Below are 251,157 nucleotides of genomic sequence, written 5' to 3' on the forward strand. Positions count from 1 at the left end.
TATTGTCCTGAAATCAACCCAAGATTCCGCTGATATCGATGCCAGTTATAAACGTGACTTGATTGGAAAGCAATCTCCGCATATTGTATTTATTTTGGCTGACGATTTGGGCTATAATGACGTAGGCTACAACGCCAAACTGCATGGATCAGCTGTACGAACACCCAATATTGACGAACTAGCCTCTCAAGGAGTCATATTGGATAACTACTATGTGGATCATTTGTGTACGCCAAAAAACAAGACTTATGACTGGACGCTATCCGGTAGGCCTATTTAAAGAAATAATTTATAACCCGTTCCTACCAAACCCATTTAAACTTGTCGGAATTCTGATTTTGAGAAAATGGATAGGGGCCTTCCATCAAAATGGGTAGGCTTAGGTGTATCATGTTAAAGTTTTGGAATTGGCTTTTTAGAGTTATCGGTTCTGACAATAAATAAAAGGGAATCTTTGATTTAATCAATATTAATTGCTTGTTGAATTTCCAATGAGTTCAATTGCCGCCGTGAGAAGGACTAGTACTGTGCATTACAATCCAGAGAACAACTATTATGATATTTAGTCCTACTTTAGGAGCTTGCAGACCTATTGTACTCTGTTGCCAGGGACGTATGAAGCCCGGGGTATGAAGGCATTAGAATATCGATGGTAAATGACATAACTGGTTTTGATATTTAAATAGATGAGCGGACCCCAACGGTCACGAATACGATTTGATTCTTACTCACTGATTCTTACTATTTATGTAAGTGGATGGCCTTTAACTGTACAGGTTGAGTGAACATGAAAAGCCAGCTTCGTAGTAACCAAAATGATGTGACAGGAAACGGCCTTGGCTAAAGCACGACTATAACGTGTGGACATTTGAGCATGATAGTTATCATGTCTAAAGCGCTCCACAGACTCCGAGTATTGTACGTACAATATTGTATGTAACATATCTACGTTATTTAATCTATTGCCATTCTATTTCAGTATGTTTAAGTTCTAACGAATGTTTGATGACGAAAAATCGATAATATGTTACATGTAATATCTAGTAGAAATATATTATCGATTTTACGTCATCAAACATTCGTTAGAACTTAAACATTACTGGAAACATAATGGCAATAGATTAAATAACGTAGATATGTTGCATACAATATTGTACCTACAATAAAAAGTCTGAATACTGCTTTAGAATGTAATGGCATTTGAAAAAAAAAATTGCATGCTGTATGTCTCAGAATTGATTTGAACACCTAAAGAATCAGTACACTCTTTAAAATGTTTTACTCAACTTGAGTAAAAAGGTCAAAACTCAACAGTAAATAATACTCAACAGAGCTCATATTAATAAATAATATCCTCAATGTTAAATACCATTTATCAAAATGAGCTCAATATTGGGTATTACTTCCTCAATTTGAGTAATTTTTATCACTTTTTTGAGTTGTGACCTTTTTACTCAAGTTGAATAAAGTACTTTTAGAGTGTAGGAATTATACATATCCACGAAAGTGTAATAGGTTGAAGAAAAAGTAAAATGTGGACAAGTAGCTTATTATTCTGAAAGGATCGCATATGTTGATTTATTAAAATGGAAGTGGGATAATACAGGGTCAAAGTAGTGATATTTCATAATCTTGCAGAACATATAGCATAGGTTAAAAGCTAATATTATGCAGTTGGTTCTCAAGAGTTTTCTTAAACAGCCTAAAATGAGGGAAATGAGGTTGTGGTGGTTATAATATGCAGCTCCAGCTGTATTGTTCCAAATGACATTAACTTTAGCTACAGACCCATTAAACAATATGTCATGTTTTACCAACGTTTTACCTATAAAAGGGTAATAACTCATTCAATCATAATTATACTGTGCCAAAGAAGTCTTCCAGCAGTACACCTGTCACATGTCAATGTCTCGGGCATTAGTCACTTTCTGATTTATATGTCACTTTCTGGAAAGCTGGACTAAACGATATATCATCTGTTGTAACTCATGATGACAATTGACAAACTGGTAAGCTTGTTATCTCAGGGACAAGGAAAGATGTTCTTTGTGAACTAAAGCTGTTGAGAGGGATTGCTGAAAAAGAGTCAGATAAATGTAAAACAAAAATTAGGTAATTGATGATTAAATCAGAGGTTGCGTAAAATTACAATAATGTGACAAATGTTCCCTTAAATGTGTGGTTATATGTTTTGTTTTGTTTTGTTTTTCACGATTCAAGAGAAAAAAACGCCAAGAAAAATGCCGGACATACGCCCGCTTTCCTACACACGCGTATATCTGACACGATCTGGTCCATGGGGGCCAAAGGCGGCAAATTTGAAACTGAGATAAAGGTTAAAATGTGGAGTAAAAATAATAAAATACATAAGAAAATAGACATCAAAAAACTTCATAACTTTAGAACCAAGTATGCTAGACCTTTGATGTTTTCAGCAAATGATAGCCTATTGTATGTGTAATAATAATGATTACAGTAAAATGCCTCCTTTGGCCCACCATGGACAAGATCGTGTCACATATGTGAATCTTCAGATGAAAAATTAGCTGCTTCAAATATAAATTAAAAAGCATCTACACTAAGCTATCAGAAATATCACCATATAGTCCGACACGCCGCTAGTCCGACTACACAAATTCCCTATACTTAGGGGTGCGTCAATCCGATCATGAAAAACACTGCGCCAGTTCGAAAAAAAAAGCATACGCTAGTCCGAATCTGAAAACACTTTTTCAATCCGACAGATTTCTCTTTCATTTTTGTCAGAGGGGCACTTTTTTCTTTTCTTTTTTGTCAGGGGTCACTCTGCCCCCTGCCCCCTCCCGCCCCCGCTGGCTACGCTTCTGATCACATAATGCCTAGACCATTAACATTATTAAGCCATTTGTAATCAGATACGATATGGTTTACAACACGGGGGAATTACAACAGCACAGCCATCTTGTCTCCCATCGGATGAGGTTACAATAGCGCAAGCATTACAAGACGTTGGATACTCAACACACGCAGTTGGCAAATGGCATCTGGGGTTTTATAAAGAAGAATGTTTACCAACCAATCGAGGATTTGAAACATTCTATGGTATGATATCCTATATACGACATACAGGGTGCCCCCCCCCCCCCAAAAAGAGACCCTCATTGCGCCCTCTTTTTCTCCTATTTCTGAAAAGATGATCAAATATATTTTGGTATGTAAAGAAACCTTTAATCATTAGCTTTGATAAACTAAAACAACTATTTCATTCGGCTCACAACTTATGGTATATTTAAGATATGCCCTTTTAAAGGAAAGTTTTTCACTCTGTCCACGGATAGCAAACAGCGTGGTTGGGATGGGTCATGCTGTAAAGTGGCCTGCAAGATCACGCGATCTCACACCATTTGCTTTCTTATTTTGTGGCAAAATCCAAGATCTTCGCAAATGTATTACTGCTGCATTCGCAAGTCCGGCGCACAAGGATGCCACCGGGTAGAGGGCAGAGCAGCACAGTAAACTTACTTCAGAAGTACCGACGACAAACCAAACAGGCCTTTTCAGGGCTACCGTTTATCCTAAAAAGAGAAATGACTTATGTAGTAAATAAAACGAAAGAAAGAAACAACAAGGCAGAAAAATAAAAACAAAATAAAACAAAAAGGCATATATAGCCAAGAAAAATTAAGTAATTGCAAGTATGGCAAAAGAAGTCGCATCCATTTTACCCACAAATTATATGACACTTAACAAAATCTATAGTCCATAAATCCACCGGTGAAGCCCATTCCCTAAATGAAGTTATTTTATAAAGTTATCATTGAGGAATGCTTGATATTTATGCATGGTACGTGTTCACCCTTTCAATCTTGAAGTAGCCAAACCTCCTCCTTGGACAGAGTGAAAAACGGGTACATTTCTTTAAAGAGCATATCTTCAAAAGTTGCGAGCCGATTGATATGATTGTTTTGGTTTATCAAAGCAAACGATTACAGGTTTCTTCACAAACCAAAATATATTTGATCAATGTTTCGAAAATAGGAGAAAAAGAGGGCACAATGAGGGTTCTCTTTTGGGGGGGTTATCGAATCAATTGAGTCCAAGGTGATACAAGAAATAGAATTGGCTAATACTCTCCTTGTGGGTCACTTATTACGACAAAATACGTTAGCCATTTGTGGAATCCCATAACCATAACTCCATGGTCAAAGTGTGTACAGGGGTCAAAATTCAAAATACCAGACCGCAGATAATGTTCCCGTATCTAGTGAACAAAATGGGAGTAACTAATATTTAGTATTCTTGTAGCTAATTTCAAATAAAAGTGTTCGTCATTTTTTTCTATAAACTATATATTTGTGACTATAGAGTGCACAACTTATAAGTTCCCCCTAATACTTTTTGAAATAAATCGAAAATTATTTAACGAAATGTAAAATTGTAAAAAGATATGAGTGACATTATTTGTTTTACAAATCTGGACCAATTTGTAGTGTCACACATGATTGCGTTCGGTCACAATGGTTCATTATGTAAAAAAATAGGCAGTGTCAAAAGTTGCACCTGAGTCCAGAGGAGTCAAATTTCAAACAATACAGTATGTCAGGCCTGTTCATGAGTTTGTAATGGAAATAAACCTTAACGTCTAAGATGTGCAGTAGGAAATGTGTCCTCCTACACTGTTAACAAGTGCATTACAACGTCAGCGCATGCTGTCTACGAAAGTCCGGATCCGTTGCTGGTTTCAGCCAGATTTACTATTGACATCTTCTGACGAACAGACGTGACACGTCAACGAGGTGCTCTCGGCTGATTTTTCCAGCCATGGCTTAATTCCGAATTGTCACCTAATTTGGGTGTACTTTGTCTTGGGTCCAATCTCTATCATGGAAAGTTTGCTATATCTTAAATATAATGATTGTTTGTTCTAGATTTGTGTTTTAGCGTTTCATATTTGAAAGAACTAATGTTTAATTGCAACATTTCGAAACTACAAACCCAAACTGGGTGCTATGATGTACAAGATTGGGCTACGAGTATGCATTTTACCAAGTTAGCAATAGGTATTTCCTTCATGTTGCCAATGCATGACTTTCTTTATTATACTCAAAAACGGATTTTATTATACATGTACTAGAAAGTTGTTTACGTGCATATAGGCTCCTTCACAGTCGGTTTGTGTTGTGTATGTTTACAACTGAGCCACATATAGACTGGGTTGCCGGGACTACCAGACAAAGAATCTGTTTTTTACTATAATTTGGCCTCCTATCAGTTTTACTGATAAGATGGCTAATTGATTTGACTATAATTTGGCCTCCTATCAGTTTTACTGATAAGATGGCTAATTGATTTGACTATAATTTGGCCTCCTATCAGTTTTACTGATAAGATGGCTAATTGAAAATAAACACTTATTTTGTAAACAGATAATGCTCTGTGGTTATTTATGGATGGAAACTTAGGAAATTGCTATTAATGAAATAATTAATATATTAAACATACATTTTGCTTTGTTAACGTTTAAAATCCGTTCACAAATAAGGTTTTTAGAACATTTTGAACAATTTTGCTCTATGAAAAAGGATACAATTGCACCCCTGCTGATCTGACTACTGATAAGCTGTCAACAAGCAGTGACAAGTAAAGTGTGACCACTAATTAAACAATAATAATGAGCATTATCTGACCATTCCCTGATCTGACCAGAGCTGGGTATAAATAGTGCACTACTACCAACACCAAGATAGTGGCTTTGGTTTTATACATTTTTGGTACGTGTAGAGCAACCGGGAATCCCTGGGATTGAGTAATCAGTCTTTTTGATTAGGCCAATGAAAGTCGATTTTGAGTTTCCCGTCACCGCCCTCAATTCATTTTCTGACCCTCATTTGAATTCATTATTGTGACTATTTTTAATATACTTTTGAATCTCATTAGGGCTAAACATCCATCTTCAAGTGAGTGAGTGGCAAATAACAACACATTTTACATTCGTGTTAGTCATATAACGAAAGGCAGAAAAATAATGAATAATGAAAAAGTTACCTCACTTGTTTTCAGAAATTATGTGACGGGTACTCTCAAAATTGACTGTTAGTGGCCTTATGATGTGATTGTAACTACCAGTAAACTATACATTGCGAATAAATATATCTAAAATTAATTACCATGCTTCAATATCAAGGTTAACAGTTACTGATAATAGATAATTGGATTGTCATGAAATGTGGTTGATATGAAATCCCTTAATTAAGCAGCAAACATTCTTAAGGTTATCTGAATATAGATTGTTGGATTGTTGTAAACCTAAGAGGATGTGATTTCAATTGAGCCGTTTGTTACAAGTATGAATTAAATGTAGACCAATTTAGCACACATTTTCCAATTCAGCTTTCGACATGAAAATTTTGAGTATTTCCTAGTATGTCATTGGTGGTATTTACCAATAAATGCCAATATTTCGCACCCGGTTAGTTGTGCCAAACATTCAAATTTACTAGCTTTCCAAGTACTTGCAATGCAAAATTATGAAACATGATCTTCATCCATGGCGTTGTCTTTTTAAAGACATTTCTTGTTTACTTCTCCTGTCACCTGAAATTTTGTTTTCAAATTTCGAATTGCATTAGGCACAACTCCCATACGACGAACAATTTCTTTCACTGGTACATTTGTATCCAGCAAACATATTGTTCGACCGCGAAGGAAATCGGACAAACGTGGCATGATTAAAATGTGACTTTTCTTATGGTCTTTTCTTATGGTCTTTTCTCACTGCAGTACATATCCTGCCTAATTCAGCCATTTATCATTTAAAAGGAAAAGATTTAAACAACTGCTTTGCTTTTGAAAACCAAAGATTGAGTTTTTCTTTAACAAACACATGAATATTCCTGGCCTACTGTATTGTTTGAGAGTTGACTCCTATGGACTCAGATGCAACTTTTAACACTGTTAAAAACGGTCTCTTTTTTTACATAATAACCCATTGTGACTGAACGCAATGATGTGTGACGCTATAATTTGGTCCACATGTGTAAAACAAATAAGGCTACCCATACCTTTTTACATTGTTGCATTTCGTCAAGTATTTTTCGATTTATTCTAAAAAGTATGTAGGGGGGAACTTATAAGTTGTGCACTCTATTTGTAAGTAATTTTCTGATGTTTTAATACCAGTAGACAAGCCTCTACCACTTGTAAATAAATTGCAAACAAGATTTAAAACAAATAGCGACATCAATGTTCACATTTGGTTTAAAATACTTATAGTTCTATATAATTATGCAATCCGCAACAATCGGGATGGGTGCGTGCTAAAAAACGAATTTAAGGATTTCACTGTACTCATGTAACTCCATGTAATTTTGCATTTTTTACAGGTACCTACTGTTCCTCAGGGGATCATTTTACTTACATGAGAAATTACATTATTCCTAATAATGGGACATTATCAGGAATTGACCTCCATAACCACACTAGACTGAGTTTTGAACCAGCATGGGACGGTATTGGGCACTACTCACCGGAACTATTGACAGGAGAAGCTCAAAATGTAATACGACGACACGCTACATCTGAAAAGGTAAATAATGATCACGGTAAATGCTATTTTAGCATACCAATATTATTATACGTATGATCTTATTAAAATTTGCTCTATATATATCTTATCAATATTAACATATACGACAGACGTTGTGCTCACAGTGAAGGACATAACTATATATTTGACTGGACACGACGAATCAGCCGTAAACTCGGCCCCGGTCAATTTTGTTTTATTTTGTGTTTAGAAAATATACATCATAAGCTTTAAAATAGTATATCTTCCTTCCTTCCGTCATTCCATACGTGCTTACCTCAAATGGTTGAGTATCAACGCACGGGCCTTGCGTGCACAGTTTTACCTATGCACGATCCTGGAACCTAAGATTTAATGCAGATATCAGAACCTGGGATGGTCCCCCTTCTCTTTTCGAATAGCTCTGACACTTAACGTGCACAGGGTTTGACTCTTCCTGTACACGGGACCAACGGCTTTTCATGATTCTATTATGTAGAAGATTATTATCCTCTTCAGCAATAGGATTATTGATTGGTTTAAACGCTATCAAATGAGAAACATGTCGCGCCTAATTGAGACACCTATGAATACGACTTTCACGCATATTTTGCACTGTATCTCAGAATACAATTTGCCGAGTTTACGGCTCATTCGTAGTGTCCACTCACATATGTTCATGGATGAATATTCATGCTAAATATAAAACTAACTTAGACATCAGCCACGGTGCAAAAAATGCCAAACTGCAGGTTCAGAATTCCATTAAAGTACCAGAGCAATGGAAATGGCGATTGTTTCGGTATATAACTAAAGAAATCAGCTATATATATTATACTAAATAAAACACAGCATTTCAATCTTGGCACTATTTAATAGGTATAAAAAATATGTGAGCAAATATCGTTAAAATGTATTTTCAAGAAAAGAGAAAAAGTCATTGAAACAAGTGTAATGAGAAGATACTTGAAACTTTCTACATTGGAAGCATTGCGAATGTTCATTGGAAGGTTGTTCCACGGTCTAGGAGCAGCCACTGAAAAGACTCTCGCACATTTACGTGTCCTAGGAACCACAGGGTTAAGGCCGTGATCAGATCGGGTGGTTACTGAGCCAAGGTGAGACCTTTTCACCACCAGACAATCGTTCAGGTACTGTGGACAGAGTCCATTCATTGACTTGTAAACATAGAGAAGAGTTTCGTATTGTATGCGATTACAGATGCGAAGCCAATGGAGGTCAAATAGGATAGGAGAGGGGTTGTGTGAGTGAACTTTGTTGGTAGCCGGTAACGAGCACATTTGTCTTGAAGTTTCTGTTGCCGATCAAGGTCTTTTTAAGTTACAGGGCGATTCACACTCGTGTTTGTGGCGTTTTTGTACGAAATCTAGAAAAGATCTGCAGTAAATGAAAATATCATTGAAAAGAGCAGATTCTGCACGTCTAAATTAAAAAAGAATGGTTGTTTTGACTGCAAACCCGAGTTATATCCATTTGAATAAAACCTCCCTTTTTTTTTTTTAACTGCACACGATTTCTCTTCCAAAGCATATAATAGTAGTGTGTTGACTGGTATACGGTATTCAAATACAAAGTAAGTTGTGTAGCAGGTTGTTTCAATTAATAATGCCTAGCGGGCTACATTATGGCCTACAGACGGGCCTCGGGAGGTCTTTTTTTTTTTTTTCATTTTTAATTTCAATTTCATATCGCACCGCACACAAAGAAATGAGCCAAGTACAATATGGCACTTCTGTTATGGCGACAAACTTTCATGCAACTATAAAGTTCATCGTCTCTTTCGTCATGTTCGTCTTCATCAGTTTCCCACAGCTGATCGGATATCAAGTACATGTATAGTACAACAAGTCATACCTAAAATATTTTCTCAATTTGAATTTTATCCTTTCTAGGTATGACTGCTTTTATCGTAAAATTTGCGTCAATTCCCGATGTCACGATATGTGCGCCACGGTTTTTAAGCTCCGCGATTGCCGATTACATACACGAGAGCAACTAGTAAACAGCGAACCTGTGCAGTACCGGGCTGCTATTCAATTTGCGTGGTGCATGGGTGACGTGTATTTTCAATGTAAAATGCCTATACGGCGATCCACCCAAAATAAAAAAATCACCGTATAGATCCCTGTACTAAGTACATGTAAGTAGGCAAAATAAGAATGTAGACAAGCTTCAGCTTCAAATCATGTAACTCTAATGGATCCGACAGTCAGTAGCTTCAGGATCCGGAAGACGGCGAACTGCTATGTTGCACAAGTAGACATTGCTGGAGTTATGCATGCGCTGCAAATAGACCCAAAGATCAACAGCTGACATTTCACAAGCACGTTTCAGTCGGACCATACGGAACTATGAATTACACGAATTATAAGATTAACCATGGTTATACGAGGAGGTATCCATACAAACTGCAGCACCGTCGTGGATTTTGCATTTGAATATGGCGCCATACCAACCCGGGCATACCAATCAATACACTACGCACATAGTCAGTGAAACCGTGTGCTGCTACAAGAATGGTTTGCTTTATTCAAATAAGTATAACTCGGGTTTGGTGTAAGCAAATACACCATTTTTTTAAATCTAGACGTTTCGTACAAAAGTGCCACAAACATGAATTTCACTCCCAATAAGTGATACGCACGTATTTTAAAACCTATAAATGTAATATATAACAAAATATTTTTTGTTCTCATTAGCCATTATTCCTGTACCTGCCATATTTAGCTGTACACGGTCCTATTCAAGTTCCAAAGCGCTACAAAGAACCTTATAAAGACATAATATCTGACGAAAAACGACTAACCTTGGCAGGTATGATGAACTGCCTGGATGAAGGCGTAGGCAATGTGACAGATACACTGAAAGAAACCGGTCTTTATGATAATACCATCATCATCTTTTCTACTGGTAAGCATGTGAACATTTCCTATTCAGATATTTGAATTATTTGAATGTATTTAGGTCTATGCATGATGAATTATCGACATTTAATATAGGAGCCGCCGATATAAATTACATCAATGTTTCGAATGATTTACCTTAAGGTTGGTCTTAATCCTGGAATTACAGACACTTTCGGGTCTCATAACTGCTAAATTGTTGGTTTCAAGTACATAAAAGTATACATATTTAGAATAGCAAAGACTTGCTAACTTCATCTGTGAGGACAAATTTGGGGCAAAATGCTCATTTTTGGCCCTATATCCCAAAAAATAACGGTGTTTTGGCCCACTTCTTTTTCGTTACTTTTCTTAGGCATTTTTTTTAATTAGTTTTTAAAAACTAAATATAAATATCTAAGAGCCGTTTTTGTATTTTTTTTGAATTTTGACCAACTTTGAGAAATTTGCACCAAAATTGGTCAAAAAATGCTAAAATTTTCAAAAACATAAAAAAGCGCGATTTCGCCCAAATTTCAAATATTTTTTGAAAGAACAACAACCTTAAGATTTGGACCATTCATCGTGATTGTCAGCTTAATTTGATTCAATAGTTGATGTCATGTTCTCCTTTGACCCGCCTTATTAGATATAAACTTATTAGTCAATATTAAACAAGTTCTTTATGGCACCGAAGCATATTCCTTTGATCATGAGTCATCAGCGTATTGAATTTGTAGGATATGGTTTTTTAGATTGCGTTTGAATGTGGCAAGATAATAGCATTTTTTGGGGTGGGGGTGATGCAATTCCTAATAACGGAATGAACCTTACATTAATGGAGGTGATTATGTGGTGTTTTGGTTGTTTTGGGTGTGTGTTTCCAATTTTAACGAAGTTAGAATAACTTACCATTTTCCTTACAGATAACGGTGGCGCCGCGCAACAGGCTGGAAATAACTGGCCCCTGCGAGGAATAAAAAAAACTTTCTTTGAGGGAGGTGTCCGTGGAGTTGGATTTATTCATAGTCCGTTATTACCTGATCCAAACAAAGGCACTACTAGTCATGCGTGGATGCACGTCACTGATTGGTTCCAAACAATTCTCTCGGGCCTAGTTGGAGGAGACATCAACATGACGAAACCAATAGATGGCATTGATGTATGGAAGGCAATTACGTAAGCAAATCAAGGCAGTTCAGCTTATGCCCCATTTCATTACCACTCCGCGATTCGGTTTTCAGACACCGCCGAACCGCACTATTCATAAAAAAACTAAAACCTCAAAAAAACCTGTATTTGCACACCAAAAAGTTCACCTTTCAAAGAGTGAACTGTAGTTCCCAATCCCTACTATCAACTGTAGTCCTGTTCATATTGATTTGATTTGTTGGTTTTAATTAATTAATTAATTAATTAATTAATTAATTAATTAATTAATTAATTAATTAATTAATTAATTAATTAATTAATTAATTAAGCTCGTGGAATTTATGCAAATCAGACAAGTGTTGGTATTTCGTGAAGAAAAACTCCATACTTAATGTCAAGTCTGTAAATGAACAAAAATGTGTGTGAAGAGTTTACCACAAAGAAGACCAACTTGTATAAAACAGGCTCTAATACCCCAAAAATATATACATTTTGATGAAGCGCATAGGCATTATCTTTATTTATGGAAGAGTATAGTCATAGATTTTGTTTAATTGGTCCCGGAAATAATCTTGCTCGGGCCCTTATGCACTTCTAAATGAGACAGATTCTGAAATCGCGTCAATATGAAAAAAATGAAGTTAAATTCAAATTATCACCACTTTATTTGATACAGGTCCAATTCTTCATCTCCAAGGAGAGAGCTTCTTCATGGGATTGATCCTATTTCATATTTAGAACCCCTCCTTACGGGAAGAGCTGCTCTACGAATGGGCGATTGGAAGCTAATACTTGGAGACCTATGTCGCCTTTGTGAGTATCAAACACAAACATGATCTTTATGGTTAAAACTTCTACACCATACTATTTAAAATTAACTGGAGCGCTTTTGCGCACCTTCCGTAGGGGGAGGGGGGTAATTATTTTGTTTGAGGTATGCACACCCGGAATTTGGAGATGGTGGGTCTTTGGGAGCTGACGGTGTACCGGTAAAAGGGGTCTTTTAAAATCAAGGACTTTTCTTGCCTTAAAAATCGCCTGAGAACCCCTCCCCCCTCCATGAGCAATTTTGTGGTCTTTAAGGGCCAAAAAAAATCAAAATCACGTGCTTTTCAGCGCTTTATTTCAGTAAAATTCAGGGTCTTTCGGTGCTGCACATTCCATTTGTGTTAAGTGCCACCGCGCGCACCTTCCAGGACGTCTTCATTTGTAATCAAGTAGTGATTACACTCTGTGATTACTATAATTATGTGAAATAGAAAGTGGGCAAAGTAGTTATTGTATTTATGTCGCTACTTTTATTGTGATTGATAATGTTGTGGGGCATTTTTTGCATACGTTACGTATTATGTTTTGTTTGTGACGATAAAGCCGTAACTTTATCATGTTTATTCGCGCCTTCTACAAACAAAATTAAATAAAAAATGTCAATACATGAATAAAAATGATTCATCGATCCTCTTTTTCTTTTCCTCACTCAACGTGATATCTGATCGCATTTTTGTAAACAGATTTTTATTGCGACTGGTTTCCGCCTAAGGAATCGAACATAACTTCCACAAAGCCGACAGAGCCTCGGAATAAGGAAATATGGTTATTTAACATAGCAAGAGATCCGCTGGAAAGAAACGACTTGGCTACTAGACGCCCTGGAATTGTGAAGAGGATGATGGAACGCCTAAAGGCATACAATGCAACAGCGGTGCCACCTTGGTATCCACCACCTGATCCTAATAGCAATCCTAAATACAATGGCGGAGTTTGGGGACCTTGGGAATAACAAGTATTCGTTCCGTTGATATTCTTTATTCAATATTCGTCAAACTTCACTGATTAAAGGTCTTGTTTGCTTTGTGATGAAATTAAATTGTAGGCTTTTTTTAGTGTGTGTGTGTGTGTGGGGAGGGGGTATTTACGTCCTCATTTGTCACTTGTTCGTCCCTATTGTTTCCGTCTCCAACGATAAGAATATGTGGTTATTTAACATGACTCCTCTCAAAAACATGTCATGACTACCAGCCGACCTCGTATTGTGAGGAGGGGCATTGAATGTGTAATTGTATACAATGAAAAGGCAGTGCCATCTTAATATCCACACCTATTCCTTATGGTAAACCTGCTACAATGACAGATGGTCCGGAATGGTGGGGGGGGGGCGAGATAATGTATGGCCTAAATAAGCTTAAAGTAGATGCCCCTTTCTTCCCCTCCTCCTCTCTTCCACCACTTCCCACCCCGTTTCTCTTCTGTTTTCTACTTTTTTTCTATTTCAATCCTTTCCCTTTTCTCTCTTCCATTTTCCTTTCCTTCCTAATTTGACCTCAAATGTTTTCTCCTTTGATTTGCTCCGGTTAGGCAACTTGCAAATCGACGATAGTAATGAGGTTTTGGCATTGCAAACATATCCGTATTATAAGTACAAGGAGTACAAGGAGTAAAATGACAAATCCATCACACCTGTACTGGGGTTTACATTTTACACAAAATATCGCCACTATTCTGACACTGTGAATATTTAATATTTTAAATTAGTAGGGAAAAAGGTAGAGTTACTGCACACGACATTGCCCGGGATCATCGCATAGGTCAATTCACATTTACGTTAATCCTATAAGCCTTTGCTTTTAGGAACTTTGAGAGATTGAAACTTAATACAGAATATAGGATTGCTGAAGGTAAAGGTAAATTGGGCAAACATTTTAAGAAATTTACATTTGACTTTAATGAGGATTGAGGTCACTTTGCCTGCCAATCTGTTTTTATTTTCATTTCCTCTTTTTTAAACTTTTTTTTCTCACTCTACACCTGATGAAAATAACATGGGAAACTTGTCCTTTTGTCTGTGTCTTTGTTGTTTTGTGGTGTTTGTGTTTATTTTATTTTGTCCTTTTTGGTGTTTAAAAAAATATTTATCATAAAATCAGCCATCCTGTATTTTGTGAACTGAATTTTGTTAATAAATCATAGACAGTAACACTATGGCTGTCGAAAGATATAAAAAAAGCCTTTGCGTTTCTAACCTTACATAATATACGTTACACCAATGCGAACATCGTTACTGCACATTCACCATCCGCAGAAAGAATAGCCGCTAACGAGATGTGTATGCTGGCGTGTCGTTTGTAGGGTTATGGCCCACCATTATATTTCCAGGGGACGTGTAAGTTTCTGAAAAATAAAAATCATCCCTCACTACTCCAGTAGTGAGACAAAAAAGATAATATCACTTTGATGAATAAAAAATAATAATATCCCCACTCAACTCTGTTTTACGATATTCTTAAAAATTTAGAATTAACAAAAATACATTCTTCCGGAAAATCTAATGGTGCGTCCCTTAATATACAGCCTGTCTCAAAAAAATTGTGCAAGTGAAAAGCGCCCTCTTTGGCGATTAGAAAATACCGTTGTGACATGATGCTTACATCATCGTCAAGGGCACAGTCTTAGCTCTCATATACCGTTTGTTCTGTTCAATTTGCTCTTTTTAATCTCGAGATATGTTTAGTTATGAACGAAAGGGTAAAATCACAATTGTGCCATTTTTACTAGGTAATAGGGCTGTACATGTAAATCAATGATAGCTGATGTTGATGCGTCTAATGCACTCCCCCTTCGTGGCTCGTGCATTAGACGCATCAACACCAGCGCGCTTGCATTATTTTGTTTAATTTCATTAATTTGTCAAATTTCATGAACTTGTCAAAGTTCATTAACCCATAAGTGTGTAATATTTGTTTGTCTTTTAACATGTCTTGAATGGCAAAAAGAACAGTATTTACCATGGTAAAATAATTGACATGCACATGTATTTAATTTTACATCAGAATGTGAAATATGTATTTATCGTTTAATTTGTCGTAAGAGGAAAAAGAGAATCATCATACCTTTATCATGATAAAACATTAAAAACAACTGTGTATTGTTGTGTAATTGATACATTCTTTTTATTTCACGAAGGAACTCTTGATAAATTTGATGCTATCATTGATTTACATGTACAGCCCTCTTCCCTAGTAAAAGTGGCACAATTGTGATTTTACCCTTTCGTTGTTAAGTAAGCATATCTCGAGATTAAACCAAGCAAATTGAACAGACTAAACGGCATTTGAGAGCTTAGTCTATGCCCTTGACGTCGATATAAGCATTGTGTCACAACGGTATTTTCTAATTGCCACAGAGGGCGTATTTCACTTGCACATTTTTTTTTGAGACAGGCTGTACAACAAACATACCAAAATTAATAGTCATTGTAAATGATATGTTACTCGTTTAATATTAAAGATAGATACGGCACGATTTAGGGGCCAAAAAATCCTACCTTTTATTAATAAATAGCTCCACAGCCTCATATTTCAATACGAAACTTAAAATTTGTCTATCTTGTATAAGGGCAGTTTGGAATGGCAGGTGAGTCAGGGGTCAAAAACAAAATTGTTACCTTTTTGACCTCAGCACATGTGTATGTATGATGTGCCATACAAAAATTTAAAAAACAATACCTTAAAGTATCATTTTTAATGTTTTTTGTCATAATCACGTTTTTTTTTTAAATTATATCTGTTTGTACCGGGGGCGTGTCTGTTGCCAGGTACATGACAGCATAGACACACGTTACAACCTTGAATAATAATACAGAATTGTGACGTTAACCTATCTTAGAACTGCCCTCCAACGTGCCTATTTTTTAAATTGTTGCACTGTTCTGGTTGGTTTATTGCATATACTGTATAGAAATTATGCAATATGACGTCGAGCATGACAGAGTCACCTTCATTCAAATAAAATCCAGGTACCCATAAGGTACCACGGAGCAATTCGCACGATAATACAATTAAACAGATGAAAGGTATGAATGGTTGTGGAATCGAATTGCATACCTGCCCCTCTGTCACCTTAGGACTGCATCTCGTAGGCAATGGTAGGTAATAAACCAACCGGAACAGTATAACAATTGAAATAACAGCATGTCTTGGTCTCAATTCAAATTAGTTCAAGATGTGCAATTTGGACACACATGAGTGACCGGACAGCATTAATCTGCATTTTGGGGAATCATTTATTGCGGAGTCATGAGTTGTGAGTTAGTTTGCAGAGTTTTGCAGGGTTTATATAAACGTGACATGATGATGAATGTGTGGGTGGGGGCTTGTGTTAGGATGTGGTTATGTGTGCTGTAGGCTTTGTGTGCTAGCACCTGTGCGAAGTAGAGGACTTACATTTCATTTATTATTAATTTTCTAATAGGCAGACGCGTATAGCAGAAATAGTTTAACTTTAATTTACTGGTCTTCCACATGATAGTTATGTATACAGGAATGTACAACATTTAACACCATAATGTGAAATTCTTGTCAAATTTGAATCTTGAAAGATGATGAAATAATATACGTAATAACATTTTAAGCCGAAATAATGAGGTAAATGAAATAAATAAATAAATAAATAAATAAATAAATAAATAAATAAATAAATAAATAAATAAATAAATAAATAAATAAATAAATAAATAAATAAATAAATAAATAAATAAATAAATAAATAAAAAATTCATCCGTTATCCTATATAAAAACAGCAAATTTATTTGAGTCCAATAAGGTGCCAGCTGGGGCATGTGTAAAAATCACAAATATGTAAAAAAATAGGTTTGGGAAATATTAACGTTAACATTTAACGTTAAAACGTCGTCACTTTATGCCTGCCAAATAATGTACATCTTCCTGATTTGTGCCCTTTACTGGTGGCATTATTTTCAGAAAGTGGGGTTAAATGTTTCAGTGAAATAAACATTCATGCAACATGAAGGTCTTTCTTTTTGTTCACAATAATGATAAAACTTAATTAATATTCAAGACAGTGTCAGTAAGTTATGGGTTACAGGCCGATATTCTTGAGGTAATTAGTCCAAAACCCAGTAATTTTGTTCTATATCCTAAACTTCACTAACTTATAACCTAAGCTTTAATCATAAACCTAAACCTAGCCCTATAACCCCAAACCTTAACCCATGACTCTCTGAATCCTAACTCTCACTTCTAACTCCTCGCAACCCTTAATACACACACACACACCCCACCTCACACACCGCGTAGCACCCAAATCCACACGCCATCGACTTCAAACATATCCCCATATCCCAAATACCTCACTCTGCTCTAACTCCTATTCTACCATATAATATAAACTCGTCATTAAAAACTCAAAAAAAAAAAATTACATGCTGCTGGAATATGGATATTTAGCTGTCGTTTTTTAGATTTAGATTGGCTGATTTATACTTGAACAGTAGGTCAAAGCGATATCAGAAAAGCCGCTATCTCATTGTTCATTGGCCCGCAGTATGCGCTCGCCCCGGGGGCACTCAACTTTAGAATTAATGGGTATGTACCTACAACAAGCGTCGCGAAGTAGGGGCATATCAGTACAAAACGTTGGGTTTGAAAACTGAAGGTGCATGGTCATCGGGTATAGTGGACTACAAAAGAAGGGCCTATATTGACAGGCACATACCGTCACTTCTAAAGTTGATGCCCCCAGGGTGCTCGCATTATATTTTGTTCAGGGCTCGGCTTTTAAAACTCCCGCACATCACAATAAGGCTATTGAAAAGTGTATAGAATAGCTAATAGACCGGTCCCTGCGATTAGTCGCGAATCTGGAGCGACACTATAGTAAACACACTACCAGCAAAATATAGAATAATACTATCACAAGACACCAATCGAGATGATAAATGCAACCATAGTGGAAGGCTTGTATTTGACCTTCTTATGAATCCAATTTCGTGGCGAGAAGTTGAAAAGGTAAGTTATATTTCAAGGAATTTGGGTTCAAAAATTCCATATCATCATTTCCGTACATATGCCATATAGGAGCGCAACTTGACAATAAACGCAAAGGACGCGCGGAATACTCATAAATTTGTGTTTCCTTGCTAACGGAGTGGTTGCAGAACTCTTTGTTGTCAAAAAAAGTTGGACAATTTATGAATTTTGATTGGCAAAATAGCGAAAGGAAATAGACTTTTCCAACCATGTAAAACTACACTGGATTGTTGACATGGTCGACATACATTAAGGCATATGCACGTCCCCAAAGTGGGAGGTAAGTACTATAATTATTTGTTTAAAGTGCTCAACATACCAGCAAAAAGTCATGGGGTAATCAGAGAACAGGGACTTTGTGAAATAGTGGGTACAAAAAAAAGTGCGTGAGCCGATGTGCAACATCAAATATACAAGCCGGTTTACATAATTTCCCATGACCTTACAGAAGTGATCATGCTCAAATAGAAAACTATAGAGAATTAGAGATTGGTCCTTGATATGCACCATCAATTGTGTACTTGTGATCAATATTGCTAGGCAAACAATCACAGCAAACATGCCAAAATCCTCCCATTTCTCCTCAATTTAAAAGTAAATTTCCCCACCCCTTAAATTTACAATCAGTTCTGTTGGTGCAATTTGAAAGTGGTTCATTTTGCTCTCTGATTAAGTTTCTCTGACTAAATCCCGCACGAAACGTAGAAAATTTTCCAGTAATGTTTAAGTTCTAACGAATGTTTGATGAAGAAAAATCGATAATATGTTACATACAATATCTAGCAGAAATATATTATCGATTTTACGTCATCAAACATTCGTTAGAACTTAAACATTACTGGAAATAGAATGGCAATAGATTAAATAACGTACATATTGTACATACAATATTGTACGTACAATAAAAAGTCTGTATACTGCTTTACTGTAATGTGTATCGATTCTTGATCATTCAGCCATGCAAATCCCCTTGATGCAGAGTTCAGCCATGGTTCAGCACAGTGAGTTGTAAGATGACCAGTTCCATTCCTTGTCCCAATACGCCTTGCAGTTAACAAGCATAGGCCTACTTTGTGACTTTTGGAAAGGGCAGTTTTTGTCTTGAATTTGGGTTCATTCAGCCATGAAGTCATGGACATCTTTCATTTTCACAAAACACTTAGTAAACAATCATATAATTATTTCTAAGTAAGTTTTATTGGTACAAAGTTTTAATTTACGATGTTATGACGAAATATACGAGGGGGACTTATTTCTTTTGATGTGTTTACACTACTATGGCGAATAAGGCCGACTGTTTCGTAAAAGTTGTGTCCTTCTTTGGCAACACTCACGAAACCTACCAGATTTAGAGAATGCTCTTACCTTCTTTTAATTTAGCGATAATTACATAACATGAGGATATACTGGGAAGTACCTGTTAAAAAGGAATGGGCTTTGAGAGAAAGCATTTTCGGTTTGGTTTCTTGATTCAAATGAAAGCGTACAAGTCATTTGGGTGCTCTTTCAAGGAAAGCTGGTTTAAGGGATGTAAGGTTGGGTTACGGGGTGTTATGGTGAGAAGGATTTTTCGCTGAATTAAGGGGTGTAATGGTGGGTAAAAGTGGGGGTTAAGGGTGTTATGTGGGTTAACGGGTGTTACATTGTGTCCCTGAGTGTCAGGGTGGGTAAAGGGGTAACATGGAGGTTTAAAGGTTTCAAGCTGGTTTAAGGGCGTACTACACCCATATATTGGTTTGATTGGTCTAAAAAAATATTTTTTCATTTATATCTAGGCGATATATGCACGGATCATGTGAAATAAAGAAAAAATAAAAAAATAAAAAAAAGGTGCTTTTAAACCATTGTATAGTAAGTCATTTTAGCCCTATATATTTTTTGTTTACATGTATCCTAGAAACTCAGATGCGTGTTTCAAAACAAACCATAATTTATTCTTTTCAACATGTTCAAGTAGGGTACATGAATAGAATACATTAAATCCTTTGTTATACCATCTATAGAAATGTACTCACTGATTATAACACTGAATAAATTAAATAGGCCTAATCTCTTCCACATAGACAATTTAATACTACACCATGTATTTATCTTCTATAATGTGTTGTTAGGAAAAGAGATTAAAAAAGGCTATAAGGTCATCAAAGGTCAGGTTATATGTCAACTGGTTCAGGTCAAATTCAGGCATCAACATGTGGTAGTCTGTGATATCATACATGTCATAATAAGGCATCAATTTTGATATTTTGTCTGTCACTTGATATATAATGGAAATATGTGTGGTGGATATACTAAAATACCTTGGGATGTAAATGGTGAGTACAATTTAGATTGCCTAGTTGAGATGGATTGAGCAAATAAATATAAAATAGTTACCAAAATCACAAAAATGAAGCTTACGGAAAACTACCTAATATGGTGGTATAGGTGACAAAAAAATCAATCTTTTTCAACATTGCTGTAGTGTTTGTTGTGGTAACCTGTTACCTATGGCTTAATTAAGTTTCAGCGAAATAGTATCGCAAGTTCAAAATACAAAATATAGCTCAACATTGAAAATAGAAACATTTTAACCGGTTCGTTTTTTGATAGTTGTGGAGCACCAAGTTCATGAAGTCATAAAAGAAATCAGGGACCGCTTATTCCCATTTTACATATCAACATTATTTCCCTAATGTGTTAGCAACACATATCCAAAATTTTAACGAAATCCGTTGATAGTAAGCTTTCCAAAATGAAGTGAATTTAAAACATCAGTGATGTACCACCTTTTGGCTTATATCATTAGAAGCATGTACGCTTCATTGATACTGATGCCACCAATTGAACGAGAAGATTTGCCCCTTCATTTTGCATACCACTTTGTCCAATTTCTTTTCTCATTTCTTCACAAAATGCAAAAAAATGCAAATAAAAATGCATTGGTGTAGTACCCCCTTAAGAGGGTAGAAATCACGGGCATAAATATATGTTTTGGCTCAAGCACAGCTGTTCCATCTACTTTATTGTTATGCTTGCTCAGATGCCAGCGTCTGGTGATATGTAACTACATATACTAATATATAAATATTATTTAATCTTTACCTCCACGGCAACAACATAGGTAGTTTTTAACATTGCTATCATACCAGAACGTTTATTTGTCCATACAGATTTGGTGTTATGTCGTATATTCAGACGCAACACAAAATACATAGAGGATGAGAGACAGGAAGTGCATGTGTGTTTCTAACAGTCACTGTACACCACACATTGGCGTACGCAGGGGGGTGTTACGTGTGTGAAACACCCCCCTTGGGTTTGTCCAAAAAATAAAAATGTGGGGAGAAAAGGCAAAGAAAGAGAGAGGAAGAGAGAGAGAGGAAGAGAAAGAGAGAGAGGGAGGGGGGGAGAGGAGAGGAGGGAGATGAGCATGGCATAGGTGACATAATTTTAAATTATCATAGGCCTATAGATGTCTAAACTACCCCCACTCAAATTTTACTCTCCCCTATACCCGGTATTGACTGACCGGCAACGTACGTAAATATGTCGATTAATGTTAACACCCCTCCCACACACCCCCACATCCCCATTTAATTGTTAATTGACATGGATATAGGGCCTACATGTTAACACCAACACCTCTCCATATCGTCACACCCCTACCCCGGCAACGTACGTACGTAAAGGTTTTAATTGTGCAAATTGAGTTCGGGCCCTTTTTTCTGTTTGAAGCAATGATTTAAATAGTGTAAATATTATGCACCAAATGGCTTCAATCGGACCTTCATTTTGCAAAATCATTTCCAACTTCTGCAGGAGGGAAAACTCTTGTTCACGAAAGGCTTCATAGATCGTTATTTCACCAATTTTCGGCTTTTTCAAACTAAAATTTTACACACTACGGTGCCAAAATGGTCCGCCAAATCGCCTCAATTAGGTCTTCATTTTGCAAAGTTTCTTCATTCTGAGAGGGGGGGGGGGGCATTCTGTGTAGTGGATAAACAAGTAGCCATTTTGGCTTCTGCTTTCGACATTTACCAATTTGTAACACAATTTATATATAGGCCTACAACTTTAAGTAAGACTTGTTCACGAAAGGCTTTATGAACCGTCATTTCACAAATTGTCGGCTTTTTCAAACTAAATTTTTACACACTAATCATGCTAGTGCCAAAATTGTCCACCACTCGCTTCAATGAGGTCTTCATTTTGCAAAAGTTTCTTAATTCTCAGGGTGGCACATCCCCCTCAGACACCCCCTGTGTAGTGGATAAAGAAGTAGCCATGTTGGCTTCTGCTTTCGACATTTACCAATTTGTGTTTAACACAATAGGCCTACAACTGTAGGGAAAACATGTTCACGAAAGGCTTCATGGACCGTCATTTCACAAATTTTCGGCTTTTTCAAATTAAAATTTTACACACTAATAGTGCCAAAATTGTCCACCAAATCGCTTCAATTAGGTCTTCATTTTGCAAAAGTTTCTAAATTCTGAGGGGGGCACATCTCCCCTCAGACACCCCCCTGCGTCGCGCAAGCGCGACGGGATGACCGCTACGCGGTCATTTCTTTATTTGGTTAGTTTTTTTTATCATCACACCCCCTTAAGAAATTCCTGCGTACGCGCATGACACCATCAAACATTATTCTTTACTTGATTTTTTTCTGTCTGTTCGGTTTAGTTTGTCTGCTCATATAGGCCTACCCAGTTACTTTTGTCACTTGTTACAGTGTATATTTGTATCGTATACTCGATTCTAGTTTGTCCCTGTTGTTTTGTAGGTTTTACACTGCGTATTATGGTATTGGTAATATTGTTAGGCATCAAACTTTACCTAAAGGGGGCCCTACAGTTATTGTTTCTTTGATTTTCTTTGTCTGTCTGTGTGCACAGTGAATTTTATTACTTTAATTGCTCCAGTGCAATTAAGTTGAACTTAAATTGTTTTATAATTTTATACTTGTTTCCCAACATCAAGTTGGTATATATTCCGGGTATATATTGCTCTTTCGTACTTTTAGTGCTTCGTATAATTAAAGGTATCATCGTGTATTGACCATTGATGTGTTTTGTGTCGTGTTTTCCGTCGGATGCCGCAAAATCTACCTTTGTGTTTATTTTCTGACATTATAGTCGGGCTCTCATTCACGCGCGGATGGGAAATAGTGTTCACTTTATGTTTGATACGGTTTCTGGACTGAAATTTTGCGTAGAACACGCTCCCGTAGTCCACTTTAATTTAAAATGTGACCAAAGTGCTTTTTCCGGGGGTGCCCCTACAATGGGGGTCAAAATTACTAAAAATGTATTCTAAGGCCAATGGTGGTGATTTTGGGGTCTAAATAATATGTTTATGGACATGAGAAAGTCATTTAGATAGTTTATGAAATCCAAAATGGCTTCCTTATGGTCCAAAAATCAAAATGGCGGCCAAAATGGTGAATTTTAGCCAAACTTATTTGAACGGCTTTTTCAGGCCGATGGTGGTGATTTGAGTGTCTATGAATATGTCTGTGGACATGAGAAAGGTTGTAACATAGTTTTTCAAAATCCAAAATGGCTGCCTTATACAAAAAAAATCAAAATGGCCGCCAAAATGCCGAACATTATTCTAACTTATTTGAACGGCGCTCTCGGCCCGATGGTCGTGATTTAGGTGTAGATATATGTTTGCGGACATGAAACAGTCATTTACATTGCTTATAAAAATCCAAAATGGCTGCCCTATGCCCAAAAATTCAAAATGGCGGTCAAAATGTCGAATATTAGTCTATATCATTTGAACGGCATTCTCAGGCCGATGGTGGTGATTTTGGTGTCCAGTTATATGTTTGGGGACGTGACAAAGACATTCAGCTAGTTTACAAAATCCAAAAAAGTTGCCCTATGGTCCAAAATTCAAAATGGCGGCTAAAATAGTGAATTTTAGTAAAAATTACTTGAAAGATATTCTTAGGCCGATGGTAGCGATATTGGTGTCTAGGTATATGGTCGAATCCAACGAAAAGTGTACACGGCATGTTCAGGCCCATAACTTAAAAGTATTAATCAATTGGCATTCGTTTTTGTATTGTGTTTATTCGCCTTGATCATACGCTTCGCGCCATATATAATAAGACCCCTTCTGTGAAAAACTTAGACACAGAGACCCCAAAACATGCTATTTTTACCCATTTTAAAAAAAATATTTCTTAAAGTATTTTTAAAAACGTCTAAATCAGTTATGAAAAGAAGTCATTGGATTGAATCTAAATTGATTTCCTGAAAGGCGTGTATTCAAAGATTGCCTGTTCAATTTTTCACATATTTGTGCATAATTATGAATTTTTGTGATCATTTTTGAGTGGTATTTTTTTTACATTACCTACGAATACAATTTTTCATAGCACTAGATATATCTTTAAAAAATGGAAATCACTAATAAATGCGCAATTGATACAAGCTTTGATATGTCCAATACTGAAATGCATTGCATTCGGGCATATTTATTATTGTGTTTCGCTGCCAGAAATTCTAAATGGCACAAAGGTAGGTTTGGTAAAAAATATGCATTACCTCCGAATACATGTTAAAAGCTGTGTCATTTCCACAAAGTGAGAGAATAGTAAACAATAGTTAAGCAATAGGTGCAGGGTAATACACTCTTTATTTCTACCAAGTTTCAATAGCCTGCGTTTAAATATTTCTGAGATGTCAACAATAAAAGCAAGTATTCGTAGGTAAATTTCGGTAACCGAATGTTACCTACGAATACAATTTGACATCATGACAGTATTGTGAAACACCGCCATTCATGCCGATGCCCATATTGGTACATAACGAAGGCCTGTATGTTTGCTATCAAATCATATGTCAATGAAAGTTGCGAATTCACATACATGCCCACCATGCAAAACTGAATACGGCTTAATTGTTGAAAAATATGTACTGAAATAGACGACGGTCTGCTCATTTGAAAGAAAAATCAGATTCAAAGAAGATTAGAAGGGGATAAATACTTGGATTTGTCAACTGTCATGTGTGCTTCATTTTAAATGTTTACCGACCTTCTGGTGTCTGAGTAATTTGTGTCCAAATTGATTTATTCGAAGGTAACTTTTGACGTTTTCGCTAAGGTTACCTACGAATACCATGGAAAAACGACTGTTCTCATTGTCTCATGATCTAGACAACATAATGATGGACCCTGGTATAAAGCTAATTGTAGTTGCCCTCAAACGAAAGGCCACAAGACGTAACTGACTCCAAGATGGACTTCACAAGTAATAACGGTTTTAAGCGAGTTGTGTGCAATTAAGCAAATTAAAGTCACTTTAGTGCCTTTGTTTCTTACTTCAATACTCTTTCAACCGCTGTGAACCGACATTATTAATACATGATAGGGTCTAAAGTATCAATAAACGCACATAAAGAAAATGATACATTCAAAGTGCTTTATAAAATGAAGTTTTGATTGGGATATCCACCAAAAGTCTAATTCTTACCTACAAATACTGAAATGTTACTTACGAATACAGCATAATACATGACATGTGTAATGAAGTGTCGCTACCAATGGAAATTAAATGTCAAAAACTTTAAGCGGTACCCCAGGACACTATTATTACCCATATACGGATTCATTCAACAATTATTTATTATGTAAAATTGCTGATTAACTACTTGTATATCAAAATGAAGTGGTCATGTGCAAAATCTTGCTAAAAGCATCAAAAAAATTTTGATCTAAGGTAATAGCATTTATTCATTTGGACGTACCATCTGAAAGAGATCTAAAAACTACCAGTTTATTAATTCATTACCATAATAGCAAACTTTAAACCTCTAAACTCAATATAGATATTGTTAAAATCGCTCATGTTACCTACGAATACCCGGGTTTGTTCACCTTTTCATTGTATAAAACGTTAGGTGTATGCTTATAATTCCTAATATTCTTGAAAACATATATCCTACTCGTTCTTATACAATGTGTAAATTGATTCATACTCATTTGATAAATAAAATACAGAAACTGACCTAAACTTCATTTTCAAAAATAAACTAGCATAAATTGACTAAGATCATATTGATCGCGTTATAAAAATAAAAACAAATATTTTCTGGTTGAGCTAGCATTTTCCTGACACCCTGTGGTCTACATTACACGAAAAAAGCGTTAATGGGAATATTCCATTTGTTTTAGGTTGATTAGTATTGCGATAGTGAAAGCATCCTAGTGGTATTCGTAGGTAACATTGGGTTTTGATATCACATTTACTATCACACGTCCTGGATTTATTTTTCAAGATTAGTAATGGCACTTTTGGTTCCTATAAGGCCAATATGTCATCAATCAATGGGCAAAAGAAAAAAAAATTGTGGAGACATTTTTATTTCGGACTTTTATTTTTGGCCCGTGGACACTTTTGGTTGGATTCGACCATATGTTTGTGACATATAGGCCCATATAGTGTGCATGACCAAGTCGTTTAGATGATGGAATCTTAAATGGCTGCCCTATGCTAAAAAATTCAAGTGGAGGTCAAAATTGCAAATTTTATATTGATTTCACATAATTATCATATAGACACCCAAGCTCTTGGGACTGAATTTTTGTTTTAAATCTAAGGTCGCCGTGTCACAATATAATCACTTGTAGTTGGTACATAGATGCCCAAATTATTCAAAATGGCGCCATTAACCAAATAATCACATTGATGTCTATTGATCTATTATGATTTAAAAAGGTGGCCAACTGTTGTATATCCCGTAAAAGGTAAACGATGTCTATCTTTAAACCGGGGGATTTGAAGATCGGCCATAATATAAAACATAATAATCATTATAACGCAATTAAGGAAAGTGATTAACCCTAGAACTATGTAGGGGGTTGTACCATCCCTAAGGTTTTTCATATTCCATAAAAAAAAACACGCGTCTTTACGCCCAAACGACTTAAGCTAATCGTAGATCCATCCTGTACGCTCTTTTAAGGGATACAATTTTTACCCCAGCACCGTATCCGGGGTATGACCGACCATCAAAGATGATTGACCATAGAGGGGGGTGGGGTGAGGCCCATCATAGGTTTCTACAGTAAATACAGTTTCATTTCACTCTTGTAAAATTATTCCAAGATATATTGACTTTTACTTGTTAGTTAGGTTGAAATAGTCATTTTCGTTTATATTTAGGAGACAATTCGGTGAAAATCGCATTTTCGTAGAATTTTTGGAAGAAGATCAATTTTGCCTATACTTTTGTACATAACCAGAATTGAATACATGAATACAAAACCAACCCAAGTCCATCGAAAGTTATTTTGAAAAAACTAAAAAACAAATGTGTATCATACATGCCAGGTATAGACCATTTTGTATTTCACATGCTAATAGACCCAATAAGAGGGTTGATTTGAATTAAACTTTTATACATATGATCAGATGATAGGCCATGTATAAGCAACAATTTTCCATGCTTAAGGAGGCTGTGTACTCTCAGACATACATGTAGTAAAAGTGCAATAACTTTGTAATTATTCGCGCAAGACATATAAAAGTATACATTTTTATGAAGGCAAGGCATCAATAAATCTTAATATAAACACAGATTTGGGGTAAAAACAACAATTATGAAGACAATCATAAAAAAGTGAGTTTTTGGCAATATTTGTTAGGTACATCATAACAAAAAAACACGCTTTCCAAAATATTTTATTTTGTTTTTAGCTCAATCTTGAGGCTCCATTCCAAAAACGGTTTTTTTGTTTTTTTGATATTGGCCTTATTTTATGAGATATTGACCATATAAGGCATCAAAATGAACTTTTTAAAATTCACAAACGCCTATTTGCACAAAATGATGCCTAAAATCGGAAATAGACCAAAATATAGAAAAATGAGAAAACCGATTCTTGAGTCGATCATGCTTTTTACGATGATCATATTTGCTTACCTATAGATGCTGTATTTATTGAGTTATCGTGTACCTAAATCGTCATTTTACCGAGAAAATGAACATTGAAATAATGGCCGTTGAAGTTTAAAGTGGTTACATTTTGCACTTTCATCGAAACATCGAAGTTTGAGCGAAATCCATTCATAACTTGATATTTAAATCGGGGGAAAGAACTTGAAAAAACCTGCATTTTATCAGCTAAAACGGAGCCATTTGACCACTAGGTTTTTGTGCTTCCGTGGTGTTTCCATAAGATGCGCCGCGCATGCAGATAAGCGTCGCGTATGCGTAGCGTATTTGTGCGTTAACAAATTGCGCGATACGCAACGCGATGCATTGTTGCGCGTGTGTACCCTGCTGGTACAACAAAGATTTTCTTTCCTTTTCAATTTCAAACACGAGTGGAATAGTGAAATAAAATCCTTAAAATATTGCAGTTGGAGTTTACAAATCTGGATTTTCATTCCTTGTATTTATAAAAAACATAACAAAGTACAAATATATCAAAAAAACTAAATTTCGCGAAAGAAACAATGTCTTGAGTACACAGCCGCGTTAACTCAATTTGGCCAAAGTACGGACTTGGGTGGGTTGTGCATTCATATATTCAATTTTGCAAGGATGTGCTCACATTATGACGTCATAGCGATATTATGTGGGGAATGTTTGTACTTCTTTTGGTATCACTGGCAATTAAAAATTAGGGGCAACACCCCCTCCCCTCTTCGTAGTCCGTGGAACAAATAATAGCTCAGTAGTTCTCAGTAGTATATAGCGACTGTTCCTTGTTCCCTGTGCACGTTAAGTGTCAGAGCTATTCGAAAAGAGAAGGGGGACCATCCCCGGTTCTGATATCTGCAATCAATCCTAGGTTCCAGGATCGTGCATAGGTAAAAAACTATGCACGTTAAGCCCGTGCGACAACATATATAATAAGACCCCCTTCTGTGAAAAACTTAGACACAGAGACCCCAAAACATGCTATTTTGACACATATTTTCAAAATATTTCTTAAAGTATTTTTAAAAACATCTAAATCAGTTATGAAAAGAAGTCATTGGATTGAATCTAAATTGATTTTATGAAAGGTGTGTTTTTAAAGATTGCCTGTTCAATTTTTCACATATTTGTACATAATTATGATTTTTTTGTGGTAATTTTTTGAGTGGTATTTTTTTACATTACCTACGAATACAATTTTTAATAGCACTAGATATATCTTTAAAAAATGGAAATCACTATAAATAAATGCGCAATTGATACAAGCTTTGATATGTCCAATACTGAAATACATTGCATTCGGACATCTTTATTATTGTGTTTAGCTGCCAGAAATTCTAAATGGCACAAAGGTAGGTTTGGTAAAAAATATGCATTACCTCCGAATACATGTTAAAAGCTGTGTCATTTCCACAAACTGAGAGAATAGTAAACAATAGTTAAACAATAGGTGTAGGGTAATACACTCTTTATTTCTACCAAGTTTCAATAGCCTGCGTATAAATATTTCTGAGATGTCAACAATAAAAGCAAGTATTCGTAGGTAAATGTCGGTAACCGAATGTTACCTACGAATACAATTTGACTTCATGACAGTATTGTGAAACACCGCCATTCATGCCAATCAAATGTCAATGAAAGTTGCGAATTCACATACATGCCCTCCATGCAAAACTGAATACGGCTTAATTGTTGAAAAATATGTACTGAAATAGACGACGGTCTGCTCATTTGAAAGAAAAATCAGATTCGAAGAAGATTAGAAGGGGATAAATACTTGGATTTGTCAGCTGTCATGTGTGTTTCATTTTAAACGTTTTCGGACCTTCTGGTTTCTGAGTAATTTGTGTCCAAATTGGTTTATTCGAAGGTAACTTTTGACGTTTTCGCTAAGTTTACCTACGAATACCATGGACAAAAACGACTTTTCTCATTGTCTGATGATCTAGACAACACAGTGGTGGACCCTAGTATAAAGCTAATTATAGTTGCCCTCAAACGAAAGGCCACAAGACGTAACTGACTCCAAGATGGACTTCACAAGTCTGCAATAACGGTTTTAAGCGATTTGTGTGCAATTACAAATTAAAGTCACTTTAGTGCCTTTGTTTCTTACTTCAATCCTCTTTCAACCACTGTGAACCGACATTAAATATACATGATAGGGTCTCAAGTATCAATAAACGCACATAAAGGAAAAATACATTCAAAGTGCTTTATAAAATGAAGATTTGATTGCGATATCCACCAAAAGTCAAATTTTTACCTACAAATACTAAAATGTTACTTACGAATACAGCATAATACATGCCATGTGTAATGAAGTGTCCCTACCAATGGAAATTAATTGTCAAAAACTTTAAGCCGTACCCCCGGACAATATTATTACCCATATACCGACCCAATACCGATAAATATATTATTTATTATGTAAATTTGCTGTTTAACTACTTGTATATCAAAATGAAGTGTTCAAAATCTTGCTAAAAGCATCAAAAAATTGTTGATCTAAGGTAAAAACACTTATTCATTTGGACGTACCATCTGAAAGAGATCTAAAAACTACAATGTTATTCATTCATTATCATAATAGCAAAATTTGAACCCCTAAACTCAATATAGAAATTTTTAAATCGCTCATGTTACCTACGAATACCCGGGTTTCTTCACCTATCATTGTATAAAAGCATTAGGTGTATGCGTATAATTCCTAATATTCCTGAAAACAGATATCCCACTCGTTCTTATACAATATGTAAATTTATTCATACTCATTTGATAAATAAAATACAGAAACTGAGCTAAACTTCATTTTCAAAAATAAACTAGCATAAATTGACTAAGATCATATTGATCGCGTTATAAAAATAAAAACAAATACTTTCTGGTTGAGCTAGCATTTTCCTGACACCCCGTGGTCTACATTACACGAAAAAAGTGTTAATGGGAATATTCCATTTGTTTTAGGTTGATTAGTATTGCGATGGTGAAAGCATCCTAGTGGTATTCGTAGGTAACATTGGGTTCTGATGAACTTATTGCAGAAAAATGTGTTTGTTTCTTCTAAATGCTTACCTAATACTATCTCTCTCTGACCTTTCCTTGTTAGTTTTCAGTTTCAGAAATTTCGGATGATGATATACAAGAATACAAAGTTCACCTGTAAATTATCAAATATTCGAATCAAATCAATCTTGGGACTGGATTCTCAGAGGAGACTTACGGTAGCATAAATAGAGGGCGTTGTGGATCGTTATTGTGTTAGAAGCTATGGGAATAACGGGATTTACATCAACACGTAAGAAACCCATTCTTTTATGTATGGTAGTAATTGATTATGATTTATAGTTTAGTTACAATTCGGCTGATAATAAATATTGTTATCAGTGCCACCCAATGATATTCCGTTATTAATTCAAGACTCCAATGAACATGGATTTCCCACTAATCGGATTATCACAATGATAGCGGATAACCAAATATCTGTATTAAACAAAACACTTTTGACATTATAGCAGTCCACGTTTTTGTAATGCAAATGTTTGACCTAATGACACACTTTCGGAGCCAAAGTCTGAATCAGAGAGCAAAATACACAGTGTTTCTAAATAAACTAGGTAATGGCACACAACCCCACTTAAAAAAAAGCAAAGGAATGTTCCGGCATGGGATTCGAGCCCACGACCTTCCGATCTCTAGACAGACGGAACCATATCTATTATGCCACCAGCTCCCACTGATAAACAGTGGTTAAAACCAGTGTTTCATTGTTATACAGCCTTTGTTGAGCAAGAGAGAGAGAGAGAGAGAGAGAGAGGGAGAGAGAGAGAGAGAGAGAGAGACGTCCTCATTTTGTTAAAACTTACTGTTGCGATCAAAATGGCAGGACCAGCAAATGCAAAAATCAACACATCTTCATACATTTACCAGCATCTAAAACATCAGGCGTGGTAAAATAATAATTATAATAGCATAATATGATGATGACGACAATGAGGATCATGAATGCTACAACGATAACACTAATGTCCATGAGATGAGGGTGACGTCGACGACGATAAATAATGACAATGAAGATGTCGATGAAGACAACAACGATAATGATTAAAATGATGATAACGATGACGATGATGATGATGATGATGATGATGATGATGATGATGATGATGATGATGATGATGATGATGACGATGATGATGATGATGACGATAATAATGAACATTTTTACCTTCCGCTTTTAGCATATTCCGAAATCCTTGCACCTAAGGTTCCGCCAAGGGTTATGAATGCAATTACACCCGGTACACCTGTAACACAGATTGATGGGAAAATCCGTTTTATTTCAGCAAATGGTCTTTGACTTCAACGGAATAGTGGAAGAAACCCCACTGGTTATTTTAACCATTTAACATGCACTTCTATTGGAGGACATATTATATATCATAATTTTTCAATTATGATAATATGTCGAACTTTGCTCTGTTGACCTACAAAGACAACAAATTTGGCCGATCCCATTTAGGCGCAATTTGGGACATGTGTAAACATTACAAATAAGCAAAAAAATCAGGTTTGAAAACAAAAATTCATATTATAAGATCGCACATTGTGGCTTTAACCGGGCGATGTCGGTGTGTATCGTGGATGGCTTGGCTTCAGTGGTCTCCGCAATTTCTTCGCAATGCATCCCAAATCACCCCAGCACCTTTTCCATTTTTTTATATTAACATTTGCAAGAATTAATTTTGCTGATGAAGTAGCAATAACTTGTGAACAGGTACGGTATGCAATCGCTGATAGAAGTGTCAACACTGCAAGATCATCATCCCGTACGTATCGCCGAGTGTCATTCATCATGCATGCAAAACGAATGGCTATCAACACCGGTTCCCCGCACCGGTTCAAAGATATAATTAAGAAATCCTGTACATGTACCATATTCTAATCCTTCATTTTCTCATAGTGATAAGCTCATCTCAACTTGGTGTGAAGATCTGAACTGGTAGCACTAGCAGTTAATATTTTTGCAGCCTCTTTTCACCCCAGTTCTTCACTTTTTTGCGCTGTATTATGCATATAGCGTAGTGTATAGCTTGGGCTCCGGACGTCGCAATTTCTTTGCAAATTATGCATCCCAAATCATCCCAGCATCATCCCATTTTTAAATCCACACACTTTATTTAGGAACTTCATTCTTGATTTCATCCTGATGTGTCCTTCATGTTATCCTAATTTTTTTAATTATATTTTTCATGTAAAGTAATGGTAAATGACTGAGTTCGTGCATGCAATGCATGGTCATGTGTTTACAATCAAACCCGGAAGTAACTGTGTGTCCCTGCACTGACGTTATCAACGAAAGCGCCCAATTTCAACGATTTCGTTCTGTAATTTAGGGGGGTGCCAATATCCAATCTTTTCATGGAAATTATGTCTAGCCTGGTACGTTTTCTGCTCCCTGACAGCTTTCCAACGATATCACTAGTGGATGTTTTGGATGAGAAAACGGAAATTTTGATGAGAAACGGCCAAAATGGTGAGAATTTAAATTTTCTCATTCTTTTGGATGAGAAACTTCCTGGTGTGTGTGTCAATCATTATTGTCTTATTAAAACTGGTGAGAATTGCTAATCCCCGCTGAGCTCAAAATAAACATTATTATTTTCACATCCAAAAGAATGAGAAAATTAAATTCTCATCACTTTGGCCGTTTCTAATCATAATGTCCGTTTTCTCATCCAAACTTCCACTAGTGTATATAATTCACTTTCCAATGTGTGTCACCTTGAAGGAAACGATGGTTAAGTTGCGGGCACAAGTTGGTGATAATCCATCCACGCGCTTGTCTTGCGCTGATCGATTTGTCAATAAAAAACATCATAATATAGTTCTAAGTGTGTCATTGGTAGACTGCAGCATGTACAGTTATTTCCTATAGGATGTTCAATTTACTTATACTTAGTTTATTTCTATATTGTAATTGTATTTCTTTTTAATGTTTTCCTTGTTTCTTTTTATTTGATTATGGAAAGCAAAAAATCGCTTATAAAGGTCTCAAAAATTGTATATTTGAAAAATGATAAAGCACGTTTCAGTCTTTTGAATTACATTAATTAAAAATAATATTTACTAAACCTTGTCTCTCGATTTTGCATGATTCTGTTATGTATTTCACAGTGTTAGAATAGTGTACATTTTGACCTCAATTTGATTTCAGGGGTTTTTTCACCACTTCAATTAATAGCTTTTTGCTCTCTTTTTCCAAACTGTCCGAATGAACTCATTTCAAATGTAGACTCTGATCATGTTTTTTGGTGTACTATCATAATTATGTCAGAAGCAACTAAAAACAAAGAGAGGAAAAGAACGAACAGACAGGAAGTGCACGTTTGTTTGTGATAGACCACAGAATTGCTTACCTCTTCACTTACTAACCTTTGGACGACTTTTGGGCTTGTGAACAGAAAAAAAAATCAAATATTATACTATATTATTTTCGTGACGGCAGACCTGATCACGGAGCTCATGATGAAGCACATATTGCAGCTAGTGATCGCTTTCTTGCCATGGTTGTTGGAAACTACAACAAATGCACAAGGTATAGTAACCCAGCAAACACAAAAACGTTTTAAAAACGTTTTTAATAAGTTATATTTTGGCTTTTGGTTTATATAAAAACGTTTTAATAACATTAAAATGTCGGGTTATATAAAGGTCATGAAAACGTATTAAAACGTTTTGTATGAAAACACACTACAACAATATGTTTAAAATGTTTTCAAAAATGTTATTGTAAACTATTTTTGCAAACATTTTTGCCAAATATTTTGTCAACACTTAAATAACATTATGTTAAAATATTTGCACCCAGCAATGTTCTTAAAATGTTTTTTTCAAAACGTTTTAATAACATTTAAATGTCGGGTTATATCAAGGTCATGAAAACGTTTTTAAAACGTTATTGCAAATATTTTGGGCAAACATTTTTCGCAAAATATTTTTTCAACTCCAAAAATAACATTCTGTTTAGAATGTTTTGTATCAAGTTTTCAAAAATGTTTTTGGAATGCTATTAAAACGTTTTTATACCCTTTATATAACCCGACATTTAAACGTTTTCTGTAAAACATTTTTGTTTGCTGAGCAGTAGATTATCAAAAAATTATTTTTAATGTTATGCAAACGTTTTATACCCTTAATATACCCTTTATATAACCCGACATTTAAACGTTTTCTGATAACTTTTTATAACCTTTTGCGAAACGTTTTGTGTTTGCTGGGAAGCTTGAATAAGAAATAAAGAATATATTGTATAAAATATATTATATGGTGCATATTACCTTATTGTATCGGTTTCTTTTTACTTTTTTTACGTGGTTTAAGAAAGATGCATCTTTCGGAGCAGCTGTCGGAAGTATTACTGCTACCACAGATACTAAAAAAATTATAGAATGTACCAAAACGCCTGATATCAATCTTTTGGCGGCAATAATATAATCATAGTTGCGAGTACAGGTATCAAAATTTTGAAATAGCCACATCCTCCACTATTCTCTGGTCAAAAGAATTTTAAAAAACAGCCTGCCGTTGGTGCACTAGTTATAAACGAACAGGTCAAAGTAGAAATTTTGGCTTTCATCTTTGTCAATCATTATTAAAGTAGAACTGCTTTCTGTTATTTCTCAAGTACATTTTTAATATAAAAACGGTAGAGCTCAGTGTTTCATTAAATTGTTTAAAGGTGCTGAATAATATTGTACACGGATGTTTTTAATAGGAGTCTAATTTGTATGTGATACATGTAATTTGCTACAGAAAGGGGCCTTTCTTTTCTTATTTGGCGTGTACTTCGAAAAAACACACCAGATGTGCGACAACAAGGTAGTGATCCGAATCCGGACAAAAGCAGCAATTTTATTCTGCTAGTACATATTATGCTTATATTCATTTTAATCTGCCTGATATAACTACAGGTTCTATTGCGAATGTAACTGTTGTTGCTGGAGCAGACATTTACCTTCAATGGCTCATTAAAGATCAAATAATATCTTTGCACTGGGTTAAAGATAGCGTCGCCGTTACAGATCTGGCACGAGAAATATTTGTCATTCCGGAACGTGGACTGCTAATACTGAACAGTGAATGGGGAGACGGAGGATATTATACTTGTGTGGCGATAACAAGAAAACACAAACGCGATAAGGTTAAGGAGCGGGTGTTTAAGGTGGAAGTGGTTCCATCTAACCATATGGACCAGAACACTGTTGTGGGTATGTTATTGCTTATTCGCCATCAATTGCTTGTTAAAGCAATATTGTGATGTTTTCTCACGAGCCCGCCCTAATTTTTTTCTAGATATCTATATTTTTACACTAACGCATACTTGATACCCATATATAAACACTGTATCTACACGGCGTGCGGGAAGCTCATAGCACATTAAAAGAACCGAACTCGGGGGAGACAAAAGGCACACGCCCTACACAAAAACAAAAATTTACTGCATGAGCAATTATCGTTATAAGACCAATCTATTTTAATGTTTTTATACCTTTCGTCTCTCTGGTCAAGAACCACTCATTTAGGTGAATGCGGAGAGCCCCCCATCGTAGTTTGTGTTAAAACAATGGCTCAGTGGGACGAGGTTTAATTTTATGTTTATCTCACAAAATTTCAGATGTTCCAATTCAAATTGTAACCGTTGTTGCCGGTGAAAATGTACATCTTGAATGGCTCAATGAAAATCCGTCTCATGTGATCTGGATTAAAGATAACGTCACTATTATCAGCAGCAGCGTTGCAGGTCGGAAAGGACGAATCGTCACAATACCAGAACAAGGGCTACTAATACTAGACAGTGCTTGGGAGGACCAAGGGTTGTATACCTGTGTGGTGATAACCAATCAAAATTACGTTACTAAGCACATGTTTTCGGTAGATATCGACGCCATATCCATTGATGTGGATGGAAGCACAGAAGAAGGTAATTTTATGTCCCTGAGGTGAACCCGAGGCACGGCCGAAAGAAATAAAGCAGATTAATCGCAGAGTGCTTCACTTTCCCAGTGTTTAACCGGGTACGACAAACGTGACGTTACTAACAGAAAGCATACTACGTAAAATAACAGTGCTCATTTTCTTTATTTTCTTTGCACCAGTTTAACGCTAACATTCACCTTGATAATGGACCAATGTAATGTTAAAATTGCACAGTTTAGCCATTTGAAAGCAGGTCAGCGAGAATACTGTAAACTAAATTGGCAAATATTAGACACACCGGGAAATCTGTTATTCCCTGATACAGCCAGGTCAAAAAAATACATTTTGAATAATGTTAAATAGTTAGGTGCTAGTTGTATTTTTGTTATGTGCTTTTTCTCCATGAATAGATTTATGCGGTTATCCTCGTGTCCGTGGTAAAATTGTTGGAGGAAAAGTCTCGGAACACGGGCAATCACCATGGATGGTTATGTTTTGGTCAAAGTATTTAAGGAAGCCTGTGTGTGGTGGAGTATTGCTGAACCAAAGATGGATTGTAACTGCAGCTCATTGTTTTTCACCACCACGTGGATTAAACAGCTCGGACACGTAAGAATATTAATGCCGGATAAAAAAAGTAACCAACTGTTTTAAAGCGGATTACATGTGATGATTAAAAAAGAATTATGGGGTACAGCACAAAGCAATTTTTGAAGATTACTTTACTTACGAGAAATAACATGAATCCCATTTCATAGAAAGAATAGGCAGTAAAAAGTAACAAAAAGCTGGGATCAAATTCAGGATTTCTGATTTGCGACGGAGACTAACTTTAGTATGTGGAAATGTTTGGGAATGTTTGGGAACAAACCTTAAAATTGGAACTAATTTTTAATGGAAATACATCTTATTTTCCTCATGATTTATGCTAAACATACCGTCTGTATGCTGCGTTCTTCGTCCAGGATAGAGACGAAGTTTCCAAATTTACTTCGACTTAATCCATGAAGACAAACTCAGGCATGTGTTCGGTAATCTCGATCTATGCTCACCAGCTTTACCCTGTTGCTAATCCTATTAAAATGATACACATATTAAATAATTGTCTAGCATGATTTTGAGATGCATCATGTTGACGTGTAAGAATACCAGAAAACGTGCAAAGCGTAACGCATATTTTTCGCTGGTGCATAAAGCCTCCGCTTAATCTCCCTTGCAAGTGTCGATCCTTCATATTAAAAACTTATTACTAATAATTTATCCCGAATAGAATCCCAAATCCAGAATAATAACTAAAATCAGACTTATAAATATTTTGGAATATTCTCTTTTGCAAGGGACTCGTTTGAAATTCGTTTAGGAGAACACAGTACAACAGATGATGACGGGACGGAAGTCATTGTTGGTCTGAAAACAGTCATCATCAATCCGAACTTTGACAAGGACACGTATGACTCCGATATCGCTTTGCTTAAACTCAGGCAGCCAGTCACATACACAGATTACATTTCTCCTCGTAAGTATGGAAACAACATGGCATTTGTGTCCTCTATATCATCAGGCATGTATTCGGTAAAATAACACTGGTTAATTCAAATAGTTAATGGGTTACTTTTAAGATATTTCATGCTGTGGTGCCTGAGAAGAGGGCTGGAGAAAGCAATTTGCCATCAAAAACTGTAGATAAACAAAAAAATATTAAGAATAAAATAAAAATATTAAATGGCTCATAATTAAACGACAAAATGCTTCGCTTATAAAATGACAGAAATACAGATTCCACTTTAAAGGAACAGTAAAAGAAATGTGAAATGATGCAGGCTTTGCGGGAATTTTGTGTTCCATCGCCCGTGTGACAAAGGATGCTGAAAGTTTACAATGCAATACAATATAAAATTATATAATGTAATGGCGGAATGAATTCTGACCATCATTTGGCTCGTCTGATTAGTGTTTACATTAATGGGTCATTTAATGTAACTGTTTTATTATAAAACTGGTTTTGAAAAGGCGTGTTTAAAAGATCGTCTAAGAAGCTTGAATAACGTGAATATTCTGCATTTTCAGTGTGTATTCCAAGCAAATTACAAATGCAAAGATTCCTAAGACCTGGCAAAAATGGTTTTGTAACAGGATGGGGAGCCATTGATGAAACAGGAGATTACTCGAGGGATTTCAAACGGGTATGTAATCCATTGGGCCATTCCAGTTGAAATTCATACACCAACTATGGAAGACATAAACACCTTAATATACCACACAAGGAGTGTGAATTGCAAATGGGGTAACCTGAATGGGTAGCCCCATTTAAACAATCTACACTCCGTGTGTGAGAGATTTAATAGGACCATGTCTTCCATATGGTGTGTATGGATTTCAACTGGAATAGCCCATTCTTTGTCAAGACTCGTTTACGTATACAATGTATATATAGCAAGGTACGTGATCACGTGAAGTCATTTGTGTAGGTACCGTTGCAACTGAGTGCGCAAGGATTTAAAATTAAAATGACAAATACTCTTTAAAACTTCATTCAGTGATCGCAACGGAAGTTGAAACAATACAAATGCCATAAGTCATAAAGTCATTAGGTATTTTTGAAACGACAAATTTGGCAATAATATGTATTCTGGACATTTATCCAATTTTGCATTTAGAAGAGGCAGGCTTTCAATAAACATCAACATAATTAATGGGTACCAAACATTCTAATACTGCGTGTGTCACAACCTCAGTTTCAAACAGTGGCGTGCGCAGCACATTGAAAGTGTGTGTGTGTGTGTGTGTGTGTGGGGGGGGTGGGGGGGGGTGGGGGTGGGGCAGGTTGTTCAGTTCCTCCGAATGGATTCTGATTAGGAGTGTGAGGTGCGGGCGTAGCTGCGAAGCCCCTCACGTGTGGGGTCCAGGGGCCCGCCGAAGCTCAGGGGTTTTAGCGTTTTAAAAGGCCAAGGAATCCTATTTTTTTTAACTTGGATTATTTTTTTCTTCTTTCCCGAATTTATTCTTAATTTCCCTGAATTTCTCAGAGATTTTTTTTCAGCCGAATGACTGATTTCCCCCGAATAACCAATAAAAGTGAGGGCCTGTGCCCCCTGCCCCCCCCCCCCCAGCTATCACACTAATTTACACATATTTTATTAGCTATTTTAAACGCATATTTTCTTTTCTTTACCAAATTTTTCATCTCTTTCTGCCTTTGTTATTTTATAAACTGTATATTTGTGTGCAAATTGAAGGCGCTATTTACATATATTTCAGATATAATTTAGCCCAATAATAATAGTTATTCCTTTCATTTAATGATAACAAGTAGTTTGAAAATTTCTTTGCTATACGTTACTAATTGTTATGATATTTTAATGAAATTATACAAGTGTTTACCCCTTGTAAAGATGCAAACAAGATTTAAGATTAATAGCACCATCATTGTTTAATTTTGCTTTAAAATTGATACAGTTTGGCAAATAATATATATTCTGGACATATTGAGAGTATTCCATTACCGGAATGCGGTTTATTTTGGTATTAGTAGGTCTAGCATAGCGTAAGATCCTCTCTGGTAAAAATACGGCGTTTTTCCTACATAGGACCGTACATTTACAATGAATTGCGTATTTGTGCATTTGTATTGGTCAAACAACCAACCCTTTTAAAGGACTGAGCACAAGGACACTCCGTTGACTGAGACTGTACATGAGAAAGGCAATGAACCAAATTGTAACCGAACGAAACGTCTCGCACATGTTCCCCACCTTAGTGTGCAACTAGATGTTCACGCTTTAGAAATAAGACTCAATAAAACATCTTCTCATGTTGTACCAGCAACAAAAGATTATTGATGTTATTCAGGGCCACGCAACTTTCAGCAATAAAAGACATGTCACTTGAACGACTCTTTTTAGAGCCAACAACTCTTTTAGTGGGCAAGTTCGATTGACGGCTCTTTTCATAACTGCAGTAGGAAAGGGGCCCTTTTACAGAGGCTATGGCTATTTTCAGAGCCACCATATCTTAAGTAGACAAGGGTCAATTTACTATACAATTAGAGGGCAAAGGGTGGCCAGCTATTATGCAGACAACTGGCAGTCTACATGCAGTATTCTTAACAGTTTTTAATATCCGATGGCGAACCAGTTGAAACCTTTAACTTGTTATATTTCTAACTTTTAGGTACGACTATCCATAGTCTCTCAGCAGTTTTGTGCCAATGCTCACCAAAGGTACATTATAACCAGTAATATGTTCTGTGCGGAAGCGACTGACCGAGATGCTTGCAAGGGAGATAGTGGAGGTCCGTTTGCTATAAAGGTATAACGGTTAATATATAATTAACAGCGAAGAACAAAGTATAAAAGCTGTGTTTTAACTATTTTAGGGCCAAGTCGGCTAATTGCTTTTCTACGATCGGGTGTTGTTGATATAAAGACAAAGTAGCCGTTTGGATTATGTGCTCACCCATGACCTTTTTAATGCAATTCTAATGGGTAACAATGGCGTAAGGTCACCATACGCCAATATGGAATGAAGCCGACGTAAGGTAAAGGATTACACGGCGACCGAGGTGGCGTTAGGGTATTTTTTTTTTGCGTGTTTTCCATACTGACGTACTAGCGAGTGTTTATTTTCAATTTGCCAGTAGTAATATGTCTTTATTTCTTTTGAAAGTTATATAAAACTCGATTTTATATTAACATTCTTTTAAACCTGATTTTCTCGAAAAGTTATCTATTCGCGGTAACCAACGGAATGAAGCCAAGCCGACGAATAGTTTTACTGTAACTCTATCCTATCTGGGTATCCAAATCGGGTGAATGGGAATATTGTAACACCTTTGAATACATTCTTGTTTGTAAATAAAGGGGATATAAGTTAATTCAATAGGGGCGAACCAAGCAAATAATACTTCAACAAAACTCATCTTGATAAAAATATTGATCGTGAAAATCGTGGTCTCCCACCCTTTGGTTAAAGTGTTTAAAGTTCGTGTTTTAAAATTTACTATAATACATATTATTTAAAATAATCGTCCTTTCTACTTTGGTAATGAATATGCAATCTTAATATTTTAGGATGGTTCGCAGTGGTACCTTGTTGGGTTAGTCAGTTGGGGAATTGGCTGTGCAAGGCCTCGGTTACCAGCAGTTTATACAAGAGTTCAGCCATTTAACCAATGGATTGATGACGTCATAGCTGATGATATGGAAATATGTGAAGGTTAGATTAACGCGAAATAATCAGATGAAAATACCATCACGTTTTCAAGTCTTACTAAGAAAATGATTTTCAATTTTGACACCTTAGCACAGGCCCACCAAAAACGCTTATTCAGCTGTGTCATTAACACCCATGCGTACAACTTTTATACCTGAGTGGCAACGACCAAATGGCGTTAACATTTGGAGGTGACGATATAATATTTATGTGGATATATAGACCAAGTGTAGAGTCCACATCCTGTGTTTAAAATATTTCAATGTAATCAAAGATACTATTTTTTAGTATCTTTGATGTAATCGGATATTTGTATATTGCTATACCAATTCCCATCCCCTCTTCTGTTGCGCTAAAATGATGCTCCTTCAACTAAGAAGAGTCATTTGTTGGTATCTTGTGCAATTTAGCGTTTCCGATGGGAAAACTTTCGTAATACGAGGGTTAAGTCGTAAGTAAGTTTTTTGCAATCATTTAATAACAAACACCATTCTATTAAACACGTCCACAAGTCTTTAAAGCCAGACTAAAGTTTAAGTATATCGGGTTTTTTTTCAGATCTCAGGGAAGATTTGGTCTTGAAAAATATGGAGATTGGTATGCTGAAAGCTAGTGTAGTGCAGTTACAAGAACAACTACAAGGTTATGAAGGCCATTTACAAGGTATATGTATATAAGTCGTTGCTCTGAGTTTCATTCTTACGCAATCGTCAGACGATTATACGATGTTATATTTTGGCTGCGATTCCATGCCTAATGCCAAGGTGACAGATGGCAGAGGGTATATTTCACAAAGTATAAACATATCGCAACATTACCAACAATCTTGGAAAGCAAAATGCCCCTACCAATGAAAATATGTTGATCTGGATAAATATATTAATGCTAATTAATTCAGTTATCCCTCTATTTACTGGATCCAAGTAGGACCTAGTGGCGTTTTCAAGAATGAGGGGCACACATTTCCAAATGTACCGACAGGTAATTACAGAATGATATTTCTGAGAGAAATTTTTCAATTAGTGCCAAATTATAATTAATTTTGAAAACGGCCAAATGAAAGAAGAAAATTACAGAGGCCTATTTCAGCAATAGTACCAGCCCTTTTACTGGTTGAAAAACCCCGGGTAAGTCACGATCAAACCTCTGTTCTCGTCCAGTTAAACTCCTCAATTTAATTCCCGGGTCTTGGGACAGCGTCAATTCTTATACCAATTCAAAACCAACGGCTGGCAGAAACAAAATTGGTCAAATCCCGGGTTACATGATGTCAAGTCCCGGAAATCTCCGGGTGCCTAAGGGCCTGGAATGCATTTGACAGGTTCATAATGATACAAGTTGATACAAAATTAACCATGTTTATTACTTCAAGAATAATTTGATGTTTCGTGTCTTTCATTCCGTGTAGCATCATCCCAGCCTACAACCGTAAAAATTGAGCCTACTAACACTGGTAAGTGACATGCAAAAAATCATCACCATGCATGAACAATATGTAAATTTTCCGGGAAGAAAATTTATTTCAGCCAAATTTCTCACAAAAGGAGCAACATTTCTTGCATATTTCTTAATTTGGGAAAGAAAAATGACCGTCTAAATGAAAAAATATTGCGTTGTCTACTGTTGTGCGTTTACCCCATATTTAATTTCTATATTTTGTGTGTGTAAGTGACCGGTTATTTCAAGCCACAAAAATAAAAGGCGTGCATACCCATTCGCCCGGTCAATGTATACATTAAATATGATTAAAACATAAACTATGTTGCTTTTTCAGTGCATATGGATAAATATGAATGCAAATTATCTAGTTATCACTTTTTAAGGGATCTGGAATTAGCGTTTTGAGCGTTTCGACAGTATTTTTTGTGGGATATGAGAGCACATCAGACATATCGAATTGCATTCTGAATACGAAGAATGTCTTTCTGATATCAAATAATTTTCATTTTTTGAAACTCACGATATAATACAAATTTTATGACAAATTATTAAAATTTGATATTTTTCAATTTTTGATATATAACAGTCCTCGAAGTAAATTTGATCTAATCTAATGACATAGTCTTCAAGTGTATGTAGCGGGGAGGAAAAGCCGATGATCCATTGAAAATTTTGACCTAAGTTCATATTGAAGATATGGATTTTTTTAGGGAAAAAAATCCACATCTTCAATACGAAAGGTCCAAATTTTCAATTGATCGTCGGCTTTTCATCCCACCTACATACACTTTAAGTGCAAATCATCAGATTAATAAAGTTTACTTCGAGGACTGTTAAATATAAACAATAAAAAAAAAAAAATTTGTCATAAAATTTGTATTATATCGCGAATTTCAAAAAATCAAAATTATTTCATATCAGATTGAGAAGAACATTCTTCGTATTCAGAATGCAATTCGATATGTCTGATGCGCTCTAATGTCCCACAATAAATACTGTCCAAACGTTCATACCCCACCCGTTAAGCTGCGTTTTTTTTAATTTCGACATGTATATGTACGAACACGTGTATCTTTCAACTCTAATGATACTTATTAGATAGTACAATTTTTCTGCGGAATTGGTCCAAAACGGCCATATGAAAAAGGAAAATCACATAGGCCTATTTTGTCAGTGTTCCCGGGCCTTTTTTACTGGTTAGACACAACCAAACCCCGGCTCTCGCCCGGCTAAACTCACCGCCAAAATTTCCCGGGCTTTGGCCAGCGCCAATTCTTATACCAATTCCAGGCCAATGCTTGGCCCTAATTTTGAGTCGAATCCCGGATTACTAGATGTCAAGTCCCGGGCCCATCTCCGGGTACACAGGACCCGCACAGCGTCATTATCCCTATAACTTTGTGTCAGAAATTGCCATGACAGTAGGCGAATCGATTAGTTGTTCAACAGCATGGCATGGCGATTTTGTTCCGCCGTGATTTAACAGTTTCGAGATAAAAGACCGAGCACTCCAGGCACCATCTGTATCTGTACGAACACCACCTGTACGATATATACATAAGGCGTTTCTTTTCCACTAAGCATATAAACCTGTTTCGCTGTTGAAATCACGATCTGCTCATGCTCATTCGCCTGTTGATTCAATACACAGAGTAAAGGTTCTTATATTGTTTCAACACATATATTCAAGTGCAAGTCTTAAAATTGGCTTTACTAAAAGCAAGAATAATTGGATATTATTCAGAGTTTTAATAAAAAGGCATTCCCAGATCTAAGCTTGAATATTAAAAGAATATGGTACCGCCATATGAATTATATGATAGTAGCATGCACAACCAGGAGGGTGAAAGTGCATAGGAACAATGCCGGAAACTACGTCACGCTATTGTTCGACTAAGGCTACATCATTTTTAACGCATGCGTGTTCGTCAATACAGCTTTAGTCTCCTCCACCTTCGCAACACGGTACGTGGAGTGACTGGAATCACACTGACGGCGGAGGAGAATACTAGCTGGTCAGACAATTTAATTCTACCAAGCATATAATACCTGAACAATCACCGTCATTTGATCGATTTACTACAGAATATATTGTATACACAAAATATAATTTTAAAATTGTAAACCTGTTAACTTATATACTTGTGTACTAAAGTATAAGGACACGTGAATAAAATCATGTAGAAGACAAAATGGCCGCTAATCCGCCTATTGTCTAGACCTATGCTACATCTTCCGGTTTGTTACGTAATACTAGGATGCCCATCCCTTTGTATCGATCCCTGTCACAACTCGGGTCTCTGGTACTTTAATGTTCAGACACACCTGCTGACAGCATTAGCTATAGAAAATATTATATAAACCACAAGGTTAACAATACAATACTGCATAGTGAAAAACACTATACATGCTATACAAACTTTTTTATTGTCTGCACAACAATAGAATATTGATTACTTTAAATGGAATAGAATACATCTCTACAGCTGAGTTGTATTACACCACTGAGCGATATCGGTTTCTAGCCAATCAGATAGGACTCATTTTCTTGCGTTCGGAAAGGGCGAGCTACCTTATTGGTGAAATGACAATCACCCGTCGCTCACCACCGGAGTATAGGCCTATAGTTCAGCATATTTTGTAAAGTGGTACTTTACGGCGTAATATAAATCTCACGTGATTCATGCTGGGAAAAAAGAATTATTAACCTGTTGTAGTCGCTGTGGGTCGGGACTTTACTTGACAGGCGCATAATGATTTCAAAATTAACAATATTTATCGCTTGAAGAATAATTTGTTCCATGCATTTCATTCCTTGCAGCATCATCCCAACTTACAACCGTAAGAATTGAGCCAACAGACACCGGTAGGTGCCACCTTGCATGAACAAAAAGTTTATTTTCCGGGAAGACAATTAACCCAAATCTGGGAAAGCAAAAATTTCCATCTAAATAAAAAAAATTAAATTGAATAATTTTGTGGATTCATTATGTTTTTCAGGCATGTTAATCTTATTATAGTTCTGTGGTATACAAAAGCCAGTACTCTTTATTTTAAAGGGAAGTTTATTGCTCCTATATTGTAATCAAAATTTTAATAACCTGTATGACAAAATACTATTCTGAAAGTGCCTAGATGGTACCCGGGCGCTACCTTGAAGCGCTAACATTTGAAATGCTTGGCCTAGAATGATGTATATTACCTCTTTTGAGGGGATTTGGGGTGTGTATAAAAAAGAAATCCACTGTGTGGTGTCAGATGAAAGAGAAATGAGTTAGTCTAATAAAAATAATCTCCCCACCGGCGGTGACAAGTAAGATCGAAGCATGTTCGTCTAGGCAGTAGATTTTCACAAAATCCCAACAGGAGAATGACAACAAATAACAAACTAATGCGGGAATTTGCTCAAGATTAATCCCCCACCGAACTTGGCCGAGTGTTTGCCGCGGAGTTGTACCTAGGGGCCGCGATTGCATTTCACAGCCGCATTAGTTTGTTATTTGTTGTCATTCTCCTGTAGGGATTTTGTGAAAATCTACTGCCTAGGCGAACATGCTTCGATCTTACTGATATTTCAACACAGTAGTAGTATGTACTCCAGCAAAATTCTCCGAGTGTTCCAATTTGAGAAAAAAGTGTTTCTTGCCACACCCTATTCTACACGTTTAAAGATTACGCGAAAAAGTATCGGAGAACATGAACAAAGTCAGTGAGTTTCGGAGATGTCTCTAAATGCCGTGGGTATCGGAGATGTCTCTAAATGCCATAATACTACTACTCGTTATATTTTTCTATGTTGAAGACGTATAATTTAGAAGTTGCAGTATTTAATTTACGACAACCTAAAATCTGTATTATGTTGACATGCATGCTGTAACAGAAACAAATATACAATCTTCTCAAAGTAAAGAGGGCGCTATGGAAGGCTGGGGGCGGGGTAAAGGGGGTAGGACTGGCTGGGGATGGTCCCAGCGGAAATGGAAATGGTATCGGTAAATGGTGGTCTGTTAAAATCAAGGGTCTTTCTTGGCAAAAAAAAACCCAGAAATGAGAGTAATGAGAAAGTTGTGTAGTGCCCCCCCCCCACTCCCCTCCCAGCAGGGCGGGATACAAGTAGCATATAGGTTGAAATTCGTATCGGGTAGAATAATGGATTGTAAATAAAACAAGAAAAATGACACTGGTAAAGGCCTGAGCATCGCACGAGCTTTGTAAATTAGTTCATATAGAGAGTGTAATGGAAAGAAGACTGACAAGCGATGTTATACACAGTTTGGCACCGTTCCTCCTTTCTGATCTTGTCCTTAGGAGAAACTAGAAGTTCGCGAAGACTGTTGCGGTGCTTGTAATGTAAAGTGATATTAGTGTCACCAGACCATTGCGATTCATTGATTTTGTTATAACATTGTGCCGTTGTGTGCCATATGGATAAATAAAGTAATAGCGAACCAATTACTACATTATTTTATTCACATAGCTACTGTGGAACCACCAGTCAATGTAAGCATATTGAATTGCACCAGTGATCCTTGCCTCCATGGCGGAACCTGTATTGAACATGGTGACATCCCAATTTATGCATGCTCTTGTCCACTGGGTAAAGTAGGATCTGTTTGTGAACAAGGTGGGTAGTATCCAAGCTTATGATGCTTATTTGATCCTTGTATAATGCACTCTTATCAGGAAAAGTGGTTCTAAAAAGAACCGTTGGCGGCGTTTGGCTCTGCTAACTCCAATTAGGCCAGAGTTAGCAAAGCAGAAAACTGAAAGCGAGGCCAAGGATGTTAATTACATACGCTCAATTAAGCAAAGTTAATTTTCCAAATAACTATATCGTCTATCTAGCCGAGATTTGGAATGTAGTACAAGTAAAATAGAAGTACATTACGTTTAGCACCTTGCTAATTTTAATCTGCATAATTAATTAGAGGCTATTAGAGTTAAATCAGATTAAAATTAACAAAATTCTAAATACAATATATTTCTATTGTACTTGTACTACATATGTACCCAGTCTCAGCTAGATAGCCCTTATAGTAATTTACTTGGCTAATTAACCTTGCATAATTGGGCGTATGTAATTTACATCTTTAACCTAGCTTTATGTTTTCTGCTTCACTAACTCCGGCCTGATTGGAGTTCGCAGCGCCAAACGCTGCCAACGGCAACGAAGTGGTCAATTACGAAAAATGTGTATATCATGGACCAAAATGGTGTAAAATACCAAAATTGTGCCCGCTACGAGTGCACATTGTCACAATAAAGCCTATTTTGGAAGCTGGAAGAACAGAATCTTTAAAAATAAACCGGTATGTATATCCCAACGATAATCGGTTCAAAATGATGCAACTGGGAACCACCGCCACCAAAACCGGGAATAAAAGCTTACATCCAAACAAAATAATAGGCGGTACAATTCTGGTTTACTCTGTGTTAGGGTTAGGGTTATGGTTATGCATAGGGTTATACTTGTGCCCAGGGTATACCAGAGTTATTCCTTAATCCAGAGGTTTTGGGCATAATATTGAAATCACCGGTCTAAATGTATTATTGATAAGGCCAGTGACATGGAACATGGCTATTCGTACACTCATTATGGAAGACACCATCTTATTCTCCCACACAATAGTTTAGTTGGAAGAAGGTTTCAAACTATTTCTTATTTGACTTTATTTTACATCACGAACAATTGGAGACCATTTTCAATGAAATTGGAGCACTTTTAGTTGTGTTTTTGAACCCCGTGTGGCCAAAAAACACTGCCCATCTCCCTAATTTTGACCATTCTGCCTTGACAAAATCTGAGCAATTTTGAAATGTCAACACTGTTGTACGAAATTAGACCCTGTTGACCCCTAAGGACACTCTTTTGAATTTGTTAACATAGCTTATCGGCGAAAAGATAATGCAAATAGACTACAACACAATATACAAGAGGTTGACTACTGTATTCTTATGTTTTCATATTCCCCGTGTAAATAATCTTACAGATGTGACTTTTGAAATCCCATCCTTCATGGAGCGTTCTTACATGGCCTTTACCAAGATGCAGGCATACTTTGAAGTGGAGATCATCTTGGAATTCAAAACAGTAAGCGAGGAAGATGCCTTGCTTCTGTGGAATGGTTTAAAGTCTAACAATTATTATGGAGACTTCATTTCCTTGGCTATTGTAGATAACCGAGTCGAATTTAGGTAAGCTATGAACACCCGTAGTGTGTGACTTTAGGTGAATTTGCTGCTATTATTTTTTAATAAAATGCAGCAAAATGTGTTTTATCCGACTCTAACTGTGTTGTTTTACTCCTGAATAAATAGGGTAGTTCGGGTTACGCCAATATAATAAGTTATTTTTCTTGGGCTCATATTAGAGCTAAACTGGAACATATGAGATAGACTTTTGATGAAATACAATTTCAAGTATAATGCTATCCTAGCAAGACAATAGATTTAAGTTCATACTACCTAAAAAACGGTAGAAGTTGAGTGAAACAAATTGTTATCTTCACCATATTTTTTACTTTGAAGATATGATTTGGGGACTCCGGAACCTGTAATCATTCGCAGCAACGCCACCATCAAACCATATAACATGTACCGTATCAGAGCAACAAGATACCGTAGAGATGGCACGCTAAGCGTGGACAACGAACCGGAAATGACGGGATCATCTGCAGCTGGTGGTAGATCATCAGGATTGAGTCTTAATACTGACTTATACCTTGGAAGTGGTCCACCAGAGATGACCGTAATGTAAGTATAACCATTTCAACATGGGTTTAGTAGAATGGCAACTTGAAAATACAATTAAACCCTTTAAACAACCGAGTGATATGGGAAGTGGTAATTTGGGGCACCATATTTTTTTACCGGGGCAATACGATGGATTTCAGTGAGGTCAAAAGTAATAAAATTGCCGCAAAAATGGTGGAAAATGTAGTACTTTTGGGGGGAGTGGGATGTAACAAGCGAAGGACAATATTTCTGACTGGGAGGCATTCCCCCACCCCCGTCGTGGCGCCATTCCAGTTGAACCCGTTAACTGGGTTCAACTCCATGGAACTAATTGAAAATCTAATTAAATACAGGTCAAACACACTTCTACTTAGGAAGTTAAAAAAGAGGCATATTGAAATATAAGTTCATAATAGAGTATGCTACAGAAAATAATGCTGCAGGATTAATCCATGGACATTCATACAATAATGACACAATATGTTCCTACCAGTTGCTACCTTTGTCCTCAGTGGACCATTACAAGTCCCACACGTTAATTGATGTTCCTTTTCCGTATTACATTACAGAATACAAATGCAGACTGGTGTGGTAAAAGGTCTGTCAGGTTGCATTAGAGAGGTGGCAATCAATAATCTACCTTTGATCTTGTCGTACCCCGGAGGTGACATTCTGTATGGTGCCAATGTGGGTGAATGTGACGTCTGACGGCTGAACCTTAGAGTTATGTTTGTCCATGTTTGGATATTTTGCTTAAATAATACAGTTTATTTTTGTAGAGTAATACATGGCTCTTATAGGAAATGAGTCAAAGAAGCCACTAGTCACATTTATATTTCCATATGTAATGCATGTGGGGGATGAAACCCATCACAATGAGCATTGTAGCCTCTTTACCTGTGAGTGTGGATTTATTTTTCTCAATATTCGAGCACAAACAATCTTCACACCTTTAGTCATATTAATTAATACCCGTAGCCTGATTAGGAAGACTGATGAATTTCGGCTAATATTCTTAGGTCTTTGGGGAAAAAATTTGTATCTTCAATACGAAAGGTCAACATTTTCATATGATGGTCGGCTCTTCCTCCCAGCTACATACAGTTAACTTACATAGCACTAAATTTATAAAGTTTACTTTAAAGACTGTTAAATGTTTCAAATATCAATTTTTAATATTTTGCCAGAATTTGTGTGTTATATAGCGAATTTCGAAAAATCAGAAGGACTTTCCTCGTATTCAGAATGCAATTGGGTGACCGATCCCTTAAATGGTAAACATAAAACTATTGACTATCGCTGTTATAAACTTTTTAATGAGACCCGTTTCCTGATGCATGAGCTCTGTAATGTACCGTGGAATGAAATCGGGTTTAATGATGTTAATGATGCTTTGCAGAATAAATATGGCACATGTTATTGATAAACATATACCTAAGAAATCAAAGCATGTGAAAGCAATTCACCGCCGTGGCTTACTAATGAAAGTTACTCAAAATACCAAATAATTCCATATACACGCATAAAATATGCCTCTTAATGGGTGCTTTTGACAAAAGAGGCGAATGCTAAATTAATGCAGACGTTTTCCACAATAACATTAATTGCAATTTTAGCAAATCAGTTTCCGATATAGGCGGCTGTACAAACAAGTATTATAATAAGACCAATCTATTGTTTTTGGCATATTAACGGCTGTATTTGATAGGGCATCGTATACGCACGAGAGAGCTGAGTTCAAAACCTACCTACCTATCAATCCTCTTCGGGCCCTGTAGCCCATAAGGCTGCAAGTCTCCTCCTCCAACTGTCCCCATCTCTATCTGTTGGCTTGGCTTCGTTCCGTGACCCCCACCCTAGTTTCTTTCTTTTTCCAATATTCGCATCCACGTTGTCTCAGGGCGACCAACTTTCCTTCTGCCCTGTCATGCAGTGGTTATTGTCATCCATCCTTAGCACATGACCAAACCATTTCCACCTCCTTATGTTTACTTCTTCACTCGATTCTCTCTGAAAGGCCTGTTGAGTACGGTATTGTACTATTTGGGGGTGTTATCAGAATTCATTTGAACAAGAGGAAGTCTAGGGATAATATTAGTTTATACAGCCGTCTGTATCGGTAATTGGTTTGCTAAAAGTGCAAATAAATGACTTTTCAGTTTACATGTAACATTTATGGAAATGTCGATTAAAGAGGGCGCTATACCATTATTTACGGGAATTATAAGCACTTTTAAGCAGCTTTTTTTTATTTCATGTTGGTGTGTATTAATACTTCCTGAGGGAACTATTGTCCCAATATAATTAATGTCCTTGTGAGTTTACACCTAGCATATAGTTATAATACAAGGAATACATTTGGAAAAAATCTTTTTCTTTTACTTTTAACAGCCTTATCAGTTAATCTTTCTGTACTCCAAGTAACCGTGTGGCTTCCTCGTGTAAACTAAACGTAATTCAAATGCTACCTATGGACAAGTTTACATGTATTTATTTGTAGCATAACCTAAAAATATATATGATTTTTATCGCAGAGGGTACCAAGGAAAAAGTGAAGAAATTTGTTTCTATCATTTTGCAAACGTTGGGAAGTATAATCTACCAGAGTGCAGCTAATTGGAGGAGTTTGAAAATGATTACTGAAGTGACACTAATATTTAAGTTTAGCTATCGTTGCTACCAAGTAAATATGTTAGTATTGAACTTTTCACAGCTACAAAAGTGTCAATGTTTAGCAAAAATTCGATTTATGTTTTTATTATTTCACTCTGAGAATATTTATCATCAATTAAAGGTAATTTGAAGTCATATAATTATCTATATTCAATCTTACAAATTGTAGTTCTAATGCAAATAAAATCAATTTTTCGACAACAAATAATTATGACAATATATTTTTTTTTTTTTTTTTTCCGGTGTACATTTTACAATCATAGTTTACTCAGATAAATACAGAAATTTCATTTTTATACACCAGGTTTTTTTAAATATTAAACAATACATAAACAATACCAGCGCGCACACACACTCTCACATACATATTTATATAGCATTTGAATGGTCTAGCTTTTACAGTAAGAACAAAATGTTTAGTTGAAAAGTCCTTCCAAACCTGCCATTTATTTTGATAAATTCGGCATTTTGAATCTTTTAAAAGAATGAATCTTTCCAATTTATGATAATATTCTATTTCCTTCTGAAGAGGGATAAAAGAAAGGTTTGAATTTTGGCATCTTTTTCTGTATATATAAAACTTAGTTAAAATGAGAATTAAATTTAGAGCACTATTTATTTTTCCTAAATCTGTCCCGAAAAGAATATGATTTCGGTTGAAAGTGATAGGAATACCGAGTTTTTGTAAACACCAGGTTTCGAGCTGAGACCAAATGGGTTTAACCTTTTACAATCTGATAAAAGATGAATTATCGTTTCGGGTTCCTCGTTGCAAAAAGTACATATATTGTCATTTCTTTTGCCAATTTTAAACATAAATGTATTTGTGGTAAGAATTCCATTTAAAATTCTGTACTGAAACCATCGTAATTTCGTATCCATTGTACATTTAAATGGCAACAAAGAGCATATCTTCCATTCATCATCTGAAAAGCTACAATTTAATTTTACTTCCCATTTTTGTTTTGCTTTTGGTATCTTTGAGGACATAAGTTGTTTGCAGATTGATCTGCAACCCTTTTTATCTTTTAAAATAAAACTGAAATGAAATGGGATAAACGGCTTAGGAATTGCAATAAATGTAGCGTTTTCCTGAAATAGATGCTTGAAATTACTCTTAATTGCGCAAATTACACTGTTGTATTCCAAAAAATTTAGCCTTAATCCATAATTTGTTTCAATTTCATGAAGAAAGAGAAAACGGTTTTGGTTAACATGGACAAGGTCAGAGACAAAGTCAATACCTGCTGTACGCCATTTTTTATAATTTATTTCTTTACCACCAATCTTAAACCATTCGTTTTCCCATAAACATGATCTTAAAACATCATCAATTGTATTAGGATTGTGCTTTTTCTTTACCTTAGACCAAGCTAAAAGAACTTCTTTCCAAAAAACATTTTGGGAATTATTTGCTACTTTTAGTGTATAATTTGCGCCCTTTTCAAGATCATTAATATGTATACCAGTTAAAATAGCAAAAACATCAATCCTTTAGCATCAATACTTCCATTTACAATTCGTCTTATCCATGTACATTTCAGTGCTTCAAAGAATAAATCTACTTTAACCAATCTTAATCCACCTTCAGAATAATCGTTTGACAATTGATCTCTACTTATTTTATCTCTTGTACCTTTCCAAATAAAATTATAGATTTTCTTTTGTAACTCTTTTATAAACTCTTTAGACGGGTTAGGAATTGAAAGAACAAGATGGTTAAACTTTGGTATCAGTAGGGATTTGACTATAGTTATTCTTCCAAAAACTGTTAAGTTTCTTTTAGACCAATGATGCATTACCTTTGTCACCGACTCCATAACCTTATCATAGTTCAAATTAACCATTTCAACCAAATTGGTTGAAAATTGTACTCCCAATGCAGAGAATTTTCCATCTTCAACCCATTTTAGATTTTTATTTGTAATGCCAGGGTTTGGTTTTCTACCTCTAAGTGACCCAATATACACAACATTTGTTTTATCTTCGTTTATTTTCAAACCTGATAAACGTTCAAACAAATCCAGTGTTTTTAACGTTTGTATTAAACTCTCATTACTTCCATTTAAGATCACAGTCGAGTCATCAGCGTATTGGGTGATTTTACAATTAATATTTTCAACTGTAATACCACATATATTAGTATTTTTTCGTATGAGACAGCCCAACATTTCAGCACAAATTAGAAAGATGTAAGGGGACAAAGGGTCCCCCTGTCTGCAACCTCTACCTAAATCGAATTGTTTTGAGGAATTTCCATTGACTAAAACTGAGGATTTACTTTTGTTATAAAAAGTTTGATCCATTTTGTAAAAGATGGACCGATATTTAGAAAATCTAATGTTTTAAAAATGAATTTAAGAGAAACGGAATCAAACGCTTTTTCGAAATCTATAAGCAAAAGCATACCTGGTTTGTCATGTAATTTTGTGTATAAAATTAAATCATAAAGTAATCTTATATTTTCTCCAATATACCTTCCTTTCATAAAACCTTTTTTTTTTTCATTTATTAGGCTTGGTAAGATTTGTTTCATTCTTTCAGCAATACACGATGAAGCTAGTTTATAGGTTATATTTAACAAAGTAATAGGACGCCAATTCTTTAAGAATTGTTTTGGTTTGTTTCCTTTAGGAAGGAGGGTAATAATCCCTAATCTCTGCGTAACTGACAATTCCCCTGATTCATATGAATAGTTCAGAGAACGTAAGAGAAAACCTCCCAAGTCTTGAAAAAAAACTTTCCAAAATTCAGTGGTAAACCCATCAGACCCAGGACTTTAAGGCAGTTAAAAGTTCATTGTAAGTCAAATGGCCTTCGAGCTTTTCTAATTGATCTTGAGTTAATTGAGGTAAATCTGATCTTGAAAGATTTTGGTCGAATTCTTCCAAACATAAATTGTTGTCTTTACATTCATACAGTTTCGAGTAAAACTTAAAAGTTTCTTCCATTATTTGGTATTGATCTTTTATATCATCCCCGTTTGAATTTTGCAAATGAACGATTGCTTTATTTACACAGTTTCTTTTTTCCAAGTTCACAAAATATTTAGATGGTTTTTCTCCGTGTTCTATCCATCTTGCTTTGGATCGTAACATTACTCCTTCCATTTTTTCCTTCCTCATCTCCTCTAATTCAGACTTTTTAATTTCAACATTTTCTAAAACTTCTGTATTGTTTGAATCATCTAGCTCTTTTTCTAAAGTTTCTATATCTCTTTCAAGTACTTTTTCTCTATTTTTATTTTTTTTGCTTTTTTCTGATGCATATTTGAGCGTTTCCCCCCTTATCTCCATGAGCAATACTTCAAGAAACAGTTGTTCATTTATCGTAAACTCGAGCTCACTTGCAGGGATTTGATTTATATTGTTTAAGTTATATGGTGATACTGCATATTGTTTCTTAACATCACTAATTTTTTTCTTAATCCTATCTATATGTGACCGTACAGCACGAATGAGCCGTAAATGTCCTCAATTGTATTCTGAGTTACAGTGTAAAATGGGCATGAAGGTCGTATTCATAGGTACCTCAATTGGGTGCTACGTGTACCTCATTTAATGAGATACACGTAGCACCAAATTGAAATACCTATGAATATGACCTTCATGCCCATTTTACACTGTAACTCAGAATACAATTGAGGACATTTACGGCTCATTCGTGCTGTACGGTCACATATAATCAATATCTTTTAATAGCGTATTATTGAATTTCCAAAAACCCTTCCCACGTTTAATAGGAGATATGTCTAGCGAAAGACTAAAGCGCGCTTCAGACTCCGAGTATTGTACGTACAATATTGTATGTACAATATGTACGTTATTTAATCTATTGCCATTCTATTTCCAGTAATGTTTAAGTTCTAACGAATGTTTGATGACGAAAAATCGATAATATGTTACATACAATACCTAGCAGAAATATATTATCGATTTTACGTCATCAAACATTCGTTAGAACTTAAACATTACTGGAAATAGAATGGCAAAAGATTAAATAACGTACATATTGTACATACAATATTGTACGTACAATAAAAAGTCTGTATACTGCTTAACAAGAGAGTGGTCTGATCGATATCCAGGGTCTATTTTAGATTTCACTAAATATGTTGTAAGCTCTTCCGATATCAGAAAAAAATCTAATCTGGACTGTTTTAAAGGAGTTGGTTGACGCCAGGTATATCTGCGAGAGTTTGGGTTTTGAAGTCGCCACGGGTCTATCAATCCAAGTTCTTCTTTCATTTCTAAAACAGTTTTCTCGCTTTTGGATTATTTATGCGAATATAATTCGAGGTATCTAATTTTGGATCTTGAACCAAATTCCAGTCACCACATAACACACAATGGGCATTATCAAATGCTTCTATTACCCTTTTGATGTCGTGATAAAAGTTTGGTTTGTCATCATTTGGACCATATATTGATATAAGTGTTATACGAACATTGTTAATAGATACATCTAAAGCAACCCAATTTCCTTCTTCATCATTTTGTGTTGTATGAACTTTAAAATCTAAATTATTACTGAGAAATATTGCAACTCCTCTTGAATTTGAGGCAAAAGAGCTAAAAAAAGCTTCACCTCCCCATTCAGCTTTTACCATTATTTCCATATTCTTATCAAAATGTACATCTTGCAAACATAATATTGACACACTTTTGTTCCGCAAATAATGTAAAACATCTCTTCTTTTTTGTTTAGCATTTAAACCCCGGCAATTCATTGACAGAATTTTTACATCATTAGCCATACTTAAACATATTTTTTAACATCCATAATAACATCATGTGTAAGCTCTATAAGCATAGTATTATAACTGATTTTGAACATATAAACATTTGCATCTCAACTATATCACAATAATATTTTTCATAGTTTACATCATGAACATACATACCATAACACACACACATACACATAAAACGAAAAATTTTGATCTCGTCTGGCAAAAAATAAAAAAAAAAAAATTAAATTTAAGACAAAATTTAATTTAGACTCGCCGAAAAGGGCCACAAAAAGTGAAATTTAGAAGTAACAGTGATCGCGAGACCACTTCTCTGTGGCACTGTGAAAAAAGATGATAAATCGAAACTAAAAGCGGTTGATTGAAGTAGATGAGTAGGCCTATACTATCAAAAAAATTCTTCAAAAGGCACAAAAATTTACTTCATATAAATCACCACTAACTTCATAAAAATGAGTTATACACGTCACGCCACATAATTATGTAATGTTTCATAAATAATTAGATTATTACTAGAGAAAAAGCTGCATGCATATAATTAATTTGAGGCAGTGTCTTATTAACTGGACATGTATTATACCCCGCCAAGTATTGTTTCCTAGACAATTATATTTTTTTACTAACGACACAATCGTACTTGCATATTAATACATTTTTGTATCGTTGTCTACCATTAAAGAGAAATAAAATAAACATATATGTCTTCTTTTTTGGAATAGATAAACACAGGTGACAATATATTATTAGTTACCCTCTGTTTGTTCATGAAATATGTGACCGTTCACGGCGAATGAGCTCCTTGCTCCTTCAACATAATTATAGCTTTTTACGTTTTTACATGTGTCTCTTTTTCCACATTGCTGGCAATACATATCAAACAGTCATAATTAGCGGTCATTTCAAATCATCCCCAAGTCAACGAGGTTTAAGATAGTTCTCTCATTGTTAATTGTTGGTTATGCATACCTGTACAAAATACAATGCCTGGTAACCCACCACTTGAACAGGATTTAGCAAAAGCAAACAAAGACCAGAGCTATTAAAAGTTCTATAGCCATCTAAAGTAGAAGCTTATTATCCACTTCAACAATAGGATTATTGATTAGTTTTTGACTATCAAAATGAGACAGATGTCGGGCCAGCTTAAGTTACCGATGAATACGACCTTTGTACTTTTACACCGTAACTCAGAATACAATTTAGGGAATTCACGGCTCATTTGTGCTGCCGGGTCACATATGGCCAAAAATATTTACGGTCTGGTGCCGTATTTCATGAATCCGAAGGCTGAATGGAATACGGCACCAGACTGTGGATATTTTCCCGTATTGCGTGAGATCAAACAGGGGGTAACGATTTTATCCTTTAGTGAACAAGAATTCTATTATCTTCCGACTTGTTCGTAATCTTTGCTGAAGGACTTTAGTTTGTTTGATAATCTTACTGAAAAGCAGATCAGTTTCTTCCTTGCTTTTTTAAGAATGCCACAAGTGAAATATGCGCGCGAGTCTTAGGATATCGCGGAAGTCATGTTACATAAACGCACGCGTGTTAGGACTACCCAGGTAATGCCTGAGGGGTATCCAGGTAAAACGGATGTATGACCAATAATTTAGCAGAATTCTTATCAACTAAAGGATAAGATAGTATATTTATAATAAAAGACAGTACACGTATTATGTGAACCACTTCATAAGCCGTCTTAAAACATATATCTTGCTGTTCTTGTTCAGCATAATAAGAGAACCAGGGAAATTTATTATTTATGAAAAGGTTAATAATTTAAACCGAAATCATATCCAGGTTAACCTTTCTTGGTACTTCTAGTCTGGTTGCAATTGTAATAACCGAATACGACCGAATATAGCCAAAGATAGCCACTTGTTAGAACACTTGTAATACGTTATAATGACGGTTTGGGTCAGCTGGTAAATCTCGTTGCCCAAGCTAGTTTCTTTTCGTGTTGCAATTTCCCTTATGAACTTTGACCCTTCAGAACAAGTACTTAACTTTAAATTCCCCTAAAATCAAAGTGACCTTTGCAGGGGGGTAGTTGAACCGGCAAATGAATTGGTTTGCTAAGGCAACCCCCAAAGAAAATTTCACCCCCCCTCCTGAAACCCACTGTACTCCACAAAAGAAAATTGAAACCTCTAACCCATATAGTGTACAACTAAACTTTAGCCCAGTAAATATAAAATTTCACCTTTATTTTTCTCAAAAATAAAGGTTAATGTCGGGTTATACAGAGGGTATACAAAGGGTATTAAACATGTTTATTTATTTGATAATTCACTGAAAATAATCGAACATAATGTTATTTAAGTGTTGACAAAATATTTGACACAACAATGCTTGTTGTTTTAAACTAACATTTTGACAACATTTAAAAAATATTCTTGTAGTGTGTTTTCATACAAAACATTTTAAAACATTTTCATGACCTTTATATAACCCGACAATTAATGTTATTAAAATGTTTTTATCCAAAACCAAAACCCCAAATATAACCTGATTAAAATGTTTTTAAAACTGTTTGTGTTTGCTGGGTTCCTAGGTAAAATGCCTATAATCTGATTTCTGTATTTCTGTTACGCATCAGCGCAAGTGCATTATTGTGTCTAATTTCTCGAGCAACAAGTAATACGCGTTCATTAACCTATTTTATACAGGAGAAGAAGAAAAACACGTGATTTTTGCTGTTTTTATAACAAAATTATCACTAAACATATTGGAAAATAGAACCAAATATAAATGCTTTAACCCGCCCGAAAAATGAATCAAGCCTACGCGACGCGAGCGCATGCGAAAGAACTGCGCGTAGTACGCGGAGTGCACATTATACACAATCAATGCATGGTTTGGAATTTTCTAACGCTTGCTCTGAATGGTTCCCGCTATCTAGGAGTGTATGAATTAGCAATGAAGCAAGTAAGATGATACGATTTTCTTATCATTTCGAAATAATTACTTTTCACTATCTGATCTGACGAATGACGTGCCAACTCTAGCCTCCAAACAATAAAACAAAATAAGATACGGTTTGGTTTAGGTGATAATAGTTTTATCGACAAAAGTAAATGAGACGGGTATTGGCATATGCAATTTTTGGTGAATGGGCACGAATAAAAACTAGAAGAAGAACTTCTTACAATGTGATTTGGTATCTCCACTCTTATATTGATGAATCTGAAGATAAAATGCTTTGAATTTTGAGCCACCTGTCACTTCGACAGATGAAAACTTTTTACCTCTATTATTATTATTATTATTATTATTATTATTATTATTATTATTATTATTATTATTATTATTATTATTATTATTATTATTATTATTTATTGGGCGCTATCTTTTGTCAATAGTGTGAAATTGGTTTATAGTATGTGTATAACGTCGCTTGTTTGATTCTTTTTATTATATGTTTCAAAGTATCAGAAAAGTTTGCCCTTTGACCTACCATAATGTGCTAACAGTACACCGTAACAATGTGATTGGGATGTCGTTGTACTATCTATGACATGGTTATTGTTGTGATACGAAACAACACCTTTTCCAATATATCAGTATTATTTACTCCCATTGGGTTACATTTACTATACGGATACAAGATCAAAAGATGATTTGGTTCTTACTTACATCATCATCCAATAGACATTGTGTGATAAAGATGAGGACCCCCTGTAAATAGTAAATATCAATCTACTGTTAATACATTGTTTTTACGAATGTGTGCGGCTATGTCAATGTTTACAAGAACCACTGTAAAGTGTTATATGACATTAAATTTGGATTAGTTTAGAATAATAATTTTGCTTAGGATTTGGAAGATATCAAAAGTCAAATCCTGTCGAAACAGAAATACATTTTGTACGTTTATGATTCATACGTCTTTGAGCTATAGTCTCAACACAGCAAAGAGATACGTAGTAATATAAATTTCCTTTTGGGGGTTAAAGTATTTTACATGTTCAGTGGCATACACTAAAAGTAAGGGTCAGTTATCTAAGGGGCAAAGACAAAATAATTCCCGGTTTTGTGCTTACCAGGCCAAATGTCAATTTCCACAATTTTACACTGGGTGGGCGGTAGTGATTGAAATTTAATTTTTTGGGATGGTTAATTCTAGGAGACTAAAAAAACACCACACACTTCTAAAAAGATAATAAGAATGACTAGTCGTTGTGACTACCACTCCCATAAGTCCAAGAGCCACTATCCTATATCTGATCAAATTGATGCACTTCAAATACCCATGGAATACCTAAAATGGGGCATAAGCCTATGCACGGTGGCCACCACAACAGATCACAGGTGACGTAATTATGCAAAACTACTTTACCTGAAGTCCATTGCCGATATTAAAGAGATACGAGAACACCGATGTGTGATCGAATTGAAGCACTCCAAACATCCATGTAATACCAAGAAGGGGTAGCAGGATAACAACGGCTCAAATACTTGCCCTTCGATAATGAAATATCAAAATCATCAATTCAAATGTTGAATATATTTCTCAAGCTTTTGAGACCCGTGTTGTAAGCAAACACATTCGGAGTAGGCCCTATGGGAAGCGAATTTAAACTGCATTAAAGCTTAGGGCCAGTATAGTCGGACGTTTCTTGACGCGATTTCCCTTTAGGCAAAACGACTGCCAGAAATGGTAAGTGCAATAGCTGCCATGTGAACATTTGGCAATTTACACACAGTAAATTGTACCCATCTACATATGGCAGCTCCTTTTCTGCTCCCATCTACATATGGCAGATCCTTTTTCTGCTCTCCGCTGCGATTTATGAATTGCTTTCTTTTCATGTTTTTTTAGCCGCGACGCAAAATACTGCGTTAAAACGTACGCAAAACAATAAACGCAATAAACTAAACAATGTCCCGTTATGATATAGAAGCGATAAGCTTTACATTATGTTGAACACTAAAGTTGACAAATAGGTGTAAGTACAGAGTATTCAAGAAAAATTGTTGTATGCATAATGTCATTCTATTAAAGCCTTAATATACGATTTCGGACACATTTTAATGTGGTTATTCTTTGCCAAACTATTGTAAGTAACAACTGTCAGTAAAGTGTTCTGGTCACCAAAGCAATGCGGTAAAGGTAAAGGTAAAGGTAAAGGAGACGATTCTGTATAAACAGTGATCGGAGTGCCCATCTCTCTTTCATTGGCGATTGGGCCAGACTCCTCCATGTAATATTGCTATAGGGGGATCGCTACACCTCCTCCACAGCGAGTCTGTTACCTTCCCAGCATTTAAGAATGCCGGTACCCATTTATACACCTGGGTGGAGAGGAGTAATCGAGATAAAGTGCCTTACTCAAGGGCACAACATGATGGCCTTGCCGGGGCTCGAACCCGCAACCTTCCGATTATGAGTCGATGCCCGTTCCGCTCGGCCACCGTGCTCCCTAAAATGAGGTAAAATGAAAGTAAACTCACTGTCATAGGCGCTTAACTGTGGGTGGTTTAAGTCATAATTATTCAAACTTGCTCTGTTGTCCTAAAAACACAGCAAATTTGGCTGAATTCATTAAGTGTAAGTTGGGACATGTGTGAAAATTACAAATATGACAACAAAAAAGGTTTGATAAAAAAAAACAATTGACCAAACTCATTTTAAACGACCGTACATTGTGGCTTTAAGTGAAAATAACGCTGTTTAGCACATGTAAAATTTGTTATGCGAAAGTAACTAGTTCCCCTTGACTGATATCTATGACAAAATCCTAAATCAAACAGCGCCATCAACGTCAGCTCCGCCAGGAAGCAGTTGTCGATTTGCTGGAAACGTGTTTATTTTCTGCAAACACAATGCGTCACAAAACTCTAACCTTAACCCTTACCCTAAACCTAAACCCTAACATTAACCCTAACCCTAAGGGTTGGTAGTACATATATTGAGGCCAATTAGAGTTGCAGAAAGAAATGCGGGAAGCGTGCGGGAAGCGTGCGGGAAGCGTGCGGGAATTAAGAATTGTTAGCAAATTAGGATTTGTTTAGAATAATCATTTCGAACTATATATTTCATTGACAATCCTGATGAACTTATTGCCGAAAAATGTGTTTGTTTCTTCTAAATGCTCACCTAATACGATCTCTCTCTGACCTTTCCTGGTTAGTTTTCAGTTTCAGAAATTTTCGGATGATGATATACAAGAATACAAAGTTCACCTGTAAATTATCAAATATTGGAATCAAACCAATCTTGGGACTGGATTCTCCGAGGAGACTTACGGTAGCATAAATAGAGGGCGCTGTGGATCGTTATTGTGCTAAAAGCTATGGGAATAACGGGATTTACATCTGAATCAACACGTAACATCCACATTCTTTTATGTATGGTAGTAATTGCTTATGATTTATAGTTACAATTCGGCTGATAATAAATATTGTCATCAGTGCCACCCAATGATATTGCGTTATTCATTCAAGACTCCAGTGAACATGGATTTCCCACTAATCGGATTATCACAATGATAGCGGATAACCAAATATCTGTATTAAACAAAACATTTTTTGTTTCTCTACTGACATTATAGCAGTCCACGTTTTTGTAATGCAAATGTTTGACCTAATGACACACTTTCGGAGTCAAAGTCTGAATCAGAGAGCAAAATACAGTCTTTCGACAGTGTTTCTAAATAAAGTAGGTAATGGCATACAACCCCACTTAAAAAAAGCAAGGGAATGTTCCGGCTTGGGATTCGAGCCCACGACCTTCCGATCTCTAGACAGACGGAACCATATCCATTAGGCCACCAGCTCCCACTGATAAACAGTGGTTAAAACCAGTGTTCCATTGCTTTGTTGAGAGAGAGAGAGAGAGAGAGACGTCCTCATTTTGTTAAAACTTACTGTTGCGATCAAAATGGCAGGACCAGCAAATGCAAAAATCAACCCATCTTCATACATTAACCAGCATCTAAAACATCAGGCGTGGTAAAAGAATAATTATAATAGCATAATATGACGATGACGACGATGATGGTGACGACACTGAGGATCATGAATGCTACAACGATAACACTAATGTCCATGAGATGAGGATGACGTCGACGACGATAAATCATGACAATGAAGATGTCAACAACGATAATGATTAAAATGATGATAACGATGATGATGATGATGATGATGATGATGATGATGATGATGATGATGATGATGATGATGATGATGATGATGATGATGATGATGATGATGACGATGATGATGATGATGACGATGATGATGACTTGGATGATGATAACGATAAGATGATTAGGATGATGATAATAATAATAATGAACATTTTTGCCTTCCGCTTTTAGCATATTCCGAAATCCTTGCACCTAGGGTTCCGCCAAGGGTTATGAATGCAATTACACCCGGTACACCTGTAACACAGATTGATGGGAAAATCAGTTTTATTTCAGCAAATGGTCTTTGTCTTCAACGGAATAGTGACTTCACTAATTATAATCATCTCTATAATACTGTGGTGAAACGGTTTTCAAATAAACATTCAAAGTAACATAGAATGTTTCGTAAAGTTGCAATTTACGATTAATACTTTATAGCTTTAGTTGCAGTGATTCAATAACTAAATATGGATGACAAAACTTTCCCTTATGCAATTTGCACTTTGGCCAAATCATTTTGGTGTACAAGTAGGTTTTATTTTATTAAAGTTTAAGTGCAATTTTTAAATAATAAGGGTGTTCGTTTATTTGATTCGTAATCAGGTCATTAAATTAACATTCAACCTGGTCTCCCAAGTAAACTGCCATATACTTAGTTTAATAGTCAAGTTACCTATGGCTGTAAACCTATGGCTATGGCAAGTTACCTATGACTATATTGACGTGCTCTTTTTGTCAACGTTACATTAAGGTGACTGTTGCTTTCTTGCCGTGCGGGGCTATTATATATTCGAACTCCATTAATTACAAGTCCACACCTATGGAAGTATCCGGCGTCAGCCCTGCCGGGCTTGCGGCCTTGATGTTTCTTTATACTGGACCCTCATCCCGTCAGGGTTTAAAAAAATTAAAGGCTGCAAGCCCGGCAGGGCTGACTCCGGCGACTTCCATAACGAGGACTTGCAACTAATGGAGTTCCAATACATACTTAGAGCCAGCCCGTCACACGTTTTATTTTTATCCCGTAATTTCCCTCATTCGTATGGCCCTGCCTACTGTCGCGTGCTCGCTAGCGTGCCCTCTATCGTGTTTTTGAGCGCTATTGTTTTTAGCCCTGCGAGGCAACATTGAACAATATTGTTTATGAGCGCTATTGTTTAACTGCCGGTACCTCCACAATCTCATCATAACATTTATAATTGTCCATTCCTGCATCAATGTTTCCAATAAACTTGGCGTCTTATGCCTGTAATTATGCAGTCGTTATCGAATATTGTGTATCTTGCGTATATTTGAAGGTCTGAAGTGAAGTATTGATTTATCTTTCCACATGACCAATGTTCATTGCCCACAGTAGTGAATCATTGAAAAAAATTAAGAAAAACACCAAAATTTCCGACCTACCGATCCACCCTAAATATCCAATTGGAGAGCAAGCAAACAATATTTTTTGGCCTGATATGCCAAGGATGACCCTTAAAGTCAGAGACTTATTTCCAAAGGGGTCCTTTAAAAAGTGCTTCTTAAAAATACACAATACAAACAATGAAAAAAAACCCAATATATACAACTATTTTAAAAATGAAACACCTAGATTACAATATTAACTAGAATTACGCGATTCGTAATTAAGATGGCCCCCACACAAATAACAGAGGTGTCGCAAACCTGGTCTAAAACATTGACAGGAGACCCGATACATAATTGAAAAAACAACCCTCTAATGCTCGATATATTTTACAGGTATAAAATAGTCAGATTGCTGAATGAGAATGCAAATTCAAAATAAATGATCACAAGTCAGTTTCTATTTGACTTACGGGCACACTTAATTAAACACTGGTCAATGAATTATAACAAAAAGTAGGAGACCGGGTTTTATTTCCGAGGAACTATTTGTCATAACTGAACTTTTGGTGTTAAGGAAACGATGGTTAAGTTGTGGGCACAAGTTGGTTATAAACCATCCACATGCTTGTTTTGCGCTGATCGATTTGTCTATAAATTACATCACATTATAGTTCTAAGTGTGTCTTAGGTAGACTGCACCATGTACAGTTATTGCCTATAGGGTGTTCAATTTACTTATACTTAGTTTAGTTCTATATTGTCATTGTATTTCTCTTTAATGTTTTCTTTGTTTCTTTATATTTGATTATGGAAAGCAAAAAATTGCTTATGTAAGGTCTAAAAAATTGTACATGCTTGACCTATATTTTGTAAAATAATATAACACGTTTCAGTCTTTTGAATTACATTAATTAAAAATAATATTTAAGACAATAGTTACTAAACCTTGTCTCTAGATTTTGCATGATTCTGTTATGTATGTCACAGTGTAAGAATAGTGTACATTTTGACCTTAATTTGATTGAGAAGGGTTTTTTTTCACCACTTCATTTAATAGCTTTTTGCTCTCTTTTTCCAAACTGCCCGAATGAACTCATTTCAAATGTAGACTCCTATAATGTTTTTGGTGTACTATCATAATTATGTCAGAAGCAATTCAAAACAAACAGAGGAAAAGAACGAACAGACAGGAAGTGCACGTTTGTTTGTGATAGACCACAGAATTGCTTACCTCTTCACTTACTAGCCTTTGGACAACTTTTGGGCTTGTGAACTGAAAAAGAAAATCAAACGTTATACTATATTATTTTCGTGACGGCAGACCTGATCACGGAGCTCATGATGAAGCACCTATTGCAGCTAGTGGTCTTTTTCTTGCCATGGTTGTTGGAAACTACAACAAATGCACAAGGTATAGTAAGCTTGAATAAGAAATAAAGAATAGATTGTATACAATATATTATATGGTGCATATTACCTTATTGTATCAGGGTTTTTTTTTACTTATCCGTGGTTTAAGAAAGATGCATCTTTCGGAGCATCTGTTGGAAGTATTACTGCTACCACAGATACTAAAAAATTATAGAATGTACCAAAATGCCTGATACCAATCTTTTGGCGGCAATAATATAATCATAGTTACGGGTACAGGTATCAAAATTTGAAATAGCCACATCCTCCACTATTCTCTGGTCATAAGGATTTTAGGAAAAACAGCCTGCTGTATCGTTGGTGCACTAGTTATAAACGAAAAGCTCAAAGTAGAAATTTTGGCTTCCATCTTTGTCAATTATTATTAAAGTAGAACTGCTTTCTGTTATTTCTCAAGTACATTTTTTATATAAAAACGGTAGAGCTCAGTGTTTCATTAAATTGTTTAAAGGTGCAGAATAATATTGTACGCGGATGTTTTTAATAGGAGGCTAATTTGATTTACTTAGGTGATACATGTAAATTGCTACAGAAAGGGCCTTTCTTTTCTTATTTGGCGGGTACTTCGAAAAAAAAACCCAACAGATGTGCGACAACAAGGTAGTGATCAGAATCCGGACAAAAGCAGCAATTTTATTCTGCTAGTACATATTATGCTTATATTCATTTTAATCTGCCTGATATAACTACAGGTTCTATTCAGAATGTAACTGTTACTGCTGGAGCAGACATTTACCTTCAATGGCTGATTAAAGATCAAATAATATCTTTGAACTGGGTTAAAGATAGCGTCGCCGTTACAGATCTGGCACGAGAAATATATGTCATTCCGGAACGTGGACTGCTAATACTGAACAGTGAATGGGGAGACGGAGGATATTATACTTGTGTGGCGATAACAAGAAAACACAAACGCGATAAGGTTAAGGAGCGGGTGTTTAAGGTGGAAGTGGTTCCATCTAACCATATGGACCAGAACACTGTTGTGGGTATGTTATTGCTTATTCGCCATCAATTGCTTGTTAAAGCAATATTGTGATATTTTCTCACGAGCCCGCCCTAATTTTTTCTAGATATCTAGATTTTTACACTAATGCAATGTACTTTGATATGCCCTGCAAAAAATCTACCTAATAAGCTCTATTTCTTACAAAATCTGAGATTTAATAATAAAAGGTCGCATTCCGTCCGTTTATTATTGCGATCGAAATATTACTCGAACGCATATACGTGATACCCATATAACACTGTATCTACACGGCGTGCGGGAAGCTCATAGCACATCAAAAGAACCGAACTCGGTCGCGATAGACGGAGTGGCGCGCATTGGCGACATTATGCGCTGGTATTAAATAGCGATACCAAATCTGTTCGGGTGCAAATAAGTTTATTGTAGTAAAGTGTTTAAACCACGAGGATAGAGACACTGATTTTAATCTTGGGAAAGCCGCTGCAAGCCTAAAACTGCGTTCACACATAAACGCATATACGGTATATACATTGAGCAATGTGTAGTTTCTACAAACTACCGCCGTGTGTTAAACCAATGCAGTTTTAATAAATATGGTTTTACTTCTGTTCTGAGAATATATAATTTAACCTTAAAACGAAGAAGGGAGGAATGCTGATGTTGACAGCTGGCCAAACTATTTTAGCTAATCGTAGGAGATATCGACTTTTAGCTGGGTTTAAATAATTATTTCTATAATGTATGTTCAGATAAAATCTGGTTTAAATCGCACGTTCCTGGATTTTTAAGCCGTTATTAAAAAATATGCCTATTTTTTTGTATGCATAGCCTGAATTTCCACATTTTTGTGAGGGCGCGCTCACACTATGACGTCAGAGTCATATTATGTAGGGATTTTTTGTATATATTTCAATATCACTTGATAGAGGAGACACGATGATACCTGCACATTGGTAATAAGTATATATTGTATAATGACATAATACCGTAGAATCCCATCTACAAGCATAATATGCTTAATGAGTTTTTTTTTTCTTTTTTTACGAAGGAGATAAAAGGCACACGCCCTACACAACAACAAAAATTGACTGCACGAGCAATTATCGTTGTAAGACCAATCTATTTTAATGTTTTTATACCTTTCGTCTCTCTGGTCAAAAACCACTCATTATAGGTAAATGCGGAGAGCCCCTCATCGTAGTTTCTGTTAAAACAATGGCTCAGTGGGACGAGGTTTAATTTTATGTTTATCTCACAAACCTTCAATTTCAGATGTTCCAACTCAAATTGTAACCGTTGTTGCCGGTGAAGATTTACATCTTGAATGGCTCAATGAAAATCCGTCTCATGTCATCTGGATTAAAGACAACGTAACTATTAGCAGCAGCAGCGTTGCAGGTCGGAAAGGACGAATCGTCACAATACCGGAACAAGGGCTACTAATACTAGACAGTGCTTTGGAGGACCAAGGGTTGTATACCTGTGTGGTGATAACCAATCAAAATTACGTTACGAAGCAAACGTTTTCGGTAGATATCGACGCCATATCCATTGATGTGGATGGAAGCACAGAAGAAGGTAATTTTATGTCCCTGAGGTGAACCCGAGTCACGGCCGAAAGAAATAAAGCAGATTAATCGCAGAGTGCTTCACTTTCCCAGTGTTTAACCGGGTACGACAAACGTGACGTTACTAACAGAAAGCATACTACGTAAAATAACAGTGCTCATTTTCTTTATTTTCTTTGCACCAGTTTAATGCTAACATTCACCTTGATAATGGAGCAATGTAATGTTAAAATTGCACAGTTTAGCCATTTGAAAGCAGGTCAGCGAGAATACTGTAAACTAAATTGGCAAAAATTAGACACACCGGGAAATCTGTTATTCCCTGATACAGTCAGGTAAAAACATACATTTTGAATAATGTTAAATAGTTAGGTGCTAGTTTTATATATTTTTGTTTTGTGCTTTTTCTCCATGAATAGATTTATGCGGATATTCTCGTGTCCGTGGTAAAATTGTTGGAGGACAAGTCTCGGAACACGGGCAATCACCATGGATGGTTATGTTGTGGTCAAAGGTTAAAAGGAGGCCTGTGTGTGGTGGAGTATTGCTGAACCAAAGATGGATTGTAACTGCAGCTCATTGTTTTTCACCACCACGTGGATTAAACAGCTCGGACACGTAAGAATATTAATGCCGGAGAAAAAGTAACCAACTGTTTTAAAGCGGATTACATGTGGTGATTAAAAGAGAATTATGGGGTACAGCGCACGCGCAAAATACGTACACGTCACTTACAAAGCAATTTTTAAAGATTACTTTACTTACGAGAAATAACATGAATCCCATTTCAAAATTGAATAGGCAATGAAAAGTAACAAAAAGCTGGGATCAAATTCAGGATTTCTAATTTGCGACGGAGACTAACTTTATTATGTGGAAAATGTTTGGGAACAAACCTTAAAATTGGAACTAATTTTTAATGGAAATACATCATATTTTCCTCATGATTTATGCTAAACATACCACCTGTATGCTGCGTTCTTCGTCCAGGATAGAGACGAAGTTTCCAAATTTACTTCGACTTAATCCATGAAGACAAACCCAGGCATGTGTTCGGTAATCTCGCTCTATGCTCACGAGCTTTACCCTCTTGTTAATCCTATTCAAATGATACACATATTAAATAATTGTCTAGCATGATTCTGAGATGCATCATGTTGACGTGTAAGAATACCAGAAAACGTGCAAAGCGTAACGCATTTGTCGCTGGTGCATAAAGCCTCCGCTTAATCTCCCTTGCAAGTGTCGATCCTTATTACTAATAATATATCCCGAATAGAATCCCGAATCCAGAATAATAACCAAAATCAGACTTATAAATATTTTGGAATATTCTCTTTTGCAAGGGACTCGTTTGAAATTCGTTTAGGAGAACACAGTACAACAGAAGATGACGGGACGGAAGTCACCGTTGGTCTTAAAACTGTCATCATCAATCCGAACTTTGACAAGGACACCTATGACTCCGATATCGCTTTGCTTAAACTCAGGCAGCCTGTCACATACACAGATTACATTTCTCCTCGTAAGTATGGCAACAACAAGGCATCTGTGTCCTCTATATCATCAGAAATGGGTAACACTGAAAATAGGGACCCACATTTTATGATTTTTCATAAAATTTGATCAATAAGTTAATAACTTAGTATTTTCAAATTGACATATGAATGACGTATGAGTGAGAACCAAGGATCAAAAATCAAAATGACAAACAATACTCTTTTTAAGAGAATTTGATCAAGTTAATAACCTTGTTTTTTTTCAAATATACGTGTAAGTGACGCATATTTTATTGCTTTAGCATGGGAGAAATGGGTAATACTGAAAATGTTTTTTCTTATAACTATAAAACTATTAGTGTACGACCCCCTGGTGTGTTTTTTATTTTTTGTTTTATTATTGTATGACTTAATTTTGTCTCAATCATTTGACGCCATCCTGTCGGTCATACTAGACACCACTAATCCACCATAAAACCCTTTGGCCTGCCATGACACCATTGACCATGCTTGGTGATTAGGCTTTGACCACCGACGTCTAGATTGACCCACTGTGACACCCATAATCAACTATGACACTCTTGACCCACCATGACACCCACTTACTCTCAATGAAACCTACCCGACACCCCTTCACTCCTGAGCCCTTTTATCGTGGCACTTGAGAACCAAGGATCCCCCCTTCAAACAAAAATTACAGACATGGCCATTTATAAAGGAATTTGATCAATAACTGATATTTTTAATTGTCGTTTAAGTGACGTATATGTTGCTTAAGCTTTCCAGGAACCTTTCCCTTTATAGAATTTTATCAAACGCCCCTAATGGAAATAATTTCTTGCCAATTTATCACCACGCATGCTCAATACAATGATTAAATCAACCTGGTTGTTTACTAATTGTATTGAGCATGCGTGGTGTCAACCTCTATGCAGAAACCAAAATATCGTTTTGTCTAAAAACACTATTTTCTCTGAAAATAGTGAAATTTTATATTTTTTATATTACACACTATCATCGCTTGAATATTTGTTTTGATGAAAGTATCTTAAATAATTCCCTTTATTCAGCCTTTCCTTCTTATTCCCATGTTCGATTCAGAAGTAAACACTAATACCAAAATTATATAATGTAATGGCGGAATGAATTCTGACCATCATTTGGCTCGTCGGATTACTGTTTGCATTAATGGGTCATTTAATGTAACTTTTTATTATAAAATTGGTTTTGAAAAGCCGTGTTTAAAAGATTGTCTAAGAAGCTTGAATAACGTGAATATTCTGCATTTTCAGTGTGTATTCCAAGCGAATTACAAATGCAAAGATTCCTAAGACCTGGCAAAAATGGTGTTGTAACAGGATGGGGAGAAATTGTAGAAGATGGAGATTACTCAAGGGATCTCAAACAGGTATGCAATACATTGGGTTATTTCAGTTGAAATCCATGCACCCCCTGTGGAAGATATAAACACCTTAATATATCACACAGGGAGTGTGAATTTCAAATGGGGTTACCTGAATGGGTGGCCCCATTTAAACAATATACACTCCGTGTGTGGGAGATTAGGGTCATGTCTTCCATATGGTGTGTGTGGATTTCAACTGGAATAGCCTATTATTTGACAAGACTCGTTTACGTATATATATATATATATATATAATTATGGCGACGTACGTGAACAGTGAACACATGACGTCATTTGTATTTGTGTAGGTACCGCTGCAACTGAGTGCGACCCCTAGGATTAAAAAATTGTCAAACTGTCCCTCTCAAACCTCATTCTGTGATCCTAACGAACAAAACAAATGGCATAAGTATTTTTGAAACGACAAATTTGGCAATAATATATATTGTGGACATTTTGAGAGTATCCAATTTTGCATTTAGAAGATGCAGGCTTTCAATAAACATCAATATAATTAATGGGTACCAAACATTCTAATACTGCCTGAGTCACAACCTCAGTTTGAAAGCCAATTCACACGAATGTTTACAACATTTATCACGGTTGTTTGATGTGACCATTTATCTAACAAAACATTACATAAAGTTCAATTCTAGAACTTTAAAATACCAACAGCTATGACACTAACGTACACATATATGTTAACTCATTTTTAACTCATATTTTCTTTCCTTTATCAAATTTGTCATCTGTTTCTGTCTTTTTGTGGTAATTGATATTCTATAAACTGAAGAATATTAAAATGAAGGCGCTATTTACATATATTTCAAATTTAATTTAACCCAATAATACGAGTTCCCAGCAAACACAAAAACGTTTTTAAAACGTTTTAAATAAGTTATATTATGGCCTTTGATTTAGGAAAAAATGTTTTAATAACATTAAAATGTCGGGTTATATAAAGGTCATGATAACGTTTAAAAACGTTTGTATGAAAACAAACTACAATTATATTTTTATATGTTTTCAAAAAATGTTTTTGTAAACTATTTTTACAATCATTTTTGCCAAATATTGTGTCAATACTTAAATAACATTATGTTAAAATGTTTGAACCCAGTAAACACAGAAATGTTCTTAAGATGTTTTTTTTTTTTTCTAAAGCTTTTAATAACATTTAAATGTCGGGTTATATAAAGGTTATGAAAACGTTTTTAAAACGTTATTGAAAATATTTTGGGCAAACGTTTTTCCATTATATAACCCGACATTTAAACGTTTTCTGTAAAACATTTTTTGTTTGCTGAGCAGTAGATTATCAAAAAATGTTTTTAAGGTTATGAAAACGTTTTATAATCTTAATATACCTTTTATATAACCCGACATTTAAACGTTTTCTGACAACCTTTTATACCCTTTTGCGAATGATGCAAGTAGTTTGAAAAATTCTTTGCTATAATGTTACTAATTGTTATGATATTTTAATGAAATTATGCAAGTGTTTACCCCTTGTAAAGATGCAAACAAGATTTAAGATAAATAGCGCCATCAATTTTGCTTTAAAATTGATACAGTTTGGAAAATAATATATACAATAAGCCAAAGAATTAAGGTACCAGTTATGTTCACCCCTGTATATCCTAAATAAAGACAGATATGTCACAATTAAAACAAGCAGTCAATACCTGTACTCTTTAGCTCTGATTTAAGACCTTATTTGTTGAAATTGGTTGAGAATTAAAGAAACGGTGATCTAAAAACCTAATGAAGAAACGAAATCAAAAGTTGCACTTTTGTGTTCTAATCAATAAAAGCACGACGCTATTTTTAACATGCTATAATGGAAGCGCAGCGCTAGTTCTCTTGTTCACGAACGCTTTGTGTACAAATCAATAGGACATTTAATGCAGCAAACTGCAACTTTTAAATTGGTATCTTCCTTTAAAAATTCGAGCTAAAAGATGCAGTTATTAGCTGCTGGTTCCAATTATGACATATCTGTCTTTGTTTAGGATATACAGGAGGTGAACATAACTGGTACCTTAATTTTTTGGCTTACTGTATTCTGGACATTTTGAGAGTATATCATTACCGTAAGGCGGTTTATTTTGGTATTCTTAGGTCTAGCATGGCATAAGATCCTCTTTGGTAAAAATATGGCGTTTTTTTCCTATTTAGGACTTTACAATGCATTGCGTATTTGTTCATTTGTATTGGTTAAACAACCAACCCTTTTAAAAGGACTGAGCACAAGGACTCTTCGTTGACTGAGACTGTACATGAGAAAGGCAATGAACCAAATTGTAACCGAACGAAACGTCTCGCACATGTTCCCCACCTTAGTATGCAACTAGATGTTCACGCTTTAGAAATAAGACTCAATAAAACATCTTCTCATGTTGTACCAGCAACAAAAGATTAGTGATGTTATTCAGGGCCACATAACTTTCAGCAAAAAAAGGACAGGTCACTTGAACGACTCTTTTCAGAGCCACCAACTCTTTTCATAACTGCAGTAGGGAAAGCGCCCTTTTATAGAGGCTATGGCTATTTTCAGAGCCACCATATCTTAAGTAGACAAGGGTCAATCTTACTATACCATTAGAGGGCAAAGAGTGGCCAGCTATTATGCAGACAAGTGGCAGTCTACATGCAGTATTCTTAACATTTTTTAATATTTGCTGGCGAACCAGTTGAAACCTTTAACTTGTTATATTTCTAATTTTTAGGTGCGACTATCCATAGTCTCTCAGCAGTTTTGTGCCAATGCTCACCAAAGGTACATTATAACCAGTAATATGTTCTGTGCGGAAGCGAATGGCCGAGATGCTTGCAAGGGAGATAGTGGAGGACCGTTTGCTATAAAGGTATAACGGTTAATATGTTTAATATAAAAGCTGTGGTTTAACTATTTTAGGGCCAAGTCGGCTAATTGCTTTTCTACGATCAGATGCTGTTGATATAAAGACGAAGTATGTGGACACCCATGCACTTTTTAAAATGTAATTGTAATTGATAGTGGCGTAAGTTCACCATGCGCCAATCAGTGGCGTAGATTTCTTTGTGACGTTTGGGGGATGAGATTTGAAAACAATTCACGAAGTATACTAAATGCAGCGGCTTTTGGCTCCAAAATAAGATTATGGAACAAATGCTACAAATTTTGCCATTTTGAAGCTAAACTGTTGAAATCTGAAACATTTTGCACTTTGGGGGCTAAAATGGCCAAATATGAGGTTCATTTGATCAGAAACCCACATACAGCCGTCAACATTGGGGGGATGATTGTATGGACCATCATCCCCTGCAAAATATTGGGGGGATAACCCCCCCCCCACGGATTTACGCCTATTACGCCAATATGGAATGAAGCCGACGTAAAGTAAATGATCGCACGACGACCGTTCTTCATACTGACGTACTAGCCCGTACTTATTGTTTTAAATTTGCCGGTAATAATATGTCTTTATTTCTTTTGAAAGTTATATAAAGATAAAATCTATTTATTTTACTACAGACATTATACATCTAGAACAAAATATAGAGAATGTCTAATTTACACAACCCGATTTTATATTGATATTCTTTTAAACCTGATTTTCTCGAAAAGTTATCTATTCGCGGTGCCCAACGTTGCGCCACTATACAGTAAGCCACAAAATTAAGGTACTAGTAACGTTTAACCCCTGTATATCCTAAACAAAAAAGATATGTCATTATTGGAACCAGCAGCCAGGAGCTGCATCTTTTTGCTCGAATTCAAGACCTCGTTCGTTGAAATTGTTTAAGAAATAAAGACACGACGATCCAAAACCCCAAGGAAGGTGCCAATTTAAAAGTTGCAGTTTCCTCCATTACATGCGCTATTGATTTGTACTTCCATTGATTAGCACGTTAAAACTAGCGTCATGTTTTCATTTATTAGAACACAAAAGTGCAACTTTTGATTTCGTCTCTTCTGTAGGTTTTTGATCACCGTTTCTAAATTCTAAACCAATTTCAACAAATAAGATCTTGAATCAGGGCTAAAGAGTTCAGGTATTAGCTGCTTGTTTTAATTTTGACATATTTGTCTTTATTCAGGATAATAGAGGTGAACACAACTGGTACCTTAATTTTTTGGCTTACTGTATGGAATGAAGTCGACGAATAATTGTGTAATCGCGTGAATGGGATTATTGTAACACCTTTAAGTACATTCTTGTTCGTAAATAAAGGGGAATATAAGTTAATTCAATAAAGGGCGAACCAAGCAAATAATACTTCAACAAAACTCATCTTGATGAAAATATTAATCGTGAAACTCGTGGTATCCCACCCTTTTGTTAAAGTGTTTAAAGTTCGTATTTTAAATTTACTATAATACATATTATTTAAAATAATCGCCCTTTCTACTGGTAATGAATATGCAATCTTAATATTTTAGGATGGTTCGCAGTGGTACCTTGTTGGGTTAGTCAGTTGGGGAATTGGCTGTGCAAGGCCTCAAGTACCAGGAGTTTATACAAGAGTTCAGCCATTTAACCAATGGATTGATGACGTCATAGCTGATGATATGGAAATGTGTGAAGGTTAGATTAACGCGAAATAATCAGATGAAAATACCATCACGTATTCAAGTCTTACTAAGAAAATGATTTTCAATTTTGACACCTTAGCACGGGCCACCAAAACCTCTAATTCAGCTTTGTAATTTACACTCATGCTTACAACAGAATACTTTGCTTACAACTTGTACACCTGAGTGGCACCTACCAAACGGCATTAACATTTGGAGGTGGCGATATATATGTATATAGTGTGGAGTCCAATTTAATCTGATATTTGTATATTGCTTTACCAATTCCCATCTCCTCTTCTGTTCTCTTCTATTTAACCGGGATGTGGTGATTGATTAAAAAAAATGTGCGCTAAAATGATGCTCTTTCAACTACGAAGAGTCACTTGCTGGTATTTTATGCAATTTAGCGTTTCTGATGGAAAACTTTCGTAATACGAGAGTTAAGCTGTAAGTGTTGTAAGTAGGTTTTTTGCAATCATTTAATAACAAACATTATTCTATTAAACACGTCCACAAGGCTTTAAAGCCAGACTAAGGTTTAAGTATATCGGGTTTTTTACCAGCTCTCAGGGAAGATTTGGTCTTGAAAAATATGGAGATTGGTATGCTGAAAGCTAGTGTAGTGCAGTTACAAGAACAACTACAAGGTTATGAAGACCATTTACAAGGTATATGTATATAAGTCGTTACTCTGAGTTTCATTCTTACGCAATCGTCAGACGATTATATGATGTTATATTTTGGCTGCGATTCCATGCTCAAAAAAATGCCAAAATGACAGAATGGCAGAGCGTATACAAATGTTAGAAAGTATAAACATATCGCTATATTACCAAGAATTTTGGAAACCAAAATGTCCCTTCCAATGAAAAAGATGTTGATATGTATAACTATATTAATGCTAAATAGTTCAGTTATCCTTCTATTTACTGGATACAAGAAGGACCTAGTGGCGTTTTCACAAATTTTGGCAATTTTCCCGGTCCCCACGGGGAATTCACGACCAATCTCCCCACCTATATTCTCGGAGTTTGTTTACCCAGCCCTAATTCTTATACCAATCCCAGGCTAACGCCAGGCCCTGCGGGGACAGATATGGAGTCAAATCTGATGTTATTTCCCGAAACATTCCTGGATACCCAGGAGCCAGGACTGCATTTGGTGACAGGCGCAAAATGATACAAGTTGTAACAAAATTAACCGTACTTATTACTTCAAGAATAATTTGATGTTTCGTGTCTTTCATTCCGTTTAGCATCACCCCAGCCTACAACCGTAAGAATTGAGCCTACTAACACTGGTAAGTGGCATGCAAAAAATCATCACCATGCATGAAAAAAATGTACATTTTCCGGGAAGAAAAGTAAGACAATTTTCCACAATTAAAGCGCCATTTCTTGCACATTTCTTAATTTTGGAAAGCAAATGGAAAATAAATTGCATAGAAATAAGTTCCTGGATTCATTATTTTTTCAGGCTCGTTATTAAATCTTTTTATATTTCTTTGGTATATGCAAAACAGTACCCTTCTGTATACTGGTAAGTGGCACATAAAATTATCACGAATCTATATTTAGAAGGAGGCATATTGCACTTATATTGTAATCAAAATTTTAATTCCCTGTATGAAAAAAATACTATTCTGAAATGCCTAGATGGCCGCCGCATTTGAGACACATGGACTAGAATGATGTATACTACAAACTCTTTTAAGGGGATTTGGATTGTGTAGAATACACAACGGGTGATATTTTTCCCAATTCCACGTACATTCCACGCATATTAACCAGAGTTGCCGAAACGTGCTATTTTACCCTATAGTGTGTCCACATGATGGCAGTCCCTCAGATCTAATTGCGTACATCCGTTTATTATTATCATTTTGTTCGTAATTTAATTGTTTTAGTTGCACCTGAACCACATCAAATCCGTATTGTTGACGGAAACAACGCGAATGAAGGTAGAGTTGAAATTTTTCACAATGGTATCTGGGGAACAGTGTGTGATGACGCGTGGGATACGAATGACGCAACGGTAATATGTCGCCAACTAGGACTTCCACACGGTTATTCACAGGCATTATCGAGTGCGTCCTATGGTGAAGGGTCTGGTACTATTTGGCTCGATGATGTGGATTGTTCAGGATCAGAAAACAACATAGATGAATGTCAGCATAGAGGTTGGGGAATACATAACTGCAGACACAGGGAAGATGCTGGTGTTGCATGTAAAGATGGTGAGAAGTGATAAAATTCGATGATTCTAACAATTTAGTTTGGAGTGTCACATAACACTAGGAGACACTTTTCCGTGAAAAATCTGTGACAAATTGAAAAATCTGTGAAAAATCTGTGTTGGATAACAGATTTTTACAAATTTTTCAACCGATCACAGATTTTTAATGGATACATGATTTGAGTTTTCTGTGATTTACTATATAGATATTGTGTGTTTGATTGTCAGCGGGATGGTTATATCGCGTATAAAACGTACGTGTATGTAATGCGTTCATTATATTTATATTAACATAAGTTCGGTAGGAGCCCCGGTTAGCTACCAACGGGAGGACTAATGTAGGTCATGTAGGTTGTTAATCCGTGATGAAACCACTGTTCAGTAGCGTATACGCGAACGCAAGGTTACGCGTACGCGTTACGCATGAGCGTGTAAAATTCGTCATGCCTGGAACCATATGCGTAAACATGAACTCTCTTATGTTGGTTAAGTTTTATTGCCGATATCAAGAGAGAAATACCGCGATCTTTTTGTAAGGTTGAGTGGCAATGACAAATGGACATTCCGAATGAAATAATCATTTGAATTAGACATCTTTAGCTTGTTTCGTTGTTGAAAGGGATTCAATCATGTTTCACCGTTGTTCATCACCGGTTGTTAATCGGTGATGAACAACGGTGAAACATGATTGAATCCCTATAAATTAAAACATACACTATCATTAACTTTTCTGTTGATACGGATAAATAATAATGCTGAACTGCGATCAGTTCGTAATCGACGGGCCTTATAACTAGTCTTGTGACATCTCGCCAGAAGAAGAATCACAAGCTATTAATTGAAGTCCTATACTTTGTCTACTTTCTTCAACACACAAAATATAGACCATAGAGGTCAACTATATCATTCTTAACGGCGGTATACTTTTCAGCGTAGTGGTAAATATACCTAACAATTCCCGCCAATTACGAGCTAATCAATATATCAGTTATCGCTTTATAAGACGTTTGTGGATTTTTACATGTATATGTGCGAACATGTGTAATATTTAAAGGACACTTATTACATAGTACAATATTTCTGCGAAGTTTTTCAATAAATACCAAAGTTAAATTAATTTTGAAAACAGCCATATGAAAGAAACTAGAGCGGTTACCGCACCATAGCTGGACCATGGGGCTTTGCCAGTATATTGTGGTACATGTATATATCACCCCTTTATGACTCTTAAATGCCCTTTAATGAATATCATAATATTTTAAACATGTTTAGAATGGCATAAGGATCATTGCATATAAATTTCAGCTCAATTGGAGCATTTTCGGTTATAATGACCTTTTTTTGACCCTGTGACCCCTTGGATGACCTCTGACGTTAGAAAATATTTAATTATATTCTTTTTTCCTTCCTCTTTCATTTGACATCACTCGGGGTTCATACCTTTGTGGCATTTAAAGATATGTCCATTTCAGACCAAAAGGTTAGTTAGCTATTAACCTAGTAACATACACTGTTATAGGCTGATACCATTTCACTATGAAATCAAATCACTGAAAAAAAGCACTGACATCTGAAATGAACACTGAACATGCTGTGATTAAAATAAGGTCATTGAAATAACACACTGAAATAATCACTAATCACTCACTGAAAATTTGATCAAATTTCAGTGAGTGTTTCAGTGATTATTTTAGTTGTTATTTCAGCCTCCGTTTTTGTCAGCCTGTTCAGTGTTCATTTCAGATGTCAGTGCTTTTTTCAGTGATTTGATTTCATAGTGTTTGATGGTTCAGCAAAAATCTTATGTGAGATCCAACCCCAAACCACATACTATGGTTAAGATTCTGCTTTGAAAATACTTTGAGAATTTCATAATATTTACTTTTAAATTTCTGAGAAAAAGGTCATGTTGTCGCATGTCTACTGTAAATGTAGGTCACCATGCCTATGATAGCTGTTCTATCAATTTTCTTGGCATTTCGAGATATGAAAAGGACCCAAAATATGAATATTGACCCAGGGCTTATTATGAGTGCCACCCCCGGGTGGGAAAATATTTTTATCATATTCTTTACTTCTTTCTCTTTCATTTGACACCACTTGGGGGTTCATACCTTCGTGGAATTTAAAGATATCGTCGGCTGTATTCCATAGTGGCGTATGGTGATTTTTGGTCATTTTTTTGAACATTGGCACATATGTTTTTAATGATGTTCTCTTTCATTTTGTCTAAGTCTCATCAGTCATAATTAGCTAATTAATTAGTAATTAATTAATTAAATGTGGCGTTTTTGTATTCCATAGTGGCGTATCGACCATACGCCACTTTTTATACACATTTTATAATTATGAAATATCGGCAAAAATGAAAAACATCGTATGTCATAGTGGCGTACACGTATCGGACCTATACGCCACTATGGAATACGAACGACGAAAAGTAACGCCATAGGGATTACACGGCGACCGAGGTGGCGTAAGGTTAACGTTAGGTTAGGGTATTGCGTTTTGTTTGTTTTCCATAGTGACGTATAGTTTTATTTTCAGTTTGCCAGCAATAGTATGTATTTATTTCTTTTGAAAAATATATAACAATAAAATCTATTTAGTTTACTACAGAAATTTCACATCATTTACAAAATATAATGAATGTCTGATTTACACAACTCGATTTTAAATTGGCATTTCTTCAAACCCGATTTTCTCGAAAAGTTGTTTATTCGCGGCGCCCCACTATACGCCACTATGGAATACAGACGACGATATGTCCATTTCAGACCAAATGGTTGGTAAGTAAGTAAGTGAGTAAGTAAGTAAGTAAGCAAGTAAGTATTGGCAAGTAAGTAACATACACTAATATAGGCTGATACCATTTCATGGTTCAGCAAAAACATCACATATTCTCGGCCCTCTTTTACTATTTTTGAAAGTTAAGACAAAATCCCGGCTTCCATCCGGTTAAGCACCCCGCCTAAACTCCCTAGTTTTGGCCAGCGTCAATTCTTACACCAATTCTAGGCCAACGCCAGGCCCTGGGGGTCAAGTTTTGGTTACATGATGTCAAAGTCCCTTGACAAGCGCATAATGGTACAAGTTATTTAAAAATAACACGATATTTATTACTTCAAGAATAATTTGATTGTTATTTATTTCATTCCTTACAGGGTCATTGCAATATACCACCGTGCGAATTGAGCCCACTTTGAACACTGGTAAGTGGCATAAAGGCATGTAACAAATCATCACCTTGCAAGAACAACATTTTTCTGGAAGACATCCAAAAACTTTCACAACACTGTTTCTATGTGGACATTTTTTTACTTTTTTAACCCGTTTGTGGGGACAATTTTTTTGTGTGGACAAAACAAGGTCTCCATGGAAACAGTCTGCTGAAACCGTAAAAACGCATTTAAAGGGAGGGGGGTTAGGGTATATGGGTATGTGGACGTCGTAATATGAACCATTGGTCAACATAAGCTAGGTCAATGATGAGATATATCAGTGGACTTCGGGTATATATATATATAAGACCCAATACACACATATTGTACATGGAAACACTATGACAATACGTAGTGTATTGTCACGGTGAAGACCGTGCTTGGAAGAGTATGCTGTATGCTAGCATACGTACTAGTATATGTTCACGGTGTTTCCCGTTGTCAAAATACCACGTACTTTAGTACAGTAATAGCGCCATCTGTTGGTCATAATTCACTTTAAAACGTATTTTCAACGTAGTGAAAGGTATTTTAGGTAAGGTTTTAACCTTAAGGTGTTTTTTTTAGATTAGAGACAGTCCGTCACCCTTAAGGTTACTCATTGTTGTTTGTTGATGCTGGGGCCCAGTATCAACCAAAAACATCAAGGCCGCATCAAAATGTACAAAAAAAACAAATTCAAAATGTGTTTTTAAGCAACTTTTTGTGTCCCCACACCTTTGTTTCATAACCATTAAGGTATAGGACATTTTTTGTTTTTGCTATAGCCCCCGAATGAAATGTATTTAATTATGTTTGTACTCACTCAGGTAGCATTGTGTGATTTTACATCCGAACTAGAGGCTATTCTTTTTTGTGGGCAAAATTAGGGTTTTTCAATATTTGCCGTCCATTTCTAATCGTCATCCCCATAGGCTTTACATGTAAAATAAAAAGGCTCGTAAAAATGTAATAGCCTCTAGTTCGGATGTAAAATTCACACAAAATGCTTTTTGAGTGATTACAATGTATTCCTAGTACAATGACATTTCACAATAAAATGTCCATAGGAAACATAGGTGCCCATGCTAAATTGGTAATCTGTACACCCTTTGACGTACAATTTAGAGTATAAACACGTAGATGACTGTACATGATCTAATCATCCCGGCTGGAAGATGTTGAGTTAAGACTCGTATACTATACATCACGCTCATACGTTATATGAAAATTTGACGTACAATAACCTATGTTATGCAATGCTTATTCAGCTAGTATGGTCGTCATACACATTATTGTCATGGTATAATATATTGTAATTGTATACGTCAATTTTGTTTAGTTTGGTTCAAACGGCTTATAAAGTTTTACTTTTACACGGAAGGGGAAACTTAGCAAGTAATTTATGAGTGTAAAAGGGGGGATGATGGGTTTTGCCTAGCCGAAAGGGGGAACAAATAATATTTATAAAATAGGTAAGGCTAAAAAAAGAAACCTTGTTCTACGGGCGGATGGACCTTTCAAGTAGGGTCGATCGGTCAGTTGTTTTGTTGTTGTTGAAATAACCCAAAAAATCCCCAAAATCTGTAAATAATTTGCAATTTGACAAAATTAAAAAAAAATTAACAAAATTGTTCCTGAAATTTCCGAAATTTGGGTCGGCATTCATTTGTACCGAAAAAAATATGTCCCAATTTGTTCAAAATCTGGGTCGGTCTTGCCCGTAGAACAGGGTTTTCTTTTTTCGTCGCTTAAGTACATAAGTAAATAAATAAATAAATAAAAAATAAATAAATCAAAATTAGTTATGTTTGTTCATGGGGGGGGGGTGCTGTGCAATAATCATGATCGTTCGATATTCATGATTTATCCTTGCAAATTTATAGCATCGAACCTCCAGCCAATGTTCCTTACCAGTGCTAGCCACGAAACAAGGTCACAACTGTAGCCACTCCCTCAATGGTCGTCATTTCCAGCGCACTGAATGGTCTATTGTTCTATTGTGTCCGATTTGAGCGCTGACATATTGGAAAATGTTGCCAATCAATATTCATGAGAGTGTACATTCAACGTCCAATTTTCGAAATTGGGTGACTTGTGCTTGGCAGGTGTAAAATACATCTGACTGGGCGTTTTAAAAACGTAACGTATAAAGGCATTGACATCATCGAATGGCTGCCTGTAGTGCTGTTAGTGTTAGGCCTATGTGGGGGGGGGGGGCTGTGTTTATTTTCTATAATAATTATTATAAGGCCTACATTTATTTGTCATTCCTTTCTTTTCCTTTCTCTGTACTTATTCTTTCCTTGCTAAAGTATCACTCTCTCTTCTTATCTCCCTTCCCTTCTCCATCCCCTCATACTTTTTGTCCCACTTTCTCTCTTCCTCCAGCCCCTCTCATTCTTCATGTCCCCTCCTCCACCTCTTCCTCCCCCATCCCCTCCTAAGACCTCTCACAAAAGAGCTGCCCCCCCCCCCTTCAGTACGCCACTGTTTATGACATTCTACTATACCGGTATACTTATTATATGTTACATGTATACGTAGCTATTACCATTATACAGTACTAGACATGCAGACATGGCAGCCTTGATGTGTAATCATTCAGCAAGCGCATTTAAATGAAGCACCTACAGTCAGTGGGGTGACAACGAACTGCATCAGCGGCTAATGTGTGCCTTTTGTGCTTACGGCTACTCAATCACACCCTTGGGTGGTATGACAACAAATGGTATTTTTCGTTCCAGTTAACGCTTTCACGCGACTTTCGTTTGATCACTTATTGACAGTAGCCTGCTAGGTACACTATCGGGTCAGCTTACCGATTTAACGAAGCCCTTTGTCCCAAACAAAAGGTACCTTTCGATGAATAGCTTGTCAGATTTCAAATCGGCACAAGTGAACAATGCGTTACATAATCTATTGCCTCTCCATCTTTAATAGCTCCGTAGTCATTTCAGTGATTGACAGTGATGTAATGCAAATATGGCACTGGCCAGCTGGTCACGTGCGCATTTATAAAAGCGCATTTATATATATAACCGAAGTCTACTGTTTACCACCTCAGGTTGTTGAACCGATTTAACATAGCACCTGAATTGATGTTTAACTCTAAGTAGATCACTCTAAGTTGTGTATGAAGTGAATTAAGCAACTTGAGAAAATATACATGGCGTACACATTGATGTTAAATTTAAATCATACTGCAGTTACTGTCCGTTTTCCTATACACAATACACAGTGCTCTTACCATTGACGCGTGACCTCTACAAATAGCGTACGTTAGAACTATGGGGATTTGCCTAGTTAACGTCGCTATGTGAAAAATAACCGGCCAATATTAAAAGTACTCTTCTAAAGTTCTAGAAAATATAGTTTTTTAACATGTCCTAAATTTCTAGCTAATTTAGATGTTTGGAAATATTCGTACTTTGGTGTTTAGTGTATGTTATAGGTAATAGTACATTGCCTAGTTAACGTCGCTGTGTGAAAAATAACCGGCCAATATTAAAAGTACTCTTCTAAAATTCTAGAAAATATAGTTTTGTAACATGTCCTAAATTTTAGCTAATTTAGATGTTTGGAAATATTCGTACTTTGGTGTTTTAGGAAGGATATGTATACGACAGATTGAAAAAATATGAAGAAATTATTTCCAAACCGTGTTAAGTCTGCAAACCACCATGCTTCTCATTTTCAAGAACGCTGGTTAACAATAAGCACGTATTGTCTCACTTCGTAAACAAAAGCCCAAACAGAATTGTTCTCTAGCGTTCGCTTTAAATTCGTTTACCCAACTGAAACTATAATACCAGCTCATTGCTCCATTGTACGTGTAAAGCAGAAACATATGTTGTGTGTATTTAACCAGAGAAGATATGATTTTATCAGTTGAGCTGTTTTCAATGAGTGTTATCTTGGTTTAATAGCTTTTAATGGGGTTTAAGTCCTGCAAAGTTCGTGGTGAATTATACTGTAGACATGACTGCATCATGTGGCATTGACATTTCTTGTTGATCATGTTGATAGTCATATTAACTTACTACCCAAATGTACGATATCGTACGTGTTCCAATGCAGACACTATCGCATGGCTGTTTCATATCTATATAATTGGCTTCATTATTAACTAAAATGCAAACTATAGATGGCGCTATTTATCCTAAATCATGTTTCTTTATTTGCAAGAGTTAAGTGATGAATACAGCCATTAAAACAGCTGGAATAGGTGTAACAAGCAACAACGAAATTTTATAAACATATTTTATCAAACAATAAAAGGAATTTTTTGTATTAAAAGCTTAAAAGGGTAATTTCCAGTAACTAAATAGCGCCACCAATTTTGTCCTTGTAGATACATTTTGTATCAGAAAAAGCCTTAAAAATACTATAAAAGTGAATAATTTTGTAAAAGAGTGGAAATTAAAGTTGAGAACGACTCAAAAGCATCTGTATACGTTAGCACGATATCACTTTTAGCTGTTTAAGCCTAAAATTTGGTTATACATGACGTTTTGTTTGAAAAACTAATAAATGATCCCATCAAACAACCGTGATCGGTACAACAACACACGGTTCCGGGCACACGGTATCCCCGGTAAGTGGCGCTGATTAGTCAGATCGCTAATCCCTATATATAGTATATGCAAAGTATTGGTATATGGCAGTTGGTACACTGGATACAATAAACTACAGTGCGAGAAATACATGTGAAGTTGGAGGTGATTGGGACCGCGAAAGTGAGTTTCGTTAGAGCCATGAGCACAGGTATTACACCTTCCACACCTACCACAGCAAAAGGTACATTGGTGTCACATGGCTGGCTAGGGTGTAAGACACGACCTGGTCACCAATGTCCTTGTCCCTTCTGCAGGCGGTCACCTAGTCATGTCCTTGTGAACTTGATCCAGATCAGTTGTGTCACTGCAGATGTGTTTGGCTCTGAGGAGCTGACTATATGGGATTCCCTTTTTGCAGGCGGGTGGGTGGCTGGAATCAAACATAAGTAGCTGTGAGAGTCCGTGGGCTTATAGTGGATTGTGGTGGTGATCTTGTTTTGGCCATTGATGATAAGTTTGAGGTCCAAGAGAGTTACTGAGGTGCTGGAGATTTCATGAGTGAAGTTAAGAGAATCATTGTAGATGAAGAGATGAAGTGGTCGAGATCCCTTCCCTTCTGTCACCAGAGAATGCCCCTACAATATCATCGATAAATATATTTTAAACTTGATATAAACCAAATTATGTACTTTATAAAACATTGATCCATTGATATTTAATTAACAGCCTGGGTTTATCAAAATTTTCTGTTTAGGTCAATATCAAAACATGCAGGGACATTACAACCATTGCAGTATATTGAGGATGGGTTAGTGTAGCCATCTTCTCACTCGCTTCTCATCACTGTGGCACGAGTTCAATTCCAAGCATTACCTTCCACATGTGAATTTGGTTGTCAATCCATGGTCGCCCTGCAGGTTATTTTATTTAATTTATTTTATTAGATCTTATTTTGCCTGGGGAACAAACTCAGTGGTCCACACTGATTTCCAGTCTGGCCCAGGGGTCAAACAAAATACATCAAAAATACAAATGAAATACACACAAAAGAATTACATACCATGGAATTAACAAATAACATCATATATGAACACACCAAGGAAGCACATCTGTGCTGGTCGGCTGTAGTGCAGCAATGTCGGCAGGCTTCTAAGACAGCCCGCATACAGAGTCCGCACTACAGCCGACCATCATGCAACAACCTGAATAATTATATAATTTAATTGCACATCACTTTGAAACGGCCTAGTGTATGAGGTAATGGTACTTTAACCTGTGTTGGCAATGAATTAAGAGAGACCACGCCTCTGGATGTGAATTTTCGCTTAGCCGACTCGCTTTTACTATGTGGGATGACCAGATTACCTTGTGACCCTGCTCTAGTCAGGTGGCTGTGACTCGAAGCAACTGTATGTAATTTTTTGCACAGGGGTGATGGGAGTAGGTTACAAAGGCTTTTGTACACCATTATATTTAGATGGAAATTACGGCGGCAATCCAGTGTATCCCATTTCAGGTCGTTGAGAAGTATTTCAGTGGGATATCTGCGTGGGAGCCCAGAATGATCTTACCAGCTGTATTTTGAAGTTTATCAAGTCTACTGAGGGATGTCTTAGCAGCGTTGCCCCACACAGTATCGCAATAATCAAGTTGCGGAATGATGAGAGTTTTATACAAAAGAATGAGAGTTTCCTTGGGCAAGATGTTTCTCAGCCTTCTTAACAAACCATTACGTTTAGAAACGGAGCTTGAAATCTTCTCAATGTGAGAAGACCAAGTGAGGGACGGGTCCAGCCAAACACCTAAGTATTTGAACTCTTCAACATTCTCGATGACATACTCATTGATGTAATCCTCAAGCTCCATGTCTTTACGAGCAATTTTTTTTGGGCAGTACCTAAAATCATCCCTTTGGTTTTTTTAACATTGAGTGTGAGGAAGTTGTGGTTTAGCCACTCAGCAACATGGGTGAGTTCATAGTTCAGAATGTCATTAATGGCCCAGATAGTTTTAGCTCTGACAAAAATAGCAGTGTCATCAGCATATAATGCTACCTTGGAGTCAGGATGGGTAATAACACTTGATAAATTATTGATGTACAGGGTAAAGAGGAGGGTCCCAGTATAGATCCTGCGGGACTCCAAAGTTTACTGGAGCAGGACTGGAAACCACATCACCAATTTTAGTGACTTGTTGGCGATCTCTAAGGTAGGATCCAAACCAGTCAAGTTCAGTGCCATGCACACCTATGCTATGAAGTTTGTTAATCAGGACGTGGTGCACCGTGTCAAACGCCTTCTTTGGGTCTAAAAAGATAGCACCAGTGAAAAAACCAGAGTTAAAATTGTCGAGAGTTGCCCTAGATATGAAACGATGGGGTGGGGGTGGGGGTGAATTTGGCACTTTTGTGTTTGACTTTTTAAAAAATGAATTGCTTCTTTGTTTGAACAGAAATAGTAGGCCATACCGTAATAACACGATTATAGCTGGTTTTAAATTAAAATAATCGAAAATGAAATTAAATAATATCAGGGCATGGAATAAAACTATTCAGTGTATCCATCTATAGGCAAAAAGAAACATTGTACATTGTACAGAAATTTAAAACAAAATGACGTACCTTTTGTTTTCCAGAACCTCAAGATTGTTATGATATCTTGACCACAGATGGAGGAACCACGAGTGGTATGTATTGGATCTATCCCATTGTAAGCGGGGCATCAACACCAACACGTATGCAAGTATGGTGTGACATGGACACAGATGGGGGAGGTTGGGTTGTGAGTAAATATTGTTGTTTGTATTATTTAATTTACAAAAGTTTTAATGTCATCAAGCTGGTATATCAATAAACTCAGCACCGGTGTGCGTATATCATCAACAAGCAATTTGATTGCGACGCACATAATGTATTACGCGGAAGTATGAATATAACATAAACATTTAACAATTTGGTTCTGGTTCAAATACCTCTCAAGACCCCTGAAAAGGAGTCAATCGTGTAGAGATGGTGTCGAACGGGTTGGTTTCCTGGTTCACGTTGTGATGATAATATTGCAGGAACCTGAATTTGTTTGCAGCCTTAATTTTTTCTTTGTCTTTTAATGATGGTATATGGAATGGTAGACATTTCTAGTCCACCAATGTTTTGGGGATGAACAAAATGTTTGTATAGGCCCTAATTCTTGTATATTGCTGTCTGTGTAATTAAATGCCTTGAAGAGAGATGGACTGGCCGTATATTGGATCTTTTGTATTGGGATGGTGAGACAAACCGGTACGGCTTGATGGGGTATAGTTACTCTTTCAATATTTCGAAGCACTTCCAGGAACTGAAACTCTAGATATTTCTCTGTAACATTAGTTGCCTTTTGTAATCATTACAAACAAAACGAGCTCTTATTTGCGCAACCTCCATAATTGTGTGTGATCTCTTAGGTGCATGAGTCACAAACAGATATACATAAATTCCATACATGGCCTGACTTATGTTATGTTCTTGATGTTATGTGAACAATAATACAGATTTCTTCCCAGAGAGTTCTTTTGCTTTAAACACGATATTATTTAGGGATTCAATCATGTTTCACCGTTGTTCATCACCGTTTAACAACGATGCGGCCGCGTCGTCTGCGTGGTTTACTTCGCGAGGGCAGCTTTAGCTGCCCGAGCGAAGTAAACCACGCAGACGCGCCGGACGCGAGTTGTTAAACAGTGATGAACAACGGTGAAACATGATTGAATCCTTTCAACAACGAAAAGAAGCTAAAGATCGTATAATTCACGATTTTTTCACGAGGAAATGTCAGTTAATCATTGTCACTAATCCTTACAAAAACTTCGATGATTTCTCTGTTAATATCATCAATAAAACTACAGAATAAAACGGCAAAATTTAGCCGCTATCTGAAAATACTGAATTCAACTTGTAAGCTAGCATACGCACAAAGGTTCCAGGCATGACGAATTTTACGCGCTCTCGCGTAACGCGTAGTCTCAATCGCGTTCGCGTATACGCTACAGTAAAAGTGTGGATTCATCACGGATTAACAACGGTTGGCTCCTGTACAAAGGTATAGGAAGAGTTGTTGAATTATGTATGAGTTCCGTGTCATATTTGAGTTTGACTTAATACCCAGATATGACTGGTCCTTTGTTTCTAATAATAATGTATGAAGACGAAACATTTTTGAAGTTATATCTCTTTTACCGCTGACTGCCATTCGCGAGCAGCTACCTTTCTATTGGAATTATAGTCATCTGCGAAGATTCAATGACAAGGCTCACGAAATTCAATATCAGGTCATTGATGACCACTAAGAAACCCATATATCAGGAAAATTGATAAATTAATTTCATTTAGTTAAAAGGGGATGAGTTTATTGCTGCATTAACGTCACAATACTTTTATACTTGGTACCCATGTATAGATATGGGTCTCATCTATGCAGTGATATCAACATTCCCCACATAATGTGGACATTTTGGCTATAGGCAAAATTCTACGAAAATGCGATTTTCACCGGATTTACAGGAAGTACAAAGTCAATATCTTACAACACGTACAAGAGCAAAATTAAAATCACAGAAACTTTGATCACTAAAATGAGCGCAGAGGATGAATTTACGATTAGCTAAGACTGTTGGCGGTAACACCTGTGGTTTTGTTTTGTTTGTCTTTTGTGGATGAAAAACAATAGGGTGTTGATACGATCCTTCCCTCAGTAGGGTTAAATTTCGTGCTGCACACCTACACTCAGTAGAAATTTAGGATGATTATTCGTTCAAAGCGATGAGAATTGGACAAAAGTACGATAATTGAAAATCTGTTCATTTATATTTTCTCATCCAAATGAACGAGAAATACTAATTTCTTGTATACCAAACGCCGATTATTATGCTATATGTTTGCTCCAACAATGTTGAAATAACTTCTTGAATAATTTTTTCGGCCACTAAATAACATTGATTAGTTGGGGTGTGGGGAGGGGCGGGGGGAAGAAGATTACTCAACTGTGTATATCATTTAACGAATACTAAGAATAGAACTAACATTCAAAAAGTTTCAGATTTTACTGAAATTACTTTAACCACACATTCAAATAACATTGTGAATATATAGATGAGAAAAAAGATGTCCGCAATTTTAAACGCGGTCCTTGTGTGAATCGAACCAGGAATATCTAGATTACTAGCCCATCGCCTTACCGACTGTTCCACTGAGCAATGCGATATCTATGAGCGCATTTTTTCAAAATTTAAACTCAGGTAATTATTACATGGTGGTTTATTGTGTACGGTTAACCATCGATTTACCCTCATAGAACTGCACTTGTCACAGTTAACCGTTAAATAGTTAAAGAAACTGAAATACATTTGATTAATATATGGTCAATCGTCAGCAATGATTGATGGTCAATCATAACAGTTAACCGTTAACCATCAAATGAGATTTAATTAAACACAGGCTTGCTGAGATATTCGTTCTTTGTTAATTAGTTTCCATTACAAGTACAAACAACGTCATCATCATCACCATCATTATTATCATCATCATCATCGTCATCATCATCATCATCATCATCATCATCATCATCATCTTCATCAACAACAACAATAACAATAACAACAACAACATAGCCATCATCATCATCACCATCATCATAACCTCCACCACCATCGCCGTCATCATCATTATAACCATCGCAATAATCATGAATTCATATCATGATCATTATTATCATCATCGTCATCGTCGTCGTCGTCGTCGTCGTCGTCAAAATCATCATTACCATTATCACTATCATCATTTTTCAACATAACCAACATAACATCGTTTAAAAAGACATTCATTCCTCAGTTCCGATTATTGAATTATTGATGTGATTAAATCGTAGAGCATTTGCAAGTCAAAATCAACTTCGTCCCATAATAAACTTTAAAATATGGACTATTCTTGGTCCATGTTGAAAAAAAACCATTGTTGTATTTGTTTTACATCAAAGCAAAGTAGTCATAACAACTCCTGATGAGAAAATGAACTTCACACTAATTTCAGCGTCAAGCAATCATTTGTGACAGGTTGTTGAGACGTGAATTAGTATTTCTCATTCATTTGGATGAGAAAGTTTCATAGAAATGAGAAAAATTTTAATCTCATAGTTTTGTCCAATTCTCATCGCTTTGAAAGAATTCTCATTGTAAATTTTCCCACTAGTGGTAGCGAAGCCAGCGAGGGGGAGAGGCAGGGGCTAATAAAATATTTTACTGTTAAAGCCAATTTTTTTACCGTTTGGAACCAAATATAGTTTATAATTGCACTTCTCGTATATTCCTCGATCTTCCGTTTAATTTGGCGAGATCCAAAATGACAGAACGTTTCAATAGACATACCCACATACCCACACACAAATATAGTCACAACCTTTCCAGATTTTAAGCAATATGTTAATATTCAATTTAAATTTGGTAAATCAGACATACTTATTTTTTGAAGGACGACCCGACGATGCGACTGAAACCTTCAGTTTTTAACTGGGTTGTGACGATTCATTCAAAATATCATGCTTAGGTAATCTCATCTCATTGATGTCTAATGTTAGGTGTTCCAGAGACGTATTGATGGTTCAGAAGATTTTAACCGTTACTGGGCAGATTATAAGGCTGGATTTGGTGATCTTGCAGTAGAACATTGGCTTGGCAATGATAACATCTATGCCCTAGTTAACAATGGTAAGACCTACGAGTTGAGGCTAGACTTACACGACGGCGCTGAGTGGAGTTACGCCTTGTATGCGTCATTTATCATCAGTGACGAGGCGGGTGATTACAGAATGAGGCTTGGAGAATATATTGACGGAGGAGGTAAGTGAAAGAGAATCTTGCGTGGGGTGGATGGATATACAGCCTGTCTCAAAAACTGTGCAAGTGGAAAGTGCCCTCTTTGGCATTAAAAAATACATCAGCGTCAAGGGCGTAGTCTTAGCTCTCAAATGCCGTTTGTTCTGTTCAATTTGCTTGTTTTTATGCTCGAGATATATTTAGTTAACATCGAAAGGATAAATCACATTATTGTGCCACTTTTACTAGGGAAGAGGACCGTACATGTATATCATTGAGGGGCTGTGCAATAATTATGAGCCCCCCGGGGGATAAAATATCTGAACGGCTCGCCAAAATGGCTTGCCCCCCCCCCCCCTTCCCTCGACCCGCCAAAAATTCTACCCCCCTTGCACATGCCAAATTTTTGCAAAAATGTGCATATTAAAGTGTTTACGTACTGTTTTCCCGAAGACTTTTTAGAGCGTTTTATTTAAAACGCGCCCCATGAATGTGTGCCAAAGATCGCTTGCTCCCCCCCTCACTATTGCTTACCCCCCTTTTCGGCTCGCCAAAAATTTCTTGCCCCTCCCCCCACAATTTTACCATCCCCAGGGCTCATAATTATTGCACAGCCTCTGATTTACGGAACTCGTTCTTCAATGTCAGCGCGCGTGCATTATTTTGTCTAATTTCTCTCCCAAATGTAATACGCGTTCATTAACCTATAAGTGTGCAATATTTGCTTGTCTTTTAACATGTTTTGAGTGACAAAGAAAACAGTATTTACCATGATAAAATCATTGACATGTACATGTGTTTAATTTTACAGCAGAATGTTAAATATTTATTTATCTTTTAATCTGTTTTAAGTGGAAAAGGAGAATCATTATACCTGCATCATGATAAACCAGTATAATTATAGTAAAAACAATTTTGTATTGCTGTGCAATTTATGCATTCTTTTGATTTCACGAAGGAACCCTTGATAAACTTGTAGCTATCATTGATATACATGTATAGCCCTCTTCCTACGGTAAAAGTAGCACAATTGTGATTTTACCCTTTCGTTGTTAACTAAATATGTCTCGAAATTAAAACAAGCAAATTGAACAGAACAAAGGGCATTTGAGAGCTAAGACTACGCTCTTGACGGTAATGTAAGCATCATGTCACAACGGTATTTTCTAATTGCCAAAGAGGGCGCTTTTAACTTGCACAATTTTTTGAGACAGGCTATAGGGCGGGATGTGTGTATGTACAAGCACTGATGCAAGGAAAGGAAAAGAGAAAAGAACATAAAAAAAACTCTGTTTAAAAGTTTAAACATCCATCTTTAACGGGGGCAACTACCAACTTTTAAGCAGCGTTTTAATAGTGTGGGTACATCATGATACATAAAAATGAAAATTACAAAATAACAAACCAACATGCTACACTTTACGTTTATAATAGTACTATAAGAACATTCGAATTTTGAAGTTATTCACCTACGTTTGTAATTAGTCACGTTATTACTTAATATGTTTGTTTTCTCAGCGGGCAATTCATTCGATTTTCAAGATGGCCAGGCATTTACAACGCGTGATGCAGATAATGATGTGCGGGATAATGAAAATTGTGCCGTCAGATACAAAGGTGGTTGGTGGTACAGGGGCTGCTATTTAGCCTACTTGAATGGACTATATCTCTGTCCTTATGGTACGTGTATTAAATATACCACAGTTTCTGCATTTCAATTAGCTGCAACGGAGATGAAAGTGCGCCCTGCTCCTTAAACTGTGTAACTGTAGTTCAGATATGAATGACAATTTTAAGTCACTGAAAACGAGAAATTATATCCTATGTGCACCGGACAACGAAAAAAGTTGTTTATCTAGTGTTATTGGATCTAAGTGCAGAATTTGATACTATTGATTTTCATATTTTAAATGATAGGCTTGATCCTGGTTACTCTCCTACCTGAAATGACGCAAATCCAAGTTGGAACAGTTGATGATTTTTCTAAAACTCAAACAACGGGATTTGACCTACCCCTGGGGAGACCCAATTAGGTTATATCAGAGCTAGCTACAAAGAAACCTGTTTTATCTTCATGATAAGAGGATATGTTTAGTACCTAAACATCCCAGGACCAACCCCTGATCCCCGTGGTATGCCAAATTCCATTGTTTGAGTTAATAATTAGTTAACAGTCAACGTGTGTGGAACAATCGTCAAACCTTCAACTATGTATATGTCATCTCAAATATCTGCTGTTTCTCGTTCTTTAAATAATCATCTTGGTATTATTGAAGGCATTTTCTGTTATATTAATAAAGATATTTGCAACCATGCTATCCGCTCACTGTTATTTCACGAATTGATTATTAACTCTATGTTATATGAAATGACTGTAAAAAACACACAAAAACTAAAAAAATATACAAAACAGAACTGTCAGACTTGTTTTCAAGGCAAACCGAATGGAACACGCCCATCCTTTGCTGAAAGAGCTTCATTGGCTATACAGTAAATGAACAAATTACCTACAAACTACTCTCATTCGCTTATAAAAGCAGACATAAAACAATACCACTGTACATACAGAATCTCCTAAAAACACACATTTTCTGATGGTATAATCCTACGATCACATGCTGATGGCAGTCTGCTTGAGTGTAATAAAACTCACATAACATATGGGGATAATGCCTTCTGCAATTTTGTGGCAGCTTTCTGGAACTAATTACCTGTAAAACTTCGACTTCACCTAATCTGGCCACTTTTAAATCTAATCTGAAAACCCATTTCGCCGGCAAGGTGCTACACTATCGTAAGTGACATTTGAGATGTTGACGAAGGCTATATAAATACACACATTTTAAACCAGTTTTAAAGTTTTAAAATTGATTAATTATTTTTAATTTATCAAATAAGTAAGTGCAGTGCAATTTTATTTATGCCTGCAAGACTATTGTATGTGCCACTTACGATAGTCTTGCACGCTAATTTTGTTTTTCATCTGTTGCAAGAGCCACGTACGGCAATTTCTTGCACCTAAACAACAAGGTCACGGAATGCTACACCATCGTAAGTGCAAAACAGTCTCTAACACATTACTGACTGTGACACTGACGGCTGTAGGCGTTGTCACAAAGCTGACTAAGCTCATATCTGGTGTTTTTGGGTGGGTGCGGCGTGCCGCACCCACCCTATATTCTCTGACTATTGACCTACTTTTTCACATGCCGCAGTGTTGAGAAAATATTCGTGCCGGTTATATCCCAAACACCCACAGAGGTGATAGTTTACGGCGAGTTTTGTAATTATTACTTGATTTTGATATGTAAGTAATACGATAAAGTCGTCATAGGCAGTAATGTGTTTGTATTAAAAGAAATAACAAAAATAATTATTTAAGTAATAGAAATACTATTTGGAAATTGCAGCAAGATTTGCAGATGTTTTTATTTGAACAGTACCAGTTCACCAGTTTTGCTAGTTTTCCTAATCTTTGGGCTAAATTAATAGCATCGTGAAGGTCATATATATCACTGATAGCTTCGGCATGTACTTAAATGCAGCTTGTATGTGCATAGTGTTCAGTGTGTACATAGGCTATTTACTTTTCAAATCTTGTGACAAATAGTGCTTGCTCATGCTTGTATAAGGTATTATAGACAAATTATTAGAATGCAAAAACAACATTGAGGAAATTGATGACAGGTTTTTAAACTTTGATATGGAAAGATACCCCAGCCCTGTTGTCTCACCAGAGAAGATGAGCAGAAGTCTTTCTATCTGATGATAAAAAAAAACTCTAGGTATGATTACGAAAATGTTTTAAATAACTATTTATCTACAAAAGTTTTATGTTTTATATAAAATGTTAACATAAAACGTCTTCTGATATGATGTGAAGGGTTAATATAAAAACAGGGAAAATCTGTTCCAACTGACCAGCAGAGAACAAAGGATAAGCAATAGATAAGATTAAAATCAGGGAAAATATGACACAACCTCCAATGGGGAATAACAAACGTATAAAGTTGATTACGAAAATAACTATTATCTACAAAAGTTTTATAACAATGTTTTATATAAAATGTTAACATAAAACGTCTTCTGTTATGATGTGAAGGGTTAATATAAAAACAGGGAAAATCTGTTCCAACTGACCAGCAGAGAACAAAGGATAAGCAATAGATAAGATTAAAATCAGGGAAAATATGACACAACCTACAATGGGAGAATAACAAACGTATAAAGTTGATTACGAAAATGTTTTAAATAACTATTATCTACAAAAGTTTTATAACAATGTTTTATATAAAATGTTAACATAAACGTCTTCTGTCATGATGTGAAGGGTTAATATAAAACAGGGAAAATCTGTTCCACCTGACCAGCAGAGAACAAAGGATAAGCAATAGATAAGATTCAAATCAGGGAAAATATGACACAACCTCCAATGGGGGAATAACAAATGTATAAAGTTAAAAACTCTTTTAACTTTGTTTATACGTTTTGTGTTATTCCCCCATTGGAAATCGATGTTGTGTCATATTTTCCCTGTTTTTAATTGTGAAGACTTACTCATTCTTTCATTTCTCTTGACAATTTTTCATTTGCCCACCCTATTCCTTTTAAAGGAATTTTTATTATTTTAGATTCAGTAATAAATAAATCTTGAGAGATAACATAAGGGCAAAATCTGTCTTGGTATTGTAAATATAATGTGCCAAAATAAACTAACAGTTGTTAAAGTACATAAAATGACAAATATTGGACATTTGAGCTGATGTTACGCATATCTCAATTTAACAGTGGATGTTACACTCTCGTATGTGGTACATAGGATAGTGTTGCACTCTGCACTCATTTGAGTGCAACACTGTCGTATGCGGCACTTGCGACATCTAAAACAGTAAATAGTTCATCTATTTATTAACTTTAACACCATCTATATAGTTTATATTATTACAATTAAATTTCCATGTCATATTATGGCTACTGGGAAACAAAGAGCTACACAAAACACTAATATTATTAGACTGGTTCTATTTTGTAAAGATCGTATTCCTAGCGGCAAGTTTGCGTAAAAGTTGGCAACCAGTTTATTTTTGTTAATTTGGGTATGCTGAACTCGAATTTGCTGTCTGCCAGGCAATATTTTGAGACCGTGACCCTCAAAAATAACCCAAATGACCCCATAGGATCGTATAGGGGGAAAATTAACTTTTTTCCAATAACACTTTTAAAAGTGTCAAATTGTACGTCTGGCCCCCAAATGTAATGTCTGTACGTATACGGCATATAGTAAAGAGGTTATGGGGCACAAAAGGTCACAGGTCGAGTTGGCTGTTGTGTATGGGTCAAAAGTCAAAGTTGCTCCAATTTTAGTAAAAGTTGCCGCAAAGTGTTCGCCTAGCTTAGAGGATTCAGAAAAAGAATAGTTTACACTATCTGCGATGTCTAGTTAGCATGTTACACAGCAAAGAGTCAAAATATATGTAGGATTGCATAGGATTCAATAGAATTTGCATTTATTTATCATCTATCTTCTGAACTTGACATCACAGATAGTAAAAACTTTTCTTTTTCTAAATCCCTTGAATAACAGTTTGTATCCATTTTTACTAAAATCGGAGCAACTTTTATTTTTCACCCCTGTATAATTGGCCTTGGACCTGTTGAGTCTCATAACTTGGTAAATATGTCCTACACGCAAATATGTTACATTTTTTGTGATCCTTAGACCAAGACGAATAATTTGACATGTTTTTAGTGAATTTGTAGCTGAATTTTTCCCCCCCCCCCCCCCTAAATGAGTATGGAGGGGATTTAGGGGTCTTTTTAATGGTCAAGGGGTTCCAATATAGCTTGGCAGACAAAATATTTGAATTCAGCATACCCAAATTAACCAAATTGGTTTGGTAGCCAGCTTTTACGCGAACTTGCCGCTTGATGCTTAAATAAGCACATATTATCAAAATAGAAGCAGTCTAATATTAGTACTAAAATTTTTCAAACTGCACTTACGAAGTGTAGTACTGTGCCGACGATTTGTTTCCAATGATCTTATTTTGTTTTTTAGTTAAGTTGTAGACATTATTGTAAAAAGTTGTAGTTTACAGCAATTGTTATTATGCCAGCACTGTAGCCCGTGACTGTAGCGCATAAAGCACGTCATTGTCGTCGCGCTTTACTTCAAAGACCTTGATATGCATATACCTGGTGTTGATAAAACCAATCACAAAGATATGGCAAATCCTATCAATTCCAACTTTGTCAGTATTTCATCTCATATTGAACCCCTGATGTATTCAAATCTTCCTGCCTATCTACTTGTCAGATATTCTGCCCCTGAATTGCAACCTTGGGAAGTATATTCTGAGCTATTGAAGGTCAAAACATCCAAATCCAGTGGCCCAGATGGCATCCCTCCTAAACTCATTAAAGAGTTTGCGTATGAACTGAGAAATCCACTGACTAATTTGCTTAATTGTTCTTTTCGTGAAGGGGTGGTTCCGTGCCAGTGGAGGACTGCTATTGTAGTCCCTATTCCCAAGCAGTTCCCCGCTGTATCCTACATCGCTCACTGATATATTTGCCAAAGTAGCGGAAGGCTTTATTGCCAAGTGGGTTGTTAATGACATTCAAGACAATATTGATATCAATCAATTTGGTAATATTCATGGGGTCTCAACGGCTCAATATCTTCTCAACATCACTCATTATTTATTCCATGGTTCTGATAAGGCAAACAATGTTGGAACAGTAATCCTCACCGACTTTTCCAAGGCATTTGACATAGTTAGTCATACTGTTGCCATTCAAAAGCTAATTGCCTTGGAGGTCCGGGGGACTATTGTTACTTGGATTTGTAGTTTTTTGGACAATCGTCCCCAATGCGTTCGTTACAATCAAACTTTGTCCGCTTACCTTCCTCTTAGCGCTGGTGTTCCACAGGGAACAAAACTTGGGCCCATAACCTTTCAGGCAGTCATCAATGACGCGGCTACATACATACATACAAACTATTTATGACACGCTGTTTCATAGAGATCACAGCGTGTGCGATGATACACTATATAATAAATAACAAAACAAAAATAAAAGCAAGCAAATAATATTGTGTGAAAAGGTGTGTTTTAAGTCCTTTCTTAAACATTTGAAGTGATGCCACAGAACGCAGAGCAGGTGGTAAAGTGTTCCACAACCGAGGAGCAACATATGCGAATGATCTGTCGGCAGCAGATTGAAGAGTGCGAGGTGTGTAAGTTTGTTCAGTGATTCTGGTAGTGTCAGTTGAAGATCGTAAGCCAGTTCGTGCAGGTGAGTACAGAGACAAGTTGCAGGTCACACTATTACTAGCGATTGCAGGTCACACTATTGGAAATATGTTGACGACCTCACCTTTGCTGAAAACCGTTCCTCTAGTGTGACTAGCAATTTGCAGACAGATCTTGATGACTTCCTGAATCGGTCGGTAGATAATCAACTCCAACTTAATCCTGTCAAGTGTCAAGCTATGCAAATTTGTTTCAAGACAGATTCTCCTCCTCAGACTTAAAGATTGGTCCTACTCCTCTCTCTTTTGTGTCTTCTGCCAAAGTGTTGGGCATTTGGCTCCAGACTGACCTCAAATGGGATGGTCAAGTTGACCACATGTGGAAGAATTCAAATATTCATGCTTCGTTCTCTAATGAATTTTGGGTTCAATACATCCGAGTTAGTGTCCTTTTACAGAGGATATATTAGACCCCTGGTTGAATATTCCGATGTCATTTGGCACTCCACTCTCACTTCTAAGCAGGCCATCAAGCTTGAGAACCTCCAGAAAAGAGCTCTGAGAATTATCCTTGTGTCCAATTATGTGTCTTAAGACAATGCTCTTGTTGAATATAATCTTGATAAGCTGTCTGATAGAAGGGAGCAACATTGCCTTAACTTTGCTCGTACATTGTCCAAGTGTGATCGTACCACAAAGTTGCTTCCTCCCAGCAGAGGTCAGGCTCATGGTAGACAATTAAGAAACAATGCCAATCTCTCCCAGCTCCGTGTCCGTACTGACAGGTTTGCTAGGAGTCCAGTTCCTTACTTTGTTAGGCTGCCAAACAGCAACCCATCCTAATCCTGGTTCATTGTTGTTTTTGCTTATTTTTTGTGTACAATGTAATTCGGCCTCCGGGCCGCGATTTTGTGCCAATAAAATCATATCAAAATCATATCGTATCATATCATATAAATCAATACAAATAGCTGCAACTTTAAAATTCGGGTATCTTTGTTCCAAAACACTGCTGTATTGTTAATATTGAACAAAACTGGACAAATTGCGTATCAAAATGCGCGTAAATAAAATGATTATCCTTCTTTTTATGTTAAAATATTGCGAAAACAATTATTAGTTCTAAAGCTATAGACGTAGTTATAACAGCTGCGTTACTTCTTGTGCAGACTTTATGTGCGTTGGGGGTGTGTAGATGGGCGTTGTTTGTAGGGGTGTGTGGGGGTGTGCGTACATGTTTACCGGCAAACGAGAATACACAAAAGATTTTTCACCCTACACTGCGGACAGTCCGTAATCTCAAACTCCTGCAAAATACCTCAAATGCATGCTAAATGCTTTATAGCGCTATTTGCTTTAAACCGAGTGCCACACGTGTAAAAACTACCGTCCGCAGGTGCTGGTTAAAAATTCCGTTTCGTATTATACACAAAAAAAATTACCATTTTAGTCCACGGTTAGGCAACCGTTAAACATCATACACACGTCCTCGGTTAGATAGCAAAACACAATGTCCTCGATTTGCGACAAACACACATACACACCCGTGTATTACATATTATACTTCCGAGGACCTGAAAAAAATGACGAAAGTCTAAGTGTGTGTGTGTCCTCGGTGGGTTGTTATGTCAAGTGCTCAAGAGGTCTCATAGAGGGGGTAGTAGGGTATAAAACCTCATTTTCACCGTGTAACAATGGTTTGCGTAGCGAGGACGCGTGGTTAGGTCCTCGGTATGGGGGGGGGGGGTGATGTACTCGTATATAATGCTCCAAATTACCCTCAACAAATGACACAATAATGTAAGGAGACAGTCCCTTCTCTTTAAATAACACGTTTTTGTATTGGATTTTGGAATTTTAATGCCCCGATACATATATTTGTGAACAAATTTACCAACCAACATTATCATCACTCTTTTAAAGAAGCAACTTTGAAATAATATTAATATGTCGTCTTAACAGATCAAGAGAAGCTGAGAAAATTGTTTCTGGCCATTGGCAGACATTCCAATTATAAACAGGTCAAAATATCTTACAAGACATTATAGCAGTCTGCGAAAAAAAAATCACAAGTCTTTTTAGCAGATATTTCACACATAATTCATATAATTAAAATATGGGGAAAGTAACAACTGACGCGACGTATGATATGTCTACTTGTGGCACTCCAAAAAAGAGTATTAAACTATGTTATGCTATAAATTAATGAGATGAAAGGTGTCACTATGCAAAGACGAGATACATATACCCCAGACCTCTGGTCTTTGCATGTTTTAAAGCCACAGTCCACCGGAGTTAATGCAGATTGGATTCAGGTTGAATGCTCTTACTTGTTCCATGACATGTATATATATTCAGTAGTGTTAAGTTGTATTTCTTGGAAAACACACTCTTTCTCACTTTTGTATCATATATTTTTGAAATTTCTTTCGTAGTTCAATAGCTCTATATTTTGGCTTGTTTCTGGACATATGATACTATTAAGTCTTTCAACTGTTTATATTAAGCACAAATGGAAATTATATTTGAATTCTGAGCTGACTTCAACACTGCCCCCAAGTGACTAACATTGGTTAGTGTGGTACATTCTTCAAAAGGGGCGGTGTTGAATTCAAATATAATTTCCATTTATGCTTGTGTAATAATGACAGAAATTTATAAATAATAAAGGTGAACAAAGAGAGTATTTTCCCAAGAAATACCATTTAACACCACATAATATTTATACTTGGCATGTAAACAGGATCTAATCTGCATTAACTTCGGTGGACTGGTATGTCAGCACACTGTGTCCCTAATCATCTTTGTCTAGATCGGAATGAATCCTAACCCCTCCTTTATAAATGCCGAAGTTCGCAATAATCAATAATTTTCTACCCCCTCCTTTATGAATGTCGAAGTTCGCAATAATTAACCTGGTCTACCAAATAAACTGCCCTATATAGATACGACAGTTTATGAAATGGGTGACCGGCTCTCTATAATAGAATAAACTGCATATTCATATGGGCGCACATAAATTATATTAAATTTTCATCAATTTGCAATCGATTGATGGTATTTTATATTCAATTCGTTTCCAAAGAGGTCTAAAATCTGGTAAAAATACAATATTTTTTGAGGTATTTTTGGCGTTTCTGTCAACTTGTAATCAAAAATGGGAGCATAGTGTGTTCCAATATCTGTGGTGTTATAAATTAGATAACAAATTTGAGACCTATACATGAACTTGGATCCCCCAAAAGTTGCATAAACCAATTTTGAAAATAGTAGGCCCTCGGATTGAAAAATGGTCAAAACATTGACAGGAGACCCGAAACATAATTATTTGAAAAACAACTCTCTAAATGCTAGCTATATTTTACAGACAGAAAATGGTCAGGTTGCTGATAGAGAATGCAAATTCAAAATAAATGATCACAAGTCAATTTCTATTGGAATTACGGACACAGTAAATATAACACTGGTCAATGTATTATAACAAAAGGTAGGTGACTGTGACCGTTTTTTTCCTCGAGGAACTATTTGTCATAACTGTGAACTTTCGTGTTCAGAAAATGTTGGTTAATTGTGTCATAGTTAGACTGCACTATGTTTCTTATAGGGTGTTCAATATTTACTTATACTAAGTTTATTTCTATATTGTAATTGTATTTTTTTTATGTTTTCTTTGTTCCGGTTTCTTTGATTATGGTGTAAGGTCTGAAAATTTTTGATTTATTTTGAATTATAACAATAATAATATTTGAGACAGTAGTTACTACTCTTTGTCTCCAGATTATACTTTTTTGAAATAATAATATTTTGTATGACTTGTATGTTATGCATTTCATATTGTTAGAATAGTGTGCATTTTGACTTCTCTTGCAAATTTGATTGAGAAGTCGTTTTTTACCGCTTCAATTAATCGCTTTTACTTTCAACTATCCAAATGAACTCATTTCAAATTAAAACTACGATAGTGTTTTCTTGGCCTAATGTCATATATCCGAAGCAAATCAAAACATAGAGAGGAAACCAACGAACAGACAGGAAGTTCAAGTTTGTTTGTGACAGTAATTATAGACCACAAAATGACCCATTTTCTCTGGCCGTATATCCTGTATGTCTTTCATTGTAGCTGCATTTATGTGTTCTACTATTTCACTACTACGCCTTTGATAACGAGTTTTGGTCTTGAACTTGTGAACTGAAAAAGAAAATCAGAAATTATACTATAAAGTTCTTAAGGTGTTCATGTTTCCTGATATCAGACCTGATCATGAAGATCATGATGAAGCATCTATTACAGCTAGTGGTCGCCGTCTTGCCGTTGTTGGAAACTACAACAACTGCACAAGGTAAGCGTAAATGTGATTCACATTTGTTGTTACATTGAAGAAACGTACAACACATTTCGGAGTAGCTGTTGGATTTATTGCTAATGCTACAGATACTAAAAATTACATAATGTAACAAAATGACTGATATCATTGCTTTTGGCGGGAATAATGTAATCAGAGGTACACGTGCAGGCATAGTCGCGTCATCTACTGAAATATGAAGTATAACCATATCCCTAACTCTAACCCTAACACAGGGTGCGCAGGGTAAACCAGAATTATAATCATTTTAATATAAAAACAGAACAATGCGTCGGTCGCTACACATAGTGGCGTGGAGTGCTTATGCCAGATTTTCCGTTTCACATAGTGGCGTAAAGGTTTAGACCTAGCTATATCTTATAATAGTTATTCCTTTTTAACTATTAAAGATGCAGTTTAGTAGTTTGAATCTTTTAAAAACTTCAATTTCAAATGGAATCGGACCGCTGAGAGATAACAGTGAAAGTTGGTGCCAATTTAGCGTCTACCGGGGGCTTTTAAGCATTTGCGCGTGTGACACCACCTTAAGCAATCTCAATTTAGCTCATCATTGGTGTTGCGCCACAGAATTAGTGTAAACAATCTAATCAGACAGACAAAATGGCGGTTTGTAACCCGTGGTATTTACAATTTTTTCTGCCACTGAACACACTAAACTGACTAAAACAGACTAAGTTAGTATTGTACAGTATTGTGAATCATCAACGAGTATAGAGGGTATGTAATAAGACGTCACTCATAACAGAGTCATCCTCATATAAAATTAATTCTGTCCGCCATAAGTTTCCATGGGAAAATTCGCATGATAATACATTAAAACGTGTGATAGGTATGAATGGTTGTGGAATCGATCTAGAGACCTGTCTCTCTGTTATCATAAGTTATCATAAACTGCCTTCTAGCATGGCGGCCATTTCAATTGTTATACCATTACGGTTGGTTTATTGCAAAAACTTTATTAAAGAAGTAATTTATTAAGTCAAAAAACTGTGTTTGGTGCGTATGTCAACGAATCGCAGGTACATTCTGCAAGTAGGGAACGATCTGTCTCACATTGACCAAGAATTCACTCATCAGGACAGATTCTCGGAAAAACCCTACACTGAAGGAGTATCAATTCCGTTAATAGTAGCATATTCTTCTCACGTACGCCACTATGTGTTGTGACCGACGAATTGATGAATTGAAGTTTTTCATATGCCTTCATTATTTTGTTAAAGGTCCTGAATAATTGTACGCGAATGTTCTTCATAGTTCTATACAGGACGCTAATTTGATTAACTTAGGTGAGGAAAGGGCCGGATTTCGTCTCTTATTTGGCGTATAGCTTACTCCGGAAGAAAGACACACCGGAGTTTGCGACGGTATAAAGTGATGTCCAGCCTCCGGACAAAAGCAGCAGTTTTATTCTGCTGGTTTTATCTTTATTTTAACCTGCTTATAAACGTTCATTTTCTGATATAACTCCAGCTTCTATTCAGAATGTAACTGTTACTGCTGGAGCAGACATTTACCTGCAATGGCTGATTAAAGATCCGATAATATCTTTGTATTGGGTGAAAGATAGCGTCACCGTTACAGATCTGGAAAGAGAAATATTTGTCATTCCGGAACGTGGACTGCTAATACTGGACAGTGAATGGGGAGACGGAGGATATTATACTTGTGTGATGATAACCAGACAAGACAACCGCGATAACGTTATGGAGCGGGTGTTTAAGGTGGAGGTGGTTCCATATATCCATATGGACCAGAACATTGATGAGGGTACGTTATTGATTATTCGCCATCGAAATAGGTCACACAATTACTTGTAAAGTGAATCAAGCTTTTAATGAATTTGCCATCCACCATCAAAAAATCTTTGCGTTGTGATCTTTTTGTTGTAGAAAAGTTCAAAAGCATGAGAATAGAGACAGTGATTTTAATTTTTGACTTGTGAAAACCGCTGCAAGACTAAAACTGCGTTCGCAAATAAATGAAAATTGCCACGGCCATATTATTTGTTTCGTAGAACTTAACTCTTAATATAATGTCGATTTTGTTAATTAAGAAATAGGTAATTTTACAAACTACCATTGCATGTTGAACCCAATACTATTTGAGAACATTATGATTTACACCAATTAACCATAACGTTCTTAAGGTAGGGGATTGTTTTAACTCTACGGTTTGCCAACCGGCATAATGCTGATGTTGACACCCAAACTACTTCTGATAATCGTATATCGGAGATATCGGCTTTTAACCTTGTAGTTGGATTGTTCGTAGATTTCTTAGCCTCAAATCAATTTTGCCTACATTTTTGAATACATGGGCAGAATTCCCCAATTTTTCCAAGCGATATTATGTGGGGATTTTTTGTACTTGATTTTGTGTCACTAGATTGATGAGACATAATAATTGCTGTACATAACAAATATATTTTAATATGACGTTTAATACTGTTAAATTCCATACCTCTAAATGAGTGGTTATAGACATGTATGATTATAGATGGAATTCTAAAATGAGTTGGATGTAAAGAGCCGCCTCTTCGTAGTTTGTGTTCCAAATAATGGCTTAGTGACACGAAGTTAGATTATGTTTATGTAACAAACCTTCAATTTCAGATGACTCAATTCAAAATGTAACCGTAGTTGTCGGTGAAAGCTTACATCTTGAATGGCTCAATGAAAATCCGTCTCATGTGATCTGGATTAAAGACAACGTAACTATTAGCAGCAGCAGCGTTGCAGGTCGGACAGGACGAATTGTCACAATACCGGAACAAGGCCTACTAATACTAGACAGTGCTTTGGAGGACCAAGGGTTGTATACCTGTGTGGTGATAACCAATCAAAATTACATTACTAAGCGAACGTTTTTGGTAGATATCGACGATCCCTTCATTGATGTGGATGAAAGCACAGGAGAAGGTAATTATTATGCTCTTGAGGGTAGAAAGAGTGCAGGGTCGCCCCAGTGGTTTAACGGGTACACCAAACGTGATCTTCCTGACATATAGTATACTATATAAATAGCAGTGCGCACTTTCTTTGTGCCAATTTAAGGCCAAGATTCACCATCATCCGTCAATTATGGACCGAAGTAATGTTACAATATTGCATAATTTTGGTAACAAAATAATGATACACTCCAGGAAATATGTTATTCCTGATACAGCCCCGTCAAGAAAGGACATTTCAAATAACGTTAAATAGATACACTCATAGAAATGACTTGTTCGCCTTGTTGGCGCAATTCAAAAGGAGTAAGTTTGGACAACTCAAAAATAGTGTAAAAGTTGCCAAAACAAAATTCATTTTAGTTATTCGAACTTAAAAATGCTGAAAAAGCTCAAAAAGTTCCGTCAACCAATCAACTTTGTTGGCATTACTTAAAAGTTGATGTAAGTCGTTGCGTCAACTTTTTAAGTAATGCCAACTTCTGAATTCAAGTTCAGGGAACTTAGAAAAATAAACAAGATTCAAAGAACCAATTAGTTGAGTTATTGTAACTCAACATGTAAGTTTTGAGTTATTCCAATTTGGTACTTTGTTACTAAATTCACGTAATTTGATAATTTTCTGCACAATTAGCAGTATTCAAGTATTTATTTTTGTAATCAGTGCAAAATTTTGTATATTATAGCACACCTCTAGAAAATTATGCTAACCTAGGCTAGTTTCAATTTCTGAGTTGTAACAACTCAATAAAGTAAGTGCAAATGAGTGCGACCAACTTAAATGATATCTAGTCAGCGTTACTCAAAATTGTACGCGTTGGCATTACTTAAAAAGTTGATGTAAGTCGTTGCGTCAACTTTTTAAGAAATGGCAGGTCGTGGTTTCATGATAAAGAAAATTAGAAAATAAACAAGGTTCAAAGAACCAATTAGTTGAGTTATTGTAACTCAACGTGTAAGTTGATGTAACTCGTTCATATTAAGTTACTGGTACTTACTGTTTTGAGTTATTCAATTTGGTACTTTGTTACTAAATTCACGTAATTTGATCATTTTCTGCACAATTAGCAGTATTCAAATATTTATTTTTGTAATCAGTGCAAAATTTTGTATATTATAGCACACCTCTAGAAAATTATGCTAACCTAGGCTAGTTTCATTTCTGAGTTGTAACAACTCAATAAAGTAAGTGCAAATGAGTGCGACCAACATAATGATATCGAGTCAGCGTTACTCAAAATTGTACGCGTTGGCATTACTCAGTAAGTTGATGTAAGTCGTTGCGTCAACTTTTAAGTAATCTAACTTCTGAATTCAAGTTCAGGGAACTTAGAAAAATAAACAAGGTTCAAAGAACCAATTAGTTGAGTTATTGTAACTCAACGTGTAAGTTGATGTAACTCGTTCATATTAAGTTACTGGTACTTACTGTTTTGAGTTATTCCAATTTGGTACTTTGTTACTAAATTCACGTAATTTGACCATTTTCTGCACAATTAGCAGTATTCAAATATTTATTTTTGTAATCAGTGCAAAATTTTGTATATTATAGCACACCTCTAGATAATTATGCTAACCTAGGCTAGTTTCATTTTCTGAGTTGTAACAACTCAATAAAGTAAGTGCAAATGAGTGCGACCAACTTAAATGATATCGAGTCAGCGTTACTCAAAATTGTACGCGTTGGCATTATGCACTTATCAAATGCAACCCCGGCCCCTGGGGACCCGGGGATGGCCGGGTCGTGAGCCGTGGATTTTGGGTTTAAAAGTTCAAGTCCCGGGTAAACACCTAGCCAGTCCCGGACCCACCCGGGCAAAACTCTCAGCCACTCCCCGGCCCTCCCGGGGCGAATATCCGATGCAAACCGATACAAACCACGGGTATTCCTCGGCCCAAGTTCCCGGCCCTGAGCATCGGATATAGGCCTGGATCTTAATATGGTTTTAATATCGCGGCAATCTTGTCATGCGGGCTCAAAATTCGGCAGGTTTGTCTTCAATGGACTGCCAAGCTCTGGACATGCTGGGTGGATTCAAATATTCACATATAGGCCTACATGTGTGTTTCATTGTAAATACGTCAGAGGGGGATCCCTGTGTGCCATCACTATATTTAATATGCATGCTTGTTTTAAATATTAGGAGGCATGAAAGGCGGGTCGGAAAATGCCGGGAATAAACCAGGAATGTTGTATTGATGTATAGGGCCTACATGTAGGTCTATGATTAAAACATCAAAGATATTTGGGGTTGTTTTCGATCATCACATGTGTATGTCTGATCATGTAACTCAATTATGTAAGTCTGTCAACTGGCTGATAAGAAACATATACAGAATTCGCCCATACATTGATTATGATACTTGCCATAATACTGTTAGAGCTGTCATTATATCACGTCTTGATTATTGTAATGTGTTACTTAATGGTATATCAAAGAAAGATCTAAATCGTTTGCAGAAGTTGCAAAATAAGTGTGCACGTTTAATATGTCTCAAACCAAAATTTGAGCATGTTACCCTCTCTTGAACCAACTTCATTGGCTCCCCATCAGTGAGAGGATTGCATACAAGACGCTGCTTTATGTGTTTAAATCTCTGAATGGACTCTCTCCCCAGTACTTAACTAACTGCCTCACTGTGAAAAGATCATCCCAGAGCGCAATGAAGACCCGCTCGGCAGATAGTATTTCCTTCCTGGTGCCTCGTTCTAAGAAGGGTGCTGGTGATAGAGCTTTTTCAGTGGCAGCTCCACGTTTGTGGAACACCTTACCGGTTCATATCAGAAATGCCGCTACTCTTGAATCATTCAAAACTATGCTCAAGACATATCTTTTTCCATAATGTTGTTTTCTGTATTTGATCATGTTTGCTGTTCTTTTTAATATGCTTGTTGCGCTTTGTAGCCACAGGAAAAGGCGCATTATAAATTATGTTAGTTAAGTTAAGTTATGAAAGAAACAGATCACAACATTTACATCTGTCCAGGATACGAGAGTGGCGAATGTTCGATCTTCGCATTAACATTTTATGCACATAATATTTATGATTTTTTGATGTCAATACAAAAACTTCAATTATAATGCGGCTATTCTGTAAAGGCCCATAACCCCATTCAAATAGGCCTGTCTTTTTGGAGCACAAGTTATTAATATTTTGTTTCACCAGGTTGTCATTTTGGATATTAAAAAAAAATCCTTTCAACATCCTTCCAACATGAAAATATAATATAGTTTTGAAAATCTGTATATTAACACAAGACATTGGATTCAATTTTTATATCATACACCTATAATTATTTTTTTAAAGAAGAAAAATACAGCTCTTTACTCTGGGCGGGTGGTTTAAAACTTGTCCATGATACGGGAGTGGCGAATGTTCGATCTTCGATCTTTGCATAAACATTTTAAGCACATAATATTATAATAAATAAAATACATTTGGCATAAATAAGCATACATATAGCAGGCTCTCGTTTGGACGTGCATGTCATGAAGCCAGTGTGGTCTGGTTAAACATGTTAACTTTAGAGGCCCGCTAAATAAAAAATTTGGAAACAACAGCCAAGATTTTGTTTTTGAAATGGATTTATAATATGAACAGTAACATTAATGTGGCGACTCAGTTGATTATTAATATACACCCACGGCTCAAGTACGGCAAAAGTGATAGGATTACCCGGCCCATAAATGCGGGCATCCTTACTAGCAAACCACGGCCATGTTCACGGCCCATTTTACTGGTTGGAAAACCCCGGGTAAGGTACGACATAATCCCGGCCCTCGCCCTGGTAAAGTCCGGCCCAATTTCCCGGGGTTTTGGCCGACGTCAATTCTTCTACCAGTCCCGGCAAACACCCGGCTCCCCCCGGGACACATTCTGAGTCAATCCCGGGTCACATGATGTCAAGTCCCGGACCATCCCCGGGTCCCCAGGGGCCGGGGTTGCATTTGATATGTGCATTACTCGGAAAGTTGACGCAACGACTTACATCAACTTACTGAGTAATGCCAACGAACAATTTCTATGAGTGTAGATTGGTGGAGGGGAAAAGTGGTTACTAAAAAAATACCTTTAATATAACTGGTGCATTTATTTTCTGTGTTGTGCTTTTTTCTTCATTAATAGATTTATGTGGATATCCTCGTGTCCGTGGCAAAATTGTTGGAGGAAAAGTCCCGGAATACGGACAATCACCATGGATGGCTATGTTGTGGTCAAAGGTTAAAAGGAGGCCTGTGTGTGGAGGAGTATTGCTGAACCAAAGATGGATTGTAACTGCAGCTCATTGTTTTTCACCACCGCGTGGATTAAACAGCTCGAATATGTAAGAATATTAATTCAGCAAAACTGATTACATGTGATGAATGATTAAAAAGTTATTATGGGGTATTAGGCAAAATACCTGCACATCACGTACAAAGCATTTTTCTCTCAACTTACTCTATGCTCACCAGCTTTGCCATGTTGCTGATACCCCAGCAAACGTTTATTTGTCGGGTTATATAAAGAGTATACTAAGAGTATAAAACGTTTTCATAACCTTAAAAAACATTTTTTGATAATCTATTGCTCAGCAAACAAAAATGTTTTACAGAAAATGTTTAAATGTCGGGTTATATAAAGGGTATAAAACGTTTTAATAACTTACCAATAACATTCTTGAAAACTTGATACAAAACATTCTAAGCAGAATGTTACATTGGGGTTGAAAAAATATTTTGCGAAAAATGTTTGCCCAAAATATTTGCATAACGTTTTTAAAACGTTTTCATGACCTTTATATAAGCCGACATTTAAATGTTATTAAAAGTTTTGAAAAAAACATTTTAAGAACATTTCTGTGTTTGATGGGTTCAAATATTTTAACATAATGCTATTTAAGTATTGACAAACTATTTGGCAAAAATGTTTTCAAAAATAGTTTACAATAACTTTTTGAAAACATTTAAAAATATTGTTGTAGTGTGCTTTCATACAAAACGTTTTAAAACGTTATCATGACCTTTATATAACCCGACATTTTAATGTTATTAAAACGTTTTTACCTAAACCAAAAGCCAAAATATATCTTATTTAAAACGTTTTTAAAACGTCTTTGTGTTTGCTGGGACTATACAAATGATACATATAATAATTGTCTAGCATGAAACGGAGATGCATCATGTTGGCGTGCAAGAATACCAGAAAACGTGCAATGCGTGGCCCAAGCTCAATCCCCTAGCCTGTTGCACAATTTGCTATGGTCACGTGTATCAGATTTCCACACATATTAAAATGAAATATAATCACTAAACGAATTAATGAATTTACCTTTGAAAGTATCGATCTTTGTATTGAAAACTCATTTCTAATACTTCATCCCGGGTAGAATCCCGAATAACAACTAAAATTCAGTTTCATAAATATTTTGGAATATTCTCTTTTGCAAGGGACTCGTTTGAGATTCGTTTAGGAGAACACAGTACAACAGAGTATGACGGGACGGAAGTCATTGTTGGCCTGAAAACAGTCATCATGAATCCGAACTTTGACAAGACAACCTATGACTCAGATATAGCTTTACTTAAACTTAGGCAGCCTGTCACATACACAGATTATATTTCTCCTCGTAAGTATGTCTAGACTATGCCATAGTCGATTTTTGATAAATAAAACATGTTATTAATCATGACGAAAGCATTCAGTTGAACTCGAAATTATACTGATATTTATTACATCAAAATACTAGTATAAAATTGTTATGAAAAACTATTTCTTATTTTTGCGTGACAAACCCAGAAATATTACTCACGGCTTGAGCTTTCGCCATCTTGGCTGATGGCTTGATCACAAGTGTCTGTTGTGATCTGGTCCACTGCGTTTCACGCGGAGGTTGGATGCACTCTCACTCCCAGGGTTGAAAGTTGGTTTTAGCAGTGGATCATATACGTGACTGAGAGAATAAGCACCGTCGTCGCGGTTGATAGTTTTGGCCCCCTTTCTGCGTATTTGTATTGCTTCTCTAATTCTTCGTGATTGGCGTTAGAGTCTTTGTCTAGAATGCTTGCCTCTTCCCAGTTGATGACGTGATTTTCCTGGGCGATATGATCTGTAATTGCGGATTTATGTTGTTCTGTAGTGGAAGCCTTTCTGTTGGACCTGGTGAATTTAGTGTCTTTGAGAGTTTCGGAGTCTTTCTGGTGTTCTTTTATCCGGACTCCAAAGGGTCTGCCAGTTTCGCCGACATATGATTTATCGCAGCCTTTGCAGGGGATGTCATATACTGCATCGCTGGTTTCCATAATGTCTTTCTTGTCCTTTGGATGAACTAAGATGTTTTTCAAGGTGTTGGTTGGACGCATCGCTGTTGAGATCTTGTGTTTTTGAAAGATCCTCTGTAGCTTTTCTGCCAGTCCTTCCACGTACGGTATCACGACCATGCCTCTTGATGGGGTTTCTTCCAATTTCTTTGATTTCTTTTGTTTTTGCGGTTTATCCTTCATCTGTTGTCTTCATCTTCATATTCTCTCAGTCACGTATATGATCCACTGCTAAAACCAACTTTCAACCCTGGGAGTGAGAGTGCATCCAACCTCCGCGGGAAACGCAGTGGACCAGATCACAACAGACACTTTGTGTACAAGCCATCAGCCAAGATGGCGAAAGCTCAAGCCGTGAGTAATATTTCTGGGTTTGTCACGCAAAATAAGAAATAGTTTGATCTACAACCCTACTGATGCATCTGTTTACGGTTGTTATGAAAAAGTTTATATAATTATATTAGTGACAGTAAAAGTAAAGTATACGCAGGCTTATATTATTGCATGCAACATCATAATGTCAATACTGAACAATTCTAATTTTAGAATCTGCCAGTTTATTATCCGCGTTAAAAATCGACTATGGACTTTCACTTTTACCCCGGGACTTCGTTCTCTAAAACACACAGTCAATCATACTTGTTTATCAATCAAATCTAACCACAAGACTAAGCATGGTGGTACAATACGCGCTATATGCGTACGTGCATCCACCAACTTTCGCGCCAGCACAAAAGCGCCGCATTCCATAGATAATTGTGTACCATGTATAGTTAATGGTAATGGTACGTGTCTGGAGGATTTAAACAATAACGAGATCTGGGCGACCAATCACAAGCCAGATCCAATTAAAGATGCATTACATCATGGCCAATTTTAGTAGGCCAGATTTCCGACAATCTCATCCATAGAGGCTCATAGACAGCCGTGTTAAGCATGTAAACGGCAATCCACTTGGGAAGCTAACAAACAGAGGGAGTACGGTGACTGAAAAGATGATCAGTTGTGAAAATCTATCAATTGTGCACAAATTAATTAAATCGGAGTTTTAAGCTTAAATGCAATATCCAGAGTATGCACAATAGGCAAGTGGACTACGGAGTAGTCTAAAGTATGGCAGCATTATGGCCTTGGCCCTGTGCATCATCAGGTCTATAATCGGTATAATAACACTACCTTTGAGATAGGTCATGCCACGGTGCTTGTAAAGAGGGTTGGAGAGCTTTGGAGAAAACAATGTACCTTTAATATCAGGTCCTTATCATCTCACTTTAAACAGGCACAAATTAATCAGCTGTGAGTAAACGTAAATTAAAAGAGACATAACTTAAAAGGAATGAGACAGGTTCATAAATCCAGGGGTCTATTTATGAGCTATGTAAGTTTAACAGGGCCATTACCTGGATGCAAACTCGCTCTCATGAATGTCAAATGAGTGCAACTTAGAAATGTAGGGGCAAGCTTTAAAAGGGTATCCTTTCATAAATGCTTGCAGCCTCAAAAGTATCATAAATGGGTCATCTAATGTAACTGTTTTATTATTATTATTATTATTATGAAATTGTTTTTGAAAAGTTTGAATTTAAAAAAATCAAAATATTCACTTAAGCATTAGCTTGAATAACAAGAACATTCTGCATTTTCAGTGTGTATACCAAACGACAAACAAACGCGAAAATTAGTAAGAGCTGGCAAAAAGGGTTTTGTAACCGGATGGGGTGACATCGTGGAAGATGGTAATCCATTGGGCTATTGCGGTTGAAATCCATACACCCCTTATGGAATACATGGCCTTGATCTTCCACACAGAAAATGTGACTAATGGTGACTACATTTTAGAATCTACACACCTTGTGTGGGAGATTAGGGCCATGATTTCCATACGGTGTGTATGGATTTTAACTGGAATAGCCCATTATTTGACAAGAATCGTTTACGTACATATGGCGAGGTACATAAGCGCATGACGTCATTTGTATTTGTGTAGGTACCGCTGCAACTGAGTTCGACCCCTAACAAGGATTCAAGAAATTGTCACATGTCCCTTTATACCTCGTTCAGTGATCCCAACGGAAGTGTAAACAAAACAAGTGGCATAAGTCATTAAAATTGTCATTAGGTGTTTTTGAAACGACAAATCTGGATATTTTGAGAGTATCCAATTTTGCATTTAGAAGATGGGTACCAAACAACCGTTGTCACAACTGCTGTCACAACCTCATCACGACTGTTTGATGTAATCATTTATCTAACAAAACATTACATAAATTTCAATTCTAGAACTTTAAAATACCAACAGCTATAACACTAATTTACACCTATTTTTTTGGCTATTTTTAACTTAAATTTTCTTTTCTTTATCAAATTTGTCATCTTTTTCTGCCTTTTTGTGGTAATTGTTATTCTATAAACTGTTTATTTGTGTGCAAATTGAAGGCGCTATTTACATATATTTCAAATTTAATTTAGCCCAATAATAATATGTTATTCCTTTCATTTCATGATAACAAGTAGTTTTTCCTTGCTATATGTTACTAATTGTTATGATGTTTTAATGAAATTATACAAATGTTTACCCCTTGTAAAGATGCAAACAAAATTTAAGATAAATAGCGCCATCATTGTTAAATTTTGCTTTAAAATTGATACAGTTCTACATGCTATTACCGAAAGGAGATTTATTTTAGTATTAATGGGTCTAGCATAGCATAAGATCCTCTCTGGTATTTTTTTTTCTATTGGTTAAACAACGAACCTTTTAAAAGGACTGAGTACAAGGACTCTTCGTTGACAGAGACTGCACATGAGAAACGTCTCGCACATGTTCCCCACCTTAGTCTTGACCAGTCTTGACCTTCTTCCACTATCATCCAGAAGGGAACTCGGTGATCTTGGCTTTTTTCATAGATGCAATGTTGGGGCAATATGATTTAGATGTAGATAGGTTTGTTGTTTTTAAAAGTAAAAACCAACAGAACCATCCCACCACTAGGCTCTCTGCGGATCCTCTTATGTTATCTTTTCAGAGGTGTAAGACTGAATCCCACAAACAATCATACTTCAACCGCATTGTTCCCTTGTGGAACCAGCTGCCTCTGGAAACCAGATTATCCAATTCCATTTCTTCTTTCAAATATCAAGCTGTGGATTTTTTGAAGTCTCAATTTTATTCCAAATTTGTTCCTTCTGATACCTGCACTTGATTGTCTTCTTGCCGGTGCCCTAATTGTAGGCCCTTTTAAGGTCTTGCCTTCCAAATTATTTAGGTATTTCCTAGGTGGGATGGTTCTAGAGGTGAATTTACACCTGTTTATCCCACCATATTCGCTGGTCTTTTAACATGTTTTTTTTTTAAAAGCTTTTATATTTATATTTTGTCAACATTTTGATGTGCAATAATTATACAGGGTGTAACAATAAAATTTATACAATTGCATTTTGGTTCCTCAGGAAAAAACTAAAAGAGGTATGGTATTATATGCAATACAATCAGTAATATCTTGGCTAAAAGAAGACCTTTAGTTGGTTTCTTTACTAGATCGGGTTCAAAAGTTATGTCCGATTAAGTAAAACATCCAGAAAACGTGTTGGGCCACTTTGCCATGTTTGCGCATATCAAGTTTGAACCGCGTAGATATGCTTATCGCGCATTAAACATCAAAGAACTGACACAAAAGAATTATAAGTGGTGTTTCTTCATATAATTAACATGAACTTAATAATAATATGATATTTCTTTAAAATCTATGAAAGTCATGAAATTTCATTCAAATTATCTTATAAATAAAGTAATTTCTCATATCCCTGAGATATCATTGGTAAAACTGAGAACAGTTTTTGCATCCATAAGTACAAAACAATACGATTGAAATTAAGTTCAGCTGGGCTTCTAGCTGTTCTGGGGCGACCACTATTGCCAGCATTTCTGTTAACAAATTATACATACTTCTCATAGTTATATGTAATTGTATGCCTTGATGGAAGACGTGAGTTTGGAAAATGAGCTATAAACAATCTTATGGTTTCTGCTTGACTCCATGTGCTACACCGAATGTCACAACCATAAAAAATACGCTCTTCCAACGTGAATTGGGGTTGAAGCTGCAGCCATGATTTCTAGTAAATAAGGTTGTTTAGTTGTGACTTTCATAAACTCAAGGAGATATTCTATTATGTAATCATTTCTACCACTTCGAATACCGATTGTTTAAAACTACCTATCGTAAGATCATCGTCCATGGTTCAACTCTACTCAGTCACTTTTGTAACATTTTAGACAAAAGTGGCCCAAGCGGTTTTAAGACTAGGATACATAATTGACCATATCTTCACTTTTATACCGTCGATTTTATTGAAACAAAGCTTAGCTGGTGGCTAAAGAAATGATCATGATAGACATATAAATATCAAAATACTTGTGTCATTCTATTTTCAAAATTGTACAAATTTTATTGTTACACCCTGTATATGTACCAGTACCAGTGATGAAGTCTAATAAATAAATTAAATAATACATAAATAAATAAATAAATAATAAATATTAGTATGCAACTAGATGTTGACGCCTTAGAAATAAGACTCAATAAAACATCTTCTCATGTTGTACCAGCAACAAAAGATTATTGATGTTATTCAGGGCCACACAACTTTCAGCAATAAAGGACATGTCACTTGAACGACTCTTTTTAGAGCCAACAACTCTTTTAGTGGGCAAGTTCGATTGAAGGCTCTTTTCATAACTGCAGTAGGAAAGGGGCCCTTTTACAGAGGCTATGGCTATTTTCAGAGCCACCATATCTTAAGTAGACAAGGGTCAATGTACTATACCATTAGAGGGCATAGGGTGGCCAACTACTATGCAGACAAGTGGCAGTCTACATGCAGTATTCTTAAAAGTTTTTAATATCCGATGGCGAACCAGTTGAAACCTTTAACTTGTTATATTTCTAACTTTTAGGTACGACTATCCATAGTCTCTCAGCAGTTTTGTGCCAATGCTCACCAAAGGTACATTATAACCAGTAATATGTTCTGTGCGGAAGCAACTGACCGAGATGCTTGCAATGGAGATAGTGGAGGTCCGTTTGCTATGAAGGTATAACGGTTAATATAATTAACAGCGAAGAACAAAGTATAAAAGCTGTGTTTTAACTATTTTAGGGCCAAGTCGGCTAATTGCTTTTCTACGATCGGGTATTGTTGATATAAATACAAAGTAGCCGTTTGGGATTATGTGGACACCCATGACCTTTTTAATGCAATTGTATTGGGTAACAATGGCGTAAGGTCACCATACGCCAATATGGAATGAAGCCGACGTAAGGTAAAGGATTACACGGCGACCGAGGTGGCGTTAGGGTATTTTTTGCGTGTTTTCCATACTGACGTACTTATTGTTTTCAATTTGCCAGTAATAATACCGTAAAACCTCGTCTACAAGCATATATAGTGTTTTTTATAAAAGCTTAATTAATTCGAAGCAAGCGTTAATATACCAATACAATAGATCGGTCTTAAGATAATACTTGTTTGTATATGATTGGATCCGTAATTTATTTGCTCAAACTCCATAATGGCGACTGGATTAATGTAGCTTTCATCAGAAGCACACTATATGCTTGTAGACGGGGTATTACGGTATGTCTTTATTTCTTTTGAAAGTTATATAAAACTCGATTTTATATTGACATTCTTTTAAACCTGATTTTCTCGAAAAGTTATCTATTCGCGGTAACCAACGGAATGAAGCCAAGCCGACGAATAGTTTTATTGTAACTCTCTCCTATCTGGGTATCCAAATCGGGTGAATGGGAATATTGTAACACCTTTAAGTACATTCTTGTTCGTAAATGAAGGGGGATATAAGTTAATTCAATAGGGGCGAACCAAGCAAATAATCGTGGTCTCCCACCCTTTGGTTAAAGTGTTTAAAGTTCGTGTTTTAAATTTACTATCAGAGTGTCCCAAAAGTAACTTAACATTGTGAATTGGCCATAACTTGCGTTGTGTTAATAGTGTTGTTACAAAAATTGCACAGTATGTAGATAAGTCTTTTAGAAATGTTATGATACCAAACATGCCTATGTGGTCATGACCCTTTGGTATGAAATTAACGGATATCTACCGTACCGTAAAACCCACTTTTATAAACGCAAAATAAGTCTCGTCATTTGAGACGTGATAACACGATATATAACGTGTTATCGTTTTCAAATCTGTTTTGTTTAATTTTGCTATGTTTGTTTGATTGTTTGTTTGTTTTCAATGTGTAATCTTCATTTTCTGTTTTATCTGGATTTTATATTGAAACTGCTTAAGTTTTTTTCTGAGGACTCGATGAACAGTTGTACGCGGTACGTTCCCGGGGGTACGTTGTTTTCCATTGAAAGTCGACGTACTGATCGTCTTGGGTTTTTCGCCACCACTCTTCACATGAGATCAATGTTTGTAGCCGATCTTCCTGTTCTTCCACGTCCTGCCCGAGGTAGATTATGAACAGATCCAGTTGATAGGAATTCCTGCACTAGTTGCTGGATTGTATTTCGGCTGGGTGCATAATTTACATTAAAATGTTCCCTAATCTTTGCTTGAGTGAGTTTGTCCGACTTTGTCTCGGCAAAAAAACACGAATCCGTTGATCTAAAGGAAATTCATCTTCACTTCAACTGTTTTAAAGTAAAGTTTAATATTGTCAATATATCCTAATTATAATCTAAAACAGCAGTCACGCTTACTCTAGGCCATGTTATCCATGAATGTTCATACCTAAATGTAGCGTGTGCAGTGAGTGAACCAACTCTATTGTTGAGGGAGGCACATCATTCATGTGCTTGAACATTCATGTGCTAGAACAAACCCACCCAGCTTGCTTTTGTGGGTTTGATACACACATATGTACAGTCGCACAGTAAGGTCAAGTAGTCATCAATAATGCTGTTTTTGGTATCAGAATAATTCTAAAAGATCAATCTATGTGAATATGTTCTCCATTTTGGTATGAAGTAGGAAATATTTGAAATAGGGCAAATTCACAATGTTAAGTTACTTTTGGGACACGCTGTACATATTATTTAAAATAATCGTCCTTTCTAATTTCGTAATGAATATGCAATCTTAATATTTTAGGATAGTTCGCAGTGGTACCTTGTTGGGTTAGTCAGTTGGGGAATTGGCTGTGCAAGGCCTCAGTTACCAGCAGTTTATACAAGAGTTCAGCCATTTCACCAATGGATTGATGACGTCATAGCTGATGATATGGAAATGTGTGAAGGTTAGATTAACGTGAAATACTCAGATGAAAATACCATCACGTATTCAAGTCTTACTAAGAAAATGATTTTCAATTTTGACACATTAGCACAGGCCCACCAAAACCTCTTATTCAGCTGTGTCATTAACACCCATGCGTACAACTTTTATACCTGAGTGGCAACGACCAAATGGCGTTAACATTTGGAGGTGACGATATAATATTTATGTGGATATATAGACCAAGTGTGGAGTCCACATCATGTGTTTAAAATATTTCAATGTAATTGGATATTTGCATATTGCTTTTCCAATTCCCATCCCCTCTTCTGTTCTCTTCTATTTAACCGGCATGTGGTGGTTGCTAAAAAATTTGCGCTAAAATGATGCTCCTTCAACTACGAAGAGTCATTTGTTGGTATTTTGTGCAATTTAGCGTTTCCGATGGAAAACTTTCGTAATACGAGGGTTAAGTCGTAAGTAGGTTTTTTGCAATCATTTAATAACAAACACAATTCTATTAAACACGTCCACAAGTCTTTAAAGCCAGACTAAGGTTTAAGTATATCGGTTTTTTTTCAGATCTCAGGGAAGATTTGGTCTTGAAAAATATGGAGATTGGTATGCTGAAAGCTAGTGTAGTGCAGTTACAAGAACAACTGCAAGGTTATGAAGACCATTTACAAGGTATGTATATAAGTCGTTACTCTGAGTTTTATTCTTGCGCAATCGTCAGACGATTATACGATGTTATATTTTGGCTGCGATTCCATGCTCAATGCCAAGATGACAGAATGGCAGAGCGTATATTTCACAAAGTATAAACATATCGCAACATTACCAACAATCTTGGAAAGCAAAATGCCCCTACCAATGAAAATATGTTGATATATGTATAAATATAGTAATGCTAATTAATTCAGTTATGCCTCTATTTACTGGATCCAAGTAGGACCTAGTGGCGTTTTCAAGAATGAGGGGCACAAATTTCCAAATGTACCGACAGGTAATTACAGAATGATATTTCTGAGAAATTTTTCAACAAGTGCCAAAATTATAATTAACTTTGAATACGGCCAAATGAAAGAAGAAAATTACAGAGGCCTATTTCAGCAATGTTACCAGCCCTTTTTACATACTGTAGTTACTGTCCGTTTTCCTATACACAATACACAGTGCTCTCACCATTGACGCGTGACCTCTACAAATGATGTATGTTGGAAGAATGGGCACTTGCCTAGTTAACATCACTGTGTGAAAAATAACCAGCCAATATTTAATTTATTCTCCAAACTTCTAGCAAATATATTTCTCTAACATGACCTAAAATTACAGCTAGGTTAGATGTTCAGAAATAGTCGCACTTTTGTAAAATATGAGTGAGGGCAAGGCATAGCTAGCCAACTCCCCGTGTTAATTGAATGGAGATTTGACCGAAAATATTGGTATCGGACCGCTCACTTCTGAAGGATGCCACAAAAAACGGTACAAGCTACATTTAAACTATTCTCTGGCAATCATCATGATGAGTTTCTTATATAGTATGCTGAAATTGGGTACTGTAGGTGATTGACAAAAGGTCGCACTTTTCTGATAAATAAGTGACAGTGAACATGAAATATCAGCGCCCATAAACCCAAGTTAGTAGCTAGTTAGTGGAGGCCGTCACGGGACTGATTATTGATTATTGAAGTGCCTTATTAATAGATACGCACGATTTAGGGCAAGAAAAAAAAAAACCGGGACACTTTTGGAGACATCATCATCATCATCATCATCATCATCATCATCATCATCGACATCATCATCATCATCACTTTCTACATTTGTTCTAAACAACATAGGGCCTACCGTTTTAATATGATTTTTTTCTTGAAATGCATGTAACTATAATTATTGTTTAGAGCGTGATGAAATAAAACATCACAAATATAATGCATAAGAAATCGTTTGTTTTAGAGCGTGATGATGAAATAAAACATTACGGTTTTCATCACGAAACAAAGTAATACATAAGAAATCAATTTTTCGTGAGTGATGAAATAAAACATCAAAATTGTCATCACGAAACAAAGTAATACATGATAAATCGTTTGTTTAAAAGCGTGATGAAATAAAACATCACGATTTTCATCACAAAACAAAGTAATAGGCCTACAAAAGAAATACATTTTTCGAGAGTGATCAAATAAAACATCACGATTTTCATCACGGAACAAAGTAATACATAAGACGTCGTTTGTTTGATTGCAATCAATCTCAGGGAAGATTTGGTCTTGAAAAATATGGAGATTGGTATGCTGAAAGCTAGTGTAGTGCAGTTACAAGAACAACTGCAAGGTTATGAAGACCATTTACAAGGTATGTATATAAGTCGTTACTCTGAGTTTTATTCTTGCGCAATCGTCAGACGATTATACGATGTTATATTTTGGCTGCGATTCCATGCTCAATGCCAAGATGACAGAATGGCAGAGCGTATATTTCACAAAGTATAAACATATCGCAACATTACCAACAATCTTGGAAAGCAAAATGCCCCTACCAATGAAAATATGTTGATATATGTATAAATATAGTAATGCTAATTAATTCAGTTATGCCTCTATTTACTGGATCCAAGTAGGACCTAGTGGCGTTTTCAAGAATGAGGGGGCACAAATTTCCAAATGTACCGACAGGTAATTACAGAATGATATTTCTGAGAAATTTTTCAACAAGTGCCAAAATTATAATTAACTTTGAATACGGCCAAATGAAAGAAGAAAATTACAGAGGCCTATTTCAGCAATGTTACCAGCCCTTTTTACATACTGTAGTTACTGTCCGTTTTCCTATACACAATACACAGTGCTCTCACCATTGACGCGTGACCTCTACAAATGATGTATGTTGGAAGAATGGGCACTTGCCTAGTTAACATCACTGTGTGAAAAATAACCAGCCAATATTTAATTTATTCTCCAAACTTCTAGCAAATATATTTCTCTAACATGACCTAAAATTACAGCTAGGTTAGATGTTCAGAAATAGTCGCACTTTTGTAAAATATGAGTGAGGGCAAGGCATAGCTAGCCAACTCCCCGTGTTAATTGAATGGAGATTTGACCGAAAATATTGGTATCGGACCGCTCACTTCTGAAGGATGCCACAAAAACGGTACAAGCTACATTTAAACTATTCTCTGGCAATCATCATGATGAGTTTCTTATATAGTATGCTGAAATTGGGTACTGTAGGTGATTGACAAAAGGTCGCACTTTTCTGATAAATAAGTGACAGTGAACATGAAATATCAGCGCCCATAAACCCAAGTTAGTAGCTAGTTAGTGGAGGCCGTCACGGGACTGATTATTGATTATTGAAGTGCCTTATTAATAGATACGCACGATTTAGAAAAAAAAAAAAAACCGGGACACTTTTGGAGACATCATCATCATCATCATCATCATCATCATCATCATCATCGACATCATCATCATCATCACTTTCTACATTTGTTCTAAACAACATAGGGCCTACCGTTTTAATATGATTTTTTTCTTGAAATGCATGTAACTATAATTATTGTTTAGAGCGTGATGAAATAAAACATCACAAATATAATGCATAAGAAATCGTTTGTTTTAGAGCGTGATGATGAAATAAAACATTACGGTTTTCATCACGAAACAAAGTAATACATAAGAAATCAATTTTTCGTGAGTGATGAAATAAAACATCAAAATTGTCATCACGAAACAAAGTAATACATGATAAATCGTTTGTTTAAAAGCGTGATGAAATAAAACATCACGATTTTCATCACAAAACAAAGTAATAGGCCTACAAAAGAAATACATTTTTCGAGAGTGATCAAATAAAACATCACGATTTTCATCACGGAACAAAGTAATACATAAGACGTCGTTTGTTTGATTGCAATCAACCGCGACAGTTCGTCTCACACACATAACAATGTACTGCGATCAAATAGGTTGATGACAACATTTGATTGAATGGACTGCACTGCGCCATGATTACGTGCACCGGTTCAAATCCTTTGTTTGGAGCCAATCAATAATTTCACGTACAGCCTCTATGCAAATTAGAGTTTACACACGCTGCAGCTGGGGTAATCGACCGAAGCTGGTTGCCGTTAGTGATCGAATGCATGAGCTTATTTGCTTTACTGAATCGATTTACTGGATTAATTTCCTGTTAACTTTGTTTAATGCCACAAAGGTCGAATCGGGCTTGCCATGGACTATAAGTGCATCATGACTGGTTGAAAAACCCCAGGTAAGTCACGATCAAACCCCTGTTCTCGTCCGGTTAAACTCCCCAATTAAATTCCCGGGGCTTTGGACAACGTCAATTCTTATACCAATTCAAAACCAATGGCTGGCGGAAACAAAATTGGTCAAATCCCGGGTTACATGATGCTAAGTCCCGGGAAATCTCCGGGTGCCTAAGGGCCTGGAATGCATTTGACAGGTTCATAATGATACAAGTTGATACAAAATTAACCATGTTTATTACGTCAAGAATAATTCACAAAGGGCCGTGGTGCATGATTTGCCAGGAGAGAACCCATGCTGATTTTCAAACATGAGACCATTAATGGGCAGATGACTTCTCAGCTCATCGCAAACGAGAGCCTCAAGCATTTTACCAACCACTTACGTTAAGGCAATAGGTATATTATCCATTTTATGGATTTTATCCATTTTCTCAAAGCGCGCACATATCATTTCATGACGTCAAACTTTTTCTAGGTCGAATCTGTCTCTCTTCGAAGGAACTCACCGCTTACAGTTGGTTTTGCTGAATATCAATTTTAAACGTCTTATTTTCTCAAAAAAGGAGTAATTTTCATTGTCCTCATAATATTAGCTTGCCAATGATAGGATGTTGTCCGAGCAATATATATACCCTTTAAGTCTTCCACAGAAGGAGTATCTGTTTTCATTTCATTTGAAATACTCACAACAGTTGTGGAAGATATAGATAGAGCCATGCACATGGGGAGTATGGGTTCCAAAATGATTCACCCAAGCCAATCTATTTGAAAAACATACTCCTACTCTGTGGAAGACTGTTTATCTTTCGAGTGCGCAGTTGCCAAACCTGTGATTGGTAACCCTATTAAGGACCGTGCCGAAACACTTCGTCGGTCGCAACACATAGTGGCGTAGAGTGATTTTCCAAATTTTCCGTTTCACATAGTGGCGTATAGCTTTAGAGCTAACTATTATCCTATAACAGTTATTCCTTGTTAATTATTAAAGACATAGTTTAATAGTTTGAACCTTAAACTTCAATTTCAAATGGAATTGGGCCACTGAGAGATAACAGTGGAGAAGTATAGACCCCGTTACTAGTAGCATATCCTTCAAAAACGGTTTGCTCGAAAACGTATTTTATTCCTTCACGTACGCCACTATGTGTTGCGACCGACGACTTGTAACGGAAGGGGGGGGGGCTGATGCAGAAAGGTGACTCTGAAATTTTTTATCCCTCTGAAGGGAGCTTGCCAATGATATGATGTTGTCGGAGCAATATATACCCTTAATATATATACCCTTTAAACCAATCCATTCTATTTGAAAAACATACTCCTACTCTGTGGAAGACTGTCTATCTTTCGAGTGCGCAGTTGCCAAACCTGTGATTGGTAACCCTATTAGGGACCGTGCCGAAACACTTGTAACGGAAGGGGGGGGGGCTGATGCAAGAAGGTGACTCTGAAATTTTTTATCCCTCTGAAGGGGGCTTTTAAAGAATTACCTTAATTTTTCTCGTAGAACATGAGTTTACACTATTTTCTATGGGATTAACGTACATTTGTTCATGGCCAAAAGGGTGCCCTGAAAATAATTTTAGGTCCGAAAGGGGGCCCTGAAAAAAAATGTGATTTTTTTTCGAGCAGTCACTTAGGCAATTTTGCACATTTTCATTCCCGTAAAATGTAGAAATTAAGAGTAATCTCAAGCAAATTTTAGACATTTTACCACAATTTTGTTTACAAAATTCAAACAAAACATCTTTCAGCCCTAACAATTTACAGAGTAGATAATATCAAAATCTTCACATTCTAAAATTGTAATCAGAACTCTCAAGTCGTAGCAATTTGTTTTGCTGGCAGGTGTCTGCATATGGTGGTTATCTGAGGTATACTATTTCGTATAAGGTCGGAACAGGTGGAAATATGTACAGAGATATTGATGTGGAAATCAAGGTGAGTCACTGATGATGGAAGTATGATGAAAATAAACTAAGGGAGTGTTCATAAATACCTTGGTGGGGGTTGTAAAAGTTGGAGCCTCGGACATTAAAATGTTTTTGATTTCCCTAAAAGGGTGGATTTTTATCCCCCCCATTTTATGGTCCAAAATGTTTTTGACCCCCCCTTCATGTCCTAAAAAGAGACCAAAATATATGTTATTAACTCATTAGCTAGAAATTACCGTTTGGAGTTATTAGGCCTACTCATTGTAGTCATAGTGTTACACCCAAATTGCGTAAAAATTGGAATGTGCATGCTTTGTCGTACATTTTACTCTTAATTTTTGTTGACCCCCCCACCCATATTAAGGACTGAATTTTTTTATCCCCTTTTTAGGACCCTAAATTTTGACGTTCCCCTATATTTTCCAACCCCCACCAAAGTATTTATGAACACTCCCTAATTATCAACTTGTTCACATGGTTGACTCTTTGCACGGCCATCTCAAAACAAGGTCCTACCCGCAAGGTGTGTGTGTACGCTTTTCATACGCACCCCTACTAACCGCATTAAAAAAAATAATAATGTTGCGTTTCTAGAAAAGCACAAAAAACAAATGCACTGTTTGCGCATGCGTTTGCATGGAGAACCTTATTTTTAATAGCAAGATAGCAGATCCGTGCAAAGGGTCAAAAAGAAGTAAACGTATTATTGATGTCTATTTGTTTGTCAACAATTAGTGTAGAATTTGACAAGCAACTCCAGTTTTATATAATCTCGCTAGTTTTACCTATGGTCTGTATACCTTTTTCGAGTCAGTAATTTAGATATTGTTTTTATTGTATCTCTAAATGAAATGATGAAATGTATATAAAAGTATACATTTTCAAAAAGGAAAAGATGCCAGAAATCTAACAAGCATATTAACAGATTCCGTAACAGAAAATCTCAGATTTTTATTTTACTTTACTGACTTGAGGCATATACGGACTGTAGATGTAAGTTTTAAAACTAGTAACGGTGTTGGGCTTGATTTTTGTATATTACAGGGTAATGACATCACTCTTGTATACGCTGGAGTAGACCTCCAACCCAGAGAGACGAGGACATCTCAAGTTCATATCCATGAGGTTTGTTATGTCAACATAGAGTACTTTTACTCAAACATATTACACAAATAAAAAAGTTAAACACTAGAAACAAAGAATTGCCATTTGGTTATGTATTTGTGTAAAATATATCAGTATGTAATACTCTTACAACAAAGTTCATTTTATAATTTTCAGATAGGTTTTGATACGTTTATAGGCTCCCTCATCCCTGATCATATTTTTCACCAACAGTCATCCTTGAAGTGACCAGACCAGAATCCAGTCGCCAGAGAACCTCTATTTATGGCTTTATCGCATAGGTTTATAGTCTTCCTCATCCCCGTTCTTTTCCACCAACAGTCATCCTTTAAGAAACCAGAAAGGAACCCATCCACCAGAGAACATCTATTGATGTCCTTAGAACCTACGTTTATAGCCTCCCTCATCTCTGTTCATTCTTTTTCACCAACAGTCTTCATTTACGAGACCAAATCAGAACCCAGCCACCAGAGAACATCTATTGACGGCCTTAGCTGATCTGGAGTATATCTTGATCCGTGCCACATACCACACAGATGTGACAGAGAGTGGTCTGCGTGATGTTATGTTGGATATCGCTGTGCCACAAGACACGCAGCAATCCAATGCATATGAGGTGGAACAATGTCGCTGTCCAGAGGGATATATTGGCTTGTCATGTGAGGTAAGGCACCGCAACCAAATTTGACCGTTCAGTCCATGCCGCATCGATACCTGCGACTATCAACCATTCTTAACCTCATGAATATAATTGATGTGTTTAATTCAATCACAGATAATAACTTTTAAATACGTGGACGCAAATTCAGGTTAGGCAATAGAAACAAATTAGTTTGATCTTTCGATCGACCATCGATGCTTGTTCGATCCGTGTTATTTATGAAATCAATTAATTTACTATTGTTAATTATCATAATATAGTAATTATTGCCTTGAGTGATATTGACCGATATGAATGTAGCATTAATTCTTATTAATTAGTTGATAGTTCATTAATAACAGACATCGAAGCAGCATCGACGGTCGATCCAAAGATCGAACACATTTGTTTCTGGTGCCTTATTGAAAAAATATAATAACCGCGTCTCGTAACGTAGCTAAAGTACTAATACGCTTTGCAATGACCGCGTTGTCTCACGTTTTATGCGGACGCTAGCCGCCGTATTTGGACATCGCATATTTGTGCGCTAGTATTATTGGTCGCTAACGTAATTTCCTTACTCGGCTATTCGATTTTTTACAGTGAAAACAAAAGATACAGTTAAAATTGTGTTTTGTTTTCAAATTTAAAAGAAGAAAATGTGTAGATTGAATTTAAAAAAAGTGAACGTAAAATGGATACGAATGAGGTTAATGACTTTACATCAGTTATTTTTCGGGTATTGTGAAACATCTTAACATTGTGCTTTGGACCTCTGAATATCTCTTGGAGCTGCGCCCCTCGGGATATTCCTCAACGTTAACCAATATCGCGTTATCTTAGTATCGATGAAACGAGCGAGCGTCCCAGCAGTGAGCGTCCCGAGATATTAATTTCGAACGTCCTCATTAATTATTCATGAGAACCATAACGTTTCTACAAACTACCCTTACTACTCATATTAAATTAGGGATTCAATCATGTTTCACCGTTGTTCATCGCCGATTAACAACGATGCGTCCGCGTCGTCTGAGTGGTTTACTTCGCGAGGGCAGCTTTAGCTGCCCGAGCGAAGTAAACCACGCAGACGCGCCGGACGCGAGTTGTTAATCGGTGACGAACAACGGTGAAACATGATTGAATCCCTTTCAACAACGAAACAAGCTAATGATGTCTAATTCACATGATTATTTCATTCGGAATGTCCATTTATCATTGCCACTCAACCTTACAAAAAGATCGCGGTATTTCTCTGTTGATAACGGCAATAAAGCTAAAGAATAAATCGGTAATATTTAGCTGCTACCGCCAACATAAGAGAGTTCATGTTTACGCATACGTTCCAGGCATGACGAATTTTACGCGCTCATGCATCACGCGTACGCGTAACCTTGCGTTCGCGTATACGCTACTGGACTGTGGATTCATCACGGATTAACAACGGTTGGCTCCTGTACAAAGGTATAGGAAGAGTTGTTGAATGCGCATTGAACCAGTGAACGGAATTTACATTTTCAAAAATCTTTTTAAAATTTTTTGTAAAATGGCTGTAATGAATGACAATAATAACTTTGCACCATCTGATTTATATTCATTGCGTGAAATCGAATAATAAATGTTTTATTGTAGTTTTCAGCATATGCTTGTTGATCAACATAGGTAGCCTGCAGACATCAATAAATGTACTTCATCGCTTATTGGTTCTTCAAATCCCTCACATTTTTATCCACCAAGTTTCTAACGTGGTTACTTTGTGGTCTGTTTAGGACTGTGCACCTGGATTCACCAGATCTGAAGGAGGTCTATACCTGGGTACCTGCATCCGTTGTGAATGTAATGGTCATACTGATACCTGCCATCCTGAAACTGGAGTCTGCTCTGTAAGTCTGGTGTGATTGTTTCAAAGGTGGTGTCATTGTAAAGTGGTATAAATAGGTGTTCTTTGATAATCAACACGATATAAACTTTTGTTGAGGAGTTTATTTATTCTTTATCATTTAATCTTTATGGTTTCCAGTATTGTCTACACAACACTGCTGGAGAACATTGTGAAGTATGCCTACCAGGCTTTTCTGGTAACCCAACAATTGGCACAATTAATGACTGTCGCCGATGCCGATGTCCACTGGAGATTCCTTCAAACCAGTGAGTTATTTTGTTACAATGAGAAATATTATTTGTCAGTAGAAAACAAAACTAAAATAAAAGGAATCCAGTTACTACACTGGAATTTTAGTGACCCAAGACAAGCGGTACGTTATAGGAAAAGAGGTACTGCTAGAATGTACCTCATTTCTTAACGTAAAGCCATAATGTACGGTCTTATAATGTGAAATTGGTTAATATTTGTCAAACCTGATTTTTGGCATATTTGTAATGTTTACACATGTCCCAACTTGCACCTAAATGGAATCAGCCAAATTTGTTGTGTTTGTAGATTAACAGAGCAAAGTTCGACATAATGTCATAATTCTTGCATTATGTCCTCCCTTAGAACTGTGTGTTAAATGGCCAAAATAACCAGCAGGGTTTCTTTCACTTTACCTTGTGGTTTTTTTGCAGCTCAAAATGGACAGAAACCCTTCCCGATAATTATTACTAGCATTATTTCAGCATTTTGAGTATACAATACCAAATTTAAAAATTCAAAGAAATCATACATTAAGGCTTAACTCACGTGTCTTGAATCACTGAAATTTCAGTGAAGTAATTGGATTCCTTGCCCCTAGAATATACATAAATTTTGTTACCAGTGTGTAGTTATTTTTTGAGAAAAATGCAAATTATTCACAAAATGTATCTGAATTTGGATGATTTGTACGATCATTTTTATAGTCAAAAACTAATCAATAATCCTATTGTTGAAGTGGATAATAAGCTTCTACCTTAGATGGCCGGCTATAGAACTTTTAATAGCTCTGGTCTTTGTTTGCTTATATTGCTAAATCCTGTTCAAGTGGTGGGTTACCAGGCATTGTATTTTGTACAGGTATGCATAACCAACAATTAACAATGAGAGAACTTTCTTAAAGCTCGTTGACTTGGGGATGATTTGAAATGACCGCCAATTATGACTGTTGGATATTTATAACCAACAATGTGGAAAAAGAGACACATGTAAAAACGTAAAAAGCTATAATTTTGTTGAAGGAGCAAAGTTTAACAAACCATAACCCCGCTTCTGGATATCGTTTGAAGTCAAATGATATACCATTTTTAAGTTCATGATGTTTATTTTTTAAACACGAAATAAAACAAAATTGACCGGGGGGATTTACGGCTCATTCGCCGTGGACGGTCACATATGTCATTTCTCTTTTTAGGATAAAAGGTAGCCCTAAAAGGCTGTTTGGTTTGTCTTTGGTTCTTCTGAAGTGAGTTTACTGTGCTGCTCTGCCCTCTACCTGGTTGCCTCCTTGGCGAATACAGGTTTCAGCCCTGGATACGCCGGATACTTGCGAATGCATTCAGTAATACGATGATCTTGGATTTTGCCACAAAGGAAAAAAAATCAAGTGGTGTGAGGTATGGTGATCGTGCAGGCCACTCCACAGCATGAGCCATCCCAACCACCCTGTTTGCTATCCGTGGACAGAGTGCAAAACGGGTACTTTTATTCAAAAGGGCATATCGTCAAAAGTTGTGAGCCGATTGAAATAATTGTTTTGGTTTATTAAAGCTATCGATTACAGATTTCTTTACATACCAACATATATTTAATCAACTTTTCAGAAAAAGGAGGGCCCAATGAGGAGCCTCTTTTTTGGGACACCCTGTATGATGTGTACACGACAAATCGTGCCACCTCGTATGTCACAGATCCTATACTGGAAACAATAGGTATCAATGGAGCACCGGCTTTATGAACCTTGAACAAGCCATAAAACGTGGATACATGTCGCATATACTATTGTGTAAAATTTCCAGTGTGTTTTACTCTCAATACCTCCACGGTCTTTCAGTTCTTTAAGAACTGACTGGGAGCAGGGAAAGTCCGGCAAGGTCCGCAGACTGGCACAGTGAATGTTCACGGGCAACTCAACCCAAACCTCCACCTGGTGTCGGATGGGTAACTCCGACTTGGGCAATGGGGAACAGGCTTGGATGCGAGGATTTCAGGTAGCTGGACTCTGTGCCGGATGACCATATTGAGTTTTGGCCACGGCTTAGCTATTTCCTCGGCTGACTTAGCTGTTGAAATGCACTGAAAGGAAATGAAATCACCGGAAACATGTTCAACGTGGCACCACGGTGCAGTGAAGCATAAAACGTATTGCAGTGGAATACAGCTATCTAGAGTGTAACTGGATATCTAGCTAATGGTGCATATGACCGTGGTAGTCGAAAGCACCATTCACTCTACAAAAACGCAAACGAAGCTACTGGGAAAACGTAAAGGTGTTAGAGAGGAAGGTATAACTCAACCGTGAAAAAGGTTTGACCTTGACACTGTCTGGGACAACCTACTGACTCCCTGGAATCAAGGGGACGCCACAACATCTTATTGTTTGACGTCATCTATACATGTGACATCATCGGAGGTATCTCAACATTGCTCTCAACATATGTTCAGAGCAATAACATCCGCTTTAAATTTACATTTACCGCTACGTATAAATATAAATTTATATCATTATATTATGTTGTCAGTTTTGATTTTTAGTAAATTTCAAGGATCCATATTATTTAACTTAACTTTGCTATGCTGTGTGTATTATTTTCTTATGAAACGTTATAGCGACACACCTTTGTTCCTTGCTTTATTTTCTATCAGATTCTCTGTGAGTTGTTTCTTGGATACGGATGGTCGTCAAACATGTAATAATTGTCAAGAAGGCTACCAAGGACGTGATTGTGGAGAGTAAGTGTGGAATTCCTCATGATCAAACATTCATTGGTGCATCCAAGTTAATTGGATATCAATCATCACCGATTATCATTTCCTTGCCTTTATGTTGATATAAATAATTTTAATAGTAGGTGTCAATATTCTATTTTTCCAATTTAATTATTATTATTTAATATTTTTAGTGACGATAAAAAAGTAAATATATCGATTTTTGTCTAAACTTTTGTTAATTATAAATTTTGTTCATTACCCAGCTGTGCACCAGGTTTCACTGGTAACCCAAGGGTTCCTGGCGGTAACTGTGCTGCATCCGGTAAGTGTTTGAAATAAACAAAAATGTGACCCGGCAGCACAAATGAGCCGTAAATTCCCTAAATTGTATTCTGAGTTACGGTGTAAAATGTGTACGAAGGTCATACCGTAGAAACCCGTCTACAAGGAATAGTAGCGACTGTAATGATAGTAAATTTCACGCTAGCGCCCTCCACAATATTATATCATTATGGAATTTGAGCAAATCATTTACCGACACAAGCAGGTATACAATGTATTATTTTATCTTTATTGCGCATCTCACGAGCATAGCTCACTTGGCAAGGCATAAGACTTTGGTTCTTTAGATCGGAAGATGGTGAGTTCGAGCCTCATCACGGTCACACAAACTTTTATAAACAAAATATTGTTCAAACTTTTCATTTATATTTTCTTGCATTTTCTAAAGACTCCTTTCGTGATCGTTTTTTTTTCATATTTAGTTTAATTTATTCTATTGTTTTTCTTTTATTGTTTCTTTTCTTTGTCTTTTTTCTTGTTTAATTTTATTTTTCTTTATTTTTCTTTGATTCATATAATATTGGCAGGATAAGGAGAGGAGGAACTAAAGACCCATTCAGTGATTTGCTCATCCGGACGATCGTAAAAATCATCAAAATTCACCTTTGTCATTGTCATAGATGTGGTAACATAGCCTGCTAGTGGTTCAGCAGAAAACCGTGTGACACATAATATACATTTGGCTACATTTTATTATACGATAAATAAGAATTTATTAAACATGGTAACAAATATTCTCTAGCAGATCGGTTATACGATGGAACTGGTAGGCATAGGCCTATTATAAATTCGGGATATTAAATATCTTCCTGACGAGACAGATCTGCGCATGTGGTCAAAGACGATTCCTTACTAGCCACAGACCGTCCGCTGGAATAGTTGAACATGAACCATTCGCTATAATGGCTGTTGGTCGGACCTCTCATCTCTCCACATCGATTGTGACCTATAATCCCCGACATTGCCCTTATGAACTCACATCCTCCTGTTTTATTCAATACGCTGGCGAAGTTACGTAATAATCGGATTAACTACCATAGCAATAGGTGAAAACAATTTTTGAATATACCGCGTTACACTGATACGTTCAGGCGGTACCTCTTCATTGAACCATATCATGCTGCACCTGTAAGATTAGTATCTTTGAAAAGACCAGTATTGTATTCAATCTATGATTGCAGACATACACAGTACAGGTGATGAGTGTAACCTGCTTGTAGCGCAGCGCGATATGTTCAAAATTGTTTTCACCTATTGCTATGGTAATTAATCCGATTAATTACGTAACTTCACCAGCGTATAATGGCCGAATAAATTCTGACCATCACTTGGCTTGTTGGATTCGTCTATACTACAATTCGCTGTCGAAGTGACGTAATAATCGCAATAACTACCATCAAGCAGATTGCACTAATCACCCGCGTATGTCACCAAACATAGATTGAATACCACTCTTTTCATAAATACTAATCTTACATGGCGAGTGATTAGCATTTCTTTGACAACTATGGTTCAATGCATAGGGGCCACGTGAACGATGAAGTGCGGGGCTATATATTCGAAATTGTATTCATCAATTGCTATGGTAGTTAATCCGATTAATTACGTCACATCGACAGCGAATAGCCTATGAGTATGGGTTCAAGTGGAACAAAAAGTAGTGTATGTCCATTGCTAGCTATGGTAATTAATCATGTTAGTGTTTACATCACTACTTCGGTAGAGAAGTGTGCCTTCTCTACCAACGCCTGTGATATAACAGGTGCAAGCGAAACAAAATTGAATGACCAGAATAGTTTCCTTTGTCAGATGAATTGATTGAAGTTTTTGAAGACACTCTATTCTTGATGGGACAATAGATTCAAATATGGAATAATTATTATTCCTCATCTATTTTTTTTATTGAAAAAACTGCAATTATTGTGGCAACAGAACAATATTTATTTTGATTTCATCACAAGTCTTTCATTCTGGCGAGGGGTAGAAGATGCATATATTAAGTTCGTAAAAAGGACCAAGAGTATTAACTAAATTGAACACCCCTGCAGTAAGTTGGAACAGGTTCTTGTATACAACATTAAAATGCTTAGATTAGATTTGCTTCATATATTTTCCAGCACGATGAAAGTGTTCTTGTGCGGGCTTCTTACGGTCGGAATGCGTCATTATGGCAACAGCGGGCTAGTCGTAGGCATGTCGTAGGGGAAGGTACAACCCCCACGATGAGAACTCAGTTGCCATTGTCGACCGTTCTGGCCGCAAGAAAGCTAGTCTAAAAAGAGACGCGGCCACGGTGGTGGCCGGTCTTTTGATGACACACTTATACACATAAGTAGAAACAAAATCGTGCTTAAGCCAAAAACGCACCCTACCTACCATTCCTCAAGAATTGGGATGGCACAAAGGTGCAACATAGGTTTTTATTGCAAAGACGAGTACAGACAAGTAGTTACAACACATCTGTCTAACCGTGGGTTTCGCTATTATTTTATTTTACTAGTTTCTATAAGACCACAAAATTACTAAAAAAAAACTATAAAAAAAACTATAAAAAAACTATAAAAAAACCACCAAAAAGAAAACACCTAAAATTAAAAGTAGAAAGGTAGATTTGAAGAAAAATAAAAAGAACATGTCAAAAAGTTAAAAATTAAACGAGAATGAAAAAACGGAACCGGTGCCCGGACCACGCTCTCTTCAGTTCCAAAGTCTGACGCTCTATCAATTGAGCTATACGATCCTGATATACGAAACAGTCGTTATTATGTCAATACAATTGATTGGTGTTACAACATACTTAGATGGAATGCATAGCCACCCAGTGCCAGTATATATTTGCTCAAACTCCAAATACAAAAAGCAACCAATTTTATTGAGGGCGTTTCTTAGGTATATCCTTGTAGACGAGTTTTACGGTATTCATCGGTAACTTAAGCTGGCCCGACATCCGTCTCATTTCGATAGTCAAAAACTAATCAATAATCCTATTGTTGAAGTGGATAATAAGCTTCTACCTTAGATGGCTATAGAACTTTTAATAGCTCTGGTCTTTGTTTGCTTATATTGCTAAATCCTGTTCAAGTGGTGGGTTACCAGGCATTGTATTTTGTACAGGTATTCATAACCAACAATTAACAATGAGAGAACTTTCTTAAAGCTCGTTGACTTGGGGATGATTTGAAATGACCGCCAATTATGACTGTTGGATATTTATAACCAACAATGTGGAAAAAGAGACACATGTAAAAACGTAAAAAGCTATAATTTTGTTGAAGGAGCAAAGTTTAACAAACCATAACCCCGCTTCTGGATATCGTTTGAAGTCAAATGATATACCATTTTAAGTTTATGATGTTTATTTTTAAACACGAAATAAAACAAAATTGACCGGGGAGGAATTTACGGCTCATTCGCCGTGGACGGTCACAAATAACAAAAACATTGCATTTGATGTTGATTTTGTATTTTATTGTCAATAATACATCATCATATGGTAATGGGTTCAAAAGTTAGAGCAGTCTTCATAATTTTAATAACCTGTATTTCTTTTCTTTTTTAAATATTCTGAAAATGCCTGTCTCTCCGTTTTAGTACCTGTGATCACTGTGACACCAGGTCGATTAACATCAGTAATCGGGTCAAGTGCCACAATGAGATGTGATATTGAAGGATCTTACACGCATATAGAGTGGAGCCGAGCTGATGGAAGGGAGCTACCTGCTCGAGCAGTCACACTGCCTGATTACAGTCTTAAGGTATGAAGAGAGATATGGTGAGTTGCATGTACATTACAAGGTCTACTGAGGACTGAAGTGGTAACATGCGCTATGCACAATCTATAGCTTGATGCTTTTACTGAAACAAACAACAAATAAATACACGATTTACATTTTCCATGTATTATATAAATCACCACATACAATGTGCAAAAAATGTTGTTCAATACTTTATAATTGTTCAAAGAATATGTTTTTGTATTTTCAGATACGCAATATCCGAGCTGGGGATGAGAGCATTTATGTGTGCACAGCTTACAATGAGTTTGGATCAAATTCTGCTGAATGTACATTACAAGTTGTTGGTAGGTTAATTATACGAGTGGATATCCATACGTAGTTGTAGATAAAATCCCGATTGTAGACAAGATATCAGACGCTAGTCGACATAGCGAAAACGTTACAGGTGAGCGAAGAATAGTGCAGTTTTGAAGTTAGACTGTTTAATCGAGTTTGAAATTTTCAGCCGTTCTGACAAAACCAGGATCAAGTTGCATTTTTTGACATTTTATGATTTAAATGAAAATGTAAGCACGGGACAATAAGCTTCAAAATTATACCAAAAATTATATATAAATAGCATCAATACTTTATAAGATATGGATAACTTTGTAAATGATACCTTGACATTTTTGCCGAACTGCTTTTCTAAGAAATGAGCTAATTAGTTTCCTGCTTTACACAGGATTGAATAGGGATTATCATAGTTTCAACTGTCAATTGATTAAATAAATAAAGGATTTGAAAGTTCACTCAGTCCCAAGGTCAAATACCATGAAATTAAGAATTCCAATTTTTTTTATGGGAATGCCATCTTTAAAGACCTATAACTCAAAAATATGCCTGGCGACTTGTTGGAGCTGGTCACAATTATGTTTGAGATTATGAACTTAAAAAACATTTTACATGTTATCTAACATTGTTTCAAAGTTCCACCCTAAGAATGTCCAATTTAAATTGTGTCTCACATTGCCTTACATTGTTTTCACTGTATCAGAATTCTGACAGAGAGAAAAACAATGTAAGGCAATGTGAGACACATCAGTCTCCCAATTGTAGACATATTTGGAATATGAACATCATTATAGTCATATGTGACACGATCTGGTCCATGGGGGCCAAAGGAGGCATTTTTGAAAATTGAGTTACTGTAATTATTACATTATACATACAACAAGCTATCAATTACTGAAAATACCAAGGGTCTAGCATACTTGGTTCTACAGTTATGAAGTTTTTGATGTATATTTCCTTATGTATTCTATTGTTTTTTACTCCATATTTTTGCCTTTCTATCAGTTTCAAATTTGCCACCTTTGCCCTCCATGCACCAGGTCGTGTCACATATAACATGTACATTTGACGTTCCTATTGTATTAATCATGGACCTAGAAATGTTCTTTGCTATGAACTTTCTTGTTGATATAATTAGAATCCCGTGGTCTGGTTGCAAAAATCGCAGGTTTAGACAATTCTGTAAAAATTCGCATAAATCCAAGTTTGAAAGAAGTCATCTAGAAAATGTAACTTTTGAACCACTTGCCCCATATTAGGGTATAATACCTCATTTAAGGATTGTTTGGTGTGCAGAAACCATATCTGATATTGGTTTCTCAATTCAAGGTTAAATTTTTCTCATATGTAATTGCGTCCATCCATGGTTGTTTATTATTCGATGATGTAGAATTTTAGGATCAGAAAACAACATAGTTGAGTATCAGCATAGTGGTTGGGAATATATTAATTGGGACATTGAGAGAAGTGTTGAAGTTGTAACATTATTAGTTTATAATTGACTGTCTCAAGGAGCCGGTTATTTCAAGACAAACTAAAATGAAATTATATGTGTTAATTATAAACATCTCCAAAAAAGTAACTAACCACTCCCCCCTTAAATAATGGCCATTATTCAAAAACGGGCTATTGTATTACAAATCTGTAAATTGTGTTGGAAGCAGAATTTATTTCTACTCATTTTGACACCTCATTTGATACGATAGCCTAGAAAACAATAAAACACCGGTCAATTTAATGTAGTGAGATCCAGATTTGAAAGTTGCACTAACAACAATACAAAAACATTCAGATATCATTACACACATTGTCATTTTCAGTTTTAAACTCATGTGATTTAATGGTTTTTACAAATGTCTCTTGTAACTGTTGTTGTAATGTACACTTTCATATCAGTTAATATCGGGTGTGGCTTCCTTCTGCCTGAATAACTGCCAAGCACCTCCGCCTCATACTGTTTACCAGACGTCTGATGCGTGGCTGGTCTATTGCTGCCCATTCCCGTCTCATATTTTGTTCCAGTCCAATCAAAGTTGTTGTTGGCTTGATCCTCTTGTACCCGGTACTTTAAATGTCCCCACAAAAGCCTAACCTGATCTAACTTAACCGTTGAAATAGACAACTTGGCGACTAAACAACTCTTCATGTTTCAACTAGGGATTAACTGACCAACGATAAGAATAATGACAATTGATATTAATTTTCCCAACATTTTGACCCCGAGCAGATTTCCTTCCATTATACTGAATACATATCAACAAAATTTACTGCAACTTTCCAATATTGGGTTACATTGCCTCATTTCAAATATATAGTTTTAGTTTTGGTTTTGGTTTTGGTCACGTGGTTTCCTATTGTCCTGCCTAACCACTTGAATCATAAGATATCGAACTCATTGTTTCTACCTTTTGTTTAAAACCGAACATTTGTGTCAGTCAGTTTCGGTTTTTGTTTCAGTTTCTTATAAGTGGTGTGGATCGTAAAATTATTTGATTTGAAGTTACCTACTCTAAGTATACAAAAGAAATGTTTAAATTTCGCAGTGCAATATTCACGAGCAGAGAAGTCGAACAAAGCAGTCTACATTTGAAAGCATTGATTTAGTTTGAAAGCATTGACTTGACACTACGAATTAGCCTAAGCTGATTTCACTGTGAAAATATATAGACCATCGAAATATTTCCACAGACATTACAATAGCCACTTGACAGATTATGACTTCATTGATATAAACACTATTATGCACAACTCTATTTATGTGCATGTCGCATGACGGAAGATCAATATCATAGAAAGCTGGTTTAAACTAACTTTTATTCAATTTATTTATTGGAGAATAGAGAGAGAGACATAGAAGAGATCGCCAGGGAAAGAGGGTAGGGGGTGTGTGTGTGAGGGGGGGAGGGGGTAAGGGTAAGGGAGAAAGAGAAACAGAGGGGAGAGAGCATTGGAAGTGGGAAGGGAAGGAGGGGAGAGTGGGCTCAAGAGTGGAGTGGAATAATAGGGAAGAGTCGATATCGAGTGTGGGGAGGGGGAGGAGGAGGTTATATATAGGTGGCGGAGGAACATAGGTAAGAGGTATGGGTTGTGCTTTCCGGGGAATAATCTAATTCATAATCAAATCATCTACATCATCATGCATCGTTTATATTTCAGACAAATAAACAAAACACCCCCCCCTCCCCCCCTCCCACCCCTCAATATATGCACATGATTTCTACATGTAGGCCTAGGTCTCGTATATATCCATACTTTATGTCTCAACGATGTCTATGCATAACTTATCAAACGAATCTCGGAACTCGGGTGTAATTTTATGGTGTCATGGAAGTGTGCCACCTACGGCAAAAGTCGCCCGCGTTGATAGATATCGATAATGAAACTGTTAGCACAATAGGCTATTATATACGTATGGTTATAGGCCATTATACTTTTGATTATATATACCCTCTTGTGTCCTCCCAGCACAATAGTGTTATGATTGCATACCAGTTCATCTCCACATTTTAATCCCTTGATTTTTGGTTTCTGAACAATAGAGAAACCAAAACTATATATTTGAAATGAGGGACTGATTTAAATGTACGCTGCGGCGTCACTATTTAGACAATTGCTACAAATGAGGTGTCAAAATGCGCAAAAATAAATTCTGCTTCCAACGCATTTTACAGATTTGTAATACAATCGCCCGTTTTTGAATGATGGCAATTATTTAAGGGGTTATTTTTTTTTGTTGAGATGTTTCGATTATAAGCATGTGTCCCGACAGCTACTAATGGGAGGGCCAACGTGATCAAAAATGATAAACCATGTTTTCTTTTTTTTTTTTTTGGGGGATCCGTAGGATTCCATAGTACGCGACGATCACTTTGATTTGTATAGCCCTAATGTAACGAGATGTGGTCGTTAGCCCCCTACATATCGGAATGGTTTCAACCCCTCGTTTTAGTTCATCTTGCGCTTATATGGTCGAATCCAACGAAAAGTGTACACGGCATGTTCAGGGCCATAACTTAAAAGTATTAATCAATTGGCATTCGTTTTTGTATTGTGTTTATTCGCCTTGATCATACGCTTCGCGCCATATATAATAAGACCCCTTCTGTGAAAAACTTAGACACAGAGACCCCAAAACATGCTATTTTTACCCATTTTTTCAAAATATTTCTTAAAGTATTTTTAAAACATCTAAATCAGTTATGAAAAGAAGTCATTGGATTGAATCTAAATTGATTTCCTGAAGGGTGTGTATTCAAAGATTGCCTGTTCAATTTTTTTACATATTTGTACATAATTATGAATTTTTGTGATAATTTTTGAGTGGTATTTTTTACATTACCTACGAATACAATTTTTCATAGCACTAGATATATCTTTAAAAAATGGAAATCACTAATAAATGCGCAATTGATACAAGCTTTGATATGTCCAATACTGAAATGCATTGCATTCGGACAACTTTATTATTGTGTTTAGCTGCCAGAAATTCTAAATGGCACAAAGGTAGGTTTGGTAAAAAATATGCATTACCTCCGAATACATGTTAAAAGCTGTGCCATTTCCACAAAGTGAGAGAATAGTAAACAATAGTTTAGCAATAGGTGCAGGGTAATACACTCTTTATTTCTACCAAGTTTCAATAACCTGCGTTTAAATATTTCTGAGATGTCAACAATAAAAGCACGTATTCGTAGGTAAATTTCGGTAACCGAATGTTACCTACGAATACACTTTGACATCATGACAGCATTGTAAAACACCGCCATTCATGCCAATGCCCATATTGGTACATAACGAAGGCCTGTATGTTTGCTATCAAATCATATGTCAATGAAAGTTGCGAATTCACATACATGCCCACCATGCAAAACTGAATACGGCTTAATTGGTGAAAAATATGTACTGAAATAGACGACGGTCTGCTCATTTGAAAGAAAAATCAGATTCAAAGAAGATTAGAAGGGGATAAATACTTGGATTTGTCAACTGTCATGTGTGCTTCATTTTAAATGTTTACCGACCTTCTGGTTTCTGAGTAATTTGTGTCCAAATTGATTTATTCGAAGGTAACTTTTGACGTTTTCGCTAAGGTTACCTACGAATACCATGGAAAAACGACTGTTCTCATTGTCTCATGATCTAGACAACACATTGATGGACCCTGGTATAAAGCTAATTATTGTAGTTGCTCTCAAACGAAAGGCCACAAGACGTAACTAACTCCAAGATGGACTTCACAAGTCTGCAATAACGGTTTTAAGCGATTTGTGTGCAATTAAGCAAATTAAAGTCACTTTAGTGCCTTTGTTTTTTACTTCAATCCTCTTTCAACCGCTGTGAACCGACATTATTAATACATGATAGGGTCTAAAGTATCAATAAACGCACATAAAGAAAATAATACATTCAAAGTGCTTTATAAAATGAAGTTTTGATTGCGATATCCACCAAAAGTCTAATTCTTACCTACAAATACTGAAATGTTACTTACGAATACAGCATAATACATGACATGTGTAATGAAGTGTCCCTACCAATGGAAATTAATTGTCAAAAACTTTAAGCGGTACCCCAGGACACTATTATTACCCATATACGGATTCATTCAACAATTATTTATTATGTAAAATTGCTGATTAACTACTTATATATCAAAATGAAGTGGTCAAAATCTTGCTAAAAGCATCAAAACTTGTTTGATCTAAGGTAATAGCATTTATTCATTTGGACGTACCATCTGAAAGAGATCTAAAAACTATCATTTTATTAATTCATTACCATAATAGCAAAATTTAAACCCATAAACTCAATATAGATATTGTTAAATCGCTCATGTTACCTACGAATATCCGGGTTTCTTCACCTTTTCATTGTATAAAGCGTTAGATGTATGCGTATAATTCCTAATATTTTTGAAAACATATATCATACTCGTTCTTATACAATGTGTAAATTGATTCATACTCATTTGATAAATAAAATACAGAAACTGACCTAAACTTCATTTTCAAAAATAAACTAGCATAAATTGACTAAGATCATATTGATCGCGTTATAAAAATAAAACAAATATTTTCTGGTTGAGTTAGCATTTTCCTGACACCCTGTGGTCTACTTTACACGAAAAAGCGTTAATGGGAATATTCCATTTGTTTTAAGTTGATTCGTATTGCGATAGTGAAAGCATCCTAGTGGTATTCGTAGGTAACATTGGGTTTTGATATCACATTTACTATCACACGTCCTGGATTTATTTTTCAAGATTAGTAATGGCACTTTTGGTTCCTATAAGGCCAATATGTCATCAATCAATGGGCAAAAGGAAAAAATTGTGGAGACATTTTTATTTCGGATTTTTATTTTGGGTCCGTGGACACTTTTGGTTGGATTCGACCATATGCCTGATTTTTAACATACGATCTTGACATCAAATCGACAGAATAACATCAGAAATATATTCTACACACCCAAAACACCGTAAATTAGGTATAATACCTGACACTAGGGCAAGTGCCAGGCGGATTCAAAAGTTAACATTTCAAGACGGCGTCAAGCGGCCATCTTGCATTTTTACAAATCACCAGAATTGCCCAAGCTGAAATTCTTAAGAAAGAACGTGTCTATATTCAGGGAATAACAAATGGACTAAACATGAAATGAACATCATTGGCCGCTACAGCTACATCTGTTTCTCAAGAGTTTAAAAATGTGAAGGGAGAGTAGACGCACCAACACTAACAACAACTACGTAGAACAAAAAAAGGATCAAATGACATCTCCAAAAGAAATACAAATTTGTTTTTGTATATTTCTTGTTGTTAAAAATGTAGGTTCTCAGATGCAAGTTATTGTTGAGGAGCCTAAGATTCTTGAGGTATCGGAGGGGTCATCTGTCACATTCTTATGCCGTGGAATCAGTCAGGTCAGTTAACATACAAAATTTGTTCATTATCGTTGAAAGTTTAGTCTCGTCAATCATTACTTTTCAAGAGTTCAGACATAAATCAAGTATATCATAGAACATCAAATTGGACTGAAATTGACTTCAACATCGTTGACAGAACTTTATATTGAAGATAAGTGAGATTAGATCCACCGGGGTTGATTGGGATGATGATGGTTCTCAAAGTGAAATCGATGGAACTTGAAGATCAATTGACCTACATAACACATATCATTATCTTTTACAGCGCACAAAAAGTGTCCGAACAAAAGTGTCCGAACACTTAAAACAACAGCAATAGCTTAAATACACTAAACCTAATTTACCAAATGAAGTAGTCAATAGATCGGTAATTTTATTCTGCGTATTTTGAAACCGTATTCGGCACAATGCGATTTTATTTTCCCAATTTATACCAATTTGAATAAAGAGAGCAAAAGTGACAACATTTATATAGATCTTTCTATCGTAACACGTTAATTCTGAACACGGCGAGTGAGTGTTGATCTGTCATGCTATAATGAACCCGTTACAATAGCCGATAGGAATCATCCTGGAGGAGGAAATAGCCCAATTGTGTCACTTTTGAAATGCTCTCTTTTTCCATTCAATTCTGTATTACTTAGAGAAATAAAGTCGCATCGTACCAAATGAGGTATCAAAATACGCAAAACAAAAGTACCAATCTAATGATTACTTTATTTAGTAATTTAGGTTGTGGGTCTTGTTTTAAGTGTTCGGACACTTTTTGTGCACAGTATATTAATGTTTTGGGAAATAATATTAGGCCAAATTTTAATATTTATATTCATTGCTGACCAACAAGACAAATTAATTTCTTTAATCAGAACTTTTAAATTAAAGAAAACTACGGATCGACTGCGGAGATGTTTTGCCACGCCTATATGATTCTTTCACTGCTTATAAGGCACTGGCAACACTGACTGAGCAAGATGGGTTCAAATGAGATTTTCTTGCGTTGTCAAATAGATGTGGGAAGAGTGAGAAGAGAGAAAGCGGAGAACGAGATTGGAGGATAGAAAAAAAAAAGAAAAAAAGAAAGAGGGGGAGAAGGGAAGAGAGTAGAAGAGAATGGGAGGGAGACGGAGAGAGACGGAGTAATAAAGTGTGGCCCAAAGAAAGAATCAGAGTAGAGAGAAGGAAAATAAATAAATAAATAAATAAATAAATAAATAAATAAATAAATAAATAAATAAATAAATAAATAAATAAATAAATAAATAAATAAATAAATAAATAAATAAATAAATAAATAAATAAATAGAATAATAACTATTACTCAAGGTAAACACATATCACACTACAATCCAGGACAAAATGTTTTGGATCCCACAAGTAGTCCAGGCAAAATAATAGTTGACCTCAAACAAATTGAACAGAATTTTTGTTACCACAATGCATTTCTATAATGTCTCTAGAATGACATACAAAAAGTCCCTAAATATCCAAGTGGTGCAAATATGTCTAATTTGCATAAATCCAAAAATGGTCGCCAATTCACAGATTTTTCACTTTATTTTGAATTTAACACTCATCTTATACAACTTTTAAGGTACTTAAGATGCCTAAAATGCTTATTCCAGAATGGATAATCATTACATGCTTCACAAGTTTGCCAAATGTCTCAATATGGGTGCCTTAATTTGCATAAATCCAAAATGGCCGCAAATTTTGGGACATTTTATGTTGATTTGATCATCACTCCAAGTCTACATAATGTTTGTGGTAATTTAAATGCCTAAAATGCACATTTTAGGATCGGTAATTTCTATGTATTTTTCGCAAGTGTGCAACGTGCCTTAGTATAATGTGCCCTAATTTGCATCAATCCAAAATGACCGCCAATTTTGAGACATTTTATATTGATTTTGGTCATCATTTCCAGTCTACATGTACACTACACAACATTTGTGGTAATTTAAATACCTAAAATGCACATTTTAGGATTGGTAATTTCTATGTATGTTTCGCAAATGTGTAACGTGTCTTAATATGTGTGCCCTAATTTGCATAAATCCAAAATGGCCACCAATTTTGGGACATTTTATATTGATTTGGTCATCATTCCCAGTCTACACTAGAATGTTTATGGTAATTTAAATACCTAAAATGCGCATTTTAGGATCGGTAATTTCTATGTATGTTTCACAAGTGTGCAACATGCTTTTATATGTATGTCCTAATTTGCATAAATCCATAATTTTGGACTTATGAATATGTATCCCAAACGTTTCATATGCCATAATCTGTGTGCCTAATTACTGGCCAGTTACGGACTTTTCATACTGATTATAAAAAGTATAATACAAAATATCGCACAGAACCATCAGCTTTCATCCAGATTGGGGTACACTGAGTTTGATGTTGGTGGATGGTGGTTACTCAGTATGTAATGCGAGATTTTTGTAATCAACAAGCTGCCAACCCCAATCTTCTGGAAGTTAATTGTTTGCCAAACCCTTCAACTCTAGTATTTGGTAGTAGACACGCAGGCTCAGGACTCCAGGAATTTCTTGAAATAGTCTATGCCAGGAACACAGTGGATCACATGATGAGCGGTAAAGCAATCTCCAGAGTGGTGAGTGGTCATCTTCTTGGTGAATGCTGGACTGAATACCGTGCTGATAGCCTATTTGTTCAACTTTAATCTGCCAACCAATGAATTAGTCACATGGGCCGGTATTCACAAAAGAAGACTAACTTTAGTCCTGGATTATCGCTAGTCCGGGACTAGTTAGTCCTGGTCCAGGCCATACTCGCGATCTGAAAGTTAATCCGCGGACTAACTTTTCAGATTGCGCGTTAGGCCTGGACTAACGCGAGATCTAAAGGTCAATCCACGGACTAATTGAACTGCACATGCGCAACAGCGTCGTCAGAGGCCGCACATCATCGATCGCGGGTTTTTTTTATGGTAGCTCGATAAGGATGTAACAAGAAATCAATCTTGAAACACCATGTTTACTGTTATACATTAATACATATTTATTTATGTGTTTATATTTACTTATGTGTTTTCTTTCTTTATAGGCTATTTTCTTTTTAATTTAAAGTAGGCCAACGGGATTTTTAAAGAACGGCTGCCAAAACAAATAGTTACATTAAACAAGTAAAGGTAGGCCCTGCGTTTATACAGTAGGCCTAGTGCCTATTTAGTAGCATGGATAGTAATAGTAGGCTTTATATAGCGTATATAAAAGTGAAGGGCGGAGGGGCAGTAACAGGGGAGTTATTGCCAGAAAGAGCGGATCCAGGTTTGACAAATTTTACCTACTCGTGCTTCGCTCACCCCAATTTTCACGGCAAATTCGACTATATTGGCAATTCTGAGATGAGCTCGAGGGATATGATCGATCGGAGTTGTAAAATTTTGCAACAGTTTTATCAAAATTGCCTGGTCTCACCTTTTTGAATATTTTGTGAACATTTCAGAGCAAAAACACCTTTTTAAATCGATTTCGCGAAACCCTCGCATGCTTTTTTGGACAGGAACACGTAGGGCCTACAACTAGTCCCGAAACCGAGTTAAAATAAGCATTTCGAGCAATATTGCGTGCATGATAAATAATTGGATATACATTATGCACATTTATTTTACTTGATTTAGACGAAGAACACCTTTTTGCACCATTTTGCGAATTTGTTTTGAAAAATGAAACTTTTTTGTGCGTCCCAGAAATCATCCCATCATATTTTACAACATTCCGACGAGCATTAATATAATAACGGCAGATAATCATACACGGGAGTACAGGGACCGTGGGAACTGGATTCGCTCCTGGTTAAGTTGCCCGTAATGTATAGTCTACTGCAGGCAGTGCCGCCGACAAGGAGGGTTAAGGGGGTGTTACCCCGGGCCCGGGGTCCTAGGGGGCCCCGTAAAAAATAAAGAAAGCATACCTTAATGGGATCCATAAAAGCAAATAAAAAATAAAAGGGCCCGTGCGATCATTTTATCCCCGGACCCGTACCGGTAATGGCTCTCGGCGGCACTGACTGCAGGAAGAAAAGGGCTTTCTCGTGGTTAAGAGGAATAGGCTTACTTTGTTGTGATTTAAAATTCTTAGTAATTTAGAAATTTTGAAGATCCCAAGGGGAGCGTATATTGCAGTCAAGCGGCTCTTGGCCGGGCTCTTGGCCCTTACCCCATCTCCCCTCCACCTGCTCATCAAATTTTCAATAGACATACAAGTGGAATGTCTACATTTAACCGGGACATTTAAAAAAACTATTATTTGCTGGTTGTCTGGGCCGGATTTACCATAGTCCATAGGGCCAGATGGACCCGGGCCCAGGGCCCCCAAAATTGCCCTGTTCAGTGTGCATCTTCCATTTTAGCCGAAAAAAAATTCAAAAATTCAAAAATTTTGAGCGCACTGGCCTGTTATATAGCAAAATTCAGCTTCAATTTGGCTAAAATAATCTAACATTGAAATTTTTTCGCGCGTTTTGCGCGCAAATGTCCTAGCGGAATCTAAAAACTTGGCCACTTGAGTGCACATGCCTCCCTCACGGTGCGTTTGGGGCCTCCAACTTTTGGCCTGGCCCAGGGCCCGAAAAAGGTAAATCCGGCCCTGCTGGTTGTGCAATAATTATGAGCTCTTGGGGAGGGTAACATGGGGGGGGGGGGGATATTTTGGTCAGCTGAAAGGGGCACAAGCTATTTTTGGCAAGACATAAGGGAAGAGGAAAGCGAGTTTTGCCACACATTCATGGGGCACCTTTTTTAATAAAACGCTGTAAAAAGGCTTAGGAAAACAGTACGAAAACGCTTAAATATGCCAATTCCAAATATTTGGCATAGGCCTATGCATTGGGGGATTTTGGCAAAGCGCGGGCGGTTATTTCTTGATCTGCCATTTGGAAATCCCCCGGCTCAGAATTATTGCATAGCCCGGCTAAGGACAAAATTCAAAGTAGGCCCCTAACCATCATCATGAAAACTTATTGCCAGCCCTGCCTTAATTAAATAATAAGATGTGTAACAAAATACCATTGCATATAAACATGATAAACAACGGCTTAGAACCAGAACTGCGTATGTCCAAAATAGATGTTTCAAGTTGTTTTGCAATGATGAGTTCAAAAACTTTCTGATAAATAGAATTTCAGCAAAAAAAAGTTGTTTTGAAATATAGGGACAGAACACTTCTGTCAATTTTGTCATACGTCAAATAACGACTTCTGGTTAGTTCCCTCGGTAATATTCATAAACGTGAAATATATTAAATTAATATTTACCCAACTTATACCAAAATTCAAATGACCATAAACACACACCCACACATAAGTTATTATTATGGTTTTCATTTTTTTTCTCTTAATTTTTTTATTATTATTTTCTCTCTGTTTTTTAACATGTTTACCAGGAACATCAATATCTTAAATTTTACAGGAATGTCTCTAAGTATCGATTTTGCTGATGATAATATAAGGTCACTGTGGGGCCAAAACTTAAAAATAGCCCCATCATGTTGTTATGTATCTCAAATTGTTCCACTCATCACAGGGAATAAAACAGTCAATGGTCATATTCTTCTTAGTTCAGGAGTTATAAGGTCAGATAGGTCAAATTACTCCCTTAGGGACCGTTCACAAACACTTGTAAGGGGGGGGGCTGATGCAAAAAGGGGGCCCTGAAAATTTTTGACCCTCCTAAGGGGGGCCCTGAAAAAAAATGACCAATAATGTTCCTGGAAAAATTGAGTTATATGCTTTTCTATGGGGTTGACCCATAATTTTCATGTCAAAAAGGGGGGCCCTGAAATTTTCGAGGTCTGTAAAGGGGTCCCCGAAAAATTTTCATGATAATTTTTTTGCATCAGGCCCCCCCCTTACAAGTGTATGTGAACGGTCCCTTATTATAGGAAATCTCAAACATATACTTAATTCACAATTTTGGTACAAATTTTCATAGTCATGTCCCCGTTCAGAGTTTATGCAGTTATACATTTCTCAAACGAATTGTTTTCCTATACTATTTTGTTTGCCCAGAGGAGTATTTTGAGACAAGTTGTGATTAAATCGGTGCACTTTGAAAATTTGGCGACTGTGCATGTGATATTTGACCTTTGACCTATTTTACTCTATAACTCCTGAACTAACCATTAGTTCAGAATGACAGTTGACTTTTTATACTGTTTTTCCATGAAATTGAACTTGTAATTGAGACATTTTGTTATTGTAAGTTGAAATAAACCAAATTACCAGTAATATTGGGCTAAGCCATTTAAAGTCCACACTCCCCTGTAAAAGATTTTGAAAAATTGAAACTCACACTCCCTCAGATGCTGAATCTTTATCAGAGGGTGTATGGAATTCAATGGAGCTGCCTAATGCACTCATTCTATTTAAAATTCATACTCTCCTTGTCAGTGGCGGCGCTACGGGGAGGGGGGCATTTCCCCCCAATATTTTTCTTTCCCCCCTCACTTTTGAGACAAAACCACCAAAATAACGTAAATTCCCACTTTTTTGCGGCAATTTTGCGCAAAATTTGCCAATTTTGCCCCCCTGAAATTCACTTTGCCCCCCCCCAATGCTCCCCTGAATTCCTGGCGCCGCCACTGCTCCTTGTGGAAAATATTTGTAACATCCACAGGGGTCATGTGGATCTTAAATGAAAACACACATTAAATTCACGAATTTTTAACCATGTCCGTGCTAAATGTATTTAGTAACCCACTTTTATATACACCCCATCCCCTGCATACCAATGCCATGGGCATTATGTTATGTCAAGTCCCCTGCATGAGGTATGCCCCCGGCCCAGCATGCCGGCCACTAGGTTACATATCATTCTTGTTGTGCTATCCCCGGGTATGTGTGTATCTGAAAGTGTTTGTGTACGCACACGTGTGTGCAAGTTATTTTGGGTACCGCCAGTATGCATTTATTGTGGGTATACACTTGCGTGCGCAAAGTTATTGTGGGTACGCACTCGTGTGCGCAAGTTTACATGCGAGTATGTACTTGTAAGCGTGTGTGAGCGTAATTGCACACGTACCGCATATTTGGCCATTTTAACTCAAAAGTGCAAATTTGTGCGCGCTTCGTGCGAATTTATTCCACCAAATATGCTAGATTCAATATACTTCAAGAAATTTGAATCTGTCACTACGAAATCCAGCAGAATCTTCAGCGGTCTGAGATTTGGCACTGTTTTAGCATAAAGAAGGTTCTGATTGGCCAAATCAATCATTTAATACATCAACACCTCATTCGCCGGTCAAGCAAGGTAACAAGTCATGACCTGTAGTCTATCTTGTGCGCAATCTTAATCCCGCTGGATGTTTACACACACGTAGAAGGGCGATTTGTCCATACGCTGGTGACTAAACCACGTGAATGCATTGATTCGAGTCTGCCACCACTAAATCCAACATGGCATAACCCTAAACTTGAGATGAAACACAGTATAGTTCTTTTTACGGGAACTTGAGATTATAAGCAAGAGCACTCGGACACCGCTGAAGGCAGCTAGCTGTTTCGCATTTGCAGCTATGCAGCGTCTTTATACTCGGGGAGCTAGGACCACTTTCTGTGCACCCCCACAGGACCAAACCAAACCAACTTTTTTAGGTTCCTGAGATGACCCCAAAACATAATCAGGATGTTCCCAAAAATATAAACTGGCCCCAAGGGGGGTAAAAGGTCATCGAACTTTGCATAGGGTCAAAATTTCAAACTTGCTCAAATTGTGTTGAAAACCATTTCAATGTATTCCCCAAGGATTCAGAAAATGTATAGTTTGACCTATCTAGGACGTATTGTTCATGAGTTATAACCAAAAAGGTCAAAGGTCACATTTTTGCCTCTATAGGGGTCGAAAACAACAAAGTGCTCCGATTTTGCCAAAAGAGGTGTCAAATTGTTCGTTTTGGTTAAACAAATCAAATAAGGATAGGATTGTAATATCTTGGATGCTTCGTTACCTAGGCAAAATAGGTCAAGTAGGCCCTACCATTGAGGCCTATTGACCTTGACCTATTTTGCTGTGTTACCTAGGTAACGAAACATCCAAGATGGTGCAATCCTATACTTATTTGATTTGTTTCATCAAAACGAACATTTTGACCCCTCTTTTGGCAAAATCGTAGCACTTTAATTTCATCGCACGATGCTGCGATGTTTTCATGTCATTCTGCAGACCTTGATTTAGACAATAATAACTGCGCACCATCTATTTTGAGGTCATTGTGTGAAATCGGAGGGTTTTGTTTTGGGCTGAGGTATTTTTCCGAGGAAAAATACCGAGGCCCAAAACAAAAATTATTGTCATTCATTACCGTCGTATCTAATATTTTGAACAAATTAAAATGGCATTTTATGTTATTTTATGCCATAAAACACTGTTAAATATAACCAGTTTTAATCATTGTTGTAACCTACCCTACAAAAAAATCAACCAGGCGAATGTAACATTCACGCCGACAACAAGAGCTACCAATCACTGAAGCGCGACGGCATCGCGTAAGCGTGTGCATTGCCATAACGCGTAGCTTGTACACGCACGCGCGTGCAGAAGTCATTGTTGCGCGTCCGGAGTCATTGCGAGTTATTAATGACCTCGCAATTAGTGCGCGGTCAGGCAATCAATTTAATTTTGATTGGATTACAGGCCTCGCGTATATTAATGAGGTTATGAATTTCTAGCAGCCAATCACAAGCATGCATGCATGCAGCATGGCCACGATATCGCAGCGCAATGCGAAGAAAGTTCAACTTTCATCCCCGACAAAATTTCCACCACACGATGAGAATTTTCACCGTCGAGCATGCAAGCTTGTAAAAACCTGGCTGCTCAGATTTCATAGAAGTATCGCAGCATCAGCGATGTCATCGCATCGCGCTGCGACATGGAGTCTAAATCAGACTGTACCCTAGTCATGCTAGTTAACCTAACCATGTTATGATGTCCTTCTGATCGCCGTGATCCAGTGTTTACCTTTACTTGTTTATACATGTATTATGTAGGCTAGCATTTCATGATGTATACCTACGACTACGTACATGCGTAAGCTTACGTGGCATGAAAATTTAAGTTGAAAATAGCTCTGGTTACGGCATACCTGGCTACTAATTCACGTCTATGCTTCATTACTTTGCAGACCACAGTCTCCGTTAAATCTTACACGAACGAAAATATACAAAATGCATTTTAGATGGAAAAATTGGGCATTTTTACCCGAGTAATGTGGCGGTAGGTATGGCTACATGTCAAAATTCCAATTAATTACGGGCATTAATAAAGCACTTCCGGGAACTGTTGATGGGCGGGGCGTTACTAATTTACATGTTAATGATGTTTCGTCACAGATGATGTCCATTAATGTTTTAATTCGTTTTTTAAATAAAAAATATGAACAAATAATCACAATACTCACCGGAAATTTCAGCCTTTCTTGTAGTTTCGCGGCCCGATTCACGGTTTGGTGACCGATAGTCGGCCTATAAACTTATTTACGTAGGTTCCAAGACGACCTTTTATAACAATTACAAAGCTGCAGTAAGTTTGAAAGTTCTGATCACTTTGTTTGCCCCTGACAGTATTTTTATTCAACAAAATGCTTAAAAAAGTGCCCAAAACTGCTATTTCACAGCCACCGGTCACCGCTTAGTCCACAAGTTAAACCTGCCCTCTCAGTGGACTAAATTTGGTGCCGTTTTTGCATCATTTTAGTCCAGGACTAAGCCTAGTCCACTTTTGTGAATACCAAATAACTTTAGTCCTGGACTAAACCTCCGATTTAGTCCAGGACTAAAGTTAGTCTCCTTTTGTGAATACCGGCCCATGGAGGCCAAGAAACAGGCTATGTCAACACGTACTGATGCTCTTCTCTCTGGTTACAGTACAAGGACATGGTAGACATTTTACTCGTCAAACGGGGAACTGGAAACTGTATCTTCAGGCTACCCAAGTCTGCTTATATATATTTGCAAATGATGCAAAACTTTGCAAGATGTCGACAGAAGATTCCAAGATGGGAACCATGTAGTGAGAAGAAGTGGTCGTTACTGGGCAGGGTTGTCCACAGAACTCATTATTGAGCAGGTCCTAATGAGGAGTGTTAAGACAAGTGGAGGGCTGAGCAGAGGACGTGGAAGGGCAAGACAGAGTAGGGATGTAAATGACACAATTAGTCCGGTATCTACCAGGTTTTAATGTGCATCCCCCAGGAATCTACCAAACCAACTTTTTAGTTTCCTTTTGTGGTCCTATAACAGATTCAAGATGTTAACAAAAAATATTTCCCGGCACTCCGGCCATATTCAAGGTTAAGGGTCAACACAGTGGTCAAATTTCAAAGTTGCTCAAATCTGGTTAACAAGCACACCAAATTATTCCTCTCACTGCAAGGATTCAGAACAAGTATAGTTTGACCTACCTGCGACATACCGTTCTTATGTTATAAGAGGACATTATCAGAGGTAGAGATAATATTAGTTATCCCCTGTTTGTTCATGCAATACGAAAAATATCACTGGTTTTGAGGTCGTATCACATTCAGTAGACATGAATTTAACATAAATAAACAAATAAATAAATAAATAAATAAATAAATAAATAAATAAATAAATAAATAAATAAATAAATAAATTATTAAATAATGCCACAATCATGAAATGATCAAGATATAGGCCTCGCCTACTCCAAACTCTTCCATGCATGCTTTAAAGTTTTCTGTCATGCAACTACCGCCAGGCCATGTAATACAGCGCGCCATTGCCAACGCGAGACGCACACTTGCCACGCGACGTAATTGACGTCTCTACCGCATATTACGCGATCAGCAGAGTGTACAATACAACGCGAGTATGCAGGCTCGTTAATTGCCGGTACTGATTAAGAGCTGAATAATACGGCTATACATGTATATTGTACGGTAATTTATGAACGCTGAACAATACGAGATTATATTATTTGGTTATTAACCAATGAAATGTCGTTATTCATGTCTACTGAATAATAAGGCACAGTACTGGTCAGCCTGCACAATGGTGAATCAACAGAGGAGCTAGATACCATGAGATACAGACAGTAGTGTGCGAAAGTCTCAATTAGCACCTCGCTAAGTTGTAGAAGCATTAACATTACCACCAACACCCGCCTGCCGCAAAGTACCACAGTATGCATATCTATATACTATCAAATACTTGAGTGGAAGGGTTAGGCAAACAATTTGCTTCCAGAAGATTGGGGCAGGCAGATTGTTGATCGCCAATATCTTCCATTACATACTGAGTAACCGCCAACACCACAATAATTGCTTGAGATCACCAGATGTGGATGTAAAAACGATTGCGCAAACAAAACTGAACATGCCAAAAGTATGGCCTACCTTGTTCTACAGCCTGTACTCTGTGGCGTGGCACTTTCTGTACCAGCTCGCCGCCACCAGACATTGAAATTGAGGCTACTGAAGATGACTTTGCCACATAAGTGCTTATTCCAAGATTGTCATATTGAGGATTACAACGAAACTTTAAGCCAATCTGGATGATAGCCCGTGGTTTTGTGTGATATTGTGTATATACTTTTTATAATCAGGGTATTGTCAGTATGGTAAGTACGTATGTGATCGCCATTTGTAATAAAGGCACACAGATTATGGTGTATGAAACATTTTGGAGTACATATATTTAGATCACCCATCCTGAAACATGTATTTTAGGCATAAGAATCACTCCAAAAGTTACGTAATATGAGAATTATGACTAAATAAGTTCAAAAGGTACTACAAATGGCGGCCATTATAGATTTATTCAAATTAGGGCACACATACATGTATTAAGGCATGTTGCACACTTGTGAAATTACTAATCCTAAAATGTTCATTTAAATTACCACAAACGTTGTGTAAACTAGGAATGATGACCAAATCAATATAAAATGTCCCAAAATTAGCGGCCATTTTGGATTTATGCAAATTAAGGCACCCATATTGAGACTTTTGGCAAACTTGTGAAACATGTATTGATTATCCATTCTGGAATAAGAATTTTAGGCATCTAAAATACCTGAAAAGTTATATAAGATGAGTGTTAAATTCAAAATAAGGTGAAAAACCTGTAAATTGGCGGCCATTTTGGATTTATGCAAATTAGGCATATTTTCACCACTTGGATATCTAGGGACTTTTAGTATGTCATTCTAGGGATATGTCATTCTTATGAAATATGTTGATATGTAACGTAGAGCTTTAACGAATACCTATCCCCCAATCCCTCCCCTTTCCCCCAGTCAATGTTGGCTACTTCCACAACATCAGAAACGAAATTCAAGGATACAACATTGATAAGGGGGGAAGGGGATCAACGACAAAGCACATGCTCTGTGATCCAACAATTTTGTCCCGGTATGTAGGCAGCCATTTCGAAATTTCGAAAACGCGACCTTGATTGTACACCCTCGTGAATATTGATTGGTAATATTTGTTAATTATGACAGCGCACAAATCGGACACAATAGATGGATAATAGCTTCAGTCCGTTGGTCCCTACAGCTAGACATAAATGGGAGACTGCGTGTAGTAGAGGGAGGCGTATAATTGATATCAGGTGATTGGAGTCAGGTGTATTCAATGCCATAAACGTGTACAATCGAAACAAAAGATCACTAATTGTCAATTTAGGTTTAGCCATAAGATTCGTCTAACAAACGAATTCTTGTATAAAATTAAAAGTAATAGATACACATTCTGTAATAAAGCATAAGAATCAAAGAGGCTTTGAATTTCATAGAGCGTGTTTAAAGTGGCTGTATACGGAAAGATTATACTGCAATAACAATTGATTTCGCAGTAGTTATACGCTATTTTACGTTATTTTACGCTAAATAACGGATAAGCTGGTTCACTATACATGATGCAGTCATGTCTACAGTAGAATTCATCTCGACCTTTGCAGGACTTAACCCCATTAAAAGCTATTAAACCAAGATAACACTCATTGAAACAGCTCAACTGATAAAATCGGATCTTCTCTGGTTGTGCACAAGTGACTGTTTTCATGTGCGATATCGCAATAAAGCTGGTATTCATAGCTTCAGTTGGGTAACCGATTATAAAGGAAACGAAAGGAAACAATGTTATGTGTGGCTTTGTTCACGAAATCAGACAATGCCGTGCTTTTTGTAAACCAGCATTCTTGAAAATGAGCAACATAATGATTTTTGACTTAACACGGTTTGGAAATAATTTCTTCATATTTTTGGTGTTATCTGTCGTTTACATGTCCTTCCTAAAACACAAAAGTACGACCCTCTCCAAACACCTAAATTAGCTAAAAATTTAGGACATGTTACAAAACTATATTGTCTAGAATTTTAGAAGAGTACTTTTAATATTGGCCGGTTATTTTTCACACAGCGACGTTAACTAGGCAATGTACTATTACCTATAACATTAACTAAAACACCAAAGTACGAATATTTCCAAACATCTAAATTAGCTAAAATTTAGGACATGTTAAAAACTATATTTTCTAGAACTTTAGAAGAGTACTTTTAATATTGGCCGGTTATTTTTCACACAGCGACGTTAACTAGTCATATCCCCATACTGTTAACGTAGGGCTATTTGTAGAGGTCACTCGTCAATGGGAAAGAGCACTGTGTATTGTGTATAGGAAAACGGACAGTAACTGCAGTATGAATGGAGCAGGGTAATATAACTCCCCGGGCTCAAAGTTGTCACTGTCAAGTTGACACGGTACTGTAGCAATAATGATAAAAATGAGGCCGTGATCGTTTTAACGGCAAACTATTTCAAACTGGTACCATATTTGTGCCTGCCACATTTGTTATGATAAATGACCCAGGCCAAATTCACCTTGTTCCGAGTTCACGCAACATCAAATACACTGTTTATTGTATAAAACAGCTTATGATTATTTATTAATTAGTGCACTTACTGTGCAGTATGGCTATAAATCAAATCCTTATACAATATTACAACGATTGCTTAAAATTACTACAAAGATTTCTTTATGCTATGATTACTTATGTAAGCCTAAGATCTTGATTGGCTGACTTTCTGATGGGATTCCGGTGATGGTCTCAGTTCTTGATCCAAGATCCGGCAATGTCCAATGTCCCCTGGTTTATCACAATCTCAGTCCAAAGTCTTGATGACTGTATTTTCACTATCCTAGCTGCTATGCTAGTATTCTTCAAATGGTTGTCTTCTATGTTGACCATAAGCTCCTCTCTCGGAGATCTCTTGAGCAAGCTTTCTGCTCCACGTGACAGTCAGATAACACACTATGTTAGTCCAGCAAAATATTTCAGTCTGCCGCTTCTTTGATATGAGTCGACAGCACAATTAAGCACGTTTGGCTCTACTACCGCCTTTGGCGTATTTTATCCTCTCCAACACACGCACCGCAACCGTGTACCGAAGTTTTAAGACTTCAAACATAATGGTAACTTTGTACCAATACGTGCTAACATAAGTTTCACCGAGTTCCCTCTTCAATCTCATGTAGCCAATCATTTCCAATACAGGTTTTATATATCATTTCTCACCATTCCAGAACAATCTTAACTATTTATGGCATATTACAGCCAGGGCCGTCGCTAGAGGGGGGGTATGGGGGGACACCCCCCCAATACACAATTTTGTCGGCAAAATTTGACTGCTGTCGGCAAAACCAAGTGACTGTCGGCAAATGTAGTCAAAGGTATGTGTTATTTTTCGGCAAATTGTGAGAGCGATATAACAGATTAATGTGTTACGAAATTGTGTTGTTGTAACGTAATAGACCTACTGTGAATGGTATAGTAGTTACTAGTTAAAAAAAAATATTTTGAAAAAAAATTTTGACTCCTACACCCCCCTACCCCACTTTTTAGATTTCCGAGCGCCGTCCTGGCTAAAAAAAATTGGGTCAACAAATTACAAAAAATTTACGTCGGCAAACCATACTGTACACCCACCGAATCATATTGGTCTAGCGACGCCCCTGATTACAGCATTTAATCATCCTATATATGGCTCATTAGATTCATTCTAAAAATAGTGCATGGAATCACCACAAGTCAATCAGACTCATTACTCGGGTATAATTAGTTCTAAATATTGAACATTACCCTCAATACAAACAAATCAGATTTCACTAGTGTGTACAGGGTCTGAGTGTGTATAGATGGTTACTACTGTAATAGCGCCACCACTCAATGTTGCATAGACATCTACATGTAACTAGATATGAATTCGGTGTTCACTTTAATCATTAGCATTCCAGAATCTGACATGGAGAAACAAATGGAGATAAATATCAAAACTAGTGAAAATTAATGTTTGATGACAAAATATATATCTTTTACTGAACATTGTGGAATATTATTAGTATTGTTTGGGTGGGGGATATAACACATTGCATTACGGTGACCCCGAACATGCTGAAGCCAACAATCTGTGTCGGAATTGGATTCAGAATAACGCTATTGGTCGCCACTGTAAACAGCCGAGATAACGCATACGTGACATCCCAGCTTAATCCACGGCCGCAATTTAATCTAGAGGGCCCTATGTTTCGACAGGAAAATAATTCCTGGTGCCGCCACTGCATACGTAACAATACGCGATGAGTTTTAGCTTATTTTAACCAGCTACGTAACAAAATCGTACGTTATTCTGTACTTCTTTACGATGCTAAATAGGATAAAATAGCGTACCGGTATGTTCAGATTCATCGTCAAACTATTACGAAGCACCAATTTGGTCTGTGTCGCATACGTAATGACACGCAAATGGTTTAGCTTGTTTTTACTGGGCCATGCAGTCATGCCATATGAAATATAACATTTACATGCCTCATCCTACTTGAACAATAGTACTACATGTTTTTTTAATATAAAAGGCGTCGTATTTTGGATTTACATCTTTAGCTACTTCTCTACATGTATATAATTTGGGAAAGTTTATGTGTTGCTAAAAAAATTACGAACGACTAACTTTTTCCACCGTCTCTCTACTTTATGAATTCCTATCCAAAAGACGGGTCTTCAAGAATGGGACTTTACTTCCGAATAAATTCAATAAACTTAAAAATGCTTTATATTAGAGTCAAAATTATTGTAAAATTTAAGGTATTGGACACCATCTGTTATATAAAATGGTCTGGTGTGATTTTAAGAGGAAGCTTAAAAATCTAACTTTTTTAAGCTTAAGTGTAATATCGATCTATTGGTAATACGTGTCCATACCTTCATCGTACTCATCAGTAACGGAGGACATATTCACTGTGTAGGCATCATATCGTTATGAACACGGCAGAGTGCCGAATACGCAAAATTGCTGTTCTGAGTAAGCGGCGTTTGAAAATCTTGGTACCATTCCATTGGTCCTTCTAAAAATTTAGAACATTCGTGAGCACTCATTTGAAATGTATATTGTAGAAGTGAATGTACACGAATTTTTGGCAATACTTGCATGTCCTGAAATAATCGATATACAGCCTGTCTAAAAAAAAATTGTGCAAGTGAAAAGCGCCCTCTTTGGCAATTAGAAAATACCGTTGTGACAAAATGCTTACATCATCGTCACGGGCGCAGTCTTAGCTCTCAAATGCCGTTTGTTCTGTTCAATTTGCTTGTTCCAATTTCGAGATATGTTTATTTAACAACGAAAGGGTAAAATCACAATTGTGCCACTTTTACTAGGGAAGAGAGCTGTATATGTAAATCAATGATAGCTGATGTTGATGCGTCTAATGCACTCCCCCTTTCGGGGCGCATGCATTAGACGCATTATTATCAGCACGCGTGCATTATTTTATCTAATATCTCTCCCAACAAGTAATACGCGTTCATTAACCTATAACATGTATAAGTGCGCAATATTTGTTTGTCTTTTAACATGTCTTAAGTGACTAAGAGAACAGTATTTACCATCATTGACATGCACATGCAGAACAGCAGAATGTGAAATCCATTTTTACAGCAGAATGTGAAATATTTATTTATCTCTTTTAAGTGGAAAAAGAGAATCATCATTCCTGCATCATGATAAAACAGTAAAAACAGTCAAAAATGTTGTATTGTGTAATTGATGCATTCTTTTGATTTCATGAAGGAACTCTTTATAAACTTGATGCTATCACTGTTACATGTAAAGCTCTCTTCCCTAGTAAAAGTGGCACAATTGTGATTTTACCCTTTCGTCTTTAACTAAACATATCTCGAGATTAAAATAAGCAAATTGAACAGAGAGCTAAGACTACACCCTTGATGTTGATGTAAGCATTATTTCACCACGGTATTTTCTAATTGCCAGAGAGGGCGCTTTTCACCTGCACAATTTTTTTTTGAGACAGGCTGTATCCCTCAAAACAGCTATTCGGCTTTATGCTGTATCCAAAATGTATCTACCACTGCGCAGAGAAAGGTCGAATACGCATTCAACTACGTGTAAACCATAGCACGCAGTCTTGATTTGGGGCTTTTGTGTAGAAATTACTGGTTGTCCTAAGGCTATGTAGACTTAACTTGCTATAATAAACTGGCCTCAAAAAGAAACTTATAATTTTTCACAAGGCCATATCATAAAATCCTCTCCATCAAAATGAACAAAAATTGCACACAGGATTACTTCAATACTCTACTCTAAACACATGTCAGTAACCAAGCAGTTGTCCAACTGACACAACAGCAAAATGCACTGATATGGAACACCTTTCTGGACCAAAATTCACATCCCAACAGATTTCTTTTGTTGGGTTTCAATTATTCGCCTGTGAATGTGGTCCCGGAAGCTGTTCCGTGTCAGTGCATTTTACAGTTGTGTCACTTGGACAACTGCTTGGTTACTGACATGTGTTTAGAGTAGAGTATTGAAGTTATCATGTGTGTAATTTTTGTTCATGTACAGGCGAATAATTGGAACCCAACAAAGGAAATCTGTTGGGATGTGAATTTTGGTCCAGGAAGGTGTTCCATGTCAGTGCATGTTGCTGTTGTGTCAGTTGGACAACTGCTTGGTTACTGACATGTGTTAGTAGAGTATTGAAGTAATCCTATGTGCAATTTTTGTTCATTTTTATAGAGAGGATTTTAAGATATGACCTTGTGAAAAATTATAAGTTTCTTTTTGAGGCCAGTTTAGTTATAAATAGTCATCCCTGTAATATTTAGCAAAAACTCGAGGATTTTAAAGCAAAAATAACAATATTGGCCTATATTTTGCATGTAAATGTATGATTTTCCTGGATTTTCCAATTTCACGGGCGCGCACTCACATTATTAAACCACAGCAATATCACGTGTGGGAATGTTTGTACTTATTTTGGTATCACTGGATAGAAGATACCTACAGCTATACGTTGGTATCAAATATATTAGTATAGGACATGTAGTATAGAAAATTCGGGGTTTCCCGCTATACAATACTATAGATCAACATGATTTGTACAGCTAAGTATACGATTCGTCTCTCTGCCGAGTTCATTTATAGCACTTTGGCGCGATTCATCCAAATCAAAATTGCAATAACTACGTCGGTGAGTAAGATTTACCATTAATTTTTGGTGGAAATAAAAGATAACCTGAAACATAATCATAAGCATACAGTAACTCAATTTGCTCAAAACTCTCGATTCGTCACTCTGCCGAATTCATAACGAATACGAGGCTAGTAGTTTACCCCCTCGTTTGTTTTCATTGTGGTGGATAAAAAGTAGTCGTGAATCCCATATTCGTATAAGGATACCGTATAAATACCGTACACCACTATAAACACGCTCTATGGGCATGTTTATAGTGAGAAAGATCATCCTGTATTTAGCGTAAAAGTACATATTATACGGTGTTGGTCGTCTATATAAACAGACCAATACCGGTTATTGCCGCACTATTATACGGAATGCATATCCATCAAGATCGATGGATATCATACTGCAGTTACTGTCCGTTTTCCTATACACAATACACAGTGCTCTCACCATTGACGCGCGACCTTTACAAATAGTGTATGTTAGAAGTATATGCATTTGCCTAGTTAACATCACTGTGTGACAAATAACCGGCCAATATTTAAAGTATTCTCCAAACTTCTAGCAAATATATTTCTCTAACATGACCTAAAATTACAGCTAGGTTAGATATTTAGAAATAGTCGCAATTTCGTAAAATATGAGTGAGGGCAAGGCACACCTAGCTCATAGCTAGCCAACTCCCCGTGTTAATTGAATGGAGATTTGACCGAAAATATTGGTAACGGACCGCTCAGTTCTGAAGGATGCCACAAAAAAACGGTGCAAGCTACATTTAAAGTATTCTATGAAATTCTAGAAAATATAGTTTTGTAACATGTCCTAAATTTTTAGCTAATTTAGGTGTTTGGAAATAGCCCCACTTTTGTGTTTTAGGAAGGATATGTAAACGACAGATAACACCAAAAATATGAAGAAATTATTTCCAAACCGTGTTAAGTCAACAATCATTATGTTGCTCATTTTCAAGAATGCTGGTTAACAAAAAGCAGACCATTGTCTCATTTCGTGAACAACGGTCCACATACCATTGTTTCCTTGCGTTTCCTGCAAAGGTCGTGGTGAATTCTACTGTAGACATGACTGCATCATGTCGCAGTATAATCTTTCCGTATATGGCCACTATAAAGAGACAGGACACCAGGATACTGTTCTTCAAGGAAGTGGAGCAGGGTTATATCAGTTCGGGGCACTGCTAATTCAAAGACGTCTCTGATATCAAAAACTATTCAGTGCCGAGTCACCTGACAGTATCATAATTCAAAGACGTCTCATAAATCACATACTCGCTAGTTTCAAAACCCAGCCGCAAACGATATTGTGAACGTGAACTGGCGCAACGGGAATAATTTTGTGAGTAGGCCTAATCAGCATGATCAGGGTTGTAGCTAGCCCAAGTGCCTGCTAGCTCCTGCTAATTTTACTATCCAATTTATGAATTAAATCGCGGGCTCGGGATACACTCTTTCTAGTTAACGTGAGAAATCGGAGAATGCTACAAAAAACTTTGCTCCCTCGACGACATTTTGCAGACTTTCAATTCTCAGGACACATCAAAACTGTTTATTGGTTATTTTCGGAGCTTATATTTTTTACAGATTTCAAACTGAGCCGCGAATTTTAGTTTTAGGCCTATATGAACACTCGTGCTCAATAATTCCTCCAATTCAGCCTAAGTTTAGGCTTTTCTGTTTTGACGCAAGGGGTGCTTAAGGGGGATGTGCTATAATAGGCCTATAGTCATTATATCTATGAAAGATAGGCCTATAATTCCTAACAAATTTCCTGCGGACCTGACTTCTGCATGGGTATGAACCTGCTCAATTAGGCCTATATGGATACTTGCAAGTTAGCCTTTTCTTTTTTGACGGAGAAGGGTGCCTGAGGGGGATGTGCTCCCTCAGAAGTTGGAGAATTATTTTAAAAAGTTATGAAATGCACAATAAAATCATTTGGTGTAAAAGTTTACACTTATTATTCGTATTATTTTGGGCATAACAGATTTCAACGGACCCGACTTGTGAGGGGGATATTATCCTCAAACTAAAAGCCAAATGGTGCATCATTTTGCATTAGGCCCCTATTATTAACTTATTTTTCCGACCATCATGATTAAGCATAGCCTATAGGCCATATAACCATGTCATGATAATGCATAATATGTATTTTAGAATGGATTTCCAGTGGATGCGACTTCCGTGTCACAAATTTCAAGCATGAACATAATTATGATGCGCAATGACTTAGAACGTACTCTTCCTCGTTTCTTCTTGTTTTCTTCCTTGTTTTCTTTCCACTTTTCCCCTTTCGTTTGCCTAAAATCCCCGGATATTGAAATGAGCCTGGGTGGCTGTGTCAAAACAAAATTTTCAACCCAGTTTTGCTAATATTTTGTCCTGATTTTTGTAACATTTTCGTCCCGGTATTGGCAGTTATTTTATATATGTTTTCAGTTGTCGGGATATTTCTTTCAATTTTTGGGAAATCAGACCGAAAAAGTAGACCTTTTCCTTTTCCCTCCCTTTTCCGCCCTTGAATTTTTTAGGGGGCACTATACTGCCCCACTGGCTATGCCCAGGCCCGTACGCAGAGTGGGGCCGTGCGGTGGGGCAAAAGTCCTCAAGAAAATCCTAATTTGCGACCGTAGCGAGCAAAAAAATATGTTTTTTATGCTTTTTTTAGTCAAAAAAACGTCCAAAGTTTGTGAAGAAGGTCCAAATTTTACAAAATCCCCCTGGAAAAAAAAGAACCACTTTTTCAAAATCAGCACCTCCCCCCAAAAAAGGGCCTGGCTATGCCACTGCTCTGTCACTCCAATTCCTCTCCCTCCCTCTCCCTTCTCTCTCTGTCTCCCTCATTTTTTTTAAGACCCGGGGTTGCAGGCCCCAAAGCCCCACTCCCTGGGCCCACTGCACGCGCCTGATTTACCGTAATTTGTTGATCTATTTTGAGCCACCTAATCATAACATAACCCTACCCCAATCAATAAAATACAAGTGTCCATATTTCTCCGAATTCATCCCATGCACGTGTGCAATAGTCAGGCCACGAGGTTAGGCCTGAACGTTTCCGTAGGGGCCTACCATTTTTCAAGTCATTTTTGAATATATTTTTGAAAAGTTGCCGCCACATTGCGTGCCAAAAATCGCTCCCCTCCCCCTCGTTGACTGGCCAAAAATTCATTGTTCCCTCCTTTTTTTTGCCTTGCCAAAATATTCACTCCCCCCATGACTTTTGTTTGGCTATATCTCAAAATCAATATTTCCGAGTTCCGACTGATTTTGCTTGATCGCATCACTTATGTACTCAACAGGATCAATGTCCTTTTTGGAGTTAACATCTCATTTACATAACAACAAGCATTGACCTGCCACACATCTGAACATGTAAAGGGGTGTAATAATGACGTCACTTGAACATGTACAATAAATGACCACACTTGAACATGTACAAATGGGATCAAACGAGAATGGAAATCCTATATAGGCTTATATGATCAGCATTGTACATGCATTCAAACTGTGTAACTTCATGTATATCATTGACAGTTCTGTCAGGAAATGTGAATAAAAGTTGTGTACATCTGCTACATGATGTGAACTTTTAAATCCACCTTGCTTTTCTATTTCTAAATGGTAACCTCACATCACTAATCACATCAAATAAAACATTTACCGGACCAAAATATCAGTACCATTTGCCACGTATTGCAGTGACCGCGAAAGATAGTGACAGCGAAGCACGGGTGACAGCTAGTATTTAAAAAATGGCTTACGGATACGCTAGATTATGCTATTTTCAGCCCACAAATAAGATATATGCAGCCCTCTTTAAAATGATCTATTTCTGGAAATAAACATGATAGGAATATAATCACAGCGTATGTTAAAGGTAAAGGTCCATTAAAGGAATCTTATGATAGTAATTGTTTTATTCTGAGCCAAAGGGAAACCTTTGTTATTTTTGGATACGCGTTGCTAACACATTGGAGAAGTAATGTTGATATGTGAAATATTTTTATGACTTCGTGAACTTGGTGATTGTCAGTGCTCCACAACTATCATCAACCGAATTGGTTCATTTTTTTTCTATTTTCCTTGTTGAGCTATATTTTGTATTTTAAACTAGCGACATTAACTTGCTGAAACCTAATTAAGTCATAGGAAAGAGGTTTCCACAACTAAACTACAGTTAAGTTGAACAAATCTTGCATTTCTCGTCACCTATACCACCAGTTATGCTTCACTTTTGTGATTTTGTACATACTTTACCTAACTTGATCAAAATCGGAGCCTCATTATGCTATCACATGTTGTTCAAAATGGATGCCTAAATTCGAAATCAACAAAGTGACTTATAACCTGACCTATGATGACCTATAGCCTTTGAAATCTCTTTTCCAAACAACACATGATAGAAGCTACATGGTATTAAATTAGCTATTGGCTAGCATCAATTTGTGGAAGAAATTATTTTAGCGTGCATGGCTAAGCACAGTAATTGATGGTATAGCAAAAGAAAATGTATTCTATCAAGTACTTTTGTTATGAAACACACATCTGAGTTACTAAGATAACGTAAACAAAATATATATAGGGCCAAAATAATATACTTAAATGGTTAAAAGCACTTTGTAGGTCATGAAGTGATGAATATATTTGGTGTTCATTATCAAAAAATTGAGCCTTTGTATTTGTAATAATATAATATATTTTTTTCATATACATGTTTGTATAATTAATTATTATTGCTTATTTGCATAATTTTAATAAAGACCCTCAAGGTCTAGATAGATAATGGTAATGATGATAATTTTCAGGTTTCCTATGTGGTGTCGTGGTCCAAACATGGAAGTATGTTACAACCAGGTGCTACGGATTTAGGAGGCATCCTGGCAATTCCTAATGTCAGCCTAGAAGACAGTGGCAGATATGTGTGTACCGGATCTAACATGCATGCGATTGACAGAGGATATGCTACACTCATAGTAACATGTACGTAATTCATGGATCATTAAAGGTTCATGTAATCCACAAGGGTCAATAGTAGTATACGGGTCTCTTTTAGCGTTATCAATATTCATGAGGTCAAAGGTCATTTCCAATCGATAAGTACAACGTTGTTCTCCCACGACGTTATTCTCTCACGACGTTATTATCCCGTGACGTTAATCTCCCGGGACGTTATTACCCTGGGACGTTATTCTCCCGAGACGTTAATCTCCCGGGACGTTGTTCTACCACAAAAGTCACTTCCGAGGTCTATAAACCAATATTGACCAGACGAGAGATTTCCATAGACTTTACACACGTCGACGAGGAGATAAGAAACGACCGTATGAAAGGTCTAAAAATGGGTAACATGTAATGTCAACATTGACGATTCAGCCAGACGAGAGATTTCCACAGACTTTACACACGACGACGAGGAGATACGAAACGACCGTATGTAATGTCAACATTGACGAGCCGCGATGACGCTCGATAGTCATTATAGAGGCATAAAAATTGATACGAACGTATCGGATTTCACCAACCTAAAGCAAAACTCTGTCGGATAAGCATGGAATGATTAAAAGTCAAGGAGTCACTGAGCAGTGAAATGAGTTGGTGAGTAGTGAATAGAATCGGTGAGTAGTGAGTGAAATGAGGAAACCAACTGTGAAATGAGCCAATAAGCAGGGAAATGATGAGTGTATTGGGCCAGTGACCGGGAAAATGATGAATGAATTGAGCAAATGAGCGGGGAAATGCGTCAAACTGCGTCAAACGCGTAACGAAAAAGCGTAAAAACGCATCATTGTGCAATGAAAAGGCGTATGTGCGTAAAAGTGGGCAACCATAATGCGTAAAATGCGTCAATTTTGCACCGAATTGCATAACGTAAAAGGGTAATAACGAGTTAAAGAGTCGATTGTATTTTGTTTCTCTACTTTGTTATCCTTTAAAGTATTTTCGGGTTAATCATCATTGCCTTCGTCTATGGCAGACTCCTCATCGTTTTCCTCGTCCTCGTACTAAAACAGGTCGTCAAATTTAGATCGATGTTTGTCCATTGTTCTCTCCACGGCTTTGTCCACCTCGACCGCTCTGTCCATTTTCTCCTCGAGATTATCGTGATCGCCGTATAAACGTCGTCGTCTGCGCACTTGGATAAAGGCGTACAAGTATAAAAGAAGAAATGACCAAGTTGCTTTTTTGCTGCAATTTACACACTGGGGATCGCAACCTCCCTATATTGAACGCTATATACTGTTTTATTTGATACTAATGTATAGCTATGACATCATAATGTGAGCGCATCATCGCGAAATTGTGCATATGGTCCACGTGTTGTTGGTATGACATGAGCGAGCGCTCGTAAAAGTCAGAAATTCTAGCTATGCACAAAACTATTGGGAAAACTATTTTTCGGCTAAAACCGTCTATTTTAACTACTATGTTCATTATTATCTAGTCGATATCGCTTAAAACCATTTCACAAGAGCAAATCAACCCCCTCCCCCACCCCTGTGCTTAAATGTTATGATCAGCTTTACCCTGGGTAAGGTGGTGGGTTAACAATTCTATCTCTAAAATGAGCGCAAATGATGAGCGATTACGTCAATTGGGTGTCAACACACGTGTTTTAGATTGACAGATGAAAAACATTATGAGGTACACCCCGTTCATAGGAAGGAAGAATGCAACAACAACAAAACTAATATAATACAAGTTGTTACAAAACCAACCATATTTTCACTTCAATAATAATTTATTTGTCATTACTTGTAGCATCATCCCAGCCTCCAATTGTAAATATAGAGCCTCGATTCCACACAGTCACAGAGGGTGACGCTGCAGAATTCCGCTGCATAGCAGCAGGATCTCCAAAACCGGAACTACGTTGGTTTGGAGGACAGGGTGGCGTCGTCAGTCCAGATAGCTCGTTTGTTGATGGCTACTTCCGTATTCCTTCAGCGAAAAGATCTGATGAAGCCGAGTATTGCTGTGAAGCTAACAATAAGGCTGGTACTGTGCGAGTCCGTACCGTTCTATATGTCACAGGCACGTAGCATATAAAATTACCATAAATCGTCACATGGATGGGAACATAATGAGTAAGATTGCATTTTTGAAGCATAAAAATTGATGAAAATTTACCAAAAAAAGCTAATGTTTTCTCTATGTGGGAATAGATTGGTCCCAATTTCCCATAGCAACACTGTCTACAATTTGGGAAAGCAAAATATCCTTCCAAATGCTAATATTTTTTGAGGATAGAGCGTCATTGAGTCCCGACATAAGCCAGTCATGCTCATTATTTCTTATCATTGTTCTATTAATCATGTTAACAGGGTCGAATATCTGTATCCTTTTTGACCTACAGCATCAAAAACACCCAAGGTTTCCATTGACCCAGCAATCATCTCCATCAATGATGGAGAGAGGGCAATCTTCTACTGTACAGCCACCGGTGACCCACCACCAGAGATCACATGTACCAGGGAAAATAGTACCCTCCCATCAAAAGCTCGCTTTGAGAATGGTTGTCTTCTGATTTCCAACGTGGACTACAGGGACATTGGAGAGTATAGGTGTAATGGTGTCAATTCTTTAGGGTCATCTTACGTTACCGCACAACTCTTGGTTGATCAAGGTAGGTTCAAATTGTGCATTGGAGTGAAGAATAAGAAATAAGAAAAGTAAAGAACTGTTTGTTGATATCGTTGTTAATTAATTTTATGCCAACTTTTTTGAGTGATCAAGAAATGCACAGCAAAGGGTTTTTTTTTCTTTCTGTGTTTGAATATATCAATAATTCTTTTTAGTGAAAAAAAATTGATCGAGAGTTGAAAAAGTGTTTCTAAAACCTACCTGCCCAAACAATCAAGATATTTGGTAAGACTTTCGTTTATCTAGAACAACTAAAGGATTGAAATGGATCTATAATTGTCTGGTTCACTTGGGGAGCCTTTATTTTTTAATATGGTAATGATAATTCCAAGGCACCAGTCGTCAGGAACTATACCAGTTAAATGAGATTGAAGATTTTAACGTTAAGTAAGGAAATTGTGTCCACAGCATCCTTGATATAATCAATTACAGTACCATCCGTACCACAAGCGTTGTTATATTTCAACTTGCAGATAACTTTAAGGACTTTATACAAAGTCAATCTTAATCATGGAATTGTCAATTTGCTTATTCTTAATATTTATCTTGTTATTTATTTGTTTCCACTGCAGCTGCCCCGTCTGATACCATTCAGGTCCACACCGTGGTCCACACAGTCGTCCAGAAGGTACCATTTGGTGGATCTGTGACCATTGACTGTCACGCTGAAGGAGACCCACCACCGGTGGTTAGCTGGGTCAAGGTTGATGGAGAACTCTCCATTACAGCCTCTCGTAGTGGCAATTTCCTGACCATCCCCAACGTGCAGCTTGTAGATGCTGGAACATACCGGTGCACAGCTACAAATGTTGTTGGTTCACAACAATCTCAAGTTGTCCTCATTGTAGAATGTAAGTGTTTTATTTTATAGTGTAAGTGATAACTGAGAAAAATCTAAACTACAACATTATTATACATAAATTTGTTTCTCGTGCCTAAATAATATTATCATTTTCTCTACTGTTTCAGTTATACCTGGACGACATTCAATCCGTCTTGTAGGCGGAAACAACCTGAATGAAGGTAGAGTTGAAGTGTTTCACAATGGTACCTGGGGAACAGTGTGTGATGACAATTGGGGTACGAATGACGCAACGGTAATATGTCGTCAACTAGGACTCCCACACGCTAGCGCACGACCATTAACGAAAGCTTGGTAAAGGATATGGTACTATTTGGCTCGATAATACGAATTGTTCAGGATCAGAAAACTACATAGAAGAGTGTGTGCATAATGGTTGGGGAATACATAACTGCAGACATGGGGAAGACGCTGGTGTTGCGTGTATTAATGGTGAGAAGTATTGTAATTTGATCATTCTAACATTTGTAGCTTAAGATGCTCACTAACATAACGGGTTCAATAATAGTATTCTTATTCTCTTAAGGGGAAGCTGCACCAGGATTGTTGTGAAATAGGGGTATTTTAGTCTTTTTATGTTTTTTCTAAATTAAAAATCTATAGAATTTGGGCCTTTATTTGCTTTTTATTTGATTCAAATCGGACATTTGGTTCAGAAGTTGCAAGTAATCAAAGGGAACAACATGACGCGAAAAAGTCGCGAATTGAATTCTGTCCTATACTAATACACGTAATGTATTTCTTATGTATTGTATTGTTTTCAAGGGGCGATATTTAAGGAATTTCCAGCTAAAAATTAATTTCTGAATAATGTAATATGTTTATTGTCTATAAAGAGTGCTAATAATTAGTATAAATGTTATTGTTGTCAGAAACATGATTTTATAACATTTGATATGCATAATTGCTGCCTAATTAACATATTAAGTGTTTCTAGACTTAAAATGCCATTTTCTGCCAGATGTTGTTTCGCATCATTTTTTACCTTGCGCATCACTTTTCTTGGTAATGGTGTATCTGTTTGAGCTTATTTTTGGCAAGTATGTTGGACATACCTGTATCTAAATATTTATAGAAGGAAATTTTGAAAAACATCTGGTAACCATGGAAACGACCCTTTTTTTTTCATTGTCCCCCCAACCGCCCAAATTTACCAATTTTAATGCACCGTAGCGTAACCGTACAACCTTTTTTGAAAATTCCTCTATACATTTTTTAATTAGACCTAAATTTGTCAAATAAAACAAATTTCAGAAAAAATACCAAAGAACGACTGAGAAAAATGACGCGCAACGACATCATGTGAAAATCCAACATGGCCGCCGTTACCATGGCAACCGTTATAACGACGATCATTTTTTGGCTGGAATCGCTAAGTTTGATCAGCACACACATTCCCACCAATTTACAAGTGCACAGGTCAAATACTTTAGAAAATCACTTTTTTCAGTGCAGCTTCCCCTTAAGGGAGGTGTAATGAGCGAAACGTGGTTTGGATTCCAGAGGGAGGGTGCCTGTAAGAGGCACAGCCATCAGAAAATGAATAACTGAGATCGCCCGTCAAATAAACTTACTGCAGAAATTTTCCAAGTCTTTAAAAAAATAGCCATAGGTGGGAATAGAACCCGGCACCTTCTGGTTCTGAATCAACGGATAGTATCACTAAGCCAACTTTCTATCTGCACTAAAACCTGTGATATTAATTCTTGATAATGCTTAACGGAAAAAATCAATACTAATGTACGATGTCATTCAAAATCAATTAGAAATCCCACAACTAAAGTAGCAATCGATAAATCTGCTCACTCAATCATCAAATAATCAAACAAAAAATAAATAAATAAATAAATAAATAAATAAATAAATAAATAAATAAATAAATAAATAAATAAATGTGTCCGTTCTCTCGAGCCCCAAAACGTCATTAAATAAATAAATAAATAAAATAACTAATTAACTAAATAAATAAGTAAATAAATAAATAAATGTGTCCGTCCTCTCGAGCCCCAAAACGTCATTCAATAAATAAAATAAAATAAATAAATAAATAAATAAATAAATAAATAAATAAATGTGTCCGTTCTCTCTAGCCCCAAAACGTCATTAAATAAATAAATAAATAAAATAACTAAATAAATAAATAAATAAATAAATAAATAAATGTGTCCGTTCTCTCGAGCCCCAAAACGTCATTAAATAAATAAAATAAATAAATAAATAAATAAATAAATAAATAAATAAATAAATAAATAAATAAATAAATAAATAAACAAATAAATAATACAAAAGAAATTATAAATTAGTTTTTCTAGGCTTTAGGCCGCTAGGCCATACACAGTTTCTTCGAAGTCAAAGAAATGTATTAACCTTTAACGTTACGCAATATTGGCACATGGCACGGGCACATGTCTGCGGCTAAAGATACTGCATGATAGAAAGGCGCATAAATAATCTAAGGGTCTATCCCTGGTCATTTACATGTAACCAAGTATATTGTTGGGCGTAGACGCAATCATCAATGCGGGAAGTATAAAACCATAGTCGCCACTCGTGCACTTGTTTGAGTCCACAAGTATTCCGAAAACAGCCTTCAACCCTGAAATCAGAGGTCGGTTTTGGGTTGTTACATGCAAATACAAACTAAATATATCATGAAAAACCCACCAAGAGGACTACGAGACTTATTCAGAGCCAATCTACATTCTGTTATTTACAAAAGCCGACGATCAAAGTGAAATTATAAAAGGAGCAAGACCAGATATCAACGTTAAATCATGGTAAGCCTAAAATCGCATCGAAAACGCCAAAATGCAGTCACAAAATTTATAATATTACTAAATCACCAAAACGAATTGTAACGTAGGTATGCAGAAAAGAGTTGTATTAGCAATAACAAAGTATGTGCAAAAAGATTTGTCTTTGGCATGTCGCTTTTTTGAAATATCACCAAAAATATGAAATTTTGGAAAAACGCCCCAAAATTCAAAACAAACACGAACCTTCCAAAATAAATATATATTAACACTCGGCGGCCAAGTCACTACCTGTCGCTGTGATTTGGGGTAACTCGTTGCTTCCTTCTCCAGATACCTGTACTTCAGGTTAAATTATGTATTACACGTGTTTCAATGGGAAAATGCCTAATTTCGGGTGGAATTTTCTCATATTCAGAACTCTCACAGTTCAATGCCACCAATATCAGGTGAAACTATATGATTTAGATGCCAAATGATCAAAAATTCAACATAGGTTGACCTGAGACTTTTCTTGTTTTAACGCACTGAACCGTAAACACCTTAAAATGACAGTGCGCCCTCGAAGCTGAAAGTTACAATATGATAAGGCGACTATTTACTAAAAACCGAAGCCGTGCGTATGAATTTTGGTACTATTACATCAAAATGTCATATAATGAGAGAAAATGTACCATTTTGAAGCATCAAACTCTAAAAAGTACTTTTTTGGCTATATAACTTGATCAATTTCAGCGATTTTAATGCAGTCTTTTCGAATGCCATGAAATCAAATAGTTCCTCGTCGTATTTCAATGTATCGCCCAGGCCTATTAGTGGTCTTTAACCTTCAAGGTCGCTCATACCCCACGCCTTAACATAACTAGAATTTTAGTTAACTAAAAGTGAAATCTCTTAAAAATATCACCAGTAAATAAGGACACGGACCCTTGATTCTTGTCGTCATTTTTAGAGGAGGAGCTCTCTATGTACGTCGAAATTTGCAGTAAAGCAAAAAGCCAATGTGCGTGAATTTTTACTGTAATGATTGATACGTTCCACAATACTTTTGCCTCAGTAGATCAGTTCATGTCACATATGTTAATTTATGTTTCTGTCACCTTGTTTGTAAATTACAGAATAGAAGATTACAGAAATGCAGATTGGTGTGGTAAAAAGGTTGCATGAGAGATTTGTGGATCAATAATTTACCCTTCATCTTCTCGTACCATGGAGGCGACATTCTGTGTGGCGCCAATGTGGATTAATGTGCAGTATTAAATATTGGTCATATGATGATGAATTTAGGCGAATGTACTATGCCGTTTTTGATGTTATTTGTTAAAATGATCCTTTTTGGTGAAAATAGAGTGTATGATCAATGAGTTACATTTACAAGGCCACAACATACTCAGAAAGGACAGATGTAGAGATGGTGATGGTGTTGCTTTGTATATTAGAGATGTGTATGATGATAATGTTGAGTGTATTTTGGGCAAAAATAATATGAAAAATTATATCAGAATTATGGCGTTAGGCCTATACTAACAGCTATTAGTGGCCATTTTATGATCTAAACAATAAGGAATTTAAAGCCGATTGGATCAACATGCTGAAAATTCTAATTTTCCATGGAAATTGAGTGGGGGCAAGGGCTGGCATGTATAGCCATAGAACTACAATGGCTTGTTTGACATTCATTTTTAATATCTGCTTTTCATGCAAAGGCTGTTAATGGTAAACTATTGACTAACATTGTTATACCTTTGTGAAGGTTGTCATTCATCCAGGTTTAATAAATATTGAATTAAACATAAAACTGATCAACTGGACTCACATTTATTTGAGAGGCTACAGTATCGCTCCTTATCCAAGGTGCATCTTCAGGCCGTCTGATGATCTGGCGGCAAAAGGTCGTTGACCTGTGACAGGGTGGTGTTGTCAGAGGCCGTGGATCTTGAGTCGACTTAAGATCCACGACCTTTTGCCGCAAGATCATCAGTCAAACGTTCGTGTACATTTTCAAGGACATTAAGTTAGAACAAAACAGAATCATAATATCTTACAATGTTAGCGCATTGTTTACATCCATTCCCACCGGATGATGTTCTAAATCCTGCTATCAAACCCCACCCCTCATCTAGCGCACAAATCTGGATGTTGAACAATTATCCGAGTTCATATCGATATGTCTAAACACCTTGTCCTAGTCCCAGTAAAACACACTTACGTGCAGTCGTTTCGATAGCTATCAGCTATCTTTCTCAATACTACTGTTGATGTGATGATCGTTGAACAGCTGTTGTTGATCGCTACTTGGCAACGGAGTTGCCAGACGATTTCCATCAACAGATCGTCAAAGATGTGACTTAGGTTGTACTGGCCCACGTTTCGGTTCATAGTGGTGCCTTGTTGCCAAGCAGCGATCAACAACAGTTGTTCAACGATCATCACATCAACAGTAGCATTAAGAAAGATAGCTGATAGCTATCAAAACGTCTGCACGTAAGTGTGTTTTACTTGGACTAGTATATGAAAAAATATACAGTTTTATGGAACAGTCCGGATGAATTTGTCCAAGAGTCTTCGGGATATTTATGGAAAAGCCACCGTGAAACATCTAAGTGACTTAGACAATTGTGAACGTAAAATCCTCCGTCATCGCAACCATCTTGTTTACACTCTCAGATGCCGCGATCTAAGCCTCACTCCGCCCAGCCTCAAACTAAAGTGCCCAATCAACACCAAGAAAGCCACAGACATTATTTTGCAAGCTCAGCGTAGTCTACTTCGCGAAAGAGTAAGAGTCATAGATAATAAACTGGACAATTTAAAAGGTCAAAAATCGGAGTTAGTAATTCCCGCGAAATCGGAGCTGGACAAAGAATTCGAGAATTCGCGAGAACACTTTCGAGAAAACAAAATGTCGCCATGTATGGAAGCTGCAGAATTCGGCAGAGAGAGACCAAAACAAGAAGCCAAAACACGGCTTGCCTACTGGTGCTTCGGAACCCGACCTCACTGGAACACAGCTTAAAAAGTGGGTAGTTAACCTATCTAAAAAAGCGCAGTGATTTATAGTGTGCTACACACAGGCACAACGCCTGGACGTTGATCCACAAGCCTCAGCACACTTTACAGGTTGTCGCTGACCACTACGGCCTCACATCATTCCACAAACCATTAACAAATCAGACTTTGCTGCTTCAAGAGCGCACACCCTAGAATTCCACAAATAATCATCGCAACCAGGATCAGCTCCCCGAGTTTCGTACGGGTTACAACGAGACAAATTAGCAGTGAGTTCCTTGTCCAGGGGAATTTCAAGCTAACTCAATTTTTCCACGTGAGCGTACTATAGGCACCGCCATGGTTCGAATCCGCAACCTCTCGCACCACAGTCGAACGCCTTATCGATTGAGCTAACTTGACTGCTATTAGGTTAGCAGGTAATTAGGTCATACCCAGAATAATTATGCGGTTTCGCCGCCCGGAAGCGATTCAACTTAGATCTTAAGTAGCGAGTGCACTCAAATCTTCCAAGCCTCCCAAGTCAAATTTAATTAAAGACGAGAGACAGGCGGTTAAAGATCTTAAGAAAAAAAGAAGATTCCATCATTATTTTGCCCGCCGATAATTGCTTGGTGATATAAAAACTTATGAGGAGTTGCCATCAGACCCAACACAGAAATATAAGAGAAAGCTTGTAGCCATTCTTTCCAGACTAAATGAGGAAGATAAGATCACGGAAAATATAAACAGTTATACCCGACTGCCGAGAATATTCCCAGGCTGTACTGCACTCCCAAAATCCGGAAGCCGAATGCACCCTCAGACTCATAGTGGACTACACATCTACGATAGGCTATGCCACATCGAGATATCCTAGCCCCTATGGTAGGGAACACAGTGCACCATGTTAAGAACTCAAGTCATCTTGCAGAGGAGCTTGTGGATATTCTCATCGATGAAGGGGACATACTTAATTCCCACGTCGTAGTCGCGTTATTCACTTGCACTCCCATCAGCAAAGTATTAGAAATAGTGACGGAAAGAGTCAATAAAGAACGCTGGCTTAAAGACTTCAACTAATCGCAAGGTTTCAATCTGACTGCGGAGGATGTAGTCGAGCTTTTAGATTTTATTTTGTCCACCACATACTTTACGTTCCGCGGTAAGATTTTTAGACAGCGCTTCGGAGCGGCGATGGGTAGCCCGGTATCTCCATTAGCAGCCAACAGCTTCATGGAATACTTTGAGCAAGCAGCTATCATGACAGCCCCATTGAATGTAAGCCCAAGTTTTGGAAAAGATACGTCGACGACATTCTAGAAGTTGTAGCCAAAGGCGCAGTTAAGCCGCTTACTGATAACCAAGTGGATGATACGTAGTCAAATTCACTTTTGAGGAGGAAGCCGACGGAAAGATACCATTCTTGGATACGCTTATTGTTCGCCACGAAGATGGATTCGTAAAGCTCTTAGTCTATCGCAAAGCCACTCACGCGAACCAGTACCTGAATTTCAAGTCCCACCACCCCCTACACCCAAAAGACAAAATTGTCACGGAAGATCAGGACAAGGAAGAGGAGGAGAAGATAATCAAAGGTGCTCTAAAACAATGTGGGTACCCGGACTGGTGTGTGGAAAAATTTAAGAGTAAAATGGCCACCCCAAGCAAAAAGGAAAGAAATCTAGTACGACAGTAAAAAATCCAAAGGATTGGTGACGCTACCGTATGTAGAAGGGGTGTCTGAGCGTGTTGCTAGAATCATGAAATCGTACAACATTCATGCCGCCGTGAAATCCCACAGCACATTACGCAATCTTCTGGTACATCCCAAAGATAAACGCGAGCCACACAACTCTACCGACGTCATTTACTCAATTCCGTGCAAAAACTGTGAGCTTACATACATAGGTGAAACCGGTAGAAAATTTGGCAAGCGCCTAGACGAACACAGAAATGAGGCTGAGAAAGTCGCTACCAACATCCCTACTAGAGCCAACAGGAAAGCATCACAATCACCCATCCACAAATCAGCGATAACGGACCATGTTGTGGACAATAATCATGTCATCAATTGGGAGGAGGCAAAGATCGTTGGTAAAGAGAGTGATAAATACACAAGATGGATAAAGGAGGCCATCACCATCAGAAAACAAGGCACCACTATGAACCGGGACGAGGGCCAGTACAACCTAAGTCACATCTTTGACGCGCTGTTGATGGAAAAATCGTCTGGCAACAACAACAGCTGTTCAATGATCATCACATCAACAGTAGCATTGAGAAAGATAGCTGATAGCTATCGAAACGTCTGCACGTAAGTGTGTTCTACTTGGACAAGTATATGAAAAAATATACAGTTTTATGGAACAGTCCTGATGAATTTGTTCAAGAGTATCAGGTAATTACTCCTTGCCTCAACACGGCTGATTTATTCTGTAATTGGAGACACTTGTTAAACGAGGTACCAGGAATAATACGACTGATTTGGTAAGCGTCCCTCTTTTCTGTAGACCATCAACGGACATCTATTGGTATGGACAGTATAAAAGATCGTAAACCTCAAATCAACTATAAAAAACCATGTTACCGAAAAGAATATGAATAACCCAAAGCTTACGTCCGTATTCACACCAAGAGACAAAACATTTATGTTTACGTGTGTTTAATCTCAACTATAAACTTACACAGAGCAACTGCAATAACGATATCAGATGGAAGATAGCATGTCTAACAGGTGAGCGGGGAATTATAATTAATTCCCATACCAAAATTTGAAAGAGAACTTGTTTTCCCTTCTACATTTTAACTCATAATGATCAAATCCACCAACTGCAATGAAATTCATGTACTGAAAGGTTAAATACCATGTCAACCTTTTCAACCATCCGCCACGAATGTGCTGTCGGCATGCCGTACTTATTCTGAGATATTATCCATTAAACTTCTCAAAAAATAGAAAAATTTTTTGGTCCATTAAACTTTTGGTCCTTTAAAGAAAATGAACTCCTTTATTGAATTTTTTACTGTTTTGCAAATAAGCAATAGTGACATGTAATATATCATTGCAAAGCCTATTTTAAGCAGAGTGTACCTGTCCAATATTTTAAAAAGTGAAAACGCCAACATTACAGTCCATTTGTGGAGGACGGTCACATTACATATCTTTTAAGGCTAGCAAGTATTTTTAACTGTTGCGATTTGGTAAAAAGAATTGCATTGATCATTTCATAGCGCGTGTGTAGAAGAATTCAAATATCACAGATATACGTTTGTAGGTCTTGTGGTTCTTGAATTATGTTATGTTGTAAAAGGGCTGAAACAACAACACTTTTGTAAAATGTACATTACTCATTAACAACAATAAATTAAGCAAGTTTTCAAAGTATATGATTCACAGAATAAACTTTTGCACAATATACAAGTCTTATTTTTCAATAATATATTGATTTAGACAATAAAAATCAATTTTTTGGCTGCTTCGATCAACAATACTGCGTATGTATGACCTCGTTATTGTGCATTAGTACCACCAGTATTATCAGAGCAGTTCACCCGTCCTCGAGATGATTTCTGTCTCAGGAAACCTTTCACCTAATGAGGGAGAATTGAAAATTAAGCAATAATTAACAATGGAGCAAACAATACGAGACGGTTTTCTTATCATTTCGAAGTAAATACTTTTCACTATCATCAAATTTCATTTGAAATATCGTGCCAACTCCAGCCTCATTACTTTTGAATAATTGTTTTGCTAATAATAACGGTTTGGTTTAAGTGATAATACATTTATTGACACGGGTAAATGAGACGGGTATCAGCATATGCATATGCAATAATAATAATAATTATTATTATACCGGATCAAAAGATGATTTGGATTCTTACTTACATCATCATCCAACAGACACTGTGTGATAAAGATGATCACCCCCTGTAAATAGAAAATAACAATCTACTGTAATTACATTGTTTTTACAAATGTGTGCGGTTATGTCAACAAGAACCACTTTAAAGTGTTAACCAGACATTTGACATTTCAGTCATGCTGAGGATTTGGAGATATCAAAATTCAAATCCCGCCGAGTCAGAAATACACTTCCTTCAATGTCGTTGTAATTGACCAGGGACAATGTTAACGTTTTTGTCTTTGAGCTATAATCTCAACACAGCAAAGAGGTACATAGTGTAAATTTCCTTTTGGGGTTTAAAGTATTTTACAAGTTCAGTGGCATATAAAGGCCAGTTGTCTAAGGGGGAAAAATCGATTTCCATTATCTGAATCAATATATTATTGAAAAATAACACTTTGGTGTTTTGCAAAAAGTTCATTCTACAAATCATATACTTTGAAAACATGCTTAATTTATTGTTGTTAATGAGTTATGTTTTTTTTACAAAAGTGTTCTTGTTTCAGGCCTCTTTACAACATAACTCAAGAGCCACAGGACCTACAAAAGTATATCTGTGATATTCGAATTCTTCTACACGCTCGCTATGAATTGAGCAATGTAATTTTTGCTAAAGCTCACTACCATTCACAAGATGCTGTGAACTACATTTTTTGTTGCTGCTTCGACCAACAATACATCGTATACCCTTAAAGAGCCACTATCCTATATACAGAGTGAGTCAAAAAAGTGCAATAGAGAAAAGAATCCATTTTTATTTAAGAACCGAGTTGAACCTTTTAGGTTTTAAAACATTTTATACATAACATATCCATTAGTGATCATTTGTGTGAAAATATCAAGGAATTAGCATTTACCGATTTGTTTTTATGACACATTTTATAGCGAGACCCAATTTTAATGTTTGTCCAAGAGACATCTAAAATTTGAATGTCATCCCACTTTGTGCAAGGTAGATTTGGAACAACTGCCATTTTCTTAACCTCATTGGCATTGAAATAAAAATGGAGCACCCAAAGTGTTATTGTCTTTGGTCTTGTTTAAGGAGAAGAAACAATATTTGTTGTTATTTTCATTTTCCCTTTACTTTAAAGATGTTTATTCTCCATCAAAAACATATGTATTTGTAGGCGGGGTTTTCAATTGTCGAAATGAAATGCGCGCAAATTATCCAGTAAGTTGGTCCTATTGTGGTTTAAAAGGCGAGTGAGGTATGAAGGGCTTAAAGTAATGTAAGAAAGTTTGTTTGAACAGAAAAAAAATTAAAGTAACGCAAAAATCAACCTTATTTAAGTTAAAGTCAGTTTCAGAGCTGGTGCTTTTATCGTGCATTGTGTGCTCTCATTCAAAATACATGGTATATCGTGGAAAAATAATGAAATTGGGTATCGCTGCAAAAGGACTCATAAAAATTAAACGGTAGTAGCGAGTCACCTCATTTTTTCACAGAAGGTGACTATTGACTGTGGCATTTATACAAACTTTCAATAATGGGAAAGTTAAACTTGGTTCTTACATAAATATCGATTCTTTGCTCTATTGCACTTTTTTTTACTCACCCTGTATGTTCAAATTGATGCACTTCAAATACCCATGGAATACCTAGAAGGACATAAGCCTATTCATGGTGGCCACCACAACAGATCACAAGTGACGTATGCATGATTACTGCCTTACCTGAAGTCCATTGCCGATATTAAAGAGATACGAGAAAACAATGGCCGATGTCTGATCAAATTGAAGCACTCCGAATACCCATGTGACACCAAGAAGGGGTAGCAGGATAAAAACGGCTCGAATACTTGCCCTTCGGTAATGAAAATATCAAAATCATCAATTCAAACGTTGAATCAAATGTGCCACTACTTCTCAAGCTTTTGAGCCCAGGTTTTTAAGCAAACACACGGGAACTGAATCTTATTAAAGCTTGGGACCAATATAGTCAGAAGTTTTTTTGCGCGCTTTTCTATGAGACAATCGCTGTTTTTCTGTTCTCCGCTGCGATTTCCGACTACAATTATTTAGGATTGGTTCCTTTTGATGTTTTGCTACGTCAGCTCCTCCAGGAAGCAGCCGTTGCGGGAATTGTTCATTCAAAGCAGGGATATTATTTGAGAAAGTAGTTAGTACGACACTGTCATTGATCGAGTTATATATATGACATCAAATTTGGATTTGTTTAGAATAATTTTGAATTATATGTTTCATTGACAATCCTGATAAATTTATGTTTGTATCTTCTAAATACTTACCTTATTCGATCCCTTTCTGACCTTTCCTGGTTAGTTTTCAGTTTCAGAAATTTTCGGATGATGATATACAAGAATACAAAATTGACCTGAAATTATCAAATATTAGAATCATATGCAATCTTGGGACTGGATTCTCGGACACTAACGTAAGTATAAATAGGGGCAAGGTAGATCATTATTGTCGTAAATCTATTGGAATAACGTAATTTGCATTTTGAGGTGTTATGTAGGACGCATCCAACACATTAAAAATACAATATTAACATGTAGAGAAGAAATATAAGTGCACACGCCAGAATTGATTACGACAAAAAAAAGATGTTGTCAAATATATTTGAATTTGCTATCAATACATTGGTTTTATTTATTAATTTCTTTCCTTTGCAGCGTGCATCATTGATCATGATTTACAGTTATAGTTCGATCGTTCGCAGCATATTGTGGCGTAGGTGTAGAACATGCAAAATACGTTCCAGAGAAAAATAGAGTCAGTACTGTTCCACTATTATCTCTTAGTGGACCGATTCCATTTGAAATTTAAGTTTGGGTTCAAACTATTAAACTGTAACTTAACAGTTTTAAAGGAATAACGATTTGGGGTTTCGGTCCGTTATTGAATATTAGGTAGCACGTACATTATGTGAAACGGAGCATGTCTGACTTTTAGTGTCTGTCTGTACATTACGCCACATCATCCGTCATTATATGAACCGAAAAGTTTGGGGGTTTTCCGTCCGTTTCTGAAGCATGCACCAAATTCGCGCCATTTCATTGACCGATGATGCTGATTCTGTTCGACGAGTTCGGCTGCTAATAGATACATTTAGCAGTGCACTTTTTGCAATGCGTTATGTACATTTGGAATCTATAATGATGCACTCAGAGTGCAAGATGCAGCCTTTGGACACCTTAATCATTATTCTGAACATAAAGTATTAACGGGCAATGTGTCATTATAATACATAATGTGTTGAGAGAGACTTCGCCCTTTTGTAATTACTTACTGATGCGATCAAAATGGCAGGACCAGCAAATGCAAAAATCAACCCATGTTCTAACGTCAGCCAGCATCTACAATATCAGGAGTTGGATAAGAACAATTATATTAGCAAATGATGATGATGACTATGACGACGATGACGGTGATGAAGACGACTTGAAGATGATTACAAACATGAGGGTGACGACGACGACGACCATAAATGATGACAATGGCAAAGTCGATGAAGACGACGATGAAGATTAGAATAATAATAACGATGACGACGATGATGATCATGATGACTATGACGATAATAAGGATGATAGTGATAATAACGATGATAACTTTTTACCTTCCGCTTTTCGCATAATCTGAAATCCTTGCACCTAGGGTTCCACCAAGGGTTATAAATGCAATGACACCTGGTATACCTGTAACACAGATTGATGGGAAAATAGGACAACTTTACGAATTAAAATAATCTATTACTGTGAGGAAGCAAGTTTAACAGTTTCAAAGTCATGAATTGATATTCAATACACATCAAAATTCACATTGAATGCATCGCAAAGTTACAATATGTGAGGAGAATTTTAAGAATTTACGATTAATACTTCAGCTTCAGTTGCGATTCGATAACTAAGAATGGATGACAAACTCACTTGTCCCTTATGTAAATTGCAGTTTTGCCAAATAATTTTGGTTTACGAATATGTTCTTTTTTTTAAAAAATAAAGTGCACTTTTTAAAGACTAATTTTTACGTTCCAAATGATTGATCTCGTCACTATGGATGGCGGAAACCTTCAAAATACGCCTAAGAATACGCCTACGAATACGCCTAACCTTAGACGTCTAAGATGCAATCTTAGACGTCTAAGATGCATTCTTAGGCGTCTAAGATGTAATCTTAGGCGTCTAAGAAATTCGCGGTAGACTTAAATCAACGAATCACAGGACTAGAAATCCCAAACAACCAATCATCTTAGGCGTATCCAATTATTGACCAATGAAATCTTAGACGCCTAAGATTTTACACGCCTAAGAATTCTTACACGTCTAAGATTGACCATTTGACCGTGACTAGTGATGGACGGTATCAAAACGTACAACGGACGCTGTGCGTTAGAGAATATTTCGAAAAATGGCTGGGTGGTGTGTTTTTAATAAACTCCTTTTCTCTCCATAGCCACCCGCGTCAATCCCAAAGAGAAAGGGGTGATGGGGTGGAAGGGGGATAGGGTACATGTTCTCCCACCTTTCGGCACAATGGCCCATTGTTTTGTTCTTTTCAGCCACTTTTTGACAACTCAGGCGGAGGCGGAACAATGTATTTTTACATAATAGGCTTTTTTTCATTTGAACATAATCTAGCAGTTGATGTTGTTGTTGCAAACTGATAAAACTTTAATTTGTTTTAAATATTTTGTTTTTCTGATGACTTGCAGTTAATGTAAGATTTCTATTTGTGTGGCTATAGTGTAAATGATGATGATAATGATGATGATGATGATGGTGTTGTTGTTGCTGTTGTTGTTGTTGTTGTTGATGATGATGATGATGATGATGATGATGATGATGATGATGATGATGGATAATACAAATGATGTCAGATGATTATTAGAGTCGTGGTGGTGATGATGATGGCAGTGATGAGGGATTAAATTTAGTATGAAATTTTCACCCCTCCCCCCCTCCCCGCACCCACCCAGTCAATGTTGCTTTGATACTGAGATAGGAACGGACTAGTATTGGCTCCAACATTGATTGGGGGAGGGGGTTGCAAGCAATATGAAACATTAATGTTTGCCACTCATGTTATGAGACCTCGATACCTCCATTCAACAAGAAAGTTAACCTGACGGTGTAGGGTATGATGCGTTTATATCCAATACGTTCAGAGGTCAAGTTATTACTGCACACACATTATAAGGTCAACCAACTATGTCTTTATAATTCGAACAGCGTGTGACATATTTTCACCAAGGCCCCCGGGCCAAGGCCAAATCGTCTTTTATAATTGAAGAGATCAGATATGCATAATTTCAGTCTGCAAAGTGCAAGAAGACAAGAGGTCAAATTTTCTATGTTAAAAATAGAATCATGGAGGTATATAAATATATGCTAGGCATGTTTGTTCCTCTTTGTTGTTTGTGTATTAATTTTCATCATCATCATCATCATCATCATCATAATCATCATCATCATCATCATATCATCATCGTCGTCGTCGTCGTCGCCGTCATCATGCTCATCAACATTAATACCTGACTACTACTAGCCACACCAAAACAGCACACCAAACCAACGAAAATAAAATCAAACCAATTAATCAATTTTGCTGCAAGTCCTCAGAGAAAATCACATTGGTGATACCGTCCATCACTAAAATATCAATCTTAGACGTTTAAGAATTCTTAGGCGTGTACAATCTTAGGCGTCTAAGATTTCATTGGTCAATAATTGAATACGCCTAAGATGATTGGTTGTTTGGGATTTCTGGTCCTGTGATTCGTTGATTTAAGTCTACCGCGAATTTCTTAGACGCCTAAGATTGCATCTTAGACGCCTAAGAATGCATCTTAGACGTCTAAGATTTCATCTTAGACGTCTAAGGTTAGGCGTATTCTTAGGCGTATTCTTAGGCGTATTTTGAAGGTTTCCGCCATCCATACGTCACTCGTGACTACGCATTAAGACGAATCTTGACACTTTCGTCACCACATGAAGCTGTCGTTAGCACAAAATTAAAAAATCTTTGGCCATGTGACTAGGCTAATCATAGATGTTTTATGGGAAGAGCTTTTACATACAGTAAGCCAAAAAATTAAGGTACCAGTTGTGTTCACCCCTGTATATCCTTAATAAAGACACGTATGTCGCAACTAAAACAAGCTGCCAATACCTGTATTCTTTAGTTCTGATTTAAGACCTTCCCAGCAAACACAAAAACGTTTTTAAAACGTTTTAAATAAGTTATATGTTGGGTTTTGGTTTAGGTAAAAACATTTTAATAACATTAAAATGTCGGGTTATATAAAGGTCATGAAATCGTTTTAAAACGTTTTGTCTGAAAACACACTACAACAATATTTTTAAAATGTTTTCGAAATGTCATTGTAAACTATTTTTGCAAACATTTTTGGCCAAATATTTTGTCAACACTTAAAGCCATTTTATAACATTTTCATACAAAATAGATTAGCATTTCTTTGCCATAAAATGTTAGTGTTTACTGTCAGGTATATCCACTTTTATTTTTGAGCCGAACAACTACGGCAGAGCAAAGAAAATTGGAATTTACTACCAGCGCATATTTGACATGATCAATGGGAATGAGTCACATGTCGACCCTGGTCGAAAATGAGTTTTACATATGTTTCTAAAGAGGACATATAGAGCTTTCTGAAACTGAAAACCCCATGTTGACACAACTTTTCTTTGCAAAGTTACATGAATTTATCAATCGCTAAAAACAATATAAAACAAAAGAATTTTAACACTTTCTTTGCCAATATCTCAAAACCAATATTAGCGACATCCGACTCATTTCCCTTGATCGTGTCACATATGTCGCCAATACGTACCACTCCTTCGGTCATGTTATGGTACGGCCCTTTGTTGTGTAGATCATCGTCGCGCACGCCGTGTACGTACTGTGTGTTATGAACATCGTGTATGCGTTCGACTAATAATTCCATCGTAATAATAAAACCGCTGATTCAGGCGTTTTATTCAAAATCTCGGATTTTGACAAAAGTACAGCACCTAGAGTCTTGATTTTTTCAGGGTATATTGGTTTAATAAAGTACAATATAATCGTGTAAAAAATTCATTTTGAAAAATCAGTGAGGGCGCCCTCCTCAGCAAATGTTATAATATGGCTTTAAATAACATTATGTTAAAATATTTGCACACAGCAAACACAGAAATGTCCTTAAAATGTTTTTTTTTACAAAACGTTTTAATAACATTTAAATGTCGGGTTATATAAATGTGACCGTACAGCACGAATGAGCCGTAAATGTCCTCAATTGTATTCGAGTTACAGTGTAAAATGGGCATGAAGGTCGTATTCATTGGTACCTCAATTTGGTGCTACGTGTACCTCATTTAATGAGATACACGTAGCACCAAATTGAAATACCTATGAATATGACCTTCATGCCCATTTTACACTGTAACTCGGAATACAATTGAGGACATTTACGGCTCATTCGTGCTGTACGGTCAAATGTCGTGAAAACATTTTAAAAACGTTATTGGAAATATTTTGGGCAAACATTTTTTGCAAAATATTTTTTCAACCCCAAAATAACATTCTGTTTAGAATGATTTGTACCAAGTTTTCAAAAATGTTTTTAGAATGTTATTAAAACGTTTTTATACCCTTTATATAACACGACATTTAAATGTTTTCTGTAAAACATTTGAGTTTGCTGTGCAGTAAATTACCAAATAAACCGAAATTTAAACGTTTTCTGACAACCTTTTATAACCTTTTGCGATTGATGTCGAAAACGTTTTGTGTTTACTGGGTTACTTGTTGAATTTGGTTGAGAATAAAAGAAACAGTGATCTAAATCCCTAATGAAGAAACGACATCAAACGTTGCAGTTTTGTGTTCTAATTAATGAAAGCACGACGCTAGTTTTAACGTGCTAATCAATGGAAGCACGGCGCCAGTTCTCTTGTTCACGAACGCTTTGTGTACACATTTCTCGGGCATTCGATGGAGCAAACTGCAACTTTTAAATTGGCATCTTCCTTGGGTTTTTGGATAGTCATGTCTTTATTTCTTGAACAATTTCAACGAATGAGGTCTTAAATTCGAGCTAAAAGATGCAGCTACTGGCTGCTGCTTCCAATTATGACATATCTGTCTTTGTTTCAGATATACAGGGGATGAGCATAACTGGTACCTTAATTTTTTTGGCTTACTGTATATGCAGTATCTATAATACCCGGTTAAGTGTTTGCTCATTTTTATCAGAAAATACTTATTTTTGGGATGTTACAATACAAGTGTGTATATGACTTTGTCTTACCCCACGCAAGAGGCATACATATGCGTAGTTTCATCCTCCAAGTGATGTTGGGATTGACCTTTAAGTACAGGTGTATTCCTTCCATCAACATCCACATAAACACCACTAACCATAGGTAATGAAGCATTACTGCCACGGAGATGCAGACAATCTATAGAATACATCATTACAATACTGACATTATTGTACACACTTTATATGGGACAAACTTTCCTCACCCGTTTCATTTTTGTACGATTAAGTTACAAGTCTCTTTACTATCTTACAACTGATTTATAAGGAAATGATTTCCTTTTCTTAACGAATATACCAGTTTGTCATATGGAAGGAGAATCAGGTTCATGACTTTGTGCAGTCCAACTTTCCAGAACGTAGAGTACTATACTTATTATGTTTCGGAAAATAACATGCTTTATAAAACACAATTTTTGGGGTAAACATATACTTTTCATAGTGTTTCCTACCTTGTCTTTGGCTGTGATACCGGTGATAAACAAAAGTTGAGCGAGAAGCAATGACGCCGCTAGGTTGATATGTATGACTATGCGAGTCTTCTTGTATAACCTTCGAACGCATTAAATGATTAAACGATATGATAAGGTAAGAGAGCACAAATCTGTTCACTCTACCGAGGCCGCCCCACTTTGGCCTCTTGTAGATATTTACACAGTTAACATGCGCGTATTTGGGGGGGGGCCAAAACGAAGGGGCGGCAAAAAGAGGGCGCCGGAAGAATAAGGGGCGGCAAAAAGAGGGGCGGTGGAAGAAGAAGGGGCGGCAAAAAGAGGGGCGGTGGAAGAAGAAGGGGCGGTAAAAATAATAAGTAAAGAATAAAGGGCTGAAAAATTTGAAAAGTATAAAAAAACATTGAAAAAATGGTATTATACATTGCTTGTAGGGCGCTAGGGTCAACCTTTTCGAGCTGTTGAGGAAGGGGATGATGAATGATGATGATGTCTCTTCTTTAGCCCCCGGGGTATGAGCGGCCACGGTACGCCACTGGTTAAGGGCGGATGTTTACAAAAACAAAGTATGCATTATTTATTCAAGCGGTTGGTTTTTGATTTGATCATTTATTAATGTTTCTTACAAAACTAAGGGAGGACAGTTTTTATGGTCTACTTAGCTCAGCAATGCTTTGCTGTCTTCGATAATGGTTCATGTACGCTAGAGCGTTCGATAGGAACAAGCGAACAGTATACGAGTTTGCTGATATCTATCGGAGCGTTCAGCAGAGCAGCAGGATTATAAACACGGTCGATGGTAAAACCAAAATCAATTTCCTTTGTGTTCAGTAAGTACATAACGACCCACTCATCAGCTACTCAAGTGGTCATTAAATAAGCATGTCTCGGGTATTGTCTGCGGCCAATAGTAAGTAAATAATGTGTGTAAGTTTATGTTTACATAAAGTGGTGTAATTAGGTTTCAAGGGGTTGTTAATTCAAGCATGGTCGTAAATTGATTCGATCGATATTTTGGTCAATGCGTTGTATCGGAGCAGAGTTGTCAATTGAGCGGAGCCTAAAAGAGTTTACTACAGGCTTTAATGGGTTTGGGCTTTGATAAAAGCCAGGTACCTCTCCGATACAATGCGCTATCGAAGACAGCAAAGCATTGCTGAGCTCAGTAGACCATAAAAACTGTCCTCCCTAACTTAAGTTAGGTATTTTAGGTATTTTCAACTTAGATCTTATTCTTTCTTATGCGGTATTTTTTATTCAATAAGCTTTATATTTGTGTTCAAATTTAGGACGCTATTAACATATATTTGTTTATTTAATTATGCCCTTGCTATTATGTTACTCATTTTTATGACATTTTAATGTCATTATACAAGTGTAGTGTCTACCCCTTGTAAAGATGAAAACAAGATTTAATATAAATAGCGCCATCAGTATTCAACTTTGCTTTAAATTGAATACAGTTCTGCATGCTATCAAACAACCGTGTGTCCGAACACCAATTGGCCCCACTATGGCACCCTGGGTGATACAGTCTGATTTACTGCAGTTACTGTCCGTTTTCCTATACACAATACACAGTGCTCTCTGCCATTGAGATGTGACCTGCACAAATAGTGTACGTTAGAAGTATAGGCATTTGCCTAGTTAACATCACTGTCTGAGAAATAACCGGACAATATTAAAAGTACTCTCAAAAACTTCTATCAAATATATTTCTCTTACATGACCTAAAATTACAGCTAGGTTAGATGTTCAGAAATATTCGCACTTTGGTAAAATAGTGAGTGAGGGCAAGGCATAGCTAGCCAACTCCCGTGTTAATTGAATGGAGATTTGACCGAAAATATTAGTAAACGGACCGCTCACTTCTGAAGAATACCACAAGAAAACGGTACAAGCTACATTTAAAGTACTCTCTGTTCCATCATCATGAGGAGTTTCTTATATAGTATGCCGAAATTGGGTACTGTAGGTGATTGACAAAGGGTCGCACTTCGCTGATGAGTAAGTGACAGTGAACATGAAAATCAGCGCCCATAACCCAAGTTAGTAGCTAGTTAGTGGAGGCCGTCGCGGGACTGATTATTGGTTATTGAAGTGCCTTATTTGGTCTGAGACATGAGAGCAGCTCATATTTAGGGCTAGAAAAACCGGGACACTTTTGGAGACATCATCATCATTCATCATCATCATCATCATCATCATCATCATCATCATCATCATCATCATCATCACTTTCTACATTTTTTCTAAACAACATACTGTTTTAATAAGAATTTTCTTAAAATGCATATAACAACTATAATATGTTTAGAGCGTGATGAAATAAAACATCACGATTTTCATCACGAAACAAAGTAATACATAAGAAATCGTTTGTTTTAGAGCGTGATGAAATAAAACAGCACGATTTTCATCACAAAACAAAGTAATAGGCCTACAAAAAGAAAGAAATTTTTCGAGAGTGATTAAATAAAACATCACGATTTTCATCACGGAACAAAGTAATACATAAGACATCGTTTGTTTGATTGCAATCATCCGCGACAGTTCGTCTCACACACATAACAATGCACTGCGATCAAATAGGTTGATGACAACATTTCATTGAATGGACTGCACTGTGTCATGATTACGGTGAAGGACATCGTTTCAAATCCTTTGTTGTTTGGAGCCAATCAATAATTTCACGCACAGCCTCTATGCAAATTAGAGTTTACACACGCTGCAGCTGGGGTAATCGATCGAAGCTGGTTGCCGTTAGTGATCGAATGCATGAGCTTATTTGCTTTACTGAATCGATTTACTGGATTAATTTCCTGTTAACTGGGTTTAATGCCACAAAGGTCGAATCGGGTTTGCCGTGGACCATAAGTGCATCATGATTTCTGTATCTGAACATAAACCACTATTTTCCCACGAATTATTAACTTCTGGGTAATTATTTCATACTTAGTACCAACAAACTATAGTAACGAATACAGCAAAACGCATAAATGACGTTTAGTATAGCCTGAGACGAATAGCAAAATATAGGTTGCAACACTATCTTGCCCCTCCTCCTCCCTCTGTACTTCGAATATTTCACTGTTGAATTATTCATTGAAACACTAAACAGTGATAGACGTTAAAAGTGATAGTGATAAACAGAACATACCTACAAACTACAAATATTGCAATCGCGCGGCGAGACACAGAATTGATGCAGAAATGGCAACGTATGTTACATAAGACAACGCCTTTTGTTGAGAAACTGGTATTTCAACCTGCCGATAAGAAAAACAAAATTTGTCAACAATGTTGTAAAGTAATGAATGTTAAGGTTTTAATGCCTAATTCTAAACTCTTCCACCATGGTGTAGAAAGAAATATTACGGGCATTAATTGTGCGATAAATATACCAAAACTTGACATCTGTAGTAAAAAATGGGGAAAATATTTAGGTCTATTGGTCTTATCTTGCTATTTTCATTTTCAATTTTATAATTACGTTATTTGTTCTGTTAAGAGCTTATATTGATATAACTCTGCATACCTCTACCAGTTGCATTAACACTGCAAAGCTAGTCATGTGATCACAGCTACATGTCACATGACGATCGTCTGTGCCACTTACATTGCAGCCATCTGTAGACCATTCTCTAAGACAACAATTGGATACATAATTATATTTTCTTCGTCATCTGATATTCATCTATTTCTCTTATTATTACTATTATTTATTATTATTAGTCGTAGTAGTTGTAGTAGTAGTAGTAGTAGTAGTAGTAGTAGTCGTAGTAGTAGTAGTAGTAGTAGTAGTAGTAGTAGTAGTAGTAGTAGTAGTAGTAGTAGTAGTAGTAGTAGCCTAGTAGTAGTAGTAGTAGTAGTAGTAGTAGTAGTAGTAGTAGTAGTAGTAGTAGTAGTAGTAGTAGTAGTAGTAGTAGTAGTAGTAGTAGTAGTAGTAGTAGTAGTAGTAGTAGTAGTAGTAGTAGTAGTAGTAGTAGTAGTAGTAGTAGTAGTAGTAGTAGTAGTAGTAGTAGTAGTAGTAGTAGTAGTAGTAGTAGTAGTAGTAGTAGTAGTAGTAGTAGTAGTAGTAGTAGTAGGTAGTAGTAGTAGTAGTAGTAGTAGTAGTAGTAGTAGTAGTAGTAGTGTAGTAGTAGTAGGTAGTAGTGGTAGTGGTAGTAGTAGTAGTAGTGGTAGTAGTAGTAGTAGTAGTGGTGGTAGTGGTGGTAGTGGTAGTGGTAGTGGTAGTGGTAGTGGTAGTGGTAGTGGTAGTGGCAGTGGCAGTGGCAGTAGCAGTAGCAGTAGCAGTAGTAGTAGTAGTAGTAGTAGTAGTACTACTACTACTACTACTACTACTACTACTACTACTACTACTACTACTAGGGATGACAACTGCCAATACATGTAGTACTAGAACAGTTTCCCATTTACTGTTGTGTATATTCACCCATGTATTGTCAATGCAAAAAAAATCAATACATGAAGTCCCACGGTATGCAGTACTTGCATTGGCCCGATTTAGACCTAAAACAGGCTGTTTCAAGAAATTCCTGATTACACCAGAAAACATTAACCAAACTCTTTCCTGATTGGTCAGTAAATAGAGAAGATCTTCCTTTATCAAGAGATCAACTTTTTTAAAGAAAAATTTAATGAGATGAGAACTACAACAGGTTGAAGTGACACCATTCTGTGCATCAGGTCTTGAAACGCAATTATCTCCGAATTAGGATTGATTCAGACAAGCAACCTTACATACTCATAAAATCTAACTATTTTTGAAGACAAAATGTACAGGATGTTAAGAAATTAAAGAATGTTTAAGCCTGCCGAAACCCATCTGAAATTATGCACTTCTAACTACTTTGTCCATTTCATATGCTATCCATCATGGCTTCCATGCACACACAGTATATTGCTCAATGTAGTAAAGATAACCTTTGAGTTGGAGCAAATTTCTCAAAATTGGTAGTGATTAATGTTACCAAACTTATGTCATGATGAAATATAACCTTTTTTGAAGATAAAATGTGCTGACTTAAAAAAATTGAACAATGTTTAAGACTGCCGCTATTCATTTGAAATAAGGCACTTATTGTTCAGCTCCTCCATGGAGATATTTTCCATGGCAGCCATTTATGATCATACTTGAGGTTCCACCAAACAAACCATGTCAACATTTTGTTGTATGTCAATGAAATCGTTTAAATTTTCAGGATGATCTTATTTCATGTTGTTATAAGCAAATATAATGTTCCAGATACATTAAGAAAAAGTACCTTAAACTTGCACTTTCTGTTAGTATTCCTTTTTGTACTTAAACTTTTTAACACGTTCTAGCAGCCCTATATACAACCGTGACACTCGAAAGGCCAGATCTCTGGAATGAAACGTCCGATTAAGATTATTTAAACGGCAAAATGTTTCTTTCATCAATTCCCAGCCAATAGGTTAGGTCTGAATCAATTTAAAAGTACTTCAATTTTTAGTGGACATGCCTACTACTACTACTACTACTAGTATTAGTATTAGTATTAGTATTAGTATTATTATTAGTATTATTAGTAATAGTATTACTTATTCTTATTGGACGACACTTTTCAAGTACTTACTTGTTTGGCGTTAAATACTGACAAGAAGGCTGCCCTGTCACATTCTAATTGTAGAAACAAATTTGTAAAGAAAAATATTATTATTATCGGATTCATATTTTACAAACTTACTATTATATCAAATGAAGTTGTATGCTGAATTTTGGATTTTCAGAGTCTTAATTTTGACAATACATTCGGTTTAGTTTTTAACATACCGGTAGTAGACTAAAGGTGATAGCAAATATTTTCCTCGTTGTGTATCGCACTGCTTTCTTTTTGTCATTGAACATAGTAATAGAAAGAACATGGCTTCCCATCGTAAACATATTCCCATCATTATTGGCGAGTTTCAGCGATAATTCCAGCACAGATGCTACAAGGAAGTACCCTGTCGGGAATATGATGAGAAACATATATAAGTCCATCTGAGAAGATCATGTTAATATAATTAGGTGTGTTGTGTTCTTTAACTGTAGTTAAAAAACCTATCAACCGAAATTGAAATTATTTCTATTTATAACCAATAAGCAGCAACAACTATTGAAAATGAAAATAAGTTGCGGAAAGCTGTCTATTAATAAAGTGCAAATTGTGTTCATGTATTTAGAAGCTTCAATTTTGGAATTGTACCCAACTCCGGCGCTTTACCAACTGAGCTAATGGGTTGAGAGACACATTTGCAGGTTAACTTGTTCGTATATAACTATGTGTATCGTTGATTAACCCAAACCCTGAAACACTTTTGTGGATGGGGCGCTTCATGTTTGCATGTTTTAAAAGCGTTCGATAGTAAGCACATATGCCTACTATAGAGTTTTTACGGTATGTGTATAAGTAACACAAAACACGACTTAGCCATTTACCTGCAGTTTGTTCCCAAGCATCTTTAGGGTACACTATCTTAAAGTCATTGGCGCTATTGTCTAAAGTGAACTCAATATTCCATGAACTATTTTGAAGACCTTCCTCACCAAATATCACCGTCTCTGTGATAATATAGAAAAACAACAAACTAATACAATCCTGTCGATCTCTATTATGGTTGACTACAAATGCTAACATATTGCTTGTAAATACAGGAATAATACATTAGAAATAAATATACCAGAAGTTAGCAACCTGTTTTGACAATGATTCACTAATTCTTAGGTGGAACGATAGTCATTCACAACCAAATCGAAATTGTGTCTTACATGCCACATGGTTGAGAACTCCTGAAAAGTATCCAAATATTAAAAACAATTACTTACCAAAGTAACTGGTTTGTATTCGAGATTCATTCCCACGAAGTTCAGGAAAAATGGAATTGAATATCTCCCATTTGTGCAAGATGTCATTGGCAGCTGTATTCTGGAATATAATTGATTGAAAATAGAATAAATTTGTAACTATTTGACTCTCTTTTCGTTGGTTTGAAGTAATTGTTATGTCCATAAAACATTAATACGTACATCCATTATAATAAATAATAAATGTCACCAATTTTGGATTGATGTATGGCTCATGTCAGTGATAGTTCTATTGATTAAGCGTAGAGTTGATCTGAAAGCATATTCTGATTTACTAACAATTTTTACGGTCATAACCCGACATTGCTTGTAATTTATTCATAATCATATCTCCGTATTGACTCACATTGGTAGTGAACGAGGCTGGAGTAAAATGGCTTTTAATTGTAGACCTGAAGGGTATTTAAAGGGCCAGGGGTCTATAATTATGATTGTACTAATTATTATCATTATTATTAATATTATTATTATTATTATTATTATTATTATTATTATTATTATTATTATTATTATTATTATTATTATTATTATTATTATTATTATTATTATTATTATTATTATTATTATTATTATTATTATTATTATTATTATTATTAGTGTTATTATTATTATTATTATTATTATTTTTACTCTGTTTTTCGTCTTTATTATAATTATGACTTTGTATTTTCCAATACGTCTGACAATATTATTGTTAACTTTATGATCAGCCTTGATCTTTACTGAATCTTTTAGGCACTCTATGAAATCATATTTAAACGTATATGTCTATACCTCATTTTCAAACATTTCTGCTGTTTTTTCGAATTCGTATTTCCATTCTTTATAACTTGAGAGGGATATTTTAGGTGTGGTTTCAGTGTTTTCAAGGTCACGCGTAGTAACATCATTGGTATTTTGGGTACGAGATGTGGTTTGGCTATCTATTGGCAGTAGATGCGTCTGAAGATTGTCTACAGAACCTATAATAGAGGGGTCTGTTCGCCCTTCCATTGTGCGTTGGCTTCGCAAAGTAGAGGCTGATCTTGACTCTGTAACCTCGATAGCATGGTTGCTTGTAAAATCGGTGGTGGGAATATGTATATCGCTTGAATGAGATGTGGATTGTTGCACGTCCGTATCAGGGACGGAAGTCGAGTATATCTCCGACGGTCCAATGACAGTCGTCGTTTCTGTAGTTCTAATCGTAGTAGTATGCACGGTAGTTAGAGACACATTGTTGGGATCTGTAGCTTTCAATGCAAACGAAAGACAAATAATTTAAATGACTTCAACATCGTTTAAGTCCAAATTTATTACTGAAATACGTTTTTCATCATGTTCATTCAAACGCAATATTCCTAATACTGAGTGTATACAATCCTAAAGTTTGATGAAACTTTCAATAACCTGATCAGGATGAATAATTATTGAATGTTCTGTGTGATATGTTCATATAAAAAGGAATATCATTATAATGGGAACACAGTATGTTTATTCTTTGCCCTTTCCACACACTTTCTGATAACAGTAACATCATATTATGCATTTTTCCACTGATAAAAAAAAAGTAGACCGTGATATCCAAATAGGCACTCTGCACTGACTTTGGCTAGTTCTCAAATGAGTTGATGTTATTCATGTTGTCAAACATCTTCCTCTAAAATTGTTTTAATTTCACCAGAAATAATTGTTCCAAGTCTGCAAATGACTTATGTCCATAATTGCATAGGGTACAGGCAATATTTAAGAATAATCAGTGAATGACTAGGTTCTTTTGAGTATACAGGTAATTAATTATTCATGAGATTTTTCTATCAATTTTGTATATGAATTTGAGATGGTTTCATATTTTATTCTATTTTGGATAGTAAATTCGGAAATATGGCTAGAAACATGAACTTGTTAATGGGAAAGGATCATTTTAAAGGTAAATGAAGTATTGTAGTAACTTTTTGATATTTTAGATGATTTCAGGTGTCCCAATACTTTTGGTTATTATGGTATTTATTAAAAAATCAGACCAAGTTATATATAAAGATCAAATTCAATTCACACTATTCCATATTCTATAACAACAATTCTGGGCCAAATGTGCTTGTAACAATGAGCCTAAAGCACGGACTCGCAGACCTGCTATTGCAAAAATAGCACATGAATGAAGCGGGCCATCCTCCGGCTACAACTATTAACTTGCACTTACCGGTTATAGCATGAATGCTATAAAACTTAGTACAGCTTTCCAAACCGGTAACGTCGAGGGCCAATGGTGAACCTTCATTCTTATGTATGGCCTTTGGGCCATTTTGCAGAGTCTCCACAAAGAGTAGCCAGTCACCAATAACCGTCATGTCTCTTATATGCCCGCTCGCATTGTATATATCATCCTGGACGTAGGTATCCATGTTATATCGAATTATACGTCCTGCAGATGGCACGTCATTTGCTGCGTAAAGTATTCGCTCTAAAATAAATGTTAATAATAATAATAATAATAATAATAATAATAATAATAACACTAAGGTGAAGATGTTGTGCCGCCCCCTTGGTTCCGGGGGGTCAGGATGTCCAACCCTTTGTCACGGATGTCCAACCCTTTGTCACGGTTCAGTCTGGGTCTTTTAGTTCTGATATGGATTGCTTCCAAGACCCTGCGAGGGAAGTCCTTGGACTCCCTTTCTAACACTTTTACGTTATCCCAGTCAATCTGGTGTCCTTTGCTCCTGTCGATGTGTTCCTTGACTTGGAACTGGCCGCTTTGGATTTGTGTTCTGCTAGCCTCTTTTCGAGCTTGCGTCCAGACTCGCCAATGTAAAGGGAGTCACAGTCTTTGCAAGGGATGCTGTACACGACACCAGATTGCTTTCCTTGTTCAGTTTTGTCCTTTGGGGAGACAAGAGATCTGCGCAGAGTATTCTGAGGTTTAAAAGCTGTGCTAACACCTGCTGAGTTGAAAGCCCTGTTCCGAGTTCCGAAAGTCCATCCACGTAAGGCAAGTGGACAAACATGCCCTTCTTATTGCTATCTTCGTCGCTGTCCTTATTTTGTTCTTTCTGTTTTGGACGAGCCCTGAACAATGTCCAGTCCTGATAGCCGCTCTCGTGTAGCACCTCTTTCACGTGTCTTATCTCCTTAGATATGTCGTCAGGATCAGTAACAACCGTCTCCGCTCTATATAACAGGGTTCTCACAACACTCAGTTTGTTTTCCAGCGGATGGTGCGAGCTAAAGTTCAAATACTGATCCGTGTGAGTAGGCTTACGGTATACTTGAATTTTCACTGATCCGTCCTTTGTTCGTGAAATTAGGGTATCGAGGAAAGGGAGTTGCCCGTCTCCCTCTTCCTCGCGCGTGAATTTGATATTAGGGTCCTGATTGTTTATGTGATTTGTGAACTCTTCCTCATGCGCCGATTTAATTACGCAGAAGGTATCATCCACATAACGATACCACGTACGCGGTGGGTGAGGAGCAGACGCTAGAGCAATACGTTCAAAGTGGGCTACAAGGGCTGCCCATCGCAAACCCATCTTTTTGCTGGTAATTTTGGCCCCTAAACACAAAGTACGTAGTATTGAGGCAGAAGCTTAATAGCTGAATAACTTGGTCAACACTAAGGTTTTCAGCACTGTCCACTTTCCAGTTTGTATCACTTTCAAGCAATTGTTCGATCACATTCAGAGTATCTTTGACCGGGATGGATGTAAACAGCGCAGTGACATCAAAGGATATCAGGGACTCATCCGCACGTACAATCAGATCCCTAACCTGATCAACAGAAGTCTGAGTGTTCTTTATTTATGATGCACTGTTTGACCGGTAAGAGGTGAAATTATGTCAGCGACAAATCGTGCCAATTCATATGTCACCGATCCTATGCTAGAAACGATAGGTATCAAGGGAGCACCGGCTTTATGAACCTTGATCAAGCCATGAAATTTGGGTATGTCACAACCAAGGGGGCGGCACAACATCTGCAAGTTTGACGTCATCAACATCTGTGACGTCATCGGAGGTGTCCTAGTACTACATCACTAGCAACAACAATCTTCAGAGCAATAACATCCGCTGAAGACGCCGGTTGACCCGGTGAAAGCGCTCCGGCGAGTGTACCAAATTTGAGTAGCGTAGAAGTATAATTGTGACCAGTCACAACAAAAGATACCTCTTGTCGGTACCTACATAGATCATATTTTGGTAGTGCAAGTCAAACACCTTTTTAACTTTATTCTTTCTATAATCCTATTGTTGAAGAGGATAATAGGATATTATCTATAGAATGGTTATATAGCTCTAATCTTTGGTTGCTTTAGATAAACCCTTCTCAAATGGTGGACAACAAAGCATTGCAATTTGTATAGGTACACATATTAGCCAACTGTTAACAAAGAGAGGACATTCCTGAACCCTCGTTACCTTGAGGATGATTTGAACTGACCACCAAGAGACGCATGTAGCAACCGACAAGAAGTGCCTTTTGTTGTGACTCGTCACAATTTTGCTTTTTATTTACGTTTACCGCTACGTATGAATATACATCATTATAATAATAACGATAATAATAATAATAATAATAATAAAAATAATAATAATAATAATAATAATAATAATAATAATAATAATAATAATAATAATAATAACAATAATATCATAAAATCATAGATATCTGTTTTTGTAGCGAAAATACATGAGTGGTCTGTGAAGCCCATTGTTACACGTGTTACCAAAATGCCTCAGTTAGTTGCATGTTAAATGTTCAGTCTCCGTGTAGACATCAAGTAGAAACCCAGCAAACACAAAACGTTTTCGACATCATTCGCAAAAGGTTATAAAAGGTTGTCAGAAAACGTTTACATGTCGGGTTATATAAAGGGTATATTAAGAGTATAAAACGTTTTCATAACCTTAAAAAACATTTTTTGATAATCTACTGCTCAGCACACAAAAATGTTTCACAGAAAACGTTTAAATGTCGGGTTATATAAAGGGTATAAAAATGTTTTAATAACATTCCAAAAACATTCTTGAAAACTTGATACAAAACATTCTAAACAGAATGTTATTTTGGGGTTGCAAAAATATTTTGCGAAAAATGTTTGCCCAAAATATTTTCAATAACGTTTTAATAACGTTTTCATGACCTTTATATAACCCGACATTTAAATGTTATTAAAAGGTTTTGAAAAAAACATTTTAAGAACATTTCTGTGTTTGCTGGGTTCAAATATTTTAACATAATGTTATTTAAGTATTGACACAATATTTGGCAAAAATGTTTGCAAAAATAGTTTACAATAACATTTTTGAAAACATTTAAAAATATTGTTGTAGTGTGTTTTTATTCAAAACGTTTTAAAACGTTATCATGACCTTTATATAACCCGACATTTTAATGTTATTAAAACGTTTTTACCTAAACCAAAAGCCAAAATATAACTTATTTAAAACGTTTTTAAAACGTTTTTGTGTTACTGGGAACACGTGACTTACCAGTCTTATCAATGAATATAGCCCTTGCTCGATCTAGTCCAGATATGACAATATTCATACCACTGCCATTCATCGACGCATTTTTAACTGTGCCATTGGTAAATTCTGCCCAGTAGATAGAGCTGGGAAGAAAACCATACAATCATAATTATGATTATACACAGAGGTGTTTAGTTTAGGGGTGTGGCGGGGATCTGCAACCGCTAGTGCAAAAATAGGGGTATTTCGATTAGTGATTTGGCACCAAACAGGACGCTGGATTTGCGTGATAATCCCATGTTGATATTGGCTAAATAAACTGTATTTTTAATCGCAAGGGTGACAGTTCTTGTCGCAATATCGCCATTTTAATTTTCACAGACGACTTGGCCTTTTGAGGTCGATTAGGAGACTTTTTAACCAGTCGTTTTGTTTTCGTAACAACAGTTCGCCCTTTGAAAAGTGAACTTCGACGTACGGGACTGCGAAAATTCTTTCCACCAGCCGCCAAGCTGTTTTGCGGCGCTTCCCGATTTCTTGTGATCATGTGGTAATTTATAGTTAGCTTGTACTGTCGTTCGAAATATTGACATTTGATCCTGATGTGACAAAAAAAATAGCAAAGATTGTTGAAACACATATAAATGCATACAGTTCACTTTTAAACATGGCATTTGCCGTGATAAACTTCAGTGTAGCACAAACATAGTCATTTTCAAGACGAATAAAACATAGGCAACCTTGGCTAATGGGGCCCAATAAAATTGGATTGGACATTTACTCCTCATTAGTCATTAATATTCTTCGCAAGTTGGAATTTTTCTACAACATAATCACATATAAATATATTTTGCATCTGGACCTATAAACCCTTATTTTTCTTATTGTTGTGAAAAGAATAGGCCTATTAGTACGTGTAAGTCGATTTTGTCGGGATGTGTCAACAGTCCACGCCTTTGTTGGTGGGGTGTGTGTGTGGATGTGGATGCGGATTGGGGTGTGGGGGTGCGTGTTTGGTGCGAGCTGAGGGTATTACTACAAATGATGATATCACACAAAACTTCACACATCAGTGGTTCCGTGCAACAAAGATTACTCTAAATTTAGCATTGGACTCTGTCATATTGACATAAGCTTAAACAGTTACCTTTTCAGAGTCTGAGTTGAGCAAAGATGTTGCTTGCTCTAAATTTAGCAGCATGTGGACTGATATTGGACGTAGCTTGCGTTACGGCAAGTTAATGAAGACGCTGTGATGGCGTCGCAAGCTACGTCTTTGCTCAACTCAGACTTTGATAAGGTAACCTTTTTAGCTTACTCTAAATTTGTTCCCCATATAGCCAAATGATGAACTTTGTCGCTGCTCATCCCTTTTTAAGGGATTTTTTATTAGGTAAAATGTCGCTTTTTTGGTTGTACAGGGGTACAATGTTCAACTTGCTCCAATTTTGAAAGAAAAAAATTGTTGCCAATTGTTGGTGTAGCTGACACGAATCAGAAAAAGAATAGTTTTGCTTGTGTACTGTGTTCACCTACTGGGATAGTGGGCAAACAAGGTCAAAGGCCATTGGGTGGCCATATGCCACTGTTGATCCTTGACTCCCATTGCACATAAAAAGTAAAGTAAAGTAAACAGTGTAGAAGGCAAGTTCTAACCATTTCTTGATTCTTATGTTAAGACGACCAAGTTGGCACCATTTTTGCTCAAATCGGAGTAAGGTGAAATGTTTACCCCTGTACAACCAACAACGTGATATTTTACCTTCAAATTAGGTTTTGTAGGATAACTCCATAACGATAGGTTGTAGATACCACAAACTATGCATTTTTAATCCTTGTGTTCAGACCAGTAATTTGGTATATCTGCAGTGGTCAACAAGATATGAGCATTTTTAATTTCTTATCCCTGGAAGACCTTTGACCAAGGGTCAAATCCAAAATGGTTCTACGTCTTAAAATCAACATTGGACCTTGTACTTCATGTGTGGTAATTCTCATGCTTCTAGTAGGAAATGCACAATGCTTTAGCTTAGCAGCTGTACTATAATATAAGCGCATCTAAACTGGCTTCAAAAAGAAACTTATAATTTTTCACAAGGTCATATCTTAAAATCCTGTCTATAAAAATGAACACAAATTACACACAGGATTACTTCAATACTCTACTCTAAACACATGTCAGTAACCAAGCAGTTGTCCAACTGACACAACAGCAAAATGTACTGACATGGAACACCTTCCTGGACCACATTCACAGACCAACAGATTTCTTCGAATGGGTTCCAATTATTCGCCTGTGAATGTGGTCCCGGAAGCTGTTCTGTGTCAGTGCATTTTACTGTTGTGTCAGTTGGACAACTGCTTGGTTACTGACATGTGTTTAGAGTAGAGTATTGAGGTAATCCTGTGTGTAATTTTTGTTCATGCACAGGCGAATAATTGGAACCCAGCAAAAGAAGTCTGTTGGGCTGTTAATGTGGTCCAGGAAGGTATTCCATGTCAGTGCATTTTGCTGTTGTGTCAGTTGGACAACTGTTCGGTTACTGACCGGTGTTTAGAGTAGAGTATTGAAGTAATCCTGTGTGCAATTTTTGTTCATTTTTATGGAGAGGATTTTAAGATATGACCTTGTGAAAAATTATAAGTTTCTTTTTGAGGCCAGTTTATATAATACCGGTCATATCCTGAAATACCATAGCACCCGTCTGCACCTGTAACTATAACCGTGTTGTCCAAGCCGTTAACACTGGCACGATGGATTTTGCCGGCATTGGGATCGGTCCAGAACATAACGTTTTGTTTGATGTATATTCCAGTTGGACCGGTAATACCTGAAATTTGAAACATTGAAACAGAACATTACCAAATCACAGGTCGATGACCAATCGCCGCCAGATCAACGGCCTGAAGATGCACCTAGGATAAGGGGCGTTACCGTAGCCTCTCAAGATAAACGTGAGTCCAGTTGATTAGTTTTATGATTCCAATTTAATAATAATAATAATGATGATAATAATAATAATAATAATAATAATAATAATAATAATAATAATAATAATAATAATAATAATAATAATAATAATAATAAAAATAATAACATAATAATAATAATAATAATAATAATAATAATAATAATAATAATAATAATAATAATAATAATAATAATAATAATAATAATAATAATGACAATAGTATGTAGTAATAACAATAGTATCGAATTATTCGATATTTCCAGACCAAGTCACAATCACATGAACATGCTTCAATGTGCAGGCTTTTTTGACAAAATGACCAAATTTACATTGATATAACATTTTATATTAAATGATCAGCGTGAAATTCAGATACAGTATAGAGGTTTATTTAGTGATTTTAGGCATTTTTAGCCATTTCTTCCATTGCAAAAGTTTTTATTTTAGGTTAAAAACCATAGGTCACAGAAAAATGTTGCGGTTGACCTTTTTGATCCAAACACCCATCTTAATATTAAAATTGATACACTTTTGACGCATAAGTCATTAAAAAAATCCTCTATACAAAATAAATGTTTTGGTCAAATTTTACAAGGGAAACTATTCAGAGGGGGATATAACCAATTTCTCTTCAAAATGAATTGGATATTTTCATCAAAATGACAAGAAACTCTTCAAATTTGATAAGAGTGACTTGTCATTTTAAACAATGAATAAATTCTTGTAAAAAATGACCAAACTTATCAAATGTGAGTAGTTTGTCTTGTCAGAGGGGAACTTAACAGAATCTTGTCAAAATGAAATGGGTAATCTTGTCAAATAATGAGTTGGATATCTTGTCAATTTGAATAGTTAGTTACTTGTTAAAATAAAACGGAAACTATTAACTTTGATAAGAAAGTTCAAAGTGATAATATACCTAATGAAAATGAACAGTATATCTCATCAAAACGAATAGTTACGGGATCAAAAATAAATGAGTAGGGATTATATTTAAATAACTGAATAGTACGAAATGATAGTGTACTGCTCAGATAAATTTTCTTTCTGTAACATGAAACAAAAAAGTTAGTAAGAGGGCGGCCAAGATTGTTGTCAGTGGTTTAGCACGTAAACACAGAAGATTCACAAATAATTATAAACATGTAGTATGTTACGAAACAATAACTGTTTCTTGACGAACTGTTTTTAATGTTTTGTACTTACAAATAGTAAGCATGGTAAGAATTTAAAAATTGCATAAATTTCCACCTGACAGTGTTGCGGACGCCTGTTTCGCGTACGATATTAGCTGTTGCCGCATTGAAAGAGGCAGGGCCACCATCGTCTTGAAAAATAGAAAAACAACCCAAGACCTCTGGCTCTTTGATAAATTAATAATACAATATTAACAATTAAATTTGATGATAATATTCCCCGTTATACAGGGTGATTATTATTGAAAGTTTCTATAAATGCCACACTCAATAGTCACCCTCTGTTAAAAAATGAAGTGACTCTCCAACTCTACCTTACACAGAGTGGGCTGACATTTAAATTTTAGATCTCTTGGACAAACATTGAAATTGAGTATCGCTTTAATTAATTAATATGTGTCATAAAAACAAAACGGTAAATGCTAATTCCTTGATATTTTCATACAAGATCACTAATGGATATGTTATTTATAAGGTTCAACTTGGTTCTTAAATAAAAATGGATTCTTTTCTCTATTTCACTTTTTTACTCACCTTGTAGTTAGTGTTAGAAAGTTAGAAAATACGGGATATCGATAATACTCACTGAAGTCAATGACATTTTCCACTCCTGAGCCGTCCTGGTTTGCTCTCAGGATCCTAGTACTTAACTCCGTTACGTAAATTTTGCCTGTTTGTGGGTCATGTGTAATCCCGCGAGGAACTTTGCTCAATGTAATAATTTGATCAAAATCCAGGTGATTCAGATTGGAACCAGTCTCTGCTACGTAAACTGCATAATAAGACCCTCCATCAGAGCATCCCACAAAAACTGAAATTATGATAATCAATTTATTCTTCGTTTCCTTGAGATATTATACAATGTATGCTCTAAAAGTGTTTGAGATGGGTTGTGTCCCCTTCTCGTGTTTTTGTTTGTTGAGGTGTGTTCATGTGATTTCGTGATGAACACAAATTATTTACTTCAAGGACATTTAAAGTCAGTAAAGTCAGAAAATCGTGGGTTTTTTACTATATATTTAACTGTTAATTTGTGTCAAGCATATCTATATAGGAATTTGCAGCTAAAATCGAGGAGGTAACGCTGCCGAAACTTCAACCAGGTGAAATGACCTGGTGATGAATAAACTATATTTTTATCTAAATCCTTATGACAAAATGAATACATTAGTATGGCTTTTAACAACAATTGATCAAATTTGAAATTTCACCCCTGCATATGCGGCCATTTTGGATTTATGCAAATTAGGCACTGTTCTACTACTTGGACTTTTGGGGACTTTTGATATGTTCTTTAACATATTTTTCTGAAATGAATGTGATTAAATGGTTTCTGTTGCAATTAGTGGTGGGTGATTTTTTTTCAATTTCATTGGCCTATTTCCACGGTAAAATTGATTTGACATTTGTTGTAGGTAAATCACCATGGTAACCATTGCCAAATAAACTGCAATTATTTACCGGAACTTGTTTACAGCTACCACTGTTTTCTACGGTAATATATTGCCATAGTACTCATTACCAAATAAGTAATTAACTGATAGGCTTAATGACACACAGAAGGATTTTTTTTCAGATGGTTTCGTTAATTATGACAATACTAATTTCAGTTGCACAATTGAAATATGGAATTTTTTTTTAAATCTTTGAAAGAGCACTTTGTACAAGCAATTTCCTTCATAAACTAAGATATACGACTCATTATTATGCTGTTTTTGTCCCTAGCTTTTTCAATGAAAAATGGCCAGTGTTCTCCAGTGTGATCACTAACCTAAGCGATTTTGGAAATTTACCATCGTTCAGTAAAACAAACTTTCTTAACAATGTTCAATCTTTTAAGGAATCAACCTAAATAGATCGAAATGGATTGTTGGATTGACTCTTTTCTAGACTGATTCACCATCAAGTACGTATGTACCAAATTTACTGCCAAATGGCATATGCTGCACATGGTTGGAATAAGATTTCAACCTACATGTATTTTATAGTGAATATTTTGCTTCTTTTTTCAATTGGAAAGGATTTCTTCCTAGCTAAATGGCTAAAAGATTGAGTATTAATCCCTTTTTGCTTGATATTCAAATCATTCGACCGAATATCCTGTCAAAAACATGTATCCATTCGGCAGACGATTGACAAAGCACTTTTTTGGATTGAATATTCGGTTACCGCACCCTAGCTGAACCATGTGGCTTAAGCTATCGACCCAGGTCTTATGAGGAGTGTTACCCCCCCTGGGAAAATTATTTTATTATATTCTTTATTTTGTTCTCTTTCATTTGAAACCATTTGGGGCATTTGGGGAGTATACCTTCTTGACATTTCTTGACATTTCGTGATACTCACTCTGGTTAGCACATTCTGACCCACTTTTTTTATCACTTAAAACATTAAAAATTCATGATTTGTATATTCTTCAAATTGTAATTTTTATGTATCAATTTTATCATTGTCTCCTTCCTAACGACCTACTTGATCAAAATTATTTTACTATCAACAGTGATGTGCATAACTACAACACTCGTCATGCAGGTGATATCCATATTGAGCAAACCAACACGTGCCTTGCATATAACACCATCAGAATCCAAGGTGCATTACTTTGGAATAATTTACCACCAATTCTGAAAAGCGCACCTTCGGTAGCTGTTTTAAACAACACATGAAAAACATCTCCTTGGAAAATATTTGCCAAGTGAATCGTAATTACATTCATGTTTCATTGCTACTTTAAAACGGTCTCTCATTTTTTGCTATCAGGTCAACTTTATGTCGGCACCCTAATTTTTTGGTACATTATTTAGTTTACCATCAGTTTTATATTTTCCAATTATGTATCATTTCACTCCAAATTGTGTGCCCAGTGCATGGACAGCCTTGTGGCCATAACTGCTTGCTTTCACTATCTCGTCCATAGGCACTCAGTGCACGATTTTGAGTGAAAATTGTACCGAGCGTATTTTATTTTTTGGTTAAATGTTGTATGTTGTAACTTTAGGCCGAGGACACTGCACCTCACGCTCTGCGTTTAGCAATGTCCTCATCCATCTTATTGACGTTTTTCATAAAAATAGTTGCTTTTTCCATTATATTATTTTATATAAAATACATCCTTATTGTAACTCATTGTATCATAATTATATTGTTGTATATGAATGGATGAAATAAATTGATTGATTGATTGATTGATTGATTGATTGATTGATTGATTGATTGATTGATTGATTGACCCAAATATGAATACTGAGCCAGGACTTAAATAATTTCTAATTCAATTATTATTTACTTTTTTATCTCTCAGTTGACACCAATCAGATGTCATACCTTATTGGCATTTGTAGATATGAAAAGGACCCATATGAATATTGACCCAGGTTTTAATGATGAGTGTATTCACCGGGTGTGGAAATGTTTTCATTATAGTCTTTACCTTGTTCTCTTTCGTTTGACGCCATTCGGGGGACATACCTTCATGGCATTTCAAGATATGAGCATTTTGGCATTTTGAGATATGAAAAGGACCCAGAATATGAATATTGACCCAGGTCTTATGAAGCGTGTTACCCCCGGTGGGGGAATTATTTTTATTATATATTCTTTACTTTGTTCTCTTTCATTTGACACCATACCTTCTTGGCATTTGGAGTTATGAAAAGAAACCATATGAAAATTGACCCGTGTCTTATGACGAGTGTCACCCCCGGGTGGTGAATACTCTTATTATATACTTCACTTTTTTCCCTTCCATTTGACACCACTTTCATTGGACACCACTTAGTGGCATTTCGAGATATGGTCATTTCAGACCAAAAGGTTAGTCAGTTAGTAAGTAAGTAACTTAGTAAGCAAGTATGTAAGTTAGCAAGTAACATACACTATTATACGCTGATACCATTTCATGGTTCAGCAAAAATGTACTGATATTTTATACAAAGTTTTATTATCGTATCTAAAGGTTCGATGAAACAAGTGGTCATGCTTTGTAGATCAGCTGAAAGAAATCTAAAGATATCTATAATGAAAAAATAGAGAAAATATTACAATGACCCGTAAATACATGTCACGCACTTAGATATTTTTTACGAAATAGGCAATTAGGCAAATAACATTTAACGGTCATTACTTACTCTTGTCAGCTCTGCACAGAGAAAATTGTGTGTCCCACGATGGTACCAAAGTCAAAATCTTCCACACCAATATGAAAATATTTGCGGTATCCATAGCTGTTATCCTTGTCACTTCACTTTCTATCCGAATATGAAATGGTTATCTCAATTACATCATAAGAATGTAAGGTTGCCACATTTTGCGTTCGAAAACCACAACGACACGTTGAATGGTGTTTAAGGAGCTCAATTTTTTGTAGAGCGAAGCACCTAAAATATCAACATGTAGCTGCTTTAACAATAACCAACAAATGAAATCACCTAAAATGGCGGGAGTTTTCTACTTGATGCGTGATCCTCGTTGAAAGCTCTTTCGGCTAGAAAGTGAAGTGACAAGGAATTTATTTAAAAGCTGGTTATTCCTTCATATCGACCTAAAAGCTGCATGCCCAAACTATAAGGCGCATTATGGCAACCTTCTTAACAAAAGCAATGAAGCTCAAAGAAAAGCAACAGATATCGCTATATAGTGTAATTACATTATTTGCAATGTTTTTTATTACCTAGGATATGCTCTGTCGAAGCCAATTGGTAAATACAATACGCTATTAAGATATTTTCTCCTACCAAGCCCAAAAAGCAATTCGTTAAGTACATCGCTAATTACTGTTGACAATAGGTTCTCCATAAAAAGCAATCATCCTTTAGGTTTGAACACTGACATGATAATGTTGACGGACTTTTGCGATGCGAAGAACAAGGTCGTGCGCACTTCAGTAAAAAGTCGAAATTGGTGAGGCTAAAAACGTTTACGGTTTACATTATTTCGGAAAACGGACTTTTGCGATTGGAAGAACAAAGTCGTGCGCACTTTGTTTTTGTTTGCGTTAAGGGTGTCAAATTAAGTTAATTAGTTTCAAAAGCACTGAAAGCTCCCTGCGAGCTAAGCACTGAGTAAACACTGAGTAAACAGTCATAATATAGTCATGCTGTTTAACATGAACACCCGCAAATCCTATGTTTGGTCTGATATTGGATCACTCATACCATTACACGGTAGAATCTCGCTTGAGTAATTAGCATGTATTGTTTATTCAACTAATTTGTCAACATTATCATGTCAGTGTTCAAACCTAAAGGATGATTGCTTTTTATGGAGAACCTATTGTCAACAGTAAAGTGTTTGTAATTGGATTAGGTCAAGTGTTTGATGTTTTTGTGTTGAAGGACCAGTGAAAGAACATACATCCAATTTCACTATTTTGAAGTCTCTTAATCACCCAAATTAAGCAGAGTTGCCAAACTGCGATTTGGTAGCCCAAATGTGTGGCTTTTGAAGATTTTCCCTGAAACTTTTGACAATTTCCTGTCTCATAGAGACAGATGGTTAAGAAATGGTGGGTGACTTTTTAGCCATGCAGGTACAAGTCTGGTTAGGCTCACCGAAACTCACAGGTAATCAGTGTATGTGCAAAATGTTTTTGCCCATGTTGAAACTAAGTTCTCTACAAAATTGTACATTTATTTCCAAGACTGCACTTCAAATTGCGCTGCACCAGGTGATATTACACCATCACGTTCAAAACGGGGTGTAAAAATATTAACTCAAACACAGTACACTGTAATTGCACCTGACCATTACACCTGACCAGTACATTAAAAAGAATATAAAATATCAGTACCGCAAAAGACAGTAACCGCAAAAGACAGTGACCGCGAAAGACGGGTGACCGCTAGCAATACTAGATAATAAATAACAAATAAGCATATATAGTGTGCCATTGTTCTTTATGTTGCCGAAATTGAAATAAGAGTATGTGATATAACAGATATATATTGTAGTGAGTCATTTCAAAATGATCTAATGTTGAATTTGGAAAAGCAGGCGTTTCATTAAACGACAAAGCTGAAGGGCCCCAATCATTTTGATACAGCCTGTACAAATGGTGTTGCTTAAGGGATCTGGAATGAGCGTTTTGAGCGTGTCGACAGTATTTTTGTGGGACATGAGAGCACATCAGACATATCGATTTGCATGTAACCGTGAGTACGTGTTTTTCTTCTTTATTACAGTCACAGTTTGCCTGAGATTTCCATCTTTATATAAATCTTACATGACCTTTACTTGCTCTCGGATATTTTCGGCGCTCAATGGTGATCACATCTACCAAGTGTACTGACAATCAAACGATAAACTCTGTTTACTACGAAGTATTTTCGTCTCAGTTTACATTGTCTTTTTCTTGTCTTTTAAGTAAGCTGGTATTCCAAGTGCCTCTTGTTGTCTGTACATTTTCATATCAGACCACCATGAAGGCATAATGTTATATGGTACAAAATCACGCCAAGCTGCTGGTCCAAGTAGACCACTTATGACATACCGATGCTTAGGCTGTTTTGACAAAATGGCATCGATGACGGAAGTGTTATCTAAGTACCCAGCTACTCTTTGGTCGAGGGAACACGTATCTACGATACTATCAACATACGGTCGGCCGTAGTCTTGTTTAGCGATATCGTCCATACCTTGCCATATATCATCAGCACGGTTTTTGTCGCTATTTAGAAATTTTGTAACGCGGGTAGTCCATCCATAGTGCCCAGGCTCAATTATCGCTACCTATAGTGGGAAGTAAAAGTCAAAAACAAAACTTAAAAATAGTTTGGAGGAGATTCGGGAACATTCTCACCCCACCCCCTTTTTTTTTTTTTTTTTAGCCTAAAGACATATTATACTGGGCAGGCTATATTATACTATTCAGTAGGCATACCTTAACACCCCATTTGTGCATTTCATAACGCAAAACATCACTAAACGTTTCTACTGCAGATTTTGACATACAATACATAGCGTTGGTAGCCGTACACCATCGCCCACTTACACTTGACACGTTAACAAATCGACCTTAAACAGACAAAAAAATCAGGTTAAAATAAGTAAACCTTTTTAAAGTACCTGGAATTCCAATAATTTATATCAGAAATTAAAAAAATTGTAATAAACTGGGCTCGAAAAGAAACTTATAATTTTTCACAAGGTCATATCTTAAAATTCTGTCGATAAAATTAACCAAAATTACACAAAGGATTACTTCAATACTCTACTCTAAACATAGGTCAGTAACCAAGCAGTTGTCCAACTGATACAACAGCAAAATGCACTGACACGGAACAGCTTCCTGAACCACATTCACAGGCGAATTGTTGGCACCCAGCAAAAGAAATCTGTGAGGGTGTGAACAAGATCCTTAAGCAGATGAGAATTTCCAAAGAGTAAGTGGACTAGTGTCGAACGGGCTGCTTCTGCGTTTCACACACTTTCTTCAAGAAACGGGTCTTGTTCCACACTATTCCACTTACTGACAGATTTCTTGTGTTGGGTGCCAATTATTGGCCTGTGTATGTGGTCCAGGAAGCTATACATGCTATAGTGTTTAGAGTAGAGTATTGAAGTAATTTTGTGTGCAAATTTGGTTAATTTTTATGGACATGATTTTACATAGGTAAATAGATTTTGACCGATTGGCCACGATATATGGAACAATAAAATATCGATAATAAAGATAAATCATTTTAAACAAATACCTTAATTGTTTTGGAATCACTAATACAAAAAAAAAAAAAAAATTCATTGTTTCTTATTATTGTTTTGCGATCACCATTGGTATTAGTACGATAAGTAGAATCGATGATAACTTTCCAACTAAAATATGTGACCCGGCAGCACAAACGAGCCGTAAATTCCCTAAATTGTATTCTGAGTTATGGTGTAAAATGTGTACGAAGGTCGTATTCATCGGTCACTAAAGCTGGCGGCGACATCTGTCTTATTTTGATAGTCACAACACCAATCAATAATCCTATTATTGAAGTGGATAATAAGCTTCTACCTTAGATGGCTATAGAACTTTTAATAACTCTGGTCTTTGTTTGCTTTTGCTAAATCCTTTTCAAGTGGTGGGTTATTTGTATAGGTATGCATAACCAACAATTAACAATGAGAGAACCTTCTTAAACCTCGTTGACTTGGGGATGATTTGAAATGACCGCCAATTATGACTGTTTGATATTTATTGCCAGCAATGTGGAAAAAGAGACACACATAGAAACGAAAAAGCTATAATTTTGTTGAAGGAGCAAAGTTTAACTAACCATAACTCCGCTTCTGGATATCGTTTGAAGTCAAATGATATACCATTTTTAAGTTTATGATGTTTATTTTTAAACACGAAATAAAACAAAATTGACCGGGGAGGAATTTACGGCTCATTCGCCGTGGACGGTCACATATATGCAATTTGAATGGGGTACAAAGTCTGAGGTAAAAGCATATGAAAGAGCAGAAAATGTTTTCAATCTTAGAAACTAAACTCGGCTTAATGTGTGATTTGCTGTACAGCAACACCCTCACCTTTTCCTCGAATTTCTACTTTTTGCATGATTGACAACACTAATTCTTACTCACAATATAATAGAGGAGTTTTTATATTAAATGTTTAAAAAACGGGATCCGGGTTTATTCATTGTCTTTTAGGGCGAAGCGTGGCACACTGGTTAAGGTCGTTGCTTTTGGTGGAAAGGTTCCGGTTTCGATTCTCCTCAGGCAGATGAACCCTGATAAAAGACCTCATTATAGTCGGTTCTGATCAGGGTAATAAGCCCGTAATTACACTAGCCTGTCCTGTAAAAATGCCCCCGAACAGCTTTCTATGGTGACCCCCTCACCATGCAGGTCACTTGTCCCTGGCGGACTTTTTACTTGCGTTATGTCTTAAATATGTTAATGCCTAGATTATGCTTGACATAAACCCCCCCCCCACACACACACACACACACCCCACCCACAGACCACCTACCTTTGCTGTGTCTTATCATAGGTATAAATGTCTTGGTGACTCGTACCATTCCCCATGTATTAACCTCTAATATATTTTTGAAGACCTTCAATGGTATCATCTCTATTTCTCCCCATCTTGTCATGCCAGCGTTGTTTACACACGCCCAAAACACTACAATTAATTAAATAAATTAAAGGATGAAAAATAGGATTTCTTTTGCCTATCCAACATGTCATAATACATGTGCTATTTTATCGTACTGTAGTATCAGCGCTTACCTGAAGCAGTTGCAGACTTTTTATTAGACGTACAATATTGTATGTAACATATCTACGTTATTTAATCTATTGCCATTCTATTTCCAGTAATGTTTAAGTTCTAAAGAATGTTTGATGACGTAAGATCGATAATATATTTCTACCATATATTATACGTAACATATTATCGATTTTACGTCATCAAACATTAGTTAGAACTTAAACATTACTGGAAATAGAATGGCAATAGATTTAATAACGTAGATATGTTACATTCAATGTTGTACGTCTAATACTCGTAAGTCTGCATACTGCTCAGTGGCGTACCGTGGCCGCCCCTTCCCCGGGGGCTGAAGAAAAGCCAATTTTGCCGCCCCTTCATCAACAGCCCGAAAAGGTTGCCCCAATTTTTATACAGTCCTTTGAAAAAGTGAAGAGCAAAAAAAAAAAAAAGGATATATAGGCGCTACCGCCCCAAAAGCAACACATTTTGATGTATAGTACATTTTTTTCACATTTTTCCGCCCTTTTTTCTTTACTAATTCTTTTTGCCGCCCCTTCTTCTTCCGCCGCCCCTCTTTTGCCGCCCCTTCTTCTTCCCGCCGCCCCTTCGATTTTGCCGCCCCTGCTTTGACCCCGGGGGGCTGGCGCCCCCAAAGCTCCCCCAAATACGCGCATGCTGCTTTATAGTCTCATTCTTATTCGATTGAAGTATAATTTTAACAAACAGCTTTTTTTTCAGAAAAAAGCCGCTAAACCGCGTCCCATTATCGCGCGATTTACATGTTTGTGTGCACTGTTACGTGGTCAGCACGAGCGCTGTGTTATATGACTATCCTCTATCGTGTCACAATATTTAGCTGAAAAAAATCAAAATATGTCGATTCTTGACAAGACAAGAAACTAAGAGAATAAAAGGGTAGGATTTTTTTTCTTTTACATATCCAATATCGTTTCATAATGGATTGGCTGGCCAATATTTTGTGTAGTGGATACCGGCGCAACAAAAAATTGCCGCCAATATTATACACCCAAAAACCAATAAAAATTACGGGAATTATTGACAGGACACAGCAGCTGAATAAGAATACTAGTACATTTATTTGATATTCGATATTGTGATCCTCAAATTCCGTGGTTCTTCCAAATGCAATATTGGATCCCCTTATGGCTAGACCATAAATATATTGTATCTATGATTGTTTATGACATTCAACAAATTATGCGGATCCTATGTTGCATTTTGATGTGGCAGCCATGTCCATAATCACTGGAAACTGATGGGTACCAATCATTTTGATACAGCCTGCAGACCTAATCCGTGAATTGTGTCTTTATTTAAAGACAATTCTTATTTATCGTAGTATATTAGGTCCAGCCCCCATTATGACACGACATTGGATAGGCAAAAGACAAAATCTTTTATTCTCTAAATCCCAGTTCACCTTACACAGAGGGAATTTAAAAGTAAAAAGAATTGGACAAAACGGTTAGAATTAAACATTTTCTCATTTCTATCCCAGCAAACACAAAAACGTTTTAAAAACGTTTTGAATAAGTTATATTTTGGCTTTTGGTTTACGTAAAAACGTTTTCATAACATTAAAATGTCGGGTTATATAAAGGTCATGATAACGTTTTAAAACGTTTTGTATGAAAACACACTACAACAATATTTTTAAATGTTTTCAAAAAATGTTATTGTAAACTATTTTTGGAAACATTTTTACCAAATATTGTGTAAATACTTAAATAACATTATGTTAAAATATTTGAACCCAGCAAACACAGAAATGTTCTTAAAATTTTTTTTTTTCAAAACCTTTTAATAACATTTAAATGTCGGGTTATATAAAAGTCATGAAAACGTTTTTAAAACGTTATTGAAAATATTTTGGGCAAACATATTTCGCAAAATATTTTTTCAACCCCAAAATAACATTCTGTTTAGAATGTTTTGTATCAAGTTTTCAAGAATGTTTTTGGAATGTTATTAAAACGTTTTTATACTCTTTATATAACCTGACATTTAAACGTTTTCTGTAAATCATTTTTGTTTGCTGAGCATTAGATTATCAAAAAATGTTTTTTAAGGTTATGAAAACGTTTTATACTCTTAATATACCCCTTATATAACCCGACATTTAAACGTTTTCTGACAACCTTTTATAACCTTTTGCGAATGATGTCGAAAACGTTTTGTGTTTGCTGGGTATTTGTGTTTACATTTAAAACAATGAGAATGTATTCAATGAGAAATGATTTGAGCCGATGGGGCTGATCGTCACGTGCTTTCTCATCCATTTGAATTAATTAAAAGTTAAACAACCTGTCGTATTTTACGACTTATGTATATAAAGCTAAATCAATTTTCACATTCAAATGAATGACAATTTCAATGTATAAAACATTGTAAAATGAGAAAATGCTCATTATGTTAAAGCAATGAGAATTTTGATAAATAATTCTAATCTCCGTTGACTGAATTCTTATTATAAACATCCACCAGTGTATCAGATGACATACCTATTTTTTCTTTGTTGACTGTCTAGGTTTCTTGCTGCAATCACCTCGTCTTCTGATGTAACATCACATGGTACAATTGTCAATCTCTTGGAACTCTTTGATGCTAGTTCACGTGCGTCTCGTCCAGCTGAATAAAGCAAAACCATATTTCATGAAAGCAATTTAAATTAAACTTCAACAATACTTGTTTATTTCGCTGACCGGGAGCGCTTTCGAGGATCTTCCTAATCATCAGCCGATGTTGTAATTAGCTCTGATATTTTTCTTAGAAACGGCTAGATATGACGTCACCGAAATCGGAAAATTTCTGCCTCTGGTGCCGCTGTGTTTGATTATTTGTTTCAAACAGGATCTAGTTCCAATCCTGTGTCTCGGTTCAATGAAGATCATTGTTGTTTGATCTGGATATCTTCCAGGACCCTCCTGGGAAAGTCTTTTGTTTCTTTATCTAGTACTTTTACGTTGTCCCAGTCTATTTGGTGCGTTGTAAATTGAATTTACAAGAGAGGAAGAGGAAGGCGGGCAACTTCCTTTCCTGTAATCGTGCAGGTTAGCGTCGGTAGTGTGATGATTAAAGTCTTCAGAAAACCTCTCACACTGAACAATATTTGAGATTAGAGTCGCACCACCCTCTGGAACACAAATTAAGTGTGGTCAGGACGCTGACTCATAGAAGTGAAATAATGACGGATCCTTCGGAAAATGAGGAGGAGGTATCGTACTTCAAATCAGCGCTACGTAGTTGAGGTGACAGAGATTGGACTTTCCTCCGTGTTCGTGAAAAGAAAAATACATCCAACTCGCAGTAGGACCTTCACTGTCACCTTGCCTTATACATTGAAGGTACCTCTGTACGACTGCGTAGAGGATTCAATACAGCAGATGTTCAAACTTCCTTTAAACCTCATCAGACATAACGCCAGACAGGTCAACAGGTTAAAACAGTCGGGAACATTCTATAAAATTGCATGCTCAGATTGTCACTCCACATACATCGGAGAATCAAGCAGGAAGCTTGAAAAAAACACCACCACAACAACAGCCGTACAATAACATGTAAAAGCGAGTAAAAACACGCACCAAATAGACTGGGACAAGTAATGGAGCAAGAAACAAAACACTTTAAGATGATTTCATCTTATGTTCAAATGTTCATCTTCAATCTAACATCAACTCGTTGACTAAGGGATTCACTAAATAAGAACCGTATTTCATGAACCATGGAACGATTATACCAAACCGAGAGAAACCCAACCAGTATTCAATCTTAAACCTCATCCCAGTACCTAAGAGCAGCGATCTCTGCCTTAACAGTCGACAAACATTTAATGGTATGAACAAGGTCAGACCACACGTTGATGATAAACTTAGGCCGAGTCAAATTGACTTTATGGAAGAAAGAAAAATGGTCTTAATTTTTCATGCCTATATTTTTCATGCGCATATGATAAATCCATTCAGTGATTTCGGATAATTTCAGCTCTAAAAGACCCCTAAATTTCTCATTTCTCGCTGTTTTTTCGGTGATTGTCAGTCAACCAGATAGCCAAGAAAGACCCTTAACTCGTCGATTTTGACTCCAAAAGGCCCCCTTTTACCGGTAAGCCGTCAGCTCCCAAAGACCCAACACCTCAACATTCCGGGGAGCATAATACACAAATGTATGTGCCCTCCCGGGGTTGAATCCTTAGTATCATATCACTCTGGCAGAAGACACCCAGCAAACACTCGAAGTCCGATTTGATCACATCTGAGAGCCAATTTATGCCCAAAGCCGGTGTCACAGCCTGTGATAAATACAGCCTTACCCTCGGCCTCAAAACGACCCCTTGGTATAAGGTTCTGAGCAACATACAACCCAACAAAAGCGAAACTGGAGGCAATAAATTTAGCGCAAATACTGTCAGGTTCTATAGTATATACACCGTACGTGAATGACAGAAATATTACACTGAATATGACATTAGTATGAGGGCCGACACACAATTCCATGGTTGGCGCAGTATTTATTAAATTAATGTTTTTATTATAACTATTGGAGATAATTGAGCCTAACCTACAAATAGTTGTCAACAAAAAGATGTGATTATTTTCCAACTGATTATTTTTCAACTTTTGGACTTCATCGTGTTCTAGTTAGCTCAGATAAAAGAAACGAAGTCCATAATAGCCATATTGATTTCATTATAATTACAATCGCAAATTTCCAATTTGCGAGTGTTCTGTTTTTGGTCAGTTCTTTCTTTCTTTCTTTAGTCTAGCCGAGCGGCGGCTAGACTCCTGTTTCTGGGCGATTTCTTTCTTCTTCTTCTTCTTCTTCTTCTTCTTCTTCTTCTTCTTAGTCTAGCTGAGCGGCGGCTAGACTCCTGTTTCCCAGTAGTTTCTTTTTCTTCTTCTTCTTAGTCTAGCCGAGCGGCGGCTAGACTCCTGTTTCCAGGAGTTAGTCTAGCCGGGCGGCGGCTAGACTCCTGTTTCTGGGCGATTTCTCTTCTTCTTCTTCTTCTTCTTAGTCTAGCCGAGCGGCGGCTAGACTCCTGTTTCTGGGCGATTTCTTTCTTCTTAGTCTAGCCGAGCGGCGGCTAGACTCCTGTTTTTGGGCGATTTCTTTCTTCTTCTTCTTCTTCTTCTTCTGTCAACATTTAACCTAATTTGCTCTAGCTCCTTCATTATTTGACCGATTATGACCAAACTTGGGCACAAGCTCCACTACCCCAGCCTTTAAATTTGACATGACCCATTTGGGGTCAAACGTCATGCATGAGTAATTTTGGCTAAAAATGTGATTTTTACCAAAAATGCTTCTTCTCCTACAGATTACGTGGTACAGTAATGAGATTTATACATTGACCTTGGCTATAGCCGGGGCCTATGGGGTCCTCACAGATTTGTGGTCAAAGGGCATTAAGGGGGTATTTCCGGTACATAACCAAATACCTTCAAAATGCTTCTTTTCCTACAGATTCTATGGTGCGGAGATGCGACTGACACATATTCATTGACATTATCTGGTGTCTATGGGGTCCTCACAGATTTTGAGTTCAAGGTCATACAGGGGACAAAAATTGTTGATTACTGAAAATCACTTTAAAATTCAATATTTTCTGCATATTAAGTGCTGTGATCATAAGAATAATGCCAAAAGGGCTCTAGCATTATGTTCATATACGATTGTAATCAGATTTGGCTTAAACATGGAGGAGGGGTCTGTTTTGGGGTCAAAAGGGTAAAATTCTAAAGTTTGTCCAATTTAAATGAAAATTAGTATATGTGATCTTGATATGATGCTAAATATTGTGGAGGTCATTTCAAGGTCACCAGAGGTCAACCAAAGGTCAAAAGGGGTCAAATAGCAAAGTTTGTTCAATTTGAATGAAAATTAGTATATGTTATGTGGATATGATGCAAAACGTGTTGAAGGTCATTTCAAGGTCATCAGAGGTCATTTCAAGGTCACGGCTAGACTTCGCAGCCTTTTAAGGATGCAATATATCTAGTTCTTCTTCTTCTTCTTCTTCTTCTTCTTCTTCTTCTTCTTCTTCTTCTGTCAACATTTAACATAATTTGCTCTAGCTCCTTTATTATTTGACTGATTATGACCAAACTTGGGCACAAGCTCCACTACCCCAGCCTTTACATTTGACATGACCCATTTGGGGTCAAACGTCATGCATGAGTAATTTTGGCTAAAAATGTGATTTTTACCAAAAATGCTTCTTCTCCTACATATTACATGGTACAGTAATGAGATTTATACATTGACCTTGGCTATAGCCGGGGCCTATGGGGTCCTCACAGATTTGGGGTCAAAGGTCATTAAGGGGTATTTCCGGCACATAACCAAATACCTTCAAAATGCTTCTTTTCCTACAGATTCTATGGTACAGAGATGCGACTGACACATATGCATTGACATTAGTTGGTGTCTATGGGGTCCTCACAGATTTTGAGTTCAAGGTCAAACAGGAGACAAAAATGGTTGATTACTTAAAATCACTTTAAAATTCAATATTTTCTGCATATTACGTGCTGTGATCATCAGAATAATGCCAAAAGGGCTCTAGCATTATGTTCATATACGATTGTAATCAGATTTGGCTTAAACATGGAGGAGGGGTCTGTTTTGGGGTCAAAGGGGTAAAATTCTAAAGTTTGTCCAATTTAAATGAAAATTAGTATATGTGATCTTGATATGATTCAAAATATATTGGAGGTCATTTCAAGGTCACCAGAGGTCAACGAAAGGTCAAAAGGGGTCAAATTCTAATATTTGTCCAATTTAGATGAAAATTAGTATATGTGATCTTGATATGATTCAAAATTTATTGGAGGTCATTTCAAGGTCACCAGAAGTCAACTAAAGGTCAAAAGGGTCAAATTACAAAGTTTATTCAATTTGAATGAAAATTAGTATATGTTATGTGGATATGATGCAAAATGTGGTGAAGGTCATTTCAAGGTCATCAGATGTCATTTCAAGGTCACGGCTAGACTTCGCAGCCTTACTAAGGATGCAATATATCTAGTTCTTCTTCTTCTTCTGTCAACATTTAACATAATTTGCTCTAGCTCCTTTATTATTTGACCGATTATGACCAAACTTGGGCACAAGCTCCACTACCCCAGCCTTTACATTTGACATGACCCATTTGGGGTCAAACGTCATGCATGAGTAATTTTGGGTAAAATGTGATTTTTACCAAAATGCTTCTTCTCCTACAGATTACATGGTACAGTAATGAAATTTATACATTGACCTTGGCTATAGCCGGGGCCTATGGGGTCCTCACAGATTTGGGGTCAAAGGTCATTAAGGTGGTATTTCCAGCACATAACCAAATACCTTCAAAATGCTTCTTTTCCTACAGATTCTATGGTACAGAGATGCGACTGACACATATGCATTGACATTAGTTGGTGTCTATGGGGTCCTCACAGATTTTGAGTTCAAGGTCATACAAAAAAAAAAATGGTTGATTACTGAAAATCACTTTAAAATTCAATATTTTCTGCATATTACGTGCTGTGATCATCCGAATAATGCCAAAAGGGCTCTAGCATTATGTTCATATACGATTGTAATCAGATTTGGCTTAAACATGGAGGAGGGTCTGTTTTGGGGTCAAAAAGGGTAAAATTCTAAAGTTTGTCCAATTTTAATGAAAATTAGTATTTGTGATCTTGATATGATTCAAAATATATTGGAGGTCATTTCAAGGGCACCAGAGGTCAACCAAAGGTCAAAAGGGGTCAAATTCTAAAGTTTGTCCAATTTAGATGAAAATTAGTATATGTGATCTTGATATGATTCAAAATATATTGGAGGTCATTTCAAGGTCACCAGAGGTCAACGAAAGGTCAAAAGGGGTCAAATTCTAATATTTGTCCAATTTAGATGAAAATTAGTATATGTGATCTTGATATGATTCAAAATATATTGGAGGTCATTTCAAGGTCACCAGAAGTCAACTAAAGGTCAAAAAGGGTCAAATTACAAAGTTTATTCAATTTGAATGAAAATTAGTATATGTTATGTGGATATGATGCAAAATGTGGTGAAGGTCATTTCAAGGTCATCAGATGTCATTTCAAGGTCACGGCTAGACTTCGCAGCCTTACTAAGGATGCAATATATCTAGTTTCTTCTTCTTCTTCTTCTTCTTCTTCTTCTTCTGTCAACATTTAACATAATTTGCTCTAGCTCCTTTATTATTTGACCGATTATGACCAAACTTGGGCACAAGCTCCACTACCCCAGCCTTTACATTTGACATGACCCATTTGGGGTCAAACGTCATGCATGAGTAATTTTGGCTAAAAATGTGATTTTTACCAAAAATGCTTCTGCTCCTACAGATTACATGGTACAGTAATGAGATTTATACATTGACCTTGGCTATAGCCGGGGCCTATGGGGTCCTCACAGATTTGGGGTCAAAGGTCATTAAGGGGGTATTTCCGGCACATAACCAAATACCTTCAAAATTCTTCTTTTCCTACAGATTCTATGGTTCAGAGATGCGACTGACACATATGCATTGACATTAGTTGGTGTCTATGGGGTCCTCACAGATTTTGAGTTCAAGGTCAAACAGGGGACAAAAATGGTTGATTACTGAAAATCACTTTAAAATTCAATATTTTCTGCATATTACGTGCTGTGATCATCAGAATAATGCCAAAAGGGCTCTAGCATTATGTTCATATACGATTGTAATCAGATTTGGCTTAAACATGGAGGAGGGGTCTGTTTTGGGGTCAAAAAGGGTAAAATTCTAAAGTTTGTCCAATTTTAATGAAAATTAGTATTTGTGATCTTGATATGATTCAAAATATATTGGAGGTCATTTCAAGGGCACCAGAGGTCAACCAAAGGTCAAAAGGGGTCAAATTCTAAAGTTTGTCCAATTTAGATGAAAATTAGTATATGTGATCTTGATATGATTCAAAATATATTGGAGGTCATTTCAAGGTCACCAGAGGTCAACGAAAGGTCAAAAGGGTCAAATTCTAATATTTGTCCAATTTAGATGAAAATTAGTATATGTGATCTTGATATGATTCAAAATATATTGGAGGTCATTTCAAGGTCACCAGAAGTCAACTAAAGGTCAAAAGGGGTCAAATTACAAAGTTTATTCAATTTGAATGAAAATTAGTATATGTTATGTGGATATGATGCAAAATGTGGTGAAGGTCATTTCAAGGTCATCAGATGTCATTTCAAGGTCACGGCTAGACTTCGCAGCCTTACTAAGGATGCAATATATCTAGTTTTCTTCTTCTTCTTCTTCTTCTTCTTCTTCTTCTGTCAACATTTAACATAATTTGCTCTAGCTCCTTTATTATTTGACCGATTATGACCAAACTTGGGCACAAGCTCCACTACCCCAGCCTTTACATTTGACATGACCCATTTGGGGTCAAACGTCATGCATGAGTAATTTTGGGTAAAAATGTGATTTTTACCAAAAATGCTTCTGCTCCTACAGATTACATGGTACAGTAATGAGATTTATACATTGACCTTGGCTATAGCCGGGGCCTATGGGGTCCTCACAGATTTGGGGTCAAAGGTTATTAAGGGGGTATTTCCGGCACATAACCAAATACCTTCAAAATTCTTCTTTTCCTACAGATTCTATGGTTCAGAGATGCGACTGACACATATGCATTGACATTAGTTGGTGTCTATGGGGTCCTCACAGATTTTGAGTTCAAGGTCAAACAGGGGACAAAAATGGTTGATTACTGAAAATCACTTTAAAATTCAATATTTTCTGCATATTACGTGCTGTGATCATCAGAATAATGCCAAAAGGGCTCTAGCATTATGTTCATATACGATTGTAATCAGATTTGGCTTAAACATGGAGGAGGGGTCTGTTTTGGGGTCAAAAGGGGTAAAATTCTAAAGTTTGTCCAATTTAAATGAAAATTAGTATATGTGATCTCGATATGATTCAAAATATATTGGAGGTCATTTCAAGGTCACCAGAGGTCAACGAAAGGTCAAAAGGGGTCAAATTCTAATATTTGTCCAATTTAGATGAAAATTAGTATATGTGATCTTGATATGATTCAAAATATATTGGAGGTCATTTCAAGGTCACCAGAGGTCAACTAAAGGTCAAAAGGGGTCAAATTACAAAGTTTATTCAATTTGAATGAAAATTAGTATATGTTATGTGGATATGATTCAAAATGTGGTGAAGGTCATTTCAAGGTCATCAGATGTCATTTCAAGGTCACGGCTAGACTTCGCAGCCTTACTAAGGATGCAATATATCTAGTTCTTTTTCTTTCTTTCTTTCTTTCTTTCTTTCTTTCTTTCTTTAGTCTAGCCGAGCGGCGGCTAGACTCCTGTTTCAGTAGTTTCTTTCTTCTTCTTCTTCTTCTTCTTCTTCTTCTTCTTCTTCTTCTTCTTCTTCTTCTTCTTCTTTCTGTCAACATTTAACATAATTTGCTCTGGCTCCTTTATTATTTGACCGATTATGACCAAACTTGAGCACAAGCTCCACTACCCCAGCCTTTACATTTGACATGACCCATTTGGGGTCAAACGTCATGCATGAGTAATTTTGGCTAAAAATGTGATTTTTACCAAAAATGCTTCTTCTCCTACAGATTACATGGTACAGTAATGAGATTTATACATTGACCTTGGCTATAGCCGGGGCATATTGGGTCCTCACAGATTTGGGGTCAAAGGTCATTAAGGGGGTATTTCCGGCACATAACCAAATACCTTCAAAATGCTTCTTTTCCTACAGATTCTATGGTACAGAGATGCGACTGACACATATGCATTGACATTAGTTGGTGTCTATGGGGTCCTCACAGTTTTTGAGTTCAAGGTCAAACAGAAGACAAAAATGGTTGATTACTGAAAATCACTTTAAAATTCAATATTTTCTGCATATTACGTGCTGTGATCATCAGAATAATGCCAAAAGGGCTCTAGCATTATGTTCATATACGATTGTAATCAGATTTGGCTTAAACATGGAGGAGGAGGGTCTGTTTTGGGGTCAAAGGGGTAAAATTCTAAAGTTTGTCCAATTTAAATGAAAATTAGTATATGTGATCTTGATATGATTCAAAATATATTGGAGGTCATTTCAAGGTCACCAGAGGTCAACGAAAGGTCAAAAGGGTCAAATTCTAATATTTGTCCAATTTAGATGAAAATTAGTATATGTGATCTTGATATGATTCAAAATATATTGGAGGTCATTTCAAGGTCACCAGAAGTCAACTAAAGGTCAAAAGGGGTCAAATTACAAAGTTTATTCAATTTGAATGAAAATTAGTATATGTTATGTGGATATGATGCAAAATGTGGTGAAGGTCATTTCAAGGTCATCAGATGTCATTTCAAGGTCACGGCTAGACTTCGCAGCCTTACTAAGGATGCAATATATCTAGTTCTTTCTTTCTTCTGTCAAACTTTTAACGAGCCACCGTAGCCATATGCTTTAGGCCAATGTGACCATATTTGGTCACAAGGACCATTGGTGGGGGCACAAATGTAACATGACCAACTTGAGGTCAAAGGTCATCCAAAGGTCATTAAGACCAAAATGTGATTTTCACTAAAAATGCTTCTTCTTCCACAGATTACATAATGCAATGTCGTCACTTGCATACCTGCATCGCATTTAGCCAGTGTCTAAAAGTTGTACAAAGAATTGGGGTCAAAGGTCATTAAGGGGGTAAAATCTTACAATTGCATTATCTCAACATCCGCAAGGGGTATGGGGCTCAAACTCGGTGACCACAAATCTCATGATCAGGGGAACATTTTACAGGGGTCAGGTCAAAGGTCATGCAGATGTCAAATTTAAGAAATGCATTTTCTGTACATCTGTAAGGGGTACGGGAATCAAACTCTGTGACAACAAACTTAATGACCAGGGGAATATTTTGGAACACTTTGCAGGGGTCAGATCAAAGGTTATCTGGAGTCAAATCTTATCATTTCTTTTTCTGGACATCCGTAAGGGGTATAGGGCTCAAACTCAGTGACTACAAATCTCATGACCAGGGGAACATTTTGCAGGGGTCAGGTCAAAGGTCATGCAGAGGCTCAAACTCGGTGACAACAAACTTAATGACCAGGGGGAATATGTTGGAACACTTTGCAGGGGTCAGGTCAAATGTTATCTGGGGTCAAATCTTATACTGTAATTTCATTTTCTGTAAGGAGTATGGGGGGGCTCAATTTCGGTGACAACAAACCCCGTGACCCAGGAAACATTAAAGTCAAAGGTCAGGTCAAACGATCATTAAAGGGTTATACATGCCTTGTCTGAGCTCTGTGAGCGCAAATTATCTCTAGTTTTAACATTGTTTATAATAATGATGTTCGTGACATTGTATTTTTGACAAGGAAGAAAAATAGTCACTCGTCCAATCTTAACCTTCAAATAGGTCGCAACAAAAGGCTAAAGGACAATGTTTGAGTTTTTTTTTTACTTCTAGTTCGTTTAACCAAACGACACAAACAAAATTGAAAAAACAGTGACGTAAATTTCGTTTTGACATTGTTCTCAAGTATAGTGAATCTAGCGCCTTTTGGCGTCATAATAAGTTCCATGTAAAATTCAAGCGAAAAAAAATTCCATAATGGTGAAATATGGTGCAAAAGTGGAACCAATCCGCGTGAAGAGCCGAAATAAATTGCACTTTTTAGGCAAAAATGGCCAAATATGAGGTTAATTTGGGCAGAAACCAACATACAGGCGTCAAGGGGGATGATTGCATGACCAACACTCTTATCAAATACGGGGTGTGATTGATTTGCTTATGGGAAAAACTGTAATAGCAGAGAAATTGTGTGAACAATAAATTCCTTCAGTAAATGTTTTTATTATAACTATTGGAGATTATTGGACCTAACCTTCAAATAGTTGTCAACAATAAGCTGTGATACAATTTTTCAACTGTTTTATTCTTAAAACTTTATCTTTTGGACTTTTAGCTGGTTAAGGTGGTACACTACACCCCCTGATAAATTATGTGACTAATTTTGCATTTTTCTCACAAAATAACTACACACTGGTAACAAACGTTATGTATATTATAGGGGCAAGGAATCCAATTACTTCACTGAAATTTCAGTGATTCAAGACAAGTGGTTTATTATATATGTAAAGAAATGTGGTACATTCTAGCGGCACCTCTTTTCTTATCATAAATAACGTACCGCTTATTTTGAGTCACTGAAATTCCAGTGTAGTAACTGGATTCCTTGCCCCTATAATATACATAATTTGTGTTACCAGTGAAATTTATCAAGGGGTGTAGTACCACCTTAAAATAAAAGGGACGAAGTTCAATAATGGTTCTTATCGATACATGTTAGTACACCGTCTTATCGGTTTATAGAGATTATTTATGATGTTCACTTAAAACCATCGTTTAACCATCGCTGCACCCCTCTAATGTTCTACTATAAACGTCACATACTATTTATATTAAAGTGATACCAAAATAATTACAAATATTTTAAACATAATATCGCTATGACGACATGATACTGTCAGCGCACCATCGCAAAATTGATTTTCGGCTAATTTATACAAACAATTACATGCAATTTCCACTACATATTCTCTTAGGTATGACATATAAATGAATATTTCAACCTAATTACCAAGTTAAATTAAACGTAGATCTCTTGTAATAACATTGCAAAAGCATAATGAAAATTGTGGATTTTCCGTACGGTCATATACCCCCCGGGAAAGGTGCTAGGGCATGTTAAAAATGTATCACTTAAATGAGCGCAAAGGATGAATCTACGGTTAGCTCATATCATGTCCTTTTGAGCGTACTATGGGAGGCGTTTAGTTTATGCCAGGTGTAAAACCTTGGGGTCATACTAGGGTTAATATTGATCGTTATATTGCGCTGTTGACATGACAAGTAAAGCAACCACTCCAGTTATAATTATCTTACAATCCTAACATTTAAATGCTTGTCAACTTGACTTAACTCTGAATTCTATTTGGTTCAAGTAAAAAACACTCCAATTGTGATCAACAGGAAAAACAGTAATAATTGTATTAAAAGTAAAGTATTTCTTTTCCTTGGCAATAAATAGTTCAAGTTGTACTTGATTTTGCGTGACAAATTGACATTTACAGGTTACAGGTTACATGTTAATTTACAGGTTACATTGTACGTCGCCTTCAGAACTTATTTGGTATAACAGGTCCTCCTCTCGACTGGTGTTCTACCTACTTGTCATCTAGACACAGTCGTGTTAGCATCGAAGAGATTTATTCGGATGAGATGCTTCTTGACTGTGGTGTGCCTCAGGGTTCCATACTGGGACCCCTTGTTTTTACCAAATACACTCATCCGCTCAGCAACATTATCTCCAATTACAAGCTTAAATACCACTACTACGCTGACGATACCCAACTGTATATCTCCTTTGATCCTAAGATTCCCAATGACCATGAACGCGCACTCAAGCTGCTGCAAGACTGTATTAAGGACATCAACTCATGGATGACGGTCAATAAACTCAAGCTTAATATGGACAAAACAGAATTTCTGATAATTGGCTCATCACACCATCTCAAAAATCTGCCTCCTCTCCAGCTGCAGGTCGACACCACAACAGTTGAACCAGTTTCTAATGTTCGCAACCTTGGGATATATTTTGATCAGACTATGTCTATGGACAAACAAGTTGCTGAACTCTGTCGCAGACTCAATTATCAGATTCACAATATTGCTCGCATCCGCAGATACCTGGACTCTGAAACCTGCCACCATATTATTAGATCACTTGTCACATCTCGCATGGACTACGGTAACTCATTGTTAACTGGTATCAAAGAAACTCATCTGCACAAACTCCAACGCATTCAGAATAAAGCCGCTCGTATAATTTATGGACTAAGACGTCGTGAACACATAACATCTTACCTCCACACCCTGCATTGGCTTCCGGTCAGACAGAGGATAAATTTCAAACTCTTGGTTCTCATTTACCAAAGTATCCATCATGAGGCTCCTGTTTATTTGTACAATGATATATGTCTCCACTCATCCACTGTTACCACTACTCGCATACTAAGATCTGCTATGGACACAACTCGACTGCACATCCCAAAGACATCCAAAACAATTGGTGATCAGGCCTTCTATATCGCTGGTCCACGCACCTGGAACACACTGCCCATATCCATCCGGGAAGCACCAACCACCAACACTTTCAAAACATTGTTAAAATCATATTTGTATCCTTATTAATTGTTTTTTTTTTTTTTTCATTTTGTTTTCATCTTGTTTCTTTGTGGTTCGCTCTTTTTGTTATGTGCCTAGATCTTATTGAATAGGCGCCTTATAAATTTCATTTGTTTGTATGTATGTATGTATGTGTGTATGTATGTATTTCAAGACATAACCGGATCATGAATATCCTTGAAAAGGAAATTAAAAAATACAACAGGTGTGATATCTACCGTGAAAAGATCATCTCGGGTGCCCTGATCACGAATGACGATGATGAAATTGAATTCGCAAACATCTTTCAGGACATTCAAGCAAGAAAACCAGACCTATTTCTCATTGATCACGAAAACATGAAGTGTTTCATCTTGGAAGTAACTTGTCCTTTCGATGCCTTCATTGAGGAAAGTTACAACACAAAGTTCCAAAAGTATACTCCTCTTTGTAACTTGCTCACATTGTGCGGATTTGATTGCAAAATCCTTGTCTTCGTGATTGGGTCACTCGGCCATATTCATCACCGTTTCCGAAGTGGGTTGAAGAAACTTGGCAACCCCAAACGTGTTGCCAAGGCTGTTGCCAAGTATGCTTCTGTCAGTTCCATGATTGGAACCAACATCATTTGGAGACTGCGATACAGGCTCACTAAAATCAATTAATTCTTCCTGTTCAATTTCATGTTGTTTGTAATTTATTCATGTAATGATTTATAATGCCGCTTTGGTGGCCCAAATGTATTTGTTCATTATTGAATAAAAAATTCGTATATGTATGTATGTATTATGTCTTTTTCTTGTCTTGTAAATAAGCTGGTATTCCGAGATCCTCTTGTTGCCTATACATCTTCATATCAGACCACCATGATGGCATAAGGTTATATGGTACAAAATCACGCCAAGCGGCTGGTCCCAGAAGACCACTTATAACATACCGATGCTTAGGCTGTTTTGACAAAATGGCGTCCAACATGGCATCGATGACGGGAGTGTTATCCGCGTACGAACCCACACGTTGGGTGCGAGAATATGTATCTATGATGCTATCAACATACGGTCGGCCATAGTCTTGTTTAGCGATATCGTCCATGCCTTGCCATATATCATCAGCACGGTTTTTGTCGCTATTTAGAAATTGTGAAACACGGGTAGTCCATCCATAGTGGCCAGGCTCAATGATCGCTACCTATAGCGGAAAATAAAAGTCAAAAACAGAAGTCAAATTTTGCCATGGGAATGGTCCCCCTAAAAATCTCAATGAAACAAAAAATAAAGCAATCGCCCTGAACATCTATCTCGCACAGGCTCATCAAATACCAAAATATTCCTATATTTGGGGCTATAATATTCTGCATTGAAATTTATATCACAGTGTAAACCGGTACAAAATATGCTCGTCTATGCTTCCTCCGCCAATTTAGTTTTCGGATGGAAGCGGTTCTAGGCTAGTCTGTATCATGCTGAATTTTATGTTATCAAGGTTAACTTTTCCAAGCGGTGTGATAATGTAGTCTCGTATCTGTGCTCCTTCTTCACTAAACTTCGAGATTGGTCCGAACATGATTACCCTATAATGAAAGACAGAGATAAAAAGACTAGTTCGGGTCTGACATTCTGACAACTAGACAAAAATTGCCGTACTGCGCAGGTCGGTAACCAATCAATCACGGCGCGCCTTTGCCCTGACGTCAGACGCGATTTTTATCTCTGTCTTTCATTATAATCTCATTTTAAGGAAGCCATGGACGTAGTGCATAAGGGTGTGCATGCGCAGAATGCATTCTAACATTTTGAATTACGTATGTGTGTATGTATTTATTTTTACCCAAAATCAGTTTTGTGCGGTCACCACCGATTATAAATATATTTCAAAATTACGACATGTAATCGTTAGTGCACGCTGGGTTCTGATTTTTTCTTTCCTTTATTATAATGCCAGTTTGTCTGAGCTCCGTTTCTTTAATTATTATATATTTTCTCAGGCATGCATCCTCTGGATCCTCGCATTTGATATTTAATGTCTCATATTGACTGATGTTCTGCCAGGACACAGCAGATAGGCGGCCCTCTCTAATTATAATTAAAATTACATTGGCCGTGAGACATTTTCGAGAGAATAAAATCATTACATGTTCAATTCCCCGGTAGATCCGCCATGAGCTGTTGTGGCGTGTGGTGGTGAGCGATACGACATGTAATCGTTAGTGCACGCTGGTTCGAATCCGAACGGTTCTGATTTTTTCTCTCCTTTATTATAATGCCAGTTTGTCTGATCTCCGTTTCTTTAATTATTATATATTTTCTCAGGCATGCATCCTCTGGATCCTCGCATTTAATATTTGATGTCTCATATTGACTGATGTCCTGCCAGGACACAGCAGATAGGCCGCCCTCTCTAATTAAAATTACTTATGATCATTTAATTGATTGAATCAATATCACTCTGATTCGCCAACTGATGTATACTAAAACAGTGATTAATAAATATAGGCCAATCAAATTAAGGAAAATCAAGGCTTAACCCACCACTAATTGCAACAGAAACCATTTAATCACCCAAAAGTCCAAGTAGTGGAACACTGCATAATTTGCTTGAATCCAAAATGGTCGCTTGTGCAGGGTGAAATTTCAAAGTTGGTTAAATCTTGTTTAAAACCACACCAATGTCTTGCTCTCATCATAAGGATTCAGAAAAAGTATAGTTTGACCAGTCTCCGACATACAGTTCTTGAGTTATAGGCAAAAAGGTCAAAGGTCAAATGTTGGGGTCCATAGTCGTCTACAATGGAAATATGCTCCAATTTTAATCCACCTGGTCTCAAATTGTTCCATTGGAAGAAAAAAAAGAGAAATGTTGCATGTTTTGATGTTTTGTTACATAGGTAACATCACAAAATAGGTCAACGTCAACAGGGCTCAATGGAATTCGATCTCCTTTGCCATGTTACCAAGGTAGCAAATCACCAGAAATACGCCAAACTATTCTTTTTTCTGAATGTTTTTGCAAGCGGAACAATATGAAACCATTTGTATCAAAATCAGAGCATTTTTCAATTTTTGTCCCCATGTGGAATCCAAATTTTGACATTTAATCTTTTCCCTCATAACTCAAGAAATGTATATACTTTTTTTTCTGAATCCTTATGACGAAAGGAATACATTGGTATGGTTTTTAACAACAATTGACCAAATTTGAAATTTCTCCCTGCATTAGCGGCCATTTTGGGTTTATGCAAATTAGGCACTGTTTCACTACTTGGACTTTTGGGGACTTTGAATATGTTCTTTAATATACTTTTCTGAAATGAATGGTGATTAAATAGTTTCTGTTGCAATTAGTGGTGGGTGATTTTTTGATTTGATTGACCTAATAACCACCATCCGTTCAATACAAAGTTGACCATGACCTACACCAAAACTCTTGGATCTTTATACACATGGAACAAACATAGGCCGCGGTTCGGGGTGGGTAAAGAGAGGTCTTTACTTCTAAGCTCGCTTCACGAGCCGATAGTGGTCACGGTAGTATTCACTTTAAGGTTCGGTTCGCGAGCTATTATTGTAGCTTTTGTAGCTGGTTGGATATGGTGGCTTTTGTAGAACGTTGTAGGTATTGTTTTGTTTTGTAGAATGGTTTATTGTCGACTTGTCGAAAATTGACATTTACACTAGACATTGTCTTTCTAGTTCTTGTTACTTTCTATAGGTTCGCGATGCTTGAATTTTACTCAGGTTCGCTGGACCCTCTATTTGATAGCATATGCATACATTAGTTATTAGATCATTTATTCATCAGAGACGCGGCTAGATGTATTGCACTCTATGAGACAATAGCGTTTAATTAATGGAGTAATGTTCAACATTATACTGGACATAGTATGTCATACCTTAACATCCCATTTGTGCATTTCATAACGCAAAACATCACAAAATGTTTCTGCTGCAGATTTGGACATACAATACATAGCGTTGGTAGCGTTGCACCATCGTCCCAATACACTTGTCATGTTGACAAATCGACCTTAAACAGAGACAATCGGGCTAGAAATGTTAACCCTTCAAATCATTTCTAAAACAGGTAAAATGTTGAAAACATAGATAGGTTGTACATTTACTTATAATTTGGGCGATTGACCACGATGTTTGAAATTATAAAATACCAAATAAGAAACGTTTTGAACAAGAAACTTGGTTGTTGTACACAATCACTTATATCATAAATTCTTTGCTTCTGGTTGTTTCTGGTTGGCCCCTGCCAAGTTGTGTCGTAGCCCGCCTCCCTTATTAAGTGAAGGCTCCTCGCGTTTGACATAAATTATTAAGTGGAGGCTACTCCCGTTTGACATAGCTGGGCAGATTATTACCACAATTGTGAATTTGGTGATACAAGCACCAAAATTGGCACACATGCTTCTGTTGGGGCGCTGAATACAAAAATAACGTTAGCCAAATTAAACTCCAAGATGGCTCGCTTCAAGCATGACAAGAACGCGCCAAGCACATCGCATATTCAGCTGTCGGTCTTTATAGGATAATGAAGATAGAGTACAATGACTATCTAGTGAAACACTTGAGAACAGAAAATACGTAATTAGTTTCGGAGACTGGCAAGAGGGAAATGTCAGATCCCGCAATTTCAATTCTGGTATCTCATTCTCGTCACGGAACTCACTATACTGAATATACTGGCACTGATACGTTCATTCAGAGAAGCAAACTTTGCTTTGTACTCTGAGGCCTTGTCTGGACAGTACTGATACCATACTTCTTTGCTAACAATAATTTCAATTATGCACGGATATGATGACCCTTAAGCAACACCTTCCTGAAGTAGCCAATGAATTTCGGAATGGAAATCATATCGGGACTTCTCAGCAATGGCTATAGACGAAGCTCATGAACAAGTCAATGCTGTTAATGAAGGTGATGGGAAGCAATTGGTGTGACTGAGGATCAATCAGCCCTCAGAAGGTGGATGGTCGATTACACTGGAGTCTGTCATCTGGTTTCTGAATATGAAGCAACATCAGAGGCTAAAGATGCAACAGGAAACACCAACTACCATGAGCAAACAATGAGAGTGCAACAAGAGTTCCTTGACAAAGCTTAGAACCTAACCAAAGTTCTTCAAGACAACCTTTCCAGGAGGAGTCAAGTGACCGGCTCTTAGCATAAAGGACATTGCACAACCTAGTGTTCATGAACTACTTGGCAAACATTATGAAAGGGCACTGAGATATTTGGTGAGTTTATCAATCGACTAGAGAGCCAAGAACAAGACTTGTTCTATACATTCCATCACAAAGAACACAATTAGCTTCTTCATTCAAGAACGTGCTGCCACTGATTCCAAGCAGAAAGCTACACTGTAATCTCTTCTCACAACTCTTCATATCATGCCAAAGCAGGCCGTGTGATATAAACGAGTTCTTCAAATATGAAAACCAGCCAGTTCCTGCATCTCTGACTGACAACGGAATGCTATACACGTGCCCGAAATCTGGCCTTACTGACATCAATCTCAAGTGGTGTTACCTTGATTACACCAAGGCATTTGACACCGTAAAACATGAGGAACTGTTAAATATTTTGAGTGCGATTAATATTGATGGAAAAGACCTGAGAATTATCAGAAATTTGTATTGGAACCAGACAGCAGCAATCAGAGTGGGCAATGATGTAGGGGAGTTTGTTGAAATCAAGAAAGGAGTGCGGCAAGGATGTGTTTTTTCGCCAGATTTATTCAATTTGTACAGCGAGTGGATACTAAGAGAACTGGAGGATTTACCAGGAGTGAAGATTGGTGGGACAAATATTAACAATCTAAGGTACGCAGATGACACTGTCCTGATAGCTACATCTGAGTCAGATCTTCAACAAATAGTCAACAAAGTTGTGACTGAAAGTGAGAAGAAAGGACTGTTCATTAACTGCAAGAAAACTGAGTGTCTGGTAGTTACAAAGCAAAAGGATGTTCCTATCTGCAACATTAAAATCCATGGGGGCAATCTGAAGCAAGTTGATGGGTTTAGCTATCTGGGAAGCTGGATCACAACAGATGGGAGGTGTGACAGAGAAATCAATAGGCGAATTGCAATGGCAAAAGAGACTTTCACAAGGATGAGGACCCTCCTTTGTAATTTGAATATCACCATGAGTACAAGACACAGGGTCTTAGATTGCTATGTACCACCAATTCTGAAATACGGTTGCGAGAGCTGGTTAGTCTCAAAGGCAATGGAAGATCGATTGCAAGCAACGGAAATGTGGTTCCTCAGACGAATGTTGAGGATGCCTTAGACTAGTCACACCACAAATGAAACAGTTTTGCATAGAGCTGGCAGTCAACGGATGCTCCTGAGGAAGATCCGGAAACTGCAACTTGATTTCCTGGGCCACTGTATGAGTAAAGATGATCTGGAGTGTTTGTTCCTTACGGGGAAGATTAATGGAAGGAGAGACAGAGGGCGCCAGAGGACAACATATGCCTGGACGGGTGTGGATAACATCAAGCTGTTGAGATTGGCAAAGAACAGGATGGATTGGCATTCCATGGTCGCCCACGTCACTGGATATTGCACATAGAGATAGAGATAGAGATAGAGAGAGTTACCAGACAAAGAGCCATAAATAGAGGCTATCGTTGTTGATGGATTAGTATTGATAAACTGTCTGCCCTCACGTACATCAGCAAGCAACATATGACGAATATGCCAGAGTATTCTGTCATCCAATATGTACAAGCACTATCTGCCAAGTACAAGATAACAGACAATGACTTTGACGTCTACCTGCCATCCAGCTTAAAGTCTGAAATAAGATTGAAGCGAGGAACAGGAGGTCCAGCACTGCTACAAGAGTGAATGATGCACGGTTAGAACTCTTTGCTCGTAAGCAGAGATCATTTGATTCGATCCCGCCTACTCGAGCTGCATTGGTAAACAGGCTGCCTACCGTACCAGGCAGGTATGATTTGGAGTCAATCAATAGTATCCCAGCAAGAGAATTAGGGCTGGACACAGGAAGCTGATATTTGTAAGATCTTCTGGAGTAACTTTCCTCCTATTGCGACTATTGGCCAAGAACTAACAAAATGTGGATGTAATAAGGAATGTCGTGGACGTGTTACAAATATGGTTTTCTCCGTACACCACGGTACACATCGTCATCATCCCTATATCTTCGTGTCAAAAATTGCCTTGATAGTACAGCGAATCCTCTCGTTTTTCAACAGCTACGCATCGCGATTTTGTTCGAGATAGGCCGAGCGACTCAGGCTAAGCATACCATGACTATCATATGAGATACTACAGAGTTTCTACATTCTACACATTATTACGATTTGTGCATGCTCTAGTACCCCATATGATGTTTCTATTACAAGAAAATCGATTTGTTTTCAGGTAAAACCAGAGTTTTGTTTCCAGAACACTCACTCGAAAAGCAATACACTAATTAGCGGGGCCTTGCAGCTTGCTGTGGATATCTTTTACTGCGTTTTATAAGTAAAAATTTTGAAATCTAGTAAAAATTATGATATATTTAATTTTGAGAATTACAATTATACTTTATAGGTAAAAAGGAACACGTTTAGCCCATTCAGTTAAGTTCCAGTTGCAAGTCCTATAACAAAATGCATATGTAAACTTTCTTTATCTGTGTCAATAATAGAATATTGATTTCAACGGAGTATTGAGCTGTATGGAAAAATATTTATAATACAGGGTGTTGACACTGTGCGGTGCTCATGTTCATGCCAGGACTGATAAGAACAAGTTTTATTACATTTATGTTAAACAGATTTGTAAGCATCAAGGGTACACTAATATGTCAAGCCAGATCACAATTCATATCATCAGGCTCTTCAATTATGACACTACTTAAATATATATATAAATTTTGATGATTCGTTCTTGATAAATGACCCAATGAGAGGTTAACTGTAGCTTCACTGTATGACCATTTGATTCTTTGTAACATTAACATTTGTTATTCAATGGCGGCCATCTTGAATAAAATCGCGACCATCTTGGATTTTTAAGTGGTTTTTATTTCTTCATGACAAGATACACAAGGAGAGGGTAACTGCAACTTTTGGTGGTTGTATGACCAATTAATTGTTGTAGCATCAATATATGTCTTTCAGTGGCGACCATCTAGGAAGAAATAGCCGCCATCTTGAAAAATACAGTCGCCATCTTGGATTTTTAAGTGTTTTATATTTCTGCTTGATAAGTGACACGAAGAAAGGTTAGTTGCAACTTTTGGAGCTTGTATGACCAATAAATTCTTTGTAACATTAATACCATCTTGAAAAAAATGGCAGCCATGTTGGATTTTAATTTGGCTAACGTTGTTTTTGTATAAAGTGACCCAAAGGGAGTGTCTGTACCAATTTTGGTGCTTGTATCACTAAATGCACAATTATGGTCATATAAGTCAATAATCTGCCCAGCTAAATCGCTTCCTTGCCTATTGTTCAGCGATAAAGAAGATCCCTCAGAGGTTTGGCTCATCTTCGACCTGTAACGTAACATTCTCTTCACAGGTCAACGAACATTTGCCGCTTTAACATCAGTTGGCCTGATGATGCATCCGAGATAGGATGTGAAATATTGCCACTCACAAAAAAAGTCCAGTAGATCAGATTATAACTACAATTTCATAGTTATTTATACCTGGATGAATGATAATCTTCATAATCGTATCTTAAATGAATACATTTTTCTTTGTTTTAAAATTAATTTGTTCGGCTCGAAATTTAAATGGGGATATATATGATGGTTTTGTTGGAAACAAATAAGAATCTATTCTTTATGGAACTCGCATATTATTGCTTTTAAATCATTTTAAATACATACAAACCTACCTTTGCTGTGTCTTATCATAGGTATAAATGCCTTGGTGACTCGAACCATTCCCCATGTATTAACCTCTGCTATATTTTTGAAGACTTTCAATGGTGCCATCTCTATTTCTCCCCACCTTTGAAATCCAGCGTTGTTTACACACGCCCAAAACACTGAAAGCAGATCAAATCCCATAAGCTGAATTGAGTTCCTGAAAATTATATCTTGATATTCGACATTTTTACGAATTTTATAACACAGCGAATCTTCGACATAGGTGGTTCTCCGGGAGACCTCCCAGAAATTCTTATTATGTATCCCAGGACAGGGTTTTGGGATACCTAATTTGCATGTGAAAATAAAAATCGGAGACCTCCCGGAGATCTTTCCTGGAGGTCTCCGGCTTACCTGCTTTATATTTTGCTATGGCTGATATTTCAAATTAAAGAAAACACACTTTTGGTCATTATTCGCCGTAGAAGTGACGCAATAATCGGATAAACTACCTTAGCAATTTATGAATACAATTTTTGAATATATCCTGCACTACAAGCACTTTGCACTCATCACCTATGTCTGTCTGCAATACAGTAGCGTAGCCAGGGGGGGGTGGCAGGGGGGCAGAGTGCCCCCTGACAAAAAAAAATGAAAGAAAAAGTGCCCTCTGACAAAAAATGAAAGAGAAAATCAGGAGGGCAAAGGCAAAGAAAAAGGGCAAGGAGCCCCTTTTGTAGCAAAATTCAGGGCCAAAATAGTGTAAAATACAAAATTTTTTCGCGCTACGCGCACACGTTATAACGATAAAGCCCCTTTTAGCCGGATAATGGGCGAAAATAGTGCAAAATACCATTTTTTTCGCGCTACGCGCGCACATCATCCCAATAAGGCCCTTTTCGGGAAGCTCAAAGACATGCAGTCTCTATGTATTGTATGATGCAACTGCAATTTTTTTCGTCTGTGCCCCAAAAATTTTATTTTGGCCCCCCCTGACCAAGAAAGCTGGCTACGCCCCTGCTGCAATCATAGATTGAATACAATACCACTCTTTTCAAAGATACTTATCTTACAGGTGCGAGTGATCCAGGTCTTTATCCCTGTTCTTTGACATCTATGGTTCAATGCATAGGTACCGCGTGAACGTTGTAGTACAGAGCGATATATTCAAAATTGTATGTATCTATTGCTATGGTAGCTAATCCGATTAATTACATCACTTCTACCTTGATTTTTAGAAACCAACCCTCACTTTGGCCAGAAGCTCATGTTTCATGATCTAAATACCTTATTGTTGTGCTGACTGTAGTGACATACCTAATTTTTCTTTGTTGACTGTTTTAGCAACTAGGTTTCTTGCTGCAATCACCTCGTCTTCAGATGTAACATCACATGGTACAATTGTCAATTTCTTGGAACTCTTTGATGCTAGTTCACGTGCGTCTCTTCCAGCTGAATAATAAGAACATTATTTTAGTTTATGATCAGCCAATTTTTTTAGATAATTCCCCGTATATGCAAGACATCCAAATCAGGTTGATGATCACCGTCGATTTCACGTTGAAGCATTAACTTGACGATCATTAACCTGATTTCAACGTATGTTGAAATGTGGTTGAAATAGAGTCCATCTTCAACCCAAATCCAACCTGTTTACAACTACATTTCAACGTTAAGTTTATATTAGATCGAAGGAATATGAAGAGGCCAACCTCAACCACTGGCACAAATTAGGGTGGATGTATTATCAATAATGTTAGTGGAATGAAAAAGGCAAGGAGTGAAGGATGACACCAAAAAAGAAAAGAAAAAAAGGAAGGCAATTAAAAGGGTTAAGAAGAAGATGGTATTCCACGATGTAACAGCGATGCAATATTGACAGTACCTAAGAGCGGTGATCTCATGCTAACGGTCAAACCATACGTTGATGATAAACTCGGGCAGAATCAATGTGACTTTAGAGAACAAAATCCAAAGCCGAGCAGATTATTACTTTGAGAAGTAGCACTTAGCTCATGAAATAAAAGAACCTCTCTGCAGTAGTAACTTTAACTGATTTTATAAAAAAAACTTTCAATACAGTTCACAGAGGCAAAATTATTAAAATTTTGAAAGTTTCTGGCATCCAGAATGATAATCTGGCACCATATATATCTGTACGTTCATCATCGTTCTGACTATTACCTCAGTTTACCGAGGAAATGCCGACATTTTGCTCCTCTGAATATAACCGAGACTATGACGACATAGCACTATTATCTGATACAGTCGGCCAAGCGCAGGAATTGCATGCTTAGAAACGTAGAGAAATCGCAGCTCCCAAAGACCCCATATATTTGACCAAAATATAGTTCCGAAAGACCCTTAATTTTAATAATTTCACCTCTAAAAGACCCCAAAATTGCTCATTCCTCGTATTTCTGTTTTTTTTCAGTCAATTTTCAACCAAAAAAAAGCCAAGAAAGATCCTTGATTTTGACTGTTCGCAGCTCCAAAAGTCCCCATTTTACTTGTTCGCAGCCCGGTTTGCAGCTCCAAACGACCCACTTTTACCGGTACGCCGTCAGCTTCCAAAGACCCACCACCTCAAAATTCCGGGGGAACATACCCACCAAAATTTGTTGATGTGCACAACTTATTTGGTACAACCATTCAACAGAAGTTGAAATCCAAACCGAGGAAGGCAGCTTACTTGAAGAAGTTAAAAACCTCAAGTATCCCAGCAAACACAAAACGTTTTCGACATCATTCGCAAAAGGTTATAAAAGGTTGTCAGATAACGTTTAAATGTCGGGTTATATAAAGGGTACATTAATGGTATAAAAACGTTTTCATAACATTAAAAAACATTTGTTGGTAATTTACTGCACAGCAAACACTTAAAATAAAACATTTAAATGTCAGGTTATATAAAGGGTATAAAACGTTTTAATAACATTCCAAAAACATCTTTGAAAACTTGGTACAAACCATTCTAAACAGAATGTTACTTTGGGGTTGAAAAAATATGTTGCAAAAAATGTTTGCCCAAAATATTTACAATAACATTTAAAAAAAATTTTCATGACCTTTATATAACCCGACATTTTAATGTTATTAAAACGTTTTTACCTAAACCAAAATCCAAAATATAACTTATTTAAAACGTTTTAAAAACGTTTTTGTGTTTGCTGGGCATATGCATGTTTCTTTTTAGCACGAATACACCATGTTTTGGACCAAAATGTCGAGCCAACGTTGGCCCACTGGCCAAAATGACGTCGGTTCAACGTTGGCTTAACGTATATGACTATATTGTGTAAACGTTGGCCCAACGTTTGCTTCCCAGCAAACACAAAACGTTTTCGACATCATTCGCAAAAGGTTATAAAAGGTTGTCAGAAAACGTTTAAATGTCGGGTTATATAAATGGTACATTAATGGTATAAAACGTTTTCATAACATTAAATAACATTTGTTGGTAATTTACTGCACAGCAAACACAAATGTTTTACAGAAAACATTTAAATGGCGGGTTATATAAAGGGTATAAAAACGTTTTAATAACATTCCAAAAACATTTTTGAAAACTTGGTACAAATCATTCTATACAGAATGTTAGTTTGGGGTTGAAAAAATATTTTGCAAAATATGTTTGCCCAAAATATTTACAATAACGTTTTTAAACTGTTTTCACGACCTTTATATAACCCGACATTTAAATGTTTTTAAAACGTTTTGTAAAAAACATTTTAAGAACATTTTTGTGTTTGCTGGTTGCAAATATTTTAACATAATGTTATTTAAGTGTTGACAAAATATTAGACCAAATATATTTGCAAAAATAGTTTAAACTATCCTTTTAAAATATCCTTTAAATAATACACTTTAGCAGGTTTAGCCATAAAATATTGCTTATATTAACTTAAAACACCGCCTCAAAGTATAGAAACCCCGGTAGCTCAGTCGGTAGAGCGCCAGATTTATAAACCGAAGGTCCCTGGTTCGAATCCCGGTAGGTTCATTAAGGAAAGAGACTTGTGTAAATTAAGCTAGGAAATTTGTGTTCGTTGAAAAATAGAGAGTAGGTAAGTGTAAGATTCGGTGCAAGCAGAATATACGCTACTAAATAATATTTTTTGAGTTTTTTTTCATGATTTTTCGTCTCATTGGGCTTACTTGCCAATCGTTGGATCGACGTTGGATAATGGTTGGTTTAACGTTGGTCAATGGATGGATTAATAACATTGGCCCAACATCAAAGATTTTATGTTAGCCCAACGTCACAGATTACAACTTTATTAGGGTTGGGTCAATGTTGGATCGACGTTGGCCCACGTCGGCACAACGCTGAATGTGGACGTCGCACCAACGTTCTATTTTGGCGTTAAAAAAACTTTCATATCCATCCTCCAGGCAACCGTCATCCGACGTTAGATATTGACGTTGACACAACATAGTAGCAACCATTTGTGCCCACTGGGTTACATTGACATTTCGAAAACATTTTAAAAATATTGTTGTAGTGTGTTTTCATACAAAACGTTTTAAAACGATTTCATTACCTTTATATAACCCGACATTTTAATGTTATTAAAACGTTTTTACCTAAACCAAAACCCTAAATATAACCCATTTAAAACGTTTTAAAAACGTTTTTGTGTTTGCTGGGTTGAATCCTTAAGTTCCACCTACCTGGCAGGAGACAGCCAGCAAACACCCGAAGTCCGATTTGATCACATCTTAGAGCCAATTTATGTCCAAAGCCGGTGTCACAGCCTGTGATAAATACAGCCTTACCCTCGGCCTCAAACCGTCCCCTTGGTATCAGCTTTTGGGCAACATAGAACCCGATAAAAGCGAAACCTGAAGCAATGAGTTTAGCGCAAGTACTGTCAGGTTCTACAGTATATACACCGTACGCGAATGACAGAAATATTACACTTAATATGAAATAAGTATGAAGGCCGACACACGCTTCCATGGTTCACACAACTAAATTTAATGTTTTTATTTTATAGCTACTGGAGCTTTTTGGACACAACCTTCAAATAAATGTCAACGATATAAAGCAGTGAAACAATGTTTTTTTTTGGACTTTTGGACTTTTTGTTGGTTAAAATAAAAGGGACAAAGTTCAATAATGCTTCTTATCGATATATGTCTGTTTACCGTCATATCAGTTTGTCACGATCATTAATAATGTTAAGGGGGTATTACATCCATTGTATTTGTTTTGGCATTTGTTTGCATTTTGTGAAGAAATGAGAAAAAATAGGACAAAGTGGTATGCAAAATGAAGGGGCAAATCTTCTCGTTCTATTGGTGGCATCGATATCAATGTAGCTTACATGCTTCTACTTTTGGTAACTATTTTATATTTATTTGTCCAATCCATCTCAACTAGGCAATCTAAATTGTACTCCCCATTTACATCCCAAGGTATTTTAGTATATCCACTCAGATCTTTTCAATATATATCCAGTAAAAGACAGAATATCCAAATTGATGCCTCATTATGATATCACAGACTATCACATGTATTCAAAATGGATGCCTAAATTTGACCTGAACCAAGTGACCTATAACCTGACCTATGGTGACCTATAAGCCTTTTTAAATCTCTTTTCCTAACAACACATTATAGAAGGTACATAGTATACAAATATTTACTGCTCATGAGGGATCTGGTGGAATCTATTGGTCCCCGAGGTGAACTGGACACCGTGAGCCTACTATTTCCCGAGACCGCCAGTAAATATTTGTTTTATATCCTTTATTAATATATTCTTTTTTATTAATTGGTTAAAATAATAGAAAGGCCTTTATCATAGACATAGGCCTAGGCATAAATGTAGGCTAAGCCCTAGCATAGTCAGGGCTAGGTTAGGCTTGCCATGCTTTGTTTTGATTGATACATGTAGGCCTACACGCACACAATTGAGTGGCTATAAAGCTTACCGTTGTAATGTTGTAACCTCTACAATACCGCAGTGAAACGAGTAACCATGTTATCTCTTATTTCGCCGTCAATATTAAGATATTGTTCCTGATGTAACTCAGATTATGTCATGAAACTGCCGTATTTTAGCTGCACTTCTGTGCTGCTGCTTGTGTGCTTCGCAAGACAACATGACTTGCTACACATTAATACCCCTGAACCGGCAGCGATATCCCGCGTATGTGGCGAGTTGCACCGACCACTATGAACTGCGACGCGGCTATGAGGTCATACGCGCTCAGAGGGAGTATAGCAAAAAAATATATCCCGGGGAAATAGTACTTTGAGTCGGCTTTTTGACTGCTTTGCAAAATAGCAAAACTATTTTTGGTCACATGATACTCGTTTAACCAATTAATGAACGAGAATATATTAATGAAGGATAAAATATTAAATTAACTATGCATCCATTGTGAATAGTTTATTTAATTTATAAAGTGTTATTTAGCATGCATCACTGAATAAATTTTCTAAAGATAGTATAACAAAGGATTTAATATATTCTATTCATGTACTCTACTTGAACATGTTGAATAGAATAAATTATGGTTTGTTATGAAACACACATCTGAGTTACTAGGATACAGTAAACAAAAAATATATAGAGCTAAAATGATTTACTAAAATGGTTTAAAAGCACTTTGTATGTAAAGATATTTTGATAAGTTCGGGACATGAGGTGATGAACATATTTATGTACTTCGTAAATTTGCAATAACAAAAAGAAGAGGGGTACTGATGAAAATCATGGTATTATACCCCTTAACAATAACCCTCGCCATACGGACTACGAAGGGGAGTGGTTAATGTAGCACCCCTCTAATTTTCTATTACAAACGTCGCATACTGTTATAATTAATTTTGGTTATAATGAAGTTGAATATTGGTCTTAAATTGATCTTTCAAATGACTGTTTGTGCTGAAATCGTCGGGTTCATCACATAGTGACGTATCGTGATTTTGGTCATATTTGCAATTTTGGGTTTTTAGGTTTTAAATATTGTCCTCTTCAATTACACCAATTCCCAACGCTGAAATTTAAGTAATTAATTAGTAATTATTAAACACTAAGGAACAGTTTTCAGGCAGTAAATTAGTGCAAAAACACAACAACATGCAACCTTATTACAAATCGGCATGTTTCAAATTAGTTTTGCTCCGACATGCGCTTTCCAGTTTTCCTTACGATACGTCACTATGTGATGAACCCGACGAAATGCGCGCGAAAATTTGGATTTACATCGCTTGGAAGGGTGCAGAATCGATGCTGATAATTTGATCAGGGCACGTGCCCCCTCGTCGCTACTACACCACTGGGGTAGAGTAAAATGTACCGCAACTGACGACTCTATGATTAGCTCACGTCGTTTGAGCGTCCTATGGTAGTCTGTTATACCAGATGGAAAACCTTCGGGGGTTGTATTAGGGTTAATATTGCACTATTAACAGTACAAGAAAAACGACCACTCCAATTATAATTATCTTTCAATCCTAACCTTAAAATACTTGCCAACTTCTGAATTCTATTTGCATGGTTCAAATAAAATACTTTCCAATTGATTACCAGCAAAAACAGTGATATTATATTAAACTTTCTTTCTTTTAGGAGAACCGGCAAGATTCAAGTAAAACATTTCATTTTGCATGATAGATTGCTACATTTTATTACAATTATGTTGATATAGGTTACATTATGTCCTTTTCTTGTCTTGTAAGTAAGCTGGTATTCCAAGTACCTCTTGTTGTCTATACATCTTCATATCAGACCACCATGAAGGCATAATGTTATATGGTACAAAATCACGCCAAGCGGCTGGTCCCAGTAGACCACTTATAACATATCGATGCTTGGGCTGTTTTGACAAAATGGAGTCCAACATGGCATCGATAACGGGAGTGTTATCTAAGTACCCACATACTTTTCGCCGAGAGAAGACGTATCTATGATACTATCAACATACGGTCGGCCATAGTCTTGTTTAGCGATGTCGTCCATACCCTGCCATAAATCGTCAGCAGGATTTTTGTCACTATTTAGAAATTGTGAAACGTTAGTAGTCGATCCATAGTGACCAGGTTCGATGATCGCTACCTATAGTAGGAAATAAAAATAAAAATAAGTCAAACATAGCTTCATAGTTGACTTAATTGACAGCAGAAAAGGAGAAGAAACTGCGACTGGACTATTGTTTTCCAGCAATTCCTTTTTAGTTCAGGTGAACTTCGGCTGGACTGTTATTTTCCTTCTTCTGACAACATTTGATATTTGCTCTAGCTCATTATTTGACTGATTATGATATAAAATTGGATCGGTTGAGCCCATATTTATTGGTCGAGCTATGAGTTTTAAAATATTGGACGAGACGTAGTCGAGTCCAATATTTTAAAACTCATAGCGAGACCAATAAATATTGGGCGTAAAGCATCTAATTTTATCATTATTATGTTTTGGATCCAATATTATCACAACTTGGATCCATCAAAACATAATAATGATGAAACTTGGGCACAAGCTCCACTACCCCAAGCTTCACATTTGAAATGGCCCTTTTGAGGTCAAACGTCGACGCATGAGTATCGTTGGCTAAAAATGTGATTTTTACCAAAAATAATTCTTCTTCTACATATTACATGATTTAAGATTTTTCAAGGTCATACAGGGGTTAAACAGCGTTGATTACTTAAAATCATTTTAAAAATCACTATTTGCTGCATATTTGTTGTTGTTATACCCGCATGCGAAGCACCCGCATGCGAAGCATGAACG

The 251,157-nt window shown here is 36.6% G+C and overlaps 9 protein-coding genes and 2 long non-coding RNA genes across 11 annotated transcripts; 6 read left to right on the plus strand and 5 right to left on the minus strand.

The window, feature by feature from the left end:
* Positions 1-1,991: 1,991 nt before the first annotated feature.
* On the plus strand, positions 1,992-13,378 carry LOC140142624 (arylsulfatase J-like). The gene is made up of 7 exons (XM_072164631.1): positions 1,992-2,009; positions 2,895-3,081; positions 7,362-7,564; positions 10,264-10,474; positions 11,373-11,625; positions 12,275-12,411; positions 13,110-13,378. The coding sequence occupies exons 1-7, from the start codon at positions 1,992-1,994 to the stop codon at positions 13,376-13,378; spliced, it is 1,278 nt and encodes a 425-aa protein (XP_072020732.1).
* A 23,122-nt stretch (positions 13,379-36,500) lies between these two features.
* LOC140142634 (serine protease 30-like) lies at positions 36,501-44,000 on the plus strand. Its single transcript, XM_072164641.1, has 9 exons — positions 36,501-36,619; positions 37,027-37,332; positions 37,739-37,937; positions 38,666-38,844; positions 39,396-39,511; positions 41,499-41,636; positions 42,398-42,542; positions 43,098-43,202; positions 43,948-44,000. Exons 1-9 carry the CDS (start codon positions 36,598-36,600, stop codon positions 43,998-44,000), a joined length of 1,263 nt encoding a protein of 420 aa, XP_072020742.1. The 5' UTR covers positions 36,501-36,597.
* A 23,967-nt stretch (positions 44,001-67,967) lies between these two features.
* Positions 67,968-96,651, plus strand: LOC140142645 (uncharacterized). Its single transcript, XM_072164649.1, has 15 exons — positions 67,968-68,037; positions 68,750-69,046; positions 70,300-70,605; positions 71,015-71,213; positions 71,942-72,120; positions 73,387-73,502; positions 76,229-76,366; positions 77,926-78,070; positions 78,624-78,728; positions 79,316-79,360; positions 79,967-80,296; positions 83,460-83,507; positions 90,689-90,834; positions 94,657-94,918; positions 96,413-96,651. The coding sequence occupies exons 1-15, from the start codon at positions 67,968-67,970 to the stop codon at positions 96,649-96,651; spliced, it is 2,625 nt and encodes an 874-aa protein (XP_072020750.1).
* A 9,634-nt stretch (positions 96,652-106,285) lies between these two features.
* Positions 106,286-115,085, plus strand: LOC140142656 (uncharacterized). Its single transcript, XM_072164658.1, has 5 exons — positions 106,286-106,489; positions 107,984-108,280; positions 109,126-109,431; positions 113,589-113,787; positions 114,893-115,085. The coding sequence occupies exons 1-5, from the start codon at positions 106,411-106,413 to the stop codon at positions 115,083-115,085; spliced, it is 1,074 nt and encodes a 357-aa protein (XP_072020759.1). The 5' UTR covers positions 106,286-106,410.
* Positions 115,086-125,295: 10,210 nt separating this feature from the next.
* Positions 125,296-178,764, plus strand: LOC140142666 (basement membrane-specific heparan sulfate proteoglycan core protein-like). Its single transcript, XM_072164668.1, has 10 exons — positions 125,296-125,371; positions 129,103-129,230; positions 130,268-130,348; positions 130,746-131,012; positions 132,755-132,868; positions 133,006-133,133; positions 135,763-135,849; positions 136,092-136,150; positions 174,321-174,645; positions 178,085-178,764. Exons 1-9 carry the CDS (start codon positions 125,296-125,298, stop codon positions 174,509-174,511), a joined length of 1,131 nt encoding a protein of 376 aa, XP_072020769.1. The 3' UTR covers positions 174,512-174,645; positions 178,085-178,764.
* Positions 170,519-174,222, plus strand: LOC140171886 (peroxidasin-like). Its single transcript, XM_072195233.1, has 4 exons — positions 170,519-170,690; positions 172,470-172,742; positions 173,065-173,334; positions 173,924-174,222. The coding sequence occupies exons 1-4, from the start codon at positions 170,552-170,554 to the stop codon at positions 174,220-174,222; spliced, it is 981 nt and encodes a 326-aa protein (XP_072051334.1). The 5' UTR covers positions 170,519-170,551.
* Positions 178,765-183,432: 4,668 nt separating the features above from the next.
* LOC140136810 (uncharacterized) lies at positions 183,433-186,203 on the minus strand. The gene is made up of 4 exons (XR_011856768.1): positions 186,118-186,203; positions 185,543-185,672; positions 183,847-183,888; positions 183,433-183,548 (listed from the first exon to the last, which is right to left on the minus strand). It is a non-coding gene; the product is annotated as an uncharacterized lncRNA (long non-coding RNA).
* Positions 186,204-187,138: 935 nt separating this feature from the next.
* On the minus strand, positions 187,139-192,293 carry LOC140136815 (uncharacterized). The gene is made up of 3 exons (XR_011856772.1): positions 192,147-192,293; positions 187,452-187,530; positions 187,139-187,188 (listed from the first exon to the last, which is right to left on the minus strand). It is a non-coding gene; the product is annotated as an uncharacterized lncRNA (long non-coding RNA).
* Positions 192,294-192,616: 323 nt separating this feature from the next.
* LOC140136823 (adhesion G protein-coupled receptor L3-like) lies at positions 192,617-200,697 on the minus strand. The gene is made up of 8 exons (XM_072158423.1): positions 200,256-200,697; positions 199,443-199,542; positions 199,056-199,178; positions 198,408-198,580; positions 198,211-198,254; positions 196,149-196,254; positions 195,771-195,879; positions 192,617-192,710 (listed from the first exon to the last, which is right to left on the minus strand). The coding sequence occupies exons 1-7, from the start codon at positions 200,472-200,474 to the stop codon at positions 195,778-195,780; spliced, it is 867 nt and encodes a 288-aa protein (XP_072014524.1). The 5' UTR covers positions 200,475-200,697; the 3' UTR covers positions 192,617-192,710; positions 195,771-195,777.
* Positions 200,698-215,430: 14,733 nt separating this feature from the next.
* LOC140142678 (D-beta-hydroxybutyrate dehydrogenase, mitochondrial-like) lies at positions 215,431-218,183 on the minus strand. Its single transcript, XM_072164677.1, has 3 exons — positions 218,060-218,183; positions 215,975-216,108; positions 215,431-215,823 (listed from the first exon to the last, which is right to left on the minus strand). Exons 1-3 carry the CDS (start codon positions 218,181-218,183, stop codon positions 215,431-215,433), a joined length of 651 nt encoding a protein of 216 aa, XP_072020778.1.
* A 16,168-nt stretch (positions 218,184-234,351) lies between these two features.
* LOC140142698 (D-beta-hydroxybutyrate dehydrogenase, mitochondrial-like) lies at positions 234,352-247,373 on the minus strand. The gene is made up of 5 exons (XM_072164697.1): positions 247,085-247,373; positions 243,728-243,862; positions 242,437-242,589; positions 237,455-237,588; positions 234,352-234,753 (listed from the first exon to the last, which is right to left on the minus strand). Exons 1-5 carry the CDS (start codon positions 247,371-247,373, stop codon positions 234,352-234,354), a joined length of 1,113 nt encoding a protein of 370 aa, XP_072020798.1.
* Between the last annotated feature and the right edge of the window lie 3,784 nt (positions 247,374-251,157).

This window comes from Amphiura filiformis, chromosome 2, assembly GCF_039555335.1.
Source record: "Amphiura filiformis chromosome 2, Afil_fr2py, whole genome shotgun sequence".
Taxonomy (NCBI): domain Eukaryota; kingdom Metazoa; phylum Echinodermata; class Ophiuroidea; order Amphilepidida; family Amphiuridae; genus Amphiura; species Amphiura filiformis.

Bases quoted from the DNA above. Each gene is read 5' to 3' on its own strand.
- LOC140142624 (XM_072164631.1), top strand. The intron at 7,565-10,263 runs GTAAATAATGAT...TGTTCTCATTAG, and splicing joins GACACGCTACATCTGAAAAG to CCATTATTCCTGTACCTGCC. The intron at 11,626-12,274 runs GTAAGCAAATCA...TATTTGATACAG, and splicing joins GATGTATGGAAGGCAATTAC to GTCCAATTCTTCATCTCCAA.
- LOC140142634 (XM_072164641.1), top strand. From the start codon at position 36,598: ATGGACCAGAACACTGTTGTGG. The intron at 38,845-39,395 runs GTAAGTATGGAA...CTGCATTTTCAG, and splicing joins CACAGATTACATTTCTCCTC to TGTGTATTCCAAGCAAATTA. The intron at 43,203-43,947 runs GTATATGTATAT...CATTCCGTGTAG, and splicing joins TTATGAAGGCCATTTACAAG to CATCATCCCAGCCTACAACC.
- LOC140142645 (XM_072164649.1), top strand. From the start codon at position 67,968: ATGAAGCACCTATTGCAGCTAGTGGTCTTTTTCTTGCCATGGTTGTTG. The intron at 68,038-68,749 runs GTATAGTAAGCT...ATATAACTACAG, and splicing joins AACTACAACAAATGCACAAG to GTTCTATTCAGAATGTAACT. The intron at 94,919-96,412 runs GTAAGTGAAAGA...TTGTTTTCTCAG, and splicing joins AGAATATATTGACGGAGGAG to CGGGCAATTCATTCGATTTT.
- LOC140142656 (XM_072164658.1), top strand. From the start codon at position 106,411: ATGAAGATCATGATGAAGCATCTATTACAGCTAGTGGTCGCCGTCTTG. The intron at 108,281-109,125 runs GTACGTTATTGA...CTTCAATTTCAG, and splicing joins GGACCAGAACATTGATGAGG to ATGACTCAATTCAAAATGTA. The intron at 113,788-114,892 runs GTAAGAATATTA...CTCTTTTGCAAG, and splicing joins GGATTAAACAGCTCGAATAT to GGACTCGTTTGAGATTCGTT.
- LOC140142666 (XM_072164668.1), top strand. From the start codon at position 125,296: ATGGAGATTGGTATGCTGAAAGCTAGTGTAGTGCAGTTACAAGAACAA. The intron at 129,231-130,267 runs GTGAGTCACTGA...TGTATATTACAG, and splicing joins ATATTGATGTGGAAATCAAG to GGTAATGACATCACTCTTGT. The intron at 131,013-132,754 runs GTAAGGCACCGC...TGGTCTGTTTAG, and splicing joins ATATTGGCTTGTCATGTGAG to GACTGTGCACCTGGATTCAC.
- LOC140171886 (XM_072195233.1), top strand. From the start codon at position 170,552: ATGTTACAACCAGGTGCTACGGATTTAGGAGGCATCCTGGCAATTCCT. The intron at 170,691-172,469 runs GTACGTAATTCA...CATTACTTGTAG, and splicing joins TGCTACACTCATAGTAACAT to CATCATCCCAGCCTCCAATT. The intron at 172,743-173,064 runs GCACGTAGCATA...TTTGACCTACAG, and splicing joins TACCGTTCTATATGTCACAG to CATCAAAAACACCCAAGGTT.
- LOC140136823 (XM_072158423.1), bottom strand. From the start codon at position 200,474: ATGGAAGGGCGAACAGACCCCTCTATTATAGGTTCTGTAGACAATCTT. The intron at 199,179-199,442 runs GTAAGTAATTGT...ATATTATCACAG, and splicing joins AATACAAACCAGTTACTTTG to AGACGGTGATATTTGGTGAG. The intron at 198,255-198,407 runs GTATGTTAAAAA...TTCTACAATTAG, and splicing joins TCACCTTTAGTCTACTACCG to AATGTGACAGGGCAGCCTTC.
- LOC140142678 (XM_072164677.1), bottom strand. From the start codon at position 218,183: ATGACAAGATGGGGAGAAATAGAGATGATACCATTGAAGGTCTTCAAA. The intron at 216,109-218,059 runs GTAGGTGGTCTG...TGTCTGTTTAAG, and splicing joins TATGATAAGACACAGCAAAG to GTCGATTTGTTAACGTGTCA. The intron at 215,824-215,974 runs GTATGCCTACTG...TTCCCACTATAG, and splicing joins TGCACAAATGGGGTGTTAAG to GTAGCGATAATTGAGCCTGG.
- LOC140142698 (XM_072164697.1), bottom strand. From the start codon at position 247,373: ATGGAAGCGTGTGTCGGCCTTCATACTTATTTCATATTAAGTGTAATA. The intron at 242,590-243,727 runs GTATGTCACTAC...ATCTGCTTTCAG, and splicing joins AGTCAACAAAGAAAAATTAG to TGTTTTGGGCGTGTGTAAAC. The intron at 237,589-242,436 runs GTAGGTTTGTAT...TCTCTGTTTAAG, and splicing joins TATGATAAGACACAGCAAAG to GTCGATTTGTCAACATGACA.